At 44.5% G+C, this 250,499-nt stretch overlaps 6 protein-coding genes across 13 annotated transcripts; all 6 read left to right on the top strand.

Moving 5' to 3' along the window:
• Nucleotides 1–31,004: 31,004 nt before the first annotated feature.
• LOC124034639 (transmembrane emp24 domain-containing protein 7-like) lies at nt 31,005–33,387 on the top strand. 2 transcript variants are annotated; one of them, XM_046348078.1, is made up of 4 exons: nt 31,005–31,162; nt 31,501–31,702; nt 31,837–32,082; nt 32,339–33,387. In XM_046348078.1, exons 2-4 carry the CDS (start codon nt 31,535–31,537, stop codon nt 32,573–32,575), a joined length of 651 nt encoding a protein of 216 aa, XP_046204034.1. In that variant the 5' UTR covers nt 31,005–31,162; nt 31,501–31,534; the 3' UTR covers nt 32,576–33,387. The 2 variants fall into 2 exon arrangements, with proteins under 2 accessions (XP_046204034.1, XP_046204035.1); XM_046348079.1 differs by lacking the exon at nt 31,005–31,162 and adding an exon at nt 31,192–31,392.
• Nucleotides 33,388–35,157: 1,770 nt separating this feature from the next.
• LOC124034638 (protein fem-1 homolog C-like) lies at nt 35,158–40,459 on the top strand. Its single transcript, XM_046348077.1, has 2 exons — nt 35,158–35,879; nt 37,831–40,459. The coding sequence occupies exons 1-2, from the start codon at nt 35,336–35,338 to the stop codon at nt 39,132–39,134; spliced, it is 1,848 nt and encodes a 615-aa protein (XP_046204033.1). The 5' UTR covers nt 35,158–35,335; the 3' UTR covers nt 39,135–40,459.
• A 14,307-nt stretch (nt 40,460–54,766) lies between these two features.
• Nucleotides 54,767–60,535, top strand: LOC124033416 (coiled-coil domain-containing protein 112-like). 2 transcript variants are annotated; one of them, XM_046345444.1, is made up of 10 exons: nt 54,767–55,102; nt 55,563–55,669; nt 55,760–55,881; nt 55,995–56,084; nt 56,256–56,331; nt 56,444–56,834; nt 57,028–57,444; nt 59,927–60,022; nt 60,112–60,230; nt 60,317–60,535. In XM_046345444.1, the coding sequence occupies exons 1-10, from the start codon at nt 55,058–55,060 to the stop codon at nt 60,345–60,347; spliced, it is 1,494 nt and encodes a 497-aa protein (XP_046201400.1). In that variant the 5' UTR covers nt 54,767–55,057; the 3' UTR covers nt 60,348–60,535. The 2 variants fall into 2 exon arrangements, with proteins under 2 accessions (XP_046201400.1, XP_046201401.1); XM_046345445.1 differs by lacking the exon at nt 54,767–55,102 and adding an exon at nt 55,186–55,274.
• Nucleotides 60,536–66,916: 6,381 nt separating this feature from the next.
• On the top strand, nt 66,917–87,284 carry LOC124034640 (geranylgeranyl transferase type-1 subunit beta-like). Of its 2 annotated transcripts, XM_046348081.1 has the most exons (9): nt 66,917–67,072; nt 70,028–70,146; nt 76,931–76,998; nt 77,403–77,554; nt 77,994–78,126; nt 79,223–79,268; nt 81,510–81,694; nt 82,422–82,530; nt 85,417–87,284. In XM_046348081.1, the coding sequence occupies exons 1-9, from the start codon at nt 66,945–66,947 to the stop codon at nt 85,563–85,565; spliced, it is 1,089 nt and encodes a 362-aa protein (XP_046204037.1). In that variant the 5' UTR covers nt 66,917–66,944; the 3' UTR covers nt 85,566–87,284. The 2 variants fall into 2 exon arrangements, with proteins under 2 accessions (XP_046204037.1, XP_046204038.1); XM_046348082.1 differs by lacking the exon at nt 82,422–82,530.
• Nucleotides 87,285–88,326: 1,042 nt separating this feature from the next.
• On the top strand, nt 88,327–114,439 carry LOC124034641 (E3 ubiquitin-protein ligase TRIM36-like). 4 transcript variants are annotated; one of them, XM_046348083.1, is made up of 11 exons: nt 88,327–88,633; nt 92,542–92,782; nt 94,402–94,434; nt 96,955–97,298; nt 97,686–97,832; nt 101,461–101,556; nt 101,922–102,175; nt 105,866–105,987; nt 107,685–107,984; nt 110,889–111,186; nt 111,625–114,439. In XM_046348083.1, exons 1-11 carry the CDS (start codon nt 88,547–88,549, stop codon nt 111,980–111,982), a joined length of 2,280 nt encoding a protein of 759 aa, XP_046204039.1. In that variant the 5' UTR covers nt 88,327–88,546; the 3' UTR covers nt 111,983–114,439. The 4 variants fall into 4 exon arrangements, with proteins under 4 accessions (XP_046204039.1, XP_046204040.1, XP_046204041.1 ...); XM_046348085.1 differs by lacking the exon at nt 88,327–88,633 and adding an exon at nt 91,443–91,698; XM_046348084.1 differs by lacking the exon at nt 94,402–94,434 and having other exon boundaries at nt 88,328–88,633.
• Nucleotides 114,440–115,977: 1,538 nt separating this feature from the next.
• On the top strand, nt 115,978–243,189 carry LOC124034642 (serine-rich coiled-coil domain-containing protein 1-like). 2 transcript variants are annotated; one of them, XM_046348088.1, is made up of 11 exons: nt 115,978–116,216; nt 127,050–128,323; nt 132,381–132,574; nt 146,451–146,541; nt 148,509–148,776; nt 166,680–166,836; nt 169,562–169,639; nt 174,085–174,162; nt 176,307–176,384; nt 200,287–200,324; nt 242,097–242,228. In XM_046348088.1, exons 2-10 carry the CDS (start codon nt 127,075–127,077, stop codon nt 200,287–200,289), a joined length of 2,196 nt encoding a protein of 731 aa, XP_046204044.1. In that variant the 5' UTR covers nt 115,978–116,216; nt 127,050–127,074; the 3' UTR covers nt 200,290–200,324; nt 242,097–242,228. The 2 variants fall into 2 exon arrangements, with proteins under 2 accessions (XP_046204044.1, XP_046204043.1); XM_046348087.1 differs by lacking the exon at nt 200,287–200,324 and having other exon boundaries at nt 242,097–243,189.
• The last annotated feature ends 7,310 nt before the right edge of the window (nt 243,190–250,499 follow it).

Here is a 250,499-nt window from a genome sequence, read left to right on the forward strand (position 1 = left end):
ATTTTTCAGAATACAAGCATGAAACCATTTCTAAAGACTGTTGACATCTAGTGGAAGCCATAGGAAGTTCAATTTGAGTCCTAAGTCAATGGAATCTGTATAGGAAGTCAATGGAAAAATAAAAAAATCCCACTTCCTGGATATATTTTTTTCAGGTTTTCGCCTGCCATATCAGTTCTGTTATACTCAGACATTATTCTAACAGTTTTGGAAAATTTAGAGTGTTTTCTATCCAAATCGACCAATTATATGCATATTCTAACATCTGGGCCTGAGAAACAGGCAGTTTACTTTGGGCACGCTTTTCATCTGGAGGTGAAAATAGTGCCCCCTACCCTAGTGAGGTTAAGGTCCCTGAACGCCCGGTCAGCGGCAGAGGACCATGTGAACGGAACCTTGGTAGAGGTGAGTGCAGACAGGTGGGAGGTCAGGGTGCTGTAACCCCGGATAAAGCGGCGATAAAAGTTGGCGAACCCCAGGAAGCGTTGCAGCTGCACCCTGGATGTAGGCTGAGGCCAATCCACAACTGCTCTCACCTTCTCGGGATCCATCTGGACACTCCCAGCAGAGATGATGTAGCCCAGAAAGGGAATGGTGGAGCGATGGAACTCACACTTTTCTGCCTTAATGAACAACTGGTTCGTGTTCTTGGGGGGAGCGGGAGAAGATGAGGATGTCATCAATGTAGACAAAGACGAACAGCATGTTGTGGAGAACATCATTCACCAGAGCCTGGAACATGGCAGGGGAGTTGGTGAGGCCAAAGGACATGATAAGATATTAGTAGTGGCCACTGGCCGTTTGAAGCGGTCTTCCACTCGTCCCCCTCGTTTCCGCACCAGGTGGTATGCATTTTGTAGATCAGCTTGGAGAAAACAGTGGCCCCATGGAGAGAATCAAGGCAGAGGAAATGAGTGGTAACAGTTCTGTACAGTAATGTCATGAGGAAGTCAATGCACGGGCGCAGGATCTTGTCCTTTTTCTCCATGAAGAAAAAACATGTGCCAACAGGAGAGGAAGAGGGACAGATGAATCCTTTAGCTAGGGAGTCCCCAATGTAGGTCTCCATAGTCTTGGTCTCTGGTCCCGACAGAGAGTGCAGAAGTCCCTGGGGCGGAGTGGTGCTGGGAGAACGTCAATCCCGCAGTCATAGGGGCGGTGCAGGGGAAGGGAAGTGGCCCGGGACTTGCTGAAAACCTCCCGGAGGTCTGGCACCACAAGAATGGCAGAGAGGTGGAGCAATCCAGGCCCCAGGAAGATGTCCCATGGCAGATTGCGCCCCACTTCAGACAATGGGCGTGGCAGATCGGACTCCAGCCCATGTAGGTAGACCAGTTGATGATGAGATTGTCGCTGGAGCCAGGAGAATCCCAAAACAACAGGAATCTGGGGGATTTGATGAGCAGGAATTGAATGGTCTCGCTTTTCCTGGACACACATGAAGATGGGATTGGTGTTATGGGTGACCCAACCTAGAGCGCCCGTCAGCGCCCGTCCATCCATGGGAATGGAGAGGGCTGTTCAGAAAGGAAAGCCAGTGTGGCGAACATCCAAAAAGCTCTCGTCGGCCCCAGAGTCAATGAGGACCTTGAGAGATTTGGACTGGTTTCCTCACATCAGAATGACATGAAAAGGGGAGCAAGTAAGGGAAGCAGAAAAGTTCTCATACAGCCGACCAGTGTATCCGTTCCTAACGGTGTTCTTTTACCGGGCAAGAAGACTTAAAATGTCTAAAAGTACCGCAAAACTGACAGCTCCCTGTGTTGATCATGTATAGTCGTTCCGCTGGCAACAGCTCAGCTCTGCCTAGTTGCATAGGCTCGGGACACAGTGCCGCGGCTGTCTTCGGTGACTCTCGCTGGAAAACCTCCTCGGGCAGGGGACCGCCGGCACTTCCACAATGAATGGCAGAGAGGTGGAATCCCTGGAGGTGCGAGCGAAATTGAATTTCCTTTCCATCCGTCGTTCCCGCAATCGCCCATCGATGCGGAAGGTGAAAGCAATGAGGGACAAGATCTGTGGGTAACTCCCAAGCAACAACCTAGTCCTTAACCTCCTTCGAAACACCTTGCATGAACTGAGAACAGTGCTTCGTGGTGCCAGAACTCTCCACTGCCAACATGAGGAAATCCACCGAAGTCGGGCCACTCTGCAGAGCCGGAGCGTGATTACCTTCCAGGCAGCTTCTCTCCGGAGCACGAGGCATCAAAAATTCATCCTCCCACCCTTCCAGATTCACGCACATGGCCGGCTGTTGTTCCCATTCGGCGGTAGCCCAGTTGAGAGACCTCGCAGACATTAACGTGAATAGGTAGGCTTTCTATCTTGGAACCCGAGGGGAAGGAGGAGGGCTGAAGGAAAATGAGGGCACACTGAGCTAAAAATGCCTGACAGGTGCTCGGCTCTCCATTTAAAGCGTTCTGGGGGAGGTAAACGGGGCTCCCAAGGTGGAGTGGCAATGGGACGGCACTGCTAACCGAGAGTTACTGAGGGGAGGTGGGGTTACCACCGCGGCAGACTGCCCCCAGACAACCCGCAGAAATGCTCCAGCAGCATGTCCAATGCCCGGTCATGGCGCTCAGAACATTTGGACGCCCTCAAAAGACCACGAAACAATTCCTCCTGCCTCAAATGGGGCTTGCAGGGGAAGAGATGGCAGTGGCTGACCGGGCTGGGTCAGTCATGCCAGTTCTCCCGGGTATGAAGTCCTGAAGACAACACAACATTTTAATAATCCAACCAAAAGACAGGTCAAAGCAGGCGGGGGTCAGTAATCCAGAGGGGGGACAACTAAACAGGACGGCATGCAAGCTCAGGGTAGGCAGAGGTCTATAACGGGAAAAGTTATAGGTTGGCAGACAGCCTCAGGGTCAGGACAGGCAAGGGTCAAAACCAGGAGGGCGAGAAAAAGAGAGACTGGAAAAAGCAGGAGCTGAGAAACAAAAACAATGGTTGACTTGACAAACAAGACGAACTGGCAACAGACCAACAGAGAACACAGGTATAAATACACAGGGGATAATGGGGAAAGATGGGCGACACATGGAGGGGGTGGAGACAATCACAAAGACAGTTGAAACAGATCAGGATGTGACAGGCAAATCAAGGTTAAAATAATAATAATCGCAATCACCTCAAATGCAAATGTCTTGACTGCTGATCATTTTGTTCAGGAAAACATTATTTGAAAATTCCTTCTTATTCATGACACCGACAAAACCTTGCTGGATGCTTCCAATGTATGGATGCAAATAGAACTGGTCACTTATCAAGATTGTTTACAAATTATAGTGCTAATATAGTCAAACGTCATTGAACGTCACTGTAGAACCAAAAATAATCTGAGCAACACCAGTTTACTGAAAATATATTCCACAACATATTGTCCTGAATTAAATGTTTAGTCTTTATAGGAAAACTACTGTGCTGACAAAATGATATGCCCATTTACTGGCAAAATGATTAGCCAATTTCCCAAAACACTCATAGAGAAACAGAAAGTATCAAGTCTATGGGAGAGGTAGTATGAGTGTGTCCTGAATAACCACCAGCTTTAGCCCCTAAAGGTCTGCGTCCTCCAGCAGCTCAGATGGGTTAGGTCAAACAGTGGCTTTACTGGTGACAGTGGGTTAAGGTGGAACCAAGAATTGCAATGCAGACAAGAGCCCAAAGAGGCTGATATTCTGTATGTCACTCATAAAGAATCAGAAAGGCTTTACCCACAAACCTCATAGAGAAACAGAAAGCTTTGCTCAAAACCTCATAGAGAAACCGAAAGACTATGGGTAGAGTAGTATACAGTGTCTTCCAAAAGTATTCACACCTCTTGACTTAAAAACATTTTTGGGTTGTGTTACAGCTTGAATTTAAAATGGATTACATTTAGACATTTCTGTCACTCGCTTACACACAATTCTGCATAATGTCAAAGTGGAATTATCTTTTTCAAAATGTGTATAAAACATATATAAAATGAAAATCTATAATATCTTGAGTGATTAATTATTAACCCAGTTTGTTATGGCAAGCCTAAATTAGTTCAGGAGTAAAAATGTCATGACCAAGTCACATAATAAGTTGCATGGACTCACTCTGTGAGCAACAATAATGTTAATATTATTTTTGAATGACCATCTCATCTCTGTACCCCACACATACAATTATCTGCAAGTTCCCTCAGTCGAGCAGTGAATTTCAAACACAGATTCAACCACAAACACCAGGGAGGTTTTCAAATGCCTCGCAAAGAAGGGGAATCTTATTGGTAGATGGGTAATGGTGCATGGTGAAGTTATTAATTACACTTTGGATGGTGTATCAATACACCCAGTCACTACAAAGCTACAGATGTCCTTGCTATCTCAGTTGCTGGACAGGAAGGAAGCAGCTCAAGGATGTCACCATGATGCAAATGGGGACTTTAAAACAGTTACAGAGTTTATTGGCTAAGATAGGAGAATAATGAGGCTTGATCAACGATATTGTAGTTACTCCACAATACTAACCTACCTGGTTGACCAGGGTGCCGGAGGTGGAAGTCGGCATGAGGGCTGGGTCCAGGATGTCTCTAGCGGGGACCCAGCACTTCTCCTCCGGGCCATAACCCTCCCAGTCAACCAGGTAGAGCTGCTTCCTGTGCTTGGCCCCCTATGTTGAACATAATAAACGGTTCTCTATCCACTGGATGTGTACCAAACTCACTAAAAGTGGCAGTAATAAAGCCTCTCTTGAAAAAGCCAAACCTTGACCCAGAAAATATAAAAAATTATCGGCCTATATCGAATCTTCCATTCCTCTCAAAACTTTTAGAGAAGGCTGTTGCGCAGCAACTCACTGCCTTCCTGAAGACAAACAATGTATACGAAATGCTTCAGTCTGGTTTTAGACCCCATCATAGCACTGAGACGGCACTTGTGAAGGTGGTAAATGACATTTTAATGGCATCGGACCGAGGCTCTGCATCTGTCCTTTTGCTCCTAGACCTTAGTGCTGCTTTTGATACCATCGATCACCACATTCTTTTGGAGAGATTGGAAACCCAAATTGGTCTACACGGACATGTTCTGGCCTGGTTTAGATCTTATCTGTCAGAAAGATATCAGTTTGTCTCTGTGAATGGTTTGTCCTCTGACAAATCAACTGTAAATTTCCGTTTTAGGACCACTATTGTTTTCACTATATATTTTACCTCTTGGGGATGTTATTCGAAAACATAATGTTAACTTTCACTGCTATGCGGATGACACACAGCTGTACATTTCAATGAAACATGGTGAAGCCCCAAAATTGCCCTCGCTAGAAGCATGTGTTTCAGACATAAGGAAGTGGATGGCTGCAAACTTTCTACTATTAAACTCGGACAAAACAGAGATGCTTGTTCTAGGTCCCAAGAAACAAAGAGATCTTCTGTTGAATCTGACAATTAATCTTAATGGTTGTACAGTCGTCTCAAATAAAACTGTGAAGGACCTCTGCGTTACTCTGGACCCTGATCTCTCTTTTGAAGAACATATCAAGACCATTTTGAGGACAGCTTTTTTCCATCTACGTAATATTGCAAAAATCAGAAACTTTCTGTCCAAAAATGATGCAGAAAAATTAATCCATGCTTTTGTCACTTCTAGGTTAGACTACTGCAATGCTCTACTTTCCGGCTACCCGGATAAAGCACAAAATAAACTTCAGTTAGTGCTAAATACGGCTGCTAGAATCCTGACTAGAACCAAAAAATGTGATCATATTACTCCAGTGCTAGCCTCCCTACACTGGCTTCCTGTTAAGGCAAGGGCTAATTTCAAGGTTTTACTGCTAACCTACAAAGCATTACATGGGCTTGCTCCTACCCATCTCTCTGATTTGGTCCTGCCGTACATACCTACACGTACGCTACGGTCACAAGACGCAGGCCTCCTAATTGTCCCTAGAATTTCTAAGCAAACAGCTGGAGGCAGGGCTTTCTCCTATAGAGCTCCATTTTTATGGAACGGTCTGCCGACCCATGTGAGATACGCAGACTTGGTCTCGACCTTTAAGTCTTTACTGAAGACTCATCTCTTCAGTCAATCAATCAATCAATCAAATTGTATTTATATAGCCCTTCGTACATCAGCTAATATCTCAAAGTGCTGTACAGAAACCCAGCCTAAAACCCCAAACAGCAAGCAGCCTCCAGTATTTATGCTGCAGTAGTTTGTGTCGGGGGGCTAGGGTCAGTTTGTTATATCTGGAGTAATTCTCCTGTCCTATTCGGTGTCCTGTGTGAATCTAAGTGTGCGTTCTCTAATTCTCTCCTTCTTTCTTTCTCTCTCTCGGAGGACCTGAGCCCTAGGACCATGCCCCAGGACGACCTGACATGATGACTCCTTGCTGTCCCCAGTCCACCTGGCCATGCTGCTGCTCCAGTTTCAACTGACCTGAGCCCTAGGACCATGCCCCAGGACTACCTGACATGATGACTCCTTGCTGTCCCCAGTCCACCTGGCCATGCTGCTGCTCCAGTTTCAACTGTTCTGCCTTACTATTATTTGACCATGCTGGTCATTTATGAACATTTGAACATCTTGGCCATGTTCTGTTATAATCTCCACCCGGCACAGCCAGAAGAGGACTGGCCACCCCACATATGCTCTCTCTAATTCTCTCTTTCTTTCTCTCTCTCGGAGGACCTGAGCCCAAGGACCGTGCCCCAGGACGACCTGACATGATGACTCCTTGCTGTCCCCAGTCCACCTGACTGTGCTGCTGCTCCTGTTTCAACTGTTCTGCCTTGTTATTATTCGACCATGCTGGTCATTTATGAACATTTGAACATCTTGGCCATGTTCTGTTATAATCTCCACCCGGCACAGCCAGAAGAGGACTGGCCACCCCACATAGCCTGGTTCCTCTCTAGGTTTCTTCCTAGGTTTTGGCCTTTCTAGGGAGTTTTTCCTAGCCACCGTGCTTCTACACCTGCATTGCTTGCTGTTTGGGGTTTTAGGCTGGGTTTCTCTACAGCACTTTGAGATATCAGCTGATGTACGAAGGGCTATAAAAATACATTTGATTTGATTTGATTTGGATTTGATTTGATATGACGTATTGGAAACCCCTTCCCCATGGTAAAACACTCAGGAGCAGTCTCACTGTGTAAGCTGGATGGCCATCGATGACACGGGGAGGAGGTGTGGGCCTGGAAACAGAAGACAAAGGGCTGTGAGACACAGGCTTTTCCTAGACACATGGAAAGTAGGGTGAATATGGAAGGTACTGGGTAACAAAAGACAAACAGCAGAAGAGCTAATGGCTCCAGAGATGGGGAACGGGCCGATGACATGGGGGGAAAGTGTGCGCGACTCCAAACGGAGGGGCAGGTCCTGGGTGGAGAGCCATACCCTCTGCCCGAGTCGATAGCGTGGAGCAGGGGTTCGGTGGCGATACACTTGTTGCCTATGCCTGGAAGTGATCTTCAACAGAGCGGCCCGGGCTCTCTTCCAGGTACGGCAACAGTGGTGGATGAACATCTGCGACGAGGGAATGCTGACTTCCTCTTGCTTGGGGAAGAGTGGAGGCTGATATCCCAAGGAACACTCAAAGTGTAAGAGACCCATGGCAGAAGAAGGGTGTTGCGAGCATACTCAACCCATACCAGTTGCTGACTCCAGGTGGTACGGTTGGCGGAGACTAGGCAGCGAAGAGTCATCTCTAAGTCCCGGTTTGCTCGCTCCGACTAGACAGTTGGACTGGGGGTAGAATCCGGAGGACAGGCTGTCCAACGAACCAATGAGAGTACAGAATGCCTTCCAGAACTGGGACGAGAACAGCAGACCCGGTCGGACACCATGTCCAACCGGATTTGATGGATCCGGAAGACGTGCTGTACCATAAACTGGGCCGTCTCCTTGGCCAAGGGTAGTTTGGAGAGAGGAATGAAGTGGGCGGCTTTGGAAAACTGGTCGACCACAGTCAGGATGGCAGTGTTGCCCTCAAACGGGGAGACCCATGACAAAATCCAGGCATATATGGGACCAGGGACGGTGAAGGACAGGCAGTGGTTTGAGATGACCAGCCAGAGCTTGCAGAGTCTTGTTCTGTGCGAGGACTGTGCAGGCAATGACAAACTCTGCAAAATTTGGAACCATAGTAGGCCACCAAAAGCATTGTCGCATGAAGGCCAGGGTCCGACGAGAGCCCGAGTGACTGGCAAGCCTGGAGGAATGGGTCCACTCCAGGACCGTGGACAGCGTCAGTCAAAAACATCTGGTTATCCGGGATCCCCCCTAGGCACACTAGATAAGACCTGGGCGGACCACCACCTGTATTTTGGTTAGCGCACTAGGTGGTGTTAAGTTAGGTAAGTAGTGGGTAGGCAGGTAAGGTAGGAGAGGGGCTTTGATATTTACTTTCTTTGCTTTGGTTCCATCCAGACCCTTTTCCCAAAAATTACCGTGTGACAGAATAAATTCATTGTAAACGGTACAATTCTCCGCATTTTGTCATACTTACTCGCACCTACAGTCCATAACTCCTTCACTTCACGGAGAGTTGAGTTGTAGCAGGGTGTTGCAATCCCTCTTCATAGAGGCGTGCGTAACAGACCCCGGCCGGTAGGAGAGGGACAATTTGAACCGGAAAAACAGCAGGGCCCCTCTCACTTGCCTGGAGTTCAGGCGCTTGGTGGTGCGGAGATACTTGTGGTCGGTCCACACAATGAACGGATGTTCCGGACGTTGGGACAGAACAGCCACCAATCTGACATCCGAAGCATTGGCCTCCACGCCAAACTGACGGAACGGGTCAAGATTAACCACTATAAGAGCAGTGGTGAAGCGGTGTTTAACCTCTCTAGGGGGGTGTGGGACGCTTCCGTCGCACCGGGCCAACATCCAGTGAAATTGCAGAGCGCCAAATTCAAAAAAGAAATACTCATAAAAATTCATAAAACATACAAGTGTTATACATCGGTTTAAAGATTAACTTCTTGATAATCCAACCACGGTCTCAGATTTCAAAAAGGCTTTACGGGTGAAAGCATAACATGCGATTATCTGAGAACAACACCCAGCAGACAAATCATTACAAACAGTTACAAAAAATTAATCACTTACCTTTGATCTTTATATGGTGGCAATCATAAGACTCCCCTTTACTCAATAAATGTTTGTTTTGTTCGATAGTCACTCTTTTTATCCAAAAATCTCTGGGACACTGAATGGTCCACTCATTCAAAGTGGTTTTACTCCCTAATTTTTCAGAATACAAGCATGAAACCATTTCTAAAGACTGTTGACATCTAGTGGAAGCCATAGGAAGTTCAATTTGAGTCCTAAGTCAATGGAATCTGTATAGGAAGTCAATGGAAAAATAAAAAAATCCCACTTCCTGGATATATTTTTTTCAGGTTTTCGCCTGCCATATCAGTTCTGTTATACTCAGACATTATTCTAACAGTTTTGGAAAATTTAGAGTGTTTTCTATCCAAATCGACCAATTATATGCATATTCTAACATCTGGGCCTGAGAAACAGGCAGTTTACTTTGGGCACGCTTTTCATCTGGAGGTGAAAATAGTGCCCCCTACCCTAGTGAGGTTAAGGTCCCTGAACGCCCGGTCAGCGGCAGAGGACCATGTGAACGGAACCTTGGTAGAGGTGAGTGCAGACAGGTGGGAGGTCAGGGTGCTGTAACCCCGGATAAAGCGGCGATAAAAGTTGGCGAACCCCAGGAAGCGTTGCAGCTGCACCCTGGATGTAGGCTGAGGCCAATCCACAACTGCTCTCACCTTCTCGGGATCCATCTGGACACTCCCAGCAGAGATGATGTAGCCCAGAAAGGGAATGGTGGAGCGATGGAACTCACACTTTTCTGCCTTAATGAACAACTGGTTCGTGTTCTTGGGGGGAGCGGGAGAAGATGAGGATGTCATCAATGTAGACAAAGACGAACAGCATGTTGTGGAGAACATCATTCATCAGAGCCTGGAACATGGCAGGGGAGTTGGTGAGGCCAAAGGACATGATAAGATATTAGTAGTGGCCACTGGCCGTGTTGAAGGCGGTCTTCCACTCGTCCCCCCTCGTATCCGCACCAGGTGGTATGCATTTTGTAGATCCAGCTTGGAGAAAACAGTGGCCCCATGGAGAGAATCGAAGGCAGAGGAAATGAGTGGTAACAGTTCTGTACAGTAATGTCATGAGGAAGTCAATGCACGGGCGCAGGATCTTGTCCTTTTTCTCCATGAAGAAAAAACATGTGCCAACAGGAGAGGAAGAGGGACAGATGAATCCTTTAGCTAGGGAGTCCCCAATGTAGGTCTCCATAGTCTTGGTCTCTGGTCCCGACAGAGAGTGCAGAAGTCCCTGGGGCGGAGTGGTGCTAGGGAGAACGTCAATCCCGCAGTCATAGGGGCGGTGCAGGGGAAGGGAAGTGGCCCGGGACTTGCTGAAAACCTCCCGGAGGTCCTGGCACTCCACAAGAATGGCAGAGAGGTCCGGAGCAACTTTTGAGGCCCCAGGAAGATGTCCCATGGCAGATTGCGCCGACTTCAGACAATGGGCGTGGCAGATCGGACTCCAGCCCATGATAGCACCCGTAGACCAGTTGATGATGAGATTGTGTCGCTGGAGCCAGGAGAATCCCAAAACAACAGGAATCTGGGGGGACTTGATGAGCAGGAATTGAATGGTCTCGCTGTGATTCCTGGACACACATAGGTTGATGGGATTGGTGTTATGGGTGACCCAACCTATAGAGCGCCCGTCCAGCGCCCGTCCATCCATGGGAATGGAGAGGGGCTGTTCAGAAAGGAAAGCCAGTGTGGCGTCCAAAAAGCTCTCGTCGGCCCCAGAGTCAATGAGGACCTTGAGAGATTTGGACTGGTTTCCTCACATCAGAATGACATGAAAAGGGGAGCAAGTAAGGGAAGCAGAAAAGTTCTCATACAGCCGACCAGTGTATCCGTTCCTAACGGGGAGCCTGTTCTTTTACCGGGCAAGAGGACTTAAAATGTCTAAAAGTACCGCAAAACTGACAGCTCCCTGTGTTGATCATGTATAGTCGTTCCGCTGGCAACAGCTCAGCTCTGCCTAGTTGCATAGGCTCGGGACACAGTGCCGCGGCTGTCTTCGGTGACTCTCGAGGAAGGTCTGGAAACCTCGGGTGCTCTCGGCAAGGGGACCGCCGGGGATTTCCAGTATGACTCGGCGGCGAGGTGGAATCCCTGGAGGTGCGAGCGAAATTGAATTTCCTTTCCATCCGTCGTTCCCGCAATCGCCCATCGATGCGGAAGGTGAAAGCAATGAGGGACTCAAGATCTGTGGGTAACTCCCAAGCAACAACCTCGTCCTTAACCTCCTTCGAAACACCTTGCATGAACTCGTCGAACAGTGCTTCGTGGTGCCACGAACTCTCCACTGCCAACATGAGGAAATCCACCGCATAGTCGGGCCACTCTGCAGGCGTCCTGCCGGAGCGTGATTACCTTCCAGGCAGCTTCTCTCCCGGAGCACGAGGCATCAAAAAACTTCATCACCTCTCCCACGAACCCTTCCAGATTCACGCACATGGCCGGCTGTTGTTCCCATTCGGCGGTAGCCCAGTTGAGAGACCTCGCAGACATTAACGTGAATAGGTAGGCTTTCTATCTTGGAACGATCCGAGGGGAAGGAGGAGGGCTGAAGCTCGAAAATGAGGGCACACTGAGCTAAAAATGCCTGACAGGTGCTCGGCTCTCCATTTAAGCGTTCTGGGGGAGGTAAACGGGGCTCCCGGGAAGGTGGAGTGGCCGGTGGGACGGCACTGCTAACCGCCGAGTTACTGAGGGGAGGTGGGGTTACCACCGCGGCAGACTGCCCCCCAGACAACCCGCAGAAATGCTCCAGCAGCATGTCCAATGCCCGGTCATGGCGCTCAGCCAACATTTGGACGCCCTCCAAAAGACCACGAAACAATTCCTCCTGCCTACAAATGGAGGCTTCTTGGGAAGAGATGGCATTGTGCAGCTGACCCGGGTCTGCTGGGTCAGTCATCGCCAGTTCGTACTATCGGGTATGAAGGTAAGACCCAGATGAAGACAACGTCGAATTCACAATGGTTTAATAATCCAACGGGGGCAGGCAATAGACAGGTCAAAGCAGGCGGGGGTCAGTAAACCAGAGGGGGGGACAACTAAACAGGACGGCATGCAAGCTCAGGGTAGGCAGAGGTCTATAACGGGGAAAAGTTATAGGTTGGCAGACAGCTTCAGGGTCAGGACAGGCAAGGGTCAAAACCAGGAGGGCGAGAAAAAGAGAGACTGGAAAAAGCAGGAGCTGAGAAACAAAAACAATGGTTGACTTGACAAACAAGACGAACTGGCAACAGACCAACAGAGAACACAGGTATAAATACACAGGGGATAATGGGGAAAGATGGGCGACACATGGAGGGGGTGGAGACAATCACAAAGACAGTTGAAACAGATCAGGATGTGACAGGCAAATCAAGGTTAAAATAATAATAATCGCAATCACCTCAAATGCAAATGTCTTGACTGCTGATCATTTTGTTCAGGAAAACATTATTTGAAAATTCCTTCTTATTCATGACACCGACAAAACCTTGCTGGATGCTTCCAATGTATGGATGCAAATAGAACTGGTCACTTATCAAGATTGTTTACAAATTATAGTGCTAATATAGTCAAACGTCATTGAACGTCACTGTAGAACCAAAAATAATCTGAGCAACACCAGTTTACTGAAAATATATTCCACAACATATTGTCCTGAATTAAATGTTTAGTCTTTATAGGAAAACTACTGTGCTGACAAAATGATATGCCCATTTACTGGCAAATGATTAGCCAATTTCCCAAAACACTCATAGAGAAACAGAAAGTATCAAGTCTATGGGAGAGGTAGTATGAGTGTGTCCTGAATAACCACCAGCTTTAGCCCCTAAAGGTCTGCGTCCTCCAGCAGCTCAGATGGGTTAGGTCAAACAGTGGCTTTACTGGTGACAGTGGGTTAAGGTGGAACCAAGAATTGCAATGCAGACAAGAGCCCAAAGAGGCTGATATTCTGTATGTCACTCATAAAGAATCAGAAAGGCTTTACCCACAAACCTCATAGAGAAACAGAAAGCTTTGCTCAAAACCTCATAGAGAAACCGAAAGACTATGGGTAGAGTAGTATACAGTGTCTTCCAAAAGTATTCACACCTCTTGACTTAAAAACATTTTCTTGTTTGAGTTACAGCTTGAATTTAAAATGGATTACATTTAGACATTTCTGTCACTCGCTTACACACAATACCGCATGATGTCAAAGTGGAATTATCTTTTTCAAATTGTGTATAAAACATATATAAAATGAAAATCTATAATATCTTGAGTGATTAATTATTAACCCAGTTTGTTATGGCAAGCCTAAATTAGTTCAGGAGTAAAAATGTCATGACCAAGTCACATGATAAGTCGCATGGACTCACTCTGAGAAACAATAATGTTAAACATTATTTTTTAATGATTATCTCATCTCTGTACCCCACACATACAATTATCTGTAAGGTCAATCAAACAGTGAATTTCAAACACAGATTCAACAACAAACACCAGGGAGATTTTCAAATGTCTCGCAAAGACGGTAATCTGTTGGTAGATTGGTAAAAGTTTTAAAAAGCAGACATTCAATATCCCATTGAGCATGGTGAGTTATTAATTACACTTTGGATGGTGTATCAATACACCCAGTCACTACAAAGACACAGGTGTCCTTCCTAACACTACAAAGACACAGGTGTCCTTCCTAAGTCAGTTGCCGGAGGGAAAGGAAACCGCTCAGGGTTGTCACCATGATGCGAATGGGGACTTTAAAACAGTTACAGAGTTTATTGGCTCAGATAGGAGAATAATGAGGATTGATCAACGATATTGTAGTTACTCCACAATACTAACCTAATTGACAGAGTGAAAAGAAGGAATCTCTTACAGAACAAAAATATGCATCCTGTTTGCAACAAGGCAGTAAAATAATGCTGCAAGTGATGTGGCGAAAGCAATTACCCTTTAGTACTGAATACAAAGTGTTAAGTTTGGGGCAAATAAAGGTTAAAATAATCATAATCATCATCACTGCAAATGCAAATGTCTTGACTGCTGATCATTTTTACAGGAAAACATTATCGTAAAATGCCCTCTTTTTCAATGACACTGACAAAATGCAGTATTGAGTTACCAGAAAATACAAACATGTTTGTGATGTTGGCCCTATTATGCACCGCGAAATATGTACTAGTGTTGTGAAAAGAAGCACAAGGCGACAATGGAGGCTGACACATTTATCTGGCCACAAGGGAAACACAAAGAGAAAGCACAATTTTTTTTCACCGTCTTAATTAAGTGCTTACTGTATCCAACTTTAGTATCCAACTCAACGATGAGATGTTGATTTGCACCCCCTGGTGGATGGAGATTTTAAATACAGAGGCCGAGGCATTTACAGAATACTGGCACCATCTAGAGGGGATTACAAAACTTGTTTTTTTTCTTCAACAAAACATACATCTTTTCCCAAGCTGAAATCAGAAAGTATTGTGTGGTCAAAGTATGTATTTAGTAGCCTATGTAGTGGTGTTGCCATCTGACGGAGGGAGGCCAATGACGAAGTCCAGTGATATATGAGACCGGGGGCAGTGAGGGACAGGAAGTGGTTGAAGGAGCACAAACAATGCAGGTGGTGATGAACGCGGAGACGTCCGGAACCATGGTGGGCCACCAAAAACTCTGATGCACAAAGGCCAGGGTCCGACGGGAGCCAGGGTGGCAGGCATGTCTGGAGGAATGAGCCCATTCCAGGACTGGGGAACGGGCAGCTGGCACTCCCTGGCTGCAGGCACTCTCTGCGGCCAACGTACGTATATCAACCGCATAATCTTCCACACTACGAGAGTCTTGACGAAGCTTCCAGGCTGCCTCTCTCCCAGACAACAGAGAATCGGAAACCTTTTTCACACCCGCCTCCTCCAGACTGAAGCACACGTTTGAAAAATAAACAAATTCTTGATGGGATCACTGACAGCGCCGTTGCAGGATGCTACAGGATTGGCATTGAAAACATGACAAAGTGCAAACTATCATGGTCCAAACACACCAAGACAGTCATGAAGGGGGCACGACAACCCCCCCCCTCCCCCCATTGTTACACTGCTGTTACTCTCTGTTTATTACCTATGCATAGTCACTTCATATATTTTATATTACATTTTTTCTACTTCAGTTTATTTAGTAAAAACTTTCTTAACAACTAAGTTTCTTAAACTGCATTGTTGGTTAAGGGCTTGTAAATAAGCATTTGACTGCAAGGTCACCTGTTGTATTTGGCGCAACCTTTATTTAACTAGGCAATTCAGTTAAGAACAAATTCTTACTTACAATGACAGCCTACCAAAAGGCAAAAGGCCTTCTGTGGGGACGGGGGCTGGGATTAAAATTTCTAATAAAATGTAAAAAATATACTACAAAACACATCACGACAAGAGAGATAACACAACACTACATAATGAGAGACCTAAGACAACAACATAGCATGGCAGCAACACATGACAATACAGCATGGTAGCTACATAACATGACAACATGGTAGCAACACAACATGGTAGCAGCACAACATGGTAGCAGCACAAAACAGGGTACCAACATTATTGGGAACAGACAACAGCACAAAGGGCAAGAAGGTAGAGACAACAATACATCACGCAAAGCAGCCACATCTGTCAGTAAGAGTGTCCATGATTGAGATAAAACTGTCCAGTTTGAGTGTTTGTTGTAGCTCGTTCCATTCGCTAGCTGCAGCGAACTGAAAAGAGGAGCGACCCAGGGATGTGTGTGCTTTGGGGACCTTTAACAGAATGTGACTGTCAGAACCGGTGTTGTATGCGGAGAATGAGGGCTGCAGTAGATATCTCGGATAGGGGGAGTGGCCTAAGAGTTCAAAAATAAAATAAGCATCAACCAGTGGTCTTTGTGACTGGTATACAGAGATGACCAGTGGTCTTTGTGACTGGTATACAGAGATGACCAGTGGTCTTTGTGACTGGTATACAGAGATGACCAGTGGTCTTTGTGACTGGTATACAGAGATGACCAGTGGTCTTTGTGACTGGTATACAGAGATGACCAGTGGTCTTTGTGACTGGTATACAGAGATGACCAGTGGTCTTTGTGACTGGTATACAGAGATGACCAGTGGTCTTTGTGACTGGTATACAGAGATGACCAGTGGGTCTTTGTGACTGGTATACAGAGATGACCAGTGGTCTTTGTGACTGGTATACAGAGATGACCAGTGGTCTTTGTGACTGGTATACAGAGATGACCAGTGGTCTTTGTGACTGGTATACAGAGATGACCAGTGGTCTTTGTGACTGGTATACAGAGATGACCAGTGGTCTTTGTGACTGGTATACAGAGATGACCAGTGGTCTTTGTGACTGGTATACAGAGATGACCAGTGGTCTTTGTGACTGGTATACAGAGATGACCAGTGGTCTTTGTGACTGGTATACAGAGATGACCAGTGGTCTTTGTGACTGGTATACAGAGATGACCAGTGGTCTTTGTGACTGGTATACAGAGATGACCAGTGGTCTTTGTGACTGGTATACAGAGATGACCAGTGGTCTTTGTGACTGGTATACAGAGATGACCAGTGGTCTTTGTGACTGGTATACAGAGATGACCAGTGGGTCTTTGTGACTGGTATACAGAGATGGCCAGTGGTCTTTGTGACTGGTATACAGAGATGACCAGTGGTCTTTGTGACTGGTATACAGAGATGGCCAGTGGTCTTTGTGACTGGTATACAGAGATGACCAGTGGTCTTTGTGACTGGTATACAGAGATGACCAGTGGTCTTTGTGACTGGTATACAGAGATGACCAGTGGTCTTTGTGACTGGTATACAGAGATGACCAGTGGTCTTTGTGACTGGTATACAGAGATGACCAGTGGTCTTTGTGACTGGTATACAGATGACCAGTGGTCTTTGTGACTGGTATACAGAGATGACCAGTGGTCTTTGTGACTGGTATACAGAGATGACCAGTGGTCTTTGTGACTGGTATACAGAGATGACCAGTGGTCTTTGTGACTGGTATACAGAGATGACCAGTGGTCTTTGTGACTGGTATACAGAGATGACCAGTGGGTCTTTGTGACTGGTATACAGAGATGACCAGTTTACAGAGCGTTGGTGGCAGATCTGATGGCCGAATGGTAAAGAACATCTAGTCGCTCGAGAGCACCCTTACCTGACAATCTATAAATTATGTCTCCGTAATCTACCACAGGTAGGATAGTAATCTGAATCAGGGTTAGTTTGGCAGATTTGATTTAAAGTGGCTGTAGATCATTAAAAAAATATTTGAATATAATGACAGTAAAGCAGTTATGCTCTGTGTTCGTTGAGAAGCTGAAATGTTTATTTTTCACTTTGATGTCTAACTTTCAATAGGCTACTGCTACCATTCAATTCCAGTCATTTTTGCTTGCATTGCTGGTATCATTGTTTACAATTCTTACTCATTCAAGTAAAGAATTATGGGATATTAGAATCCTCTTTTCTTAACCTTTGTTATCTTCAACCTAGCGTTGCTCCTATGGGTACACTCAAAATGGCTGCCAGTCCACCCATTATACCATCATTGGCTTGAATGGGGAGGTCCGTTCTATGGATTATATTTCTATGGTTAGTAGGTCGTCTATGAGAGAGTTCAATTAAGCTTCCCGGGTTGAAACGGGCTATGGCCCGTCACGTGACCAATCGAAGCCCTGCTCAAATCGAATAGTAATCTGCCCCGATCAGTCATATTGTCAACAATGCAGCATGGTGCATCTTTCAGAAACATACAACATCTCTTTTCCATAAATATACAGTCAGCCAGGTTCCAAATCAAATGCAATCAATGCTAAACCGGTTTACCCGTGGCATTAATCAAATTCCCCTCATAGTGAGGTCCCTTCATCTGATAATTTTGAGCAATGGTAGAGGGAAGACTAAGAAGCACAAGGGGAGTATAAGAAGCACATGACATGGAGAAAGAATGGCAACAAGTTCACATGGAGTTGAAGAGAGTAGTACACTACATGACCAAAAGTATGTGGACACCTGCTCATCAATCATCTCATTCCAAAATCATGGGCATTAATATGGAGTTGGTCCCCCCTTTGCTGCTAAAACAGCCGCCCTCTTCTGGGAAGGCTTTCCACTAGATGGTAGAACATTGCTTCAGAGACTTGCTTCCATTCAGCCAATGCTCCAGAGCATTGGCGAGATTGCACACTGATGTTGGGCGATTAGGCCTGGATCGCAGTTGGTGTTTCAATTCATCCCAAAGGTGTTGGATTAGGTTGAAGTCGGGGCTCTGTGCAGGCCAGTCAAGTTCTTCCATACCAATCTCGACAAACCACTTCTGTATGGACCTCACTCTGTGCATGGGGGTATTGACATGTTGAAACAGGTAAGGGCCTTACCCAAAATGTTGTCAAAAAGTTGGAAGCACAGAATCGCCTAGAATGTCATTGTAGGCCTAACCAAACCTTGGAAAACAGGCACAGACCATTATTCCTCTTCTACCAAGTTTGTGTGTGGCTGCTCGGCCACGAAGCTCCAGACAGAGTTATTGTGCTGAAGTTGCTTCCAGAGGCAGTTTGGAACTGGGTAGTGAGTGTTTCAACCAAGGACCAACAATTTTTATGCACTTCGTGCTTCAGCAATCAACGGTCCTGTTCTGTGAGTTGTATGGCCTACCACCTCGCGTTGTTGCTCCTAAACGTTTCCACTTCACAATAACAGCACTTACAGTTGACTGTAAAGGTGGCCCCATCTCAACAGATGTCTTAACAGATCCCTTACACGAATACAATGCCAAAAAAAGATGCAACACTGTTTCTGGGTGGTCCCCATCATTTCTGTCAAGGGGCATTGTCTTCCGTCAGCGCGTCGACACAGGGGCGCAATATCGCAAGACTTTGGGGAACGCTTGCAAAGCAGACCATACCAGGCCGGGGTTTGGCGTTGTAGAAGTAAATGAGGGATGTTAAACATTCTTCCTTAGTTGTTAATTTTCTCGAAATCTAAAGGCACAACCTATATTCTAGCCAATGTCTTAAGTAGTTGAATATGTTATTACTCCAAACTCGTGAAAGTGACAAACTGACACGTTTTCACATTGGTCAAAAATAACTTTAAGGAGTGGCTTTGATTGTTGACGGTTTTCACCTGCGCAGTTCGGCGTGAGACGGCAGTTTGTCTCGATGACGTGTTTCTGCACTTGAGCTCATGCCACGTTCACGTCCTAGTCGGAAATAGGAAACTCTGCAATGTCTGACTCTCTAACTGGTTGTAGTTATACACTTGATGCGTTAAATGAATCAGCAAATTGGACATTTTTGAGGTTCCTAGTTCTGCATATAAACGCGGCATTAGCCCAGCTTTAAAAAACAACTATATTTTACCTAGAGCTTATGCCGTGTTCAAAACGAGTGGGAACTCGGAAATCTCCGGCCTCAGTGTGTTCAAGACAACTGAAAACTCTGGATAAACGAGCTCTGACTGGGAAATATCTTTTGAACGGTCATCCAACTCGGAATTCCAATTTGGGCCGTGTTGGTTCCACTTTTCTGGGCTCCGTTATTTACTTAACAAATAAGGACTCCTCTAAATGTGCATTTATAAATCATAACAATTTTAATCAAAATACAGCTGTAGACAGAAGTCAGAGATCAAACATCAAACATACAACTGTCTCTCCTGAGATCTGCAAAATAGGAAAAGTCCAAGTTGCTTTTAATATGCTTGCAGTCAACCCCTAGTGATGTAACTGCCTATGTCAATACCTTCTACTCATGAGACCAAGCCCATACATATGCAATTTTACAAACTTGCAAGAGAGACATTAGTTCCAGTGTTTTCTAAAGGCTCGGCAGTAATTTTCCACTCCCCAAGTTGCTTTATAGTGGTATGTCTGACTAGTCTCTTATCTCTTTCACTCCCCTGCAGGGTTCTATGTCTATGAGTCTCTTTTAGCCTTGAGGCGCATTCTCACAGACACCCTGTTTTGACTGCAAAAACTCACACATCTCTCAGACCATTTCATTATAAGAGAGAGAGACTAGAAAATAACTGTGGAACAAAATTAAACCTTATAATCCATATATCAAATTTATTTATATAGCCCTTCGTACGTCAGCTGATATCTCAAAGTGCTGTACAGAAACCCAGCCTAAAACCCCAAACAGCAAACAATGCAGGTGTAAAAGCACGGTGGCTAGGAAAAACTCCCTAGAAAGGCCAAAACCTAGGAAGAAACCTAGAGAGGAACCGGGCTATGTGGGGTGGCCAGTCCTCTTCTGGCTGTGCCGGGTAGAGATTATAACAGAACATGACCAAGATGTTCAAATGTTCATAAATGACCAGCATGGTCAAATAATAATAAGGCAGAACAGTTGAAACTGGAGCAGCAGCACAGTCAGGTGGACTGGGGACAGCAAGGAGCCATCATGTCAGGTAGTCCTGGGGCACGGTCCTAGGGCTCAGGTCCTCCGAGAGAGAGAAAGAAAGAGAGAATTAGAGAGAGCATATGTGGGGTGGCCAGTCCTCTTCCGGCTGTGCCGGGTGGAGATTATAACAGAACGTGGCCAAGATGTTCAAATGTTCATAAATGACCAGCATGGTTGAATAATAGTAAGGCAGAACAGTTGAAACTGGAGCAGGAGCATGGCCAGGTGGACTGGGGACAGCAAGGAGTCCTCATGTCAGGTAGTCCTGGGACATGGTCCTAGGGCCCAGGCCAGTTGAAACTGGAGCAGCAGCATGGCCAGGTGGACTTGTCATGTTTGTCAATTATTATCATGTCTTGTCCCTGTGCTCCCCATTCTGTTCGTTTCCCTCTACTGGTCTTGTTAGGTTCTTTCCCTCTTTCTATCCCTCTCTCTCCCCCTCCCTCTCTCACTCTCTCGCTCTCTCTTCTCTCTGTCGTTCCGTTCCTGCTCCCAGCTGTTCCTATTCCCCTAATCATCATTTAGTCTTCCCACACCTGTTCCCGATCTTTTCCCCTGATTAGAGTCCCTATTTCTTCCTTTGTGTTCCGTTCCTGTCCCGTCGGTTCCTTGTTTAGTATTCACCGTGCTGTGATTGTGTTTCGCCCTGTCCTGTCGTGTTTTTTGCCTTCATCAGATGCTGCGTGTGAGCAGGTGTCTCTGTCAACTACGGCCTGCGCCTACCCGAAGCGACCTGCAGTCTGTGGCCGCTTCTCTTGTTATTCCCCTCTACAGACTAGAGGATTTCTGTTATTCCCTGTTTGGACTTGAATAAACTCTGTTTCTGTTAAGTCGCTTTTGGGTCCTCTTTCACCCGCATGACAGAAGGAACCGACCAAGAAATGGACCCAGCGACTTCAGACGCTCGTTACACTGCCGTCAAGATCCAAGGAGCCATGCTCGGCAGACACGAGCAGGAATTGTCTGCTGCTCGCCATGCCGTGGAGAACCTGGCCGCTCAGGTTTCCGACCTCTCTGGACAGTTCCAGAGTCTACGTCTCGTGCCACCTGTTACTTCCTGGCCTGCCGAGCCTCCAGAACCTAGGGTTAATAACCCACCTTGCTACTCCGGGCAGCCCACTGAGTGCCGCTCCTTTCTCACGCAGTGTGAGATTGTGTTCTCTCTCCAACCCAACACATACTCTAGAGAGAGAGCTCGGGTTGCTTACGTCATTTCACTCCTTACTGGCCGGGCTCGAGAATGGGGCACAGCTATCTGGGAGGCAAGGGCTGATTGCTCTAACAAGTTCCAGAACTTTAAAGAGGAGATGATTCGGGTTTTTGACCGTTCAGTTTTTGGTAGGGAGGCTTCTAGGGCCCTGGCTTCCTTATGCCAAGGTGAACGGTCCATAACGGATTATTCTATTGAGTTTCGCACTCTTGCTGCCTCTAGTGAGTGGAACGAGCCGGCGCTGCTCGCTCGTTTTCTGGAGGGACTCCACGCAGTGGTTAAGGATGAGATTCTCTCCCGGGAGGTTCCTTCAGATGTGGACTCTTTGATTGCTCTCGCCATCCGCATAGAACGACGGGTAGATCTTCGTCACCGGGCTCGTGGAAGAGAGCTCGCATCAACGGTGTTTCCCTGCTCCGCATCGCAACCATCTCCCTCCTCTGGCTTTGAGACTGAGCCCATGCAGCTGGGAGGGATTCGCATCTCGACTAAGGAGAGGGAACGGAGGATCACCAACCGCCTGTGTCTCTATTGCGGAGTTGCTGGACATTTTGTTAATTCATGTTCAGTAAGAGGCCAGAGCCCATCAGTAAGCGGAGGGCTACTGGTGAGCGCTACTACTCAGGTCTCTTCATCTAGATCTTGTACTACTATGTCGGTCCATCTACGCTGGACCGGTTCGGGTGCTACATGCAGTGCCTTGATTGACTCTGGGGCTGAGGGTTGTTTCATGGACGAAGCATGGGTTCGGAAACATAACATTCCTTTCAGACCGTTAGACAAGCCTACGCCCATGTTTGCCTTAGATGGTAGTCATCTTCCCAGTATCAAATTTGAGACACTACCTTTAACTCTCACAGTATCTGGTAACCACAGTGAGACTATTTCTTTTTTGATTTTCCGTTCACCGTTTACACCTGTTGTTTTGGGTCATCCCTGGCTAGTATGTCATAATCCTTCTATTAATTGGTCTAGTAATTCTATCCTATCCTGGAACGTTTCTTGTCATGTGAAGTGTTTAATGTCTGCCATCCCTCCCGTTTCTTCTGTCCCTACTTCTCAGGAGGAACCTGGCGATTTGACAGGAGTGCCGGAGGAATATCATGATCTGCGCACGGTCTTCAGTCGGTCCCGAGCCAACTCCCTTCCTCCTCACCGGTCGTATGATTGTAGTATTGATCTCCTTCCGGGGACCACTCCTCCTCGAGGTAGACTATACTCTCTGTCGGCTCCCGAACGTAAGGCTCTCGAGGATTATTTGTCTGTGTCTCTTGACTCCGGTACCATAGTGCCTTCTGCCTCTCCGGCCGGGGCGGGGTTCTTTTTTGTTAAGAAGAAGGACGGTACTCTGCGTCCCTGCGTGGATTATCGAGGGCTGAATGACATAACGGTTAAGAATCGTTATCCGCTTCCCCTTATGTCATCAGCCTTCGAGATTCTGCAGGGAGCCAGGTGCTTTACTAAGTTGGACCTTCGTAACGCTTACCATCTCGTGCGCATCAGAGAGGGGGACGAGTGGAAAACGGCGTTTAACACTCCGTTAGGGCATTTTGAGTACCGGGTTCTGCCGTTCGGTCTCGCCAATGCGCCAGCTGTTTTTCAGGCATTAGTTAATGATGTTCTGAGAGACATGCTGAACATCTTTGTTTTTGTCTATCTTGACGATATCCTGATTTTTTCTCCGTCACTCGAGATTCATGTTCAGCACGTTCGACGTGTTCTACAGCGCCTTTTAGAGAATTGTCTCTACGTAAAGGCTGAGAAGTGCTCTTTTCATGTCTCCTCCGTTACTTTTCTCGGTTCCGTTATTTCCGCTGAAGGCATTCAGATGGATTCCGCTAAGGTCCAAGCTGTCAGTGATTGGCCCGTTCCAAGGTCACGTGTCGAGTTGCAGCGCTTTTTAGGTTTCGCTAATTTCTATCGGCGTTTCATTCGTAATTTCGGTCAAGTTGCTGCCCCTCTCACAGCTCTTACTTCTGTCAAGACGTGTTTTAAGTGGTCCGGTTCCGCCCAGGGAGCTTTTGATCTTCTAAAAGAACGTTTTACGTCCGCTCCTATCCTCGTTACTCCTGACGTCACTAGACAATTCATTGTCGAGGTTGACGCTTCAGAGGTAGGCGTGGGAGCCATTCTATCCCAGCGCTTCCAGTCTGACGATAAGGTTCATCCTTGCGCTTATTTTTCTCATCGCCTGTCGCCATCTGAGCGCAACTATGATGTGGGTAACCGTGAACTGCTCGCCATCCGCTTAGCCCTAGGCGAATGGCGACAGTGGTTGGAGGGGGCGACCGTTCCTTTTGTCGTTTGGACAGACCATAAGAACCTTGAGTACATCCGTTCTGCCAAACGACTTAATGCCCGTCAAGCTCGTTGGGCGTTATTTTTCGCTCGTTTCGAGTTTGTGATTTCTTACCGTCCGGGTAGCAAGAACACCAAGCCTGATGCCTTATCCCGTCTGTTTAGTTCTTCTGTGGCTTCTACTGATCCCGAGGGGATTCTTCCTTATGGGCGTGTTGTCGGGTTAACAGTCTGGGGAATTGAAAGACAGGTTAAGCAAGCACTCACGCACACTGCGTCGCGCGCGCTTGTCCTAGTAACCTCCTTTTCGTTCCTGTTTCCACTCGTCTGGCTGTTCTTCAGTGGGCTCACTCTGCCAAGTTAGCTGGTCATCCCGGTGTTCGAGGCACTCTTGCGTCTATTCGCCAGCGCTTTTGGTGGCCGACTCAGGAGCGTGACACGCGCCGTTTCGTGGCTGCTTGTTCGGACTGCGCGCAGACTAAGTCGGGTAACTCTCCTCCTGCCGGTCGTCTCAGACCGCTCCCCATTCCTTCTCGACCATGGTCTCACATCGCCTTAGACTTCATTACCGGTCTGCCTTTGTCTGCGGGGAAGACTGTGAGAGCCGCCAATAAACGCAGGATTAAGAGTCCAAGGTATTGTTGCGGCCAGAGAGTGTGGCTTTCCACTCGCAACCTTCCTCTTACGACAGCTTCTCGTAAGTTGACTCCGCGGTTCATTGGTCCGTTCCGTGTCTCCCAGGTCGTCAATCCTGTCGCTGTGCGACTGCTTCTTCCGCGACATCTTCGTCGCGTCCATCCTGTCTTCCATGTCTCCTGTGTTAAGCCCTTTCTTCGCACCCCCGTTCGTCTTCCCTCCCCCCCTCCCGTCCTTGTCGAGAGCGCACCTATTTACAAGGTACATAAGATCATGGACATGCGTTCTCGGGGACGGGGTCACCAATACTTAGTGGATTGGGAGGGTTACGGTCCTGAGGAGAGGAGTTGGGTTCCGTCTCGGGACGTGCTGGACCGTTCACTCATCGATGATTTCCTCCGTTGCCGCCAGGATTCCTCCTCGAGTGCGCCAGGAGGCGCTCGGTGAGTGGGGGGGTACTGTCATGTTTGTCAATTATTATCATGTCTTGTCCCTGTGCTCCCCATTCTGTTCGTTTCCCTCTACTGGTCTTGTTAGGTTCTTTCCCTCTTTCTATCCCTCTCTCTCCCCCTCCCTCTCTCACTCTCTCGCTCTCTCTTCTCTCTGTCGTTCCGTTCCTGCTCCCAGCTGTTCCTATTCCCCTAATCATCATTTAGTCTTCCCACACCTGTTCCCGATCTTTTCCCCTGATTAGAGTCCCTATTTCTTCCTTTGTGTTCCGTTCCTGTCCCGTCGGTTCCTTGTTTAGTATTCACCGTGCTGTGATTGTGTTTCGCCCTGTCCTGTCGTGTTTTTTGCCTTCATCAGATGCTGCGTGTGAGCAGGTGTCTCTGTCAACTACGGCCTGCGCCTACCCGAAGCGACCTGCAGTCTGTGGCCGCTTCTCTTGTTATTCCCCTCTACAGACTAGAGGATTTCTGTTATTCCCTGTTTGGACTTGAATAAACTCTGTTTCTGTTAAGTCGCTTTTGGGTCCTCTTTCACCCGCATGACAGGACTGGGGACAGCAAGGAGTCATCATGTCAGGTAGTCCTGGGGCATGGTTCTAGGGCTCAGGTCCTCCGAGAGAGAGAAAGAAAGAGAGAAGGAGAGAATTAGAGAACGCACACTTAGATTTACACAGGACACCGAATAGGACAGGAGAAGTACTCCAGATAAACAAACTGACCCTAGCCCCCCGACACAAACTACTGCAGCATAAATACTGGAGGCTGAGACAGGAGGGGTCAGGAGACACTGTGGCCCCATCCGAGGACACCCCCGGACAGGGCCAAACAGGATATTGTTCATCTGTAGTTTAGGACCCTATAAATGTAGTGGGGGAGGGTTCTTATAGCCCTTCCCCTTCTATTAATACAAGATAAGAATAATCAATAATTACAATACATCAAACATTTGGTGCGGCCCCTATCATGACCCCAAGTTGACCCCATCAGCCTGTTTGTAGAGCTCCGACTTTCCACCCTGAAAAACACTAACATCATGATCTGACCTCGTAATTTTCAGAGTTCCCAGTTGTCTTGAAAGCACCATTAGCTAGCCAACGTCGCCATGACATCGTCTACATGATATTGGAAGCAGTATATCTTCATACTGTACTGTCTTTTGCCTCGTTCACGTCTTAGTCGGAAGTAGAACTAGGAATCTCTTACATTTCTGACTCGCTAAATGGTTGTAGTTATACACGTGCTGAGTTCAATCAGTTACCAAGTCTGACATTTTTGAATTTCTTAGTTACAACTACCATATGAACGCAGCATTTGATTGATCGGTTGAGGGATTCACAATCATGATCAATGATGTTTAGTCTCAGGTACAGCCGGATATTGGGAGGTCATTATTTGCAGATGATGGGGCCTTATGGAAGAGAAGAAGAAATGTGCCATGCAAAGTCTGGAAGGTACAGAAAGCAATTAATGAGGTAGAGCGGTGGGCATGAACCTCTCTGGGATATGTGGGACGTCCCGCCTGGCCAAAAGCCAGTGAAAATGCAGAGCGACAAATTCAAATAAATTACTATAAAAATCAAACTTTCATTAAATCACACATGTAAGATACCAAATTAAAGCTACACTTGTTGTGAATCTAGCCAACATGTCAGATTTCAAAAAGGCTTTTCGGCAAAATCAAACGATGCTATTATCTGAGCACCTCCGTAAACAAAGAGAGAAAAGCATATTTCAACCCTGCAGGCGCGACACAAAACGTAGAAATAAAAATATAATTCATGCCTTACCTTTGACGAGCTTCTTTTGTTGGCACTCCAATATGTCCCATAAACATCACAAATGGTCCTTTTGTTTGATTAATTCCGTCGATATATATCCAAAATGTCCATTTATTTTGCGCGTTTGATCCAGAAAAACACCGGTTCCAACTTGCGCAATGTGACTAAGAAATATCTCAAAAGTTACCTGTAAACTTTGACAATACAGGAAGAAAACAAACTGTAGTTAGCTTTCTGGTCACGGCGCCTCTATCTAAAAGTACACTACAAGTGACCCTCGTTCTGAACAGGGCTATTTCTTCATTACACAAAGGAAAAACCTCAACCAATTTTTAAAGACTGTTGACATCCAGTGGAAGCGTTAGGAACTGCAAGAAGGTCCCTTAGAAATCTGAATTCCCAATGAAACCTCATTGAAAAGAGCGTGACCTCAAAACAAGAAATCTGAATGGTTTGTCCTCGGGGTTTCGCCTGCTAAATAAGTTCTGTTATACTCACAGACATGACTCAAACAGTTTTAGAAACGTCAGAGTGTTTTCTATCCAAATATACTAATAATATGCATATCTTCAGGGGATGAGTAGCAGGCAGTTGAATTTGGGCATTTCATCCGGATGTGAAAACACTGCTCCCTGTCACCAAGAAGTTAACGTGGGGATTTAGGTTCTCTGTAGATGTTAAGTAATTTTGTAATCAATGTTCATAGATTCCAATTTATGTTTATCTGTCTGATAGCCAGAGGTTGTAAAGTTCTGGTCTTAAATCAAATTTCCAGCTCACAATTGATCAGATCCAGATTTATTTGCGAGAGCTCTCCAGTTTACACAAATACATTCCTTTTATACCATCCTAACCTACGTACATACATACACACCAAAATAGGGATTTTGTCATGAGTCTCACCACAGTTTATAACCACTCAGCTGACAGTTCCAGGCTCTCCCAGATACTAGAGCTCTGGAGGAGCTCTCCCTGTCCCCTCTTATCTCCACAAATTTACATCCAGGTTGGTTCCAACATAGGTTAATGCCCCTCTCCGTTCTCTTTCTACCCCCACATACATTCCTTTCTTCCTAGGTACATGCCATATAACCCCTTCCTAATGAACAAACATTATTTAACACTACAAGAAAGACAGGGTAGAATTCTTGCCAGTTATAGTGCAGCATACCTCATTTAGTCATTATTCATAAAAAATCCCATAACAGTAGAGAAAACTCAGACAGTGTTCTTTACCAGGAGGAAGGTGGGAGATGAGGTATGCTTGAGGTTATATGGGAGAATATTGGAGAGGGTCTGTGCCTTCAGGTTCCTTGGGGTATACTTTGATACTAGAATGACCTAGGCAGAACACATTGAGAGAGTGGTGGGAAAGTGTAAGAAGGTACTAAATGTGATGCGCTGTCTGACAGTGATGGAGTGGGGGGCTGGGCGTGCCTCATTGAAGAACATATATGTGGTATTGATCCGATCTGTAATAGTCTATGGAAGTATAGCGTATGGTTTGGCTAGATGTCATACAGGGACAAGGACTGGGGCATTTCAGACATCCCCAGTGGCTACACTACAGGTGGTGATGGGGGAAATGCCATTGCAGATTAGAAGACAGCAGCTGGCAATTAATTATTTGGGTCAACCTACAGGGACATGGGGTATCTCATCCTGCAAAAGGGATTTTACAGGCATGCTGGGAACATGAGCGAAGACAGAACACAAGCTTTGGGTGGGTGGGTAATACCCAGGCGAACGAGATGAGAATGTATGGAAGGGAGTTTAGACTAACGGTAGCTATTCCTGTAAATCCACAATGGCTACTCCCACCTCCAGTAGTAGATCTAGAAGTATTGGAGAGACTACAGAAAGATAGGGAGGGTGTTGATCCATCTGATTTGTTTAAGAGACATCTGGATACTGTGTATCAAGATTTTGTGGCCATGTACACAGATGGTTCAAAATATCCAAGGACAAGACGTACTGGGTCAGCATTGTAGTGCAGGAATGTGGGTAAAAGTCAGGAAACGTATTATAGATCATCTGGCTGTATATTCGACAGTGGTGGTGGCCATGCTGTTGGCCTTGCAGTAGGAGGAGGAAGTTAAGCCAGAAAGAGTAGTTATTTGCTCTGATTCATGTGCAGTGTTAAGGAGTCTCCAGTCCTTTATATCACGTAGCAGACAAGACCCACTTTATAAGGTGATACAAACCCATGGCAGGAGTAAACAAATGGGTATACAGATAATATTTACATGGGTCCCAGCTCATGTGGGAGTGGAGAGGAACGAGGCAGTTGATGTACTGGCAAAACAAGCACTAAGTAGTGGGGATGTGGATGTGGTAGTTTCAATGAGCAAGGCAGAGGCAAAAAGCCTGATATGGACAGTGATGGTGTACAAATGGCAGGAGCATTGGAATAGAGATTTTTAAAAATAGATATATATTTTTCACCTTTATTTAACCAGGTAGGCCAGTTGAGAACAAGTTCTCATTTACAACTACGACCTGGCTAAGATCAGGCAAAGCAGTGCGACAAAAGACAACAACACAGAGTTACACGTGAGATAAACAAAAGTAGTCAATAACACAATAGAAAAATCTATATACAGTGTTTGCAAATGGAGTAAGGAGGTAAGGCAATAAATAGGCCATGGTACCGAGGTAATTACAATTTAGCAAATTAACACTGGAGGGATAGATGTGCAGATGATGTGCAAGTATAAATACTGATGTGCAAAAGAGCAACAAATAAAAGTAAATAAAAACAATATGGGGATGAGGTAGGTAGTTGGATGGACGAGAGCATACAGGTCGCAGTGGTGGGTGGTATATGGGGCTTTGGTGACAAAACAGATTGCACTGTGATAGACTGCATCCAGTTTTCTGAGTAGAGTGTTGGAGGCTATTTTGTAGATGACATCGCCGAAGTCAAGGATCGATAGGATAGTCAGTTTTACGAGGGAATGTTTGGCAGCATGAGTGAGGGAGGCTTTGTTGCAAAATATGAAGCCGATTCTAGATGTAATTTTGGATTAGAGATGCTTAATATGAGCCTGGAAGGAAAGTTTACAGTCTAACCAGACACCTAGGTATTTGTAGTTGTCCACATATTCTAAGTCAGAACCGTCCAGAGTAGTGATGCTAGTTGGGCGGCCGTGTGTGGAGAACGATCTGTTGAAGAGCATGCATTTAATTTTACTAGCGTTTAAGAGCAATTGGAGGCCACGGAAGGAGAGTTGTATGGCACTGAAGCTCGTTTGGAGGTTTGTTAACACAGTGTCCAAAGAAGGGCCAGATGTATACAGAATGGTGTCGTCTGCGTAGAGGTGGATCAAAGAATCACCCGCAGCAAGAGCGACATCATTGATATATACAGAGAAAAGAGTCGGCCCAAGAATTGAACCCTCTGGTACCCCCATAGAGACTGCCAGAGGACCGGACAACAGGCCCTTCGATTTGACACACGGAACTCTATATGAGAAGTAGTTGGTGAACCAGCCGAGGCAGTCATTTGATAAACCAAGGCTGTTGAATCTGCCAATAAGAATGCAGTGATTGACAGAGTCGAAAGCCTTGGCCAGGTCGATGAAGACGGCTGCACAGTACTGTCTTTTATCTATGGCGATTATGATATCGTTTAGTACCTTGAGCGTGGCTGAGGTGCACCCGTGACCAGCTTGGAAACCGGATTGCACAGAGGAGAAGGTACAGTTAGATTCGAAATGGTTACAGATACCACGGGCAGGTATTTATTTCAAGTGCAGAGGAAAGTTGGGGAGGGGAGAACGGAAGGAAGGAACAGAAGAGAGGAGACTATATTTACAAGATTAAGGTTGGGACACAGACATTTGAATAAGACCTTACATGTAATAGGAAAGCATCCAACAGGAAAATGTAAGTATTGCCAGGAAACCGAGACAGTGGAGCATGTATTGATACAGTGTGGACATTATTGGAGGGAAAGAGAGAGGATGAGATCTAGTATGAGGGAGAAGGGGTTACGGGAAATTTGTTTACGGAGGAGAACGTCATTAGATATAGTCTCAAATATGTTGTTATCTTTTTAAGAGCAACACGGCTGGCAGGCAGGGTTTAGTTTCCCCCTGTCTCTGTCCCACACTCCAGTACAGTAAGTGGCGGTAATGCACCATAAAGTTGGATGCCAACTACCCATAAACCCCACCAAAGAAGAAGAAGATCGGCTGAGGAACGAGCGTCGCGGAGGAGTGACGTTAGTGCTACGTCTCTTAGTAGCTACTTGTTTCCGGGTGAGGGATTTGAGGTGAGTGGTATTGGACGAAACACAATATTTAACTAAAATAGTATGCTATTAAATGACTCCTTAAAATATTAGAACAATACGCATTAACACATGTTGTAATTGTTAATTGTAAACCTACTTAATTTTGCGAACTACATTTCTAATAGAAGTGGATACCTAGTTAATCGGCCTTGTCAGCGAGCTACATTAGCATAGCAAGTTGGCTAGCTAACGTTAGTTGTGAATTCCGGGTTTGTTTTGCCATTCTATTTCTGTCATTTGTAATTTGTCAATGTGTACGTTTTTATTAGATTACTTAGTTATCTGTTTGATTATCTGGAAATGTTCTGTATTTGCAGGTCCACAACGATATAAAATCTTCCATCCGCCAAGATGTGCAGTTATCACGGTACAATCAGACTGTTTGTGCAGGTGCTTTGGGCCCACCTGCTCTGTGGATGGGCGTTTGGTTCTGAGCTTACATTTGAGCTTCCGGATAACGCAAAACAGTGTTTCTATGAAGATATTACCGTTGGTACCAAGTGTACACTTGAGTTCCAGGTAAGTTAATTGAGGCCCTCACATTATGACATGGAGTTATGGGAATTAGTATTGATAATAATTCCACCACTATGGTACCAAGTTTTATATTGAAATGGATAGGCTGTATTTTAAAGAACACATTTTCTGTCCAGGTTGTCACTGGTGGGCATTACGATGTTGACTGTCGCCTGGAGGATGCAGATGGTACTGTTCTTTACAAAGAAATGAAGAAGCAGTACGACAGCTTTACATTCACGGCTGCCAAGAATGGAACATACAAGTTCTGCTTCAGCAATGAGTTTTCCACCTTCACGCACAAGACAGTCTACTTCGATTTCCAAGTTGGAGAGGATCCTCCACTTTTCCCCAATGAGAACAGGGTCACTGCTTTGACCCAGGTAGGTCTGTTAAAATGACTATTGTTGAGAGATGCTCTTCTATGTGATATTGATTATGGCAGTTAAATAACAAACAAAAAAACTATTGGTTAAATCTCTACAACAGTATGAAATGTCATTGGATTTCAGTGGGCCCCATTAGGTGAAGATGTCATGTGGGAATTGACAAACAGTGGTTGGTTATTTGCAGTGCTTGTATGTCAAAACATGCAAGGATCTTGTAAGGATCTTTAAACTCTAAATACCTCTGTTTCAGATGGAGTCTGCCTGCGTGTCCATTCATGAGGCCCTGAAATCGGTCATTGACTATCAGACACATTTCCGTCTGCGGGAGGGGCAGGGACGCAGCCGTGCCGAGGACCTCAACACAAGAGTGGCTTTCTGGTCCATTGGAGAGGCCTTCATTTTGCTGGTGGTCAGCATCAGCCAGGTAGTTTTGCTGAGGAGCTTCTTCTCTGACAGGAAGACCACCACGACACGAGTTGGATCCTAACGTCCCACAGCATCTCATCCCAGTCACCTCCTCCACTACAACAACAACAACAACAACAACAACGGTTCATGGCAGATTTTTGCTTTTTAGATGCCATTCACGGAATTTGAATTTTTAATATACGTTCAGGTTTGAAGTTACTTTTAACAAACCCAGTGGATTTTCTAAATGAAATCTAGCAAATATTGGAATTGTAACGACGTATTTATTATGTGGGTGCATTTTGTCATTGTTTTTTACAACACTGTTTTCCTGAATGTATGAACATACTGGTGGCCTGTCTTGCAGTTCTAATTTGAGACCTACTTGATACAATTCTGCTTTAAACTATAATTTAATGTATTTGCACACAGTTCTCACTTCCTCCTTAGTAATGGCTCAATTCAAACTTTGTTTTGATATGAATGAAAATAACTGATCAACCGAGTACACAATTGGTAAGCATGTTCTTTGTTTTTTTAATTTGAGATTCCACTCGTCAACATAGCTTGTGGCCAGCAGAGGTTGTGTTTTGGGTGGATGAGCTTTGACTTGGTGCATTTTCAGGAGTTCAACCAATCTCTTTATTGTAACTGGTGTTTTGTTCTTGGTGTAAATGGTAAAACAGATACATATGAAGCTGGTTTAAGCACATGATTTAATTTCTTTTATGTTAGGCATTTCTTTAATGGTGTGGTCTTTTTCAGTGTGGTCTTTTTAAAATGTTGGTTTGTATACTGTTCATGATTATTTCTGAACAGCCATCACTGCTGCCAATCCAAGGAATTGTTTCCTTATTTGAACAGCTGAATAAACCTTTTCTGGTAAACCCATTTTTCTGACCTTCTATAATCAATTGAACATTGGTTTGAACTATTGAAGTACAGTGTCTATATCCAGGACTAGGATGTAGAATAGTTCACTAACATTTGTCCAGAGAGCTTGAGGGGTGATGGTTGAAAAATTTGTTACGCTTAAAAATATTTAACTAGGCAAGCCAGTTAAGAATTTCTTATTTACAAAGACTGCCTACCCCGGCCAAACACGACACTGGGCCAATTGTATGCCACCCTATGGGACTCCCAATCACAACTGGTTGTGATGCAGCCTGGAATCTAACCAAGGTCTGCAGTGACTCCTCTAGCACTGAGGTGCAGTACCTTAGACCGCTGCACCACCCGGGAGCCCTTCCTAGTGTTCTTTTGAAGAACTGCAGAAAGCATTCAACTATATATGAAATTGATCTTGATTATATTCACTTGGTGCTTGCTGATCTAATATGATCATAGAAAAAAACACGATCCTCTGTACTTAGTTCACGAAACCTCCAGGAGGTGGCAGTAGCATAGAATGAAAAAAAGACATGCAATTCAATCTCGCCATTTGGAAGGACATATGTCATTTCGTTTAATACAGTTTTATTCACAGATTACAACTTTATTCATACAAACTACAAAATTGAATTGAAATCTTGCTCAACCACCTAATAATAAAATGTATGAGGAAGTCACCCTTTAACTGGATCGTCACAAGTTACCACAGTCACAAAGTCGTTATGGCTAAATCCCGCCTATTTCTACAATTAATTTTAAAATTCTATTTTAAACATAACGTTAACCCCAACCTTAACCAAACTGCTAACTTTATTACTAACCCTAACTTTAAATTAAGATAAAAACATTACTTTTTTCGATATATACAATTTTGACTTTGTGGCTGCGGTAACTTCTGACAATCCGTTAACCGCTGTTGCGCAAATACCCACTCTGTGATTGGATGTTTTCCTTGTCAATAAATTGGGTGTTACAAAGAAACGGCATTGTTTTCGATTTGACTTGAAGTGTATTCTGGGTATTGAGTCGTGATAAATTATGTGGTGGGTGGACAAATCTGCCCCCTCAAGAACACCGTAGAAACATGACCATAGTAGATTTTCTTGTGTTATTTCAAATGGAAAACATTTAACGTTCGGGCAAGATTTATGACTCTACCATCTGGTCAACGTCGAAGAAAAAGAAAAGGCATTTCAACCGACTTCGGCTGCTGGACAACGTTGACTAGCTTAGCTTCACACATACAGGAAATAAGTGGGGGTGGATGTCGGTGTTCTCTGGGCCTCGCCGTAATTATTAGTATTTTAACTCGATAGCTACAACCTCTACCTATGTCTACTTACACATGGTTCTGTCTGAAAATGACATACATAATTAAGTCTATTCATAAAAAACCGCTTGATGGAATAGAAAAGGACGTCGGACGGCGTAACGTTGGACACTCTGAAGAGTAACTAGCTAGATTTGCAGCTGGTATCAATGTTGTTGTTGGTGAGCAGTACAATACAACAGTTAGCCAGCCAATTGAGGAAGTGATCTGTCCGTCGCTAACAAGCCCGTGTTAACTTTCAATTGAAGAGGGGAAAGCCGAACAAGCCAATGTTAACAAATACGTTGATCAACTAGCTACCTGATTTCTACCCATTTCGCTCATTTAGTTAGCTAACAAAACATATATTACAACATATTCAAAACTAGCTACCTGATTTCTACCCATTTCGCTCATTTAGTTAGCTAACAAAACATATATTACAACATATTCAAAACTAGCTACCTGATTTCTACCCATTTCGCTCATTTAGTTAGCTAACAAAACATATATTACAACATATTCAAAACTAGCTAGCGTCACGAACAAAGGCTTCTGCTCAGCACCTGCCACGGATTTATCTCGTCGACGTTCCTGTCTTTTTAATCAACGGTGTATCCGGTGAAGGAAGCTGAACCGATGGATTTACAAACGGCTGTTTTCAATGCAGCCAGAGATGGCAAGCTACGGTTGCTTCAGAAACTTTTGGAGAACAAAATTGGCCACGAGGTTATCAAATTAATGGCAGAGAAAACCAACGGGGCGACTCCTTTGCTTATGGCTGCCAGATACGGACACCTGGATTTGGTGGAGTATCTAATGGAGTGTTGCTCCGCACCCGTTGAGATTGGGGGGTCGGTGAATTTTGATGGTGAGACTATTGAGGGTGCCCCCCCTTTATGGGCTGCCTCAGCAGCAGGACACCTGAAAGTCGTGCAGTCTTTACTTGGCCACGGTGCTTCTGTGAACAATACAACACTCACAAATTCCACCCCCCTGAGAGCAGCCTGTTTCGATGGACATCTGGACATTGTGAAATACCTGGTGGAGCACAAGGCAGACCTGGAGGTGGCAAACAGACATGGTCATACATGCCTCATGATTTCGTGTTACAAAGGACACAAGGAAATTGCCCAGTACCTCTTGGAGAAAGGTGCTGACGTTAACAGGAAAAGTGTTAAAGGTGAGTACATTCAAGACGTGTTAATTCTCCTGTGTTGTATATCCTGGGCCTACCTAAACAATGATATTAGGCCTAGTAGCTGGCAGGTGTATTCTTCTGTGATTGTCTTCATAAAATCAAGAAGTTGAAACATTTACACTAATTTGTACGTCAGATTGGTCTTGATACAATTTATTGGTGTTTTTCAGACTGTCTCAAGGTAAATCCTTTAAATCATCACATTTGTCATGAATCTTGCCCTGGAGGCTGAACCTGGTGATTTCCGCTAGATTGAAATGCTGCAAAGTCAAAATTGGCTATATTGAGAGAAAAAAAGCAAGGATAGGCATTAGTGTTAACGGTGTGGTTAGACTTAGTTTTAAAATCTGATTTTAATACTTAGTGCAACCTTCTTCTTTTTTTTTGTTGCCACTTGTGAATTCGACAAGGAGGACAGATGTTTTTTTACTTGTCCTAAAGCTCAAACCACTTGTCCCCCTGTATTGACAATGGAAGGCTACTGGTCTCTGATCCCATGTATTATCTCCTGCTGTTGTTGCCTTGAGCAAGGCACTTAAAGTCAAATACTGCACTGATAGGCTACTGTATAACACTTGTGTTTGGTCAACCCTCCATCTGGAGAGCTACTGTGAGTACAGGCTTTTGATCCAACCCTGATCAAACACACCAGAGTCATTTTATCAAGGTCCTGTTGAGCAGCATTGTTAATAAATAATAATAATAATAATAATGTGTTTGAGCAAGGTAGGAATAAAAGCCTGTATACCCAGGAGCTCTCCAGGGCTCTCCAGGAGGGGAGGGTTGGCCACCCTGCAACATTACAATTACAACCAGAAACTTTTTGTAATTCCCTCATTCAATGAACCAGGGATCAAATGGCTAAGCTGGGCGAGTTAGCCAACTAAGATGTTTATCTATTTGTAAAGTTAAATTATTCAGTGTTCAGGGGAGTTATTGACTGCATAGGAGTTAATTGTCCATTAGGCTATTCTAAGAATGTTTATTTTTAATTACTTTGTCATAATTGCATGGCCAGTATTGAATAGATGAGAATCCTAGCAAATTTTGAGCGCTTGAGAGATGGTTTTCCAACTGGAGCATGCAGTATTGGTTTCATTAACTGTGCATCCGTATCAACTGCGTGTCGGCCATTTGCGGTTATACATTAGTGCCGATGGAAAGTTATTTTAGGACGTCGGACATGACGATGACATTAATGCAGGCTAGTATTTCACTAGCGAGAACCAGCCAAAATACAAACTGTTTTGAATTGTCTATGTAGTTAGTCTGTGTAATTTATTTGACCGGTTGCCCTAATGTCTCTCTGATCCAATTTTCATCTGAATAGCCTGCCCAGTTGTTTGATATTGTGATTATTTTAACATTTAAAATTCATTTTACTTATCCATTCAGACAACTGAGATCTATATTCTGCTTGTCCAACAATTGTATTTACTTGCGAAGAGAAAGCGGACAAATGACCGCCGTGGAGTTTTGCCTCCAGGGCAAGATTCAGGACAAATGCTAACCTGCTAAATCCTCACATTTGGACATCTAATCAGGTCACCTAACAAGCTGGTTGAATTTGTATTTAAACCAATTAGGGGAAGGGAATCCACCCAAGCTTTTGCTAAATGTAAGCCTTGCAATCGCCCGCTCACAAGATCTGTTCGGGTCCATGAGATTTGCACCCCCTTGGCGTAACGCTTAGATTGGCACATCGAGTTCATCACTCAGAGGTTTCTCCTAGTGAGATAAGGCTACAGGCAAGCATGTGACAAACCCATTTAGTTGAAACGTAGAGAATTTAACATTTTGATCAACCTTTTGTCTCTTCACTTCATCTTCTTTTCAAATAACTTGCATATATATTGCTCTTTATTACTAGAATGTCTGCCAAAAATGACTTCCATTTTGCGGAACACATGAATTTGTTTTTCTTTCTTCACAGGTAACACGGCATTACATGACTGTGCTGAATCCGGCAGCTTGGAGATAATGAAGATGCTGCTAAAATATGGTGCCACAATGGAGAGGGATGGTTATGGAATGACCCCACTACTGTCCGCTAGTGTGACGGGCCACACTAACATTGTTAACTATTTGACTCAACATCAGCAAACACGCCAATTGGAGAGAATAAACGCCTTGGAACTACTTGGTGCCACTTTTGTGGATAAAAAGCGTGATCTTCTTGGGGCATTAAAGTACTGGAAGAGGGCCATGGACCTGAGATACAGGGACGGCAACAATGTTCTCCACAAAGCACACCCAAAGCAGTTGATCATGGCCTATGACCATGCCAGGGAGGTAAGTAATGAGGAGGAGCTAGACAGCTTGATCTCTGAACCAGATGAGATGAGGATGCAGGCCTTGCTCATTAGAGAGCGCATCCTAGGCCCCTCCCACCCCGACACCTCTTACTACATCCGCTACCGGGGTGCTGTATATGCCGACTCTGGGAACTTTGAGCGCTGTATCAATCTGTGGAAGTACGCCTTGGACATGCAGCAGAGCAACCTGGACCCCCTCAGCCCCATGACAGCCAGCAGCCTGCTGTCCTTCGCTGAGCTCTTCTCCTTCATGCTCCAGGACCGCGCCAAAGGCCTACTGGGCACCTCGGTCTCCTTCGATGACCTCATGGGCATCCTCAGTAAGAGCGTGCTGGAGATTGAGCGGGCGGTGAAACAGAACCTGCCTGACCCGGCTCAGCTCAGCAAGGCCCTCTCCATCATCCTGCATCTCATCTGCCTGCTGGAGAAGGTCCCCTGCACCGTGGAGCAGGACCACTTGAAGAAGGAGACCATCTACAGGTTCCTCAAGCTGCAGCCCTGCGGGAAGAATGGCTACAGCCCGCTCCACCTGGCCGTGGACAGGAACACCACCTGCGTGGGCCGCTATCCTGTCTGTAAGTTCCCCTCTTTCTACGTCACCTCTATCCTACTGGAGTGTGGGGCGGACGTCAACTTCCGCGACGAGGACAACAACAGCCCCCTGCATGTGGCCGCCTCCAACAACCACCCGGACATCATGAATCTGCTGATTGCTTGCGGCACGCACTTTGACAGCACCAACTCCCTGAAGCAGATGGCCTGTGACCTGCTGGACGAGAAGGAGATGGCCAAGAACCTGATCCAACCCATCAATCACACCACCCTGCAGTGTCTGTCTGCGCGGGCCATCGTCAAACACAGCCTTTCCTACAGAGGCAACATCCCAGAGAAGCTGGAGGCCTTTGTGCTTCTCCACAGATAATGACTATTAAAGACATGTGAGTGGAGTGCGATCCTGCTCTTTTGATCATATTGAAGTCGAGGATGAATGTCATGTGAACAACTTCGCTTTCCCCCCCTACAAAGCCAGAGTTAAAGCTCTGTGGAAAATCAATGGGGATTTTTGTAATATGGGCATGCACAATATTTTGAACCGAGCTAGTGTTTTGCTTTCTAATTTCTACATATTCCATGCTATTTATTAAGATATCATTGAGAGATTTCTCTTTGTGTGTTTCTCTATTTGCAAAGATGCAGGAATATGTCAAGTCATTTTTACATCACCATGGTTCCAATTCAAACCTTTTTCTTTAACTAATTGGTCTTTTGATCAATCAGATCAGCTCTGAAAAATATCTGATGCGATTGATCAAAAGACCAATTAGTGGAAAAAAATGTCAGAATTGGGCTGCCTGTGTAAATGCAGCCAATGTTGCCAAGATATCGACCCTCTACATTTCATTGTACGTTATGCTCTCATTCAATGGTAATGTTTTCAGGGTTTTGGGTCTGTGGAGTTGAGTAATGGACTAATTTCTCGATCAAAACCATAAAGATGCTTCATGAAGTGGTCATGTTTGAAAATACCATAAGTGCTTTATTCCTTCTATGCACAGGCTATGATATGCGACTGTTCTGTGCGGTTTCTTGCATTTTGTTGTTGTAACTCCCCTGTTCCTTCATCTTTCCCTAATTTGTTACACTAAGCAGAGGGATGTGATGTGACAATTGCTGAATGCTGTTAGTGGTGGGGTTGGGTGATTTCATGTGCTAACTGTTAAAGGTTATGAAGTGCTGAAGTTGAGTAGGAGTGTATGCAACCCTCATGCTTGATATCATTGACCTTTGAACCTGATTCTTCTATGGTGATCTGAGCACTAAAGCAACATGGTTAGTTGGAAACTAATATGTCTGTGCATGTAGTTAGAATTCAAAGGAAACCCCTTGACATCTGCGTTTTGACTGGCATATCATTAAATTATTGCATAACCGCTTTAGAGTTCTGACGAACCCAAACCTATAACCTTATTCATCCAATTGCATTATAATTGGAAAGTAGGAAGGCCTTGTACAGTGTGTCTGTCTGAGCTTTGTGAAGTAACCTTGCACATTAGCTTCTTTCATCTGGTTTAAAAAAGGGCTTAACTTAATATGTTAAGGAATAGATTTAGCTAAATACAGAACCATACAAAGGAACCATACCAGGGAACTTGCTTTAATTCTGCACTTTATTACAGACTGTAAGATTCCAATGATCAATTTCATGTCTTAAGAACTAATTTGACAATAAACCCATGTTGCACTTGCCCTCTTTTTCCCAGTGTTTTCATTCAGTCCCAAGTAGCTATGCAGCAGGATTACATTTGTCTCTGTAGTGACTCTCCTGCACACACCTATTTCCCACCCCTTTAATATGTGGCAGTGTTACTGGATGTTCTTTTCTTGATGAGTCATGGGCCGAGGAATGCCTGTAGCCAGTAGGGTGGATCCTCTTGATAGATCACAGTAGGCCTGTCTAGTTGGCCATGGTGCTTGAACAAAGACTTGTAGGTTATGCTATTGTTTCTCTATTGTAGAAAAACATGGTCAAGACCAACTTTTTTTTTAGATTCTTTGTCGTAATATATTTTCTCAACTCATTAGCCTACCTCTTGGCTGGAATGTTCACGTCATTAAACTAAAATGAGGGTACAGTATGGTTGAGCATGTTCAGACTTGCTTGTAGTCTGTCAAGCATGAGTAAATTGTATAGTTTTTTTTCTTCTGAGAATTAGCCTAGTTTTATTGCCACTCAATAGGTCACACATTTTAGAGTGTATTTTCATTGCAATATTGTGTTTTTCACCCCTAAAAGGACTTTGCACCCCCATTGAACCCAACCCTTTTTAAACTATTTCCTTTACTGGGCTACACATATTAGTCATAATTTCTGTCCTTTTTGGCAATTGACGCTCAGCCTACTTCTGTCCTGTCTTAAAATAACCCAGAATAATGCCCCACTGAAAACGTGGCCTAAATAAGGGCTCGCTCCAATGTCTCCCTGCAGGTGTTTCAGTCAGTACAACGCCCATAAACCCAGCTGAAAGATGGCACTCCCTAAATGCATCTCAGAAAAGGTTCTAGAAATCATGTTAACCTGTTTTTAAGACTACACCCAGCTCAGAGTAGGTTTTAAGGTATGAAGACACAGCCCAGACGAACTCTGAGCCTGGAGTAAAATCAACTCATGAAAGTTTCAGCTGGTAATCGAAACAGTTTTGAGGTACCGCAAAGGAAAGATAGTGATGACGCTCCTTTGACAATTGCAAATAATGGGGAAAGACCAATGAGGCATCGCCAGCTGTGCATGGTTCAGACAACCACGGTGAATGTGATTGTCAAATGTTGCTATTGTGAAATGTTCAATACTTTTCGCCTCAGTCAGTTTGCCTTCTAATAAATCTTTGCTAATATGTTGGCACGCATTACATTTTGGGGTTTTTACAAATTCTGTTGGTTTACAAGCAGAATTTTAAAATAATATTACCATTACCATCACTTGCTACACCCATTTAATTACTCAAAGTTATATCAAATCTCTTGCCGATAATGTTGCATAAAACATTTTGGAAGGTCTATCATTTTCATGGAAGTTAACATAGGACCTAGATGCCTTTAATTGCCCAATTTAGGCTTTTTTTTAGACGTTGAGTTTCAAAGGGATAACCTGCAGTAGGAGGCTCCTCTGGACAATAGATGACAGGTTCCATTAGGCCCAGCTCCGCTTCCTGTGTGTGGAAGGGTGGTACTCTAATGAAAGTCCCTTTACCTCTCATATGGGAGCTCGTCTGGTAAAGTGTTGGAATTTCTCATTAGTATCGGCCAATGTGAAAAAGGAGACTCCATTGAAACATTTGGCACATGTTCCCACAAAAAAAAAGACTAGAATACTATATTACCTAGTATATAATTCTGTAGAATACTATACTACACTGTAGTATCCCTTGATCGTGTAGTGCTTACTATATAATTTTGTAGTATACTGTAGAATACAATAATCCACAATGTAGTATCTCTTGATCGTGTAGTGCTTACTATATAATTTTGTAGTATACTGTAGAATTCTATACTACACACTAGTATCCTTTGAATGTGTTTTGCTTACGATAGAATTGTGTAGCATACTGTAGAATACTATATTAAATACTACAGTATTATCTGCAAAAACATAGTAATTACAATACTATATTTCTAAGTAATAGTTTTTACTATAGTAATACTACAGTATTTGTACTGTAGTAAATTATACTGCAGTGTATAGTCCTGTCCACAAAAACACTACATTAAATACTACAGTATACTTCCGCAAAAACACTACATCGAATATTATATACAGTGCCTTGCGAAAGTATTCGGCCCCCTTGAACTTTGCGACCTTTCGCCACATTTCAGGCTTCAAACATAAAGATATAAAACTGTGTTTTTTTGTGAAGAATCAACAACAAGTGGGACACAATCATGAAGTGGAACGACATTTATTGGATATTTCAAACTTTTTTAACAAATCAAAAACTGAAAAATTGGGCGTGCAAAATTATTCAGCCCCCTTAAGTTAATACTTTGTAGCGCCACCTTTTGCTGCGATTACAGCTGTAAGTCGCTTGGGGTATGTCTCTATCAGTTTTGCACATCGAGAGACTGACATTTCGTCCCATTCCTCCTTGCAAAACAGCTCGAGCTCAGTGAGGTTGGATGGAGAGCATTTGTGAACAGCAGTTTTCAGTTCTTTCCACAGATTCTCGATTGGATTCAGGTCTGGACTTTGACGTGGCCATTCTAACACCTGGATATGTTTATTTTTGAACCATTCCATTGTAGATTTTGCTTTATGTTTTGGATCATTGTCTTGTTGCAAGACAAATCTCCATCCCAGTCTCAGGTCTTTTGCAGACTCCATCAGGTTTTCTTCCAGAATGGTCCTGTATTTGGCTCCATCCATCTTCCCATCAATTTTAACCATCTTCCCTGTCCCTGCTGAAGAAAAGCAGGCCCAAACCATGATGCTACCACCACCATGTTTGACAGTGGGGATGGTGTGTTCAGGGTGATGAGCTGTGTTGCTTTTACACCAAACATAACGTTTTGCATTGTTGCCAAAAATTTCAATTTTGGTTTCATCTGACCAGAGCACCTTCTTCCACATGTTTGGTGTGTCTCCCAGGTGGCTTGTGGTAAACTTTAAATGACACTTTTTATGGATATCTTTAAGAAATGGCTTTCTTCTTGCCACTCTTCCATAACGGCCAGATTTGTGCAATATACGACTGATTGTTGTCCCATGGACAGAGTGTCCCACCTCAGCTGTAGATCTCTGCAGTTCATCCAGAGTGATCATGGGCCTCTTGGCTGCATCTCTGATCAGTCTTCTCCTTGTATGAGCTGAAAGTTTAGATGGACGGCCAGGTCTTGGTAGATTTGCAGTGGTACTCCTTCCATTTCAATATTATCGATTGCACAGTGCTCCTTGGGATGTTTAAAGCTTGGGAAATCTTTTTGTATCCAAATCCGGCTTTAAACTTCTTCACAACAGTATCTCGGACCTGCCTGGTGTGTTCCTTGTTCTTCATGATGCTCTCTGCGCTTTTAACGGACTTCTGAGACTAGCACAGTGCAGGTGCATTTATACGGAGACTTGATTACACACAGGTGGATTGTATTTATCATCATTAGTCATTTAGGTCGACATTGGATCATTCAGAGATCCTCACTGAACTTCTGGAGAGAGTTTGCTGCACTGAAAGTAAAGGGGCTGAATAATTTTGCACGCCCAATTTTTCAGTTCTTGATTTGTTAAAAAAGTTTGAAATATCCAATAAATGTCGTTCCACTTCATGATTGTGTCCCACTTGTTGTTGATTCTTCACAAAAAAATACAGTTTTATATCTTTATGTTTGAAGCCTGAAATGTGGCAAAAGGTCGCAAAGTTCAAGGGGGCTGAATACTTTCGCAAGGCACTGTACTAATATTACAGTATTTAGAGCATAGTATACTCTAATATTTTTTCATATGGGTGCAGGTGCTATGACAGCCGCATAACAGAGAAAAATATTATAGTGCTTCATCTGTGAATAGTAATGACAATAGTGAACTTCCACTGTATTTATCTCTGAACATACTTATTTTCTGAGACTCGCTTTTAAAGATTCAATTAAGTTGAGTTATCAATAATGAGAGACGGAACCATTAGACAAAGAAAGCATGACCTGATTAAGATCCCCTCCCCCAGAGCTTAAAATAGAGAGCGTAATAACATGGGGAACTCTGGGTACGAGGGTCACATGTGGAACAGAATGTCAACAGGCCATTAAAACAGGACCTCAGCTAAGCTTTCACTGGGAAATCGACGTGCGGGGGGACACTTGAGCAGGCAGGCACCAATCTTCCTAACTACCACTGTGCAACGGCTCACCCCACTGAGTCAACTGTGAAAACAACAGGGCATATTTATAGGAAGAGGTGGCATGATTACACCAATGCCATTTCAGAGCTATTCTAGTCTCCCAGTCTTCCTCTGGGCAGCAAGGGCAGTGCCCTTGCCAGTTCTTTTATGGTGTTAGTTGGAGATTATTTGTCCTGGTGGTGAGCCACACTATTAAACAGATGTATCATCACACAAAACTGATACTGACACCATTACACCCTGCTATCAGCTTCCAGTGTAAAATGACTGATTTACATGTCCTATTAAACTCCACAAAGGTTTCATTCACGCTCATTTTGCACATTCCCTCACACTTAACATCCATTTATGCTGGTTAGCTGACATAGAGGGACAAGCCTGTTATTTAAACCTCCGTCATAAAATGAAAGTTTCTGATCCAAGGGTTGTCTGGATGGTCTGTCACGTTTACATACATCTCTACGTCCTAGTTTGTCTTTTACAGGACTGTCTGTGATTCATATGTTTTGGTCCAGTGAGAATCCAGAACAAGAGAGGGGAGTGTATATTAGTTAAAGCTAGTGACTGTGCTGTAAATAGTTGTATTTCCCTCTCACTGATCTGAGAGATGGGTCTACAGTGACATGGGCAAGCAGCTGTTAGCTTAGCAGGGGGGGGGGGGCTGTTTGCTATCTCTGTTTAGGCACAGTTCACTTTCCTGGCATGGACGCTCGAGCCCCTGGATTTATGTGGTGGTATGCATTACCCTTGATTCGTCTCTACATTGCAGCTGATGTACCCAACGGACTGCCTCCAGGCCTCAGGTTTCTATAACCACCACCATCTGCCTTTTTCAACAGGGCCTTTTTAGGCTGTCCCATATGAACAAATAATGTAGCTCTAAACACTAGTATTGCTATATTTATATACCATATAGTATTCACTGTATTGTTTTTGCGGACATGACTGTAGTATACTGTAGTGTGTTTTGTTGTATTATCTGTCAGATGAGGGCAGTGGGAAGGTAGGCCCCTAAATGGAAGGTAATCCGACAAAGAAAACGAGTAGGCGGACAGTACATTGCGAAAAACATTAGCAGCTCAGCATTGTACATGAGGACACACAACTGCACACGTTTTGACTACTAGACTCTTCATAAGGAAGCGTTAAGCTACTACTAGAATCTTCCTCAGGCAGCGTTAAGCTACTACTAGAGTCTTCCTCAGGCAGCGTTAAGCTACTACTAGAGTCTTCCTCAGGCAGCGTTAAGTTACTACTAGAGTCTTCCTCAGGCAGCGTTAAGCTACTACTAGAGTCTTCCTCAGGCAGCGTTAAGCTACTACTAGAGTCTTCCTCAGGCAGCGTTAAGCTACTACTAGAGTCTTCCTCAGGCAGCGTTAAGCTACTACTAGAGTCTCCTTCAGGCAGCGTTAAGCTACTACTAGAGTCTTCCTCAGGCAGCGTTAAACTACTACTAGAGTCTCCTTCAGGCAGCGTTAAGCTACTACTAGAGTCTCCTTCAGGCAGCGTTAAGCTACTATTAGAGTCCTTCAGGAAGCGTTAAGCTACTACTAGAATCTTCCTCAGGCAGCGTTAAGTTCCTACTAGAGTCTTTCTCTGGCAGCGTTAAGCTACTTCTAGAGTCTTCCTCAGGCAGCGTTAAGCTACTACTAGAGTCTTCCTCAGGCAGCGTTAAGCTACTACTAGAGTCTCCTTCAGGCAGCGTTAAGCTACTACTAGAGTCTCCTTCAGGCATCGTTAAGCTACTACCAGAGTCTCCTTCAGGCAGCGTTTAGCTACTATTAGAGTCTCCTTCAGGAAGCGTTAAGCTACTACTAGAATCTTCCTCAGGCAGCGTTAAGCTACTACTAGTCTTCCTCAGGCAGCGTTAAGCTACTACTAGAGTCTTCCTCAGGCAGCGTTAAACTACTACTAGAGTCTTCCTCGGGCAGCGTTAAGCTACTACTAGAGTCTCCTTCAGGCAGCGTTAAGCTACTACTAGAGTCTCCTTCAGGCAGCGTTAAGCTATTACTAGAGTCTCCTTCAGGCATCGTTAAGCTACTACTAGAGTCTCCTTCAGGCAGCGTTAAACTACTACTAGAATCTTCCTCAGGCAGCGTTAAGCTACTACTAGTCTTCCTCAGGCAGCGTTAAGCTACTACTAGAGTCTTCCTCAGGCAGCGTTAAGCTACTACTAGAATCTTCCTCAGGCAGCGTTAAGCTACTACTAGAGTCTTCCTCAGGCAGCGTTAAGCTGCTACTAGAGTCTTCCTCAGGCAGCGTTAAGCTACTACTGGAGTCTCCTTCAGGCAGCGTTAAGCTACTACTAGAGTCTCCTTCAGGCAGCGTTAAGCTACTACTAGAGTCTTCCTCAGGCAGCGTTAAGCTACTACTAGAGTCTTCCTCAGGCAGCGTTAAGATACTACTAGAGTCTCCCTAAAGCATCATTAAGCTACTCCTATTTGTATTCCCGTGTAAATATTTTGTTGACATAGAAGTAGGGGCTTTCTCCTTGAAGACACCTACTAGGGAAATACAAAGAGCACATTTTCCATAACCTGAAGGTAGGTCAATTTATTTGGTTGTTCCAAAATTTGTTACAATTTCAAATCAATTTGGTTACAATTCTAAAACAAACAATTCAAACAATAAGTAATCAATCCCAACTTAATCTCATCAAATCAAAAGAAAAACCAACAACAAAAAAAATATAAAAACGAATGAATGCATTAAATTAAGACAACCTGAGAAGCAAGTAGAGACACCAGGGAGACATAGACCCAGAGGTCAATGGTGGTACTTCCCTGTGGCCTGCTTACTCCAGGTGAAGGTCTGGTGTTTGGTCCCACCTCCGCGCCATATCCGGTGTGATGATGAATGGTTCTGGTTATGTGAGAGGCTTAGTGTAGAAGGGGGAAGAGATGGAGAGGGAATTCGGTGGTGGAGGGTATGTTCATCGGCCTGTGCTGGTGTTGGAGGAGGATCGCTGTGGTGGCAAGGCTGGAGGCTGGAAGACAGAGGGAGCAAACAGGGCCCAGACCCTCCTGGCTACGAAGCACTCACAAACAGTTGGTGGGTGTGTTCAGTGCGAGTGCCACCGGTGGGGGACGTTTTCTGATGGTATCTTGTGCCGTTATAGATGGATTCCCTGGTGAAGAGGCAAATATGAACAGCCAGCCATCTGAGGAAAGTCCTGTTCCAAGTTTGATCATTTCGTTGCAGGGGTGGATGAGGGAGGTGGATGAGCACATCTAGTGGGTTGTTTGTGTTATTGGGTGGTTCTTGGCTGTTCAAAGGTCTTGACGTGCCACACCACTGACTGCCTGGTACTCCCCTGTACTGACTTGATGGTGGACTGGAGGTGCGAACGGTCTGGACTGAGGCTGTAGGTATGTCGGTAGGTAGGACTGGGGTCTGAACGTATAGTTCAGAGCATCTGCTCTTTACTATAACCTGTAGGGAACACAATATATGGTCTATACTCACTTATGGGTGGCACAAATTGGGATATGGGAATGGGTAGTATTTACTAAAGTGTTTTTTTTAATGTATTATCTTTGGCGGAAATGGGAGCTTTCTCCTCGAGGAAAACTCATGGGGAAATACTATGAGCAAATGTTCCATATTCTGTAGAACTGGCATCTGAACACATAGTTCAGTGCCTCTGCTCTTTTCTATAACCTGTAGGGAACACAATGTATGGTTCATACTTCACATGTAGGTTTCTCATGATTGGCATAAATTGGGATATGGGGGATGGTAATGGGTGGAGTATATGCAAATTAAATAATGTAGTAATACTATAGTTTAAAAAACATAGTGTTTTTGCATATAATACTGTAGTGTTTAATATAGTATTCACCAGTGTACTACAAAATTCTATCGTAAGCACTACATTATCAAAGAATAATACAGTGTGGAGTATAGTATTCTACAATATACTACCAAATTATGTAGTAAGTACTACACCTGACCGAGGGATACTACAGAGTGTAGTTTAGTATTTTACAGTATACAAATCAAACTTTATTGGTTGTATAAACATATTCAGCAGATGTTATTGCGGGTGTAGTGAAAAGCTTGTCAGGAGCCATGAACAGGGTGAACATGTCTAATATATGCCATTTAGCAGACGCTTTTATCCAAAGCGACTTACAGTCATGTGTGCATACATCTATTGGTGCCATACTACAGTTTACTATAGTTTACTTCAGTTTACTATAGTTTACTTCAGAATACTACAGTTTACTTCAGTTTACTACAGTTTACTACAGTTTACTTCAGTTTACTATAGTTTACTTCAGAATACTACAGTTTACTTCAGTTTACTACAGTTTACTTCAGTTTACTACAGTTTACTACAGTTTACTTCAGTTTACTATGGTTTACTTCAGAATACTACAGTTTACTACAGTTTACTACAGTTTACTTCAGTTTACTACAGTTTACTTCAGTTTACTTCAGTTTACTATAGTTTACTTCAGAATACTATACAATTCTATAGTAAGTACCATGGTATTCTATAGCAAACTGTAGTATTTTTTTATGTGGGGTCAACCTCTCTTTTCACACGCTCAACATGTCTCAATTTATTCAGTGGAATGGACGGATTGCCTGGTCCCAGATCTGTTTGTGCTCTTGTCTACTCTATTGTCATTGTCAAGCCAAACATAATTATTTGCATGTGCTGTGACTCGCAATTCAGCTTTTTGCTGCCAAGTACGGCCTACATGTAGTAATAATAATAATAAACTACCACTAAGTAAAATGTCATTCATTTCTAATTAGGAGTTAGCAAGAGAGCAGTAAGAGACTTGCAAGCAGACCACTGGACTGATGCATCACAAACACATACCATGAGTCATGCTGCTTCCATGCTAATAACAAAAGGACTCATACATCACACAAGACAACAGAAACTTGATAAGGGTGTGAACAGGATACCGATGCCATCCAGCAAGGTGTTTCACTCAGAACTATTTCCCGTGAGAAATTTGAGGAGTGCTATTTATAACTTTAGTGTACTGTAGTAGTACTGCATTAAAGAGGAAGAGGATCATTTATTTGAATGTTAGAAATAATCTAATCATCAAGAGGTGTGCAGAGAGGAAATATTTTGTTTACAATTAGTCCTTCCACATATGTCAGCTAATACATGTGGCACTAATACTTGACCTACTTTATGCATGTGTTTGTGCTATCACTTGCCATTTAAATGGGTATCATTTTCCTTGGAGGGATGTTGTTGTTGTAGGCTGCAAGGTTACTGACCTATGAAGAAACCAAAATGTGTGCTATCAGTAACAATTGAATTTAGTGGATACGTGCTTAACAAAGGTTATCCGTTGATGTCATATGACAAGTCAGGCTGCAAAATTGAATAGAGTCTGGACAAACACTTTTTTTTTAATGAACAAAAGGTTGAATTCTAGTCAAATATCCAGTGTAGCCAAAGTCCGTGGACTAGTTTTATGTAACTCTCTATGTCCCCATTGATTTGTCAATCACTTTGTTTGACATGTTAATGAGACAACCAGAAAGGAGGGCATAATATAGTATGTTGGCCTCATAAAAGTTAACAGAAATGTCAATAACATAGCTGAGGTAGGGAGGTCAGGTCATGGTGTAAATGTTTAGTCAGCATTTGTAGTGCCAAACAAGTGAAGCCACATGGCAAGTGGCAACAACCCTGTGCTTGAGTGGCATGCCTACAATGAGCTAATTTCACAGCTCACACAGGTAGATATGTAATACTATCACTCCTACAGAGCAGACCTCACACTCTCCAACAAACAAGGGTAGAGTTGACTGAAGCCATGCTTGTGTTGCATTCTAGGACATAAATATCCTTCTGAGAAAAACAGCCCATGTGATAAAAAAAGTGTATTTCTTAATCTTTTTATTCTGTCAACAACACCCATGACAAATTCTGTACATGTATTCATTCTCCAGTCATCATAAAAAGCATTATGGAGGGAAGACACTGTCAGAGATGGAAAGTAACAAATTATAACTTTTACTTGAGTAGTTTTTTTCACCAGTAGTTTTACTATTTTTACTTCTTTAATTTCATTAAAGTAACAGTACTTCTACTTGTGTAGGATATTTCAGGACTCTTTGCACTCCTGGACACTGTATTTGCTTATAATTTACTGTATGTGCAGTGCTTGACTTGAACAGGAACACACCAGTTTGTTTTCTACTGCTAGAGTTCCGGTCCCTCTTATAGAATATTGGCTATTTTATGGCACCTAAATATATACAGTACTGTGTGGTACCCAGAAGAGTACCAGCACCTATTTCAGTCCCCTTCAAGCACTTTGTATGTGTACATAGCAGTGATATCTTGTGGTGACAGATACCTGCATAGGACCCTGTTTCACCAAGGAGGTAGACAGAAGAAGTAAACACTGTCCAAACCAATGTGAGATTATAAAATGCAAATTCCTGTTGATATAGCTCTGCTTTCACCTAGTCATCCCAGCTTGTGCCATGTGTTTCTATACTGAGCTCAGTTAACAACAAACAACAAATACATTGCTACATGTGTAAAATGCACACCTTTCAATAGTTGCGAATGAAAACCCTTGTACCATCCCGTATCCCATATCAATTCACAAAACAGACCTTAATTTTGATCCATAACTGAAAACAAAGCTTCAGCTAATTGACACAATGTTGCGATTGTGACCTCAATATTGTTTCCTGATACCAGTGATTCTAAAGTTAAATTGCAGTAAAGTCACAGACTGTAAATCTGAGCCAGAGATTACTTTCTATCCATGACATGAGGTATTTGTAATTATGGTGAACTATCCCTTTAAAAAGATTACAGGGACCCAATTGTCTGTCTAAAACGACCCACTTCCTATCTATTATTAAAAAGATGGTCCTCTGGGTATTTACTTTAATCTTGGCATTGTCTTTGTGCTGGATCTGGTTTTCTACTTTATTGTTGGACAAAGTTAGACTGACCTCTCATCAGATTATATTTTGTACTACCATTTGACATTTTAAGATTGTTGATCATCATACTAGCACACGAAAATCCCTGAAATCAAGTCAAGACTAGGAGAGGTGGGGGAAGGTAAGTAGCATGTGTTCTCACACAGCAGAGAATAAGGGGAGGAGTCACACGATGGGCTCCCGAGTGGCGCAGCGGTCTAAGGCACAGCATCTCAGTGCAAGAGTCATCACTACAGACTCTGGTTTGATTCCAGGCTGTATCACAACCGGACGTGATTGGGAGTCACATAGGGCGGCGCACAATTGGCCCAGCATCGTCTGGTTTAGGGTTTGGCTGGGGTAGGCCGTCATTGTAAATAAGAATTTGTTCTTAACTGACTTGCCTAGTTACATTTTTAAAAACACACACAAAAAACACTAGGTTACTGGGCATGTGAGGTTAGTGAACCACATAGCAGGAGAGATAGAGGGTACCTAAGCACAGAGGGAAAGACACTTGGAGCGATCACTTTCCCACTTGTCCCAGGTTCACCCAAAGCTCAAACCCTTACACCCTCACAGAGGTCGCTGGCTGGAGTTACAAACATGACCAAGCTCAAGACAGTCAGCTCAGCTTTCTCTCACGGGACTCCAGCAGCAGTGGTCAGCTGTCAGAAGGTTTTACTATGCCTGCTGTGTGTTGTGTTTGTAACCAATCTGTTATCCACCCGAAAGCAGTTGAAAACAAGCTGCACCCAGAAGAGTCAATTACATGGATACACACAGACCAGTCATCGGTAAATATATCTAACTCACTTCTGAAGAAGGAGGGAGACATGCTGCGCATCTTGCTAGTATGTGAGTAAGAATATCTTACAATAAAACTATGCAAATTATTTTACGCTATTATTTTTCACTATGTCATCTGTCTATGAGAATTACTATTGTGAAATGACATTCCAATTGCTGATATCTATTGCATACATTCTGTCCAAAATACACATGGCTGGCCTAGCTTTCCCCATGTGTCCAATTTGTTATTTTAATTAGTATAATGCTATGGTCTTTACATCTCTTTAATCAATTTAAATTTCTCTCTGAGCTGGTGACAAAAATAGGAAATTTGAACTTGTGCTTTTCTTGGATCGTTTGCTATTTATGCCTTTACACCCACGGAATGGCGATCATCCTTAATATCCTCCTTCAATAATGGATTTCAGTTTCTATTCATATTCACTTACTCCAGAGAATTGTCAAGCCATCTAGCACAGAAATTGTGGCTGCTGGCCATCATTTAAAAGGTGTCTTAAAATAACCTAATCATCTACAGACAGCAGTGTGTATGTATGTATGTATGTGTGTGTGTGTGTGTATGTATGTGTGTGTGTGTATGTGTGTATGTATGTATGTGTGTGTGTGTGTGTGTATGTATGTATGTATGTATGTATGTATGTATGTATGTATGTATGTATGTATGTATGTATGTATGTATGTATGTATGTATGTATGTATGTATGTATGTATGTATGTATGTATGTATGTATGTATGTATGTATGTATGTATGTATGTATGTATGTATGTATGTATGTATGTTGAGGTGATATCCATATTTTGGACTGTTGGATTTGTATTTTATTTAACTAGGCAAGTCAGTTAAGAACAAGTTCTTATTTACAATGACGGCCTACCCCGGCCAAACCCTAAACCAGACGATGCTGGGCCAATTGTGCGCCGCCCTATGGGACTCCCAATCACGGCCGGTTGTGATACAGCCTGGAATCGAACCAGGGTCTGTAGTGACACCTCTAGCACTGAAATGCAGTGCCTTAAACCGTTGCGTCACTCGGGATGACCTTTTTTTCTTTCATTCTGCCTGCCTGCCTGCCTGCCTGTCTGTCTGTCTGTCTGTCTGTCTGTCTGTCTGTCTGTCTGTCTGTCTGTCTGTCTGTCTGTCTGTCTGTCTGTCTGTCTGTCTGTCTGTCTGTCTGTCTGTCTGTCTGACGAGCTGATGACCAGTAAATGAGCTACAAAGATCGAAATGATCAGCTGCGCCCTCTGCTGGTGTAGCCAAATCAGTAAAGAGGATGGTTACACTTGTAGACGACTTCATGGTGACGTTTTTTAAATTCAATTAAATTTGTACATTTTGTTTTATTTTTTTAATTGAAGAAAAATCAGTATACATATAAGAAGTATAGAAACAGACAATGATAACATATGCTAGGGGGTATACAAAGACCTTAAAAGATGCACACACATTGATTGTTTTAACAGCTTTCTTATTAGAAGAATGTATAAAGGTCTTAATGTACTGCTCGAATTCCTTATAGAAAACACAGAAGCGTGGTTGAATTTACATTTATGAATATGAAATTTTGCCATTAGCACAATTAGATCTATAAGGTAAAATTGTTTTTCTTTATTACATTTACATTTACATTTAAGTCATTTAGCAGACGCTCTTATCCAGAGCGACTTACAAATTGGTGCATTCACCTTATGACATCCAGTGGAACAGTCACTTTACAATAGTGCATCTAAATCTTAAAGGGGGGGTGAGAGGGATTACTTATCCTATCCTAGGTATTCCTTAAAGAGTATTCCTTATGGTTAAGGAAACCGAGCAGCACATTCTCCCATAAAAAAACAAAAGTCGTCAAGAATATTAACAATTATAAAACTGTGAATATCTTTCCATAATTGTTTTACATGTAGACAATGTCAAAATAAATGTGAAACGGTTTCTGGATGCTCAACACAAAAAGTACAATCAATGTTAATGTCTTTTTAAAGTTTCTTCAGGTAATGATTCGCAGGGTAATACTTATGGATCATTCTGAAAGATACCTCTTTGACCTTGTTAACAAGCAAGTAGTGTGTGGTAATAACCAGATTTTTCCCAACAGATATTAGTGACCAATGTATTCCATCCAGTAACTTGTGACATAAGGAATGGATACAATATCCCTTTGAAATAAAGCATTTATAGACCTATTGTTCTGAGGGAGCAAGGAGAAACAGACTTTCCTTATTGGAGAGTCAACTGGATTAAGCGAGGGTAGGTCAAGAAGGTGAGGTCTGGCGACACCTCTAAATAACATGACAGTTCCAGATGGAATAGCATCAAAGACGTCATGGCGACGTTGGCTGGCTAAACTCAGTAGAAAACGTCATCGGGTCTAACGGTCTCTCACGCCAAACTGCGCATGTGCAGGCCATCAAATCAAACGAAAATGAATGAAAACGTGTCAGTTTGTCACTTTCACGAGGTTGGAGTACTAACGTGTTCAACTACTTAAGTAAGAGATTGGCTAAAATCTAGGTTTTGTCTTTAAAATTTGAGAAAATTAACAACCAAGAACAAATGTTTCACTTGTCTCATTGACTTCACGAACTCCAAACCCCGGCCTGGTCTATTTGGTCTGTTTCACGAGCCTTCCCGGAAGTCTTGCGATGTTGTGCCTCTGAGTTTTGAAACTCTGTGGGACGGTTCGGCTCAACAGATGTGGTGTCATTAAAGTTTTAAAATTCAATTTGAAAATGGCTTCCATAACGACCAAAGAGCTTTTTGATGCACAACTCCTGGTAATAACGTTTTATTGTCCTCTATATGTATTTAAATTATTGGAAGTTGCCAGCAAACGATACTCTACACAATATTATTTTAACATTGAGTAAAATCTTATAAGCTTCTTCGCTAAGAACAAAGGAAACCAAAATAGCTAACCAGCCAGCCAGGTTGCCAACAACAAACACAGTAATTATATTTTGTGTGTATGCTATGCTAGCTAACCTTGCTTTCTAACGTGCTTCACTTTAAACATACACGTTTTTTTATTCTGTTTGCGTTGCTGTCTGACAACTCTTTTGGGATATTTCTGCCAACTTCTAGAGACAGTAAATAATGACCACCGTAGGAGGAGTTGTCAGACAGCACAAACAGATCTGAGCCCAGGCTAGAATATTAGGTATTGCATTATCTAATGACAGAACGTATTGGCTGACTGTTAGACCTGGCTCATACTAGCTTTTGTTTTCTCATAAGGAAGGTGACTTCATCACAGCTACTCACCACAATGCACAACGTTTGGAAGATAGAGTTTTCCAACAAAAGACAGAGTTTCTCAGAAATGCAGAGAAACTTAGAAAACAGTAAGTTCCTCATATTAATATGCAGGGGAATTGAGATTATACATGCACATCTATTGTATTGAGACTCATTTTCTATTGTTCTTAAAACAGGATTGAGAAACTTGAGAAAGAGAAGATGTTGAATACACAAAACAGGAAGAATGGTCTTTCAGATGGATTTAGAGTATTGGAAGAGTTTGATAAAGGTCTTCAGGATGATCGAAATACTGAGCGTGTGTATTTTTGTGGTTTTAGTACTCTTTGTATGTCACTTCAATATTTTACTGACTAAAACGTAATTTGAACATCTTTAATAATAATGTTGCTCATGTTCTTTGTCCCTCAGAAATGAACGTGCAAAAGCATCTGATGAAAATCCATAATGGTGTAAATAAATTTCAGATGCAGCTGACTGACGTGAAGCCTACCCCTGAGTGTAAGTCATATGCTGGTTGATGGTTAAACATGTGCATGTTAAACAGTACAGATTGGGGAGTCATGACATTCATGTTTTTATGAAGCCAGTTCAATATGATACCCACTTCACCTCCCTTTATACAGGCTGTTATACTTTAACTACTTAGAAATGCTGTTGATTGTTTTTTAGTAATTGAGAAACTGAAAGAAATAATGACAGAAGTTGAAAATTCAATCAACACTTTCAAGGGGGATCAACGTCAAAGGTATGAGATGTTAAATATTTTAACAGCTGTCAGCTGTCATGTAATGCATGTTTCAAAATGACTTGATTATAGTTTAGACTGAGATTAAATGCTTCTTTCTTATTCTTTTTAGTTTTGAGGATCTATTGAAAGAGGAAAGAACATGCAGCCAGGAGATATGTGCTTTTGAAAAGAAGATTGAGACTTGGTCTTTGGCTGTAAAAGCAGACCCAAAGTTGCCCACTGCTCCCCCAGGCAAGGTGTGTCTGGCCAAAGCCCTAGAGGAGGACCTCCCACCAGAGGTGACCGCACTAGAGAGGTTCCTACAGCAAACTGGAGGGAAGCAGGGGGCCTGGGACCAGTATGACCATCAGAGCTTTCTGAAAGTGTGGACCAAGCACAATGGCAAACCAGCCTATAGGAAAGAGGCTTTGCTCTACCTGCCAGGCAAAACCCCAGAAGATGTTGAACAGCATGAAGATTGGTATCTTGAGCTCCTGTACTTTCAGGAGAAGAAGAAAGAGGTAGACTGGGCATCACTTTGTAGGAAATGTAATGAGTTTCCAGTCACTTTCAACTGTAGATGGCTAGAACAGTACTGCCATTTATGAGCTCTGAAATATCAGTCAGCTATTTGTTTTGAACTGTTAAATTGCATGAATATACTTGTAATATTAGTTTTGTCTTAATTTTGCTAATTTGCACTCCATGCACCAGGCCATTTACCGGTGGAAGGCTGAGAGACAGCAGGAGAGGGCTGCAAGGCTGCAACACCAGGATGAGCTGGAGAGCGTTGCCAGGAGGGAGAGGGAGGCGCAGGCTGAGACCCAGCAGCGTAGGGCTGAGGAGGAGAGGAGGGAGGCGGTGGCTCGCCTGGAGGGGTGGAAAAGGCAGCGCAGGCTGCGCCAGGAGCAGGAGGAGGAGCAGAGGCTCACTGAGGAGATCCTGCAGCGGAGACAAGCCAAGGAGGAGCGCAGGAGACAGCTGGAGGTGAAGCTGGTTCTGGAGGCCCACATTCGGCAGAAGAAGGAGGAGGAAGAACTTCTGACCATGCAGAAAGAGGAACAGGAACAGGCTGACATGGAGGAGAAGAAGAGACTGGCAGGCTACGGCATCAAACGCTTTCAGGAAAGGGTATGTGAAGGATCAGTATTTACAATGGTACTACTCAAGGTATTTTGTATATACAGTGAATTCGGGAAGTATTCAGACCCCTTGACTTTTTCCACATTTTGTTATAGCCTTACTCTAAAATTGATTAAATAAAACATTTTCCTCATCAATCGACACACAATACCCCATAATGACAAGGCAAAAACAAGTTTTTAGAAATGTTTGAAAATGTATTAAAAATAAAAAGCAGATACCTAATTTATATAAGTATTCAGACCTTTTGCTTATGAGACTCGACATTGAGATCAGGTGCATCCTGTTTCCATTGATCATCCTTGAGCTGTTTCTACAACTCGATTGGAGTCCACCTGTGGTAAATTCATTTGATTGGACATGATTTCAAATCAAAACTCTACCTACATGTATATATTACACAAATGACCTCGACTAACCAGTGCCCGCGCACAATGACTCTGTACCGGTACCCCCTGTATATAGTCTCCACATTGACTCTGTACCGGTTCCCCCTGTATATAGCCTCCACATTGACTCTGTACCGGTACCCCCTGTATATAGCCTCCACATTGACTCTGTACCGGTACCCCCTGTATATAGCCTCCACATTGACTCTGTACCGGTACCCCCTGTATATAGCCTCCACATTGACTCTGTACCGGTACCCCCTGTATATAGCCTCCACATTGACTCTGTACTGGTACCCCCTGTATATAGCCTCCACATTGACTCTGTACCGGTACCCCCTGTATATAGCCTCCACATTGACTCTGTACCGGTACCCCCTGTATATAGCCTCACTTGTTATTTTACTGCTGCTGTGTAATTATTTGTTACTTTTATTTTCTATTTTTTACTCAACACTTATTTGAATGAATGTTTCTTCATTTCTTAAAGCATTTTTGGTTAAGGGCTTGTAAGTAAGCATTCCACTGTAAGCTCTACACCTGTTGTATTTGGTGCATGTGACAAATACAATTAGATTTAAATCAAATCCAATTGACAGGCACACACCTGTCTATATAAGGTTCCACAGTTGACAGTGCATGTCAGAGAAACCAAGCCATGAGGTCGAAGAAATTGTCCGTAGAGCTCCGAGACAGGATTGTGTCGAGGTACAGATCTGGGGAAGGGTACCAAAACATTTCTGTAGCTTTGAAGGTTCCCAAGAACACAGTGGCCTCCATCGTTCTTAAATGGAGTTTGGAACCACCAAGGCTCTTCCGAGAGCTGGCCGCCTGGCCAAACTGAGCAATCGTGGGGAGAAGGGCCTTGATCAGGGAGGTGACCAGGAACCTGATGGTCACTCTGACAGAGCTCCAGAGTTCCTCTGTGGAGATGGGAGAAACTTCCAGAAGGTCAACCATCTTTGCAGCACTCCACCAATAAGGCCTTTTTGGTAGAGTGACAGACGGAAGCCACTCCTCAGTAAAACAAGATTCTCTGGTCTGATGAAACCAAGATTGAACTCTTTTGCCTGAATGCCAACCGTCAGGAGGAAACATAGCACCATCCCTATGGTGAAGTATGGTGGTGGCAGCATCATGCTATGGAATGTTTTTCATCGGCAGGGACTGGGAGACTAGTCAGGATCAAGTGAAAGATGAACAGAGCAAAGTATAGAGAGATCCTCGATGAAAACCTGCTGAGGACCTCAGACCCCTTCACCTTCCAACAGGACAACAACCCTAAGCACACAGCCAAGACAACACAGGAGTGGCTTCGGGACAAGTCTCCGAATGTCCTTGAATAGCCTAGCCAGAGCCCGGACTTGAACCCGATCAAATGTCTTGGAGAGACCTGAAAATAGCTGTGCAGCGACGCTCGCCATCCAAACTGACAGAACTTGAGAGGATCTGCAGAGAAGACTGGGAGAAACTCCCAAATACAGGTGTGCGAAGTTTGTAGTCATACCCAAGAAGACTTGAGGCTGTAATCGCTGCCAAAGGTGCTTCAACAAAGTACTGAGTACTATTTGAGGTTGCTCAAGTAGTACTTTTCTCAGTTATGTCTACTGGAGACTGCGGTGTCGGAAAGACTGGGGTGTCGGAAGGAAAGACTGGGGTGTCGGAAGGAAAGACTGGGGTGTCGGAAGGAAAGACTGGGGTGTCGGAAGGAAAGACTGGGGTGTCGGAAGGAAAGACTGGGGTGTCGGAAGGAAAGACTGGGGTGGAGGAAGGAAAGACTGTGGAGGAAGGGAAGGAAAGACTGGGGTGGAGGAAGGAAAGACTGGGGTGGAGGAAGGAAAGACTGGGGTGGAGGAAGGAAAGACTGGGGTGGAGGAAGGAAAGACTGGGGTGGAGGAAGGAAAGACTGGGGTGGAGGAAGGAAAGACTGGGGTGGAGGAAGGAAAGACTGGGGTGGAGGAAGGAAAGACTGGGGTGGAGGAAGGAAAGACTGGGGTGGAGGAAGGAAAGACTGGGGTGGAGGAAGGAAAGACTGGGGTGGAGGAAAGTCAAAGTATAATGGTTAACTGACTTATCTGCAGGACTTCCAGAAGTTGGAGACAAAAGTACAGGAAAGACAGGAGAAGGAAAAGCAGGAGCTGGATAGACAAAAGAGACTGGCTAAGCTGAAGGAGAAGGTAAGACCTTACACAGCAGCAGGCACGGATTCCATTGTACCCAATGTATGCCATCCAGTTATTTTCTGCTATTCATTTTATCTCATTAGGCAGAGGCTCATATCAGCAGAGACCCTTCCAGGCTCTGCAAACCCACCAAAGGATGGGAGGAACGCACCAAAGAGATTGGACCCTCTGGGGGCGGACCTGTATTACAGATGTTTCATAGGTGAATTAGCCCAAAACATTTTCATCAGCCACTTTTTCACTATCTTCTTTCCCTGTAACTAATCTATGCTCATCACCATCTTACAGGGCTGTCCCAAGCTGGAGACAAGACTTATGAGGATGTCTGACTGGAACCAATATTTTCTTTGCTAATTTGTATTTTATTTAATCATGCAAAATTCAATCCTCAATGTGGTCATTTGTCATTTCAACACACTTGTATCTGTGCTTTGTGTCATTTCCACTTTTATACTATACATTATCACATTTCTTATCTGAATTAAAACATGAATAACTGCTGGCCTACACCTGTTATTTGTCTTGCTACTTATTCTGAAATTAATATTATTATAAAAATGCATTTGATGGTAAATATTTTACATTCTTCAAATATATTTAGCCTCCAGTGTACCAAAACAAAACAAAAAATGTCAAACGTTGCAATGCAAAAGAATGGGAAACTGAGCAGAGTTGGGTTGGAAAACAGAAGGTTGAGCTCTGCTGAAGTCCCCATTTATCTTGTGTGATTTATTGAGGATGACCACCTGAATGAAACTTAAGAAACCCGTTTCGGATATGAAGAGGTGGTGGGTGAAGTAAAGGCTGTGAGGATCACGGGAAGTGGGCTTGGATCGCCTCTCAGGGAGATGGACAAGAGGGCGGTTATGCCCGAATGGTTGATGGATGTGGAGATGTCGTCAGAGGAACCCATAGAGGTCGTTAAGAAAGCGGGCAGGGGGAAAAGGAAGAAAGTGGAACATATTAAATGAGATTGAGGGTGAATTAACTGCGGTCGCAGGTGCAGTCGTCCTGTCCGTGATTGAAGATGATTTTGGCCCAATTGGAGTGAGATTTTTGGACATAATGGATCATTGCCTTCTGGTTGATTCATATGTGGTGTCAGGTTGTGTGGAGAAGAGGTTGGGTCAGTGAAAGTGGCTCGAAGTGGAATTGTGTTTTTCTGCCGTCCAGAGGGAGCGTGCGCTCCACACCATGCGACTGGGGTCAAGAACTGTGACTTGCTATGTTATTCAGAGCAGGGTGCCATTGAAAGGAGTGATAACTGGTGTGGCATTAAGTGTTGATGAGGATGAACTGAAATTGAAGATTCTCAATATCTGATGCTCGCTGTGTCGTGCGACGCAGACTCGGTAGAGAGCGTTGCGAAACAGAGAAGACACTGTATTACTGAGTTGGGATGCAGTCTTTAAAAGATAAAGTCAAGTTAGGGTCTGTAAGTTATCCCGTGAGAGCTTTTGTCCTGAACTAATTAACGTGTTTGAGGTGTCAAGCTTATGGTCATGTGGCAGCAGTGTAGGAGGGAGATTCCTAGATGTGAGAAGTGTACAGGAGGACATGAGACAAAGGAATGTGTAGTATTGGTGGAAAAATGTGTGTTTTTGTGAAAACTGTAGGGGTACCCATGGTGCTGGAGATGAGAGGTGTCCTGTGAGACAAAGGCAGGTTGAGGTTGCCAGGATCAGAGCAGTACAGAAGGTGTCATGTGCTGAGGCAGTGAAGAGAGTAGTACAGGAAGATTGGTCCAGAGTGAGGGATCCTGAAAGGGTCCCTGTGAGTAGGCTGAGGTCAATAGAGAGTGATAGGATGTGCTTCAGTAAGGTAGTTTTTTTGGCGGTCATGGTTGTCCACTGTACCGCAGGAATGTAATGTAAATCACAGAGGACAGATGTTGTGGTTGCAGAGAAGTACTTGGGTGTGTCACAGGAGGTTGGTGGCACCTTAATTGGGGAGGATGGGCTTGTGGTAATGGCTGGAGCGGAATAGGTGGAATGCTAGAAAATGCATCAAACACATGGTTTGATGCCATTCCATTTGTGCCGTTGCAGACATTATTATAATCCGTCCTCCCCTCAGCAGCCTCCACTGTTGGGTGCATGAGATTTTATTACAGAAGAGTTACAAGGTGTTTTGAGTAATAGTATCCCATCCTCCCAGGCGGCTGGCCTGGCTTAGGATCAGATAGGGCCAAAGTAGTGGAATAGTGGTGAGACTTTTAATGGGTGTAGGGTTTGTTGGTCTGGCAAATCATTCACAAAGTGTAATGATACTTACTACACAAATGTAGGCCTGATACACAGCCAATACATTAGGTAGTGGAATGCACCTATAACATTTGTTTGCGGACCGCTATAATACTGAAGTAGAAGTGGAAAAGAAGGTACGTGTGGTGAGTCGCACCCATTTCGAGAACTATGATGTGTCATGCGTTGCTCTTCAGAGCAGGGTATTTGTAAAGGGGATAATATCCGGTGTCTTGAGGGACGTTGATGTTGGACAAATGAAGAATATCCCAGGATGGTTGATGCACATTGGATGAATCGTGTGGTAAATGGAGTGAACGTAACGAGTCTGTCTGTTCTTCTGTTTTTTTAATACGGAATCCCTCCCTGCCCAGGTGAAGTTGTGGTATGTGAATCATCATGTTGGAGCGTTCGACCCAAGACTGATACAGTGTAATTATCACTGTATGGCTTTCGGACATGCCAAGTGTCTGTAGAAGAGAAAAGCTGAGATCAACACCATTATCCCAGAAACCCTAGATCCACTCCAATTTGCATACCGCCCAAACAGATCCATAGATGATGCAATCTCTATTGCACTCCACACTGCCCTTTCCCTCCTGGACAAAAGGAACACCTACGTGTGAATGCTATTCACTGACTACAGCTCAGCGTTCAACACCATAGTTCCCCCAAAGCTCATCACTAAGCTAAGGATCCTGGGACTAAACACCTCCCTGCAACTGGATCCTGGACTTCCTGACGGGCCTCCTCCAGGTGGTGAGGGTGGGTAGCAACACATCTGGCACGCTGATCCTCAACACTGGAGCCCCTCAGGGGTGCGTGCTCAGTCCCCTCCTGTACTCCCTGTTCACCCACGACTGCATGGCCAGGCATAACTCCAACACCATCATTAAGTTTGCAGACGACACAACAGTGGTAGGCCTGATCATCTACAAGACAGCCTATAGTGAGGTCAGAGACCTGGCCGGGTGGTGCCAGAACAACAACCTATCTCTAAACGTAAACAAGACTAAGGAGATGATTGTGGACCACAGGAAAATGAGGACCGAGCACGCCCCCATTCTCATCCACGGGGCTGTAGTGGAGCAGGTTGAGAGCTTCAAGTTCCTTGGTGTCCACATCAACAACAAACTAGAATAGTCCAAACACACCAAGACAGTCGTGAAGAGGGCACGTCAAAGCCTATTTCGCCTCAGAAAACTAAAAAGATGTGGCATGGGTCCTCAGATCCTCAAAGGGTTCTACAGCTGCAACATCGAGAGCATCACTGGTTGCATCACTGCCTGGTACGGCAATTGCTCGGCCTCTGACCGCAAGGCACTCGAGAGTGTAGTCCGCACGGCCCAGAACATCACTGGGGCTAAGCTGCCTGCCATCCAGGACCTCTACACCAAGCGGTTTCAGAGGAAGGCCCTAAAAATTGTCAAAGACCTCCGCCACCCCAGTCATAGACTGTCTCTCTACTACCGCATGGCAAGCGGTACCAGAGTGCCAAGTCTAGGACAAAAAGGCTTCTCAACAGTTTTTACCCCCAAACCATAAGACTCCTGAACAGGTAATCAAATAGCTACCCGGACTATTTGCATTGTGTGCTCCCCCCAACCACTCTTTTACGCTGCTGCTACTCTCTGTTTATCAAATATGCATAGTTACTTTAACTATACATTCATGTACATACTACCTCAATTGGCCCAACCAACCAGTGCTCCCGCACATTGGCTAACCGGAATATCTGCATTGTGTCCCACCACCCGCCAACCCCTCTTTTACGCTACTACTACTCTCTGTTTATCATATATGCATAGTCACTTTAACCATCTCTACATGTACATACTACCTCAATCAGCCTGACTAACCGGTGCCTGTATATAGCCTTGCTACTGTTATAGCCTCGCTACTGTATATAGCCTCTCTACTGTATATAGCCTCGCTACTGTTATAGCCTCGTTACTGTATATAGCCTCTACTGTATATAGCCTCTACTGTATATAGCCTCGCTACTTTATATAGCCTCTCTACTGTATATAGCCTCGCTACTGTATATAGCCTCTCTACTGTATATAGCCTCTCTACTGTATATAGCCTCGCTACTTTATATAGCCTCTACTGTATATAGCCTCGCTACTGTTATAGCCTCGCTACTGTATATAGCCTCTCTACTGTATATAGCCTCGCTACTGTTATAGCCTCGCTACTGTATATAGCCTCTCTACTGTATATAGCCTCTACTGTATATAGCCTCGCTACTTTATATAGCCTCGCTACTGTATATAGCCTCGCTACTGTTATAGCCTCGCTACTGTATATAGCCTCTCTACTGTATATAGCCTCTACTGTATATAGCCTCGCTACTGTTATAGCCTCGCTACTGTATATAGCCTCTCTACTGTATATAGCCTCGCTACTGTTATAGCCTCGCTACTGTATATAGCCTCTCTACTGTATATAGCCTCGCTACTGTATATAGCCTCTCTACTGTATATAGCCTCTACTGTATATAGCCTCGCTACTTTATATAGCCTCGCTACTGTATATAGCCTCGCTACTGTTATAGCCTCGCTACTGTATATAGCCTCTCTACTGTATATAGCCTCTCTACTGTATATAGCCTCTACTGTATATAGCCTCGCTACTGTTATAGCCTCGCTACTGTATATAGCCTCTCTACTGTATATAGCCTCGCTACTGTTATAGCCTCGCTACTGTATATAGCCTCTCTACTGTATATAGCCTCGCTACTGTATATAGCCTCGCTACTGTTATAGCCTCGCTACTGTATATAGCCTCTCTACTGTATATAGCCTCTCTACTGTATATAGCCTCTCTACTGTATATAGCCTCTCTACTGTATATAGCCTCTCTACTGTATATAACCTCGCTACTGTTATAGCCTCGCTACTGTATATAGCCTCTCTACTGTATATAGCCTCTCTACTGTATATAGCCTCTCTACTGTATATAGCCTCTACTGTATATAGCCTCTCTACTGTATATAACCTCTCTACTGTATATAGACTCTCTACTGTATATAACCTCTCTACTGTATATAGCCTCTCTACTGTATATAACCTCTCTACTGTATATAGACTCTCTACTGTATATAACCTCTCTACTGTATATAGCCTCTCTACTGTATATAGCCTCTCTACTGTTTATAGCCTCTCTACTGTATATAGCCTTACTGTATATAGCCTCTCTACTGTATATAGCCTCTCTACTGTATATAGCCTCTCTACTGTATATAGACTCTCTACTGTATATAGCCTCTCTACTGTATATAGCCTCTCTACTGTATATATCCTCTCTACTGTATATATCCTCTCTACTGTATATAGCCTCTCTACTGTTTATAGCCTCTCTACTGTATATATCCTCTCTACTGTTTATAGCCTCTCTACTGTTTATAGCCTCGCTACTGTTATTTTCCACTGCCTTTTTACTGTTGTTTTTATTTCTTTACTTACCTATTGTTCACCTAATTACTTTTTTGCACTGTTGGTTAGAATCTGTATTTAAGCATTTCACTGTAAGGTCTACTACACCTGTTGTATTCAGTGCACGTGACAAATAAATTTAGATTAGATTTGATTTGTGAAAAAGTAGATTGTTGTATGGATTGTTACAATTGTGGTGGGAACCATGAAGCTACATCTTTGAAATGCCAGAAGAAGGCGAAAGAGAATGAGGGTGCCAGAGGCAGGGCTGTCTAGAGCATTTCATATCAAATTCAATTTTATTTGTCACATACACGTGTTTAGCAGATGTTATTGCAGGTGTAGCAAAATGCTTGTGTTTCTAGCTCCAGCAGTGAAGTACTATCTAACAATACACACAATCTAAAGTAATGAAATTTACTTAAGAATATATCAATATTTTGATGAGCAATGCCAGAGCAGTATAGACTAATGTACAGTAGAATAGGACAAAATACAGTATATGCAAATGAGATGACTAATGCAAAATATGTAAACATTATTAAAGTGACTAGTGTTCCAATTATTAAAGTGGCCAGTGATTTCAAGTCTATGTATAGGGCAGCAGCCATTAATGTGCTTAGTGATGGCTATTTAACAGTCTGATGGCCTTGAGATAGAAGCTGTCAATGTAGAGGCTGTCAAAAGAGTTGAGGGAACGAATTGTCTGGAGACTCCACGGTGTTGGATAGGCCTTCACTGCAGCCTGCAGAGTTTGCCTCTTATCAGCAGGATCCAGATACTGTATGTTACATATGAATTTTTAAGTAGGTGGGTTTTTGGCAATGGTGATTAATAGCGGTGCCGGAGTGGAGAAGAAGTCCAGTAAGATTGCTGTCATTTTGTCTGCGGCAATGAGCTATAACAAGAATGCGATCTGCGCTAGAACGGTTCCTGGGATTGAAAGATCTTTCAGTGGTGGAGTTATATGGAGTGCCACCCTCTCATTCCCCACAGCCTGAGAAGGGAGATATGGAATTTTGTTTATTAAGAAGTGGGACTTATTTTTTATTTGTTACGTTTCAGTTTGTGTGGAATAAGGTCCCAACTCCCCATTTTTGCCTGTACGGTTTCCTTTTTCGCCCCAGGCCAGTTGGTGGCGGTAATGCACCATAAACGTTGGATGCCAACCGCCGTTAAACCGCAACAAAGAAGGTTGCAAAGCCTGTTTACGCGGAAGTTGTTTCACACTCAAAGATGGCGGAAGAAGAGAACCCGCTTGCCGAATTTGAACAAATTGACTTTTTAAAAGATCGACATGTACGATTCTTTCAAAGATGTCTTCAAGTTTTACCAGAGAGATATTCATCATTAGAAACAAGCAGGTACATATGTTGGCATGAATAATTATCTCTTATTTTCATTTGACAACGTCTTCGCTAGCCAGAATGCTAATGAGTGACAGACGAGCCTGCCAGTGCCGCTGTCATCAGGCCAAAAGTGTTTTTTGTTCATTAACGTTAGCTAGCTATAGCAATTTTCAGACAACATACTCAATATAAAAATGGCAACTAAACATTGGTGCTTTTTGCAATGCAACCAACTTAATTAGCTTGCTACCGTTAAGGTACGTTTTATGAACATCCTATTATCTCGAGATAGTTAGTCTGTCAGGCTAAAATCTAACTATCACATAGTTGGCCAACTTTAGATTTGATTTAGTTATGGTCACTACTATCCGTGATCCTTGGGACATCCCTGGCTTAAACCCTAACCGAGGAACGCTCAACTCCGTTCTTTTATATCGAGACGGATATAAATACAGTTTTTTAATAAACGTAAATCAAATACAACCGACTGTTTCCTTGTTGAGAACATTTATATTCAATTTTGGAGCAACAGCAATGAGCAAACAGTAGGTTGTATTTGATTAACGTGTAATGACTCAAGACGGAGCCAGATATAAAAATAGTCTAACCAGAAGGAAAAAACCATCCTCCTACTACTGCTGGCCGTTGCAGATTCTGCCATTACAATCCCAAAGTTGCAGGCTACACCAGGGGCTGCAACCTTTTCCATTTGGAGTGTCAATTTATCATACAATTTCTACGGATCTGCTGCCAGTTACGATTTTCATGGTTAATACAAATCTAAAAGTAATTTATATTTCCATTGCCAATAATGTAATATTGCAGCCTGCAGGTAGAAAATATCCTAATACAAATAAATCACATTGGCTACACATGGCCTGTCTGCAAGGAACTTCAAACATTCTATCAACTTGGTCCAACCTGAAGCTTGCTCTAACAAACTTGCAACATTGTATAAAATATCCTGGACCCTCGGAGTTTCCTGCGTCCTGAGCTCCGGACAGACATGGCTGTAGGCTATTTGTGCAAGGGTTGAGAAGTCATCAGGTAGGCCTATTTTATCAAGTTTCCACCAGATCAGAAAATGCCCTTTTTTCCCTCTTTCAAATGGAGTTGATATCAAAAGGGAGATAACTGGAAAGGTTTTTCAAATAGGCTACATTGAGGAACTATTGTCACTCTCAATGGATGCAAAAACAGACTTTGTTTACTTGCTGTTTGAGTAGAAAAAAAAGTACTTTGAGAAGCTCCACAGTTCATTAGTGGCGGTGAGTTAAGACTGTCAGATCCCCCAATGGGCACATTTATAGGCCTACATTTGCATGCAGACCAGGTAGCCTAGGCCTAGTTCTATATGTAATCAGGTGCATGTACTTACTCACGATTGACAAGAGCGCTCCAAACCAAACACAATTAATAAATTGACAAAACTTAAATGGAATGAAATTAACCAAAACTTGTTTCTCACAAGGGCGGCAGTGTAGCCTAGTGGTTAGAGTGTTGGACTAGTAACCGAAAGGTTGCAAGTTCAAATCCCCGAGCTGACAAGGTACAAATCTGTCGTTCTGCCCCTGAACAGGCAGTTAACCCACTGTTCCTAGGCCGTCATTGAAAATAAGAATTTGTTCTTAACTGACTTGCCTAGTAAAATAAAGGTTAAATAAAATTAAGTGTAGCCTAGGTTGTGTGCTCTGCAAACAAAGTGTCCACTCTGACAATGAGAACAGTAAAAGACTGTAATAATAATATTTTGAATGTATTAACAGAAATTAGGGTAACCAAACAAACAAGAAATTATGAGAATTAACGGTAAATGTACTGGTGATGCTGGTGTGGCCTCACTGCGGCCTCCACAATGGGTTATTCCACTGAGACGAGCATCAATCAATTGTAATTTTCTTTGCAACTGCTCTACAAAAAAAGTTATTGCTCGAATCAACAGCTTATTGACCAAACAGTTGACCAGTCGAGGAAATGGGGTCAGCCCTAAATTCTACACTTTTTAATGAAATATGTTAAAATTGTATCTGAGTGAGAATGTGGAGGTCAGGGACCCTGGGCACCTGCCAGGTCGGTATTCGGCCATGATTACTACAAGTTTAGATAGCTGGATAGACTTAATACCTATATAAAAATGTTAGCTGACATGGCTAATTGAGTGACTGTCATTGACTGACATAAACTGTTGATACACAACCACATTATGAAATTGCACCTGGTGTATTTTACTGTTCTTACACTCAATAGTAAGTTGTTTTTCTTTGGGTCGGGGCCCCCTAAGCGACCACTTATGTCACTTATGCCTGAAACCGTCCCTAGGGTTAAGGTAGGGATGTCCAAAGGAATCTAGATGGCACAGACCCGATGGTGACTCTGTTGTTGGTAGAAAATCCTGCGACCAGTTATTAAAACTCTGCCTCAATATGAGAACTGAATTGAGCATTCCACAGCTACCCTAACCTTTTACCCTTACCTTAACCATTGTAAACGTCAACTTCAGTGGGGTAGGGACGTACCAGTGATCCATGTTAGCACTGACCATTCAGATATAGCTTGCTAGTTGGTGGCCATAGCTGCCATAGCTTGGTGGCTGTAGCTGGAGTTCTGCTATCATGCCAACTCCCTGTCACTCATTCTGTCATTGTCATGCCAACAACACATACAGGTCTGGACTGGGACCAGGCTTAGTTGATCATTTAAAAGCATAGATACATAATACAGCACACATTATTTGTTGATTAGTGGTTTTCAAAAACAAACTAGCTATCTAAGTGTTGCACTTGGATTGTTTGGAGTCCTATAGCTATCCAACTAACAAATGGTGTTGGCTATCCAGCTGTCATCATGTAAAGTAACCACTCATATGATTTAGTTTTCAGTTCTTACCTCAAATATGCTGTGGCTAATTCAAATAGTATAATATTACCTGGTGAATAAATGTTTGTTTTACCTTTGTCCCTCCCTGTCTAGGTTGACCATTGTGTTCTTTGCGCTCTCTGGTCTTGATGTCCTGGATTCTCTTAATGTAATAGACAAGCCCAGCTTGATTGAATGGGTCTACTCACTACAAGTCATTCCTACAGAAGACCGTAAGTGCTGCGTTGTAGATTATATTGTTTTTGGCCATTCATGTTTCAACGGCCTTCAGGAGGCTTCCAAGCACGCACACCTAATTCACTTAATTTTGGTGGAACAGAAGAAGGGCGAACTTAACAGTCAGCTAAAACCAACTGAGTTTTTTTGTATCCCTTGGTAAACTGTTGGCTACTAAAATGCAACCATTTAGCCTAGTCTTCTCTGGTTTAGGGGTTATTTGCTCTCTACTCTTAGATTATGTGCATAATACACTGTGCCAAGTACAGTCGATCAGTGTGAATTCTAGGGTCATTTAGCTATAACAGTGGACAGTATATTAAAGGTTTAGGTCATCCATATATCACACGTGTAAATCATGCAGTACAACAATGCTACACATTACTCCCTGTATTTTGTGTTAAATGCTCTACAACAAAGCTTTCTTAGTGTCCGTTAAGCTTTCTCTACCCGTAACCTTGTTCTGAACACCTCCAAAACAAAGGTCATGTGGTTTGGTAAGAAGAATGCCCCTCTCCCCACAGGTGTTATTACTACATCTGAGGGTTAAGAGTTTTTGGGAGTATACTTGAGAGTATGGCTAGACGGTGCACTGTCCTTCTCTAGCACATATCAAAGCTGTAGGCTAAAGTTAAATTTAGACTTGGTTTCCTCTATCGTAACTCTATCGTAAAGCCAAACTAACCCTGATTCAGATGACCATCCTACCCATGCTAGATTCCAGAGACATCATTTATAGATCGGCAGGGAAGGGTGCTCTCGAGCGGCTAGATGTTCTTTACCATTCGGCCATCAGATTTTCCACCAATACTCCTTATAGGACACATCACTGCACTCTATACTCCTCTGTGAACTGGTCATCTCTGTGAACCTGACGCAAGACCCACTGGTTAATGCTTCTTTACAAAACCCCTCTTAGGCCTCACTCCCCCCAATCTGGGATATCTTCTGCGGCCCTCATCCTCCACATAAACACCCGTCACATTCTGTTAAAGGTCCCCAAAGCGCGCACATCCTTGGGTCGCTCCTCTTTTCAGTTTGCTGCAGCTAACGACTGGAACGAGCTGCAACAAACACTCAAACTGGACAGTTTTATCTCAATCGCTTCATCAAAGACTTAATCATGGTGACTGTTACTGACAGTTGTGGCTGCTTTGTGTGATGTATTGTTGTCTCTACCTTCTTGACCTTTGTGCTGTTGACTTTGCCCAATAATGTTTGTAGCATGTTTTTGTGCTGCAAGTGCTACCATGTTGTGTTGCTACCATGCTGTTGGTACCATGCACCATGTTTTGCTGTCTTAGGTCTCTCTTTATGTAGTGTTGTGTCTCTCTTGTTGTGATGTGTGTTTTGTCCTATATTTATATTGTATTTATTTATTTTTTAATCCCAGGCCCCTGTCCCCGCAGGAAGCCTTTTGGTAGGCCGTCATTGTAAATAAGAATTTGTTCTTAACTGACTTGCCTAGTTTAAATAAAATAAAAATGTGTCAGACATTGATACAGGTTGTAGAAGCGCTCATATGTACTAGAGTTTGCGAGGCATGTATTTGGCCAGCAGCCATACTTTTTCACTTGCCCCACGCAACATCCTGTAGTTTGCATTTTTTAAAGAGCTCACTCCTCTGGATGATGGGTCAACTCTGACCATCTGCTCAGTGCTCACTTTTTAAATTATTCAGGCACTGAACGCAAATCAAATCTTATTGGTCACATACACATATTTATCAGATGTTATTGCGGGTGTAGTGAAATGCTTGTGTTTCTAGCTCCAACAGTGCAGTGATATACAACAATACACACACGTCTAAAGGTAAAAGAATGTAATTCATAAATAAATAAATATTACAACAAGCCATGTCGGAGGGGCATTGACTAAAATAGAGTAGAATAGAATACAGTATATACATATGAGATGAGTAAAGCGGTATGTAAACATTTATTTAAGTGACTAGTGTTCCATTATTAAGAACTTATTTGTCCATTGGACACAGAAAGCTACAAACATATGTTACTTGTCTGGCCTGCTAATATTCAGGGAATGACATCTCTCCTTTATAAAGCTGACCTTATAGCTAGCTACCCGCTAGATGGCAGCATTGCGCCTAGTTGAGTTGCCCTGCAGCAACAGACAATGACTTGTGTTTATGGAGTGTTATAAAATAGTATCAGAGTAGGAGTGCTGATCTAGGATCGCTTTATGAATATGGGATCTGATTTTAGAACAGTACACACAGAACCTATTTATGCATTAATTTCCATAAATTTAATTTATTATTATTAAAGGTTATTATTTTTTTTAGGTGGTAAGATCAGCTTTAATATTGCAGATACAGTGGGGCAAAAAAGTATTGTCAGCCACCAATTGTGCAAGTTCTCCCACTTAAAAGATGAGAGGCCTGTAATTTTCATCATAGGTACACTTCAACTATGACAGACAAAATGAGAGAAAAAAATCTAGAAAATCACATTGTAGGATTTTTAATGAATTTATTTGCAAATTATGGTGGAAAATAAGTATTTGGTCAAAAAACAAAAGTTTATCTCAATACTTTGTTATATACTCTTTGTTGGCAATGACAGAGGTCAAATGTTTTCTGTAAGTCTTCACACACTGTTGCTGGTATTTTGGCCCATTCCTCCATGCAGATCTCCTCTAGAGCAGTGATGTTTTGGGGCTGTTGCTGGGCAACACGGACTTTCAACTCCCTCCAAAAAAATTCTATGGGGTTGAGATCTGGAGACTGGCTAAGCCACTCCAGGACCTTGAAATGCTTCTTACGAAGCCACTCCTTCGTTGCCCGGGCGGTGTGTTTGGGATCATTGTCATGCTGAAAGACCCAGCCACGTTTCATCTTCAATGCCCTTGCTGATGGAAGGAGGTTTTCACTCAAAATCTCACGATACATGGCCCCATTCATTCTTTCCTTTACACGGATTAGTCATCCTGGTCCCTTTGCAGAAAAACAGCCCCAAAAGCATGATGTTTCCACCCCCATGCTTCACAGTAGGTATGGTATTCTTTGGCTGCAACTCAGCATTCTTTGTCCTCCAAACACGACGAGTTGAGTTTTTACCAAAAAGTTATATTTTGGTTTCATCTGACCATATGACATTCTCCCAATCTTCTGGATCATCCAAATGCTCTCTAGCAAACTTCAGACGGGCCTGGACATGTACTGGCTTAAGCAGGGAGACACGTCTGGCACTGCAGGATTTGAGTCCCTGGCGGCGTAGTGTGTTACTGATGGTAGGCTTTGTTACTTTGGGCCCAGCTCTCTGCAGGTCATTCACTGGGTCCCCCCGTGTGGTTCTGGGATTTTTGCTCACCGTTCTTGTGATCATTTTGACCCCACAGGGTGAGATCTTGCGTGGAGCCCCAGATCGAGGGAGATTATCAATGGTCTTGTATGTCTTTCATTTCCAAATAATTTCTCCCACAGTTGATTTCTTCAAACCAAGCTGCTTACCTATTGCAGATTCAGTCTTCCCAGCCTGGTACAGGTCTAGAATGTTGTTTCTGGTGTCCTTTGACAGCTCTTTGGTCCTGGCCATAGTGGAGTTAGTAGTGTGACTGTTTGAGGTTGTGGACAGGTGTCTTTTATACTGATAACAAGTTCAAACAGGTGCCATTAATACAGGTAACGAGTGGAGGACAGAGGAGCCTCTTAAATAATTAGTTACAGGTCTGTGAGAGCCAGATATCTTGATTGTTTGTAGGCGACCAAATACTTATTTTCCGCCATATTTTGCAAATAAAATCATAAAATATCCTACAATGTGATTTTCTGGATTTTTTTCCTCATTTTGTCTGTCATAGTTGAAGTGTACCTATGATGAAAATTACAGGCCTCTCTCATCTTTTTAAGTGGGAGAACTTGCACAATTGGTGGCTGACTAGATACTTTTTTGCCCCACTGTAGACGGTGGCTTCCATAAATGCAATTGTCTGCATCATTTCCAATCCCCTCCCCCCCATATATGTTTGTGTGTGTGTACACACACAGGACCAGTCAAATGTCGACACACCTACTCATTTCAGATTTGTCTTTGTTTTTATTGTTTTCTACATTGTAGAATAATAGTGAAGACATCAAAACTATGAAATAACACATCGAAGCATGTAGTAACCAAAAAAGTGACAAATCAAAATATATTTTATATTTGCCTTTATGACATCTTTGTACACTCTTGGCATTCTCTCAACCTGCTTCATGAGGAATGCTTTTCCAACGGTCTTGAAGGAGTTCCCACATATGCCGAGCACTTTTTGGCTGCTTTTCCTTCACTCTACATTCCAACTCATCCCAAACTATCTCAATTGAGTTGCGGTCGGGTGATTGTGGAGACCAGGTCATCTGATGCAGCACTCCATCACTCTCCTTCTTGATCAAATAGTCCTTACACAGACTGGAGGTGTGTTGGGTCATTGTCCTGTGGAAAACAATTTATAGTCCCACTGGAATTCTAAATAAATCACTGACCGTGTCACCAGCAAAGCACCACCACACCTCCTCCATGCTTCACAGTGGGAACCACATATGCGGAGATCATCCGTTCACCTACTCTGGCTCTAACAAAGACACGACAGTTGAAACCAAAAATCTCAAATTTGGACTCATCAGACCAAAGGACATATTTCCACCGGTCTAATGTCCATTGCTCGTGTTTCTTGGCCCAAGCAAGTCTCTTCTTATTATTGGTGTCTTTTAGTAGTGGTTTCTTTGCAGCAATTTGATCATGAAGGCCTGATTCACACAGTCCCCTCTGAACAGTTGATGTTGAGATGTGTCTGTTATTTGAACTCTGAAGCATTTCTTTTGGCTGCAATCTGAGGTGCAGTTTATTCTAATGAACGTATTCTCTGCAGCAGAGGTAACTCTGGGTCTTCCTTTCCTGTGGCTTTCCTCAGTTTCATCCCTTGATGGTTTTTACGACTGCTCTTGAAGAAACTTTCAATGTTCTTGAAATGTTCTGTATTGACTGACCATCATGTCTTAAAGTAATGATGGACTGTCGTTTCTCTTTGCTTATTTGAGCTGTTCTTGCCATAATATGGACTTGATCTTTTCACCAAGTAGGGGTATCTTCTGTGTACCACCACTACCTTGTCACAACACAACTGATTGGCTCAATAAGAAGGAAATAAATTAACAAATTAACTTCTAACAAGGAACACCTGCTAATTGAAATTTATTCAAGGTGATTACTCATGAAGCTAGTTGAGAGACAGCCAAGAGTGTGCAAAGCTGTCATCAAGGCAAAGGGTGGCTCCTTTTAAAGAATATATTCATATATTTTGATTTGTTTAACACTTTTTTGGTTACTACATGATGCCATATGTGTTATTTCATAGTTTTGATGTCTTCACTATTATTCTACAATGTATAAGATTGTAAAGAAATAGAATATTGACAGTATTTTTTACAATAGTAATCTTTTGTTTGTTTATGAGGTCCCATCCTTCAGCTAAACCCCTCCCATCTATCTCTGAATATTTGCCATATATTTTTCAACTGTGCTGTTTCACAAAAGTTCTGAGCATTTCTATTCTCATAGTTTCAACAGATACACATTTTTGCTAAAAGTGTTATTATATTATTGATCAATAAGATTTTTTAAATCACCCAGCAGTGCTATTTCCAGAGTTAGCTCCAGGTAAATGTTGCAATTCTTCAGCCATTTCTGAACCTGCATCTAAAAACAAGCTGCATATGGACAGTACCAAAACAAATGATCTAATGATTCTGTCTCTTCTCAGTGAAACCTGCTGATCTGGGATGGTTGTATCCCCCCCATATATATAACATTCTATTGGTTGCAAGAATTTTGTATAATAATTTTTTATTGGAGAAACGCAAAAGTTTTGAATCGAGCATCGTTTTGTTTATCAGTTAAAACAAATGTGCCATGGAATCGGTACATCAAATCTTTTCCCAGCTATTTTTCAGTCTATATGGTCCTTAAATGAAACTGGTATACTTTTTTATTTATCCCAATTTGCTTTAACCAATTTGGTCTTTAATGCAGAGCTGACAGACAAGTTCCTTACTTTCTCCCCCTTCCACCTGCCTCCATTTTTGTGGTAATGCTGCAATTAGTTGGTTGTCATTTTGAGTAGAGCAGACATTTCCATATATTATTCGTTAGCTGCATGTATGACAACTTCACCAGTCCTATTTATGATATAATTTACATAGATTATACCATTTAAAATATAAATACGAATATTGTTTTTTTTATTATCAATTAGTATATTTGAGTTTAACCAAACTATTTGTTGGTACTTGTTCTCTTTTTTGGTGGATTAAACTGAAATTGCAACCAACTTTCTATGGCTTGTTTTAAAAATAACGATATTCTGGAGATTTCATTTTAAAATAACTGAATGTGATAGGTTGTAATCTGAATAAAGGGAAAAAAGCTCATCTTGAACATGGGGTGAGACTTTCTTACTAATCTGCTAGAGTATCAGTTTGGATTAAAGTATACGCCTTTAGTGAGAATTCTAATGCTTTAATATTTAATCATTTCTGCCCTCCAAATTCATATTCATTATATAAATAGGCCTGTTTAATTTTGTCTGACTTATCGTATAAAATAATATTTTTTGCTCATATAATTTAAAAAGCAAGATGCTAGGTGTAAGCAGGGCCATAGTTAAACTGTAGTATGATTAAGGAGTTAATCGGGTGATCTTTCCATTTTTATGTCGTCTGGCATTACCATTGTTTCTCATACAACAAAATCCAATTCAAATATTTTGTGTGCCCCCCCCCAGAATCCAATTTAGGACGTTGTGGGTTTCGAGGGTCATCACACATTGGAGTTCCATACAGCACCTCCAAGGTATTGATCTTGAAACACATCCTTGTTCAACGTATTGATTAAGTGGTTGCCATTAAAGGTATAGTTTGAAATGTTTTGCAATATAGCCCCTTATCTACTTCCCTAGAGTCAGATGAATTTGTGGATACCATTTATGCGTACAGTAGGAAGGAAGTCGGAGGTAGTTTCATGAGCCAATTCTAACTAGTGTTAGTGCAATGACTGGAAGTCTTCGGGATCAGCTAGCATGCTTCCCTTTAAATGTCTTTGGCTGTGTTGACACAGGCACCCCAATCTGGTATTTTGCCCAATGATTGACATTAGTGCTGATCTGATTGGTCCAAAAACTGTTTAAAAAAAAAATTGGTCTGTCTGTGTAACACAGCCTATATAAGCTAGCTGATTCAATCAATTTGCCTCCCCAGGGCCCAGGAGTATCCCACCCGTATGACAGTGGCCATGTGGCCATGACGTACACTGGCCTGGCCTGCCTGGTCCTACTGGGGGACGACCTGAGTCGTGTCAATAAGGAGGCCTGTCTGATGGGCCTGAAAGCCCTGCAGCTGGAGGACGGAAGGTAAACACCCAATCACTCTCCACTCTCCTCCTCCATATCTACTAACAATGAGTTAGTGTTTTTCTTTCTTCCTGGTAGTGTCTTGAGCAAGTCACTTAACATGCACAATTGCTTCAGGGGCACTGTGCCTGATCCAATGCTTCCAACCCAATGAGGGGTGGGTGTTAGGTTGTGAGCATATTGACACATTTCAGTTGTTCTTGGACAAGTATTCTTCTTCTGAGTTTTTGGTACTTTATAGGTCTTTGTGCTTTATGTGAAAGGAGACCCTGTTTAACCATGTCAATGGGGGCGACCACTGTGTCAGACAGATCACGCGTCTTGTTTGAAAGTATTGTTCTGAGAGGATTTAACCAGTGAAACACTTTGACACATCACACCTCATCCTTACTAGTAGAAAAAAAAGCAATTTAACATCTGCCGTGATGTCTGATTCCAGTTTCTATGCGGTCCCAGAGGGAAGTGAAAATGACATGAGGTTTGTGTACTGCGCAGCATGCATCTGCTACATGCTCGATGACTGGTCAGGCATGGACATCAAGAAGGCCATCGACTACATCAGGGGAAGTATGGTAAGTCAGCTGTTTCACTTAGTCTCTGTCATCAAGCGTCCTGCGGCCCTGAGCCTTGTCAGTATTCTCTAGAAGGGTTCAATCCTCAACCGCTGACCTCTTCCTACTAAATGTACTCTCAAATACTCAAATCTACTTGCTAGATTGTACAACTGTTTTAAACCAACATTGGTTTAACACAGTGTTTATTTCTCGTATCATAGACATGACAGAGAGGTAGGTCTAGGTCAAACAGCTCATCTTGAAGGTACATTGGAATCAAAGGGCCCTCACCTGTTAATAGCCTGACTTTAACAACCCTCTCTACAGTCCACGACTTCAGAGAGAAACAGTTCACACAGAATTCACCCCAAAACAAAATGGCTGAGGGTTTTGTTACCATCCTGTCTTCATTCTCCCCTCTGCAAGTCACAGGGGGCTGGCCAGACGGGGGTTAGGAGAGCAGGCATACTGGATCCTGCTGGGTCTAATGATAGTGATGGTCTCCCCTGTGACCTCCCCTGTGATCCCCCCCCCCTTCGTTCCTTTGTAATCCAGCAGAGGATGATATAATCCAGTCTACAGTCCACAGGGCAGGCAGCGGTATTCCTGTTTAGGTGGCTGTAGTGGATAACACTGAGCTGTGGTGTTTGGACCATGCTGTTGGCTGGTTTTTAAGAGCACTCAGAGGTTATTCTCAGATGCCTATTTATAGAGGATATGATCCCACGGGAGGAAAGGCCTTTACCGCACTCTAATCCTCTTACTCATTCAAATTTGGTTGGATTTTATCTCCTGGGACATGGAGCTCCAGTAAACCTCACTACCTTCAAAATTGTTACTTCCTCATTGTTATTGTCCCCAAAGCTGGTCTGTCTCATCAATTGTGTGTATGAAGTGTGGTTTTGTACGGTATGCAAGCAGCACTGTTGACATGGATTGCTCCACGTGGTTAATTGAGCAGCTTGTTTCCTGATCTCTCTTTACATCATAGATCACATCTATCACAACACACTTGATCTGAAAGTTATTACATGATTTCAGTGATGGCTATCCATCCCTCACATGGTCTTTGGTGCTATGTTTGTCTAATAGAATGTTGTTTTTACTTCCTTAGTCGTATGACAATGGCATTGGCCAGGGGGCTGGATTGGAATCGCATGGTGAGTATGACGTGCAGCACTTGAGATTGATGGATATTATGGTCCTAGAAAGGGATTAGTCCAAAACCATATTAGAACAAATGTCCTTTTTAAAAACATTTTTTTATCGCTTTGCTACTATTTTTCCCAAGTATGTGGTACATTTTCACAACTCTTAGTACAAAACTCCAAAACTGGTCACACAACTTGTAACACAGCCAGTCTGTCATTCAAAACCTGTCATGGTGCATTCATTTGGATTGTAAACCACACAACCATTGATTCAAAATGTTAGTTGATTGTGAAATGTAATGAGAACATTTGTTTAATCACCAAAATACATATATATACATATATACGTGAACAACCCTTTCAATTTGTGGATTTGGCTATTTCAGCCACACCCGTTGCTGACAGGTGTATTACATCGAGCACACAACCATGCAATCTCCATAGACAAACATTGGCAGTCGAATGGCCTTACTGAAGAGATCAGACTTTCAACATGGCACCGTCATAGGATGCCACCTTTCCAACAGGTCAGGTGGTCAAATTTCTGTCCTGCTACAGATGCCACAGAAGAGTGGAGGCTGTTATAGCAGCAAAGGCGGGACCAGCTTCGTATTAATGCCTGTGATTTTGGAACGAGATGTTCGACGAGCAGTTCGACTTTTGATCATGTAGTGCATATTTTCGATGTAGTCGTTTTAACTACTAGCTAATCCGGAAGCAAACAATTTAAGATACGTGTTTTTAAATCGCCCTTAGAAGTGCTGAAGTTAGGCTTCCCGAGTGCACTGCCTCGTAGCGTTGTGTTATAACCAGCCGTGACCGGGAGTCCCATAGAGCACAATTGGCCCAGCATCGTCTGAGTTAGGGGAGGGTTTGGCTGGGGGGGGATTTTCTTGGCTCATCGCGCTCTTGCGACTCGTGCTGGCTGGAACCTGACATTGTCCCACACGATGACGTCCTACCACACCATCTTCTGAGATAGCTGCGCTCATGGAGATGTTTCCCCCACGTTGTCCAGGAACTTGGACGGTCGCCTGTTGGTCGATGAGGTTCCGACCCACGAAGCTGTTATTTGGCCAGGTTGAATCCCGCTTCATCAACAAAGATATACTTGTGATTCATGATTCACAGCAGCATTAAGCACTATCACCCTCCTAAAAATACATTTTGGTTAGTTAAATTTACAGTATAGTTCCAGAATGATATTGTGAAGTAGCATGTGCATTAATAGTAACAGTAATACAGTATACAGTGCTGTACCTGAACATACTCGGCCCACAGCTGTTTCACCCGGTCGCTGTTTCTCTCAAAAGGCACCAGGTAAATGCCTTTCATAGATACCTGGTACCTCTTCAAAAAGGCGGGTGATTGTTGGTAGGCTGATGGATGCCACATTGGCAAAGGTGTCCTCGTTCTCCTCAAAGACGTGTTTTATTTCAGACAGCCGTATGTCATTTCTGGCCCTCACCGTTTCCACCACTGCCCACTCCTGCTGGTTGGTCAGCACATGGCCACGCCATTGTGAACATCGCATTGTGAAAGGCAGTTACTGAATATGAAAGGTATTTCTATATGAAACACTGATTAGGTTTGATGAAAAAATGACTGTGTGATTTTGTGTGTTGTATTTAGTCAATTGAAAATGTGCTTAAAAAGTTTTTTTTTTGGGGGGGGGGTACATTTGTTTTTTTTTAATGATATGTTTTGGAGTTTTGTACTAAGAGTTTTGACATTTTACCACATGCTTGTGAAAATAATACCAAAATGAATTCCTGACAATGAAACCCTATTATTCCAGGGAAACCCTCAGGCTTAGCTAAGGTACTGCTGGGAGAGATTTGTGTAATGAAACCATGGCACGTTACACAAAGCATTTCTATCAGTTCAACTCAAGTAATAAAAAGAGAAAAAAAAGTGGAAATTATAGCATTTTATTCAACCCTGGATGCAAACTGTACAATTTCTTTGGAGGAAATGGCTTGATTATTCGTATTATCTCAAATAGGTAGGTACACGCATTCCTCTTAACTATCTGCAGAGTGCAAGGTCCTCCCCTCATTGTTAATGGCCTCCACACAGAGCTGTTCCCCGGGCCTCTGCATCTCCCCCCACAATTACAGCTCTGCAGTTGGGAAGTGATAAGAAGGTTCTGATGCTGATGTTGTGACAGTTGAAAAGGGAAACGGGTGATGGATAGTGGCGCTGTGCCGGTGGCTTATAAACCCTGTCATTAAGCATTCTGTCTGCCAGGTGGGTCCACGTTCTGTGCCATCGCAGCCCTGAGTCTGATGGGCAAATTAGAGGAGATGTTCAGCCAGCGCGAGCTGAACAGGATACGCCGTTGGTGCATGATGAGACAGCAGAACGGCTTCCAAGGCCGCCCCAACAAGCCCGTCGACACGTGCTACTCCTTCTGGGTGGGCGCCACACTGGAGGTAACAGGAACTATGCTGGAACCTCCGCAGACATACCAGCGTACCATTACAGTCCATTAACGTTGCTTTAGTATCGAAGCGTCCAGTCAATTAATAAAATATGTTGGTAGTATGCTGTGATGTACATGTAGCAGCCCATACTCCCCTTATGTTAAAAACCTTTTTGGAGTGATGCAGTTCAATGTGTGCCAGTGCTGTTACAGATGGTTCGCCCCCCAATAACGGTGTTGTTCATAATGTCATAAATAACAAGAAAGGTGCATCCAATGTGACTGGGTGGCATTAGCATACGGTCTGGGAGCTCTCACTAAAGTGTCAGTAATCGAGACAGTGATGGCGTGTTTAGCCAACTGTCACTGTGCAATGTTTATGGAACAGGAGACGGTCAGGAATAGACCTGAGTCTTGAGAAATGGGCTCTGGATACATACAGTGAGTGTACAAAACATTGAGTTGCACCCCTCCCCCCACCCACAGAACAGACTCAATTTGTCGGCGCATTGATTCTACAAGGTGTCAAGCGTTCCATGGGGATGCTGGCCCATATGGACTCCAATGCTTCCCACAGTGGTCAAGTTGGCTGAATGTCCTTTGGGTGGTTGACAATTCTTGATACACACAGGAAACTGTTTAGTGTGATAAACCCAGCAGAATTGCAGTCCTTCACACACTTTGTTGTGTCTACACTTGACCCTTATAATCCTAAATCTAACCTATCCCATTCTCAGCTCCTAGATGTCTTTCAGTATACTAATTTCGAGAAGAACCGGAACTACATCTTGTCCACTCAGGACCGTTTGGTGGGCGGCTTCGCTAAGTGGCCAGACAGTCACCCAGGTAAGTTTACAGGTGTGGAGAGGGTGGGAGGCAGTGTTGGCCTTGTTAGTGGAAACCTCTCCATAAACCAACACGCAGGTGTGGAGAGGGTGGGAGGGAGTGTTGGCCTTGTTAGTGGAAACCTCACCGTAAGCCAACACGCAGGTGTGGAGAGGGTGGGAGGGAGTGTTGGCCTTTTTAGTGGAAACCTCTCCGTAAGCCAACACGCAGGTGTGGAGAGGGTGGGAGGGAGTGTTGGCCTTGTTAGTGGAAACCTTTCCGTAAGCCAACACGCAGGTGTGGAGAGGGTGGGAGGGAGTGTTGGCCTTGTTAGTGGAAACCTCACCGTAAGCCAACACGCAGGTGTGGAGAGGGTGGGAGGGAGTGTTGGCCTTGTTAGTGGAAACCTCTCCGTAAGCCAACACGCAGGTGTGGAGAGGGTGGGAGGGAGTGTTGGCCTTGTTAGTGGAAACCTCTCCGTAAACCAACACGCAGGTGTGGAGAGGGTGGGAGGCAGTGTTGGCCTTGTTAGTGGAAACCTCTCCGTAAGCCAACACGCAGGTGTGGAGAGGGTGGGAGGGAGTGTTGGCCTTGTTAGTGGAAACCTCTCCGTAAGCCAACACGCAGGTGGCTGGGATGTCTAATTGATGAGGTGATTGTCCAGAACGAGCCCTCAGGACACAGCAGAGGAACAGGCCTCACAAAACAGGAACTGTTTGCTTCTCAGGCCATGGAGAAGGAGAATGTAGAGAACAATAAGACAAAACTGTTACGCAAAATGATTGTGAGTGCATACAGTGTAGTCTAATAGTAGTTTTAAAATAATTTTGTCCCACCAGTGTGTATGTAGTATTTCATAGTTTGTATGTTGATTGTCTAAAGTCCAAATGCAGTTAAAATATATTGTACACAGAAGCACTAAAAATAAAATCTTCGTCATCATTGAAGTACACATGAATAATTTTAAAAACATTTCCACGGGACCTTGAGTCATAATTCATGTTGAAATGGCTCTTTTAATTGATTTGGATGTCTGCTTCCAAGCTGTTGTCTTTTCATTATAATTCAATAATGGTATATTTGACAATGCCTGGAAGGCTTTTAGTAGGGTCCCACGGGAGATGGATCATGGTGCATTATTTATGCTCCCTTAAAGGGCCAGTCCAACAACAATGCATCCATTGACTGTTGTAGTTGTTGTTATTACTCACAAAGACTGCAATTTAGGTAGTAAGTATCATGTACTTGGCTGTATGTACTGTTCTTCTCTCAGGTAATGTGTACCAACCTATTCATAGGTTCCTAAGAAAAGAGAAATCTTGATAAATTTAGGATTACTATTTTAAATCACATTAGAAGTTCTATAGAGTAGAAGACTTATCAAAAGACAAAGTATGGAAAAGTGTTGCCATCTACTCAAGACATATACTAAACAAAAGTATAAACGCAACATGCAACAATTTCATTGATTTTACTGAGTTACAGTTCGTATGAAGAAATCAGTTAATTGAAATAAAGTAATTAGGCCCTAATATATGGATTTCACATGACTGGGAATACAGATATTCATCTGTTGATCACACAATGGGCATCTGGATCTCGTCACAGTATTTTGGTACATTTAAATTGCCATCTATAAAATGCGTTTGTGTTTTGTCTGTGGCTTATGCCTGTCCATGCCATAACCCCACCGCCAACATGGGGCAATCTGTTCACAAGGTTGACATCAGCAAATCACTCGCCCACACAATGCCGTACACGTAGTCTGCAGTTGTGAGGCCGGTTGGACGTATTGCCAAATTCTCTAAAACGATGTTGGAGGCGGCTTATGGTGTAGAAATGTAACGTTCAATTCTCTGGCAACAGCTCTGGTGGACATTCCTGCTGTCAGTATCCCAACTTGATAATTCTGAGGCATTGTGTTGTGTGACGAAACTGTACATTTTAGAGTGGCCATTTATTTTCCCCAGCACAAGGGGCAGCTGTTTAATCAGCTTCTTGATATGCCACACCTGTCAGGTGGATGGGTTATATTGGCAAAGGAGAAATGTTAATTAACAGGGATGTAAACAAATTTCTGCACAAAATGTGAGGAAAATATACATTTTGTGCATATGGAACATTTCTGGGATCTTATATTTCAGAGCATGAAACATGGGAGCAACACTACATGCTGCGTTCATTTTTTTGGTCAGTGTAATTGGGAACAGACAACCAGATGTATTGGCAACCTGCTAATTATCATGTCAAGATCTGTTTTATTTATAAGCGTGTAGTCAGTCCATCGTGATGGGTTGATGTATGCTGTTTTAACCTGTTTTGGTAGCATGTTATATCATCTCTATTATTTACTTCATGGTATTTTACGTACGGCAAATGTAAGGTTGTTAAAGGTGCTGTGTGGAACTGGTTTTCTATGTGATTTAAAAGCCCATGGCCACGTTCCAGGCTGACTACATTGCAGACACCTGCCATATGTCACAATGCCTGGATAGGTGTTTAACATATCTTGCTAACCACATAATTTGGGCTCCCGAATGGCGCAGATTTTCTAAGGCACTGCAGACACCCTTGTTCGAATCCAGGCTGTATCACAACTGGCTGTGATTGGGGGTCCCATAGGGCTGCGCACAATTGGCCCAGCGTCGTCTGGGTTTGGCCGGTGTAGGCCGTCATTGTAAATAAGAATGTGTTATTAACTGACTTGCCTAGTTAAATAAAGGTGAAATGCATGTTTTAAAAATCATATGACATAGCAATCTGATGTCCAACTGTGCAGTCGGTGATGTGGAACTACATGAAATGGACCTGGAACGCGACCAAAGCCACAGTGCCTTTTTAAAGTGGCAGGTGCTGAGGCGTGTCACTTGGCTGACCTACTTTCCTCCTCTCTCCCGTCTGTTCCAGACCCACTGCACGCCTACTTCGGGATCTGTGGCCTGTCTCTGATAGGAGAGGCCAACCTGCGGCGAGTTCACCCCGCCCTAAACGTGAGCCAGAGGGCCTTTGAGTATCTGCAGCATCTGCACCGGACGTGGAGAGGCACCTGCACCTGACGGCCAAACCCCTGTGCCCTGCCCCTGCCTCCAAGCACTACCACAGCCCCTAAGCCATGCACAGCCCCCCCCCCCCCCCCCCCAACTTACCTTAGCAATAGAAACGATAGTGGGTACACAAAGGACACAGTCCCACTGAAATGGTTGGGAGAGGTGAATAAATAAATGATCGGGTCCATCAATTATTGAGAGCAAACTGGTGGAGTAGACGCTCAGGCCGAGAGAGAGCTCATTCTGCTTAGTGTCACATGAGCCAGATTCAGTGATCTGTTTTTGCTTGATGTGTTGACTTCCCTTCCTCTGAGCCATGTTCTTTAAAAGACTGAACTTCTAGCTGCTAGATCAGGGATGGGCAACTGGGGATGTGCACCCTTGTTTGTAAGCCCACGGATCAATTTCCCAAAATATTATTTTGAAGTAAAAAATGGTGGAATTCACTTGGGGTTTTAACTTAATGTTGAGGGTTAGAATAGTAGAATACACAAGGTCAAATTTCTACATTTGGTTGTGCATCAAAGTTTTTCCTCTTCTGTCAGTCGCTGACGGTCACTGAATTAGCCCATGCCAGCTAACATTTGTAAGATTGGTAAATTAGCTGGCTAGACTATCTAACCTGGTCAAATTACAGACAGTGGGACCCCTGTTGTTTTCTTAGTCGTTCTCAATCCGATATCATATTCAAAACTGCTAATATTTCTCTCTATGGCAAATGAGTAGAATTGCAAGAAATGTGTTAAATTGTTAAGTCTTATCTCCGCCCCATGGCAAAATGTGTAGAATTGAGTAAAATGTAACTCTAAAACAAATTATCGCCGCTGTCAATACTGGGGCCTCTAAGATGTTTTGCTTGAAACAACATTTCACTCAGGGCCCCCAAATGGTTAGGGCCAGCTCTGACTACATGTTGAGGTATGGAAGTATGTATGCAGAGCCACTGCAGCCCTTCATGATGAGTTCAGATTATTTGTGGACCCCCCCATCAAAGTTGCCCATCCCTGAGCTTGATTCACTAGGTTTGTATTCTCAAAAGATCTCAGAACATTTGAATTCATTTGACTGACTTTTTGCCTCTAATTGTGTGTTCTTTGGTGAAAATGTTCTTGTCGAAAACCAACATGGTCGCTACACCAATCAAGCCTCTTGTATTTATCCAGGATCAGTGTGTTTTTAGCATCTGTATTTTGTTAACCTGTGTAGGTGGCTCCAGATATATTAACCGATGTAGGTGGCTCCAGACATATTTTCGGGTTATGGCAGTGTGCTGTGCTCCTCAAGGCTGCCAAGTTCCTCAGACTTAATTCCCTTCTCTGAAATGTGCCTCACACAGCAGACTCTGGGCTCTCTAACCTGGGAGGGTCCTTAATAACTGTATGGACTTGCCTGTCACTGCAGATGAGTGTTATTGAGTCAAAATACACATGAATGTTTGCCTCGACATGAACAACTATATAGAAATAAGTGAAATTGAATTTATTTTTTCTATACTTTATAGAAATATTGAGTGTAGATAATATATAAATATCAATGTCATGTCTATCATGCAAGTGCTCAAAATCTAATCGTTGCTATTTCAGTGAGATAGGAGGATTCGATATGCAATGTTGATATGTGAAATAAATAATAGCATATTGTCTTTATCATGTCAAATCAACTTAACATGTGCTAAAACTGGCTTGGCAGTGCATATTTATGTGAAATGAATAAAAATGCCTAACTTTTCTTTGGTTCAGTGTGAGTTAGTAGCCTGTTAATGTTTCTGTGAAAATGAACAGTTAATTGCCATAGTTATGTCTAAAATCTAATTGAGGATATTGACCTTTTTCTGCTATAAAATGTATATAGCTTCCGACCTTTCATGTGACATCACATAAATCATATCACTAGCCCTAGGAGTACTTTACTTAGGTTACATAATAGCATCTGTTTTTCCCCGTGAAATCTAGTAGTTAAAGATAAATGACAGTTTTTTTTCCTTTTATTTGCTCATTCCAGTGGCATGCAGGGTCCATAATGTGGCCTTGTTGTACACGGTTACTTCCAGAATGGACCACACTTTTTGCTGGTGGCATTGGGTGTATGACATGGGCCTTCAAAGACCCACCCATTTATGTTTTTCTACCATGTGTGTCCAATGAGGTGAAATCCGCGTGAAGCTGCCATCTGGTGACAACGACGCCATGCATGGAACAAGTGGCATCGCCAGCAATTACGCACAACTTAATCCTCTCAACCACCGACCTATCCAATATAATTCACATATTTATCATAAAACAGTTGTCTTAATAGGTGGTATTCGTTACGGAACGAAATAATGTTGATTTTAAGGGATATGCTGGGAAGACCAGAATAAACTAACCTATAATGTATATTGTTGCAAAAACTGTTAAATAAATAACAGAATAACGTATAAACTATGAGGCAGAAAGGCATGTTTTCAGATCGTCTAGAAACATATGTAGGCTGAACTAGTATATTTATAGGCATAGCATGCATGAACGCAATGTTTAATTCGACTCCAATGAATTCCAGTTTTATTTCGTAATCAATTCTATTCCCAAACATCATATTTTCTGTAATTTAAAAATAGCCATACTCTATTCATTGCTGTGTGAGTAGGCTTGGGTTATATCTGAAGAAATACAAAGGGCTCAGTTGGAGACATCGCCGATGATGCTGCAGATGCCTAAACTGCGCGGGCAAGCGCACGTCTGAGATGTACAGTGAGGGCGGGGTTAAGCATCAAAGATGATTTCTAGCTAATTCAAATGTTCTCAAGCAGCTGGGGCATGAATGAAGTGCATGCTATATAGGATGCTCGAATTATATAGGATGAGGACGAAGAAGCAACCATATTTCTCTGACTGTGACATTCACTCTTTGGGAAGCCATTTGATTTTTACAGTGTTTCTTATGCTATTTATTTCTTATTGACCCATTGTTTATTATATTCCCACCATTGTCTTGTCGACATTATCTGCATTATGTCGGATACCGCGGATACCGAAGATAATCAGGATATGTTACCGAGTTTGGTCCAGCAGATAGTCCAGCGGATAACAGCGGGAGAGGTAAGTGAACGTCAGATATGATTTATGTTAATGCCAGATCTGTAGCCTGTTGGAGCAAAACTGGCGTCTTCAGTATTGCTTCGGTTAGATCTAGGTGTGTAGTCTAGGTAGAGGAAGGATGCTCAAGGTTTTGTGCCGTCCTTGGAACAGGATTAGGGATGCAAAGATAAAATGTGCATGAAATATGAGGATTTGTAGATGGCTGTTGTAATTTATTTTATTTTATTCTATATCTATCCATTTTATGCGTATGCTATCTGAAAGTGTGACGTAAGCAGTTCATGTGGGGTGCAAGACTCACAAAGGGTTTTTCTTCTCCATATAATCTCCATGAAGTCCTTTATTTTCCTTTATCCTTTTATAGGCTGCAAATACATTCCATTATCGTATGTCAAGGTTGTCAATCATCATACATCGAAATATTGAATTTAAATATACTAATATGCCTTTGCAGGATACCAAGGGGTTACATACATAAATATACTGCAAATGCAGTCCTACGAAATATTCTAGGCTTTTGACCTATTAGCATACATTATTAAAGACATGCTCCGGAACTTTGGTGACTACTAAGTATTTTTTAAACATTCCACTTTGGGCTGGATATGCAATTCATACATGCATAATCTATGAGCAGAATTAATGTTTTACCGCAATTAGCCACGAAATCCATAGTTTGAAAGTGACCGTTTTTTTGGAGGCTGCGCTGCACCATTTTCCTACATTTTCCTCTAAATTGGCCAGCCCCCTAGAAATTAGAGTTCAACTTTTGAGCTTCAGCCCCTCTCCATAGCGCGAGCGAGAGGCACGTCATGCAACTACAGCAGAGTGAGCGACAGCAATGGCGTGGTCTACAAATCTGCACATATGCGAGATTGTAGCAGTTTTTTCCCGGGACCAGTTTTGGCTTTTGAAGGCTACGGTCAGAACTACTGTACACAAAAGTACCAGATAATCTCTTTAATGCCCATCATTTGTGTAACTAGGACCCATGTAATATTTACATTTGGCATGAACATTATTTTGGACAATGCACCAGATGTGCAAACGGGTAGGGTAAGCTTTAGCCTACATTTCAAGCCATTCATAATTGACATGGGACTCCATGTACTATAATATAGCCTATTCCTAATGTCCTTCCCTAAAAAATAATCTTCAATGCTATGAGTGCATGTTCTCTGCAAATGATAGGCCAAGCAGTTGCTATTTTGGTAAAGCAACAATGAAGCATCTCTCAATTTTGAAACATTGTTGCAAACCTCAGGTTTTGGTCGAGTGCCCTCATACTCAACTGGCGGACCACAGTCCGGATCTGGACCCAGAATGGGGTCAATACGGACCCCAGGTAACCGACCCCTGGCCTCATATAAACACACATAAGACATGGAACAATTTGTAGAATTGCAGGAATTGTTCTTTAAAAAAGCAAAAACATATTAGACCCATGCAAAATGTGTAGAATTTCGGGAAATTAGCTTTAAAACTGAACAATTTTCTGTCTGCCAATAAAAGGGGTGTGAACAGTGTGAGCTGGGGGTTTGTTACTGTAATGACGATATCCATACGGACCTTAGCCACCTAAGAAATGTGTGTGACCTGACCTTCTCAAATGTTCTAGGTGGCAAAACATTTATCAGCCAGTGAAAGCCGATCCTTTTGCCCTCCCTCTCTTTTAACCCAATGAGTCCTACCGTATCACCGGCACGTTTTGGACTTCCAACCCTTTTTAAACATTGTGCGTTCGAGCTACACTTCTGTGTAGTACGATTGGATTAGTCTATTTCTTCTGCATCCGCCGTAGATACCAACCCTTAGTCTGTGCGATTAATGTGGGCTGAGCTAGAGCTGTGTTTGTGAGACAAGGATGGATCCCGAAGTTGCCCGGAGCAGGATCTTTTATAGAGTCCGAATGGCTTGAGCTACAAACTATTAAAAGTTATCTCCGTACTCGCAATGGGAGTTATTTTCTGTGGTTCCTTTGATTTCCGTCTTCGCAATGGGCTGTCTAGCTCCCGCCCATCCTTTCTTTAGATCGGCGGATACACCTCCATAAATAAAATTACTCCTTGCTCGGTGGGCGAAATGATGAAAAACGCCACCTGCTGGAGGGGAGAGCGATTTTCCGTTGAGTTGGGCCTCGCCTTTCTCTTCCTCTTTGATGATGCTCACAAGCTACACAAGGGTTGTTAATAACACATGTCAAAGTCGTTACACGGAGGTGCCAAGTTTCTTCGTGTTTTCACTCCTCCCTTGTACCTGATTCATGAATTAAGGTCACTAATTAGTAAGGAACTCACCTGGTTGTCCAGGTCTTAATTGAAAGGAAAAAGAAAAAAAACCCGCAGATACTAGGCCCTCCATGTTATTGAGTTTGACACTCCTTTTCTACATAGAAGATCATTGGAAATCCTAGGACAAGGTGTCTATAATACTGTAGTAAGCTCACATAGTTGTTGTCACAAACTCCAAACAGTTGTCACTGACTAGTTGGATATTAATTACCCAGTGAGCAAACTATTTCTGTAGCCCACTAGCAGCATTCATAAACATACATTTTTCTCAGGTTTTTGCTATGGCTGACTTATTTATTGAAATGTGTCAATAAAACTCATAAATGGTACTGCTTAGGTCCAGTTGTTTTGTGTTGTACTTGTAGCCCTCATTGTCCTGAAAAGAAAATGGTAAAACACTTAAATGTGAGGCTAAATATAGTCTGGAAAGGCAGATAAATGAGTCATATTATTTTTTACTGGGATCTCGGGACTGATAGTGTTAAATACTCAGGGCTGCAGCATTGTTACTATGGTGATTTCAGTGTCTCCAACCCGCCCCACACAGCTTGTCATTGCTTCAACTGCACCGGCGCTGTTGCTGATTCACCGCTCGCTGTTTCATCCAGAGCGTCTAGTCACGGTATTTAATTCATTGTCGACTCGACAGCGCTCGTGAGTGCAGTAGTCGTAATCTATAACAAACGCTGGGGAACTTTTAATAAGTTAAACGCCTCGAGAACAAAAAATATATTCATCATGTCTGCAGTGTCGCGACGTAACTCAATTGTATCGGTAAGTGGAAATTGTACAGGTCATACTGGTTTTTATATGACAAACTATATATACTAAGTTAGTAACACCGTCGTGGAACGATACTGATTAATCATTGTTAGAAGTTAGCAGACTCTATGGTTGACCTTGCTTTTATTATTTCAAATTGCGAGGTCGAAATGAGGGTATTTCTATAGCAAGAACTCCTCATATGGTGATGAGAATCTGTGGTTCCTTTTTTTCCGAGGATTTGTTAGCTTTGCTGTAACCATTTTGTGCTTCCTCAGCTAACCAACAAGCTGATGCATGAACTTCCTTAACTACGTGCATAGCCTACCAGTGTAGACGCTACACTTTTAAAGTTTTGTTTAGGAAAAATCAAATGTATTGATTAGTGTCAGGTGAGTTTGTTTTTGTTTGACTGTTTCAAAGTATTTGAAGTGGGCAAGCCTAATACAGTGAAGAATGTGATTTTATTTTAGACGTATGCCTAGTCTAATAAATCTGGCTTACTTTTTAAACATTTAATTTGAAAAGGAACGATAATATCGGTTCATACTATGTATATTACCGTAGGCCAGCGTTTCCCAAACTCGGTCCTGGTTATCCCAAGATTATATATATATATATTTTATTTATTACCTTAACAGTACATAGCTAATTCAAATAATCAAAGCTTGATGTTGATTTGAATCATCTGTGTAATGTAAGGGTGAAAAAAAAAAACAATGTGCCCCCCTTGGGGACCTTAGGACCGAGTTGCTGCAGGCTTAGTCGTGTCCACCTGCCTGATCTCTCTTGTATGTGGGAGCAGTTCGCCTGAGACTACTGTAGACATAATAGTGCTGTCTGTGTCCACACCAGGTCCCTATCAAGAATATTGAGCGGGAGCTCATTTGTCCGATTTGTAAGGAGCTGTTTACGCACCCCCTCATCTTGCCCTGTCAGCACAGTGTTTGTCACAAGTGTGTGCGAGAGCTGCTGCTGTTGAACCATGAGGATTCCTTCGATGCTGGGTCTGAATGTTCCCTCCCTGGGAGCCCAGGACCCCGATCCAGAGTGCCCTCGCCAAGCATGGAGAGGCTGGATAGGCTTGCAAGATCAGGTGCGTTTGGGTTTGGCCAGTCCTCATGCCCATATTGTGATTCTGACAACATCACATGCAATTTGCAGTAAAGTTCTATGGACATTTCATACCCAGGTTCATCTTTCACATGTATTTGCTGAAAGTCATTCTCTGGGTTGTAGAATGAAATGGACACCACCCCCGATCTCATCCAGTTTAAAATCATCATGTTAGATGTTCATACATTCCCTCTAATCTTGTCCACTTTGAGATTGGTCTTAAGTTTCTTTAACAGAATGAAGTAACACGACTAGCGTTTAAGTCATCACTTTTGTTTTGTCTAGACTCTAGTTCCATGTCCGTAAGTCATTCACTTCAAAAATCCTTTAAATTATAGTTCTATTGTGTGGATATTAGTAATACCAAGCAATTTCTTAACACAACATACCTATCATTTTCAGCACCTGGATAGAATGAGGCTTGAGTTATGTACAGATGGTGGAATGAAGCATGACTGTTATCCCACTGAATCATTTGAAATGTTTGAGTGGTGGTGGGGGGGCAATATTATTATTTGCTTTGCAAAAAAAAAAAAAACTGAGGTCAATGTGTAAGTCCAAGGCACTAGCAGCATGGAGTGAGACGAGGCAGTCTTTCACTTAACCATAAGCTGGTCCCTGCCACTCCAAAACACCAACCATTTCTCATTTGCCCAACCTGAATGTGCCCTTTCTTCATGTCCAGGTCTGCATCTATTAAAACAGTGGATACATTCAATGCTGTTTAGAAAAACAGGGTTATAGAGCTGGTAAAAAGATAATACTTCCTTGGTCATGTTAAGAATCATTAACTAAATTACAATCCCTGTGGGGTTAGTAACCATTGCACTCATGCAGATTTAGTGAAACAAAATCTGATAATTACGTTGACTATCTTAAAGGACATTATTTAAGGAATATTTTGGCAATGGGGTCCTTGATCTACTTCCCCAGAGTCCGATGTACTCGTGGATACCACTTTTATGTCTGTCCAGTATGAAGGAAGTTGGAGGTAGTTTTGCAAGCCAGTGCTAACTAGCGCAACGACTGGAAATCTACGAGTAATGCCATCTGCTAACTCAACTTCCTTCATATTGGACACTGAGGCATAAAATGGTATCTTACATGTTTATCTGACTCTGGGGAAGTAGATCAAGGACCCCATTGCCAAAATCCTTAAGTATCCCTTTAACGTACCTTTCAGTAAAAGTCTTAAATCTGTGACATCATTACAGTAGCAGTGGTGGTCATGGTGACAAAACCAGCCTGCGTGGAATGAAATGAACTGAAGCCAGGACTCCACTATATTTATCAGACAACTGCTTTCAAAGCTAACAATGATTTGTTACTGCAACCTCTGTTTTCTTCACCTTGTTTTATTAGGATTCAGACCAGACTTTTTTTGTTTTAGAGTGTGTTAAACTCAATGTACCTATAGACGTTTTGAAATATGTGATTTCACATGTTTTGACCAAAAACTCTTTTTAAGAGGGCAGTTTCTTTTAGGCACTGTTGTTGGCACTTGTCCACTGTTATTGGAAGAACGTCAGGTGTGACTCCACTTCTGTTCACATACTGTATATGTTAATCTCACTTCACTTCTTTGTCCATTGCTTGCAGCCACACTGCAGAGAAGGTCGTTTGGGAGGAGAGGTAGACGCGGGTTCCATTTTTTGAATAGCTGTAGTAGTGAGTACAGTGTTACTAGATCCCCTCCCCCCTGTGAACCCCAACTTACTGTTACTCTACTGTACGTAACACACAGCTGACAATAGACCACCTGTTTTTGGTAGACGTGGCATTCTGGCTTTTTTAAAAGTCTACTGAGCAAAGGCATAATGTAAATGATGTCCTACCAATTTGTCTACATTTGGTGTTCTGTTTTTTGTTGTTGGCCTGGTGCTTTCAGGGTTTAGTGCTTCCCTTTCAACACATGCATGTCTTAATAAGTAGGTTGGAGAATGAGCGAGCTACAGCTCTGGATGGGAATCTCCGAGGTGAGAGAAATGGGTGTGGACGTAAAGAAATTGGTTTAAAGTGGAATTTCTTAATGCCTGTGCAACTGTAGAGGGGTTTCCCCTCCCTGTAGCCTATGATCCATTCAGTACCTTGTGGAGGAGGCCAGTAGATTCACTTTTAGAAGCAGCAGGGGTTCTAGTTCTATGTAACACAACACAGGGGCTTAGTTTTAGATATGCCAAGATTCTCTAGAGCAATTGTGTCAAACTCATTCCATGGAGGGCAGAGTGTGTGCAGGTTTCTTTTTTTCTCCTTTCAATTAATACCTAGACAACCAGGTGAGGGAAGTTCCTTACTAATTATACCTTGATTCATCAATCAAGTAAAAGGGTGGAGTGAAAACCTGCAGACACTCGGCCCTCCATGGAATGAGTTTGACATGTGCTCTAGATTATACCACTGCAACCTTCAATCATATGCCGTCTGACAGGCTTGCCCCGAGGAGGCTTTTTTAGCACTATGGTTTAGCTGTAATTGAAAATGATAATGTTTTAGACTCATGTGTTTGTAGAGATTGCTCTTAGCCAGAAGCCAATGTTCTAACCAACTCATTTGTTCTATTTGATGTGACACGCCCCATAAAGCACACACATTTGTGACATGCCCCTAGAGCACAATGCCAAACAAAACAATGGTCTTACTGAAACTTCAGCTGACATTTTTCTTCCAGTTTTTACTTATTTTTTAAAATGTTGTAGTGCTCAGTAGATGTTTTAAAAAGGCTATGCCGCAATTGTCCTAATGCTAGTGAAAGATTCCCTCCATTATAAACACTTCACAACATCTCTGCTAACAAGTGCATCTGACACAAGTATCAAAAATGGCACCAGAATGAGTTTTACTTGATGCAGGATACCAACCAGTTTTCCCTTTCATAGAGCAAGTATTAAAGGCAACCCACAACTTTGTCTGAAATCCATTCATCTTGACAGTTTATTTTTCAAGTAGAGTTAAAAAGAAAAGTGTAGGGAGGATGTATTTCTCCCAGTGTGTACAGTATTTGGTTTAGTCACATACTCTTGGCAAGATTGCCTGCATCCCTTTTGTAATGCAGTTGGATAACCACTGGTTATGGTGATGAGGCTCTGTCGCATTATGATGACCCGGCCCATGTTGTTAATGATGTGGTTCTGTAGGTAACCCACCCCTTTGCCCTGCTATAATGGCCTTGCAATGACTCGTCAGTTTTTGCCCTGAGCTCTTTCTCTGCTCAAGCAATCACCCTCTGAATCCCACTGTGGCAGTTGGCAGTGTGTCTCAGCCTGCTACTGTACTCCTTGCTGTAGGCACATGCTGCAGCAACCTCCTCCCTCCCTGACCAGAACACCCACTCAGCCTAAGTATCTGTCCTTTTAATATCGCCTTCAGGCCAGGGCATGTGGCCCTCATCGATTTCCATCTCAATCCCCGCCCTGACCTGCCGCTTCATCCAAAACATCAAGCCTGCTCACTCACTACTCCACCCTCCTCAGTCTGCCATTATTATACACAGTCTCACACACATTCCAAATGCAAACGCCATGATTGACCCGCATGCTTGCTTTGCGCCCACCAATCGTCTGTTGGTGCTCTGCAAAATGTTTTTTTTCTTTTCCTTTGCTTGCCATTTTCCTAAGTGCGTTCCATGCTCAGTGACCAGGTCCTGCTGTTTGCATCTGTCATGTGTCATGAATGCCTTTGTCCTCATATTTTCTAATAATATGCTACAGCTTTGTAGTCTTTCTAGATGATGATGATGCTTTACAAGGCATCTGGTTGTGATGCATTGAACTGGACAAATGGTTTCAAAATGAACTTCCTCTGCAGGTAGTGGAAATCAATTACTCTTACCCTTTGGTTGATCTGTTCTGTCATTGCTTTTTCAGTTAGTTTTGTCAGTGGGTTTCCCACCTTTTACTTTCCACCTGATTTTGTAATTTATTTTAAATCATTTAGATTTTTATGTGAATTTTTATGTCCAGGTCATTGTAAACACATGCTCATCCTATCTCTTGTGTGATCCACTGTTGAGAGGGGTCACCCTGTAGCGAGAGCTGCCGGAGAAGGAAGGACCCGTGTTTGTTCTGTCGGACACTGACCCTTCCAGTCTGTCTGCCTGTCTCTGTGCAGGCCCTCCCTTCGACTAGTACTCTAATGGCTGTTCTGTCCTAGCAGGCTCCATCTCCTCACCAGGATGGAGACGTGGCTCTGTGACCCCCCGCGTTACCACTTTCCCGTGCCCAGGCTGCCAACATGATGTGGACCTGGGTGAGCGGGGCATGAGCATGCTCTTCCGGAACTTCACCCTGGAGAGCATCGTGGAGCGCTACCGGCAGGCAGCCCGCGCCGCCGTGGCTATCATGTGCAACATGTGCAAGCCGCCCCAGCAAGAGGCCACCAAGAGCTGCATGGACTGCAAGGCCAGCTACTGCAACGAGTGCTTCAAGTTCCACCATCCATGGGGCACCCCCAAAGCCCAGCACGAGTATGTGGGGCCCACCATGAACTTTAGGCCCAAGGTAGATGCCATTGTCCACCTCGGCAGGGTTTTCTTTGTTTATCGCGAGCAGGTTTTTCTGGTGTTGATTTTAGAATAGTGACCTGCTCATGTCAATGATGGTGGATGACTCATTGAGTTGATCAGGTACATGGTGCAGCCATCATATGTTGACAGGACTGGTCCTTAACCAGCTCACTAGCATTAAGTTTTAATAATAAGTTTTAATTTGGGCTGACAATACAAGTCTTTTCTCTGCCTGTCTTTTGTTATGCAGTTGCCCGTTCAGAGTTAATGAATTCTGGGCATGAAAAATTTCCTCCAGTACTTCTGTTTTGCATTTTGAGGTGTGACGTGTTTGCGGCATTGAAAATGTCAGCAAGTCCAATGAGTTTCTCACGTCCATCAGGTGCTGATGTGTCCGGAGCATGAGATGGAGAAGGTCAACATGTACTGTGAGGTGTGCCGCCGTCCAGTCTGTCACCTGTGCAAGCTGGGAGGCTCCCACGCCAACCACAAAGTCACATCCATGAGTAGTGCCTACAAGATCCTCAAGGTACCATATAATGAACTGTTGTCTCGAACCGTTCACTTGACCTGACTTGAAAGGAATCAGGGGTGTGTACTCTAGGAACCAAATGGGCCGAATAAGAAAGTTTTGTTTTCTGTTGCAAGTATTTTTGCTACGTTGTCTACTAATGAATACATCCTTGGGGAAAGTGTTAGTTTTAAAGTGGTTGTCTGCTCAACTGGTCAGTGAAGCAGTGCTGTTAAAATACTTTTGGCCATGTAGTATGTCGACACCTGGTCTTCGAACATCTCATTCCTAAATCATGGTATTAATATGGTGTCCCCCCCTGCTGCTGTAACAGCCTTAACACTTCTGTGAATAGATGTTGGAACATTGTTGCGGGGACTTGCTTCCGTTCAGGGCGTTAGTAAGCTTGGGCACTGATTTTGGGCAATTAGGCCTGGCTTGCAGTTGGCATTCCAATTCATCACCAAATGAGTTAAAGTCAGATTTCTGTACAGGCCAATCAATTTCTTTCACACTGATCTCGACGAACCATTTCTGTATGGACTTCGCTTTGTGCACGGGGGCGGTGTCATGCTGAAACAGGAAAGGGCCTTCCACAAACTTGGAAGCACAGAATGATCAAGAACCGCTTTTCCTAAACCTGGTCCTTGGGACACCAAGGAGTGCACATTTTGGGTTTTGCTGTAACACTACATAGCTGATTCAAATGATGAAAGCTTGATGATTAGTTCATTATTTTAATCAGCTGTGTAGTGCTAAGGCCAAAACTAAAACGTGCACTCTGAGGTCCTGACCACTGAGTTTGGGAAACCCTGGTCTAGATTGTCATTCACTGGAACTAAGGGGCCTAACCCAAACCATGAAAAACAGCCCCTGACCATTATTCCTCCTTCACCAAACTTCAGTTGGCACTTTACATTCGGGCAGGTAGCGTTCTCCTGGCATCCGACAAACCCAGATCAGTCCGTCGGGCCTGCCAGATGGTGAAGCCTGATTTCATCACTCTAGAGAAGGTGTTTCCACTGCTCCAGAGCCCAATGGCGGCGAGCCTTACACCACTCCAGCCGACGCTTTGCATTGGAATTCAGTAGTGAGTGTTGCAACCGAGGACCGACTACCTTTTAAACTAATTTTAGCACTCGGTGGTCCCGTTGTGAGCTTGTGGCCTACCACTTCTCAGCTGAGCTGTTGCTCCTAGATGTTTCCACTTCTGAAAGGCTAATTTACATAATTTGAGCCAATTGGAGTGGTACATGTGGATGTATTTCAAGGCCTACCTTCAAACTCAGTGCCTCTTTGCTTGAAATCATGGGAAAATCAAAAGAAATCAGGCAAGACATCAGGAAAAAAATTTGTAGACCATGTCTGGTTCATCCTTGGGAGCAATTTCCAAATGCCTGACGGTACCACGTTCATCTGTACAAACAATAGTACGCAAACAAGTGTAAACACCATGGGACCATGCAGCTGTCATACCGCTCAGGAAGGAGCCGCCTTCTGTCTCCTAAAGATGAACATACTTTGGTGTGAAAAGTGCAAATCAATCCCAGAACAACAGCAAAGGACCTTGAAGATGCTGGAGGAAACGAGTACAAAAGTATCTGTATCTACAGCAAAACGAGTCTAATATCGGCAACCTGAAAGGCCACTCAGCAAGGGAGAGGCCACGGCTCCAAAACCGCCATAAAAAAGCTACTGACTACGGTTTGCAACTGCACATGGGGACAAAGATCGATCTTTTTGGAGAAATGTCCTCTGGTCTGATGAAACAAATAGAACTGTTTGGCCGTTATGTTTGTAGGAAAAAGGGGAGGCTTGCAAGCCGAAGAACACCATCCCAACCGTGAAGCACGGGGGTGGCAACATTATGTTTTGGGGGTGCTTTGATGCAGGAGGGACTGGTGCACTTCACGAAATAGATGGCATCTTGAGGCAGGAGAATTATGTGGATATATTGAAGCAACATCTTAAGACATCAGTCAGCAAGTTAAAGCTTGGTCGCAAATGGGTCTTTCAAATGGACAATGACCCCAGGCATACTTCCAAAGCTGTGGAAAATGGCTTAACCTCTCTAGGGTACGTAGGACGCTACCGTCCCACCTGAACAACATCCAGTGAAAGTGCAGGGCGCCAAATTCAAATGACAAATCTCATAATTAAAATTCCTCAAACATACAAGTATTATACACCATTTTAAAGAAACTTCTTGTTAATCCAACAGTTTCCGATTTCAAAAAGGCTTTACGGTGAAAGCATAATCACATGGTATGCTAAGTCGGCGCCTAGTCACAAACACCCATTTTCCAGCCAAAGAGAGGAGTCACAAAAAGCAGAAATAGAGAGAATTATCATATGGCACTCATAGGACTTCATGTTACACAATAAATGTATGTTCGATAAAGTTCATATTTCTATCCAAAAATCTGTTTACATTGGCACGTTATGTTCAGTAATGTTTTGCCTCCAAAACATCTGGTGCTTTTTGCAGAGAGCCACATCAATTTACAGGAATACTCATCATAAACATTTAAACATACAAGTGTTAGTCATAGGATTAAAGAAACTTCTCCTTAACCTCTTACTCCTACCCGACACGCAGGCGTCTCATATAGACATCTGGAAATGCAAATGCGCTATGCTAAATGCTGATAGCACTCGTTAAAACTCAAACGTTCATTAAAATACACATGCAGGGTACTGAATTAAAGCTACACTCGTTGTGAATCCAGCCAACAAGTCAGATTTTTAAAATGCTTTTCGGCGAAAGCATGAGAAGCTATTATCTGATAGGGGGTCGTCATTGAAAACAAGAATTTGTTCTTAACTGACTTGCCTAGTTAAATAAAGGTAAATAATAATACTGTTTTCTAGGCTTATTCTATATTACTTAGTATGTGAATAGGTATACATGTCTGCCCACCATTCACATGAGTGTTTATCTTCCGGTCTCTGGTCCAAAAGCTTTTCCATTGTGTGTTTAGACATTGTTTTCTCAACACAGCTCATTCCAGTAGCTGTACGTAGGATTCTTAGTATACAGTATCTAGTGTAAATCTTTGTATAGATTGCATTTGGATTAATCGGATTTGTTCTGTCAATTAAGTAGGCAAATAAAAATGTCATCATTGTAAAGGCGCTAGTAACTTAAGCATTTTGCTGCACCTGCTATAACATCTGCTGAACTATGTACACAACTAATAAATGATTTGATTTTGAGTCCCCTAATTAAATATTTATCAGTCATTTGTATCTGCTGAGTGGCACACGTCCACAGGATCAGTTTACCTTTGAGCAGTGTAATCCACATGTGCGGTCATCAACAACAAGCAGCCCCCCCCCCTCCAGACTAGAGAGGTCAGTCAGCCACTGAAAGCAGAGGGACAGAGGACTCTGTGTCCTTTGACTGTAATCTTAGAGGCCTATGGACACAGGCACCGGGCCTGACTCATTCATATTTAATGTAATCATTTGTATCTTATGCGTATCTATCAATTGAACATCTGACGATCTCTCTGCTGGCCGTATTGTATGCAGAGGCATATTGGGTGTTTTTGTTCTGATGAACAACCGGAACATTCCGGGATGAGGTAGGATTTCAATCGGTTTTCTGAATGCTCTCAAATGTTCTTTGTTGTGACTCCAACAGGAGAAGCTATCAAAGAGTATTCATTACTTAATCAGCAAAGAGGACCAAGTGAGGACTCAGATTTCCCACCTGGAGGTGTTGATCAATGAAACTGAGGCAAGTAGTTGTTGATGGAATAAAACTAGTCCTGTGTCTGACTGTTTGTCTTTATATTAAATAACAAAGGGACATTGTCTGCACTGAGAAGGAAGGTCACATATTCAAATGCATGTAAATGCATAATAATTTGCATGAATTCCACTGCAGAAGTGTTTGTTTGTCTGTACTGTATTATGACAGCTTTCTCTCGTTTGACATTTTGTTGTAATATTACTTCTATGCTAGCCTGGTCCCAGATTGGGTTGTGCCATCAATTCCTACTTTGTCATGCCAAAATCCTTGTGGTAAGGAGGCATGATGGCACAACCAGATTTCTATGCAGTATTATGACACCATGATGCGTTGGCTCCCTACCTCTACAGGAGAATGGCCAGGTGGCGCAGTGTGGGGCCTATGAGCATTTTGAGCGGCTGTTCCAGACCCTCCAGGAGAGGAAGTCTGAGATGCTGAACTCCATCGAGCAGTCGAGGACACGGCGTCTGGAGCAGCTCAGGGGCCAGGTGGAGGAGTACCAGGGCATGCTGGAGAATAGTGGCCTCGTGGGCTACGCCCAGGAGGTCCTCAAGGAGACAGACCAATCCTGCTTCGTTCAGACGGCCAAGCAGCTGCACACCAGGTCAGCCTCCGCTCCAGGGACACATTTCCCCTAGTTGCAGATCTAAGTTCAGCTTCCCCTCCTCCAATCATAACCTAAACCAGTAGTGGGGAATTGCTGATCTGAGGGAAGATCATCTTCTAGGGCAATTTCACCCAACACTGTCAGCCTCCAGCCCTGACTGCCACTCCCAACACATTAGTATACAAAGGCACAGTAGACTGGCTCTCGACAGTTACCATCAGTGGAGATAAATGCTAATGGTTATTTAATATCACCATTGTTTAATAAAGTTGGGTAATTCAAAGGACCCCTTTTCAAACTATTACAGGCCAGAATGCCATTTCCCTGTGGCTGCTCTTGTTATCTAGGTTTCCTAATGGGGATTTGGGCCCTGTGACTCCTCCAGTACTAAAATAAACCTGCTTACGGGTAGGTTGAGGGTGTCGAAGATCCATGACACCAAGTATCAGGGACACTGGGACAGATTGGAATGGTGAAGTGCTGTTTACATTCCCCATGTCCTGCTCGAGCGCTAATCCTGCTAATTGATCTAAATGTGTACAACTAAAAAGCAGCTTTGGGACTTCATTCACCTAACACTGTTCCTGTCACCCGCCCACACGTCTCCCATGCTCATTTATCTTGCTCGGGAAATCCATCTCTGATAGTGGTCTCTTTGCTAGCATGTATTTATTTTGAATCCCCATTAACTCCTGCCAAGGCAGCAGCTACTCTTCCTGGGGTCCAGCAAAATTAAGGCCGTTATACATTTGAAAAACATTACAATACATTCGTAACAGATTTCACAACATTAAGTGTGTCCTCAGGCCTCTACTAACACATCTATAACACAAAATCCATTTTTGTATAGTGCATATGTTATGTGTTTGTATGCATGTCTGTTTGTTGCTTCAGTCCCCGCTGTTCCATAAGGTGTATTGTTATCAGATTTAAAAAAAAATGGACTGCTGGAATGAGTTACTTGTAGTTATAGCTTTATTTAGTACAGCGTGCCTCCCATAGTCTGTTCTGGACTGTGAAGAGACCTCTGGTGGCATGTAGGGTATGCATGGGTGTCCGAGTTGTGCCAGTAGTTCAAACAGACTGGTGCATTCAACATATCAATACCGCTCATAAATACAATTAGTGATGAAGTCAATCTCTCCTCCACTTTGAGCCATGTGATTGACATGGATATTATTGTTCGCTCTCTATACATCCAAGGGACCGCTGACCTGTTCTGAGCCAATTGCAAATTTTTTAAGTCCCTCTTTGTGGCACATTTTCAGTCATGTAGTAGTCCAGGTACGACAACTAGTGCCTGTAGGACCTGTCTTGTTGATAGTGCTGTTAAGAAGGTAGAAACTAGGGCCTGTAGGACCTGCCTTGTTGATAGTGCTGTTAAGAAGGTAGAAACTAGGGCCTGTAGGACCTGCCTTGTTGATAGTGTTGTTAAGAAGGTAGAAACTAGGGCCTGTAGGACTGGCCTTGTTGATAGTGTTGTTAAGAAAGCAGACCAGCGCTATTATGGACAAACTTCTCCCCATCTTCGCTACTGTTGTATCAATGTTTTTACCATGACAGTTTATAATCCGGTGTTCCTCCAAGCAGTTTAGTCACTTCAATTTCCACATGATTTATTACAAGATTTAGTTGCGGTTTAGTGAATGATTTGTCCTAAATACAATTATTTTAGTTTTTGAAATATTTAGGACTAAATTATTCCTTGCCACCGTTCTGAAACTAACTGCAGCTCTTGAAGTGATCGATAATGTCAGAAGCTGCACTGAAGTCTAACAAAACAGCCCCCGCATTCTTTTTATCATCAGTTTCTCTCAGCCAATCAGTCATTTGTGTAAGTGCTGCTTGTTGAATGTCCTTCCCTATAAGCGTGCTGAAAATCTGTCAATTTGTTTACTGTAAAATAGCATTGTATCTGGTCAAACTATTTTTTTCCTGAAATTAACTAAGGGTTGGTAACAAGCTGATTGGTTGGCTGTTTGAGCCAGTTAAGGGGTCTTTACTATTCTTAGGGAGGGGAATAACTTTTTCTTTCCTCCAAGCTTGAGGGCACACTTTCTAGTAGGCTTAAATAGGAATGACGACAATATTGTCCGCTATTGTCCTGTAGTAATTTTCTATCCAAGTTGTCAGACCCCGGTGGCTTGTCATTGTTGCTAGACAAGCCACAACTATTTTTTTTCACCTCTTCAACACTTGCTTTACCGAATTCAAAATGATAATGCTTGTCTTTGATAATTTGGTTGGATATACTTGGATCTGTAGTGTCAGCGTTTGTTGCCTTCATTTCATGCCTTTTGATTATCTTGCCAATGAAAACAGCATGAAATTAGTTGTCATATCAGTGAGTTTTGTGATGTATGAGCCATCTGATTCAATGAATGATGGAGCTCTGTTTGCTTTTCTGACAAACATGTCATTTAAGGTGCTTCAATGTTTTTTTATTTTTTATTTTTTTTACTGTCTTTGTCATTTCTTTGTTTCATTGTGTAGTTTATTTTTGTTTCGTCAGTTTTGCCAATCGGTTGTACAGCCAAACCAATTCGCCATCCCTTTTGCCTCATACTTCTCAACCATACAATTATTGCTTATCCCAGTTTGTAACTGGGATAAGCAATTTCATGAATGTGTCAAGTGCAGCGTCTGGCTGCTCAAAATGGACCAACAAATATTATTCACATCAACAACCTCACTACTAAACCTATTGTATATATTGTCATTAAACTAGAGTAGAGGAACGAACAGCTCCAACCCAGCACCAGGATCACGCCAGGGTCGTATTATACACTATTAGGCCCAGCCTTTGGAACTTTGGTCTTCCTAGATATGACTACTATATTGTGATCAGTACATCTGATGAACTTTGGTCTTCCTAGATATGACTACTATATTGTGATGAATTTGAAATGAGAAATGAATTTCTGCATCATTAGGTAAGATCTGATCAACACATGTTGATTTCATTCCTGTAATGTGTGTAACTACCCTGGTAGGTTGATAACCTAAACCAGGTTGCAGGCACGAGTTTGAAGCTTAAATTGAACCTTTATTTAACTAGGCAAGTCAATTAAGAACAAGTTCTTATTTACATTGACGGCCTACCGGGGAACAGTGGGTTAACTCACTTGTTCAGGGGCAGAATGACAGATTACCATGTAAGCTCTGGGAATCTATCCAGCGAAAGCCAGTCAATATTTAAATCACCCAGAAAATATACCTCTGTTGATATCACATGCATTTCACACATTATCCAGATACTGACTGTTAGCACTTGGTCTATAGCAGCTTCCCACCAGAATTGGCTTTAAGTGAGGCAGATGAACCTGTAGCCAAATTAGCCAACAGTATTTAACATGAGATCCTCTCTAAGCTTTACAGGAATGTGGTTCTGAATATAAAGAGAAACACCATCTTTTCTGTAATGTTATAACCATGTATTGCTACCACTATCATCAAAGGTGTTCTGTGTGAGTTTGAGGCATAAAATCAATATCATCCGGTACTAGCAATGACTGATTTTGTGAACCTACATATGTTAGCGTGGGCTTTAACACTTTTGGGATGCTTGATAATTTTTCTTGCTTTACTGGGAAGCCTAGCAGTGCTGCAATAGTCTCGTAGCCAGTTATGGCGGGCAGCCATTCACTTTGTTCACTACAAAGTGAATATCTGCCATTTTCTTTCCAGAATTGCGAAATCCACCGAGTCTCTGAGAACGTTCCACCCCGCGGCTGACCCCTCCTTTGATGAGTTTGTGCTGGAAACTTCCAGAGAGGAGACTATGCTGAAGGAGCTATGTTTTGGGGGAGGTGAGTACCCCACCCCACACTCCTAATATGTAAAAATGTATGCAGACATTGCAATGCAAGCCCAAAGTTTGACCTTAATTTGTTGACACTCCTCATTGGTTCCCCTTTAACTCACCTCCGCCTCAACCTGTCAGTCACTTTCACCACCTCCTGGGCTCTGCTCTCTGTTAAGACACTGGTAACCAGAAGCGCTTTTAATTAAATAAGCCGGTTACACTCCTGATATACACACAGGGATTTTGGCACAGAGAGCATTGCAGGGCTTTTTGCTGGTCCACTGCTTTGAATATAGACTCGATTTAGAGAAAAAGGAACTGTGCAGTGGGCTGGATATAATTATGTTCCTGTGAATACGAACTGATTTGACATGCGCATATTAAGTAGGGGCAGCGCTACCCTGGAAGTAAACAGGAGGCTTCTTAATGGCCTGGTCGCAGTTGCAAATGAGAACTTGTTCTCAACTAGCCTACCTGGTTAAATAAAGGTTAAATAAAAAAAATGGCTCCCATCTAACTGTGGCTGTCCTCGGAATGAGTTCCAACCCTGCTCCCTCTGTCCCACAGGTATTACTGTGTGTATTGAATGGGCTTTTGGGCTCGTCGCGCTATAAAGATTACTGACCACAAAGGGGCCCTGCTTTGTCTCCCCGTAGAGAGACGAAGGGTCATCTGTGTTCGTTAGCGACAGTTGGTTGGCAGAGTGGGGGCCAGGCTGTCCTTGAGGACAGGGTTCAGACCTGTAGAAGTGGGCTACATGGAGCAGCGCTGCATGGATTTCTCATTAAACTAGACCAGACAGAGTAAAGAAACAAACAGCTCCAACCCAGCACCAGGATCACGCCAGGGTTGTCTTCACAAGGCAACAAATGTAAGGAAACAGTATGGGTGGGGGTCTGGGGAGGCTGACTGGCACCTCCCAGATACTGTAGATCACCCAAAGAGGTGATGTGTAATTTCAACCCCAGTACTCAAGCAGATCTCATTTATGGTGTTGTGGAGTCTTCTATGCTCTCACTGGCTCTATATTTGAATCTATCCCCCCACTAGTTGAACCATAAAGGTGTTGTGTTGTGCGTTCTCCCCCTTCCTAATCCAGCCCCTCCAGAGGCTGCAGTCTGGTCTCACAGCCAGTGAGAAACAAGGAGAAGCCTCTGTTTGGTGTAATGCCTGTCCTGTCCCGGCCGTAGCCTGATCAATAGGTTGTTTCTCTGAGAATAGCGGCACTCAGGCTGGTTGCCCGCTGGGTTGGCTGGCCGCCCAGTCCCCCCACACACTCCAGTCCTGATTAAACCTGCTGGACCTGGCTGTGGCTGACAGGAAGCTATGTCTGCAGTGAGGAGGAGGGGAGGGGGGGTGAAGGATTTGCAAAGTGCTTTTCCTGGCAATATTTTTTTTAGCTTCTCAATCTTCCTGTTCATAGTCTGTCTGCACTGAGTTCAGTCACATCTTGTAAGGACTCCATGTACTTACATAAACCAATGTGTCAAACTAAAACTAAAAATATGATTTCCAGCTAACCAATATCATTTTAAAATGAAGTCTAGCATGTTTTGTATGGACCGTTATGTCTCTGTCAAGGCTTACTTGTCCAAGGCTTGCTTATGTTAGTTTGTCAATTTAGATATTTGTATTTTTTGGTAGACTTGGACTTTAACCTGACCACCTCACTCTGCCATTTCCTTTTCTCTGCTCTCTCAGTCCCCGAGCCTCCCATCATTGATCTGTCCCGTAGTCACGTCTACAACGAGGGCTTGTTGTGCTGGCAGCTGGCTGAGGATACCCTGGCCACAGACCACCAGGTGCTGGAGTACAGGAGGCTAGGCGCAGAGCAGGACGGCGACAGCCGCTGGCGCCTCACAGACAGGGTGTACGGCCCTAGCACAGTGGTGTGTGATCTGGAGGCCGACAGCCTCTACTCGTTCCGAGTCCGCAGCTGCCGCAACTCCCTCTACAGCCCCTACAGCCCAGAGGTCACCTTCCACACACCACCTGCCCCAGGTAGGCTCCAGGCACTGATGTCTCACAAACGCACTGATGATGTCGTATTCATGTGTAGGGGTGGAACTCGTGATGGGCAGGGAGAGAGGTGGGCCTGGGCCATATTCTGAAACACGGCACTACTGGAATAGCAACTCGTAACTAAAAAAAAATGCTTGGCAATCATGTAACAATGCTTTAACGCCATTTCTGTGTTGCAGGAACTGGGGAAAAACAAGTATACTGGGCTCTATAGCCGGCTTATATCTACTAGGCTGTGAAAGTAGAAGATTACAAATAGACAGATGCTCCACTGTTCAAAGTGAACTGTGGGATAAAATACAGGGGACAGTTATGAAATTGCCGTGTGACTGTCACTTCTGGAACCCATCTCCTTTAATGGATTGCAGAAATCACAGCCTTTTGAATGCTTTGTTTCTTTTAGACTGACTGAAGTGCAGCAGAGTCCCAGAGTAACAGTATATCTGCTTACGACTTTCTATGTTTTTCAGCCTCTGATGGTGAAGTGCTCTGATTTTAACTGTCATATACTGTCTGTAAAGCACTAGATCTCCTTAATTCCTCAAGTCTATTGAATTGGACAGTCCCCACTAGAGGTTGACCGATTTCAAGTTTTCATAACAATCGGAAATCAGTATTTTTGGGCTCCGATTTTGTTATTTTTATACCTTTTTATTTAACTAGGCAAGTCGGTTAAGAACACATTTTCAATGACTGCCTAGGAACTGGGCGAACTGCCTTGTTCAGGGTCAGAACGACAGATTTTCACCTTGTCAGCTCAGGGGTTTCAATCTTGCAACCGCACAGTTAACTAGTCCAACGCTCTAACCATTGCACTCCACGAGTAGCCTGCCTGTTACGCGAATGCAATAGAAGCCAAGCTAAATTGCTAGCTAGCATTAAACTTATAAAAAACAATCAATCATAATCAATAGTTATAACTACTAATCCAGTTTAGCAGGCAATATTAACCTGGTGAAATTGTCATTTCTCTTGCGTTCATTGCACGCAGAGTCAGGGTATATGCAACAGTTTGGGCTGCCTGGCTCGTTGCGAACTAATTTGCCAGAATTTTACGTAATTTATGACATACATTGAAGGTTGTGCAATGTAATAAAAATATTTAGACTTAGGGATGCCTCCCGTTAGATAAAATACTGAACGTTCCGTATTTCACTGAAATAATAAACGTTTTGTTTTCGAAATGATAGTTTCCGGATTTGATCATATTAATGACCAAAGGCTCGTATTTCCGTGTGTTATAATTAAGTCTGCATTGATAGAGCAGTCTGACTGAGCAGCAGCAGGCCCGTAGTCATTCATTCAAACAGCACTTTTGTGCGTTTTGCCAGCAGCTCTTCGCAAGCACAGTGCTGTTTATGATTTCAAGCCTATCAGCCTAATGGCTGGTGTAACCAATGTGAAATGGCTAGCTAGTTAGCTGGGTGGTGTGCGCTAATACTGTTTCAAACATCAATCGCTCTGAGACTTGGAGTAGTTATTCCCCTTGCGCTGCAAGTGCCGCGGCTTTTGTGGAGTGATGGGTAACGATGCTTCGAGTGTGGCTGTTGTCGATGTGTTCCTGGTTCGAGCCCAGGTAGGGGCGAGGGGGAAGGAAGCTTTACTGTTACACTGGCAATACTATAGTGCCTATAAGAACATCCAATAGTCAAAGATATATGAAATACAAATGGTATAGAAAGAAATAGTCCTATAAATACTATATTAACTACAACCTAAAACCTTGGAATATTGAAGTCTCATGTTAAAAGGAACCACCAACTTTCATATGTTCTCATGTTCTGAGCAAGGAACTTAAACGTTAGCTTTTTTACATGGCACATATTACTTTCTTCTCCAACACTTTTTTTTTTTTTTGCATATAAACCAAATTGAACACGTTTCATTATTTATTTGAGGCTAATTTGATTTTATTGATTTATATATTATTATTGAAATACGTGTTAATTCAGTATTGTTGTAATTGTCATTATTACAAATAAAACAAATTGGCTGTTTTTTTTTCTTTTTTTAATTGGTATCGGCTTTTTTGGTCCTCCAATAATCGGTATCGGCATTGAAAAATCATAATCAGTCGACGTCTAGTCCCCACCCTCTCGTCCGAACTTCCATGTGTGTGTATAATTGCTGATCCATTCAGATTTTGTTTATCCTCCAATGCCTTATTAGTCTGCAGTAAACTATGGCTGAGAGCTGGGTCCACTGTGGATTGAAGCCCAGTGATAGGACTTGGAACCCACATTCCTGTGTCCTGACTGGGGATTTTTTGCAGTGGGGTGCGCAGTGTGTTAGTAATGAGGTGGAATTCTGGGTCAATGCAGGCTTCAGACAGACCAGACATAACAGTAGCTGCAACACGCCTCACAAGTCATTGTAGGCATACTTCATACTTATCATTACTGTACGACAATACATTTGTCTTTTTTTTTAATGAAGGTTATCTTTTAAGATCACTCACGTTTGTGTCGTTCATGCAACAAGTGGTAAATGGTTAGTATTTTTGTGAATAAATATGAATTAAATGCTTTACCATGGCGACAGAATGCAATGGCTCATTGCACAGGAATAACTATTTTAGTTGGTAAGTGAATAGTAATTATGGCCTTTGGCCTTGTAACTATTTTGAGACTTGAGCCGCAGCAGATGTGGCTTAGAAAATAATTTAAAATAACCTTACATAAGAAATAAAGCATGGTTTGTCTTGTAAATGGATACATTTGGAAATTCTGTCAATTCCTTAACTTTTTTAAAAGATCTTTACAATGGCGCCCTCATGTGACACTTTATGAAAGCCCACCTTCTCGCTGGCATCCTGAGACGATGATCAAACAGGACATTCTATCGGCGTCTGACTGTTCCTTTTGTGTTGCTCTTTTCCCGTAGCATTTGGCTTCCTATTCAACGACAATTGCGGCTTCAGCTCGGAGCGGCTGGCGTTGAGCAGGCGCCGTGACTCTGTGGAGAGCATGGCCGGCATGGCCTTCCTGCTGGCTGCTGAGCGTGTGCAGACAGGCAGCTACATGGGCCTGGACTACATCATCGGTGACACGGGCATCTCTCAGGGCAGACACTACTGGGCCTTCCGCGTGGAGCCCCACTCCTACCTGGTCAAGGTGGGCGTGGCCTCTGATTCCAAACTGCTGGAGTGGTTCCACAACCCCCGAGACACTAGTAGCCCCAGGTAAACTCTGCCGCCTCAGACTAACTCTATCACTCACTAAGGATTAGGACTGAGTCACAAAGAAGCCTGCGACGTAAGAAGCATTAAATTGTAAACCAGGGGTGTCACTCTTTCCATGGAGGGCCTAGTGTCTGCTGGTTTTTCTTTTCAGATAGCCCTAGACAGCCAAGTGAGGAGTAGCTTACTAATTAGTAACCTTAATTCATCAATCAAGTACAAGGGAGGAGCGAAACCCTACAGACACTCAGCCCTCTGTGGAATGAGTTGGACATGTGCTGTCAAGGGTTAATTCACAGAAAAGGCCTTAGTTTTTCAACAATTCTTTCTAACAATATCTTCTATTTGAACAGGCTTCCAGGTAACAATGAGGAAACGATCAGTGTGACAGTTATTGAATGGTCTGTAGTAAGCTGACTGTTGCCTGTCTCCCACCTCCAGGTACGACCACGACAGTGGGCACGACAGTGGCAGCGAGGACACGTGCTATGATCTGTCCCAGCCCTTCACTCTGCTCACTGTGGGCATGGGTAAAATGTTCCTCCCCAAAGCTTCCATCTCTGCCGGCAGCGACCACGGCGACCACAGCAACCGGGTGCTGCCTATGCCACAGCGTATCGGCGTGTGCCTAGACTACGATGTGGGCCGGGTCTACTTCTACGATGCAGACACCATGAGGTGCCTTTACGAGCGGCAGGTGGACTGCTCCGGTACCATGTACCCTGCCTTTGGCCTCATGGGTAGTGGCAAGGTTCATCTAGAGGAGTTCATCGCAGAAAAGCGGCTGTCGTATATGTGAGATGCTGGGCCTTCCACACACACGGGTCTCTCCCGCTCAACACGTTCATGTTGGTCTCTGCTTTCAGTCAGGTATGTTTTGTAATGATTTTGTTTTTGTCTGCAGTATTTCAGCTGACTATTATTAATCCAGGTCTTTGTTTTTTTTTAAATGAACACCTATTTATGCATCACTACTAAGTCCAGTAAAACGTAGCCAAGAGAAACCTGAAGAGCCTTGCAGCTACGTCTATGCCTCTGTGCCTTTCACAATAAATATCATCTAACAAATGATATGATTTGTTTAACCGTGCACAACAGCAAGGCTAGTCATCACTTACAAGGGTGAGTGTGTGTAGGTCACAACGACCCCTCGGTTGAGAAACATCCCTACCAAAAATGTGTAATACAAATCATACCTAATCAATGTCCTTAGTCAAGAGTCTGTCAACACCAGTTTGTTACACTGAATTTGATTTGGACACATGCTCATGTATTTTTATTAAAGATTAGCGCACTTTCTTGCACTTAATGTCACTACCTAACCACTCTGAACACTTTCAATGCAGAACATATTTATCTGAATCGTAACACTAAACATCCACGTTCAGGGTGTAATTCTAATGAGGTCTGTGTGTGCTACTCAGACGTAAATCGTGCTTTGCTGTCAGTGGGAGACTTTTGTCACGTGCGGATCTCGACTTAAAATTACACTCACGGAGATTAGTTGTTGATCACTAAATTATCACGTTAATGAATTTACCTTGCACTGCTGCCTCGGATGCAGTTCAATAGCAGTGAATGTTTTCTGTTTAGCACTGGGAATTCTGTTTAGCACTGGGAATTCTGTTTAGCACTGGGAATTCTGGTTAGCACTGGGAATTCTGGTTAGCACTGGGAATTCTGGTTAGCACTGGGAATGTGAAACTTCAAAACCTACAGGTTCTCACTACACAAACTGTCCCACGGAAATCTACTACGATGCGACTTCTTCTTGACACATGTCATGTTAGTGTACAGAACTTAGACATTTGTTATGCACATTGACGATTGGCTCTTGAGTATCAGCTAGGACAACAAGGTTTTAGGGCATACCATGGGTCTGTTCAGCCGTGTGCAGCGTTTCAGAACCTTCCGATTTAGAAATGTATTGTGTAATCTGATCAGATGCTTTGTCCTCTCGAAAAGGGAGTCATTTTGTCTCTATACATTTTCTATTTCTGAATGGTTACCCCTGCTGAACGGTGCCCCGGTCCCCTCTGGCTTCCTTACATGGGTTTTTGGACAATATTTGTACGTATGTTTTTTTTTCTTGAGGGTAAGGATAATCTGTTTTTCTCAGGTTTGGCCTATCAGCCCTGGAAAACTATACCTTTCTCCTCAACAGAATTGTACTTTTCTTTGCGGCTTCCATAAATACATTAGTAATTTACTGTACCCTAATCTCAGCCTTTTAAGATTGTTCATATATCCAATAGTAAACTGAAATTAACTATTTTAAATGTTTACATCAATGTACATATCTAGTGGCATTATTTTTTGGGGGGTAAAATAAGTCATAGATCTGCAATTTGTTTTCTTTGAGATTTGTATGTGCTGTGAAGTTTCTCAGCTTAATCAAACTTGAGCAATTTGGGAAATTGGTGAAATTGTAGTTGGAACTAGATCATGTCTGACTGAATTTGTCAAGGGAGCATTTTTAAAATCTGGACGCTTCCTTTTCTGTGATGTTTTAGGTCCGTTTGAGTGTTGCGTATCCTAGAATTTGCTGCGTTAATTGTTTTGCTTATCTGAATCATGTACATTTATTTTGAGGAACAACAATCTGTAGTCTTAATTTTAAATCCTAGCTGCTTCAGAATTGGTGCGCATAATTCTCTACCATTCCTTTTAGGACACAACACTTCTACCTGTTCCTTTTTTAAATGACTGAAACACCTTTTAAAAAGTCTATGCACTTAATTAACAGGTTCGGGATTGTGTTTATCACAGAATGTATTATTTACAGAACAAATTGAATGTCTCGTAGGTGTGTTTGTTAATTTGCTTATCTTGGGTCAAGTCACTAGTGGCCACAGGAGTTGTCTTTCACAGTAGATATTTGCTATAGTGCTCGTCTTATTCTAGCTACTGTACATATCCACTGCTGATTGTAGAAAAAGGGAATCTTATGGTTTTCAGTAGTAAGTTAAACCAAATGTTCTGCAGACAGACACTCAGTCTATTGGTTCAAGCTAGCACTTTAAACTGTAGCATGTATGCCTCGGCTGTGCAGGTCTGTGTGAATTGTTGTGCAATATTATGTACACTGCAGGGAATAGACCTGTTGTATTCTCCTATTGTAAGTAATGGGATATGTGATGTTCGCTTTCTGTGAGTGATGCTTTGATGTACATTAAGCGTTCTGTCATCATTCTTAACGTAGTATTTTATTTGCTGTTTGGGAATTTGTATGAAATAAACAAGTGTTTTAAACCAATTGTGTGTGGCTAATCTTGTGTACACTTTGAGTAAGGTTTTATAAACGGTATGTGTATCATCCGTCACCCTCCTGGGAAATTTGTTCTCTAGGTATAGAGCATTCTGAGAGTGAAGTGCGAGGAAAATGTATGAAATGCACACATACTGACCTTTCTCTCACTCAGACCCTGATCCACCCATCCTCCATTAGACAGCATGTGATGCTACTGCCTCTGCAGATAAAGTAAGCTTATCTACCCTTACAAAAGTTATACAGGTCATCTACACAATTACTTCTGAGGCAGAAATTCTGTAGGATTTATGAAATCCTGAAGGGGAAAGTTGACTTGGACTCATGCAGGAATTGGTTGTATCGTGCAGGAATTATCAAAGATCAGTGGCTCTGTAGCTCAGTTGGTAGAGCATGGCGCTTGTAACGCCAGGGTAGTGGGTTCGATTCCCGGGACCACCCATACGTAGAATGTATGCACACATGACTAAGTCGCTTTGGATAAAAGCATCTGCTAAATGGCATTTATTATTATTATTATCCTTCCATATCAGGTAAAAAAAATATATTCCTACAGGGTCAGCTAAAATTCTTGCAGGAGTCCTGTAGGGGCAGAACCTGCAGGATTTGTTACTCATGCAGAACATGCTATTTCTACAGGAAAGTGACAATGAATACTGTGGGGATTTTCTTACAGGAGCAAATATCCTACATGATTCCTGCAGAAAAAAATGGATATTTGTGACTGTATCAAATCTACTAAAGGTCATGCAAGATTTTTCCCATACAAATGTTCCTGTATATTTTTTTTCTTTTCTGGTATTGTGCAAATTGATCCTTTACATATTTAACAGTGTTTTTACGACTGTTGTAGTTGGAAACTAATTGGTACCAGAAGAATACAGCAGCGGACCCCTTTCCTCAGACGGGGGGAGGACTGACGGTTTTAACCCTTCATCTCTGTAAGGCTGGGTTGCCTTGGTGAGGGGGCCTGATGTTGAAAGACCCAAAACCGCCAATGACCCCAGGTTACATCACTGTCCAAGAGCGTTGTGAGACGTATTTAGCCAATCAATGAGGATTTAGATATTAATGTTAGCAACAAATCAATACAGAAAATAAATTATGTAATCATACTGTGTGTTATATAAAGATGCTTTTATCATTTGGTTTCCTGACTGGACTACAGGGTGACTGAAATACGGCTCACCTGTAAGATACTAATTAAGAAAAGATGGTATAAAATAGTGAAAAAAATTATGGACACTAATTTCTCCATATAAATCAGTTCAACTGTTTATTCTTGCATGTTGATATTTTCTCAAGCTCAAATTCACTATTACAAAGTAATGCTTAATTAAAAACAATTAAAAACAACTTAATGCTTAATTTTAAACAATTATATTTTTGTTAATGGCCATACTGTTGCTTGACAATAAGCTCAGCATTATCCATAACTCAATGGCATCCTCAGGCCAGAATCAGAAGCACCACCAGATTCATGAAGATGCGGCTCACTCTTCAGGGAAGGTGTGAGGTGTACGTCACCCACGCTCGTGGTCTGTGTAATACGGAAGAGAGGATGAGAGACATTCCACGTCATTGAGGTGCACTTGTGCGATATATATATATATATATATTAATAGTTGAGCTATTTCCGTAAGATTTTTATGCGTTTGCACACCATGGTTAAGTTAATATTGAATCATTAGAGATTGAAATTATATTCAGACCAGCTTCGTCTTTCACTGAAAGGAGCGGCCTGGACATTGGAATTCAGCTGAAGGTAAAACATTAGCTAGTTTAGCTTGTTAAGTTAGCCGCATCTTTTTCGCCGGGTCTCGAGGGCTCACATGCACCTTGCTCGTCAACTAAAAACAGCTCGGTGATAACTAGATTTGAGTCGTCGTCTGCAACTTTGGTATCATGGATGTATTTGGTTTGAATTACTTGCCTGGTCCATGGCTTTCCAGTTGAATGTGTCCTCACCAAGAATAACATTGAGATAATGTTTGGGCACGTACAGCTTCAAAATTGTTGACGTTTGACAGATCGACCTGCTATCCTGCGTGCAGAGATTGAAGCTAACTAACGTTAGCTAGCGACAATAGGCGACATTTTAATAGCTGAAGTTAATCCAGATTGACATCTAGTTAGGTATCAATATACCCATATGAACATTTTAATAGCAATCTAAAGCACCTAACGTTAGACTAGTTCGTTTCCGGCATTATATACCCCAGTGCAACAACTGTCAAGTGTTTTCAACAGGGGATTAGCTAGCTAACTAGTTGTCATAGCTACTAACGTTACAGTACTGCCCCGTGTCCTGTATGGAAGGGGTTTTGTGCGGCGTGATTTATTACATTACAGTTACCTAGTTACTACCTAGTTACTGCATTGCATTCAACTGAAGACCTAACTAGTCTTGTTAGGATAGGATGAGATTAAGTGTTATGTGCCTTGTATATGCCTTTAATTGAAATAGGTAAACATGTCTCGTCTTTGGAGTCATAAAGCCGCTAATGGTCATTGTGTTTAGTGAGATGATGCATAGCTAGGTAATTCATTACATGAAGACAATAGCAGTTGCAGTACAGTATCTGGTTGAGTTTGTTGTTGTTACATGTAAGCTGTTGTCATTCAGGAAACACCCATCAGTCACATTCTATTATACACCTTGTTTCTGCCATTAATGTTAAAAGAGGGGAGAAATATGTAGGTGTAGGTCTATGAATAATGAGCTGTGGGAAGACCTTACATAACTTGACTAGTTGGGACATGGGCAATACACCATAGCAGCATATCAAGCCATATCATCTTATCTTAAAAAGGGCACATTGTCTGGAAACAGACTTGGTCTGAATGGAATGACTATGGCTTCTGAAAAAACATAGTGCACTATAAAGGGAATAGTGCCATTTGGGATGCAAGTCTATGGCGTGTTTGTGCTGGTTGCATTTTCAGAACAGCAATTCCAATTTTCAAGACCTCTTTATCAACATCAATCATGAGAAAAGAAAAACAGCAGGTAGTGAATACTTGGCCATTCACCAGCAATGTCAAGCATATGTATGACCAGTGTATTAAGTGCTTGATTTATTAACATTGTTTACCACTCAGTGAATTACACGAGGTCTTATGATTGAAGGCTAATATTTAGCCTAAGTATAATTTGACGATCCCTGAATTAATCATATTATTCCCTACTGTTTTAAATGCAGTGTTTTGACCTTGAAATTAAGCAACAAAGCTTATTTGGAGAAAAAGTTTAATATATATATATTTTTTAAAGATATCGTAAATCGGCCATACATTTTTTTTTTTTTTTGATGATTTGTAGGCTATATTGCCCAGCCCTACCTACAGCTGCAAATATTGAGGGAGTTTATTATAATTCTTACCCTATAATAATGTACTAAATCACAGATTTGGCACATCATTACACATGTTAGACTACACATTATGAAATACACTGAGTGCTCTTTCCATGACTGACTGACAAGGTGAAAGCTATGATCCCTTATTGATGTCACCTGTTAAATCCACTTCAATCAGTGTAGATGAAGAGGAGACATGTTAAATAAGGATTTTTAAGCATTGAGACAATTGAGACATGGATTGTGAATGTGTTCCAGAGAGTGAATGGGCAAGACAAAATATTGAAGTGCCTTTGAACAGGGTATGGTAGTAGCTGCCAGGCGCACCTGTTTGAGTGTGTCAAGAACTGCAACACTGCTGGGTTTTTCACACTTAACAGTTTCCCGTGTGTATCAAGAATGGTCCACCACCCAAAGGACATCCAGCCAACTTTACACAACTGTGGGAAGCATTAGAGTCAACATGGGCCAGCATCCCTGTGGAATGCTTTCGACACCTTGTAGAGTCCATGCACTGATGAATTGAGGCTGTTCTGAGGGGAAGGGTGGGGTGCAACTCAATATTAGGAAGGTGTTCCTAATGTTTTGTACACTGAGGGTATATTGAGGCAAATACACACAGTAGCCTACAAGTAGAAAAATAGTACTCAATTGATTGAACATGAAATGTATTTCAATATGATTGAAATAGGCCTATAGCCTACTGTTGATATTTTAATGCAGCCATTTCACTTGATGAATCTTTTTAAAGTGCTGGGGACACCAGTAGTGAGAGTACGTGGTGCAGACAAAGATCCTGTCAACATCACATGGTAGGAGCAGTCTGCCAGGTAGGATGCAATCCAAGAGTGGGGGGGACTCAGGCCATTTTAAAGTCAGAGGGGATGCAGCCAGTGGTCAGGGATGAGTTGATGAGGGAAGTGAGGAATGGGAGAAGGTCTCCAGAGATGGTCGGGAGGAGGGGATGGGGTTGAGCAGGCAGGTTGTCAGGTGGCCGGACCTCACTAGTTGCAGGATTTCATTTGGAGAGAGAGGGGAGAAAGAGGTCAAGGCTTAGGGTAGTTCTGTGTGAGTATGACTCAGTAGACTCAATAGGCTGAGTGAATGAGGCACAAAGTAATGAGGAGCATCAGTGCCTTCGCAAAGTATTCAGACCCTTTGACTTTTTTCACATTTTGTTGCATTACAGCCTTATTATAAAATTGATTACATAGTTTTTTCCATCAATCTACACACAATACCACATAATGACAAAGCAAAAACAGGTTTTTATACATTTTTGCTAACTTATGGAAAAAATATATATATCAAATTTACATAAGTATTCAGACCCTTTACTCAGTACTTTGTTGAAGCACCTTTGGTAGCGATTACAGCAATGAGCATTCTTTTTAAAATTTTTATTTATTTATTTCATCTTTATTTAACCAGGTAGGCTAGTTGAGAACAAGTTCTCATTTGCAACTGCGACCTGGCCAAGATAAAGCATAGCAGTGTGAACAGACAACACAGAGTTACACATGGAGTAAACAATTAGCAAGTCAATAACACAGTAGAAAAAATGGGCAGTCTATATACAATGTGTGTAAAAGGCATGAGGAGGTAGGCGAATAATACAATTTTGCAGATTAACACTGGAGTGATAAATGATCAGATGGTCATGTACAGGTAGAGATATTGGTGTGCAAAAGAGCAGAAAATAAATAAATAAAAACAGTATAAAAACAGTATGGGAATGAGGTAGGTGAAAATGGGTGGGCTATTTACCTATAGACTATGTACAGCTGCAGCGATCGGTTAGCTGCTCGGATAGCTGATGTTTGAAGTTGGTGAGGGAGATAAAAGTCTCCAACTTCAGCGATTTTTGCAATTCGTTCCAGTCACAGGCAGCAGAGTACTGGAACGAAAGGCGGCCAAATGAGGTGTTGGCTTTAGGGATGATCAGTGAGATACACCTGCTGGAGCGCGTGCTACGGATGGGTGTTGCCATCGTGACCAGTGAACTGAGATAAGGCGGAACTTTACCTAGCATGGACTTGTAGATGACCTGGAGCCAGTGGGTCTGGCGACGAATATGTAGTGAGGGCCAGCCGACTAGAGCATACAAGTCGCAGTGGTGGGTGGTATAAGGTGCTTTAGTGACAAAACGGATGGCACTGTGATAGACTGCATCCAGTTTGCTGAGTAGAGTGTTGGAAGCCATTTTGTAGATGACATCGCCGAAGTCGAGGATCGGTAGGATAGTCAGTTTTACTAGGGTAAGGTTGGCAGCGTGAGTGAAGGAGGCTTTGTTGCGGAATAGAAAGCCGACTCTTGATTTGATTTTCGATTGGAGATGTTTGATGTGAGTCTGGAAGGAGAGTTTGCAGTCTAGCCAGACACCTAGGTACTTATAGATGTCCACATATTCAAGGTCGGAACCATCCAGGGTGGTGATGCTAGTCGGGCATGCGGGTGCAGGCAGCGATCGGTTGAAAAGCATGCATTTGGTTTTACTCGCGTTTAAGAGCAGTTTGAGGCCACGGAAGGAGTGCTGTATGGCATTGAAGCTCGTTTGGAGGTTTGATAGCACAGTGTCCAATGACGGGCCGAAAGTATATAGAATGGTGTCGTCTGCGTAGAGGTGGATCAAGGAATCGCCCGCAGCAAGAGCAACATCATTGATATATACAGAGAAAAGAGTCGGCCTGAGAATTGAACCCTGTGGCACCCCCATAGAGACTGCCAGAGGATCGGACAGCATGCCCTCCGATTTGACACACTGAACTCTGTCTGCAAAGTAATTGGTGAACCAGGCAAGGCAGTCATCCGAAAAACCGAGGCTGTTGAGTCTGCCGATAAGAATATGGTGATTGACAGAGTCGAAAGCCTTGGCGAGGTCGATGAAGACGGCTGCACAGTACTGTCTTTTATCGATGGCGGTTATGATATCGTTTAGTACATTCTTGGGAATGACGCTACAAGCTTGCCACACCTGTATTTGGATAGTTTCTCCCTTCTCTGCAGATCCTCTTAAGCTCTGTCAGTTTGGATGGGGAGCGTTGCTGCACAGCTATTTTCCGGTCTCTCCAGAGATGTTGGATCGGGTTCAAGTCTGGACTCTTGCTGGGCCACTCAAGGACATTCAGAGACTTGTCCGAAGCCATTCCTATGTTGTTTTGGCTGTGTGCTTAGGGTTGTTGTCCTGTTGGAAGGTGAACTTTCGCCCAAATCTGAGGTGCTGAGCGCTCTGGAGCAGGTTTTCATTAAGGATTTCTCTGTACTTTTCTCCATTCATCTTTGCCTCGATCCTGACTAGTCTCCCAGTCCCTGCCGCTGAAAAACATCCCCACGGCATGATGCTGCCACCACCGTGCTTCACCGTAGGGATGGTGCCATGTTTCCTCCAGATTTGATACTTGGCATTCAGGCCAAGGAGTTCAACCTTGGTTTCATCAGACCAGGGAATCTTGTTTCTCATGGTCAGAGAGTCTTGGTGGAGTGCTGCGGAGATGGTTGTCCTTCTGGAAATTTCTCCCATCTCCATAGAGAAACTCTAGAGGTCTGTCAGAGTGACCATTGGGTTCTTGGTCACCCCCACTGACCAAGGCCCTTCTCCTCCGATTGCACAGTTTTCCCGGGCGGCCAGCTCTAGTAAGAGTCTTGGTGGTTCAAAACTTCTTTCATTTAAGAATGATGGAGGCCACTGTGTTCTTGGGTACCTTCAAGGCTTCAGAAATGGTCTGGTACCCATCCCCAGATCTGTGCCTGGATACAATCCTGTCTCGGAGCTCTACGGACAATTCCTTCCACTTCATGGCTTAGTTTTTGCTCTGACATGCACTGTCAACTGTGGGACCTTATATAGAGAGATGTGTGCCTTTCCAAATCATGTCCAATCAATTTAATTTTCCACAGGTGGACTCCAATCAAGTTGTAGAAACATCTCAAGGATGATGAATGGAAACAGGATGCACCTGATCTCAATTTCAAGTCTCATAGCAAATGGTCTGAATACGTATGTAAATAAGGTATCTGTTTTTATGTTTAATACATTTGCAAAAAAAATTCTAAATCTGTTTTCGCTTTGTAATTATGGAGTATTGTGTGTAGATTGCTGAGGATCTTTTTTGATTTAAGCAATTTTAGAATACGGCTGTAACGTAACAAAAATGCAGAAAAAGTGAAGGGGTCAGAATACTTTCCGAATGCGCTGTAGACTAACTCTTCAACAACTGCTCTTGAATCTGCATGTGCCACTTTGATGTCATAATGTTTTGCAATGATAAGCAGATTCGCCTTCGTACATTTGTCTAGCATCTCCCATATAGTGTTTTCCACAAATGCTTCCAACTTAAAGTCCACGTTTTTTTACAATTATTTAAAATTTTTAAAGGAACCTGTTGACTAGTTAGGTCTTTTTAATTTCTAAATTTGCACTAAGAGTGACATAATCAAGTTAACAGTGCTCATGGGTCCTTTTACATAGAAATGCCACACTAGTCTAACTGTGTGAAAACAGACCAGAGTACAGTATCTCTGGTTTAGGCTATTATCTCTGTGGGACTTTGAGGTAGATTTAGTTACAGATAAGGAAGTTTGCTGGAATGTAAAACTTTGATAATAAAGTTTGATAATACCCTCCTAGGACATTTCTAACCTGGATATGCAACACATTCTATTTGAACAGGCTTAGATATTAAAGGGAGTTATTATTTATGTATTAAGTAGCCTATAGGGTAATTCATTTATGTTGTGTGAACCATGTCTATGATTTAGGGTATTGTCTTCACAAAACTGCCTACTGGTCGAACTGGATTTTTCTCTGTCCTATTGATTGAAAGATATGTTAAAGTGAATGTAAACATTCCTTACTTGAAGGCCCATGGGTAAAACAACTTATTACCGCATAGACTTAGTTCAGCCTATAGCCTAACCTATAACCGAGCTTATTCCAATTCATTTATAGACTACTTGAAATTATAGGTTCACAGAACATTTTTGTTTTTGATGGGACCTTTTAAAAAAAAAGTCAACCTGAAGCCCTTTCACTGTGTCTCACTCTCTGACTGTGATTGGATGTCTGTTCCTTATCCCCTTACACTGTGTCTCACTCTCTGACTGTGATTGGATGTCTGTTCCTTATCCCCTTTCACTGTGTCTCACTCTCTGACTGTGATGGGATGTCTGTTCCTTATCCCCTTTCACTGTGTCTCACTCTCTGACTGTGATGGGATGTCTGTTCCTTATCCCCTTTCACTGTGTCTCACTCTCTGACTGTGATTGGATGTCTGTTCCTTATCCCCTTTCACTGTGTCTCACTCTCTGACTGTGATTGGATGTCTGTTCCTTATCCCCTTTCACTGTGTCTCACTCTCTGACTGTGATGGGATGTCTGTTCCTTATCCCCTTTCACTGTGTCTCACTCTCTGACTGTGATTGGATGTCTGTTCCTTATCCCCTTTCACTGTGTCTCACTCTCTGACTGTGATTGGATGTCTGTTCCTTATCCCCTTTCACTGTGTCTCACTCACTCTGACTGTGATGGGATGTCTGTTCCTTATCCCCTTTCACTGTGTCTCACTCTCTGACTGTGATTGGATGTCTGTTCCTTATCCCCTTTCACTGTGTCTCACTCTCTGACTGTGATGGGATGTCTGTTCCTTATCCCCTTTCACTGTGTCTCACTCTCTGACTGTGATGGGATGTCTGTTCCTTATCCCCTTTCACTGTGTCTCACTCTCTGACTGTGATTGGATGTCTGTTCCTTATCCCCTTTCACTGTGTCTCACTCTCTGACTGTGATTGGATGTCTGTTCCTTATCCCCTTTCACTGTGTCTCACTCTCTGACTGTGATGGGATGTCTGTTCCTTATCCCCTTTCACTGTGTCTCACTCTCTGACTGTGATTGGATGTCTGTTCCTTATCCCCTTTCACTGTGTCTCACTCTCTGACTGTGATTGGATGTCTGTTCCTTATCCCCTTTCACTGTGTCTCACTCTCTGACTGTGATGGGATGTCTGTTCCTTATCCCCTTTCACTGTGTCTCACTCTCTGACTGTGATGGGATGTCTGTTCCTTATCCCCTTTCACTGTGTCTCACTCTCTGACTGTGATTGGATGTCTGTTCCTTATCCCCTTTCACTGTGTCTCACTCTCTGACTGTGATTGGATGTCTGTTCCTTATCCCCTTTCACTGTGTCTCACTCTCTGACTGTGATTGGATGTCTGTTCCTTATCCCCTTTCACTGTGTCTCACTCTCTGACTGTGATTGGATGTCTGTTCCTTATCCCCTTTCACTGTGTCTCACTCTCTGACTGTGATGGGATGTCTGTTCCTTATCCCCTTTCACTGTGTCTCACTCTCTGACTGTGATTGGATGTCTGTTCCTTATCCCCTTTCACTGTGTCTCACTCTCTGACTGTGATTGGATGTCTGTTCCTTATCCCCTTTCACTGTGTCTCACTCTCTGACTGTGATGGGATGTCTGTTCCTTATCCCCTTACACTGTGTCTCACTCTCTGACTGTGATTGGATGTCTGTTCCTTATCCCCTTTCACTGTGTCTCACTCTCTGACTGTGATGGGATGTCTGTTCCTTATCCCCTTTCACTGTGTCTCACTCTCTGACTGTGATGGGATGTCTGTTCCTTATCCCCTTTCACTGTGTCTCACTCTCTGACTGTGATGGGATGTCTGTTCCTTATCCCCTTTCACTGTGTCTCACTCTCTGACTGTGATGGGATGTCTGTTCCTTATCCCCTTTCACTGTGTCTCACTCTCTGACTGTGATGGGATGTCTGTTCCCCCTTATCCCTCTTTCACTGTGTCTCACTCTCTGACTGTGATGGGATGTCTGTTCCTTATCCCCTTTCACTGTGTCTCACTCTCTGACTGTGATGGGATGTCTGTTCCTTATCCCCTTTCACTGTGTCTCACTCTCTGACTGTGATGGGATGTCTGTTCCTTATCCCCTTTCACTGTGTCTCACTCTCTGACTGTGATGGGATGTCTGTTCCTTATCCCCTTTCACTGTGTCTCACTCTCTGACTGTGATTGGATGTCTGTTCCTTATCCCCTTTCACTGTGTCTCACTCTCTGACTGTGATTGGATGTCTGTTCCTTATCCCCTTTCACTGTGTCTCACTCTCTGACTGTGATTGGATGTCTGTTCCTTATCCCCTTTCACTGTGTCTCACTCTCTGACTGTGATTGGATGTCTGTTCCTTATCCCCTTTCACTGTGTCTCACTCTCTGACTGTGATGGGATGTCTGTTCCTTATCCCCTTTCACTGTGTCTCACTCTCTGACTGTGATTGGATGTCTGTTCCTTATCCCCTTTCACTGTGTCTCACTCTCTGACTGTGATTGGATGTCTGTTCCTTATCCCCTTTCACTGTGTCTCACTCTCTGACTGTGATTGGATGTCTGTTCCTTATCCCCTTTCACTGTGTCTCACTCTCTGACTGTGATTGGATGTCTGTTCCTTATCCCCTTTCACTGTGTCTCACTCTCTGACTGTGATGGGATGTCTGTTCCTTATCCCCTTTCACTGTGTCTCACTCTCTGACTGTGATTGGATGTCTGTTCCTTATCCCCTTTCACTGTGTCTCACTCTCTGACTGTGATTGGATGTCTGTTCCTTATCCCCTTTCACTGTGTCTCACTCTCTGACTGTGATTGGATGTCTGTTCCTTATCCCCTTTCACTGTGTCTCACTCTCTGACTGTGATTGGATGTCTGTTCCTTATCCCCTTTCACTGTGTCTCACTCTCTGACTGTGATTGGATGTCTGTTCCTTATCCCCTTTCACTGTGTCTCACTCTCTGACTGTGATGGGATGTCTGTTCCTTATCCCCTTTCACTGTGTCTCACTCTCTGACTGTGATGGGATGTCTGTTCCTTATCCCCTTTCACTGTGTCTCACTCTCTGACTGTGATTGGATGTCTGTTCCTTATCCCCTTTCACTGTGTCTCACTCTCTGACTGTGATTGGATGTCTGTTCCTTATCCCCTTACACTGTGTCTCACTCTCTGACTGTGATTGGATGTCTGTTCCTTATCCCCTTTCACTGTGTCTCACTCTCTGACTGTGATTGGATGTCTGTTCCTTATCCCCTTTCACTGTGTCTCACTCTCTGACTGTGATGGGATGTCTGTTCCTTATCCCCTTTCACTGTGTCTCACTCTCTGACTGTGATGGGATGTCTGTTCCTTATCCCCTTACACTGTGTCTCACTCTCTGACTGTGATTGGATGTCTGTTCCTTATCCCCTTTCACTGTGTCTCACTCTCTGACTGTGATTGGATGTCTGTTCCTTATCCCCTTTCACTGTGTCTCACTCTCTGACTGTGATGGGATGTCTGTTCCTTATCCCCTTTCACTGTGTCTCACTCTCTGACTGTGATGGGATGTCTGTTCCTTATCCCCTTACACTGTGTCTCACTCTCTGACTGTGATGGGATGTCTGTTCCTTATCCCCTTACACTGTGTCTCACTCTCTGACTGTGATGGGATGTCTGTTCCTTATCCCCTTACACTGTGTCTCACTCTCTGACTGTGATGGGATGTCTGTTCCTTATCCCCTTACACTGTGTCTCACTCTCTGACTGTGATGGGATGTCTGTTCCTTATCCCCTTACACTGTGTCTCACTCTCTGACTGTGATGGGATGTCTGTTCCTTATCCCCTTACACTGTGTCTCACTCTCTGACTGTGATGGGATGTCTGTTCCTTATCCCCTTACACTGTGTCTCACTCTCTGACTGTGATGGGATGTCTGTTCCTTATCCCCTTACACTGTGTCTCACTCTCTGACTGTGATGGGATGTCTGTTCCTTATCCCCTTTCACTGTGTCTCACTCTCTGACTGTGATGGGATGTCTGTTCCTTATCCCCTTACACTGTGTCTCACTCTCTGACTGTGATGGGATGTCTGTTCCTTATCCCCTTTCACTGTGTCTCACTCTCTGACTGTGATGGGATGTCTGTTCCTTATCCCCTTACACTGTGTCTCACTCTCTGACTGTGATGGGATGTCTGTTCCTTATCCCCTTACACTGTGTCTCACTCTCTGACTGTGATGGGATGTCTGTTCCTTATCCCCTTACACTGTGTCTCACTCTCTGACTGTGATGGGATGTCTGTTCCTTATCCCCTTACACTGTGTCTCACTCTCTGACTGTGATGGGATGTCTGTTCCTTATCCCCTTACACTGTGTCTCACTCTCTGACTGTGATGGGATGTCTGTCTTGCAGAGTGACTGACTGCTGCTTAACCTTGATGGGCGAATCAGGGTCGTGCCGCTCCACGCTCGTCTCCAGGCTGCCCATCTTCAGGAGGAGCTTGAGTAAGAGGCAGGACTCGTTGCCCTCCTCCCCGTCCTCAGGCAGCGTGGGCAATGGCGTCCACACCTCGTCCCCTTCCAGCACCAACTCTAGCAACAGCAGCACGGGCAAACGTCGCAGCCTGTTCCGCACGCCCTCCATCCGCTTCAGCAGCAAGAGGAACAGCGAACCACCACGCATCCAGACCCCTCCGCTAGATCTAGCCCAGGACTCTAACGGCAGCCAGGCCAACCCTCAGATGGGCTTTCAGGATGGCGCTGGGCCTCCACGGGCCAAGACGCGGCACTCATTTGGCTTCGGTGGCCACCGGCAGAAGAAGATCACCCGCTCGCAGACGGAGGACTTTGAAAAGGTGTCTTCCACGGCCAATAGGAATGTCTTCATCAAATGCATCAGCTCAGCTACCAATGAGGGAGACGACTCTGGGTTTCTGGAAGACTACAGCGGCGGCAGCAAACGCTCATCCAGGCAGAAGAAACAGCTGCTGCCCAAGTCATTCTCTGCACACCACCGCTTCTCCAAGAACTCTGAGCAGTGCAAGCCCACAGAGGTGAGCATAGAACCCCCAGCGTCCGGGGGTACCCTGGGCTCGTGGCCAGGCGAGCTGCTGGGGGAGAGCTCCCTGCAGTCGCCCATGCTGTCTGAGGACCACACCACAGCCCTCACACCCTCCGAGTTTAATGTCCCCATCACAGAGGACACTGTGTCCGAGGTGGATGCGCTACCCGCACCCAGCCCAGCCGACCCGCCAGACAGCAACTTCAGCCACGTCGTCTCTACATCCCAAGTGTTCTTCACGCCTGCCCAAGCTGCCACAGACAAGCCCCTCCTGCCAGACACCAGCACAGCCAACACCACGGAGTGTGAGACTGCAATTCCTGTCACAGGGCCAGCAACAGCTGCAACAACACCAATGCCACCGCAACAACAACAATCACAGGAATATAAGGAAGAGGGGGAAGAGGAGAAGGAGGATGTGCCGGTGGTGGAGGAAGAGGTGAGACCAGTGCAGACGGAGACTAGTGAGAGCGAGGCAGGCCCAGTGCATAGTAAAGGCTACCATTCCAATCCAGAGCAGTCTGAGAGGAGGTCCAGGAACTCTGTACTCATCCAGGAACCAGGGAAGGGAGCGTGCTGCGGTAGACATGAACTCAGATCATGCCACCTGAGGAAACCCCACACAGGTAAGAACTAAAGACGTTTATGTATCCACATGTGCAGTACTGATCTACCTCTATGTGATTGTCATTGATAATGCAGAGAGGAGGGGCAATGCTCTATGTAAATCCTTGACCAAGTATATTTGGCCAAAATGTTTGCACGCTTGCGTTTCGATCGCCAACATTTTCTATTCAAACTTCATACTGATTACACATGTAGAAGGCAGACGAATAGATCTAGTCTGAAAGGAAGGCTATGCTTTATGTACTCTTTGTTGGATGATGCAGAAATCAGGAAGTACCAGAGTCAGATTTACATGGCTCATTGGGCAGCACTATTTTAGTTCCATGTACAGTGGAAACTATTTCCTCATAAAGGTATTAACCAATGGACAGCGGTTTCCTTAGACAATGTAGGCTCTATTCATTGAGATCCCAACATTGTATCGCTCCCTTTATGGCATCTGTGAGCACACAGAAGTTGTCAATTTTGTTCTACTACTACTTTTATGAGTTGGTAAACAAACTGAAAGAGTGCACACTGCCACCTGGATTGTCTGAACAGGAATGAAGCCAAGGTTGCCTATTTACTGCCACCTGAAGGGTATTGTCTGAACAGGCATGAAGCCAAGGTTGCCTATTTACTGCCACCTGAAGGGTATTGTCTGAACAGGCATGAAGCCAAGGTTGCCTATTTACTGCCACCTGAAGGGTATTGTCTGAACAGGCATGAAGCCAAGGTTGCCTATTTACTGCCACCTGAAGGGTATTGTCTGAACAGGCATGAAGCCAAGGTTGCCTATTTACTGCCACCTGGAGGGTATTGTCTGAACAGGAATGAAGCCAAGGTTGCCTATTTACTGCCACCTGGAGGGTATTGTCTGAACAGGAATGAAGCCAAGGTTGCCTATTTACTGCCACCTGAAGGGTATTGTTTGAACAGGCATGAAGCCAAGGTTGCCTATTTACTGCCACCTGGAGGGTATTTTCTGAACAGGCACAGTGATGCCGAAACGTTGGTGTTTTACCCTATAAATGTGCGACTCTCTTTATTTTTAATGAACAGGTATAAAGCCAAGGTTGGGGATTTACTACCAGCTGCAGTTAAACAGTCCTGTTCCTGGAGAGCTACCCTCCTGTAGGTTTTTGCTCCAACCCCGATTCAGCTTATCAACCAGCTAATCATTAATCAGGTTTGCTAGATTAGGGTTGGAGTGAAAACCTACAGGACTGTAGCTGTGTAGAAGCAGGTTTGAAGAGCCCTGCTCTAGTCAAATGTGGATAACAGCTACTGGGATAATTGCTAGACTTTGGCTATGTTTTTCTGAAACAGCCCACTAAACTTGAACGGTGCTTTGAATATGATTATGTCTGAATAGTTTTCCCTGAGACAACTGTGTGTTAATAGCATTAGTTAGCCTACTGGTTGTGGGCGGTGTTAGGCAATCCATAATGATAACACATCCCTTTTGTTGTTCATTTTTTATGTTTCCAACTAAGCTGCACTCAGCCCCCGGGACTGCTGTGCAGAAGAAATAGCACCCTGCTCAGAGAAGCACAAGATTGAACTTCACTCAATGTTCTAGAGTTTTCCCCTTTAGTTAACACTATCAACGTTCTAGAGTTTTCCTCTTTAGTTAACACTATCAACGTTCTAGAGTTTTCCTCTTTAGTTAACACTATCAACGTTCTAGAGTTTTCCCCTTTAGTTAACACTATCAACGTTCTAGAGTTTTCCCCTTTAGTTAACACTATCAACGTTCTAGAGTTTTTCCCCTTTAGTTAACACTATCAACATTCTAGAGTTTTTCCCCTTTAGTTAACACTATCAACGTTCTAGAGTTTTCCCCTTTAGTTAACACTATCGATGTTCTAGAGTTTTCCCCTTTAGTTAACACTATCAACGTTCTAGAGTTTTCCCCTTTAGTTAACACTATCAACGTTCTAGAGTTTTCCCCTTTAGTTAACACTATCAATGTTCTAGAGTTTTCCCCTTTAGTTAACAATATCAACGTTCTAGAGTTTTCCCCTTTAGTTAACACTATCAACGTTTCCCTATACTGTGGGAATTGTGATCGAATCAACAGAATATTCAACCTTTTCAGTGCAACATACTGAAATAAAACAAACAATATTTTCTTGTGGGCAGAGTTAATTGAAGTATGTTCATATTCCACTGACAGGCACGACTCAGGCCCATACTCTACACAGACCGGTGTGCCATAACCAGAGTTATGGGTGCCCTATATGCAAATAGACCATTTTCTTTTTTTTTCTTTTTTTGAACTGAACTGTGTTTACAGCATGAGTGGTCGTGAGTAGATGCGCTTGTTTTGAGATCAAAGCAAGAGCTGCATGTAGCCACGTGTGTACATTTGTTCATATTCTTTGCCAGTAAAGTGAGTTATTAGTCCAGTTATAGCTAATTTCTATTCAGCAATGGGGGAGTGGTTGTTTCTTACAAGAGTACAAAACGTGCATTTCTAGCCCTCTTTGAAAAGCAAGTCAGGTAAAGAGTTTTTTTTTCTGTCTTAAAAGGGGCACTGTTGTATTTTGAGACAGGCTTGAATAAGCTAAGTAGCCAATAGACCCCTTTCTGTATTTGCAAATATTGCCGCACGAGGACGATGCACCCAAGTTGGTGGCAGAACATGGGGGATTTCTTATAGAACGGCAGCAACACAAAGCCTCTATTTACATGTTTGGTTTGAGTGCATTTCATACTATTTTTGGATTATAATTGGATTTTAAGGCTTGTATGAATGTCCTGCTTAATATGTCTGTCATCAACCCAAATCAACTGCATTATACTTATGCTAAAATAAAAAAACACTTCAACCTGTAAAATAGCTCTTTGGCTAGCTTTTGCTACATGTAACGTAGATGCAGGGAGTCAGGAAGCAAGTGCAGTTAGTTAGTTTAATGCCAAAGAATGATACAAAACAAGAAAAGTGTCTGAACATGGAAACAGAAACAATATTGCCTGGTGGGTTATAACAACAGAGTGCCCTATGAAGGGGAAGCAATCAAGGAGGTGATGAAGTCCAGGGGTGCGTAATGAAGGTTACCAAGTGGGTGTGAGGATGGGTTGACAGAACCGGTGGTTAGGAGACTGGCCACATTGAGAACCGGAGAGGGGGAGCGGGAGTGGGCGTGACACTACAGCCTATGTCAATGAGCATTAGCATTCTAGCTAACAACTGCTGCACCCAAAATAGTTATTTTGCAAAGATCACAACCAATATAATCTTAGCGACTATTCAAGCATAAGTAAAAAAAAAAAAAAAAAAAAAAAAAAAAAAAAATTGTATGCGTATGAGAACTTAAAACAGTTATTTTATCCAGGCTGTATCACATCCGGCTGTGATTGGGAGTCCCATAGGGCGGCGCACAATTGGCCCAGTGTCGTGCGGGTTTGGCCGGGGTAGGCCGTCATTGTAAATAACTTTTTTAAAAGTGTATTTATTATTATTTTCTCCCCAATTATGTGGTATTTAATTGGTAGTTGTCCCAATCGCTGCAACTCCTTACGGACTCGGGAGAGGCAAAGGTCGAGAGCTGCGCGTCCTCTGAAACACGAAGCAGCCAAGCTGCACTGCTTCTTGACACAATGCCCGCTTAATCCGGAAGCCAGCCACACCAATGTGTCAAGAGGAAACACTGTGCACCTGGCAACCGTGTCAGCGTGCCTGCGCCCGCCCACCACAGGTGTCGCTAGAGCGCAATGGGACAAGGACATCCCATCCCTAACCCGGACGACGCTGGGCCAATTGTGCGCAAATAGCAATTCCATCACTACATTGAAAAAAATACCTTTACGTTAGTGTAAAGTCATCAAAATCATCTGGCTCCTTGAAATCAGTGAAGCTGTTGTTGCAAAACACTGGATCGCTTCCAGGCTTGCAATAGCCAATCGATTGTTTTCTTGTTTTTAAGTTTTTCCCCAACGTGTAGGATAGTCTTTGTTTTTGTGTTTGTCTGTCGAATAGGACAGTCTGTTCACTTGTCTTATTGCCTCTGTTTTGCCTAGTTCTCCACATCAGTCTCTTCTGTTTTTTTGTCTTGTGCTCTGTCTCTCCAGTGTCCATGTGCAGCAGCGGTGCCAGTCCCTACCATGAAGTGATACGCATGGAGCGCCGGCTCCGCTCCTCCTCGGAAGGGGCTGGGGTGCCGCGGCGGCTCCACCTCAACCTCAAAGAGCCCCACAGCGCCACCGAGGGTAACGTCCTGCTCAGAAAGAGGAACAACTCATCCTCCTCCAAGCTGGGCAGCCTGGTAGGTGTTTACGTCACTACAGTACAGTTACAGTCCAGTACATTAGGGTTACAATTAGGGTTGCAAAACTACCGGTAATATTCCAAAGTAAGCAGAATCTTCTATGGCAATCTATGGTAACTTTGGTTATTTATACTTCAATAACATAATGTTAAAATCAAATTGTATTAGTCACATGCACCGAATGGTGTAGACCTTACAGTGAAATGCATACTTATGAGCCCCTAACCAAAAATGAGGTTTAATAAAAAAGAAGAGATTAATAATAAGAAATAAAAGTAACAAGTAATTAAAGAACAGCAGTAAAATAACAATATCAAGACTATATACAGGGGGGGCCCGGTAAAGAGTACATTTTTATCTTCTTCTGACACCGCCTGGTATAGAGGTCCTGGATGGCAGGAAGCTTGGCCCCAGTGACGTACTGGGCCAGACACATTACCCTCTGTAGTGCCTTGCGGTCGGAGGCCGAGCAGTTGCCATACCAGGCAGTGATGCAACCAGTCAGGATGCTCTCAATGGTGCAGCTGTAGAACCCTTTGAGGATCTGAGGACCCATGCCAAATCTTTTTGGTCTCCTGAGGGGGAATAGGTTTTGTCGTGCCCTCTTCACCACTGTCTTGGTGTGCTTGGACCAATCTAGTTTGTTGGTGATGTGAACACCGAGGTAGCTCTCAATCTGCTCCACTACAGCCTCGTCGATGAGAATGGGGGCGTGCTCGGGCCTCTTTTCCTGTAGTCCACAATCATCTCCTTTGTCTTGATCACGTTGAGAGAGAGGTTATTGTCCTGGCACCACACGGCCAGGTCTCTGACCCCCTCCCTATAGGCTGTCTCGTCATTGTCAGTGATCAGGCCTACCACTTTAGTGTCATTGGCACACTTAGTGATGGTGTTGGAGTCGTGCCTGGCCGTGCAGTCTTGAGTGAACAGGGAGTACAGGAGGGGACTGAGCACACACCCCTGAGGGGCCACTGTGGGCACAGGGACTATGGTGGTCTGCTTAAAACATGTTGATCTTACAGACTTGGACAGGGAGGGATTGAAAATGTCAGTGAAGACACTTGCCAGTTGGTCAGCGCATGCTCTCAGTATATGTCCTGGTAATCCGTCTGGCCCTGCAGTCATGTGAATGTTGACCTGTTTAAAGGTCTTACTCACAACGGCTGTGGAGAGCGTGGTCACACAGTCTTCTGGAAAAGCTGGTGCTCTCATGCATGTTTCAGTGTTATTTGCCTCGAAGCGAGCATAGAAGTAGTTTAGCTCGTCTGGTAGGCTCGTGTCACCGGGCAGCTCTCGGCTGTGCTTCCCTTTGTATTCTGTGATAGTTTGCAAGCCCTGCCACAACCGATGAGTGTCAGAGCCGGTGTAGTATGATTCGATCTTAGTCCTGTATTGACACTTTTCCTGTTTGATGGTTAGTCAGAGGGCATAGCGGAATTTCTTATAAGCTTCTGAGTTAGTCCCGCTCCTTGAAAGCGGCAACTCTAGCCTTTAGCTAGTGCGGATGTTGCCTGTAATCCATGGCTACTGATTGGGGTATGTTCGTACAGTCACTTTTGATTACGTCATCGATGCACTTGTTGCTGAAGCAATGACTGATGTGGTATACTCCTCAATGCCATCGGAGGAATCCCGGAACATATTCCAGCCTGTGCTAGCAAAACAGTCCTGTAGCTTAGCATCTGCTTCATCTGACCACTTATTTATTGATCAAGTCACTGGTGCTTCCTGCTTTAATTTTTGCTTGTAAGCAGGAATCAGGAGGATAGAATTGTGGTCAGATTTGCCAAATGGAGGGCGAGGGAGAGCTTTGTATGCATCTTTGTGTGTGGTGTAAAGGTGGTCCAGAGTTTTTTCTTCTCTGGTTGCACATTTAACATGCTGATGGAAATTTGGTTAGACGGATTTAAGTTTCCCTGCAATCACGTCCCAGGCAAGTCGGGGCGCCGCCTCTGGGTGAGTGTTTTCCTGTTTGCTTATGGCGGAATACAGCTCATTGAGTGCAGTCTTAGTGCCAGCATCAGTCTGTGGTGGTTTGTAGACAGCTACGAAAAATACAGATGAAAACTCTATAGGTTGATAGTGTGGTCTACAGCTTATCATAAGATACTCTACCTCAGGTAAGCAATAGCTCTAGACTACCTTAGATATCGTACACCAGCTGTTATTTGCAAAAATACATAGTCCGCCACCCCTTGTCTTACCAGACGCCACTGTTCTGTCCTGCCGGTACGTATAGCCAGCTCTATGTTGGTAATGCCACGACTCCGTGAAGCACAAGATAGTACAGTTTTGAATGTCCCGTTGGTAGTTTAATTTTCCTTGTAGGTGATCGATTTTATTACCCAAAGATTGTACGTTTGCTAGCAGAAGTCAGCCCGCCCTCTGGCCCCTTTTTCTCTGCCTTCTCTTCACGTAAATGACGGGGATCTTGTTTGACAGCTTTGTCATTAATTTGTCATAAAGAAAAAAATATATATATTATTGTATTAGATTATTTTACATGTTATGTGGCCACACAGAGATAATTAGACACCTGTGATAATCTGAAGTAACAAAAAAAGTCACGAAATGTCATTTTATAAAATTAAAATAAAAAACTTTAAAGTTACTAAAATGTTGGTAGTTTATTTGTAAAAAAGTTAACAGTAATATCCCCTCTTTGTAACCCTAGTTACCATAAAATATAGGACAGGACAGCCTGGTAGGTGCTTCCACTACACTCCTGTACAGTAGGGCTACAGGACAGTGGTTGGTGCTAGCAACGTCAGGGTCGTGGCTTTGATTCCTGCTAGGGCCAGCCAAATGAAAATGTATGCACTGATGTAAGTCGCTCTGGATAATAGCGTCTGCTAAATCGCATATATACAGTACCAGTCAAAAGATTGGACACCTACTCATTCATTGTTTTCTAAATTGTAGAATAATAGCCAAGACATCAAAACTATGAACTAACACATATAGAATTATGTAGTAACCAAAAAAGTGTTAAACAAATCAAAATATATTTTATGTTTCACCTGGAATGCTTTTCCAACAGTCTTGAAGGAGTTCCCACATGCTGAGCACTTGTTGGATGCTTTTCCTTCACTTTGCGGTCCAATTCATCCCAAACCATCTCAATTGGGTTGCGGTTGGGGTGATTGTGGAGGCCAGGTCATCTGATGCAGCACTCCATCACTCTCCTTCTTGGTCAAATAGCCCTTAAACAGCCTGGAGGTGTTTTGGGTCATTGTCCTGTTGAAAAACAAATGATAGTCCCACTAAGAGCAAACCAGATGGGATGGTGTATCGCTGCAGAATGCTGTGGTAGCCATGCTGGTTAAGTGTGCCTGGAATTCTAAATAAATCACAGACAGTGTCACCAGCAAAGCACCATCACACCCCCTCCATGCTTCACGGTGGGAACCACACATGTGGAGATCATCCGTTCACCTACTCTGCATCTCACAAAGACATGGCGGTTGGAACCAAAAATCTAAAATGTGGACTCATCAGACCAAAGGACAGACTTCCACCGGTCTAATGTCCATTGCTTGTGTTTCTTGGCCCAAGCAAGTCTCTTCTTGTTATTGGTGTCCTTTATTAGTGGTTTCTTTGCAGCAATTTGACCATGAAAGCCTGATTCGCACAGTCTCCTCTGAACAGTTGATGTTGAGATGTGTCTGTTACTCGTGGTCCTTCTGTAGCTCAGTTGGTAGAGCATGGCGCTTGTAACGCCAGGGTAGTGGGTTCGATCCCCGGGACCACCCATACATAGAATGTATGCACACTTGTCTGTAAGTCGCTTTGGATAAAAGCGTCTGCTAAATAGCATATATTATTATTATTATATTATTTACTTGAACTCTGTGAAGCATTTATTTGGGCTGCAATCTAAAGTGCAGTTAACTCCAATGAACTTATCCTCTGCAGCAGAGGTAACTCTGGGTCTTCCTTTCCTTTGGCGGTCCTCATAAGAGCCAGTTTCATCATAGTGCTTGATGGTTTTTGCAACTGCACTTGAAGAAATTTTCAAATTAGTGATGCACCGATATTACATTTTGGCCGATACCGATATCTGAACACCAGTCTCAACGTCAACAGCGAAGAGGCGACTCTGAGATGCTGGCCTTCTAGGCAGAGTTCCCCTGTCCAGTGTCTGTGTTCTTTTGCTCATATTAATCTTTTCTTTTTATTGGCCAGTCTGAGATATGGCTTTTTCTTTGCAACTCTGCCTAGAAAGCCAGCATCCCGTGGTCGCCTCTTCACTGTTGATGTTGAGACGGGTGTTTTGCGTGTACTATTTAATGAAGCTGTCAGTTGAGGACTTGTGAGGCATCTGTTTCTCAAACTAGACACTCTAATGTACTTGTCCTCTTGCTCAGTTGTGTGCCGGGGCCTCCCACTCCTCTTTCTATTCTGGTTAGGGCCAGTTTGCGCTGTTCTGTGAAGAGAGTAGTACACAGCATTGTATGAGATCTTCAGTTTCCTGGCAATTTCTCACATGGAATTGCCTTCATTTCTCAGAATAAGAATAGACTGACGAGTTTCAGAAGAAAGTCTTTGTTTTTGGTCATTTTGAGCGTGTAATCGAACCAACATATGCTGATGCTCCAGATACTCAACTCGTCTAAAGAATGTTAGTTTTATTGCTTCTTTAAAACTTTTTCATGATTGGTGTGTCCCCTGCGGGACGGTTGAGTAAACGTAGGCTAATGCGATTAGTATGAGGTTGTAAGTTACAAGAACATTTCCCAGGACATAGACATATCTGATATTGTCAGAAAGTTTAAATTCTCGTTTATCTAACAGCACTGTCCAATTTACAATAGCTATTACAGTGAAATAATACCATTGCTATTGTTTGAGAGTGCACAGTTTTGAACAAGAAAAGTTATTAATTAGTTCAACAGTTTTCAGCTGTGCTAACATATTTGCAAAAGTGTTTTCTAATGATCAATTAGCCCTTTACAATTATCAACTTTGATTAGCTAACACAACGTGCCATTGGAACACAGGAGTGATGGTTGCTGATAATGGACCTCTGTACGCCTATGTAGATATTCCATAAAAATCTGCCGTTTCCAGCTACAATCGTCATTTACAACATTTAACAATGTTTTATATATATTGTATATATAACTGTATTTCGGATCAATTTGATGTTATTTTAATGGGCAAAAAAATTGCTTTTCTTTCAAAAACAAGGACATTTCTATGTGACCCCAAACTTTTGAATGTATATTGAGTATGAGTATTGAACACTATTCCCGAGGAAAAACAATACTGCGTGGATGTTTTGTGGAGTCTGATAACTCTGAGCAGGACGTTGGAAAAAATATCTTGGGTATTGAGTAGACTGATACCCCATTTCATTTTTTTTTTACCTTTATTTAAACAGGCAAGTCAGTTAAGAACACATTCTTATTTTCAACAACAGCCTGGGAACAGTGGGTTAACTGCCTGTTCAGGGGCAGAACGACAGATTTGTACCTTGTCAGCTCGGGGGTTTGAACTTGCAACCTTCCGGTTACTAGTCCAACGCTCTAACCACTAGGCTATGCTGCCGCCCCCCCATTGATCCCCAATCCTTAGGTAAAGCTGTACAGTGCAATATGAATGTCAATACACACAATAGGCTGACTGGGGAGGTGATTTCACGCAGTCACAGTGCCGCGATAAGAGCTACAACGCTAATATTTGCCTAAACTCTTCAGTTGTGTTCTGTGGGTGTCACCGAGTAGACTGATACCCCATTTCATTGCTTCACATTCCAACCATGTTTAACATGATCTAGTCTAAATATGGCATGATTCCACCAATTGTAACCATCTGCATCACTTTCAAAGAGGTACTTTTATTATAAAGGCAAACCGCAAATTCCACTATGGTGCCTAATCCTTATTGTGGCCAACTTCACAACACATAACCCGGTCAGGTTGAGCTCACTAGCCAGATGAAGCTAGCTGGCTGCTTATAATGTTAGCTTTGGGCTACAGGGTTGAGGTCAAACAGAAGTTGCGGTCAAACAAGTAATGCTTTATTACCAACGCGATATTGTAAACACATCGTTCGTGGCTGGTATTTGCCTATTTGCAGACTTTTTTTGTACAGCTTTGACAGTGCTACTGATAGTAGTGGTGGCGCTTGGCTTACACGTACAAATTCAGAACACACAACATTCTTTAATAGAACTGTGTTATTTGACGTGTCAAATTAAAAGCGTATTTAACACGTCAAATAGTGTTATTGACTTGTATCTTTTTTGACACCCAAAGACCCAAATGGCGTTCCATAGTATGTCGTGAAGCTAATAGCAGTGATGTCATTACTGTGTAACTCCGGTAGGGCAAAATCTGAAAAATAGCGCACTTGTGGACCGGTGCTCGACCAGTCGCAAATGCCAACATCACCCACGACGGAGAACGGTTGATTGTCAAGGGCAATGAATTCCATTATCATGGCATTAATGGACTCACACCTGCCTGCTGCCACTCCTGAGCAAGCTATGTACTGGTGGTGCCCCGATCCCGCAGCTGAATCAACTTTAGGAGACTGTCCTGGCGCTCGCTGGACTTTCTTGGGCGCCCTGATGCCTTCTTCACAACAATTGAATCGCTGTCCTTGAAGTACTTAATGATCCGATAAATGGTTGATTTAGGTGCAATCTTACTGGCAGCAATATCCTTGCCTGTGAAGCCCATTTTGTGCAAATCAATGATGACGGCACGTGTTTCCTTGCAGGCAACCATGGTTGACAGAGGAAGAACAATGATTCCAAGCGCCACCCTCCTTTTTCCAGTCTGTTATTAAAACTTAATCAGCAGGACAGAGTGGTCTCCAGCCTTGTCCTTGTCAACACTCACACCTGTGTTAACGAGAGAATCACTGACACGATGTCAGCTGGTCCTTTTGTGCCAGGGCTGAAATACAGTGGAAATGGTTTTGGGGGATTCAGTTCATTTGCATGGCAAAGAGGGACTTTGCAATTTATTGTAATTTATCTGATCACTCTTCATAACATTCTGGAGTAGATGCAAATTGCCATCATACAAAATGAGGCAGCAGCCTTTGTGAAAATTAATATTTGTGTCATTCTCAAAACTTTTGGCAACGACTGTAGATGTGTCCAAACTTTTGACTGGTACTGTGTATATATACACAGTATATACATCATACTATATTACAGTACATGAAAGGACAGCACATTAGGGGTGCTTAGTAGGTGTTTACAGCACAGGACAGCAGGACAGGACTGCAGGGGAGATGGGAGCGGTGCTAGCACCATTAGTGTTGCGGACTAAATAGCTTAGTCAATGGCCACATCCTCTTCTGGATTACACTCTCACACGGGGATAACAGCACCTCCCTGAATCAAACAGACTAATCCTTTAACTAACTGCTTTGCAGATCAGTGCAACAGGCAGCCCTTACCAAGGCGACAGCAATTTGTCACTCAAGGGATTGCTCACACCTCCTTCCCTGTCTGGCCACTCCAATCCACATCCCTGCATGAACAGTAAACAATGGTGCTTATTTTGTAGTGCATCATACTAAGATGTATTTAGTTTTGGGAGTGGCACAAACACCCCTCATCTTCCATACTCAGAAGGGAAAGCACATGTGCAATACTTGCATGTGTGGCTAAATCTGCAGTTGATGAAATGTAAGTGGAGGCAGTCTCTCCAATCTTGGTTTGAAGTTTTCCCCCCAAGCTCTCCCGTGGGGAATCGGAGAGCGTGGCCGTAGGAGTGTATTAACAATTTATTCTCCTTTTTTTGCCATCCTCTTTTTAAATTTGTGTGAATAACAGAAGGCACTCCAGTGTGACGAGCAAAGCTTCACTGAGATGCTGAAGTGTTTTCCATCGTCTGTTGAGTAGGCTCGTGGTTTCATGAGCAGTCAAGGGCAATGCAGAGGCGGGCTAAAGTCTGTTTGCTGGACAAGTACAAGGGAACACTGGGGAAATAACCCCCCCCCCCCCCCCGCCCCTTCTCTGTGTCATAATTAGAATACACTCAACAGCCAACAGTATATGGTTGCTCCCTCTTCTACTGTGGGTTCAGGATACACAATCACGTGCAGAAAATGGTTAATGCCATTTCCACAGAAATAAAATCATGTATAGTAGATGATGAATCCACTTCATAAGCCATGCTAGGAGTAGCGTGTGGCTGTTGAAGGAACAAGTAAAAAGACATTATCGTTCAACATGGAGTCGTTAACCAACCCTTATTACAAAATAATTGGGAATTGTAATAGGGTTGGGTGATATTTGGGAATTGTAATAGGGTTGGGTGATATTTGGGAATTGTAATAGGGTTGGGTGATATTTGGGAATTGTAATAGGGTTGGGTGATATTTGGGAATTGTAATAGGGTTGGGTGATATTTGGGAATTGTAATAGGGTTGGGTGATATTTGGGTATTGTAATAGGGTTGGGTGATATTTGGGTATTGTAATAGGGTTGGGTGATATTTGGGAATTGTAATAGGGTTTGGTGATATTTGGGAATTGTAATAGGGTTGGGTGATATTTGGGAATTGTAATAGGGTTGGGTGATATTTGGGAATTGTAATAGGGTTGGGTGATATTTGGGAATTGTAATAGGGTTGGGTGACATTTGGGAATTGTAATAGGGTTGGGTGATATTTGGGAATTGTAATAGGGTTGGGTGATATTTGGGAAGTGTAATAGGGTTGGGTGATATTTGGGAATTGTAATAGGGTTGGGTGATATTTGGGAATTGTAATAGGGTTGGGTGATATTTGGGAATTGTAATAGGGTTGGGTGATATTTGGGAATTGTAATAGGGTTGGGTGATATTTGGGAATTGTAATAGGGTTGGGTGATATTTGGGAAATGTAATAGGGTTGGGTGATATTTGGGTATCGTAATAGGGTTGGGTGATATTTGGGAATTGTAATAGGGTTGGGTGATATTTGGGTATTGTAATAGGGTTGGGTGATATTTGGGTATTGTAATAGTGTTGGTGTAAGGTGAATGCACCAATTTGTAAGTCGCTCTGGATAAGAGCGTCTGCTAAATGACTTAAATGTAAATGTAAATGTAATGGGTGATATTTGGGCAGACCTTGTCTACGATATGCTGTTCCTGATATCACGATTTCCGATATAACTGTTTTGTGACGTTAATGACTAGATAATTAAAATGTTTGTTTTTATTTACATATTATAGTCACATCCTCATTAAAGGTGCACAATGATCACGCCACCAGTTCCTGGTTGCAAAAATTTGAATCGTTCGCCTAATTTCAGTGTATGTGACAAAACAAGTAAGGATAGTGTAGAATAGATGATCAGTGTACCATTTAAACTGCTGTGAAATATATTTTCCAAAAACCAAAATATTGTATTTTCAGTTGTTTGAAGCTGGTGTACAAAACCGAAAGTAAATGACGCAAAAACTAAACTTAACAATGGGATGCATAGAAATTGTGCACATAGAACGGATGTACCATCTCCTAGACTTGCTTTCAATGAGAATGACAGATCTATAACTCACATTTCTATATGAATTTGGTTGGGTCGCCCAAAATGTTACATATTGCAGCTTTAAATAATCTAAATAAGACTTAGTTAATTAATTTAGACTTTTATTTTCAACATATTAATACAGCCTAACTGATAAAACTGCACAGAGTATAGTCAGAGTATAGTCTTAACCATCACGATATATCATCAATGTCAAATATCACGATATTCGATTTAATCATATGTTGTCCCAACCCTAAATTGTAATCTGCCCTGGCCTGTAGTAGACTGGTAATGAAACATTTGAATACTTATTTGAGTGAATTGTACCTTTAACACTAATCTCTCTATGAATATCCCCTCTGTAACTCTTGTGAAAGTTTTATAATAATAATATAATATAATAATAATATAATATAATAATAATATAATATATAATAATAATATATGCCATTTAGCAGACGCTTTTATCCAAAGCGACTTACAGTCATGTGTGCATACATTCTACGTATGGGTGGTCCCGGGGATTGAACCCACTTCCCTGGCGTTACAAGCGCCATGCTCTACCAACTGAGCTATCTGGGTATTCACCAAGAACCAAACTGAAGCAAACGGTTTTGTCCAATAAGAAACTCTTGTTTGAATTTTTCCGTTGCAAAATGTTCTGCTATTTTGCAAAACGATTTGCTACGGTATGCATTAATAAATACACCCCTGGCTTCTGGACCCTCTGCAACTGCAAATCTTTCCTGTATTGATCGTCTTGAATTTATGCCACAGGTGCAGAATGAATGTAATATCTACTGACCCAAAGTCTTTCTAGGTGAAATATAAGAGACCTACTGAAGTTGGCAGTGAAGAAATGGATCCTTGTTTTAACAAGCCACCATTTCAAATCAAATACATTTGTATTTGTCACATGCACCGAATACAACAGGTGTAGGTAGACCTTACAGTTAAATGCTGAATACAACAGGTGTAGGTAGACCTTACAGTTAAATGCTGAATACAACAGGTGTAGGTAGACCTTACAGTGAAATGCTGAATACAACAGGTGTAGGTAGACCTTACAGTTAAATGCAGAATACTGTCAGGATTTGGCCAGGGTTGTTCCGGTTTTTGGTCACTAGATGCCCCCATTGTGCCTTTTGACCTTTTGTTTTCCCTTGATCCCCATTATTATTTGCCCCTGTGCCTCGTTTCCCCTGATTGTATTTAAACCCTTTGTTTTACTCAGTTCTTTGCTCTGTGTTTGTATGTTAGCACCCAGCCCTAGTACTCTGTGAGCTCTTGTTGATCCCGGTGGACTCTCTTGTGGAGTTCTGTTTTTTGTTCTTGTTTGTTTGTTTTTGAGTATCTTTTGAGGCTTTTTGTGCTATACCTTCCACCTTGTGGATTTGCCTTTTTGTCTTGGAGGATTGCCTTTGTTCTTTTGGAATTCCTTTTGAGGTTGTGGAGTTAAATGTTTTCCTGAAGAACTTCACTTTTTACTTCATTAAATACACCGTCTCAAGTACTGCTGTGTCTGCCTCATCTTCTGGGATCTGCTGACTATTCGTGGCTCAGTTGGTTTAGTGACTGTTTCTCACTCCGGAGACCCGGATTTGTAACCGGGTCCTGACAGAATACAACAGGTGTAGGTAGACCTTACAGTGAAATGCCGAATACAACAGGTGTAGGTAGACCTTACAGTGAAATGCCGAATACAACAGGTGTAGGTAGACCTTACAGTGAAATGCCGAATACAACAGGTGTAGGTAGACCTTACAGTGAAATGCCGAATACAACAGGTGTAGGTAGACCTTACAGTGAAATGCCGAATACAACAGGTGTAGGTAGACCTTACAGTGAAATGCCGAATACAACAGGTGTAGGTAGACCTTACAGTGAAATGCCGAATACAACAGGTGTAGGTAGACCTTACAGTGAAATGCCGAATACAACAGGTGTAGGTAGACCTTACAGTGAAATGCCGAATACAACAGGTGTAGGTAGACCTTACAGTGAAATGCTGAATACAACAAGTGTAGGTAGACCTTACAGTGAAATGCTGAATACAACAGGTGTAGGTAGACCTTACAGTGAAATGCTGAATACAACAGGTGTAGGTAGACCTTACAGTGAAATGCTGAATACAACAGGTGTAGTAGACCTCACAGTGAAATGCTGAATACAACAGGTGTAGGTAGACCTTACAGTGAAATGCTGAATACAACAGGTGTAGGTAGACCTTACAGTGAAATGCTGAATACAACAGGTGTAGGTAGACCTTACAGTGAAATGCTGAATACAACAGGTGTAGGTAGACCTTACAGTGAAATGCTGAATACAACAGGTGTAGGTAGACCTTACAGTGAAATGCCGAATACAACAGGTGTAGGTAGACCTTACAGTGAAATGCTGAATACAACAGGTGTAGGTAGACCTTATAGTGAAATGCTGAATACAACAGGTGTAGGTAGACCTTACAGTGAAATGCTGAATACAACAGGTGTAGGTAGACCTTACAGTGAAATGCTGAATACAACATGTGTAGGTAGACCTTACAGTGAAATGGTTACTTACAAGCCCTTAACCAACATTGCAGTTTTAGGAAAATCAGTGTTAAAGTATTTACTAAATAAACTGAAGTAAAACATTCCGATTATTTGAGGTAATATGCACATGTAGGTAGAGGTAAAGGGACTATGCATATATAATAAACAGTGTGTCCATTTAGCATTAAAGCGACAATCAGAAGTTGAAACAATGACAAAGTTGGATCCTCGCCCCTGTTTTGGTAAAAAGTTGAGGGATGGGCCTGGGGAAATTGAATCACCCTCAAAATCATAGACAGAGCTATGGATGCAAGGACTGACCATCCATGACATCAACATTATAGTTGTAACCATGTTTTGAGGCTATACAGTATTTGTTTACATTTACTTTGTTTATAATAATAATATATAATAATATATGCCATTTAGCAGACGCTTTTATCCAAAGCGACTTACAGTCATGTGTGCATACATTCTACGTATGGGTGGTCCCAGTAGAGTAAAACAAGCTTATATTTTGTGTTCTGATGAGGTACAATAGTTGGAACTAAGCTCATGAGGGATTTCTAAGTTCTATTCTTCAAGAATCAATGTCATTCATGTCATGTCATTCATTTATAAGTCCAAAAATGAATGTAGCAACTGCAGATCGCCTCTTTTAAGATTCTCACTCAAACATCATTGCGGGGTAAGAAGGTCAGAGCTTGCACAGTGAAGCAGTATTAATACACATCTATCTATTGCTGGGGGGGTGACATATACAGATTAGTTTAGCTCCAAATGATGTATATCTCATATGCCATTTATACAGAAATGGTTGAGCACCGACAGCTGACTACATGAACATTTCTGCCATTTCACACGCTTGACTTGAAGCTTGACATTTAGGGGCAGTTTCCCAGACACATTAAGCCTAGTTTTGGGCTAAAAATGTATTTCAATAGAGATTATCTGTTGAGCAGGCCTAGTTTTAATCTGTCCCCCTTAAAGTTGATCAATGTGAGCAGAACCAGTTGGTGACATTGTTATGTTCAAATGGAGTTCATGTAGTCCAGAATGTCATATTTTTTTCTACCCTATTACATCGTAAACATACTTTGTTGTAAATTTGGTACACTGCACTGACATTTTGGCTAGTTGGTAGTCAACATTAATCTTACATGACTCGTATGATTCACCACTGATAACGGCATCACATTTATTTCTCAATGTTCTCCAAATGATATGAACACATACATTTTTTTGGACCATACTTTTTTACCTTGTCCATCAGAAACCCTTAGAGAAGATGAATTATCTCCAAGACATCTCTAGTGTCACATCTTCTGCATTTCTATCTTTTTTTTTCACCTGGAGGCCCACCTGGGGAACTGTTTTTCTGGGTGTCACCACAAGATGGTAGCATATCCCTTTGAAACACAAGGGAAAGGGGTCAGCATGAACATAAATCCACAACCACTCCTCAGAATATCGATGCCTTTGAACATTTCATTGTTTACTGGGCCAATGCCTTCCCATTCTCAATGGATTAGATAATTGGTTCTTAGATAAAGATATTGGATTTCATAACCTTTGCCTTGGTGACCCCTTATGTTTCCATCACAGCCATGAATGAACCCTAACAAAACATACAGAATGTCAATGCAAACAGAGTGACCTTGTATGTCTGTTTTGTCTTATATCTGTAGTGCCAGGTTTTCTCACCTCCTAATTTTACAAGGAAAAACTCTGGGCCCTAGTTATAGCCCATAACTCCTGACGCTACTCCCAAAGTCAAGTGCCATGCATCAAGCTAGTTGTTCAATTTGTCCAACGCTCTGAGTCACACATACATGTACGTTTCCTGTATTGTGTCCTCAGGACCTACTGAACAACCTGGGTTCCTCTGAGCTGGATGAGGATGACCTGATGTTGGACCTGGAGCTCTCTGATGACCAACGCCAGCGTCACGGTATAAACACTCCCCATTCATTCATCAGCAAAGCCACCGGTTTCATTCCGAATGGCACCCTATTCCCTACATAGTACACTACTTTTGACCAGGGCCAATCGGACTCTGGTCAAAAGTAGTGCACTATATAGGGAATAGTAGTGAGAGCCAGCCTTTCTGCTCCTCTGTCAGCCACCCATCCAGGGAAACTTTGGCCCTCAAATTTTGAGCATGACGTCTACATGTATATCCAGGGACACACTCCAAGTTAAAGCATGATAAACTTTGTTTGAGCAGATATTTAGGAAGTTTAGAAAAGGCCTACTTTAACTAGACCAAAGACACTTGCTAGGGTTGTGTTGTCACAAAACAACTGATTGGCTCAAACACATTAAGAAGGAAAGACGTTCCACAAATTAACTTCTAACAAGGCACACCTGTTAATTGAAATGCATTCCAGGTGACAACCTCATGAAGCTGGTTGAGAGAATGCCAAGAGTGTGCAAAGCTGTCCTCAAGGCAAAGGGTGGCTACTTTGAAGAATCTCAAATATAAAATAGATTTAGATTTGTTTAGCACTTTTTAAAAATGTCATGTGTTATTTCATTGCTTTGATGTCTTCACTATTATTATACAATGTAGAAAATAGTCAAAATAAAGAAAAACCCTTGAATGAGTAGGTGTGTCCATATTTTTAACTGGTACTATATGTGTAGATAGTATAGTGAAAACCTAAACATAAAATGTATCACAAACTGTTTCTTCATAATGGTTATTGATTTGCACCCGTTAAAACGGTATTGACATTGGGCTAAAATCACCAAAACAGGTTTGCCCTGCCTACTTATGCTTTCAGTACGAGATGAATTGCCTGATTCTTTAAGGGAATGTACAAAATGATAGTTCATACTGCAGGAGCGCTGATTGGTTCGAGGACGTCCTCCTTACTGTGTAAGTCTATGGAAGGGGGTGAGAACCATGAGCCTCCTAGGTTTTGTATTGAAGTCAATGTACCCAGAGGACGGAAAATGGTTGCCCTCCGGCTACACCATGGTGCTACTATAGAGGGTGCTGTTGAGGCTACTGTAGACCTTCATTGCCTAATCTAATGGGAGGTCTGAGTCAGTTTCACAAGACTTCCATATCTCAAGGCATGCAACATCTATGGAGACTTTGAGAATTACCTTCAATCTTAATTCTCTTAACGTCCCCACTATGTTTGGAGAGGTTGCATCAGAACACGCTGAAGTACACATAAACACGTAGTGAGGGCAAAGCCTTTAGTCAGAGAGCCTCCCCAGGGTGTCATCATTAATACATGCCCAAACATTTTTTTTGCATGCTAGGTACTTTTTTTTATATACTAAGTGGTTCACAGACTGGCATGAAATCCCTGCAAAGATTTGATAAATCACACACTTAAAGCGAAGTCATGGGGTGGTTTACTGAGGAAGAGAAGGAAGTGGGAAGCCTCACCCAAACTCAAATGAAGACACGCGCACGCACGCACACACACACATGCCTGAGTACAGACACACGAACACACAGATGCTCCTATTTTATCTCTCTCAGGTGACTCCTTGGCATTTTTATTAAAAACCAGGCAGTTTCACAGCAATTTATGGGCTGCAGGGCAGAGACACACTCAGTTTTACCTTGAAACTGAGCCTTCCACATCCTTCTCAAAGATCTGGTTATTTCTGGTTGTCAAACCATTTTTCTTAGTAGTCTCTCTGCGTTAATGAGACTTTAACGGAGATGCCATTGTGCATTTGACTCTGAGCAGCATACAGTGAATAGAATGGAACGATTAGAAGTGCACTGTTCAATAATGGCACTTGTTATAGTATATTATCCAGGGTTGGCTACTCTAAACATGTTGTCAACTCTGTAAAACCAAACTTATTGTCTAATGTAACGTTGACTGAATGTAATGTTGACTGAATGTAATGTTGACTGAATGCTACTGCTTTTCTGTGTGTGTGTAGTATTCCGAGAGGACTCCAGTCAGTCCCTGTCCTCCTGCCTGAGCCTGCTGCACTCCCGCTTTGAGCCCTCTGGAGACGGGATTCCTGGCAGGGATCCCTCTGGAGACGGGATTCCTGGCAGGGAGCCCTCTGCAAACAGGATCCTCGGCAGGGAGCCCTCTGGAGACGGGATTCCTGGCAAGGAGCCCTCTGGAAACAGGATCCTCGGCAGGGAGCCCTCTGGAGACGGGATCCCTAGCAGGGAGCCCAGAGGCGCCACCACCCACAGGTGAGAGAGCCCAGCTGTCACTATATCTATACCACTCACAACAGCTGTCACTACATCTATACCTCTCACAACAGCTGTCTCTACATCTATATCATTCACAACAGCTGTCACTACATCTATACCTCTCACAACAGCTGTCACTACATCTATACCTCTCACTACAGCTGTCACTACATCTATACTACTCACTACAGCTCTCACTACATCTATACCTCTCACTACAGCTGTCACTACATCTATACCTCTCACAACAGCTGTCTCTACATCTATATCATTCACAACAGCTGTCACTACATCTATACCTCTCACAACAGCTGTCACTACATCTATACCTCTCACAACAGCTGTCACTACATCTATACCACTCACTACAGCTCTCACTACATCTATACCTCTCACAACAGCTGTCACTACATCTATACCACTCACTACAGCTTGTGATATTATTGGTGATTGTACTGTAGCCCTTTACACTCATTACACCGATTTGGACACTGATAAACACTTCAGTTGGAATGCAGTGTCTGGCAGGTAACATGGTATACCTGACGTCGGAGCTCAGGTTCTCCGCTTCACAGCACCTTATGGGTTTTGACTGACAGCCGTTGTATACTTGAGCACTGTGCACGACAAGAACATGCCCCCATTCCTCCTGCTAATTGGGCTGCTTTTGCAAATTTGTTGTTGTCTAAGTGAGGTAAATGCTGTAAATCGAGAGGAGTCTATGTGTTCTGAAAGATGAGACGTTGAATATTATAATAAATTGCGCTTTGATGTCATACAAGTAAACTTCACATTTTCATATTTGAAAACTCAAGTAATTTACAGTATCAACGATTATGATCGCCGTGTATGATCCACAGTTACAAGAATGACATGAGTTATACCCTGGGTTGTCCTGAACAGCTGCAGAACTCCCACTTGAATGCACTCATCACTCCATTCTATGCGCAGCAAAATTGTAACCTGTATGTCTGAAGTGCCTTTGGAAAGCCTAACACTAAGATCAGATTTTATAACTTTCAAATGCCCAGCTGACCCAGGTCTGCTATTTTCATAATGGAACGTTTTTGTTATTGGGTAAACAGCAGTAATTGTGTGACGGTTGGGACTCGGGGCTGTGTTCCAAACTAAAAATGACAAGCGTACATGCTCCAGTTCCTTAATTTGTTGACTTCTGTAACCATAAAAGCCTTGGTTTCATTCATGTTAACATCAGAAGCCTCCTCCCTAAGTTTGTTTTATTCACTGCTTTAGCACACTCCACCAACCCTGATGTCCTAGCCGTGTCTGAATCCTGGCTTAGGAAGGCCACCAAAAATTCTGAAATTTCCGTCCCCAACTATAACATTTTTGGCCAAGATAAAACTGCCAAAGGGGGTAGAGTCGCACTCTACTGCCCTCAATCTCACACAAATTATCATGGAACCTACCAGGTACAAACCTAAATCTGTAAACATGGGCACCCTCATAGATATCATCCTGACCAACCTGCCCTCTAAATAAACCTCTGCTGTCTTCAACCAGGATCTCAGCGATCACTGCCTCATTGCCTGCGTCCGTAATGGGTCCGCGGTCAAACAACCACCCCTCATCACTGTCAAATGCTCCCTAAAACACTTCAGCGAGCAGTCCTTTTTAATCAACCTGGCCCGGGTATCCTAGAAGGATATTGACTAGATTACGTCAGTAGAGGATGCCTGGTTATTCTTTAAAAGTGCTTTCCTCACCATCTTAAATAAGCATGCCCCATTCAAAAAATGTAGAACTAAGAATAGATATAGCCCTTGGTTCACTCCAGACCTGACTGCCCTTGACCAGCACAAAAACATCCTGTGGCGTAATGCATTAGCATCTAATAGCCCCTGCAATATGCAACTTTTCAGGGAAGTTAGGAACAAATATACACAGGCAGCTAGGAAAGCAAAGGCCAGCTTTTTCAAACAGAAATCCCGTCAGTTTGTTGTTGAGGTGGACGCGTCTGATGTGGGGGTGGGTGCCATCCTGTCCCAGCGTAGCTCCACTGACGGTAAACTCCATCCCTGCGCCTTCTACTCTTGTCGTCTTTCACCAGCTGAGAGAAACTACGATGTGGGTAACCGGGAGCTTCTCGCTGTGAAGCTTGCCTTGGAAGAGTGGCGTCACTGGTTGGAGGGAGCGGAGCAACCGTTTGTGGTCTGGACTGACCACAAGAATCTGGCTTACGTGCAATCGGCTAAACGGGGGGCTTTGTTTTTTGGACGCTTCAATTTTTCCCTGACGTTCCGACCTGGGTCGAAGAACGGCAAAGCGGACGCCTTATCCCGGATGTTCTCCAAGACGGATGAGAGTGGGGCCAAGACTGAGACGATTCTTCCCCAGAACCTTGTCGTGGGAGCCGTTACATGGAAGATTGAGGAGGATGTGATGGCGGCTCTTCGGACGCAGCCCGGCCCCGGTAACGGTCCACCCGGTCGGTTGTTCGTGCCTGAGTCGGTCCGTTCTGCTGTTCTTCAGTGGTCCCACGCCAGCAAGATAGCTTGTCACCCTGGCGTTGCTCGGACTATCGTGCTACTGCGTAGACGATTTTGGTGGCCTGCCATGGGAGAAGATACCCGGAGGTTTGTTGCCGCATGTCCTGTTTGTGCTCAGAACAAAAGTACCAATCGGCCCAGTTCTGGGCTTCTTCACCCCCTACCTATTCCTCGGCGACCTTGGTATGGCATATATTATTATTATTATATATTATCTGTCCCTGGATTTTGTCATGGGATTGCCCCCTTCTGTTGGGAACACGGTCATTCTGACCATTTTGGACAGATTCAGCAAGTTTGCTCATTTTGTCCCTCTCTCCAAGCTTCCATCTGCCACGGAGACGTCCGAGATCCTGGTTAGGGAGGTTTTCAGGGTCCACGGATTGCCCAGTGACATTGTTTCTGACCGTGGTCCTCAGTTTACCTCTGCTGTCTGGAGATCCTTCTGTTTGGCCATTGGAGCTACAGTCAGTCTCACTTCTGGATTTCACCCACAATCTAATGGTCAGGCGGAGAGAGCCAATCAGAAGATGGAGTCCACGCTGCGTTGTCTTGTCTCCTCTGATCCCACCTCTTGGTCATCTTAATTACCCTGGGTCGAGTATGCCCATAATACCCTTTCTTCATCTGCCACTGGGATGTCCCCCTTCCAATGCCTGTACAGATACCAACCTCCCTTGTTTCCTTCTCAGGAGAGGGATCTTTCGGTTCCTTCTGTCCAGGCCCACATTCGTCGTTGCCACCGGACCTGGCATCGGGCCAGGAAGGTCCTCCTTAGAGTTTCTGACCGGTATCAGATCCAGGCGAATCGTCGCCGTATTCCTGCTCCCGCTTATACCATCAGAGATAGGGTTTGGTTGGCTACACGGAATCTTCCTCTACGGACTGAGTCGAGGAAACTGTCACCGAAGTTCATTGGTCTGTTTGTAGTGGAGAAGATCATTAATTCTGTTGTGGTCCGACTCGAGTTGCCTGCTACACTAAGAGTACATCCCACCTTTCATGTCTCCTGCCTCAAGCCGGTTCTCCTCAGTCCTCTGTTGCCCCCTCCTCCTCGTCCTCCTCCTCCTCGGATGATCGGAGGTGGTCCTGTCTACACGGTGCGCCGCATCATGGACTCCAGACGGCGGGGTCGAGGGTTCCAGTATTTAGTGGATTGAGAAGGATATGGTCCTGAGGAGAGGAGTTGGATTCCTCGGCGTCAGATCCTTGACGATGACTTTTACCGCCTCCACCCTGGCGCTCCGGGTAGTCCGCCCGGTGGCGTTCGTCGGAGGGGGGGTACTGTCATGAATCCCGTTTCCTGAGTCTGTTTTTTGCCTGTGTTCTGTCCTGGAGTGTTTTTTTCCGGCGTCCTGGAACGCACCCTGTCTGGTTGCCGGGCAATGTAGCCAGTTGGGAGTTCTGATTACCTGCACCTGTATCCCATCAGCTATCTGCACACCTGGTCCTGATCATCATCTCTCCTCTTCATAAGCCCGGACCTGACATCCATTCCCTGCCGGATCGTTAGCCATGAACAGTATGTTGTGCCATAGTATCAGCCTCAAGATGGATAGAATTTGTTTTGTTGTTTTTTACGTATTGCTTGCCTTAAACTTACCTCCGTTTGTTCTGTCTTCAGTTACTCACCCGGATCATTTACCCCATTCCCGCCTGGTCGTTGGACGATTCCGCTACCCCATTGGATGCACCTATTTACTCCCATCAACTCACCACCGCTGCCCGCTACGTCACCTGGATATATCTACCCATTCACATTCACTTGTAAATAAATACTCACCTTCTTCCTACTCTCCTTGTCCTGGTCTACTTCTGGGTTCGATTTTGAAAGAACGTGACACTTAAATGCAAGTAAAACTAAATGTATGCTCTTCAATCGATCACTGCCCGCACCCGCCCGTCTAGCATTACTCTGGATGGTTCTGACTTAGAATATGTGGACAACTACAAATACCTAGGTGTCTGGTTAGACTGTAAACTCTCCCTCCAAACAAACATTAAGCATCTCCTATCCAAAAATGAAATATAGCAATTGGCTTCCTATTTTGCAACAAAGCATCCTTCACTCATGCTTCCAAACATACCCTCGTAAAACTGGCTATCCCGCCAATCCTAGACTTCATCAATGTCATTTACAAAATAACCTCCAACACTCTACTCAGCAGATTGGATGTAGTCTATCACAGTGCCATCTGTTTTGTCACCAATGCCCCTACACACAACTGCGACCTGTATGCTCTCGTTGGCTGATCCTCGCTTCAAATCTGTTGCCAAACCCACTGGCTCCAGGTCATCGATAAGTCTTTAGGTTAAGTCCCGCCTTATCTCAACTCACTGGTCACCATAGCAGCACCCACCCGTAGCATGCGCTCCAGGTATATTTAACTGGTTATCCCCAAAGCCAACTCCCCCTTTGGCTGCCTTCCCTTCCAGTTCTCTGCTGCCAATGACTGGAACGAATTGCAAAAATCACTGAAGCTGGAGACTCATATCTCCCTCACTAACTTTAAACATCAGCTGTCAGAACAGCTTACCAATCATTGCACCTGTACATAGCCCATCTATAAATAGCGCACCCAACTACCTCATTTCCATATTGTTATTTATTTTTTGCTCCTTTGCACCCCAGTATCTCTACTTGCACATTCATCTTCTGCACATCTATCACTCCAGTGTTTAATTGCTAAATTATAATTATTTCACCACTATGGCCTATTTATTGCCTTACCTCCCTAATCATACTACATTTGCACACACTGAATATAGACTTTTCTGTTGTGTTATTGACTGTACGTTTGTTTATCCCATATGTAACTTTGTGTTGTTTGTGTCGCGCTGCTTTGCTTTATCTTGGCCAGGTCGCAGTTGTAAATAGGAACTTCTTCTCAACTGGCCTACCTGGTTAAATAAAGGTGAAATAAAAAAAATAATGAGAAAGCTAGGAGAGCTCAAAAAACATATCGTACAAGGCTCTTTTCCTTGAGTCATAAATGTATAAGGGCACAAGGCGAGACCCAAATACAGACACAGGAGGCAGATGGTAGAGCTCTGATATTTATTATAACACAGGCTTAATCCTATACACATGGAAAGTAGGGTGAATATGGAGGGTACGGGGTAATAAGAGATGGACAGCAGTGGATCTAAGGACTCTAGAGATGGGAAAAAGACCAATGAAACGGGGGGACAGTTTGCGGGACTCTTCTCAAAGGGGCAGGTCGCGTGTGGACAGCCATACCCTCTTCCCAATGCGGTAGCGGGGAGCTGGAGTCCAGCGGTGGTCCGCTTGTTGACGATACCTGGAGTTGGTCGTGAGAAGTGCTACCCGAGCTCGTCTCCAGGTACATCGACAGTGGCGGACGAACATCTGGGCCATGGGGTACGTTGACTTCCGGTTCTTGTTCTGGGAAGAGTAGAGGTTGGTATCCCATGGAGCACTCAAAAAGGGAACAGGGAAGAGTGTTCCGGTGCATACTCCACCCAGTTAGTGGGGTTGGTTGAGATCAGGCATCTTAGGGTGGTCTCCAGGTCCTGGTTAGCTCGATATGACTGGCCGTTTGATTGGGGATGGAATCCAGAGGATAGGCTGGCCGACGCCCCAATAAATGTGCAGAACGCCTTCCAGAACTGAGACGAGAACTGAGGACCCCGGTCGGAAACCATATCTACCGGGAGTCCATGGATCCGGAAGCCGTGCTGCACCATGAGCTGGGCCGTTTCCTTGGCAGACGGAATTTTGGTTAGAGGGATGAAATGAGCGGCCTTTGAGAACTGATCTACCACCGTCAGAATGACGGTGTTGCCATCAGATGGTGGAAGCCCAGTGACAATTTCCAGAGAGATATGGGACCAGGGACGATGAGGGACCGGTAGTGGCTGCAGAAGGAGCTTGCTGTGGAGTCTTGTTCTGAACACACACCGCGCACGCGGTGATGAAGGCAGAGATGTCCGGAACCATTATGGGTCACCAGAAACGTTGTCGGAGGAATTCTAGGGTACTGCGGGAATCTGGAAGACAGGTCAGCCTGGAGGAATGAGCCCATTCCAGGACCCAGGACCGGACTGAGTTAGGGAGAAACAGCTGGTTAGTCGGTCCCCCTTCAGGTTCAGGCTGGGAAATGTGTGCTTTGCGAACCAGGTTCTCAATCCCCAACCCTCTGAGGCTGCAAGGCATGAGGTAGGGAGAATGGTTTTGGAGACCGAGGGTTGGCAGAGGAACTGTATAGACAGGAGAGGGCGTCAGGCTTCACATTTTGCGGACCCTGAGCTGTAGAAAATGGTGAAGTTGAATCTTGTAAACAAGGGAGCCCACCGGGCCTGCCTGGAGTTAAGGCGCTTGGCTCTACGGAGATATTCCACAATTTTATGGTCGGACCAGACCAAGAATGGCTGTTCTGCTCCTTCCAGCCAGTCCCTCCACTCTTCCAACGCCATCTCGAACGCCAGGAGTTATCGGTTGCCTACGTCATAGTTCCTCTCTGCAGGATTGAGACGATGGGACAGGAAGGCACAGGGATGAAGCTTTTGGTCCTGGGAATATCGCTGGGACATGATGGCCCCCACTCCAATGTCAGAAGCATCAACCTCTACAACAAATTGAAAAAATTCTGGATGGGTGCTGTGGTGACTTGATGCTTCAGGTCCACAAAGGCTCTGTCGACAGCTGGAGCCAATGTGAACGGTACTTTGGGAGAGGTGAGTGCAGAGAAGGGGGCCGCCAGGGTACTGTAGCCCCGAATGAACATCGTTTACCAGAGTCTGAAAGACAGCGGGGGAGTCCAAACGGCATGACATGGTACTTATTAAAGATTGCTGGCTGTGTTGATTGCTGTCTTCCACTCATCTCCTTCGCCTATCCGAACCAGGTGGTATGAATTCCGAAGGTCCAGCTTGGAAAAAATGGTGGCCCCCTGGAGAGGTTCAAAAGCCGAGGAGAGGAGTGGTAGTGGGTAACGATTCTTAATCGTAATGTCATTAAGACCCCGGTAGTCAATGCCCCGACACAGGGTCTTGTCATTCTTCTCCACAAAGAAAAACCCTGTGCCTGCAGGAGATGCAGACGGACGGACGGCCCAGTAGCCAGAGACTCCTCTATGTACTCCTCCAGTAGACTTGGTCTCTGGCCCGAATAGAGAATATAGCTGACCAGGAGGTGGTGTGGTGCCTGGAAGGAGATCAATGGCACAATCATAAGGACGGTGCGGGGGAAGAGAAGTAGCATGTGCCTTACTGAAAACTTTCAGGAGGTCATGGTATTCAGTGGGAATGGCAGAGACATCCAAAGCCTTGCTAATGCCCAGAAGAGGACGTCTCGGGGACGGCTGTGCTGCGTTAAGACAGTGGGAACGGCAAAATGGGCTCCAACCCAGGATGGAGCTCGTGGTCCAGTCAATAACAGGGTTGTGTTTTTGGAGCCAGGAAAATCACAAGACAACAGGAACATGGGGAGATGCAATGAGGAGGAACTGTATGGTCTCACTGTGGTTTCCTGAAACTCGTAAATGAACAGGCAATGTACTATGGGTGACTCTTCCAATTGAGCAGACGTCCAGTGCCCTTGCAACCATGGGGACAGAGAGGGGTTGATTGGGAATACCAAGTTCAGAAACAATAATAGCATCCATAAAACGTTCATCAGCCCCAGAGTCAATGAGCACTCGGAGAGACTTAGATTGGTCTCCCCACAGCAAAAGCATAAAAAAAGGAGTGAGGGTGATGGGAATTAGGGAACTCCCAGTCTGGCTCACCAGAGTACTTCTACCTGAGACAAGGGTTTCCTAACAGGTTAGGTGGCTATATAATCTCCTGCCCCTCCACAGTACACTCAGCCTACGTGAGCTTTCCCCAACCCATAACCTAGCTCTTCCCAATTGCACAGGCTCAGGAGTATCCAATTCACCGTGGTTGATGATTCTCGGGGAACCTCGGGTGTTTTCGGCTCTCCTCAGAAATATACACTTCGGGGATTTCCGGATTCCTTAGGACGAGTGCCATCATCAGACAAACGAGTGTTCCCGAGCCCCCCTCCTCTCACACCGACGTTCTCCTAGGCGGCCATCAATCCTAATCGAATGGGCGATAAGGGAATCGAGGTCCAGTGGTATTTCCTGAGCTGCGAGCTCATCCTTTAACCCCTCCAACAGTCCATCGAGGAAGATGTTGAACAGAGCCTCCGGATTCCAGGAACTCTCTGCGGCCAATGTGCGAAAATCTACTGCTTGGTCTGCCACACTACAGGAGTTCTGATGTACCTGCAGTAGTTTTTGAGCCGCCCTATCTCCCGGGCACCAGAGAATTGAAAACCTTCTGCCATACATTTCTCCAAGCTCTGGCACACAGCGGAATGCTGCTCCCACACAGCTGTTGCCCAGGAGAGTGCCCTTACAGACATTAGCTTGATTAAATACGTCATCTTCGATCGGTCCGACAGGAATGAAGAAGCCTAGAGTTCGAAGATGAGAGCACTGGGAAAGGAACGCCCGGCAAGTACCAGGGGAGCTGGGGTAGATTGAACCAATCCACCTCTAGTAGGAAGGTTACTAGGTGGTTGGGAGGTCTCAGATGTGGCATGCTGCTTATGAGCTAATTCACTGATTTTCTCCATTATTGCCTTGAATCCTTGGTCGTGACATTCCTTCAGGGAACGAAGCCCTTCCAAAAGGTCCCGAAGTAGCTCCTCATGCCTCCCAATGGTGGCTCCCTGCAGGGACACAACGTGACAGAGCTGGTCCAAGTCTGCTGGGTCTGTCATGGCCAGTTCGTACTATAAGGGCACAAGGCGAAACCCAAATACAGTCACAGGAGGCAGATGGTAGAGCTCCGATATTTATTATAACAAAGGGAGTAGGCAAAGGCAGGTCAGAGACAGGCAGGGGTCAGAAACCAGATCAGAGTCCAAAACAGAACAAGGGGATAGTCAGGCTGGTAGTCAGAACAGGCAGTGGTCAGGCAGGTGGGTTCGAAGCCAGGACAGGCAAGGGTCGAAACCAGGAGGACTAGAAACAAACAGAGACTGGGAAAAATAGGAGCAAGGAAAAATGCTGGTTGACTTGACAAACAAGACATTACATTTACATTACATTTAAGTCATTTAGCAGACGCTCTTATCCAGAGCGACTTACAAATTGGTGCATTCACCTTATGACATCCAGTGGAACAGTCACTTTACAATAGTGCATCTAAATCTTAAAGGGGGGTGAGAAGGATTACTTATCCTATCCTAGGTATTCCTTAAAGAGGTGGGGTTTCAGGTGTCTCCGGAAGGTGGTGATTGACTCCGCTGTCCTGGCGTCGTGAGGGAGTTTGTTCCACCATTGGGGGGCCAGAGCAGCGAACAGTTTTGACTGGGCTGAGCGGGAACTGTACTTCCTCAGTGGTAGGGAGGCGAGCAGGCCAGAGGTGGATGAACGCAGTGCCCTTGTTTGGGTGTAGGGCCTGATCAGAGCCTGGAGGTACTGAGGTGCCGTTCCCCTCACAGCTCCGTAGGCAAGCACCATGGTCTTGTAGCGGATGCGAGCTTCAACTGGAAGCCAGTGGAGAGAGCGGAGGAGCGGGGTGACGTGAGAGAACTTGGGAACGTTGAACACCAGACGGGCTGCGGCATTCTGGATGAGTTGTAGGGGTTTAATGGCACAGGCAGGGAGCCCAGCCAACAGCGAGTTGCAGTAATCCAGACGGGAGATGACAAGTGCCTGGATTAGGACCTGCGCCGCTTCCTGTGTGAGACAGGGTCGTACTCTGCGGATGTTGTAGAGCATGAACCTACAGGAACGGGCCACCGCCTTGATGTTAGTTGAGAACGACAGGGTGTTGTCCAGGATGACGCCAAGGTTCTTAGCGCTCTGGGAGGAGGACACAATGGAGTTGTCAACCGTGATGGCGAGATCACGGTTGACGAACTGGCACAGAGAGACAGGAAACACAGGGATATATACACTGGGGATAATGAGCGACACCTGGAGGGGGTGGAGACAATCACAGGGACAGGTGAACCAGATCAGGGTGTTACAAAATGTTTATTGAAATAACTGAGGACCTGTGCAGTTTGAGGAGGAATGAGGCCACTTGGAGACACATTCAGTAAAAGTTTTTTTCTAATCTTTCTCCTACTCCAAAATTGTATTGAATATTCTTCTTATTATGTAACTGAATCTATCCAGACTATTTTCAGATTTTGTTATTGACAAAATTCAGTGAAAAGTACAGTAAATGTAAAATGCACATAAAATCAACAGTGTAATGTTTGGATTCAGTCTTGTGTCAGGTGAACTGTTGTGTTCTCAACTTTGGCCTAATCATTTCCCCATGGTCTCCAATTTGTTCTTTCAATTGCTACCATGGTAATGCATGTGCTTTTTTAGTGCATAAACCCACTTGGAGAGCTCTGTGCAGATGGGAGAACCTTCCAGAAGGACAACCATCTCCACCAATCAGGCCTATATGGTAGTGGCCAGATAGAAGCCACTCCTCAGTAAAAGGAACATGACATCCCACTTGGAATTTGCCAAAGACTCTGAGACCATGAGAAACAAGATTCTCTGGTCTGATGAAACCAAGATTGAACTCTTTGGCCTGAATGCCAAGCGTCACGTCAGGAGGAAACCTGGCACCATCCCTAAGGTGAAGCATGTTGGCAGCATCATGCGGTGGCGATTTTGTTCAGCAGCAGGGACAGGGATACTAGTCAGAATCGAGGGAAAGATGAACGGAGCAAAGTACAGCGAGATCCTTGATGAAAACCTGCTCCAGATTGGGGTGAAGGTTCACCTTCCAACATGACAATGACCCTAAGCACACAGCCAAGACATCACAGGAGTGGCTTCGGGACAAGTCTCTGAATGTCCTTGAGAGGCCCAGCCAGCGTCCGAACTTGAACCCGATCTAACATTTCTTGTGAGACCTAAAAATTTGCTGTGCAGCGACGCTCCCCATCCAACCTGACAGAGCTTGCAGGATCTGCTGAGAAGAATGGGAGAAAACTCCCCAAATACAGGTGTGCCAAGCTTGTAGGGTCGTACCCAAGAAGACTCGAGGCTGTAATTGCTGCCAAAGGTGCTTCAAGAAAGTACTGAGTAAAGGGTCTGATTACTTATGTAAATGTGATATTTCAGAAATTTTGAGAACAGTTCTAAAAACCAGTTTTTGCTTTGTCATTATGGGGTATTGTCTGTAGATTGATGAGAAGAAAAAATGAGGCTGTAACGAATTGTGGTAAAAGTGAAGGAGTCTGAATACTTTCCGAAGGTATTGTATCCCTGGCACATCCCAACTGTGAGCAGTCACTGCTCTTTCATGCAGGAAGGAAGGAAAGCTCATATTAAACCTTGTGAACAGAATGGACATAAAGTCCCATTGCTCTTTATATGAAGCCATTAGCACCAAATTCTTGCTTCCAGGGTTGGAACTGATTAGGTAAAACAATGAGAGATACGAACAGGCATCGATAAAAGTCTTATTGCAACAAAATCATTGCTATCTTAATAATTTTTATTAGAGAAGCCTTTTGACGTGGCCTAGCCTAACATGCTGATGCAGAGTATTACCTTAATGTGTAACATGTCTTGTGTGTGCACCCCACAGATATGAACCATTACAACAGGGAAATATTGATTTAATACATTTGTGTGTGCAATAAAGGTTTGCAGTGTAGTTTGATATTCCCTTCAGTTTCATTGTTCGTACCAGACAAGTCTTGGATGTAGATTATTACTTTGTCTCGCCATGCTCTCCTGTGGCCGACGTTTATTTTTTTCTTCACTTCTGGAGAATTCAGACACAGAATTTCTCAGAATGTTTTTTTCTTCCTGATGCTGCGTTTCAGCGTTGTTTCTGTGTTGGAGGTGGTACGTTAGTTAGAACTATCTTAAAACCTTTCCCACAAAACTAGGAAGTGCCATCTGAAATTCTCGACTTCGTTTTTGGGTTCTTAAATATTTTGAAACGTGTGTGCCCCAATGAATGCCACCCTGGAGACTACCTGGAAAGAAATCAACATTTTCTCTTCCAATCAGAGCTTGAAATTATTTTGCACAGTGTACTGTCAGAGACAGGGCCAACATCAGTCCATGGTCTTACAGCTCCAGAACTGGAGAAGCAGCAAAGTAAAGTTTTCCCCTCTGTTCAGTCACATGACATTTGTTTCAACCTCCTTAGAATTTCACCCTCAGGATATTTGCTGATTTATTGATGTCTCTCTGATAAACTATGGCTGCGTCTGTTATTCTGTTTTCCCATCATCCTTTGCATGTAAGTAAACAATAATGAATCAGTCAACAGAGGAGGGTCTAGTAGGAAATTACAGTATGAGACAGAATCATATGAGGATTCTAATTTTGACACTTTCAGTGTTTGCTTGTTGCCATGAGAACTGTCTCGGGCCTTTCACGGTGCCTCATCACTATTCAGAAGACATATTGGCCAAGCGAAGGGTGGGCACGCACACACTAGATGGGGTCCAGATCAATTTATAGGGTCAAACCAGTGACTGTTTGACAGCAGCCATTGGTTAATTAAGCCTGTAGAGAGTCTTCTGAATCTCTCCTGCCACTACCTGCCAGGCATCAGCCAACGTCTTTGTTTTTGTTGCTCAACAAAATAAAAAACAGAGTAATTGCTTTCTTTCTCTCATTTGACTTCTCTCACGCGCTTTCTCTCTCATTTGAGATAATTGCACTGAACTAAGACGGGCATATGTGGCAATGATGTAGCATTTTAAAGATTATGCCGGCGGTGGAATCGCAGATGTACCTTGACGACAAACTCCTCATCTTGATGCCCAGTGACAGGAGAGAGCGGCGCCACACATACGGGAGCACACACATGTTAGCACCACGGTCTTGTGTGTACAGATCATTACTGTTGGAGGAAGTCCTGAAACCTGGCCTAGATATGAGACTCATCATCCTCTGTCCTCTCAGCACCGACCAACCCGTGATTTACAGAGGTGGTGCATTTGTTGGGATGACCTTGGTCATTTCTAAACAGCATTTACGTCTTCCATCATCTTGGTTTTTTGTTGTTTTAATGCACACATTGCATTGTGACGGAGGCACGGAGAGTCGAGCGTTGCAAGTTTTTTTGCGTGACTTTACAGTCTGTGTATGTCATGACTAGTAGGCTAATGCCCTCGCTGACTTTAAGAGGCTTTAGGGCTTGTAAATGGTAAACAGGCCCCAACATCTTAGAGTAAACAAATCAACAGAAATGGCTTGGAGCAGAAACACATCAGGCCCTACTAAGACACAGAGTTTGACAGTTTTGCTGGTCATCCCGTGCCAAGAGCTGTCCCAGATATCATGTATTACACACATAGACACACAGACAGACACAGACAGACAGACAGACAGACAGACAGACAGACAGACAGACAGACAGACAGACAGACAGACAGACAGACAGACAGACAGACAGACAGACAGACAGACAGACAGACAGACAGACAGACAGACAGACAGACAGACAGACAGACAGACACTAGTCAAAGATTTAAAAGAAAGAATCCAATAAAAGGGAGGATACACACAACTACAATTACCACAAGTCTGTGACTTTGGCACAATCCTGGCTAGATGGAGGGTAATAAAGGACACTTTCCCTTATACCATCTAACTGGGGGCAACAACACGCATTTTGGGGAAAATAGCTACTTCCCGGAAAGCACGACAACACCTCATTTTCCAGATGGTTTACCCATCAACCTGGGGAGAATTGAAGTATGTGGCCTGCTGTGTTTTTCTGTCTGGGAGTGTCAAATAGAGACCTTGATGTAGTCGTAAGGGCAGAAATGTTGCAGGAGGCAGGATCAGGTGCACAAGTTGTTATTTTATTTACAAGTGATGATGGTAGTCCACAGGTGCAATTAGTAATATACAGTACCACACACAAATGTTTTACTATTTTCTACAGTGTAGCCCTTACAAAGCACCATCACACCTCCTCCTCCATGCTTCACAGTGGGAACCACACATGTGGAGATCATCCGTTCATAAATACTCTGCATCTTACACAGACTCATTTGGACTCATCAGACCAAAGGGACAGATTTCCCCTATGAAATAACACATATGGAATCATGTAGTAACCAAAAAAGTGTTAAACAAATCAAAAATATATTTTAGATTGTTCAAAGTAGCCACCCTTTGCCTTGATGACAGGTCTAAGGTCCATTGCTCATGTTTCTTGCCCCAAGCAAGTCTGTTCTGCACAGATTTTGATGCCAACAAAGTTGCTACAGTACCATTTGTTTTCATTGCTGCCATGTTTGAATGCCGCGGTACGCAAAATGTGTACGGAACAGCGTTAGATTAGCTACCATTACAGGCCTACAGAGTACAGCACAGACACCCAGAACCAGATCAGAGGACACTTACTATTATCCCTAATCCACAGCCTTGACAAATGAATAAGATTGTTCATCCATTGGCGAGAAATCTCCACCCCCCCACCCTCCTGTAGAGAATTCATCTTCTGCTGAGGAGACTGTCTGTAGCCGTGTGCGTGTGTCTACCCTGGTACTCACTGAGACTGTCTGCAGCCGTGTTGCGTGTGTCTACCCTGGTACTCACTGAGACTGTCTGCAGCCGTGTGCGTGTGTCTACCCTGTAACTCACTGAGACTGTCTGCAGCCGTGTGCGTGTGTCTACCCTGTAACTCACTGAGACTGTCTGCAGCCGTGTGCGTGTGTCTACCCTGTAACTCACTGAGACTGTCTGCAGCCGTGTGCGTGTGTCTACCCTGTAACTCACTGAGACTGTCTGCAGCCGTGTGCGTGTCTACCCTGTAACTCACTGAGACTGTCTGCAGCCGTGTGCGTGTCTACCCTGTAACTCACTGAGACTGTCTGCAGCCGTGTTGCGTGTGTCTACCCTGTAACTCACTGAGACTGTCTGCAGCCGTGTGCGTGTCTACCCTGTAACTCACTGAGACTGTCTGTAGCCGTGTGCGTGTCTACTCTGTAACTCACTGCCGTGTGCGTGTCTACCCTGTAACTCACTGAGACTGTCTGCAGCCGTGTGCGTGTCTACCCTGTAACTCACTGAGACTGTCTGCAGCCGTGTGCGTGTCTACCCTGTAACTCACTGAGACTGTCTGCAGCCGTGTGCGTGTCTACCCTGTAACTCACTGAGACTGTCTGCAGCCGTGTGCGTGTCTACCCTATAACTCACTGAGATGTGAGGCCTCCTTGGCTCCAACACACACAAAACACAATAAAACAACACAGAACACAACAGAACCAACCTCTGCAACTCCCTCACATCCCCTTGAGCAAATTATGCTTAATGTTCTGTGAAGCAAACATGTTTTTTTTCTCTAGACGTTTTTGACTCCTCTGCCTTTCTGAAATCTATAGTTTGTGTGTTTGTATTTGGAGAGAGAAACTCAGGAGTGGGAGACCCTCTCCATCTGGCCTGCGTGATTGGTCGACAGACAGGAAGTCAGAGGAGGCCTGTGTGATGGATCGTGTCATCAGTCAGGAGCTCTGTTCAAGTCTCCGGTCTTTAAAACCCAACTGTAATTTCCGTGGGATTGGGAGGGCTTCTTTTTGCTAGTCCAACTGTCCTACCTACGTCAATGCCTTATATTCTCAGGCATTTATTTGCTATTAGTTTGCCCAACAAAACGCTTGTCTTGATGATTTCATCAAGCCGATGTTCATTTTGTAGTTTTATAGGTGCCATTACTGCATTAGTGAATGCATCTTTATTTCAGTGCTGAAACTCGCACGGTTTAAGTGTTATGGATACTGTTTATAATGAGGCTTCCTTCCTGGTGTTTTGATGCAGCTCGCTAGCTCTCTTTCTGTTGTCTGTATCTGAAATCGCTTTGGTGTTTTTGTACTCACCTTTTGAAAATGTCTTCAAGCGTTTGAGCAGTAGCACTGCACAGTAGTATCAAAAATGTCAACAGCTAGCTAGCAGATATGAACATGTCAACAGCTAGCTAGCAGATATGAACATGTCAACAGCTAGCTAGCAGATATGAACATGTCAACAATTAGCTAGCAGATATAAACATGTCAACAGCTAGCTAGCAGATATGAACATGTCAACAGCTAGCTAGCGGATATGAACATGTCAACAGCTAGCTAGCAGATATGAACATGTCAGTGTAGAACTGTAGTTGTTTATTCTACAACTTCACATGAATTGGACAATGTTTTGTTGTTGTTGATGATGGAAAACAGAACTTACTCTAAATACACAAGCAGGGACACTTGCTTAGCTTTCAACGACTGTCTTATGTATCTCGCAGATATCCAATTTACACATGGTATTCTTCACCACAATGGCCTCGATTGTCTGCGAAGGAAGAAATCCTCTCCAATTAATACAATTGGAGGGGATTTGGGGTTGCAGTCAGTTTCATTTGCAAGCAAAACATTTAAATCCCCTTGGTTACGTCTCCATTTTGCACAAGAGGATAAGAAAGTGAAATAAAGGAGGAAAAGGAACTAAAATGGAGGCTTCATCTGTGGATAAGGTTATCTGGACACACTTATCTCCCGTTGCTCTGGTCAGGTGGAAGTCTCTGAAGCAATATCACTAATTACCACAGTCGATCTTGTTTGACGAGGAACGTTCAACAAGAGATTCCTTTCATACCTGTGTAGACAAAGGATATCTGCGATGGCAATTGCTGATAGGAAGTAATGAATCACGGCTCCTGTCCTGTCGGAATGAAGTACCATCTCACACGAGGAAGTAGATCCACTTGATATTGGCAGACGTGGTTAATTTTCTCGGCTGCGTTGTGTGGAGCAGCTCTGAAGTGACACCTGGACCTCCTTGGCTGCATGATGAGGGGTTTTATCATCAGACAGAGTTCACACAGACCATTGTAGAAAATCTAGACTCAACTAAATTATTCAGATTCTCTGCTGTGAACAGATTCCATGGTTCTAAAATCTGAACACAACTGACAATCTGAACCAGTCCAGGATAGTGGGTTCAATTCCCGAGACCACCTGTCCATAAAATGTATGCAAGCATGATTGTATTTTTTTATTTAACCTTTATTGAACTAAGCAAGTCAGTTAATAACAAATTATTATTTACAATGACGGCCTACCGCCTGCCAAACCCTAACCCGGACAACGCTGGGCCAGTTGTGCGCCGCCCTATGGGACTCCAAATCACGGCCGGTTGTGATACAGCCTGGAATCGAACCAGGGTCTGTAGTAACGCCCCTAGCACTGAGATGCAGTGCCTTAGACTGCTGCGCCACTCGGGAGCCCTGTTTGTCGCTCTGGATAAAATAATTTGCTAAATGGCTTAATCTTATTTGAACTTAGGATGTACTGTATCTTTGAATATGGCCCGCTTTTAAGTAAGTAAGCGTGTGTGTGTGCTTGCGCATAGGTGTGACAGTGGTTCTGTGCTTGTGTTCCAGGGAGCTGAACCGGCCCACTACCCTGCTGCCTACTGACTGGTGCCTGGGCCGGGAGGACGAGGCCCCGGGGCTAGAGGCACTGCCCCTTAGGCTGATGCAGCAAGACTGCACCTCCGTTAAGACCCTTCTGCTGCGCCTCCGGAGGACCCTGCAGGAGGTAGGCTACAGTAGGACCACCTGTCTCACGTTACACCAGTTTTGGAGGGAGGGAGGGTGGTGAGGAGAAGGGGAGAGGGTGGAGTGGGGGGTGGGGGTGGAGGAGGATGATGGGAGGAAGCGAGGGGGAGGGAGTGACTGGAGGGAAGGAGTGTAGATGGAGGGGGGGTGGAGGGAATGCATCATCAATTTCAAGGGTTTTCCCTGCAAGTATAATTGATGACCACATAGCCATTGATAGAAACTTAACCATGAGCATAACAAAGACCTTAGTCAATGGCATTAATCACCCAATTGAGAGCAACATGTGATGTAGCCTACATCAGAATGGTAGATGCCCCAGCAGCAGACCAGCCAGCCTTCATCTACCGGTATTCTCCTCTATCAAAGGCCTGAAAATGGTATTTTTAAACCTCAACAACAAGTACCTCAACAACAAGTACTTACATTTGTTTATTTGAATAGCTATGAGCTTTTGGCGTTGTCACTCAGGGAAGCTGGGAGCTTGTTAAAGCCTCACCCGACGCCGTGCCCTCCACAGCTTTTCAAACGCCTTTGTTTATTTAATGAGGGTTTTGATTCTGGGAATGGATAGTATCTGGAGTGGCTAAAGAAACGCAATAAAATTACATCCAACTATTATAAAGTGATTAGCTATTTGTGTAATGGCTGATTAGATGAGAAATCACACATTGCTATCGTCCCAGCAGATTCCACGTTGTTTGGTTAACATTTAATTTCTTGCAATCCATTCTACAATGGCCATGGACAAGACCCAGTCCTACAGTACCAAGCGGCTGCTCTGGCAAAAAGACAGTAACAGTCTGAATATATTATTTGGTGACAAGACAGCTGTAATTCACATCTCCCTGTGTTGTTATTGGATGACACCTCCCTCTAGTAGCATCTCCCTGTGTTGTTATTGGATGACACCTCCCTCTAGTAGCATCTGCCTGTGTTGTTATTGGATGACACCTCCCTCTAGTAGCATCTCCCTGTGTTGTTATTGGATGACACCTCCCTCTAGTAGCATCTCCCTGTGTTGTTATTGAATGACACCTGCCTCTAGTAGCATCTGCCTGTGTTGTTATTGGATGACACCTCCCTCTAGTAGCATCTGCCTGTGTTGTTATTGGATGACACCTCCCTCTAGTAGCATCTCCCTGTGTTGTTATTGGATGACACCTCCCTCTAGTAGCATCTGCCTGTGTTGTTATTGGATGACACCTCCCTCTAGTAGCATCTCCCTGTGTTGTTATTGGATGACACCTCCCTCTAGTAGCATCTGCCTGTGTTGTTATTGGATGACACCTCCCTCTAGTAGCATCTCCCTGTGTTGTTATTGGATGACACCTCCCTCTAGTAGCATCTGCCTGTGTTGTTATTGGATGACACCTCCCTCTAGTAGCATCTCCCTGTGTTGTTATTGGATGACACCTCCCTCTAGTAGCATCTCCCTGTGTTGTTATTGGATGACACCTCCCTCTAGTAGCATCTGCCTGTGTTGTTATTGGATGATACCTCCCTCTAGTAGCATCTCCCTGTGTTGTTATTGGATGACACCTCCCTCTAGTAGCATCTCCCTGTGTTGTTATTGGATGACACCTCCCTCTAGTAGCATCTCCCTGTGTTGTTATTGGATGACACCTCCCTCTAGTAGCATCTGCCTGTGTTGTTATTGGATGACACCTCCCTCTATTAGCATCTGCCTGCTGTTGTGTTTAAACTGAGATCCTAACAAACGCAAACAGATCACAAGCTGATTCGAGCGAGACATTGTCTTATTCTCTGTTATATGCTTTTCTCCTCCTCTTGTGGTGTTTCATCCTTTACACATACAGAATAAAACAGTCTAATATTGGATAAAACACAGAGGCTCTGGGCCTTTCTGCTCAGGCAAAAAAAAAACGTTATTGCACCGGATGCTTTTCACAGACGCTCTGAATACCCTTTTGAATGCCAAGTTTAAAGGGGGTAAAATGCCTTTAGTTATTTTAAGCATTTCAATTCTTGATTTCTGATTTCAGTATGATTAAAGTGTATCAAAGTGGGCTGGGGGCTACATTATTAATTTATCATCTCTGGTCACTGAGCTCTGGCACCTCAAATAAAACGTTATTCAAATGAATGCTTTCAGGCAGCGCCATGCCGAAATCGAAAGGGGTTTTAACTGAACCTTATCTAATTGTCTGGACATTTCTACAACAGCCTGTAGGATAAATGTGACCTTAAACATGCATGTGGGGATACACATTGATCAAAGTTCAAACATTCTGGGTCAGACTAGTCTGTCTGACTATATATACTGCACCTGTAAGTGCCCAATACCCACTGCTTCACTTTAAGGGCATACAATCACATAATATCTGAAGATGATTACCCTGTTAGAGTTAGGATATTCTATATATTGAAGCATGATAATAGATGTATAACTGAACCTGGATGTGATGAGACGCTGTACGATAGTCTTGATGTCACTGTAAATGAGGCAAGAAGGCATCAAATGACATGAATGGTCAGTGTTGTAACAGTCTTTCTCCTGTCTGTACTGTACTGTGTGTTATTTTCAACTTCCCGTTACAGTATATGTATCATATTCCTATTGACATGTTGTCCTCTCACCTCAAAATAATATATTTTATTTAAATAATAAATTAAGAATGTAATGTGTGCATGTTATTGCAAATATAACAATAACATGTCTGAATGTCACCTCTCTCCCTCAGAGCACTGACACAAGCCCTGCAAGCATCCTTCATTCTCTCCCCATCAGCCCTTGTAGTGAGAAGTCACTGCCCCTCAAGGTAATGGTTTTTTCACAGCTAACAGATCACCTCCGCAAGGCTCAACCACAAGGGGTATCTATAGTGGGGAGAACAAGTATTTGATACACTGCTGATTTTGTAGGTTTTCCCCACTTACAAAGCATGTAGAGGTCTGTAATTTGTATCATAGGTACACTTCAACTGTGAGAGACGGAATCTAAAACAAAAATCCAGGAAAACACATTGTATGATTTTTAAGTAATTCATTTGCATTTTATTGCATGACATAAGTATTTGATACATCAGAAAAGCAGAACTTAATATTTGGTACAGAAACTTTTGTTTGCAATTACAGAAATCATACGTTTCCTGTAGTTCTTGACCAGGTTTGCACACACCGCAGCAGGGATTTTGGCCCACTCCTCCATACAGACCTTCTCCAGATCCTTCAGGTTTCGGGGCTGTCGCTGGGCAATACGGACTTTCAGCTCCCTCCAAAGATTTTATTTTGGGTTCAGGTCTGGAGACTGGCTAGTCCACTCCAGGACCTTGAGATGCTTCTTACGGAGCCACTCGTTAGTTGCCCTGGCTGTGTGTTTCGGGTCGCTGTCATACTGGAAGATCCAGCCATGACCCATCTTCAATGCTCTTACTGAGGGAAGGAGGTTGTTGGCCAAGATCTCGCGATACATGGTCCCATCCATCCTCCCCTCAATACGGTGCAGTCGTCCTGTCCCCTTTGCAGAAAAGCATCCGCAAAGAATGATGTTTCCACCTCCATGCTTCACAGTTGGGATGGTGTTCTTGGGGTTGTACTCATCCTTCTTCTTCCTCCAAACACGGCGAGTGGAGTTTAGACAAAAAGCTCTATTTTTGTCTCATCAGACCACATTACCTTCTCCCATTCCTCCTCTGGATCATCCAGATGGTCATTGGCAAATTTCAGACGGGCCTGGACATGCGCTGGCTTGAACAGGGGGACCTTGCGTGCGCTGCAGGGTTTTAATTCATGACGGCGTAGTGTGTTACTAGTGGTTTTCTTTGAGACTGTGGTCCCAGCTCTCTTCAGGTCATTGACCAGGTCCTGCCGTGTAGTTCTGGGCTGATCCCTCGCCTTCTTCATGATCATTGATGCCCCACAAGGTGAGATCTTGCATGGAGCCCCAGACCAAGTGTGATTGACCGTCATCTTGAACCTCTTCCATTGTCTAATAATTGCGCCAACAGTTGTTGCCTTCTCACCAAGCTGCTTGCCTATTGTCCTGTAGCCCATCCCAGCCTTGTGCAGGTCTACAATGTTATCCCTGATGTCCTTACACAGCTCTCTGGTCTTGGCCATTGTGGAGAGGTTGGAGTCTGATTGAGTGTGTGGACAGGTGTCTTTTATACAGGTAATGAGTTCAAACAGGTGCAGTTAATACAAGTAATGAGTGGAGAACAGGAGGGCTTCTTAAAGAAAAACTAACAGGTCTGTGAGAGCCGGAATTCTTACTGGTTGGTAGGTGATCAAATACTTATGTCATGCAATAAAATGCAAATTAATTACTTAAAAATCATACAATGTGATTTTCTGGATTTTTGTTTTAGATTCTGTCTCTCACAGTTGAAATGTACCTATGATAAAAATGACAGACCTCTACATGCTTTGTAAGTGGGGAAAACCTGCAAAATCGGCAGTGTATCAAATACTTGTTCTCTCCACTGTATCTCGACCGTGCTGTATAATAAACCTCTAAAGCTTTCTCCAGTCTGGACACATTTAGAAGTGTTTTCTACCACCTGCAGTTCTTTAAAAGATCAAAAACCTGTTCCAGTCCGTCTGCACCTTAAAGTGCCACAGCAACCTGAGCCTTTCTCCCTCATTGCATCAGTGGAATTTGATCTAGATGAGATGATCTCATTAATGAATCCCTTTGGGGAAGTCTCGGGTGGCAGTGGAGGATTTATCAAATGGGCTTTTGTCAGGGTTTTCTAAGAGAAAGGTGATTTAGTTTGGTGGTTGGCAGCAGAGTTTTTGTGGCGCTTGTGGAGTAAAGAGTGCATGAGTGGAAATTAGGTTTTTGTGTGTGTGTGTGGATGTGTGTGTGCGTGTGCGTGTGCGTGTGTGTGTGTGTGTTTGTGTTTGTGACCTCTTTACTGACCTACATGGAGCAGCCGCACCAGCAGGAGCAGGAACACTATGCAGAAGGAGCGCCATGTGACGCTCTGGTCCATCTCCTCCTCCTCCGAGAGAGAGAGAGAGAGAGAGACAGAGAGAGAGAGAGAGAGAGAGAGAGAGAGAGACCATGCATCTGACATTGTTGGATGAAAGGGGAGAGTGGTGGGACTCGTCCTGCCGTTCCAGAAAAATCTGAGTTTAAAAATAAAGCCCTAGAACCCACCTGAGACAAAACCATGTCACTCCTTGTCCTACTTTGAGCAAAACTTCCTTTAGCGAACATTTGCCATCCCTGCCTTTTTTATAATTAGCGCCCTTGGAAAGCGGCTCCCGTGGAGAGCACAGTGCCGGCGTACGGCTGGGGAATGGGAGCTGGCAGCGGCATGGCGGGCGCTCTCTCATCACTCCTCCTTGGATGGAGTGATCGCAGCGGAATGCCAAGCTCATCCATCGCCTGACGTGTTCCGCGTAACCTTTTCCCCAAACACTTTTGTGTTGTCTCTGTACAAAGAAGTGGCAGGAAAGGCCAACACTTTCTGACATCCTGTCCAGAGGCCGGGTGAGCCTGCAGATAAACCTGAACTCTTAGAAACCTTCCGCAGCCTGGCTGTCTCCATGAGGTGCTGTTAAGGTGTGTGTGTGTGAGTGCGTGCCTACTGCTGTTTTTGCCCAGGGCCCGGCCACACTTGCTGTAAACATTCTACCCTCACTGCGAATTAGGCTGACCAATAGGGTCACTATACAGACATTCAGCCCAACTTTGTTAACCTTGGGTGGTCAGGCTCATTGTGGGGAGGGAGAGAGGCTGCCTACGTGTTGTTCTGTTGTATATTCATAGGGGTGGTGAGGGTGGGTTGTCTCGCTCTGTCTGTCTCTCTCTCCCTCCTCTATGGTAATGTGCAGATAAAGTGCCTGTCCGTGAACATCTCTAATGAAGACAGATTTAAGGATTCCCCTCAGGCGGCGGGTTTAGAGGATGTTACAGTTCCCTGTTTACTCTGTGTGACCTCCTCAGGACGCGACCCCACCACGGAAGACAAAAACACAGGCTTCCATGGCATTAACGGACTAATATGACAAGGTCTGTTTCAGAAAGAGACAAACTTTCCGCCCACGCATGGTTGGGGGGGGGGGGGGGGGGTTGAGAGTAACAGTGGGTCAGAAAACAATGGCCGACGGGGATTTGATGTGTTCGGAAAAACCCAAAGAAAACAACAGGAATAAAGCAGCGGAAGGCACTAAGCCGATTCAGATTTGCAACATTGGGTCACGTAGACCGCAGAGTTCTATTGTTGTTTATTTATTAACTGGGTATTTAAAACCCTGAATGCTGATTGGCTGACACCATGGTATATCAGACTGAATACCACGGGTATGACAAAACATTTCTTTTTTTACTGCTCTAATATTGTTGTTAACCAGTTTATAATCGGGGCAGCAGGTAGAGCGTTGTGGTTAGAGCGTTGGCCATATATGGTTGCTAGGGCCTGCCTCCCCTTACTGGCTGCTGACCAGACAAGGTCATGGAGAAAGACGTGCTGTATTTGCTGTGATGCAGCCATAGTTCATTTTAAGTTTATCAGAGGGAGAGCACATACTGTACACACACTCTTCACCCTGCTCTCCCCCCTCTCTTTCTATCTTGTTCCCCACTTCCCCTGTTCCACAATACAGAGGCCTGTGTTCTGACTCCACAATACAGTGGCCTGTGTTCTGACTCCACAATACAGTGGCCTGTGTTCTGACTCCACAATACAGTGGCCTGTGTTCTGACTCCACAATACAGTGGCCTGTGTTCTGACTCCACAATACAGTGGCCTGTGTTCTGACTCCACAATACAGTGGCCTGTGTTCTGACTCCACAGTGGCCTGTGTTCTGACTCCACAATACAGTGGCCTGTGTTCTGACTCCACAATACAGTGGCCTGTGTTCTGACTCCACAATACAGTGGCCTGTGTTCTGACTCCACAATACAGTGGCCTGTGTTCTGACTCCACATTCTAGACATGACCTTCTCTTCTATGGTAGTGATGTGGTTGGCTCCCGAGTGTGGTGCTTCCCCAGCGTTGCGGCGGTCTAAGGCACTGCATCTCAGTGCTAGATGCGTCACTTCAGATCCTGGTTTGATTCCAGGCTGTGTCACAACCGGCCGTGATTGTGGGTCCCATAGGGCGGCGTACCATTGGCCCAGCGTCGTCCAGGTTAGGGTTTAGGCCTAGTTAAATAAAGGTAAAATAAAAAATGTGGTGGCTCTATGCTCAGTGTTCACTTTCCCCTGTGTATCCTCCTGAAGTAGTGTGTGACTTTCTCTGCTCTTCATTCCAGGAGCCAGGGAGGGAAGAGGCTCTGGTGCTGCAGCTGAGGGAGAAGGACGAGCTGATCCTCCAACTGCAGGCTGAACTGGTGAGATGCACACTGTAGCACTGTATGAGAAGAATGCCTGAGCATTGAATGTAATGTATGTGGGTTCTTCCATTAGAAATTCAGTTCACTTCTGATGTATAGTACAATTCGATACAGAATGGGATTACGGGAGGTGCAGTAGTGACTTCTCAGGATGCACATGTGCTGTCTTTTAATAGTTGCAGAAACAACTGGGTCCGCAGACAGCACCTCAGCATGGTGTACGCAGACAGCACCTCAGCATGGTGCACTCAGACAGCACCTCAGCATGGTGCACGCAGACAGCACCTCAGCATGGTACACGCAGACAGCACCTCAGCACAGGGCACACAGACAGCACCTCAGCATGGTGCACGCAGACAGCACCTCAGCATGGTGCACTCAGACAGCACCTCAGCATGGTGCACGCAGACAGCACTTCAGCATGGTGCACTCAGACAGCACCTCAGCATGGTGCACGCAGACAGCACCTCAGCATGGTGCACGCAGACAGCACCTCAGCATGGTGCACGCAGACAGCACCTCAGCATGGTGCACGCAGACAGCACCTCAGCATGGTGTACGCAGACAGCACCTCAGCATGGTGCACGCAGACAGCACCTCAGCATGGTGCACGCAGACAGCATCTCAGCCTCTAGCCGTTCCTTTGACAACAGTAGAGGGCACTTAGGAGACTTATATCTCTCTCTAACTCTCCCCCTCTCCATTTCTTTCCTTGTTTAGGACTTTCTCTCCAGCTTATCACACTCAGCACTGCTCTCCTCTCCCCTTCATAATATAGATTAAAGAGAAATATGAAGATTGACTAACAAAGGGAAAAGTCATGTTGTTGAATGTTTATTTTAATTGGCTTTGATCGCATTTGATATAATTTAGAAAGCAAAATTATTATTATTTTTTTTACCTAGCTTTGTATTTGATTTGAAAACCGAAACAAGTAATTTTGTTTGTTGTTGTTTTTAATGGAGAATTTATGTTCCCAAAATAAACCAAATGCAAGTCGGGAATGTAAAGTGTTTTTCTGGGTTTGAAGAGCTGTTGGTATTGTACTGAGAAACATGTATAATTTGACATATTGCTTCCGAGGCTTCATTTGTCATGTTTTATATATAACATGTCATAATGTCTAGCACTGCCAGTATGCCCCGCAGAGTCAGTTCCCGTTTGACATCTGTGTGTTTGCACATTCTGGTTCTAGGTACCGATTGCTCCTCTCTCCTTCTCTTCAGACTACCATATGGTCCATAAGAAAACACACTAAGCAATGTGGTGTTGGCCCAGCTTAGATAAGAATGGCCCAATCAATCAGAATCCTCATGAAACAAGGATCTTAGCCAAAGACGAGTGATGTTGGGAGACCTCCGTACTGTTTGAAGCCTGGCGCTGGTGGTGTGACGATCCTCTCCGGCAGATTGCATGCGGCATTCACCAGCCATGGTTGCTGCCACAGCATAACCCACTTTCAGGACATATGCCTCAGATTGCAAACCAGAATTGAAACCCTGATTGATATAATTTATATTAACAGAACGTAATGCTCACCAGCATCATTTGCAGGGGAATCATCGGCAGCCCCCACCCCACCCCCCTCCAAAAAAGGGCGGTATTTTCAAGGAAAGGGCAGCTCTTAGCCAATCTCCCCTCCAGCCTGCTGCTAAATCTGCCAGCTGAGAAGTATTCATTATGCCAGAGTGAGGCCTGGCAGCGCATTGGCCAGCACTACCTGTCTGTTTTTATTAGCCTTTTGTTTTCTCTGGTGCACTTTGCAAGGTACCATGGTCCAAGGTTTGGTTGTGAAATCCTCCCGGCGTGTCTTTCAAAAAACGTTCATGACCCAGTGGTTTTAGGGTTTGTGGCCATGGATGGAGTTGAATATTTTATACATTATTCTTTTTGCATGTGGTGTTTCTTAAATCGTGTTCGATAATAACTCTTAGTAGTAAGACCAATGATGTACTGTATACAGTAAGACCAGGGCCTGGGATTTCTCACTGTCAAGCCACTTGATCAAGCCAAAACTTCTGGTCCTATCTATGATATACGGGGTCAGGAGTTTTTCCTGACCCCGTAACCTGACCTGGGAAAACTCCTGGCCCCTAGTATGGGTGAAATTCCTGATGTTGGTCTGTGTGTTCTGTGTACAGGAGAGTGCCAAAGCTGCCCTGAAACCCATCTGCCAAAAAGCTGACAGAACCACGCAGACAGACCGCCCTGGATCAGAGGTGAGTACACATCTCCATTTGGAACTGCGGAAGCTCCCAGGCGGTTTAGCATCTGTCGTCTTTACAATTGAATATGGTCTCACATATATCTTTCCTTTTGGAGATGTCCCAGATACACCGTAGCTTCAGTGGTATCTCATTGCCATTATAAAGTGACGTCTATTCCCTGAGAGCTCTGTGTTCAGTTTAGCCTGCAGCAGATGACATGGCCTGCCTGGCTTAGGGAGTTGGAACAGTCTGGGAACATGGGGGCCGTAACAGATGACTGCCTAAAAAAGGCTTTCCTGCAATAGCAACAACATCAAAAAAGCATACCGAGTTTGCTTCTTCCTAGTTGTCTCTGGAAACTTTCCCCACTGTGCACACAATTTACAATGGATATCGTTTTTAAAGTTGCAATATGTAAATGTTTGGGGCAACATGACCAAATCCACATAGAAATGTGAGTTATAGATATGTCATTCTACTTGAAAGTAAGTCTAAGAAGTGGTAGATATGTTCTATGTACGCTATTTCTATGCTTCCCGTTCTTAAGTTTCATCTTTGCGTCTTTAGTTTCGGTTTTGTACACCAGCTTCAAACAGCTGAAAATACAATATTTTTGGTGATGGAAAAAATATATTTCATGGTGGTTTAGATGGTACAATGATTCTCTACACTACACTACCTTCGTTTGTCACATAAACTGAAATGAGGAGTTTTAGCAACCAGGAAATGGCATCGTAATTTCCGCATAGTGCACCTTTAACTAGGCTAAGTAGTCCTTTACACACACACACAGCACACATCAACATGTTTCTCATGATGACCGCATGACTAGATTTAAGATACAGTTCTGAAAATGACACGATGTGACTGACAACAAAACGTGCGTGTCGGCTATGTGTTCTCTTTTATTAACTCTAGGAGTTTCTTGTACGAAAGGTTTGTCTGTACAATGTGGCGAAGCACATATAGACCAAAATGGTCACTTAATCAATTTGTTAAACCTGGGAATGGTGGTTGTCTTGGAGGAGGGGTGCTGTTAGTCCTCATTTATATTGCTGCCGTCACACGCTGTTTGCCTACAGCTAAGCAGAGGAGAAAGCACTGAAAGCAGGGTTCATCATCGCCATCATTTATCTTCTATCACTCCGAGATGGCTTTTAGTGGCCGCAGCATTTCTGTGCCCATAGAAAGATAAGCTTGTGTGTCTTTTTTCTTCTCCTCGTTAAATGTCTCTAGTCTTTGTTTGCTATTCTTACTAATGTGTTTCCATAATGCACATTCAAATGGCCCCCTGTAATTGCCTCTCTGTCGGTTCGGGGCCTCTAATGCAACACAAATGTGTGTCAGCACCCCATTATACTTGGCCTTGAGTGTCATCACTGAAAAGAACACGGTGCGAAGTGGAGATTGTGCCGGTGACAAGAACCCGCATATATTATGCTATTGCGTTCCGTAAGTCTTAGGGGCTGTTGTTCTTCTCAAGCGTCCCTCTTCTTTTTAGAGAAGTGGTGTTAAGAAAAGTGTCGTGTGAAGATGTGTGTCCCCTCTCACACACTTTGGATATATCAGCTGTTTAATGTACTGAAACATGCATTCCACATGACCACATTCTAAACCGTACATGATCATGGCACCGGCTGGCGACCCGTTGCCTAGTTTTACAGGTTACTTTACTCAGCAGCAGCAGATGAGTTGCCCATTTTTAGTCTCCCGTGTGTAGATACTGCAAACCTATATAGGTTACTGCATCGAGGACAGGCAGATATAGAAAGTGTGTCTACAAGTGGGTCAGCTATTTCGAGAGGCTGGTGCGATTTCAGGAGGTCGTCTTGTTATTTTTTTTTTTTTTCTGGAGCACTCTCTTTCTCTCTCCCCCTTTCTCTCTTTCTCTCCCTCCCTCTTTCTTCCTCCCTCCTCTCTCTATCTTCATCAGAGCTAATTAGCTTACAGGCAGAGCTAGCGCTGTCCTCTCTCCTTCCAGGCCCCCCAACACCACCAGGGACTGGCCTGCCCTGTTTCCCCGCCACCGGACATTGTTTTTGGCATCAGTCCTGTCCACCCTGCTACCAAAGGCTCTGGAGCAAAGACTTCTCAAAGTCCTGGGAAGTTATGAAGCCACGCAGCCGGAAGGGCATGTTCCTCCTACATAGGTGGAGCAATGAAGGGAGGAAGAATTTGGTTTGAAAGTAATAACTGAAGTGACAACTGGGGAGCAAGGCATTCGAATGACTCGACAAACTGAATAGATGTGAATCCTCTCGCTTCTTCAGACTGTATTTAAGGATTAGAGAGAGAGAGAGAGAGAGATTTATGTCCTCCAGGGACGTTTAAGAGCTCGAGGTACAGGCTATTTGAAAGTTTTTCAGGGGCTTAAATCAATTGAGATTGCTTTCTTTATCCAAGCCAATTTTCATTGGCTTTCTTAAGAGGGGACGTTTTATAGGGAATCAAAAAAGTACTTGATGTGCAACACTTTGTCCCTCTTTCTTTTCTTCCCCTCTGTCTAGTCTTCTAGTAGTCACTGTTGTCGCTACTTTAGTGCTTTTTGAGCTCGTTTCGGTTCGATTACTTTCAAAAAAATAAAGATTTCGGTTTAGATATTATTATTTTAAAGATTAAATGCACTATGAATTAAGTTTGTTGAGTGCTGTAACTGCTTATCACTTATTAACAATAATATATTCACATGACTTATTTCAGTTGTTGTGTATATTACATTTATTTTATTTGATGACTTTGTTATTTCATTCCAAGTCATCATCTCATCACTACAGAGCTGCTGCCTATGCTGTCTGACAAAATCACTATTTTAGTAGTTCTTCAAAGTAAATAAGGCATACTATTATGACTGCTGAATACCAACTATCAATTACTTAGATCATGTATTTTCAGATAGAGATACCTCACGAAGCAACTGCTCTCTATCCCTCTCAATCGCACATTCTGCTGTCTCTTCCTCTCCCTATCTCCGCGCCCCACACAGACCGGTCAAGTGGACACGCAATGGATTATTGTTATTGTAGTTAATTACCACGTTTTCTGTGCTAAACTATGTAGAATATAGGCCTGTTGGAAACTACAGCTCACTACTACATCAGATCTGATTTTTTTTCTAGAGAAACCAAACTAAATAGAATTCAAATAATTGAACCAATATCGGTCAATTAGTTGTTTAAAAACAGAAAATAACAGAAATGTTGCTTAATCGCTCAGCTTTACGCTATTTAAAAGGATGAAGGGGATCGCTAGAAGGCCCGGAATGTATAGTGTGCCTGTAAACTGTTGGAGACTTTAAAATGGGGAAAAAAACACTTAAGAGATAATTTCCTATAAGGGAGATATGATGTTAAATTAAAGATTGCTCTCACAGGCATTAATCTGTTTTTAGCAATGACAGACTTATTATAGAGGCTCCATAAACATGGAGCAGACGGCTATCCCCGTGCCATGTGCCCACTGTGCCAGTCAGGTCCCAGCAGGGGTCTCTGTGCTGAGAACAAGCCGCCAGGCCCTGGCAGTGCCACCCTCTCTGTTCTCCCCCCCACTGTTCTGTAGACACCTGTCTAAAGATGCATGGCGACCATTTCAAGTCCCAGCCTCAAACTGCTCAAAGCTGGCCATTCTGAACTCTTTCTGTCACCGACGAACCCTTCACCCCTCCCTTTAAAATCCCTGTGATGTTGTGTCCAGACAAAACTGTGTTTAAGGATGCCTCTCCCCCCAGCCAAACACCCCCTGTTGGGATTCCTCTGGTGATTCCTACATCTCTCACGTCTCTCCTTGGTCCTGAACTCCGTTCGCAACGCTTTTAGAATTCTGAGAGGCACCTTCAGAGCTTTCCACTCTTTCCTAATCTCTGATCCCAGCTGGAGAGATGGGAGCGCACCAGGGGTGTAAGAAGAGTCTTCCACTGCAACGCACTTCCCACAACAAAACTACCCCGTTTAGTTTCTCTGTTTTGATTGTGTTGTTTTTATCTGTTGTCGGTTTATTCTCGGTGCAATCATAGTGTGTCTATGAATGAGGAGCCAGGCTTGAGGACATGAGCTGCAGAGGGAGCTGTGAGTGAGAGTTAGGAACGGAAAATAATGTACTATTGACAGCTATATGGGCCAGGATTTGAGATTGAAACTGTGGAAGAGTAGGACGGAGATGCCTGTGTGAATTGTGAAGGTACAATGTTTTTGATAAAACCAGACTGGGAGAATATACAAACCCTACCCTATCCCGGACGACGCTGGGCCAATTGTGTGCCGCCCTAGGGGACTCTCGATCACGGCCGGTTGTGATACAGCCTGGGATCGAACCCGGGTCTGTAGTGACGCCTCTAGCACTGCGATGCAGTGCCTTAGACTGTTGCGCCACTCGGGAGGCTGGGGAAGTGTTTTTTTAAGGAACAGTTTGACAGTCGCAAAGGTTTGAATGGGTTGAATATAATAGAATTAATCAATATCACAGTAGTTTCAATATAGTTTAAAGTTTTAATGTCACATGCAAAAGTACAGTGAAATGCCTTTCTTGTCAGCTCTAAACCCAACAATGCAATAGTCAATAACAATCTAATACTATAAAAAAAACACAAGAAATTAGAGTAGGAAAAAATGAAGTAAGTTAGCATACTTTAAAAACTCAAAAAAAGAAACATCCCTTTTTCAGGACCCTGTCTTTCAAAGATAATTCCTAAAAATACAAATAACTTCACAGATCTTCAGTGTAAAGGGTTTAAACACTGTTTCCCATGCTTGTTGAATGAACCATAAACAATTATTGAACATGTACCTGTGGAACGCACGTTAAGATATTAGCAGCTTTCAGACGGTAGGCAATTAAGGTCGCAGTTCTGAAAACTTAGGACACTGAAGAGGATTTCTACTGACTCTGAAAAACACCAAAAGATGTCCAAGTTCCTGCTCATCTGCGTGAAAGTGCCTTAAGCATGCTGCAAGGAGGCATGAGGACTGCAGATGTGGCCAGGGCAATAAATTGCAATGTCTGTACTGTGAGACGCCTAAGACAGTGCTACAGGGAGACAGAATGGACAGCTGATCGTTCTCGCAGTGGCAGACCACGTGTAACAACACCTGCACAGGATCGGTACATCCGAACATCACACATGTGGGACAGGTACAGGATGGCAACAACAACTGCCCGAGTTACACCAGGAACGCACAATCCTTCCATCAGTGCTCAGACTGTCCGCAATAGGCTGAGAGAGGCTGGACTGAGGGCTTGTAGGCCTGTTGTAAGGCAGGTCCTCACCAGACATCACCGGCAATGAAGTTGCCTATGGGCACAAACCCATCGTTGCTGAACCAGACAGGACTGGCAAAAAGTGCTCTTCACTGACAAGTCGTGGTTTTGTCTCACCAGTGGTGATGGTCGGATTCGTGTTTATCGTCGAAGGAATGAGCGTTACACCGAGGCCTGTACTCTGGAGCGGGATCGATATGGAGGTTCTTTCATGGACTGGGGCGGTGTGTCACAGCATCATCGGACTGAGCTTGTTGTCATTGTAGGCAATCTCAACGCTGTGCGTTACAGGGAAGACAGACATCCTTCTCCCTCATGTGGTACTCTTCCTGCGGGCTCATCCTGACATGACCCTCCAGCATGACAATGCCACCAGCCATACTGAGCATTCTGTGTGTGATTTCCTGCAAGACAGGAATGTCAGTGTTCTGCCATGGCCAGCAAAGAGCCCAGATCCCAATCCCATTGAGCACGTCTGGGACCTGTTGGATTGGAGGGTGAGGGCTTGGGCCATTCCAGATACGCTAGGGCATATCTGGTGCAGTCCATGAGGAAGAGATGCACTGCAGTACTTAATGCAGTTGGTGGCAACACCCGAAACTGACTGTTTCTTTTGATTAATATAACCCCCCCCTTTGTTCAGGGACACATTATTCCATTTCTGTTAGTCACGTCTGTGGAACTTGTTCAGTTTATGTCAGTTGTTAAATCTTGTTATGTTCATACATAACATTCATGTTAAGTTTGCTAAAAATAAACGCAGTTGACAGTGAGAGGACGTTTCTTTTTTTTGCTGATTTTACAATGTCAGTTCAATACCATACTATATACAGGGTCAGTTCAATACCATCCTATATACAGGGTCAGTTCAATACCATACTATATACAGGGTCAGTTCAATACCATACTATATACAGGTTCAGTTCAATACCATCCTATATACAGGGTCAGTTTAATACCATACTATATACAGGGTCAGTTCAATACCATTCAATATACAGGAGTCAGTTCAATACCATCCTATATACAGGGTCAGTTCAATACCATCCTATATACAGAGTCAGTTCAATATCATCCTATATACAGGGTCAGTTCAATACCATACTATATACAGGGTCAGTTCAATACCATACTATATACAGGGTCAGTTCAATACCATCCTATATACAGGGTCCGTTCAATACCATCCTATGTACAGGGTCAGTTCAATACCATACTATATACAGGGTCAGTTCAATACCATCCTATATACAGGGTCAGTTCAATACCATATTATATACAGGGTCAGTTCAATACCATCCTATATACAGGGTCAGTTCAATACCATATTATATACAGGGTCAGTTCAATACCATATTATATACAGGGTCAGTTCAATACCATCCTATATACAGGGTCAGTTCAATACCATCCTATATACAGGGTCAGTTCAATACCATATTATATACAGGGTCAGTTCAATACCATCCTATGTACAGGGTCAGTTCAATACCATCCTATATACAGGGTCAGTTCAATACCATCCTATATACAGGGTCAGTTCAATACCATCCTATATACAGGGTCAGTTCAATACCATCCTATATACAGGGTCAGTTCAATACCATCCTATATACAGGGTCAGTTCAATACCATCCTATATACAGGGTCAGTTCAATACCATCCTATATACAGGGTCAGTTCAATACCATCCTATATACAGGGTCAGTTCAATACCATCCTATATACAGGGTCAGTTCAATACCATCCTATATACAGAGTCAGTTCAATACCATCCTATATACAGGGTCAGTTCAATACCATCCTATATACAGGGTCAGTTCAATACCATCCTATATACAGGGTCAGTTCAATACCATCCTATATACAGGGTCAGTTCAATACCATCCTATATACAGGGTCAGTTCAATACCATCCTATATACAGGGTCAGTTCAATACCATCCTATATACAGAGTCAGTTCAATACCATGCTATATACAGGGTCAGTTCAATACCATCCTATATACAGGGTCAGTTCAATACCATCCTATATACAGGGTCAGTTCAATACCATCCTATATACAGGGTCAGTTCAATACCATCCTATATACAGGGTCAGTTCAATTACCATCCTATATACAGGGTCAGTTCCAATAGTGTATTTACAATGTGCCGGGATACTGGAGTGATAGAGGTAGATATGTATAAGGGTAAGATGACTAGGCAACAGGATATAAGATAAACAGAGTAGCAGCAGCTTGAATGTGGATAAGAAGGTCAATGAGGATACAAGGTTAACTCAGAAAGAGGATACAAGATTAACTCAGGATACAAGGTTAACTCAGGAAGAGGATACAAGGTTAACTTAGGAAGAGGATACAAGGTTAACTCAGGAAGAGGATACAAGGTTAACTCAGGAAGAGGATACAAGGTTAACTCAGGAAGAGGATACAAGGTTAACTCAGGAAGAGGATACAAGGTTAACTCAGGAAGAGGATACAAGGTTAACTTAGGAAGAGGATACAATGTTAACTCAGGAAGAGGATACAAGGTTAACTCAGGAAGAGGATACAAGGTTAACTCAGGTTAACTCAGAATGAGGATACAAGGTTAACTCAGGATACAAGGTTAACTCAGGATACAAGGTTAACTCAGGAAGAAGATACAAGTTTAACTCAGGAAGAGGATACAAGGTTAACTCAGGAAGAGGATACAAGGTTAACTCAGGAAGAGGATACAAGGTTAACTCAGGAAGAGGATACAAGGTTAACTCAGAAAGTCAGTGTTGCTCTTTTGTTAGCTGTTTATCAGTCCTATTGCTTGGGTATAGAAGCTGTTCAAGAGCCTGTTGGTGCCAGATTTGATGCAACGGTACCACGTGCCGTGCAGAAGTAGAGAGTCTTTGGCTTGGGTGGTTGGAGTCCGGGCCATCTCCATAAATGTTTGCTCTAAATATTCACGACATAAGCTTCTTCAGCAGACATTGTCACTGGTCTCCACTGGTACTTATTTAAGCTAAGATTGTTCTTCTCCTGTCCGTATCCTTAACCAGCTCATTTAGGTCTCCGTCTCGTCCCCAGTTCTGGATCAACCTCTGCCTCTCCCGACTAATGGTACAGCATGGCAGAAAGTCTTCTTCTTCCCCTCCATGCACATTCTCCCTCTACTCCCTCCTCTTTCTGCCGTCCCTCCATCTGTATCCCATCTTTATGTTACTGGCTCTGTCCTCCTTCTCCCAGGCCACATATCAGTGCATGCTAAGGTGATTGAATGAGTTCTCGCCTGTGTCCAGAGCACAGCTCTTAACCATAACTCTTCTCGGGCTCCTGACACTGAGTCTAGCAAGGGGGGAAGGGATGAGGAGCAGACGCACCATTAAGCCTGATGTAATGCCAGGGGAGTGTGGGGCGGGCCCTGGAGGTGTGGTCTGGGCGGAGGCAGGGTTATTAGGGCCCTGAACAGAAGAGGGTTTTTACAGTGGTTTTACGGTGACCATCAATTTTTACTGGCAGAGGTCCCTCCATCTGCCTGCTGTACAGCTGCAGCAGCTCCCCCCACCTCCCAGACGCAGCCAGGGTCTTGTAAACACAGGAGGCCGGTAAGTGAGGCAGGTGCAACCCAGGGGGAGACGTAAAGGCATGCAGTCAGGGCTTTGGCACTGATCCATACTGGATCAGAGGAAGGTTATGTGAAGGAAGACAGATGTTTCTTCCTGACCTTGTGAACTGACCAGGAGACCATCGTGTACAGGACTAACTCCTGGTCCTACGTCAACAGGACTAACTCCTGGTCCTACGTCAACAGGACTAACTCCTGGTCCTACGTCAACAGGACTAACTCCTGGTCCTACGTCAACAGAACTAACTCCTGGTCCTGTTGTGTCCTGTCCTGTGTTGTCGTGTTTCCTGCATTGTGGACTACTGGAGAATGATCCCTGCACCGTACTGCACTGTAGACCAGCTAGGCCCTGGCACTGTAGACCAGCTAGGCCCTGGCATCTCCCAGTTAAGGTACTGCTAGACCTTCACCCACCCAACCTTCTTCTCAGTCTGACCCTCGACCCCCAATCATTCCACCCCCATAAGCCTTGTTTTCCTGTCAGCCTTCTTCCTCCCACCTCATAGTCCTGTGTCGGCTGAGCGGAGGTCACTGCCTCATGCCCTGGCTCACCTCTGGCTGACCTCTCCAGTCTGTGATCCAGGTGCAGTACGGTCTAACCCAGCCACATACATCCTCTCTGCTAGTTTGGTTTCATTAGGATTTCATCACTGGTTTCATTAGGATTTCTACTGTGTAGTATGAATCAATCACTTTCCCTTTGGTTCATATTGTGGTCCTGTTGCATGATGGGTATACCCAGGTTTCAGTTCTATGACTGTGGTTTGTTATCAAACAGTCCCCTTCCACCCACTAACGGAGCTGTTGCTTTGGCACGGAGAAGGGTGTGTGTGTTGGTGTAATATATGTGTGTGTGTGTGTTGGTACCATGTGGACTGGAGGTGTGAGAGGAGTGAACAGACAGTGGGCTGCCTTGCCTTCTACCTACAGGGCGGTATAGCAGGGAGGGCGGTATAGCAGGGAGGGCGGTATAGCAGGGAGGGCGGTATAGCAGTTAGGGCGGTATAGCAGTTAGGGCGGTATAGCAGGGAGGGCGGTATAGCAGTTAGGGTGGTATAGCAGGGAGGGCGGTATAGCAGTTAGGGCGGTATAGCAGGGAGGGCGGTATAGCAGTTAGGGCGGTATAGCAGTTAGGGCGGTATAGCAGGGAGGGCGGTATAGCAGTTAGGGCGGTATAGCAGTTAGGGCGGTATAGCAGGGAGGGCGGTATAGCAGGGAGGGCGGTATAGCAGGGAGGGCGGTATAGCAGGGAGGGCGGTATAGCAGTTAGGGCGGTATAGCAGGGAGGGCGGTATAGCAGGGAGGGCGGTATAGCAGTTAGGGCGGTATGGCAGGGAGGGCGGTATGGCAGGGAGGGCGGTATAGCAGTTAGGGTGGTATAGCAGGGAGGGCGGTATAGCAGGGAGGGCGGTATAGCAGGGAGGGCGGTATAGCAGTTAGGGCGGTATAGCAGGGAGGGCGGTATAGCAGTTAGGGCGGTATAGCAGGGAGGGCGGTATAGCAGTTAGGGCGGTATAGCAGGGAGGGCGGTATAGCAGTTAGGGCGGTATAGTAGGGAGGGCGGTATAGCAGTTAGGGCGGTATAGCAGTTAGGGCGGTATAGCAGGGAGGGCGGTATAGCAGGGAGGGCGGTATAGCAGGGAGGGCGGTATAGCAGGGAGGGCGGTATAGCAGGGAGGGCGGTATAGCAGGGAGGGCGGTATAGCAGTTAGGGCGGTATAGCAGTTAGGGCGGTATAGCAGTTAGGGCGGTATAGCAGGGAGGGCGGTATAGCAGTTAGGGCGGTATAGCAGGGAGGGCGGTATAGCAGTTAGGACGGTATAGCAGGGAGGGCGGTATAGCAGTTAGGGCGGTATAGCAGGGAGGGCGGTATAGCAGGGAGGGCGGTATAGCAGGGAGGGCGGTATAGCAGTTAGGGCGGTATAGCAGGGAGGGCGGTATAGCAGTTAGGGCGGTATAGCAGTTAGGGCGGTATAGCAGTTAGGGCGGTATAGCAGGGAGGGCGGTATAGCAGGGAGGGCGGTATAGCAGTTAGGGCGGTATAGCAGGGAGGGCGGTGTAGCAGGGAGGGCGGTATAGCAGGGAGGGCGGTATGGCAGGGAAGGCGGTATAGCAGTTAGGGCGGTATAGCAGGGAGGGCGGTATAGCAGTTAGGGCGGTATAGCAGGGAGGGAGGTATAGCAGTTAGGGCGGTATAGCAGTTAGGGCGGTATAGTAGTTAGGGCGGTATAGCAGTTAGGGCGGTATAGCAGTTAGGGCGGTATAGCAGTTAGGGCGGTATAGCAGTTAGGGCGGTATAGCAGGGAGGGCGGTATAGCAGAGAGGGTGGTATAGCAGTTAGGGCGGTATAGCAGGGAGGGCGGTATAGCAGTTAGGGCGGTATAGCAGTTAGGGCGGTAATAGCAGTTAGGGCGGTATAGCAGTTAGGGCGGTATAGCAGGGAGGGCGGTATAGCAGTTAGGGCGGTATAGCAGTTAGGGCGGTATAGCAGGGAGGGCGGTATAGCAGTTAGGGCGGTATAGCAGGGAGGGCGGTATAGCAGTTAGGGCGGTATAGCAGTTAGGTCGGTATAGCAGGGAGGGCGGTATAGCAGTTAGGGCGGTATAGCAGTTAGGGCGGTATAGCAGTTAGGGCGGTATAGCAGTTAGGGCAGTATAGCAGGGAGGGCGGTATAGCAGTTAGGGCGGTATAGCAGTTAGGTCGGTATAGCAGGGAGGGCGGTATAGCAGGGAGGGCGGTATAGCAGTTAGGGCGGTATAGCAGGGAGGGCGGTATAGCAGTCAGGGCGGTATAGCAGTCAGGGTGGTATAGCAGGGAGGGCGGTATAGCAGTTAGGGGGGTATAGCAGTTAGGGCGGTATAGTAGTTAGGGCGGTATATCAGTTAGGGCGGTATAGCAGGGAGGGCGGTATAGCAGTTAGGACGGTATAGCAGGGAGGGCGGTATAGCAGTTAGGGCGGTATAGCAGTTAGGGCGGTATAGCAGGGAGGGCGGTATAGCAGGGAGGGCGGTATAGCAGTTAGGGCGGTATATCAGGGAGGGCGGTATAGCAGGGAGGGCGGTATAGCAGTTAGGGCGGTATAGCAGGGATGGCGGTATAGCAGGGAGGGCGGTATAGCAGGGAGGGCGGTATAGCAGTTAGGGCGGTATAGCAGGGAGGGCGGTATAGCAGTTAGGGCGGTATAGCAGTTAGGGCGGTATAGCAGTTAGGGCGGTATAGCAGGGAGGGCGGTATAGCAGGGAGGGCGGTATAGCAGTTAGGGCGGTATAGCAGGGAGGGCGGTATAGCAGTTAGGGCGGTATAGCAGGGAGGGCGGTATAGCAGGGAGGGCGGTATAGCAGGGAGGGCGGTATAGCAGGGAGGGCGGTATAGCAGGGAGGGCGGTATAGCAGTTAGGGCGGTATAGCAGGGAGGGCGGTATAGCAGTTAGGGCGGTATAGCAGTTAGGGCGGTATAGCAGGGAGGGCGGTATAGCAGGGAGGGCGGTATAGCAGGGAGGGCGGTATAGCAGTTAGGGCGGTATAGCAGGGAGGGCGGTGTAGCAGGGAGGGCGGTATGGCAGGGAAGGCGGTATAGCAGTTAGGGCGGTATAGCAGGGAGGGCGGTATAGCAGTTAGGGCGGTATAGCAGGGAGGGAGGTATAGCAGTTAGGGCGGTATAGCAGTTAGGGCGGTATAGTAGTTAGGGCGGTATAGCAGTTAGGGCGGTATAGCAGGGAGGGCGGTATAGCAGAGAGGGCGGTATAGCAGTTAGGGCGGTATAGCAGTTAGGGCGGTATAGCAGTTTGGGCGGTATAGCAGGGAGGGCGGTATAGCAGGGAGGGCGGTATAGCAGGGATGAAAGCTCCTGAGTAGTGTACAAAGGTGGAGCTGCTTGCAGCAGGGGGTTTGTGTGTTTCGGTCGGGGGTGTGTGTGTTTCTGTGTCTGTCGGAGGTGTTTGTGTTTCTGTGTTTGTCAGGGAGGGTGTGTGTTTCTGTGTTTGTCGGGGGTGTATGTGTTTCTGTGTCTGCAGGGGGGTGTGTGTTTCTGTGTTTGTCGGGGGTGTGTGTGTTTCTGTGTCTGTCGGGGGTGTGTGTTTCTGTGTCTGTCGGGGAGTGTGTGTTTCTGTGTTTGTCGGGGGTGTGTGTGTTTCTGTGTCTGTCAAAGGTGGTGTTTCTGTGTTTGTCTGGGGGTTTGTGTGTTTCTGTGTTTGTCGGGGGTGTGTGTGTTTCTGTGTCTGTCGGGGGTGTTTGTGTTTCTGTGTTTGTCGGGGGTGTGTGTGTTTCTGTGTTTGTCGGGGTGTGTGTGTTTCTGTGTCTGTCGGGGTGTGTGTGTTTCTGTGTTTGTCTGGGGATGTGTGTGTGTTTTCTGTGTCTGTCGGGGGTGTGTGTTTCTGTGTCTGTCGGGGGTGTGTGTGTTTCTGTGTTTGTCGGGGTGTGTGTGTTTCTGTGTCTGTCGGGGTGTGTGTGTTTCTGTGTCTGTCTGGGGATGTGTGTGTTTTTCTGTGTCTGTTGGGGGTGTGTGTGTTTCTGTGTCTGTCGGGGTGTGTGTGTTTCTGTGTTTGTCGGGGGTGTGTGTGTTTCTGTGTCTGTCGGGGTGTGTGTGTTTCTGTGTTTGTCTGGGGATGTGTGTGTGTTTTTCTGTGTTTGTCGGGGTGTGTGTTTCTGTGTCTGTCGGGGGTGTGTGTGTTTCTGTGTCTGTCGGGGTGTGTGTGTTTCTGTGTCTGTCGGGGGTGTGTGTGTTTCTGTGTCTGTCGGGGTGTGTGTGTTTCTGTGTCTGTCGGGGGTGTGTGTATTTCTGTGTCTGTGTTTTCTGTGTCTGTCGGGGGTGTGTGTATTTCTGTGTCTGTCGGGGTGTGTGTGTTTCTGTGTCTGTCGGGGGGGTGTGTGTGTTTCTGTGTCTGTCGGGGTGTGTGTATTTCTGTGTCTGTCGGGGTGTGTGTGTTTCTGTGTCTGTCGGGGGTGTGTGTGTTTCTGTGTCTGTCGGGGGTGTGTGTGTTTCTGTGTCTGTCGGGGGTGTGTGTGTTTCTGTGTCTGTCGGGGGTGTGTGTGTTTCTGTGTCTGTCGGGGGTGTGTGTGTTTCTGTGTCTGTCGGGGTGTGTGTGTTTCTGTGTCTGTCGGGGTGTGTGTGTTTCTGTGTCTGTCGGGGTGTGTGTGTTTCTGTGTCTGTCGGGGTGTGTGTGTTTCTGTGTCTGTCGGGGGTGTGTGTTTCTGTGTCTGTCGGGGTGTGTGTGTTTCTGTGTCTGTCGGGGTGTGTGTGTTTCTGTGTTTGTCGGGGTGTGTGTGTTTCTGTGTCTGTCGGGGTGTTTCTGTGTGTGTCGGGGGTGTTTCTGTGTCTGTCGGGGGTGTGTGTGTTTCTGTGTCTGTCGGGGGTGTGTGTATTTCTGTGTCTATCATCCCTTTGATCCTTTTTGGGTTTCCCACCGAGGTTTGTCTTGTTGCCTGGTTCAGACATGCAACCATACACAGACGAGTATAGTGATACAAACAACCTGTGAAATACTGCCGGACTGTGGAGTCCGACCACTTCTGAAGGTTGGGGTTGGTAAATGATTTCATCATCTGAGAACATTGCTTGTCATATTCTCTAGGTTGTATTATGTGTATACCAACTCGCATCACAAAGTCACTAGTTTCAAAGCAAGGAGGAAGGTTCATGTTCCTTTTTTCTTTGGGGATCTGTGCTGTTTGAGTTTGTCTGGCTGCTGTGCGTGATGCCCGTGATCGTTTGCGCGTGCGTGCGCTTGTGTTGTGTTTAGTGGAGAGTGTGTCTGCCGATAATTTAAGAGTTGCTCTCTGCTGAATCATTATACAGGATTAAATTGAGATAAGTGCGCTGGCTCCTGGCCAGGCAGGCGTGGGCCAATCTGAACAACTACCATGTTCACAATAATGAGATGTCGTCCCAGAGGAGAAGGGCTACACTCCTCCTAGCACCTCTCTGCTCTGCTGCTAGCCACTTCCTGTAGTGCCCTTCCAGCCCCCCTCCTTTATTTGTCACATGCGCCAAATACAACAGCCTTTACAGTGAAATGCTTATTTACAAACCCTTAACCAACAATGCAGTTTGAAGAAAATAGAGTTAATGGTCCTTCTGTAGCTCAGTTGGTAGAGCATGGCGCTTGTAACGCCAGGGTAGTGGGTTCGATCCCCGGGACCACCCATACGTAGAATGTATGCACACGTGACTGTCAGTCGCTTTGGATAAAAGCGTCTGCTAAATGGCATATATTATATTATTATTTTATTATTAGTTAGGAAAATATTTACTAAATAAACAAAACAAAATAAAGTAACACAATAAAATAACAATAATGGGGCTATATACATTGGGTACCGAGTCAATGTGCAGGGGGGACAGGTTAGTTGAGGTCATTTGTACATGTAAGTAGGAGTGGAGTGACTTCGGGGTAGAAGCTTTTAAGGAGAATTTTGGACTGAGATTCGGCTCTCCGGTACCGCTTGCCGTGCGGTAGCAAAAAGAACAGTCTATGACTTGGGTGACTGGAGTCTTTGACAATTTTTTGGGGCCTTCCTCTGACACCGCCTAGTATATAGGTCCTGGATGGCAGGAAGCTTGGCCCCAGTGATGTATTGGGCTGTACGTACTACCCTCTGTAGCGCATTACGGTCGAATGCTGAGAAGTTGTTATACCAGGCGGTTATGCAGCCAGTCAAGATTCTCTCGATGGTGCAGCTGTAGAACTTTTGGAGGATCTGGGGACCAAAGCTTTAGTCTTTTGATATTGACAAATCTTTTCCGTCCCCCGAGGCGGAAAAGGCGTTGTCGTGCCATCTTCACGACTTTCTTGGTGTGTTTGGACCATGACAGTTTGTTGGTGAAATGGACACCCAGGAACTTGAAACTCTCAATGCGCTCCACTACAGCCCCGCCGATGTGAATGGGGGCGTGTTCGGCCCTCCTTTTCCTGTTGTCCACGATTATTTCCTTTATCTTGCTCACGTTGAGGGAGAGGTTGTTAAAAAAAGCCAGACTACGGTTTGCAACTGCACATGGGGACAAAGATCATACTTTTTGGAGAATTGTCCGAAGGTCGGATGAAACAAAAAATAGAACTGTTTGGCCAAAATGACCATCGATATGTTTCGGAGGAAAAGGGGGAGGCTTGCAAGCCGAAGAACACCATCCCAACCGTGCAGCACGGGGGTGGCAACATCATGTTGTGGGGGTGCTTTGCTGCAGGAGGAACTGGTGCACTTCACAAAATAGATGGCATCATGAGGGTGGAAATTATGTGGATATATTGAAGCAACATCTCAAGACATCAGTCAGGAAGTTAAAGCTTGGTTTCAAATGGGTCTTCCAAAGTTGTGGAAAAATGGCTTAACGACAACCAAACCAAGGTATTGGAGTGGCATTCACAAAGCCCTGACCTCAATCCTATAGAACATTTGTGGGCAGAACTGAAAAAGCGTGTGCGAGCGAGGCCTCCAAACCTGACAGTTCCACCAGCTCTGGACACTTGTGGAAGGCTACCCAAAACATTTGACCCAAGTTAAACAATTTAAAGGCAATGCTACCAAATACTAATTGAGTGTATGTAAACTTCTGACCCACTGGGAATGTGATGAAAGAAATAAAATCTGAAATAAAGCATTATCTCAGCTAATATTCTGACATTTCACATTCTTAAAATAAAGTGGTGATCCTAACTGACCTAAGACAGGGACTTTTTACTAGGATTAAATGTCAGGAATTGTGAAAAACTGAGTTTAAATGTATTTGGCTAAGGTATATGTAAACTTCTGACTTCAACTGTATATATGCATAGTCACGTGCATATTACCTCAATTACCTCAACTAACCTGTGCCCCCACACATTGACTTTGTACCGGTACTCCCTATATATAGTCTTGTTACTGTTATTTTATTGTTGCTCTTTAACCATTGGTAATTTAATCTTTTTTTTTTACAAAAGTAAATTTTTGTAAATACCTCTTGAAACTACCCCTCCCGGATCCGGGAGAATTGTCATCAACTACACTAATTAGCATAACGCAACGGACAAAAAAATCTTACGAGAAAATATTAATATGAAATATAGTGAAATATAGTGAAACAGAGCTTAGCCTTTTGTTAATCACCCTGTCATCTCAGATTTTGAAATTATGCTTTACAGCCAAAGCAAGACAAGCATTTGTGTAAGTTTATCGATAGCCTAGCATAGCATTATGTCCAGCTAGCAGCAGGAACCTTGGTCACGAAAATCAGAAAAGCAATCAAATTAAATTGTTTACCTTTGATGAGCTTCGGATGCTTTCACTCACGAGACTCCCAGTTAGACAGCAAATGTTTATTTTGTTCCATAAAGATTGTTTTTATAGCCGAAATACCTCTTGTCCACGTTTTGTTGAGAAATCCACCGGAAATTGCGATCACGACAACGCCGGAAAAACCCCTCCAAATTAAATCCATAATATCGATAGAAACATGGCAAACGTTTTTTATAATCAATCCTCAAGGTGTTTTTCAAATATCTATTCGATAATATATCAACCGGGACAATTGGCTTTTCAGTCGGAGCGAGAGGAACAATGCCCGCCTTTGTCTATTACGCACAAATCACTCTGAGAGCCACCACCTGACCAGTGACTCAATGTTGTCGTTCACGCTCATTTTTCTAAATAAAAGCCTGAAGCTATGTCTAGTGGTTGTAGACACATTAGGGAAGCCATAGAAAAAGGAATCTGGTTTATATCCCTTTCAATGGGCAATGTGGATGCAGAGGAACACAGGGGTTTCAAAATAAGAGTCAATTCCTGATTGGATTTTCCTCAGGTTTTTGCCAGCAATATCAGTTCTGTTATACTCAGACAATATTTTTACAGTTTTGGAAACTTGAGTGTTTTCTATCCTAAGCTGTCAATTATATGCATATTCTAGCATCTAGTCCTGAGAAATAGCCTGTTGAAAATAGTGCCCCCTAGCCATAAGAGGTTTTTAACACTTATTTTTATAAAATAAATGTTTGGTTAAGGGCTTGTAAGTAAGCATTTCACTGTAAGGTCTGCACCTGTTCTATTCGGCGCATGTGACAAACAAGATTTGATTTTGATTTGATTTAATTGGAGGCCTATGTAACCCAATTACCAACAGATTGGAGGCCTGTGCGACCCAATTACCAACAGATTGGAGGCCTGTGTGACCCAATTACCTACAGATTGGAACCTGTGTGACCCAATTACCAACAGATTGGAGGCCTGTGTGACCCAATTACCAACAGATTGGAGGCCCGTGTAACCCAATTACCAACAGATTGGAGGCCCGTGTAACCCAATTACCAACAGATTGGAGGCCCGTGTAACCCAATTACCAACAGATTGGAGGCCCGTGTAACCCAATTACCAACAGATTGGAGGCCTGTGTAACCAACAAGTGTCATTGTTGCAGCTTTCTATTAGTCATGCCTTTGCACCAGTGAGCAGGGTGAACTTGGTGTCCGTGATAAGTTTGTCAAGGTAACGAACGATGGTCTAAAGTGCTGACAGAAGGCGTGGTGCCCGGTGGGCCAGTGCCCGGTGGGCCGGTGGGTGACTGTCAGCAGAAGGTGAGGCGTGCTCCAGCAGTCCCCCTTCTCCCCCGCGGGCAGGGGGAACAGAACGGGGAGGCAGCACCTCGCTGGGGACAGATGGCCCGACAGACAGGAACAGCTAGGCACAATGAACAAGTTAATAAATAATAATCTCAACAATGACACTGACTACAGGAGGAGGAAGAGGATGGGACAGGAGAGGACAGGCAGCCTAGTTACTGTACACACAGGCAGAGAGATACTGGAGGAGGATGAAGAGGAGGAGGAATAGGACAGGGAGGCCAAATACTGTTCACACAGGCAGGGAGATACTGGAGGAGGAAGAGGAGGATGGGACAGGACATGCAGGCAGCCTAGATACTGTACACACAGACAGGGAGATACTAGAGGAGGAAGAGGAGGAGGACAGGACATGCAGGCAGCCTAGATACTGTTCACACAGGCAGGGAGATACTAGAGGAGGAAGAGGAGGACAGGACAGGACATGCAGGCAGCCTAGATACTGTTCACACAGGCAGGGAGATACTAGAGGAGGAAGAGGAGGACAGGACAGGACATGCAGGCAGCCTAGATACTGTACACACAGGCAGAGATACTGGAGGAGGATGAAGAGGAGGAACAGGACAGGGAGGCCAGATCCTGTTCACACAGGCAGGGAGATACTAGAGGAGGAAGAGGAGGACAGGACATGCAGGCAGCCTAGACACGGTAGACACAGGCAAGGAGATACTGGAGGAGGGGGATGACGGACTGGACAAGCAGCCTAAATGCACACGGGCAGGCCAGGGAGATGCTGGAGGTGGGAGAAGAGACAGGCAGGCAACCTAAATGGAGGAGGATAAAATAGTTAATTTTCCAGGATACTCCCACTTTGAGCTAATAGTCCTTATATGCACTGTATCATTGTTATATTATGGTGCCATGACACTGACCGGCAGGCAGAGCACATGGTCCTCGATGGGCTGTTTGCTGTGAGATGTCGAGTGATTCTGGAACTATTGTTCCAGAACTGGCCTATCGAGAGCATCCTGACCGGTTGCATCACCGCCTGGTATGGCAACTGCTCGGCATCCGACCGTAAGGCACTACAGAGGGTAGTGTGTACGGCCCAGTACATCACTGGGGTCAAGATTCCTGCCATCCAGGAACTACACACAAGGCGGTGTCAGATGAAGGCCCCAAAAATTGTCAAGGACTCCAGTCACCCAAGTCATAGACTGTTCTCTCTGCTACCGGACCAAAAGGCTCCTTAACAGCTTCTACCCCCAAGCCGTAAGACTGATGGCTTCTTTGTTTTTACATTGCTGCTACTCACTGTTTATTATCTATGCATAGTCACTTTTCCCCTACCTACATGTACTAACCAGTACCCTGCACATTGACTTGTTATTGTTACTGCTACTCACTGTTTATTATCTATGCATAGTCACTTTTCCCCTACCTACATGTACTAACCAGTACCCTGCATATTGACTTGTTATTGTTACTGCTACTCACTGTTTATTATCTATGCATAGTCACTTTTCCCCTACCTACATGTACTAACCAGTACCCTGCACATTGACTTGTTATTGTTACTGCTACTCACTGTTTATTATCTATGCATAGTCACTTTTCCCCTACCTACATGTACTAACCAGTACCCTGCACATTGACTTGTTACCGGTATCCCCTGTATATAGTCTCCACATTGACTTGTTACCGGTATCCCCTGTATATAGCCATATTCTTGTTATTTTATTTTTTACTTTAGTTGATTTGGTAAATATTTTCTTAACTTCTTGACGCTACCCATCCCGTTAGCGGGATCATTTTCGTCAGCAACCGCTGAATAGCATAGCGCAACAGTCAAATAATATTACTAAAAAATATTCATATTGATGACGCAACGGACAAAAAAATCTAACTAGAAAATATTCATATTCATGAAATCACAAGTGCAATATTGTAAAACGCAGCTTAGCCTTTTGTTAATCCACCTGTCGTCTCAGATTTTGAAATGATACTTTACAGCGAAAGCAGTCCAAGCGTTTGTGTAAGTTTATCAATAGCATAGCATAACATTATGCACACTAAGCATTAAGTAGCTAGGTCACGAAAATCAGAAAAGCAATCAAATTAATCGTTTACCTTTGATCTTCGGATGTTTTCACTCACGAGACTCCCAGTTACACAACAAATGTTCCTTTTGTTCCATAAATATTATTTTTATACCCAAAATACCTCTGTTTGTTTGTCGCGTTATGTTCAGAAATCCACAGGAAAGAGCAGTCAGGACAACACAGACGTATATTCCAAATAATATCCATAATGTCCACAGAAACATGTCAAACGTTTTGTATAATCAATCCTCAGGTTGTTTTTCAAATATATATTCGATAATACACCGCTCAAAAAAATAAAGGGAACACTTAAACAACACAATGTAACTCCAAGTCAATCACACTTCTGTGAAATCAAACTGTCCACTTAGGAAGCAACACTGATTGACAATAAACTTCACATGCTGTTGTGCAAATGGAATAGACAACAGGTGGAAATTATAGGCAATTAGCAAGACACCCCCAATAAAGGAGTGGTTCTGCAGGTGGTGACCACAGACCACTTCTCAGTTCCTATGCTTCCTGGCTGATGTTTTGGTCACTTTTGAATGCTGGCGGTGCTTTCACTCTAGTGGTAGCATGAGACGGAGTCTACAACCCTCACAAGTGGCTCAGTTAGTGCAGCTCATCCAGGATGGAACATCAATGCAAGCTGTGGCAAGGTTTGCTGTGTCTGTCAGCGTAGTGTCCAGAGCATGGAGGCGCTACCAGGAGACAGGCCAGTACATCAGGAGACGTGGAGGAGGCCGTAGGAGGCAACAACCCAGCAGCAGGACCGCTACCTCCGCCTTTGTGCAAAGAGGAGCAGGAGGTGCACTGCCAGAGCCCTGCAAAATGACCTCCAGCAGGCCATAAATGTGCATGTGTCTGCTCAAACGGTCAGAAACAGACTCCATGAGGGTGGTATGAGGGCCCGACGTCCACAGGTGGGGGTTGTGCTTACAGCCCAACACCGTGCAGGACGTTTGGAATTTGCCAGAGAACACCAAGATTGGTAAATTCACCACTGGGGCCCTGTGCTCTTCACAGATGAAAGCAGGTTCACACTGAGCACATGTGACAGACGTGACAGAGTCTGGATACGCCGTGGAGAACATTCTGCTGCCTGCAACATCCTCCAGCATGACCGGTTTGGAGGTGGGTCAGTCATGGTGTGGGGTGGCATTTCTTTGGGGGGGCCGCACAGCCCTCCATGTGCTTGCCAGAGGTAGCCTGACTGCCATTAGGTACCGAGATGAGATCCTCAGACCCCTTGTGAGACCATATGCTGGTGCGGTTGGCCCTGGGTTCCTCCTAATGCAAGACAATGCTAGACCTCATGTGGCTGGAGTGTGTCAGCAGTTCCTGCAAGAGGATGGCATTGATGCTATGGATTGGCCCCGCCCGTTCCCCAGACCTGAATCCAATTGAGCACATCTGGGACATCATGTCTCGCTCCATCCACCAACGCCACGTTGTACCACAGACTGTCCAGGAGTTGGCGGATGCTTTAGTCCAGGTCTGGGAGGAGATCCCTCAGGAGACCATCCGCCACCTCATCAGGAGCATGCCCAGGCGTTGTAGGGAGGTCATACAGGCACGTGGAGGCCACACACTACTGAGCCTCATTTTGACTTGTTTTAAGGACATTACATCAAAGTTGGATCAGGCTGTAGTGTGTTCCACTTTAATTTTGAGTATGACTCCAAATCCAGACCTCAATGGGTTGATAAATTTGATTTCCATTGATCATTTTTGTGTGATTTTGTTGTCAGCACATTCAACTATGTAAAGAAAAAAGTATTTAATAGAATATTTCATTCATTCAGATCTAGGATGTGTTATTTTAGTGTTCCCGTTTTTTTTTTTGAGCAGTGTATATCAAACGGATGTGTAGGTTTTTCAATAACACCGGGAGAAACAATGGCCGCTTTACTCTGTAGCGCAAAACTCACTCTGAGAACCTTCACCTATCCACTTACGCAATGTGATCTTTCACGCTCATTTTTCAAAATAAAAGCCTGAAACTATGTCTAAAAACTGTTGACACCTTAGGGAAGCCATAGAAAAAGGAATCTGGTTGATATCCCTTTAAATGGAGGATAGGTATGCATAGGAACAGAGGTTTCAAAATAAGAGGCACTTCATGATTGGATTTTCCTCAGGTTTTTGCCAACAATATCAGTTCTGTTATACTCATAGACAATATTTTTTACAGTTTTGGAAACTTTAGTGTTTTCTATCCTAATATGACAGTTATATGCATATTCTAGTTTCTGGGGCTGAGAAATAGGCAGTTTTTGCCAAAAACGAAAATACTGCCCCCTACATGCAAAAGGTTAAGTCTTTCTTGAACTGCATTGTTGGTTAAGGGCTTGTAAGTCAGCATTTCATGGTAAGTTCTGTATTGTATTTGGCTCATGTGACAGATAAAGTTTGATTTGGTTTCATTGCTGTTCTTATCAGTAGGATGTTCTTCCATCTGCCCCCACTGACTCACTGCAAATGGTGATTGGTGCAAATATTAATTGACTGTATGAGCGGGTTAATATAATTACTATCATACCACTGGATGTCAGTAGGGATGACAGGGCGCTAAATGATTCATAGTCTGTCTCTCTCTCACCCCCTCAGCCTTTTGTTAAAGGTTAAGTCAGATTACCATTTTAACAGAGTTGTCTACTCTCAAGTTCCCTTGTTACTTGTCTATTCTATTCTACTTTGCTGCCTTCTGTTGTCTGGCACCAGTGATGTTTCATCCTTCCTCAGAACACACTGTTATTGTATCCTCTTTGTATCCTTTTGTTCTCTTCTCTAACTGTCACTCCACCATCACTCACCATTACTCATTGATTCTATGTCCCCTCTCTGTTCTCATCTTCTTTCTTACATCCCTATTCCTGTGTCCCTCTTTCTCTGCCCCCCCCCTCTCCTCCATGTTCATCCCCCCTTTTTCCATCTCCTTGTCTCCTTTTTAGATTCCCCTTATTGCTTACTTTTCTTTTGCTCCCTCATATTCGTTCTATTGATCCCATTCTTCTCTGTCCTCCGATGTCTCCTTCTCTGGCTTCACTACCCTGTGTTGCACGTAGTCCTGTTAGAATGCTAATTCCAACCATGGTTAACTTCTCTTCGTTCTCCACATTTCTGATGTATGCCATCTGTCCCTTTATGTCCTCTCTTCACGTTGCCACCCAATAAGCATCCAAATGTCCAGTCCTTTTTCTTTAACAAGTTCCCCCGAGAACAATATTGTCAGAATTAGGAGACTTTATGGTGTTTAAATTTATTTGTGACAATTCACAGATTATTGCTCATGTAGGAAGGGATGTTTCCACAATATAATTTAATTCATGTAAACAATTCATGTTGTATGTATTCATCGTGTTTGTCTCTAACATACTCATCTCTCCATATTGTTGTTTTCCCATTTCCACTCCTTGGCTTCGCAGTGACCAGCATCATGTGATGTGGCTGAGGCACCATGCAGGTAGGAGATCTCTCTCTCTCTGTGATGCAGCCAGTCTGCCTGTCTATCTGTCTGCCTGTCTGTAATCAAGGCATGGTGGCACTCCCATCCCTCCCTCTAATCACCAAACACAGAAAACATCCTAATAATGTCATCCTAAATGAATAAATCCCAATGTCCCAATACCACTGAAGGTGTTCAAAACAATCACATTGGATTTGCTTGCATCTCCTCCATCACATTAAACGACTGTCCATGTAGGTGTGCTGTCTTTTCATTTTGATCGCTGTCTCTTGGTGAGCAGTCTCCCATGGTTCCATCCTATGGCAGATTAGAATGGATTTAGAATGGATTTTCATACAGTAAAGGTCAGAGTATGACATGTCTAGAGAGTCCAATAAAACCAAACATTTACAATGACCAAAAGCAGAGAGAATGCCAAGTGTGCAACGACGTCATCAAGGCAAAGGGTGGCTATTTTTAAGAATCTCAAATATAAAATATATTTGGATTTGTTTAACACTTTTTTGATTACTACATGATTCCATATGTGTTATTTCATAGTTTTGATGTCTTCACTATTATTCTACAATGTAGAAAATAGTAAAAATAAAGAAAAACCCTTGAATGAGTAGGTGTGTCCAAACATTTGACTGGTACTGTAAGTATTCAGACCCTTTAGTCAGTAGTTTGCTGAATACTTTCCAAATGCACTGTGAATTTTGTTAGTGTCCCCTTTAGCTAACACCGTAACGTTGGCTAATCTTCCTGGGGTCCAACACCAATTAATAAGACATTACAAACCATTTTAAGTGAAGACTTTACAATCATTTAACAATCAGACCATACAGACAGGTATTTTAATTGACAGGAAACACATTTAACATTAAATTGATGGTTTCTATTTCCTCTCCCAGTCATATGGTCTATCGCATTAGATGTTCTTATTTTTTTTCTAGAAGGTGGATTTACTTTTTGCCTGAGAAATATGGATTAGGTAAAGAGTTCCATTCAGCTATGGCTCTATGTAAAACTGTTGATTTATGTAGAATTTGTCCTTTGCTTGGGTTGTCTTTATATGCCCTTAATTTACTATCGGAAGACTGGAAAATAATTTGTTTTCAACATGATGCCATGAGAGATTCTGATGCATTTGGATAATATTCATATAGATAGAGCAATGAAGAGATGATCTGGCAGCCCTGTTTAGAGCAATGAAGAGATGTTCTGGCAGCCCTGTTTAGAGCAATGAAGAGATGATCTGGCAGCCCTGTTTAGAGCAATGAAGAGATGATCTGGCAGCCCTGTTTAGAGCAATGAAGAGATGATCTGGCAGCCCTGTTTAGAGCAATGAAGAGATGATTTGGCAGCCCTGTTTAGAGCAATGAAGAGATGATCTGGCAGCCCAGTTTAGAGCAATGAAGAGATGATCTGGCAGCCCTGTTTAGAGCAATGAAGAGATGATTTGGCAGCCCTGTTTAGAGCAATGAAGAGATGATCTGGCAGCCCTGTTTAGAGCAATGAAGAGATGATCTGGCAATGAAGAGATGATCTGGCAGCCCTGTTTAGAGCAATGAAGAGATGATTTGGCAGCCCTGTTTAGAGCAATGAAGAGATGATCTGGCAGCCCTGTTTAGAGCAATGAAGAGATGATCTGGCAGCCCTGTTTAGAGCCATTTGGAGCTTTTTCATATCTTTCTTTGCTGTAGATGACTGGATAGTGTGATAGGACCAGGGATTTAATCACCTGATTCAGAGTGCAAGACGTTACATACTCCGAACATTTTCTTGTAACAGAAATTCCCTTACCCATAACAATATTATCTGACGCCTAGTAGTTTTCTTTCTTCACTCGCTCTACATGCGTTCTATTCATTGACAAATTCAATTGGTGATCATCAGCAAGTATATATCTTGAAACAAATACAATACATTTAGCTTTAGAAATGTTCAACACCAATTTGTTCATATCAACCCACCATTCTTAGTTTACTACTCAGTACATCTGTTAGCTCATTACATTCTGATGCTGCGCTATACATTGTAGAGTCATCATCATACATTGCCAGTCTTGCTTTGTTCATTACAGAAGGTAAAGACTATATACAGACACCTGTTAGTCAAGCTTATTGAGGTAGTATGTACATGTAGGTACATGTAGGTATCGTTAAAGTGACTATGCATATACAGTGGGGCAAAAAAGTATTTAGTCAGCCACCAATTGTGCAAGTTCTCCCACTTAAAAAGATGAGAGAGGCCTGTAATTTTCATCATAGGTACACTTCAACTATGACAGACAAAATGAGGAAAAACATCCAGAAAATGACATTGTAGGATTTTTAATGAATTTATTTGCAAATTATGGTTGAAAATAAGTATTTGGTCAATAACAAACGTTTCTCAATACTTTGTTATATACCCTTTGTTGTAAGTCTTCACAAGGTTTTCACACACTGTTGCTGGTATTTTGGCCCATTCCTCCATGCAGACCTCCTCTAGAGCAGTGATGTTTTGGGGCTGTTGCTGGGCAACACGGACTTTCAACTCCCTCCAAAGATTTTCTATGGGGTTGAGATCTGGAGACTGGCTAGGCCACTCCAGGACCTTGAAATGCCACTCCTTCGTTGCCCAGATGGTGTGTTTGGGATCATTGTCATGCTGAAAGACCCAGCCACGTTTCATCTTCAATGCCCTTGCTGATGGAAGGAGGTTTTCACTCAAAATCTCACGATACATGGCCCCATTCATTCTTTCCTTTACACGGATCAGTCGTCCTGCTCCCTTTGCAGAAAAATAGCCCCAAAGCATGATGTTTCCACCCCCATGCTTCACAGTAGGTATGGTGTTCTTTGGATGCAACTCAGCATTCTTTGTCCTCCAAACACGACGAGTTGAGTTTTTACCAAAAGTTATATTTTGGTTTCATCTGACCATATGACATTCTCCCAATCTTCTTCTGGATCATCCAAATGCTCTCTAGCAAACTTCAGACGGGCCTGGACATGTACTGGCTTAAGCAGGGGGACACATCTGACACTGCAGGATTTGAGTCCCTGGTGGCGTAGTGTGTTACTGATGGTAGGCTTTGTTACTTTGGTCCCAACTCTCTGCAGGTCATTCACTAGGTCCCCCTGTGTGGTTCTGGGATTTTTGCTCACCGTTCTTGTGACCCCACTGGGTGAGATCTTGCATGGAGCCCCAGATCGAGGGAGATTATCAGTGGTCTTGTATGTCTTCCATTTCCTAATAATTGCTCCCACAGTTGACTTCTTCAAACCAAGCTGCTTACCTATTGCAGATTCAGTCTTCCCAACCTGGTGCAGGTCTACAATTTTGTTTCTGGTGTCCTTTGACAGCTCTTTGGTCTTGGCCATAGTGGAGTTTGGAGTGTGACTGTTTGAGGTTGTGGACATGTGTCTTAACAAGTTCACACAGGTGCCATTAATACGGGTAACGAGTGGAGGACAGAGGAGCCTCTTAAAGAAGAAGTTACAGGTCTGTGAGAGCCAGAAATCATGCTTGTTTGTAGTTGACCAAATACTTATTTTCCACCATAATTTGCAAATAAATTCATAAAAAATCCTACAATGTGATTTTCTGGATTTTTTCCCCTCATTTTGTCTGTCATAGCTGAAGTGTACCTATGATGAAAATGACAGGTTTCAGCTTTTTTTGGTCCTCCAATAATTGGTATTGGTCGCTGAAATATCATTACCGGTCGACCTCTATATTGGAGTGGCCATCACAAAGCCCTGACCTCAATCCTATAGAACATTTGTGGGCAGAACTGAAAAAGCGCATGTGAGCAAGGAGTCCTACAATCCTGACTCAGTTACACCAGCTCTGTCGGGAGGAATGGGCCAAAATTCACCCAACTTATTGTGGGAAGCTTGTGGAAGGCTACCCGAAACGTTTGACCCAAGTTAAACAATTTAAAGGCAATGCTACCAAATACTAATTGAGTGTATGTAAACTTCTGACCCACTGGGAATGTGATGAAAGAAATACAAATCTGAAATAAATCAGTCTCTACTAAAATAAAGTGGTTTTCCTAACTGACCCAAGACAGGGAATTTTTACTAGGATTAAATGTCAGGAATTGTGAATAACTGAGTTTAAATGTATTTGGCTAAGGTGTATGTAAACTTCCGACTTCAGCTGTATATGACATGGAGCCATAGGTTGGAATCATAGCATTCCCCAACTTGTCCACTTTGCCTGTAAAATATGAATTAAAGTAGTTTGCAATGTCCTGTGGTTTTGTAATAAATATTCCCTCTGATTTAACAAGAGGCGTACATATTCAAATTCCTTCCCATAATAGCTTTCAACGTTCTCCAGTTTTCCCATCACCCTTCACTTCATTCAGGTTGTGCTGATAGAATCCCTTCTTCTTTCCTTTGTTTAGCTTGGTCACAATATTTCTTCATTCACAATAACTTTTCTTATCAAACAGAGTGCCAGATTTATCTGCTGAGTTTTTTTTTTGGCATCATAACATTGAATCATGAAATTTCTCAGCTCATCATCAATCCATGGAGCACTGTTTGACCTGACAGTGCATTTTCTCAAAGGGGTGTGTTTATCAGCTATACTCAAATCATTTCTTAAAGGGGCGTGTTTATCAGCTATACTCAAATCATTTCTTAAAGGGGCGTGTTTATCAGCTATACTCAAATCATTTCTTAAAGGGGCATGCTTATCAGCTATACTCAAATCATTTCTTAAAGGGGCGTGCTTATCAGCTATACTCATAAATCATTTCTTAAAGGGGCGTGTTTATCAGCTATACTCAAATCATTTCTTAAAGGGGCGTGTTTATCAGCTATACTCATAAACCATTTCTTAAAGGGGCGTGTTTATCAGCTATACTCAAATCATTTCTTAAAGGGGCGTGCTTATCAGCTATACTCATAAATAATTTCTTAACGGGGACGTGCTTATCAGCTATACTCATAAATCATTTCTTAAAGGGGTGTGCTTATCAGCTACACTCATAAATCATTTCTTAAAGGGGCGTGCTTATCAGCTATACTCATAAATCATTTCTTAAAGGGGCGTGCTTATCAGCTACACTCATAAATCATTTCTTAAAGGGGCGTGCTTATCAGCTACACTCATAAATCATTTCTTAAAGGGGACGTGCTTATCAGCTATACTCATAAATAATTTCTTAAAGGGGTGTGCTTATCAGCTACACTCATAAATCATTTCTTAAAGGGGCGTGCTTATCAGCTATACTCATAAATCATTTCTTAAAGGGGTCGTGCTTATCAGCTATACTCATAAATAATTTCTTAAAGGGGCGTGCTTATCAGCTACACTCATAAATCATTTCTTAAAGGGGCGTGCTTATCAGCTATACTCATAAATCATTTCTTAAAGGGGCGTGCTTATCAGCTACACTCAGCTATACTCATCCTTATTACACACTTCTAACCATTGCCCATTCTTAGACTCACCCACAAATGAGTCCTGATTGAACCCTCTGTAGGACTTTGGGTAGATTACAAATGCCTTTGGTATTTTAGTTTTCCTAGTGAGTGCAACCAAGTTACGATCACAACAACCTAGTGCCACTGATACAGCTTTAGAACAATGTTCAGCCATTTTAGTAAAAATGTGATCGTTACAAGTTGATGTGATACCGGACCTATTATGTTATGGTTGGTAATGTCATAACATGGGTCAGGATACATACATTGGCAACAGAAATACATTTCTTTTTCATTGGACAGTTGGTGTTTTAAAAAAAAATCTCTTTACCTCCCCCTATTTCCCTATTTTTATCAGATACCTTATCCAACATTTAGCAAATTACATCAAGATATTTCACATGAAATCTATAGCAGCAACCAACTAGTATAGGTCCTTCCGTTGTTTTGCTGGAATATGATTCTAGATGTAAACTGCAGCTCCACCCCCATATCTACTTCTGAACAAATTGTATCCATGTATAGAGATCTCAGCATCCTCAAAAGAAGAGTCCAAGTGAGTCTCTGATATTGCCAATACATATTGTTTGACTGCACTAGACAGCATATTTCCTGATTCTTGTTTCTTAAACTGCATATATTCAAGTCTTAAACTGCATATATTCAAGTCTTAAACTGCATATATTCAAGTCTTAAACTGCATATATTCAAGTCTTAAACTGCATATATTCAAGTCTTAAACTGCATATATTCAAGTCTTAAACTGCATATATTCAAGTCTTAAACTGCATATATTCAAGTCTTAAACTGCATATATTCAAGTCTTAAACTGCATATATTCAAGTCTTAAACTGCATATATTCAAGTGAGCAATTTAACAGACCTTTCTTTGGTCGATTTACAGTATTTGGAATCTGAGAGAGAGATACTCAGTCAGTGTGTGTGTGTGTGTGTGTGTGTGTGTGTGTGTGTGTGTGTGTGTGTGTGTGTGTGTGTGTGTGTGTGTGTGTGTGTGTGTGTGTGTGTGTGTGTGTGTGTGTGTGTGTGTGTGTGTGTGTGTGTGTGTGTGTGTGTGTGCGTGCGTGCGTGTCAACTGTATGAACTAAGAGCTTTAAGGAAACTTGCATGAACATTTAATGTATAGTTGCTCAGTGGGAGCATTAAACGTGTGATCACCATCGCTACACTGACTGTGTGATAAAAGTTAAGTGCATTCCTACCCAGTGTGTTGACACTCAGTGAAATATGGAGCCTATAAGAACGTTCAGCACCTTCCCTTTACTCACTGTAGTGCACAGTAATTACATGGCTAGTGGGTCTCTGCCGTGTGTGTGTGCGTGCGTCAGAGCTGGAGTGGCTAATTTAGTGCATGTAAGGCTGTTCTCTTTCTTCCTCTCTTTCCCACTCTCTTTATTTCTCTCTCTTTCCCTCACTCTCTCTCTCTCTCTCTCTCCGCCTGTCTCTTTTCATTTTTCTGACTCCAGACCTGGACTTATTAATGAAGGGACATTTGTTTCATGAATGCTGAAAGAGGCCCCAGAGTCCGGTGGACAGGCCTCTCGCAAAAGTTTTCCAAATTTCACCTTCCATTGATCCAGTGGAAGTGGCCCTTCCGTGCAGGTCCAGCCAGCAGCACAAAACCCAGCCCGGGGAATCAGTAATGCCCAACGTCCCTTCTGATCCTGTGAAACGCAGACGCTGCGCTGAAGGGCATATATAATGGAATTTCATTAATCATAGCCCAGGCAGGGGCTTTGGTCTGTTGTGTTATAATAATGCAGACCTGGCAGGCACTGTGGACTAAAAAGCATGATGGGGAAAGAACCCATCCTCGCTAACAAACAGTGAGTTTCTTTGCGTGTGTGTGACTTCGCGGCTCCACTTGACAGTCTGTCCTGTGGTCTTGGGTAAACAAGTAACTAATTGATGTGGCCATTGTAAACAGGGTTAGAGTGGAGTGTGGGTTGAGTCTCTACTGCCTGTCGATGTGCTGTGTCAAGAGAACTGTGTGGCAGTGACTCAGTCACAGCACTCTGGTGGGTCATAGTCAAGGTCAGGTGCTGCATGGAGGGATCATGATTCCATTGAGGGTCAGGCTAAATGCGACCCATCTAATTACACTAATTAGCTGAACAATGTCCTCATCAGAATGGAATGTGAACGCACAATTAAAGACGGGGGCACAGACCTGATTGAGGTTTCTCAGAGTGTTATCGTTATGGTAACCGTCCCACTTTAAAACGGAGACGGTGAATAGTGTTTTATTTCGTGTTTTTGTGTGAAGAGAGCATTGTTTTGCTGATTTCTGCCAATTTATCTTTTTGTAGTTTGGAATAAGTAGTCAAATGTAACCTGTAACTTAAACTCACGAGCAGTGGTGGGGTGGCGACTGTGGTGGTAAGTGACAGGCAGAGGGATGTGTTAAGAATGCCGCAGGGCACACTGTCTATTCCTGGGGCCTTTAGCTCAAGCTTGTAACACTCCTGAATGCTGAAAAAATACTTCATTTTGTTCTTATTAATATTATTGTTTTTTTGTTGTACCAGAGCAGGACATGAAAGTGGAAGGATTGAATGATTCAACAGACACCCATATTGGTTTGAACTAACTCCTCCACAATCCGCTGAGAACTGTTTGAAAAAGTCAAGCCTGCTTCCTGTCATGACTCCTCGCGTGAAATGAATCTGCTCTTTTTGTGAGCTTTTGGTCTCGGTTCCCCTGAGGCATTCAGTGATGGCAAGGCTAAGGCTAAACCGTTTTTATCAAAGCCCTTCTGTCAACATCACCAGATATATGAGCTATCGTTCCACAGCGGCTGACATTCAGCCATGATACTCATGCTCTCTACAAGTGCTGTTAATGGGCTAATTACCCATAAGTATGAGGCAAGTCATCGAGGCTATTGTGAAAGGATTTTTCTAGTATTAAATTAGCGTTACTTTTCATTAGCGCAACTGCCGCTATTTGTTTTAATGGTTGTATTAAAGAGCTCTGATTTAATCAAGTGCTACCCATCAGAACGAGAGAAATTAGCCAAGCGAGACGTTGACAAGCTAAGTTACATTGGGTTTCTCTTCCCTAATAAAGTACTGAACATGATTAGTATTGCATGTTGCTCTGTTTTATCCATATAGTGCTTAGGGAGTCATGTGCTAGGAGCACCTGGGTCTATCCCCTGGACTGATGCACCATTGACTCTCATGCAGACTTTGTGTTATGTTCTATGTTCTAATCTCTTTCTATGTCAGGCCCATGGGCTTAGTTTGGTTGGGGTGTGTGTAATGAACACAAGCTGTGCTGACTACCTGTGTCCGTATGAGTCCCAGGAAAGACCATACCGAGCCATCTGTAGCTTCACTGCATTGGCCAGTGGCAAAATCTCTCGTCTAAGGCTCCTTTCCTGTTTGGCTAATTCAATGGCTGGTTAATTAAAATACCTGAAATAGTATTTGATCCCAGGTCTGGTCTAGATTGTGAATACCTGAGTGAGGAGATACAATGGTTTCTGTTCTTCGTACTGTAAAAAACATATCTAAAGCACCAATAGCTAGCCCAGTTTATTCAACAGGAATGATCAATAACTTCACCTGCCAATATCTCTACAGTGAGTGCTCTTAATACCTCCGGCATGTGATTGGCCTGTTCAAACATTACTCTGAATATTTAGTTGTGTTCACTTGTACATTCTGGACCAGAGAAATAGTTCTGGTTAGTAGGTTGGGGATTGTGATGCTTCCACAAGGCTCTCTCCGGTGGCCGAGAAAAGACAACTCACTAGATGTTGTTGGTAAGTTGATCTGAAAGGTTATTTCTGGCTACTCCAGATCTCCATAGCCAGATAAGCCTATTCTACAGATGGATTTACATGTTTTAATGACTTTCGGTGTTCAATAATAAAACATTAAAGATGAAAAAAAAGTTGAGATTCCCTGCGGTTATATTCTCATTGCCAAAAAAAGGGAAGGTGTTTTTTATGTGCTATTGCCACATCATATTCCCCTTTTAATTACTACAAAGTTCAAAGAAACACTCTGAAAAATTCCCTTTAATAGTTTCACATCATTAAAGATAACACAATTAAAAACGTTTTCAGATTGGGTTTTGCGCTAACCTTTCAATTGAACTCATCTATTTTAAGCAATGAAAGAGAACTCGTTTACAATCCGAACACAGGAAAATAATATATATATATACACACACACACACACACACACACACACACACACACACACACACACACACACACACACACACACACACACACACACACACACACACACACACACACACACACACACACACACACACACACACACACACACACACACACACACACACACACACACACACACACCAGTTGATCATCAGTTCTTCTTACATTGCTGACCCGGGATACAATTAATTGGAGGGTTTAGAGCATCCTACTAGAAAACCAGTTTAATCAGCATATGTTTCAAAAGGGAGAATTATGATTGTATTTCATAAGAATGGAATGGATTCTGAAATGAATTAGCTTCTTCTAATTCAAGGGGGACAGCAGCAGAGGAGGAACCCACGTGAGCATGTGGGAGAGAGAGACTGGGAAAAACAGTTGCTATGGCCGCTCAGACAGATATGACATGGGACTCATTCTTAGTGTAAGCTTTCTTGTTGCACTTATCCTCCATGCCCTGAGAGAATACCGAGCTGTAGAATTATTATTATTTTTTAAATGAGATTGCGGACAGTGAGAGTGGCCTTGGTGAAAAGTCCGTCTGTTTTTGCCTCTCCAAGGCTTAAGGAATACAGCAGCCACATAGGCAAGGTATTTTTTATTTTCAGAGAATGCAGGAATATTCTGTCTTTGACAACCCTTTACCACTGAAACTGTGTGTGTGTGTGTGTGTGTGTGTGTGTGTGTGTGTGTGTGTGTGTGTGTGTGTGTGTGTGTGTGTGTGTGTGTGTGTGTGTGTGTGTGTGTGTGTGTGTGTGTGTGTGTGTGTGTGTGTGTGTGTGTGTGTGTGTGTGTGTGTGTGTGTGTGTGTGTGTGTGTGTGTGTGTGTGTGTGTGTGTGTGTGTTCGTGTGTGTGTGTGCACAGTTTGACATATGCTTCTTAGTAGCCTGCTATTTTGGTCTGTTCAAGGTAACCAGCCCCCATGCTTGTCTTACTGTATGTGGGCCAGTCAATCATGGTGGTTCGAGGACATGGAGAGACCTACATGGTTACAGAGCAGCAAATAGTGAAGGGCGCCATGGTGACAGAGCAGCAAATAGTGAAGGGTGCCATGGTGACAGAGGAGCAAATAGTGAAGGGCGCCATGGTGACAGAGCAGCAAATAGTGAAGGGCGCCATGGTGACAGAGCAGCAAATGGAGATGGGCGCCATGGTGACAGAGAAGCAAATGGAGAAGGGTGCCATGGTGACAGAGCAGCAAATGGAGAAGGGCGCCATGGTGACAGAGCAGCAAATAGTGAAGGGCGCCATGGTGACAGAGCAGCGAATAGTGAAGGGCGCCATGGTGACAGAGCAGCAAATGGAGAAGGGCGCCATGGTGACAGAGAAGCAAATGGAGAAGGGCGCCATGGTGACAGAGCAGCAAATGGAGAAGGGCGCCATGGTGACAGAGCAGCAAATGGAGAAGGGCGCCATGGTGACAGAGCAGCAAATGGAGAAGGGCGCCATGGTGACAGAGCAGCAAATGGAGAAGGGCGCCATGGTGACAGAGCAGCAAATGGAGAAGGGTGCCATGGTGACAGAGCAGCAAATGGAGAAGGGTGCCATGGTGACAGAGCAGCAAATGGAGAAGGGTGCCATGGTGACAGAGCAGCAAATGGAGAAGGGTGCCATGGTGACAGAGCAGCAAATGGAGAAGGGCGCCATGGTAACAGAGCAGCAAATGGAGAAGGGCTCCATGGTGACAGAGCAGCAAATGGAGAAGGGCGCCATGGTGACACAGGTTTAAAAGCACATCATAAAGTGATTGGGCGAGAAGTTGGACTGACTCCCCAGACAGCCTCTCTTAGGAAAGTGGAGTGTGTTGGAGAGAGGGGGAATAAGAGTTGCAGAGAATCTGTCTACATTTTGGTCTGTGCCTCCCGTCACCTCCCGTTTGGACTGAGAAGGGAGAGGTTATTTTTTACAACTCCCTGAACTTGTCTGAACATATACTGGCTTTGACTGTCTGTACCAAGAGAACACGGTCCCTGAGGAAGATTGGATTAATTTGTCACTGTGTATGTCTATGCCCCGATTTAGATCACTTGGCTCACTGAGCGCATGAATTCAAAGTCCTTACACAGTAATTAGACTACAGTAATGTCTTTGTACGTTTGTCTTATGCTAATATAAAGAATTCCTCTCATGTGTAACGGGTAATCCTCATACATGATAATTACTAGCCAGACATTACAGATGGGGGAAAAAAGAGAGAAATTACACTTCAAAGCCAAACCTGTACAGGCATGGTGTTGGGCAGTACTTAAAACTAATGTCAAATATCCAAAACACAAAAGCAGCATTACCTTGATTGAAAACAGTCATTTAAAACGAACCTCCAAGACAGTATTAGTGGTAATAACAGCAGCAGTTATGCAACAACTAACACGGATATAATTCAGGAATGCAACGTTACATTTGCTAGACTGTGATCGCAACAATTAAGATAGCAATTAAAATTGCCTTATGTTTGAAACAAACCCCAGATCAGTGGAGGGCTGAGAGAAACAAGGACAGGAGGAGGTAGCAGCAGAGTAAAAGTGTTTAAAGAGATGAAACATTAAACCAAAGCCTCATTTAGTTGTACTCTTTGTGTGTGTGTGCGTGCAGGGATGGGGCCAGTGAGAGTAGAATAAATACATAGGGTAGACTGGATGTACACGAAGAATTACAACACAGAAAAATACTGCTAATTTTACTTTGCACCAGATGTTTTATTTTTTTACCTTTTTTTAACCAGGCAAGTCAGTTAAGAACACATTCTTATTTTCAATGACGGCCTGGGAACAGTGGGTTAACTGCCTGTTCAGGGGCAGAATGACAGATTTGTACCTTGTCAGGTCAGGGGTTTGAACTCGCAACCTTCCGGTTACTAGTCCAACGCTCTAACCACTAGGCTACCCTGCCGCCCCAGACTCAACATGTTGGAAGGTTGTGTTGCGTTCTCTTTTATCCGACATGGAATTGGAGTCTCCCTTTTCTTTTTTTTAACCCTTATTTCACCAGGTCAGTTGATTTGAGGACACATTCTCATTTACATCAACGACCTGAGAGGAGAGGGGATGAAATGAGCCTGTTGTACGCTTCTGGATCTTTCATCAGGCTGGTAGCTGGTCGTGACTTTTCTTCAGAAAGCTCTGGATCCTTAGTCAGTTTTGTCCATTTGGTCAATACCTTTTTTCAGAAGACTCTAGATACTTAATCAGGCAGGTAGCTGGTCAATACCTTTTCCTTTCCCCCTCCTTCAGGGAGCATGTTTAAACCACACTATAAGGGTTCTGGTCTAAAGTTGTGCACTATATAGGGAATATGGAGCCATTTAGGACATGTTCTAGACACAAATTCTGGGTTTTGGTGTTTTAACTTTAATGTTTCTGCCAATGTCTCTTATGGAGCTTCTGGACACCAGAGCAGCGATTACCTACCTCGTACTGGACAAAGATTTCTTCGTTAACAATTCTGAGGGAAAGATATACGGCTCGTCCCAGACCAGGTCCAAATCCCAGTCATTTGCTTGAAGAGGAGACACCGATACAGGGTGGGGGGGCGTAGATACGGGTTCTTGGTGAAAATTTGTCGGCGAGTGGATAATCCGCCTTTACCATCCATATGTCCATATGTTTCACGGACTGAGCGACGACATGGATAATATACAGTTGGCTAGGTTTTCCGTGCATCTGCAAGACAGAACAGCAACCTCCAGTCTGTATCTATTTGTCAACAACAGCTGGTGCGCTATCTCTAATATTAAGGAAGTCTTTAGGTTTTGCTTGCCTGAGGTAGAGTATCTCATGATAAGCTGTAGACCACACTATTTTCCAAGAGTGTTTTCATCAACGTTTTTCGTAGCTGTCTATTTACCACCACAAACTGATGCTGGCACTAAGACGGCACTGAACGAGCTGACCACACCTCTCGTGTTACATTGCAAAATCATTTAATCCAAACTGTTTGCGCGCCTCAACGACCGTCTGCATTGCCAGGTGCTAAAATAGAACTTGGTCCTTTTTTTATGCTTAATGCGTTACAAGTCCCGCCTCTCCCATCTCCTCATTGGTTTTTAGGAGCATATACCCACGTGGGTGATTGAAAGATGAACTGGGGCCCACACTCCAGTCCAGTTGGTGGTGGTAATGCACCTTAATGTTGGTTGCCACATATAAAATCCACAGAAGAAGACGAAGGTGGAGGCAGAGGAGGATAGATTACTAGATAGATTACTAGAAACTAACTAGGTTTCCCTTTTGTCTATGGATTTTCTGTAGGTGTAAAGAACACATGATTTTGTGTGACTCAAAATGGGTCAAAATTCTACAAAGATCCATAAAAAAATGACCTTGTGCATTTCAGGTAAAATAACATCCCTTTGTTTATATCCCAGGACAAATTAGATGGGAACAGCAAGCAAGCCAGCTAAATGGCTATGAATGTTTCATGTGTTTAGACCTGTCCCCAAATTAATATAGTTGGTTCAGAGTTTGTTTTGATATTTCAACCTGCGTAGCCTGATCTAGTCTGGTGTGGATGGACAAAATCAACAAGTGTACAATGCTGGACGGTCTAGTCAGCATATAAGGCCATAAGCAAACAAGAGAATGCTCAACTAGAAGCGGCGGGATTTTAATGCAGGACAATTTAAATTCATTTTACCTCATTTCTACCAGCATGTCACATGTGCAACCAAAGGAAATCAAACTTTGGACCAACTTTACTCCACATACAGAGACTCATACAAAGCTCCCCCTCTCCCTCCATTTAGCAAATCAGATTCATGTTTACAAGCAAAAACTCAAGCAGGAAGTACCAGTGACTCGCTCAATACAGAAGTGGTCTGATGATGCGGATGCTACGTTACAGGACTGTTTTGCTAGCACAGACTGGAATATGTTATGGGATTCATCCGATGGCATTAAGGAGTATATCACCTCAGTCACCGGCTTCATCAATAAGTGCAATGAAGACGACGTCCCCACAGTGACCGTACGTACGTACATATCCCAACCAGAAGCCATGGATTACGGGCCTCCCAAGTGGCGCAGCGGTGGCACTACACACTGTAACGGTTTTGACTTGAGGTTATTATTTATAGGGGTGCCAGGTAGGTTGTGCCTACCAGAGAAAACATTAGTTTCTCCTTTTAGTTTGGGTGGGAATGAGTCCCATCTGGTCCGTCAAGTCTACACCAATACAAAGGACGTATGTAAAAGTCAGGATGGAAATAAACTTTTCATAAACCCTTAAAACATTGAAAAGAACTTCAAAAACAATTATATTCTGTTGCGTGGGTTGTATTAGCAACAACAATGATTACACACATATATAATAATATCACAATGAGTTCTGGTTCCTCCAGAAATGTCCTGTACCTCGGGCCTAAAAAGAGTCCTGCCCGGTAAAGGAGTTCAGTGAACTCAAGTGACTTTTGTCACGCGATGTTTGTCCGTTCGTTCCGTGTAGCGTAAACCCAGTATTAAACATACAATCAATATAACAATTACTTTACCACAGAACCTTAAAGCGGATCAACTCTTAATTAAGTCCTCAACTACCACTAACTACACAAATCACAGTATACATCACATCCAAACAAATGAAATACCGTATACAAAAAGGTGGTAGTCAGTCGGTCAGTCAGACAATCCAATCCGCCAATAGATCTCCAGCGGAGAAAGGCCACGAAGAACGGAGAGGTGTAGTCCAGGGACGCAAAGAGTGGATCCGATCCTGGGTAAACTCTCTTAGGCTACAAAACACACGTTTAACGGCAACAAAACAAACGGAATAGAGAAGCTTCGGAACTGAGGGTTGAACACATCCTCATGCACGTCTCCATCACAACCCCCACTTTTGCGCAGCTGATACTGGCTATTTAATTGGGAATTAAAGGGAAAGTGCCCTATTGGAAGGAGCTGCACTGAGACGGTTCAGAAAAATTCAGGGCCGTCACAACACTGAGCTAAAGGCTAGAACTGCCGCATTCAACGAGAGGGACTCTAATCCGGACACATAAGAAATCCCGCTATACCCTCCGACAAACAGGCAAAGAGTCTTCTATGCATTCTATGCTTGATTCAAGGCAAGCAACACTGTGAGTAAGACCTTTTAAACAGGTCAACATTCACAAGGTCGCAGTGCCAGACGGATTACCAGGATTTGTACTCCTAGCATGTGCAAACCAACTGGCAAGTGTCTTCACTGACATGTTCAACCTCTCCCTGACCGAGTCTGTAATACCTACATGTTTCAAGCAGACCACCATAGTCCCTGTGCCCAAGAACGCCAAGGTAACCTGCCTAAATGACTATCAACCCGTAGCACTCACGTCTGTAGCCAGGAAGTGCTTTGAAAGGCTGGTCATGGCAAACATCAACACCATCTTCCCAGAAAGCCTAGACCCATTACAATTCGCATAGCGCCCCAACAGATCCACAGATGATGCTATCTCCATTGCACTGGACACACTGGCATTTCCCACCTGGACAAAAGGAACACCTACGTGAGAATGTTGTTTGTTAACTACAGCTCAGCATTCAACAGTGCCCTCAAAACTCAGCACTAAGCTAAGGATCCTGGGACTAAACACCTCCCTCTGCAACTGGATCCTGGACAGGCCGCACCCAGGTGATGAGGGTAGGCAACAACACATCTGCAACACTGATCCTCAACACGGGGACCCTCAGGGGTGCGTGCTTAGTCCACTCCTGTACTTTCTGTTCTCCCACGACTGTGTGGACACGCACGAATCCAACACCATCATTAAGTTTGCCGATGAGACAATGGTGGTAGGCCTGATCACTGACAACAATGAGACATCCTACAGGGAGGAGGTCAAAGAACTGGCGTGGTGTGCCAGGACAACAACCTCTCCCTCAATGTGAGCAAGATAAAAGAGCTGAACGTGGATTACAGTAGAAGGGAGGCCGAGCACGCACCCATTCACATCACTAACAAACTGTCATGGTTCAAACACACCAAGACAGTTGTGAAGAGGGCACCACAACACATATTCACCCTCAGAAGGCCGCTTTGTATGGCAACTGCTTGGCATACGAACACAAGGAGCTACAGAAGATGGTGCGTACGGCCATGTACATCACTGGGGCTAAGCTTCCTGCCATCCAGGACCTCTATTCCAGGCGGTGTCAGAGGAAGGCCTTAAAAATAGTCAGACTCCAGAAGGGTTGCACATTTTTGGGAATATTCAAAGGTGGAAACTTTCCATGGGAATTAATGGGAATGTATGCAAATTAATATTAATACCATTAAATGTAGATGTTTTTTGCATTGGATATATTTACCATATCATATGGAGACAGAAACATAAACCTTTTACCTCATCATAAGTAGACATAATTGCAAATTATTAAATCCTTCCAATAGAAAATAAAAAACTATTTAGTTACGAATTAAACTTTAATTAAATTAGTTGACTCTTCACATGGGGTGATTTCACTGAACAACAAAAGAAAGGGAATATTGAATTATCCCCAATGATCCCTCATCTCCCAAAAACATTTCAACATACATCTGTAAAATGATAGTCTAGACACTAAAGCTTTGGTTGTCTTTCTCTCAGGCTTCCATGTCTTCTCCCTGGACCTCCTCAATGTCCACCTCTTGAACATCAGACTCCGTAGTCATCATCTTCACTGTCACTTTCCAACTTTGTTGAGGATGGCTCGTTGTCAGGCTCAAAAACCCTTGTATTGGTCAGCCTGTTGCATGCTTTGGTGTTTGTGTGAAAAACCATTCAGAAATCTCTACCAATACACATTGCCTGTGAGCATCAGAGGTGAACCAGTTGCATACACAGCTCGAGCAAGACATTCACCAGCATTTCTCTGATTTACATTCCTCCATTGAGTAAAAAAAAACTTATGATTCCAGAAGTACCATGGTGTCTGATTCATCATTTTCCTCCTTGAATAGAAGTAGAGGGACTTTTGTCAGAGGTTGCTTGTTGTGAGCGCTGAGGGAACTTTATGCACTTGGCCAGATGATTCTGCATGTTGTTGCATTCTTCACATATGATTTGGCACAGTATTTGCAAATGTACACAGCTTTTCCTTCTACATTAGCTGCAGTGAAATGTCTCCACACATCAGATAGTGCCCATGGCATTTTCCTGTAAATATGTTTATTTATTTTTTATTTTAAACAACAAATACAATTCCATGTACAGATAAAAAGTTAAGCAGTTAGATTAAACAACTCCTTTGTAAGATATGCATTTTTTTGAATGAAACATGCATGGAAACAGGTGAATTAACACTCCTCAGTTAGCAGGCTCATGCAAGCTAAAACCCACATGGTAGCAAAAACTAACTAGCAGAAATTGTGAACAAGTTAGAAATGATTTAAACACACTTTGCTGTAGGCTACTATTTACTAGTTAACAAAAATCATGTATGTCATATCAAATATGTTCACCTCACCCAGTATTGTAATCAAAACAAGTCCTTGGCTCAGACAGTGTAGGAGTTTGGACTCAATAGCATCTCATTAGTGTGCAAGATCTTGAGAATCAGCTGTACATGTGATGGAAGAGTGCACTATGCATGCAGAGGGTTGCAATTAATAATAATAATAATAATAATATATGCCATTTAGCAGACGCTTTTATCCAAAGCGACTTACAGTCATGTGTGCATACATTCTACGATAACAACATTAGACCATTAGACCATAACAACATTAGACCATAACAACATTAGACCATTAGACCATAACAGCATTAGACCATTAGATCATAACAACATTAGATCATAACAACATTAGATCATAACAACATTAGACCATTAGACCATAACAACATTAGACCATAACAACATTGGACCATAACAACATTAGACCATAACAACATTAGACCATTAGATCATAACAACATTAGACCATTAGACCATAACAACATTAGACAATTAGATCGTAACAACATTAGATCATAACAGCATTAGACCATTAGACCATAACAACATTAGACCATAACAACATTAGACCATAACAACATTAGACCATTAGACCATAACAACATTAGACCATAACAACATTAGACCATAACAACATTAGACCATAACAACATTAGACCATTAGACCATAACAACATTAGACCATAACAACATTAGATCATAACAACATTAGACCATAACAACATTAGACCATAACAACATTAGACCATAACAACATTAGACCATAACAACATTAGACCATTAGACCATAACACCATTAGACCATTAGACCATAACAACATTAGACCATTAGACCATAACAACATTAGACCATTAGATCATAACAACATTAGACCATGACAATTCCTGTCATGTTTGTCATTTATTATCATGTCTTGTCCCTGTGCTCCCCATGCTATTCGTTTCCCTCTGCTGGTCTTATTTGGTTCTTTCCCTCCTTCTATCCCTCTCTCTCCCCTCCCTCTCTCACTCTCTCGCTCTCTCTTCTCTCTATCGACCTGCTCCCAGCTGTTCCTATTCCCTAATCATCATTTAGTCTTCCCACACCTGTTCCCGATCCTTTCCCCTGATTAGAGTCCCTATTTATTCCTTTGTGATCCGTTCCTGTCCCGTCGGTTCCTTGTTTTGTATTCACCATGCTGTGATTGCGTTTCGCCCTGTCCTGTCGTGTTTTTTGCCTTCATCAGATGCTGCGTGTGAGCAAGTGGCTCTATCAACTACGGCCTGCGCCTACCCGAAGACCTGCAGTCTGTGGCCGCTTCTCTAGTTATTCCCCTCTACAGACTAGAGGATTTTTGTTATTCCCTGTTTTGGATTTAAATAAACTCTGTTTCTGTTAAGTCGCTCCTCTTTCACCAGCATGACAGAAGGAACCGACCAAGGAATGGACCCAGCGACTTCAGACGCTCGTTACACTGCCGTCGAGATCCAAGGAGCCATGCTCGGCAGACACGAGCAGGAATTGTCTGCTGCTCGCCATGCCGTGGAGAACCTGGCCGCTCAGGTTTCCGACCTCTCTGGACAGTTCCAGAGTCTACGTCTCGTGCCACCTGTTACTTCCTGGCCTGCCGAGCCTCCAGAACCTAGGGTTAATAACCCACCTTGCTACTCCGGGCAGCCCACTGAGTGCCGCTCCTTTCTCACGCAGTGTGAGATTGTGTTCTCTCTCCAACCCAACACATACTCTAGAGAGAGAGCTCGGGTTGCTTACGTCATTTCACTCCTTACTGGCCGGGCTCGAGAATGGGGCACAGCTATCTGGGAGGCAAGGGCTGATTGCTCTAACAAATTCCAGAACTTTAAAGAGGAGATGATTCGGGTTTTTGACCGTTCAGTTTTTGGTGGGGAGGCTTCTAGGGCCCTGGCTTCCTTATGCCAAGGTGAACGGTCCATAACGGATTATTCCATTGAGTTTCGCACTCTTGCTGCCTCTAGTGAGTGGAACGAGCCGGCGCTGCTCGCTCGTTTTCTGGAGGGACTCCACGCAGTGGTTAAGGATGAGATTCTCTCCCGGGAGGTTCCTTCAGATGTGGACTCTTTGATTGCTCTCGCCATCCGCATAGAACGACGGGTAGATCTTCGTCACCGGGCTCGTGGAAGAGAGCTCGCATCAACGGTGTTTCCCTGCTCCGCATCGCAACCATCTCCCTCCTCTGGCTTTGAGACTGAGCCCATGCAGCTGGGAGGGATTCGCATCTCGAATAAGGAGAGGGAACGGAGGATCACCAACCGCCTGTGCCTCTATTATGGAGTTGCTGGACATTTTGTTAATTCATGTCCAGTAAAGCCAGAGCTCATCTGTAAGCGGAGGGCTACAGGTGAGCGCAACTACTCAAGTCTCTCCATCAAGGTCCTGTACTACTTTGTCGGTCCACCTACGCTGGACCGGTTCGGGTGCTACATGTAGTGCCTTGATAGACTCTGGGGCTGAGGGTTGTTTCATGGACGAAGCATGGGTTCGGAAACATGACATTCCTTTCAGAGAGTTAGATAAGCCTACGCCCATGTTCGCCTTAGATGGTAGTCATCTTCCCAGTATCAGATTTGAGACACTACCTTTAACCCTCACAGTATCTGGTAACCACAGTGAGACTATTTCTTTTTTGATTTTCCGTTCACCGTTTACACCTGTTGTTTTGGGTCATCCCTGGCTAGTATGTCATAATCCTTCTATTAATTGGTCTAGTAATTCTATCCTATCCTGGAACGTTTCTTGTCATGTGAAGTGTTTAATGTCTGCCATCCCTCCCGTTTCTTCTGTCCCTACTTCTCAGGAGGAACCTGCGATTTGACAGGAGTGCCGGAGGAATATCATGATCTGCGCACGGTCTTCAGTCGGTCCCGAGCCAACTCCCTTCCTCCTCACCGGTCGTATGATTGTAGTATTGATCTCCTTCCGGGGGGACCACTCCTCCTCGAGGTAGACTATACTCTCTGTCGGCTCCCGAACGTAAGGCTCTCGAGGATTATTTGTCTGTGTCTCTTGACGCCTACCATAGTGCCTTCTTCTTCTCCGGCCGGGGCGGGGTTCTTTTTGTTAAGAAGAAGGACGGTACTCTGCGCCCTGCGTGGATTATCGAGGGCTGAATGACATAACGGTTAAGAATCGTTATCCGCTTCCCTCTATGTCATCAGCCTTCGAGATTCTGCAGGGAGCCAGGTGCTTTACTAAGTTGGACCTTCGTAACGCTTACCATCTCGTGCGCATCAGAGAGGGGGACGAGTGGAAAACGGCGTTTCACTCCGTTAGGGCATTTTGAGTACCGGGTTCTGCCGTTCGGTCTCGCCAATGCGCCAGCTGTTTTTCAGGCATTAGTTAATGATGTTCTGAGAGACATGCTGAACATTTTTGTTTTTGTCTATCTTGACGATATCCTGATTTTTTCTCCGTCACTCGAGATTCATGTTCAGCACGTTCGACGTGTTCTACAGCGCCTTTAGAGAATTGTCTCTACGTAAAGGCTGAGAAGTGCTCTTTTCATGTCTCCTCCGTTCTTTTCTCGGTTCCGTTATTTCCGCTGAAGGCATTCAGATGGATTCCGCTAAGGTCCAAGCTGTCAGTGATTGGCCCGTTCCAAGGTCACGTGTCGAGTTGCAGCGCTTTTTAGGTTTCGCTCTCTATCGGCGTTTCATTCTTTTCCAAGTTGCTGCCCTCTCACAGCTCTTACTTCTCTCAAGACGTGTTTTAAGTGGTCCGGTTCCGCCCCTTTTGATCTTCTAAAAGAACGTTTTCACGTCCGCTCCTATCCTCTTACTCCTGACGTCCTAGACAATTCATTGTCGAGGTTGACGCTTCAGAGGTCCGTGGGAGCCATTCTATCCCAGCGCTTCCAGTCTGACGATAAGGTTCATCCTTGCGCTTATTTTTCTCATCGCCTGTCGCCATCTGAGCGCAACTATGATGTGGGTAACCGTGAACTGCTCGCCATCCGCTCCCCCTAGGCGAATGGCGACAGTGGTTGGAGGGGGCGACTGCTCCTTTTGTCGTTTGGACAGACCATAAGAACCTTGAGTACATCCGTTCTGCCAAACGACTCTGCCCGTCAAGCTCGTTGGGCGTTGTTTTTCGCTCGTTTCGAGTTTGTGATTTCTTACCGTCCGGGTAGCAAGAACACCAAGCCTGATGCCTTATCCCGTCTGTTTAGTTCTTCTGTGGCTTCTACTGATCCCGAGGGGATTCTTCCTTATGGGCGTGTTGTCGGGTTAACAGTCTGGGGAATTGAAAGACAGGTTAAGCAAGCACTCACGCACACTCCGCCGCTCCGCTTGTCCTAGTAACCTCCTTTTCGTTCCTGTTTCCACTCGTCTGGCTGTTCTTCAGTGGGCTCACTCTGCCCTTAGCTGGTCATCCCGGTGTTCGAGGCACTCTTGCGTCTATTCGCCAGCGCTTTTCCCGACTCAGGAGCGTGACACGCGCCGCTTCGTGGCTGCTTGTTCGGACTGCGCGCAGACTAAGTCGGGTAACTCTCCTCCTGCCGGTCGTCTCAGACCGCTCCCTTCTGCTCCTTCTCGACCATGGTCTCACATTGCCTTAGACTTCATTACCGGTCTGCCTTTGTCTGCGGGGAAGACTGTGATTCTGACGGTTGTCGATAGGTTCTCTAAGGCCACATTTCATTCCCCTCGCTAAACTTCCTTCCGCTAAGGAGACGGCACAAATCATTATTGAGAATGTATTCAGAATTCATGGCCTCCCGTCGCCGTTTCAGACAGAGGCCCGCAATTCACGTCACAGTTTTGGAGGAGTTCTGTCGAGATTGGTGCGTCCGTCAGTCTCTCTTCCGGGTTTCATCCCCAGTCTAACGGTCAAGCAGAGAGGGCCAATCAGACGATTTCGATACTCAGGCAGCCTTTTTTCAGAAACCCTGCGTCTTGGGCAGAACAGCTCCCCTGGGCAGAATACGCTCACAATATTCCTGTCTGCTACCGGGTTATCTCCGTTTCAGAGTAGTCTGGGTTACCAGCCTCCTCTGTTCTCATCCCAGCTTGCCGAGTCCAGCGTTCCCTCCGCTCAAGCGTTTGTCCAACGTTGTGAGCGCACCTGGAGGAGGGTGAGGTCTGCACTTTGCCGTTACAGGGCACAGACGGTGAGAGCCGCCACAAACGCAGGATTAAGAGTCCAAGGTATTGTTGCGGCCAGAGAGTGTGGCTTTCCACTCGCAACCTTCCTCTTACGACAGCTTCTCGTAAGTTGACTCCGCGGTTCATTGGTCCGTTCCGTGTCTCCCAGGTCGTCAATCCTGTAAAATGTGCGACTGCTTCTTCCGCGACATCTTCGTCGCGTCCATCCTGTCTTCCATGTCTCCTGTGTTAAGCCCTTTCTTCGCACCCCGTTCGTCTTCCCTGTCCCCCTCCCGTCCTTGTCGAGAGCGCACCTATTTACAAGGTACATAAGATCATGGACATGCGTTCGGGACGGGGTCACCAATACCTAGTGGATTGGGAGGGTTACGGTCCTGAGGAGAGGAGTTGGGTTCCGTCTCGGGACGTGCTGGACCGTTCACTCATCGATGATTTCCTCCGTTGCCGCCAGGATTCCTCCTCGAGTGCGCCAGGAGGCGCCGGTGAGTGGGGGTACTGTCATGTTTGTCATTTATTATCATGTCTTGTCCCTGTGCTCCCCATGCTATTCGTTTCCCTCTGCTGGTCTTATTTGGTTCTTTCCTCCTTCTATCCCTCTCTCTCCCCTCCCTTCTCACTCTCTCGCTCTCTTCTCTCTATCGTTCTTTCCTGCTCCCAGTTGTTCCTATTCCCCTAATCATCATTTAGTCTTCCCACACCTGTTCCCGATCCTTTCCCTGATTAGAGTCCCTATTTATTCCTTTGTGATCCGTTTCCTGTCCAACGGTTCCTTGTTTTGTATTCACCATGCTGTGATTGCGTTTCGCCCTGTCCTGTCGTGTTTTTTGCCTTCATCAGATGCTGCGTGTGAGCAAGTGGCTCTATCAACTACGGCCTGCGCCTACCCGGATAACCTGCAGTCTGTGGCAAAGCTAGTTATTCCCCACAGACTAGAGGATTTTGTTATTCCCTGTTTTGGATTTAAATAAACTCTGTTTCTGTTAAGTCGCTTTTGGGTCCTCTTTCACCTGCATGACAATTCCATTGAATGGTGGGATAGTTTAACCAAAATATGCCACAAGACCTAGAATTGCCTTGTGTATCCCAAGCTAACTTTTTTTTTATGAATTTAAAGCAAAAATCCCCAAATTCCCGGAATTAACTTCCCATGTAAAATTTCAATAAAGTTTCCAACCTTTTGCAACCCTAGACTCCAGCCACCCTAGACATAGACTGTTCTCTCTGCTACCACACGGCAAGCGCTTCTGGAGAGCCACGTCCAGGTCCACGAGGCTCCTTAACAGCTTCTTCCCCCAAGCCATTAGACTGCTAAACAGTTTATCAAATGGCTACCCAGACTATTTGCATTGACCCCCCTTTTTTTTACACTGCTGCAACTCTCTGTTGATTTATCTGTGCATAGTCACTTTACCCCTACCTGATGTACATGATACCTCCATTACCTCAACTTACCTGTACCCCTGCACAACATTGACTCGGTACCGGTACCCCCTGTATATAGCCTCCACATTGACTCGGTACCGGTACCCCCTGTATATAGCCTCCACATTGACTCGGTACCAGTACCCCCTGTATATAGCCTCCACATTGACTCGGTACCGGTACCCCCTGTATATAGCCTCCACATTGACTCTGTACTGGTAGTCCCTGTATATAGCCTCCACATTGACTCTGTACTGGTAGTCCTGTATATAGCCTCCACATTGACTCGGTACCGGTACCCCCTGTATATAGCCTCCACATTGACTCGGTACTGGTACCCCCTGTATATAGTCTCCACATTGACTCGGTACTGGTACCCCCTGTATATAGCCTCCACATTGACTCTGTACTGGTAGTCCTGTATATAGCCTCCACATTGACTCTGTACTGGTAGTCCCTGTATATTGCCTCCACATTGACTCTGTACTGGTAGTCCTGTATATAGCCTCCACATTGACTCCGTACCGGTACCCCCTGTATATAGCCTCCACATTGACTCTGTACCGCTACCCCCTGTATATAGCCTCCACATTGACTCTGTACCGGTACCCCCTTTATATAGCCACCACATTGACTCTGTACCGGTACCCCCTGTATATAGCCTCCACATTGACTCTGTACTGGTAGTCCTGTATATAGCCTCCATATTGACTCGGTACCGCTACCCCCTGTATATAGCCTCCACATTGACTCTGTACCGCTACCCCCTGTATATAGCCTCCACATTGACTCTGTACCGGTACCCCCTGTATAATGCCTCCACATTGACTCTGTACCGGTACCCCCTGTATATAGCCTCCACATTGACTCGGTACCGGTACCCCCTGTATATGGTGTCCACAGATCGATACATAAGCAAAAATGTTGTCCGGAACCGGTACCAGAAACATGCACGTTCCCCTCTGCTCCTCTCCTCTTCCTTCTGCTCCTCTCCTCTCCCTTCTGCTCCTTTCCCCTCTGCTCCTCTCCCCTCTGCTCCTCTCCCCTCCCCTCTGCTTCTCTCCCCTCTGCTCCTCTCCTCTCCCTTCTGCTCCTCTCCACTCCACTCCTCTCCCCCCTGCTCTGCTCCTCTCCGCTCCTCTCCCTTCTGCTCCTCTCCCCTCTGCTCCTCTCCCCTCTGCTCCGCCCCTCTCCCCTCTGCTCCTCTCCCCTCTGCTCCTCTCCCCTCCCCTCTGCTCCTCTCCTCTCCCTTCTGCTCCTCTCCCCTCCCCTCCTCTCCTCTCTTCTCTCCCCTCCTCTCCTCTCTTCTCCCCTCCTCTCCCCTCCTCTCCTCTCCCTCTCCTCTCTGCTCCTCTCCCCTCCCCTCCTCTCCTCTCCTCTCTGCCCCTCTACCTCTCTTCTCCTCTCCCTCTCCTCTCTTCTCCTCTCTTCTCCTCTCCTCTCTTCTCCTCTCTTCTCCTCTCCTCTCCTGTTCTTCTCTCCTCTCCTCTCCTCTCCTCTCCTCTCCTCTCCTCTCCTCTCCTCTCCTCTCCTCTCCTCTCCTCTCCTCTCCTCTCCTCTCCTCTCCCTATGCCTCCTGTTCTCCTCTCCTCTCCTGTTCTCCTCTCCTCTCCTCTGCCTCCTGTTCTCCTCTCCTCTCCCCTCTGCTCCTCTCCCCTCTGCTCCTCTCCCCTCCCCTCTGCTCCTCTCCCCTCTGCTCCTCTCCTCTCCCTTCTGCTCCTCTCCCTCCACTCCTCTCCTCCCTGCTCTGCTCCTCTCCGCTCCTCTCCCTTCTGCTCCTCTCCCTTCTGCCCCTCTCCCCTCTGCTCCTCTCCCCTCTGCTCCGCCCCTCTCCCCTCTGCTCCTCTCCCCTCTGCTCCTTTCCCTCCCCTCTGCTCCTCTCCTCTCCCTTCTGCTCTGCTCCTCTCCGCTCCTCTCCCTTCTGCTCCTCTCCCTTCTTCCCCTCTCCCCTCTGCTCCTCTCCCCTCTGCTCCGCCCCTCTCCCCTCTGCTCCTCTCCCCTCTGCTCCTCTCCCCTCCCCTCTGCTCCTCTCCCTTCTGCTCCTCTCCCCTCCCCTCCTCCCTCCCCTCCCCTCCTCTCCTCTCCTCTCTCTCTCTCTCTCTCCCTTTCTCCTCTCCTCTCCTCTCCTCTCTGCTCCTCTCCCCTCCTCTCCTCTCCTCTCTGCTCCTCTACCTCTCCTCTCTTCTCCTCTCCTCTCTGCTCCTCTCCCTCTCCTCTCTTCTCCTCTCTTCTCCTCTCTTCTCCTCTCCTCTCCTGTTCTCCTCTCCTCTCCTCTCCTCTCCTCTCCTCTCCTCTCCTCTCCTATGCCTCCTGTTCTCCTCTCCTCTTCTCTCCTCTCCTCTCCTGTTCTCCTCTCCTCTCCTGTTCTCCTCTCCTCTCCTCTCCTATGCCTCCTGTTCTCCTCTCCTCTCCCCTCTGCTCCTCTCCCCTCTGCTCCCCTCCCCTCTGCTCCTCTCCCCTCTGCTCCTCTCCTCTCCCTTCTGCTCCTCTCCCCTCCACTCCTCTCCCCCCTGCTCCGCTCCGCTCCTCTCCTCTCCTCTCCTATGCCTCCTGTTCACTCTCTCCAGTTGGACTGAGCAGAGCAATAGCAGATTTGCCACATGCCCGTCTGGTTTAATATTTCAGTTTGTGGATGCAGAGACGGCGCCCTGAAACAATTTACTGCAACATTAATGAAAGCAGAGAAACATGCATATTGATGAGGGTATTCTTTTGGAATCTGCACATTCCGGATAGCCTTGAGGCACATAGTAAGAATATTCTGTTGACAAATATGGCAGATGAATATTCAGTGATAACATCAAATCTGATAAGCATAAATTGGCTGTGTTCTTTCTTCATGTGGTCCTCTGAGCGAGGCCCACCCACACACACACACACACACACACACACGCACACACACACACACACACACACACACACACACACACACACACACACACACACACACACACACACACACACACACACACACACACACACACACACACACATACACACACGTGTTTCTGTTGTGTTGAGAGAACGGTGTGTGTGTGTGTGTGTGTGTGTGTGTGTGTGTGTGTGTGTGTGTGTGTGTGTGTTGTGTGTGTGTGTGTGTGTGTGTGTGTGTGTGTGTGTGTGTGTGTGTGTGTGTGTGTGTGTGTGTGTGTGTTGTGCCAGACTCAAAGCAAAGTTACCTGAAGTCACCGCTCAGAGCCTGGTTCCTCTCTAGGTTCCTGCCTTTCTAGGGAGTTGTTCCTAGCCACTGTGCTTCTACATCTGCATTGCTTGTTGTTTGGGGTATTAGGCTGGGTTTCTGTACAACACTTTGAGACATCAGCTGATGTAGAAAGGGCTTTATAAATAGATTTGATTAATGTCCTTAGAGGCCGGATAAGCTGTGTCAAAGCTGTGTGTCCACGTGTGGTGTGTGTGCAGGTGCTTGTACCCCGAGACGGGACTATGGAACTGCTGTTCGATGCGGGATGCGAGCCCTCTCCCTCAGCAGACTGACAGAGGATACAATGGGGGTAATTAATGAGGGCCTCAGTACAACCCTCCTCCCCCTTCAGGCTGTTCAATGGGACTGATACGAGACGGGCGGCGCTGGCCCTTGCTGTCAGGGCCTCCAAGGTGAGGGAGACATGAGACAGGCAGCTGTCCGTCTGTCCATCGGGGGCAGCAGTCTACCACTAGCCTGGCCAGGAATGACATGTGACAGGTTCACTCCGGAGGCCCATGAAGGACATGATCGCTCTCCTCTCTTTCTCTCTCATCTCTTTCTCTCCCTCTCCTCTCTTTCTCTCTGCTCTCTCTGCTCTCTTTCTCCCCTCATCTTTCTCTCTGCTCCCTTTCTCCCCCCTCCTCTTTCTCCCCTCCTCTCTTTTTCTCTCATCTCTTTCTCTCCCTCTCCTCTCTTTCTCTCTGCTCTCTTTCTCCCCTCTCCTCTCTTTCTCTCTGCTCTCTTTCTCCCCCCTCCTCTTTCTCTCTCCTCTCTTTCTCTCTGCTCTCTTTCTCCACTCATCTCTTTCTCTCTGCTCTCTTCCTCTCTCCTCTCTTTCTCTCTGCTCCCTTTCTCCCCTCTCCTCTCTTTCTCTCTGCTCCCTTTCTCCCCTCTCCTCTCTTTCTCTCCTCTCCTCTCTTTCTCTCTCCTCTCTTTCTCTCTGCTCCCTTTCTCCCCTCTCCTCTCTTTCTCTCCTCTCCTCTCTTTCTCTCTCCTCTCTTTCTCTCTGCTCCCTTTCTCCCCTCTCCTCTCTTTCTCTCCTCTCCTCTCTTTCTCTCTCCTCTCTTTCTCTCTGCTCTCTTTCACCCCTCTCCTCTCTTTCTCTCTCCTCTCTTTCTCTCTGCTCTCTTTCTCCCCTCTCCCCTCTTTCTCTCTCCTCTCTTTCTCTCTGCTCCCTTTCTCCCCTCTTTCTCCCCTCTCCTCTCTTTCTCTCCTCTCCTCTCTTTCTCTCTCCTCTCTTTCTCTCTCCTCCCCTCTCTGCTCCCTTTCTCCCCTCTCCTCTCTTTCTCTCCTCTCTTTCTCTCTCCTCTCTTTCTCCCCTCTCCTCTCTTTCTCTCTCCTCTCTTTCTCTCTGCTCCCTTTCTCCCCTCTCCTCTCTTTCTCCCCCCTCCTCTCTTTCTCTCTCCTTTCTCTCTGCTCTCTTTCTCCCCTGTCCTCTTTTTCTCTCTCCTCTCTTTCTCTCTGCTCCCTTTCTCCCCTCTCCCCTCTTTCTCCCCTCTCCTCTCTTCCTCTCCTCTCTTTCTCTCTCCTCTATTTCTCTCTCCTCTCCTCTCTGCTCCCTTTCTCCCCTCTCCTCTCTTTCTCTCCTCTCCTCTCTTTCTCTCTCCTCTCTTTCTCTCTGCTCCCTTTCTCCCCTCTCCTCTCTTTCTCCCCCCTCCTCTCTTTCTCTCTCCTTTCTCTCTGCTCTCTTTCTCCCCTGTCCTCTTTTTCTCTCTCCTCTCTTTCTCTCTGCTCCCTTTCTCCCCTCTCCTCTCTTTCTCTCCTCTCCTCTCTTTCTCTCTCCTATCCTCTCTGCTCCCTTTCTCCCCTCTCCTCTCTTTCTCTCCTCTCCTCTCTTTCACTCTCCTCTCTCTCTGCTCTCTTTCTCCCCTCTCCTCTCTTTCTCTCTCCTCTCTTTCTCTCTGCTCCATTTCTCCCCTCCTCTCTTTCTCCCCCTCCTCTCTTTCTCTCTCCTTTCTCTCTGCTCTCTTTCTCCTCTGTCCTCTTTTTCTCTCTCCTCTCTTTCTCTCTGCTCTCTTTCTCCCCTCCTCTCTTTCTCCCCTCTCCTCTCTTTCTCTCTCCTTTCTCTCTGCTCTCTTTCTCCCCTCTCCTCTCTTTCTCCCCTCTCCTCTCTTTCTCCCCTCTCCTCTCTTTCTCTCTCCTCTCTTTCTCTCTCTCCTCTCTTTCTTTCTCTCTCTCTTTTTGAGCACATACGGTAGATCAGGGATCATGAAATAGATTCAGCTGCGGGACAATATTTTTCTTGAGCGGATGGTCGAGGGCCAGAACTTAATTTACAAATAATTTGTGGGACTTCAAATTCACCGCAAGAAGGTATAAGGTTTGGTCCACGGGGCACCAGTTGGGGAACCCTGGGGTAGACCATCATCAGATACTTCATTACCCTAAACCTGGTACAAAGTCTTTCTGCCCTTGTAGGAGTGAGTACTAGCAGTAGTAGTAGAAAACTAGGTTTTTAGACATTTTATTATTACCTCGCATACATTACTGTCAGTGATGATACGGTGTTACTGCTACTGCTGTACTCTGTTACGGCTACCCTGAGATTGTCATAACCACAGCAACAGGGATACAACGTGTGTGTGTGTGTGTGTGTGTGCATAGCAGTTCTACTGTGTCCATCTACAAAAGACAGAGAGAATCTGGTTAGGTTCTAGTCTGTCTGTGCTGAATCTCACAAGATAAAAATGGGGCATTCAGAGAGAATACAAGACATTATGCTGTACAATGTAGGTTGGTGATGTCTAACTTGGGCTTTTTTTTGGTACAAAATATTAAATTATTCAGATTGAAAATACATCATTAAAACATAATTAGAGAAATAACTTTTGCAAACTAATTTTCCTGAAACCTCATTATGGAAAGCCTCTGGTTTAAGGGCTATATCTGAATTAGCAATGAGATTCTGGAGCTGTATTTCAACCCTGGTACTTTCTACCATGTACACAGGTACAAGAACAGCGTTGAGCCTGTCTGTACACAAAGATGCCACCGGTGTGATGAGGTTCGGAGTGTTTCACTCTACAATCCTCCAACACATGTACTTCTAATGTCAACTCGTCCATGTTGTGGAGCTTTGGTGCCTTTGTGGACTTGAAGTTGCATTTTCCTCACTAATGGTTAAGGTTAGAATTGGGGAAGGAGAAACTGATCTTAGATCAGGTGTCCTGGCCCAGGTGTTTCCCATGTAGCTGACGACCCTCTCAACTCCGCCCACCGGCATCCTAATAAGGAAACAAGAACAAAGACAGAATACGGCAGACAGAGTGGGAGGGTCGTCACACCTTTTACAACATGGTCTTTTATTATCGTGTTTATTCAGCTTATTTCTGTCTTCAGTCTAAATCATAATATATAGGCTTACTGTTGCATGGTCTAGTACTCTATTGTGTGCGCGTGCATGCTTGCCTATACATGTCGTGTGTGTGTGAGAGACAGAGACTGTGTGTGTGTGTGTGTGTGTGAGAGACAGAGACTGCGTGTGTGTGTGTGTGAGAGACAGAGACTGCGTGTGTGTGTGTGTGTGTGAGAGACAGAGACTGTGTGTGTGTGTGTGTGAGAGAGAGACAGAGACTGCGTGTGTGTGTGTGTGTGTGTGTGTGTGTGTGTGTGTGTGTGTGTGTGTGTGTGTGTGTGTGTGTGTGTGTGTGTGTGTGTGTGTGTGTGTGTGTGTGTGTGTGTGTGTGTGTGTGTGAGAGACAGAGACTGTGTGTGTGTGTGTGTGTGTGTGTGTGAGAGACAGAGACTGCGTGTGTGTGTGTGTGTGTGTGTGAGAGACAGAGACTGCGTGCGTGTGTGTGTGTGTGAGAGACAGAGACTGCGTGTGTGTGTGTGTGAGAGACAGAGACTGCGTGCGTGTGTGTGTGAGAGACAGAGACTGCGTGTGTGTGTGTGTGAGAGACAGAGACTGCGTGCGTGTGTGTGTGAGAGACAGAGACTGCGTGCGTGTGTGTGTGTGTGTGAGAGACAAAGACTGCGTGTGTGTGTGTGTGTGAGAGACAGAGACTGCGTGTGTGTGTGTGTGTGTGTGAGAGACAGAGACTGCGTGTGTGTGTGTGTGAGAGACAGAGACTGCGTGTGTGTGTGTGTGAGAGACAGAGACTGCGTGTGTGTGTGTGTGTGAGAGACAGAGACTGCGTGTGTGTGTGTGTGAGAGACAGAGACTGCGTGTGTGTGTGTGTGAGAGACAGAGACTGCGTGTGTGTGTGTGTGTGTGTGTGTGAGAGAGACAGAGACTGTGTGTGTGTGTGTGTGTGTGTGTGTGTGTGTGTGTGTGTGTGTGTGTGTGTGTGTGTGTGTGTGTGTGTGTGTGTGTGTGTGTGTGTGTGTGTGTGTGTGTGTGTGTGTGTGTGTGTGTGTGTGTGAGAGACAGAGACTGCGTGTGTGTGTGTGTGTGTGAGAGACAGAGACTGCGTGTGTGTGTGTGTGAGAGACAGAGACTGTGTGTGTGTGTGTGTGTGTGTGAGAGACAGAGACTGCGTGTGTGTGTTCTGTTGGAACTCTTGTCGACACACTGTGGTGTGCATTGTACTTCCAGTCCAGTCTTTGTTGACACCTGATTGGCAAGCTAGCTAGCTGCACTCCATCTCTCCTCTCTCTGGCTGTTTTTGAGCAGGAATAGAGTGCAGTCACGCATGGCAGCTGCTTTCAGGATGTGACACGCTGGTAGCTACAACATTATCAGCCTCTATAGACATCTGAGATACTATCTGATGCAGACTCAATTTATCAGCTGCTTCTCTTCTCCTCGCCTCCTTTTCCCCCTCTTGATATATATTTTCCTTATTGTTTATCCAGGTCTTGTGCTGTCAGGGAGAACAAGACGGGCCCAGTAAAGCATCTTATCTGCTGCAGAGCTGACAGTTGCGTGAGGGGGGCTGCAGTAGCAGTAGGCGCCGGGTAGCTTTGATGTGCATGGAACTCTGCCTCCCATCAACTCCTCGCTCCATCAGCCCTCATCATTGTGTTACCAGCCTTGTGTACTCCAACTTCCAGCCAATTCTCTCTCTCTCTACGTTTTTTCCCTCTGTACCTCTTCACAGCCTCTATTTGTTGAGATCTCCCATTTTGATTTCAGATTTCTGTGTACTGGGCAATTTGTACTGGGCTGTGTGCAGGGCTTTGTACTGGGCTGTGTGCAGGGCTTTGTACTGTGCTGTGTGCAGGGCTTTGTACTGGGCTGTGTGTAGGGCTTTGTACTGGGCTGTGTGCAGGGCTTCGTACTAGGCTGTGTGCAGGGCTTTGTACTGGGCTGTGTGTAGGGCTTTGTACTGGGCTGTGTGCAGGGCTTCGTACTAGGCTGTGTGCAGGGCTTTGTACTGGGCTGTGTGCAGGGCTTTGTACTGGGCTGTGTGCAGGGCTTTGTACTGTGCTGTGTGCAGGGCTTCGTACTGGGCTGTGTGTAGGGCTTCGTACTGGGCTGTGTGCAGGGCTTTGTACTGGGCTGTGTGCAGGGCTTTGTACTGGGCTGTGTGCAGGGCTTTGTACTGGGCTGTGTGCAGGGCTTTGTACTGGGCTGTGTGCAGAGCTTTGTACTGGGCTGTGTGCAGGGCTTCGTACTGGGCTGTGTGCAGGGCTTTGTACTGGGCTGTGTGCAGGGCTTCGTACTGGGCTGTGTGCAGGGCTTCGTACTGGGCTGTGTGCAGGGCTTTGTACTGGGCTGTGTGCAGGGCTTTGTACTGGGCTGTGTGCAGGGCTTTGTACTGGGCTGTGTGCAGGGCTTTGTACTGGGCTGTGTGCAGGGCTTTGTACTGGGCTGTGTGCAGGGCTTTGTACTGGGCTGTGTGCAGGGCTTTGTACTGGGCTGTGTGCAGGGCTTTGTACTGGGATGTGTGCAGGGCTTTGTACTGGGCTGTGTGCAGGGCTTTGTACTGGGCTGTGTGCAGGGCTTTGTACTGGGCTGTGTGCAGGGCTTTGTACTGGGCTGTGTGCAGGGGAATGGAGTGGGTGGTTGGCACATGGTGGTGATGTGCTGCCAGACTAGTTTGCCTAAAGCTCATTAAGTAGCCTGGCTAGGGGAGGTCTGAGGGCTGGGTCTTGGGGCTGGGTCTGAGGGCTGGGGCTATATCGAATTAATTTTATTAATTCAAATGTGTTTTTTTTCGTGATATTCCAAGTGCCGGTATCGCAAGAATCAAGCTTTATGTTCACTTGTTCTCATGTTGTATTTATGGTCTCGTCTCCTTCCCTCCTTTGTGCTGTGTGCACCTTCCCATTTACACCAGAGATGTGAATATAATGAAGAGATGCTCACGTCTCCTCCCTAACAATGGGAGTTGCTGTTCTAAAGACGGGAAAGCAGGCGACAAGCTTCGGTTCAAAACAAGCCTATAGAAACGCATCGGCCTTATTTTGGACTGATTTTTAGCGAGAGTTAAACCTATCGCTTTGCCTCTTCCTCTATGGTTTACACACCAAGCCCCTCCCCCTGCCTCTCACGCCAGAGGAAGATCACGTCTTCCTCTCTGACGAGCGGTTTCAACTCGCTATTTGCATTTGAGGTTTGGTCCAACAGAATTGGTCATATGGACACCGAAACACGTTGGGGCGTTTATTTTACTGTAATAAAGGAGAAGTTCACTTTTCTAACAAGACCTTTTGTATGTCTCAACGACTCAAATTGCGTGCAGAAAAGACACTACTAAAACCAGAGTGAACATTGCTTCCGGAACACAAATGCCCAGTTTGTCACCCGCAGCATTGGGGTACTACGTAACTACATTTACATTACATTTAAGTCATTTAGCAGACGCTCTTATCCAGAGCGACTTACAAATTGGTGCATTCACCTTATGACATCCAGTGGGACAGTCACTTAACAATAGTGCATCTAAAACTTAGGGGGGGTGGGGTGAGAGGGATTACTTAACCTATCCTAGGTATTCCTTAAAGAGGTGGGGTTTCAGGTGTCTCCGGAAGGTGGTGATTGACTCCGCTGTCCTGGCGTCGTGAGGGAGTTTGTTCCACCATTGGGGGGCCAGGGCAGCGAACAGTTTTGACTGGGCTGAGCGGGAGCTGTACTTCCTCAGTGGTAGGGAGGCGAGCAGGCCAGAGGTGGATGAACGCAGTGCCCTTGTTTGGGTGTAGGGCCTGATCAGAGCCTGGAGGTACTGAGGTGCCGTTCCCCTCACAGCTCCGTAGGCAGACTAGACGTGCTAGCTGTCTAGTCTGTGTTTTATATATAAACACCATTTTATATAAGGAATTGGCAACTTGTTCTCATTCTGAGAAATAATGTAGGCCACTTGATTTCAACATCTGAACAAAGTGGAAAGGCTAACATGCTGTTCAAACAAGACAAGACAGACAGAAGGGTGTGTGCAGAAGTATTCAACTGTTCAACCTTGTCAGCTACTGTAGCAAATAGATCCAAGTTGGCTACACTAGAAATATAAAGATTAGCTGGCTAATGGCATGTGGGCTTGAGAGATGGTTGATGAGACCAGTGTTATTTCCTATAGCCCAATGCCTGCTACAATAAGTCAGTCATTTATTAGTGAATGTACATTGTACATGGTTCTGGTTCAATTTGTAACAAAAAAATGGCATTTTCAATAGAAAGCAGGTGAAACTATTTTGATAAAATTAATTATGACACAACTCTGTGTTGCTGTCTGTTCACACTGCTATGCTTTATCTTGGCCAGGTCGCAGTTGTAAAGGAGAACTTGTTCTCAACTAGCCTACCTGGTTAAATAAAGGTGAAATTACATTTTTTTAAAATTGTGGGTCTTATTGTTGTGGAAGGCTTATATTTAACCGAAGTATAATTTCATGAGCCCTGAATGAATTTGATTTTTGCTGACTGTTTGAAATGCGGTGTATTTGACCTTTAACTGAACACCGCTTATTTAGAGAATTTTTTTTAATGATTTATTCAGATCCCTAAACTTTTTCCAGATTTTGTTACATTGAGCCTTTTTCTGGAGTGAATTTAATTGATTTTTCTCATAAATCTTCACACAATTCCCCGCTACGATAAAGCGAAAACAGGTTATTAGAAATGTTGGCAAATGTATTAAAAATAAAAACCGAAATGCCTTATTTACCACGGTACAGAAGTATTCAGACCCTTTGCTATGCGACTCGACTTTGAGCTCAGGTGCATCCTGTTTCCGTTCATCATCCTTGAGATGTTTCTACAACTTGATTGGAGTCCACCTGTGGTACATTCAATTGATTGGACACGATTTGAAAAGGCAGTCATCTGTCTATACAAGGTCCCACAGTTGACTGTGCATGTCAGAGCAAAAACCAAGCCATGAGGTTGAAGAAATTGTCCGTAGAGTTCAGAGACAGGATTGTGTTGAGGCACAGATCTTGGGAAGAGTACCAAACCATTTCTGCAGCATTGAAGGTCCCCAAGAAAACAGTGGCCTCCATCATTCTTAAATTGAAGAAGTTTGGAACCACCAAGACTCTCAGCCAAACTGAGAAATCAGGGGAGAAGGGCCTTGGTCAGTTAGGTAACCAAGAACGCGATGGTCACTCTGACACAGCTCCAGTTCCTCTGTGGAGGTAGGATAACCTTCCAGAAGGACAACCATCTCTGCAGCACTCCACCAATCAGACCTTTATGGTAGAGTGGCCAGACGGAAGTCACGAATCAGGAAAAGGCACACGACAGCCCGCTTGGAGTTTGCCAAAAGGCACCTAAAGACTCTCCGACCATGGTAAAACATATTCTCTGGTCTGATGAAACCAAGATTGAACTCTTTGGCCTGAATGCCAAGCATCACATCTGGAGGAAACCAGGCACCGCTCATCACCTGGCCAATACCATCCCTATGGTGAAGCATGGTGGTGGCAGGGACTGGGAAACTAGTCAGGATCGAGGGAAAGATGAACAGAGCAAAGTACAGAGTGATCCTTGATGAAAACGTGCTCCAGAGCGCTCAGGACCTCAGACTGGGGCAATGGTTGACCTTCTAACAGGACAACAACCCTAAGCACACAGCCAAGACAATGCAGGAGAGGCTTCGGGACAAGTCTCTGAATGTCCTTGAGTGGCCCAGCCAGAGCCCAAACTTGAACCCGATTGAACATCTCTGGAGAGACGTGGAAATAGCTGAAAATGTCGAAGGGTTTGAATACTTTCCGAATGCACTGTATATCATGAATCGCCATTAAGTTTGAAACAAAAATTGAGATATGATTTGATCTGATCTGATTGCGTAATCACCACGAGAGGACTCTGATTGCGTAATCACCACGAGAGGACTCTGATTGCGTAATCACCACGAGCGGACTCTGATTGCGTAATCACCACTAGAGGACTCTGATTGCGTAATCACCACTAGAGGACTCTGATTGCGTAATCACCACTAGAGGACTCTGATTGCGTAATCACCACGAGAGGACTCTGATTGCGTAATCACCACGTGAGGACTCTGATTGCGTAATCACCACTAGAGGACTCTGATTGCGTAATCACCACGAGAGGACTCTGATTGCGTAATCACCACTAGAGGACTCTGATTGCGTAATCACCACTAGAGGACTCTGATTGCGTAATCACCACTAGAGGACTCTGATTGCGTAATCACCACTAGAGGACTCTGATTGCGTAATCACCACTAGAGGACTCTGATTGCGTAATCACCACTAGAGGACTCTGATTGCGTAATCACCACTAGAGGACTCTGATTGCGTAATCACCACTAGAGGACTCTGATTGCGTAATCACCACGAGAGGACTCTGATTGCGTAAGACACCTGAAACCCCACCTCTTTAAGGAATACCTAGGATAGGTTAAGTAATCCCTCTCACCCCACCCCCCCTAAGTTTTAGATGCACTATTGTTAAGTGACTGTCCCACTGGATGTCATAAGGTGAATGCACCAATTTGTAAGTCGCTCTGGATAAGAGCGTCTGCTAAATGACTTAAATGTAAATGTAATGTAAATGTAATCACCACTAGAGGACTCTGATTGCGTAATCACCACGAGAGGACTCTGATTGCGTAATCACCACGAGAGGACTCTGATTGCGTAATCACCACGAGAGGACTCTGATTGCGTAATCACCACTAGAGGACTCTGATTGTACCTCAGCTGGCTCTGCGAGGAATCGTACAATACCGAGAGGCAGGCACGACAAAAAGCCCAAGCCCTCAATGACAGTCTTTTCATACAATGTTGAGAGTTTGTTTTTCTGCTTCATTGTGTTGATCTGACAAACTGCATTTAGTTGTGGGTGGAGAAGGGCTGTTCACGTCCTTCCATTTTGTTTTTAGAGAGAGAGAGAGAGAGAGCGCGAGAGACAGAGAGCATGTTTTTGCTCCTTGTTGCAGACATTTGTGACTCATATGGAGTTTCCCAATGCACTAGCAGTCTGTCTTCAGATGGCAAATTTTAGCAACACATGAATGAATGACTGCTGTGCTCAGCAGGACTGTAGGATTTGTATCAGACTGTACTGTCTCTACTGACTCACTGGGTTCAGTGTGAATCAGACTGTACGGTCTCTACTGACTCACTGGGTTCAGTGTGAATCAGACTGTACTGTCTCTACTGACTCACTGGGTTCAGTGTGAATCAGACTGTACTGTCTCTACTGACTCACTGGGTTCAGTGTGAATCAGACTGTACTGTCTCTACTGACTCACTGGGTTCAGTGTGAATCAGACTGTACTGTCTCTACTGACTCACTGGGTTCAGTGTGAATCAGACTGTACTGTCTCTACTGACTCACTGGGTTCAGTGTGAATCAGACTGTACGGTCTCTACTGACTCACTGGGTTCAGTGTGAATCAGACTGTACTGTCTCTACTGACTCACTGGGTTCAGTGTGAATCAGACTGTACTGTCTCTACTGACTCACTGGGTTCAGTGTGAATCAGACTGTACTGTCTCTACTGACTCACTGGGTTCAGTGTGAATCAGACTGTACTGTCTCTACTGACTCACTGGGTTCAGTGTGAATCAGACTGTACTGTCTCTACTGACTCACTGGGTTCAGTGTGAATCAGACTGTACTGTCTCTACTGACTCACTGTGTTCAGTGTGAATCAGACTGTACTGTCTCTACTGACTCACTGGGTTCAGTGTGAATCAGACTGTACAGTCTCTACTGACTCACTGGGTTCAGTGTGAATCAGACTGTACGGTCTCTACTGACTCACTGGGTTCAGTGTGAATCAGACTGTACTGTCTCTACTGACTCACTGGGTTCAGTGTGAATCAGACTGTACTGTCTCTACTGACTCACTGGGTTCAGTGTGAATCAGACTGTACTGTCTCTACTGACTCACTGGGTTCAGTGTGAATCAGACTGTACGGTCTCTACTGACTCACTGGGTTCAGTGTGAATCAGACTGTACAGTCTCTACTGACTCACTGGGTTCAGTGTGAATCAGACTGTACGGTCTCTACTGACTCACTGTGTTCAGTGTGAATCAGACTGTACAGTCTCTACTGACTCACTGTGTTCAGTGTGAATCAGACTGTACAGTCTCTACTGACTCACTGTGTTCAGTGTGAATCAGACTGTACAGTCTCTACTGACTCACTGTGTTCAGTGTGCAACTGGATAGAGAACAAAGCAGCTTCGCTGTGACATTCTCCTCGAGGGGAAAAAAGTGATGAAATGGTGTTGCGTCTCCACTTGTGCATATAATCAGCTGGAAGGCTTTTAACAAAACTCTGCCATTAGCAACTTGCTGTGTTTCTTCACAGCCCAATAAAGACTGGGACTGCAGAGGCTTTCCTTTTAAATCACTCTGTTTTACTATCGTGTGTGTTTTGCCGACCGAGGCAGGCCTGTTGCCACAGAGTGTATACTTGAGAGGACACCAGAGTTTGTAAATCAACCCCCCCCCCCCTTGTCCTTGGCTACACCAGCGCTCCTCCCATCTCTCTACCAGCCCTGTTCCATCAACACGGCTGGAGAACTCTCAGCACACGCAGACAGACACACACACACTGCTTTTTACTCAACATCATTTATCCTTTCAATGTCAGTTCACAGGTCTCGGGATATCTGAAGGAATTATATATATATATATACGAGTGATTATTTTAAAAAGCTCAGTGTTCTTCTGGTTTTTATTACTGTGTCCATTTAATGTGTTGATGGAATGATTCGTCTTATTTCTGCTTAAGTAATGATGGAACTCTATTCCACATCAAGTAACTAATGCAAGCAGGTAAAACTACAACTTATTGAACAACGCAGACTGTGTAATGGCAGACAGGAACACACACACACGTACGTTATAATATTGGTGTATGGTGGTGTTATAGCTGTTGTATTGTAGATATGTAGTGGAGTAATAATGTTCTATGATGGATTGTTTTATTTAGATATGTTGGTGTGATGTGTTTGGACCCCAGGAAGAGTAGCTAATGGGGATCCCTAATAAATACACATGCTAAATGGGATCAGACATGACGCGTTAGCACTCTGTTCCTCCGTCCCAATAGGCCCTTTCTGTCTCCATCTGTTTTCCTCTGTGATGGAATAACACGGTGATATTACATTCAATTCCCATTTACACCTCGAAAGTTATTGCATATGCTTTGCTCCTTGTAATTAGATTCCCCTGTTCAGAGTAGATTTGTATCAAACACGGTAAGGAAATTGCTTTACTTTTTGGGCTGTCGACTCGGTTAATTTCCTATATAACCTCCCGTCTACTCAGATTGTGTTTAGTTAGTCAAACATTTGACGTAGAATCTGAAGAGCAGCTCCGTCTTGTCGAGGTTCAGCTTGAGGTGGTGGGCCGACATCCAAGCTGAGATATCTGCCAGGCTGGGTGTCAGAAGGGGGAATGATGGTTCAGGGTGTCCAAGGCAGCAGATCCATCTAGGAGAATGAAAACGGTCTGGAGGAGGGAGGAGGGGGTGGGGTCTAGTGGTCAGGGATGAGTTGATGAGGGGAGTGAGGAATGGGAGAAGATCTCCAGAGATGGTCTGGGGGAGGGAGGAGGGGTTGGGGTCTCGTGGTCAGGGATGAGTTGATGAGGGAAGTGAGGAATGGGAGAAGGTCTCCAGAGATGGTCTGGAGGAGGGAGGAGGGGATGCAGCCAGTGGTCAGGGATGAGTTGATGAGGGAAGTGAGGAATGGGAGAAGGTCTCCAGAGATGGTCTGGAGGAGGGGGAGGGGTTGGGGTCTCGTGGTCAGGGATGAGTTGATGAGGGAAGTGAGGAATGGGAGAAGGTCTCCAGAGATGGTCTGGAGGAGGGAGGAGGGGTTGGGGTCTCGTGGTCAGGGATGAGTTGATGAGGGAAGTGAGGAATGGGAGAAGGTCTCCAGAGATGGTCTGGAGGAGGGAGGAGGGGATGCAGCCAGTGGTCAGCAGGATTTCATCTGGAGAGAGAGAGAGCGGAGAAAGAGGTCCTGTAAGTCACTTTGGATAAAAGTATTTGCTAAACATGGCCATGTTGCATAAGAGAGGCAGTGTTGTGTGACCAGGAACAGGTGGCTGTCTCTCCTTGGTGCCATTGCTCTGTGTACCACCTCCCCACTGTGTGCTGTAGGGACTGAGGCTGCTTCCTGTTCTGGTTAAAGTCTCCAGTTGGACTGAGGCTGCTTCCTGTTCTGGTTAACGTCTCCAGTTGGACTGAGGCTGCTTCCTGTTCTGGTTAACGTCTCCAGTTGGACTGAGGCTGCTTCCTGTTCTGGTTAACGTCTCCAGTTGGACTGAGGCTGCTTCCTGTTCTGGTTTTTACAGAGCAAGGTTCCAGTTGGTCGGGAAATAATTAGACAAAGCTCCGGGAACTTACGATGCCTCGTCAAAATGTCCCTGCAGTTAACCAGCTACTACTGGGGCGGCAGGGTAGCCTAGTGGTTAGAGTGTTGGACTAATAACCGAAAGGTTGCAAGTTCAAATCCCCGAGCTGACAAGGTACAAATCTGTCGTTCTGCCCCTGAAAATAAGATTTTTTTCTTAACTGACTTGCCTGGTTAAATAAAGATAAAATAAACATTGGTGTCATATTTTTTTTTTTTTTTTGTCTTTCTCTCTCCCTCTTTCTCTCGGTTCGCAGACCATCTATCCCAGCCGGGCAACAAGCCAAAACAGTACCAGCACAAGAGACAGAAGGCCGGCTCGGTCTCTCATCGAGGACCAATACAGCCGTATGGCGGCAGAACACTCCACTTCCAGCGATGAGAGCCACTGCCCAGCCCCAGCCCTGTCGTCCAGTGGCCCCGGGGGAGGCAGGGACCATGCAGGACCCCCGAGGAGACCAGAAGGGGCTCTGACCTCATCAGAGGTAGGGGCTCTCAGGAGAATCGACTACCCAGCCAGCCAGATCCCCCGGGCGGTGGTGGTGGGGAATGCGATGTGGGGCAGCAGCTCCAGCCTCCAGAGCCGAGGCAGTCCCTGCCGAAGCAGCCTCTCCTCAGACAGTGAGAGAGCCCCGGTACCTATACCTTGCCAGCCTTCTCTCTCCACCTCATCTTCCTCTTCCTCCTTCACGGGCCGCCTGGGTCAGCCTCCCAGAGGCCCCCTTTCCCTGCACATGTACAGCCGCAAGAACGTCTTCCTACAGCACTCACTTTACACTGCCGAACTGCAGGCCCTGGCCCAACACGACGGCTAAGGCACACACACACACACACTCGCACGCACACAACCATTCAGACTTATACACACACCTTTCACTTTCCCCATATCCCCTAAAACATATCATATAATGGACACATCACCATCTGAATCATGGAAGTGAAAGTAATCTCCGGAATCCACCTAACAACCAGTGTCCTCAACCATCAACTTCCAATCAACTTGACTTTAGCTCAAATCCTACCCATTTCTTACATTTCATTCATCTCAACAACTAGCTGTCAGTCCTTCCCATCCCTGAGCAGAGTATGCTGTAACAGACACTATCCTGTACCCACCATCTAGATCACAGTTACACGATCATCCAAGCATACCTCTAGACTCACAGAACCTCAGAAGGTACATGTCTGTGTGGTACTGTGCATTTGACCACTTTGACATATTAAAAGGTTGATAGATGTGCTCACTTGAACACACACACCAGTCTGCCCGCCAGCCAGTCTGCCAGTCAGTCAGCCAGTCAGTCTGCCAGTCAGTCAGCCAGTCAGTCTGCCAGTCAGTCAGCCAGTCAGTCAGCCAGCCAGTCTGCCAGTCAGTCTGCCAGTCAGTCAGCCAGCCAGTCTGCCAGTCAGTCTGCCAGTCAGTCTGCCAGTCAGCCAGCCAGTCAGCCAGCCAGTCTGCCCGCCAGTCAGTCTGCCAGTCAGTCAGCCTGCCGGTCAGTCAGCCAGTCAGTCTGCCAGCCAGTCAGTCAGCCAGCCAGTCTGCCAGTCAGTCAGCCAATCAGTCAGTCAGTCAGTCTGCCAGTCAGCCAGTCAGTCAGCCAGCCAGTCTGCCAGTCAGCCAGTCAGTCAGCCAGCCAGTCTGCCAGTCAGTCAGCCAGTCAGTCAGCCAGCCAGTCTGCCAGCCAGTCAGTCTGCCAGTCTGCCCGCCAGCCAGTCTGCCAGTCAGTCAGCCAGTCAGTCAGCCAGCCAGTCAGTCAGCCAGCCAGTCTGCCAGTCAGCCAGCCAGTCTGCCAGTCAGTCTGCACGCCAGCCAGTCTGCCAGTCAGCCAGTCAGTCAGCCAGCCAGTCTGCCAGTCAGTCAGCCAGCCAGTCTGCCAGTCAGCCAGCCAGCCAGTCTGCCCGCCAGCCAGTCTGCCTGCCAGTCTGCCCGCCAGCCATTCTGCCAGTCAGTCAGCCAGCCAGTCTGCCAGTCAGTCAGCCAGTGTTCACATGGCACTCGTCAGTCTAACACCTTAGATCAGCACTAAATGATGAGCGTTGGCTGACAGCTGCTTATGCCCACACACACACACACACTGCTATTACACCCTAACATGGAGACACTCCACTCCCCTCTCCGCTCTAACACTACAGGGAATGAACTCATGTGAACGTTACAGTTTTGTCAGCATAGCTGAACATGGCCAATCCATGCTGCTCATTGCACTGACAATGTGACTGACATACTTCTCATATTTGCCAAATCCTGTCAAAGATCCCAACTCTGATTTCTGACACAGACAGTCAGTCCAATTTAAGGGAGTTTCATTCATTAACCTTTTAATAAGTGCATGCTTTTTAAGATTATATACACATTTAAATGGGGGGGGGGCTTTTGTACAGTGAAAGTGGGTGTCTTTAATAAGAACAGATGTCTGTCTACACCTGACACTGAACTGGGACGATTCATAAAGCATCTGAGTGCTGATCTAAGATCAGTTTTGTCTTTTAGATAAATAATGAATTAGATGATGTTTTATAGGAGCTACCTGGTCCTAGATCAGCACTTCTGCTCTTAGAGGCTGTATAATGTCTTATCCTTGTACTGTACTCTTAGATCAGGCTGATAAATAATGAATTAGATGATGTTTTATAGGAGCTACCTGGTCCTAGATCAGCACTTCTGCTCTTAGAGGCTGTATAATGTCCTTGAGAATAGAACCCTATCCTTGTACTGTACCTTATTTTAGGCAATAGGTCTTGTTCAAGGCATAGCGTTTCATATTCGGAGAACACCCATTGTGATAACAATGTTGATGGTACATGAGAATGCACGTCTTTGAACTGTAAGATGGGTTTACAAAAAAAATGTTCATGAGCTGTAATGATAATTAGACACGCAATGATTTTTGTAACAATGTACATGAAACTGCCATGCAACTGGACTCAACGCTACAGTACATAGTGGTGTACAGTATAGAGGCTGCTGGGAGACTGTGTCTGTTGTCTGTTCTCTTTGGAAACAGCAGAAAGTGGTCTAGTTGGAGTCCAGTCTAGTTGGAGCAGAAGCAAGGACTCATCGAGGTGAAGGACATCTTGAAGAAATGCAGCTTTACTTACTCTCCCCCGGTCCATCTCCTCTCCCCCAGGATTACTGCTCCACTTTCTCTCTCCCTCTACCTCTCTCTCCTCTCTCCTCTTTCTCTCTCTCGCTCCTCTTTCTCTCTCACTCTACCTCTCTCTTTCTCTCTCCCTCTACCTCTCTCTCCTCTCTCTTTCTCTCTCTCTCTCCTCTTTCTCTCTCCCTCTACCTCTCTCTCCTCTCTCTTTCTCTCTCCCTCTACCTCTCTCTCCTCTCTCTTTCTCTCTCCCTCTACCTCTCTCTCCTCTTTCTCTCTCCCTCTCCCTCTCTCTCTTTCTCTCTCCTCTCCTCTTTCTCTCTCCCTCTACCTCGCTCTCCTCTCTCCTCTTTCTCTCTACCTCGCTCTCCTCTTTCTCTCTACCTCGCTCTCCTCTCTCCTCTTTCTCTCTCCCTCTACCTCTCTCTCCTCTTTCTCTCTCCCTCTCAGCCTACTTACACTAGCCCAGCATTGTCACACCTAGAGAGAGTGAAAGAGAGAGCGGCTTGGAGGAGGGAATGTCTTCAGTGCTCTCTCTATCCTGTGTTTAGCGGGGCTCTCTGTATCCCATGACGACAATGATGGGCTAGTACAACAGGTGTCAAACTCATTCCACAGAGGGCCGTGTGTCTGCGAGTTTTCACTCCACCCTTGTACTTGATTGATGAATTAAGGTCACTAATTAGTAAGGAACTCCCCTCAGCTGGATGTCTACAGCTTAATTGAAAAGAAAAAACAAAAACCTGCAGACACTCTTCCCTCATGGAATGAGTTTGACACCCCTGGGCTAGTGGAAGCAGCCAGCTGCATTTACCCACAATGACTTTCTGCCAAACACAGCCAGCCCACCAGCCGGTATTCCCCCAGCCAGCCCACCTGCCGGTATTCCCCCAGCCAGCCCACCAACTGGTATCCCCCGCAGCCAGCCCTCCAGCCGGTATTCCCCCAGCCAGCCCACCAGCCGGTATTCCCCCAGCCAGCCCACCAGCCTGTATCCCGTCAGCCTGTGTCCCCTCAGCCAGCCCGTCAGCCTCTATCCCGTCAGCCTGTATCCCCCTCAGCCTGTATCCCCTCAGCCTGTATCCTGTCAGCCTGTATCCCCCAGCCAGCCCGTCAGCCTGTATCCCGTCAGCCTGTATCCCCCCAGCCAGCCTGTCAGCCTGTATCTCCTCAGCCAGCCCGTCAGCCTGTATCCCGTCAGCCTGTATCCCCCCAGCCAGCCCGTCAGCCTGTATCCCCTCAGCCAGCCCGTCAGCCTGTATCCCCCCAGCCAGCCCATCAGCCTCTATCCCGTCATCCTGTATCCCCCTCAGCCTGTATCCCCTCAGCCTGTATCCTGTCAGCCTGTATCCCCACAGCCAGCCAGACCATCAGCCTGTATCCCCACAGCCAGCCAGCCCATCCGCCTGTATCCCCACAGCCAGCCAGCCCATCAGCCTGTATCCCCACAGCCAGCCAGCCCATCAGCCTGTATCCCCACAGCCAGCCAGCCCATCAGCCTGTTTCCCCACAGCCAGCCAGCCCATCCGCCTGTATCCCCACAGCCAGCCAGCCCATCAGCCTGTATCCCCACAGCCAGCCAGCCCATCAGCCTGTATCCCCACAGCCAGCCAGACCATCAGCCTGTATCCCCACAGCCAGCCAGCCCATCAGCCTCTATCCCCACAGCCAGCCAGCCCATCAGCCTGTATCCCCACAGCCAGCCAGACCATCAGCCTGTATCCCCACAGCCAGCCAGCCCATCAGCCTGTATCCCCACAGCCAGCCAGCCCATCAGCCTGTATCCCCACAGCCAGCCAGCCCATCAGCCTGTATCCCCACAGCCAGCCTAGGTCTCTACAGTGTTTGCGCCTGATTCCACTATGTGTTTAATACGAACTGTAATAATTCTGGAACATTTCCTGTGTGGTTTACATGTTGGGGGGGGTTCAGCTTTAATTATTGCAACTTTGGGATAGATCAACATACTGTTCTCAGGACAAGGATTGGGAATACAAAGGGGAGCTCAAGGTTTAAGGACAAAGTTGAGGTTTTGAGTTCTGAACAAATGTGTACACAACTGATTTACAATGATCGTTTCTCTTGTAGTGGACAGAGCATCACAAGAGTCTCAGTAATGTATGTTTCTTAACTGACCACAAAGTCCAGGACACTTCGTTGACTGTTAGCTCTCATATTGGATAACAAGGACTTATTATTTAGAGTGTTTGATGAAGAGCATGACTGTATTTACACACTGGTGACATGATGTTATATCCTGTATATTGTACATCGATAAGCCCTGTTAATATTCACGTAAGTCGATTTTAAGGTTATTTAAAAAAAACATTTACAGGGTTCAACAATGTAGAGAAATGAGAGAACCAAAACAAACACAAACATACTATGTCAAGTGGTCTCTCCACCACAATAGTTGTTTTAATCAATTATTTTCACTCTATTATTTACTGATAAAAAAAGATGAGAAGAGATGCTCGGTGTGCGGTGCTGTTGACTTTGGTGACATTGAACCAATCTACTAGAGTTTCTTTCATTTGGGTGTTGGGTTATCGCTAATTATGTTTGGATGGCTTTATCCCACAGGGTTGGCTGCTCTCCCCTATTCATTAGAGCTGCAGACACCCTCCATTAGCTCTGGAGATAGCTACTGGCGTTGAGAGTGAAGTGGAGGAGGAGACCCTCATTAAACGACTCAACCAGTGAATGCACTGTTGATACAACGTGTTGATACAGTGAAGCATACCACCAACGAGCAACAAGTCACGCTGCTGCCTCGAGGGCTACGTTCAGTGGACAAGCTTTGTTCAATGTTGCAGATAATAATGAATATAACCAATGTGATTCCTGTCGGAGGCATGTTTTTCTTCACATACTATATTTCTATCTGCAAAGCTTGACAACGTTTTACCACTGAACGTGGCCTAGGTTTGTCTGGCAATTTATCAACATTTACATTCATATTGTCAACATGCACTGAGTGTACAAAGCATAAAGAACACCTGCTCTCAGAACATTTTCGTATTATTCTGTGCATAAATCCGAGACACTCCCATTTAGTATATGTGTTAGTTTGTAGATGTCCATTACCCATTTTGTTTGATATGTTACGGTTTACAATTTGTAATTTATCCGTTATTTTACCAGGTAAGTTGACTGAGAACACATTTTCATGAGCCAATTGTACACTGGGGATTATTAGGTGACCAGATTGGGAATTTAGCCAGGACACCAGGGTTAACACCACTACTCTTACAATATATGCCATGGGATCTTTAATGACCTCAGAGAGTCAGGACACCCTTTTTACGTCCCAAATCACTGCCCTGGGGCATTTTTTAGACCAAAGGAAAGAGTGCCTCCTACTGGCCCTCCAACACCACTTACAGCAGCATCTGGTCTCCCATCCAGGGACTGACCAGGAACAACCCTGCTTAGCTTCAGAAGCAAGCCAGCAGTGGTATGCTGCCAGCAGTGCTATGATATGTTACCAATTTTAGCTCGTTAGCTAGGCTAAAGGTTAAGATTAGGAGTTAGGTTAAAGGGTTAAGGTTGGGGGAAGGGTTAGCTAACATGCTGAGTAGCAAGTGGTTGAAAAGTTGATAAAATTGTCAGTGATGAGATTTGAACTCACAACCTTTTGTGTTGCTAAACCTTCTCATTATACACCCACCCATCTACCCTGATCAACTACCCTACTTCTGCCTGAGGTAACCACCTCTCTTTTGTCTCTCTTATACCAAACGTAACATATACTAATTAGAGTGTCCCGGATGTACTTTTACTATGTTATGTCTAGACTATGAGACGAAGCCGGCTCTTTCATGACAGACTGACCAGGTGGAAGCTATGATCCCTTATTGATGTCACCTGTTAAATCCACTTTCATCCGAGTAGATGAAGGGGAGGAGACAGGTTAAAGAAGGATTTGTAAGCCTTGATTGTGTGTGTGCCATTGACGGTGACTAAAGGTTGAAAGTGCCTTTTGAACCCTCCAATGGATATCCTGCCAACTTGACACAACTGTGGGAAACATTGGAGTCAACATGGGCCAGTAATCCTGTGGAAAGCTTTCGACACCTTGTAGAGTCCATGCCCCAACGTATTAACGCTGTTCTGAGGGCAACAACAAAAAAGATATATATATTGGCAAGGTGTTCGTAATGTTTTGTATTCTCAGTGTATATGAAACTGGACTCAACCCGCCTGGTAAAAGCACTCGGTGACATCACTGACACTCTGTGACATCATTCCAACCAACCAATCCCAGCTGCGTGAGTATTTCAGAGTGTTTCCAATTGCAACGTGAGCCTGTTCTGTTTGTGTGAGGAAGTGTGTGTCTCTCTCTCCAAGTATGTCATTAAATACATGATTGTACAAAACATTAAGAACACCTTCCTAATACTGTGTTGCGCTCCAGTGTGCCCTCAGAACAGCCTCAATTTGTCGGGGCATGGACTCTACAAAGTGTTGAAAGGCCCATGTTGACTCCAGTAGGTCCTACAGTTGTGTCCAGTTGGCTGGATGTCCTTTGGGTGGTGGACCATTCTTGATAAACAGGGGAAACTGTTAAGCATGAAACACCCAGCAGCGTTGCAGTTCTTGACACAAACCGGTGTTCCTGGCACCTACTACCATGTGCCGTTCAAAGGACCTTCAATATTTTGTCTTCCCCTCTGAGTGACACATACAATCCATGTCTCAATTGTCTCAAGGCTTAAAAATCTTTTTTTAACCTCTCTCCCCTTCATCTACTCGGATTGAAGTGAATTTAACAAGTCACATCAATAAGGGATCATAGCTTTCACCTGGATTCACCTGGTCAGTCTGTGTCGTGAAAGAGTAAGTCTCTTAAATGTTTTGTACACTCAGTGGAGATAGGGAGAACAGTGGGGTTTTTGAGCTCCCTATTTCAGTGTTGTGTCAGTGAACTGCAGGTTTTGTCTGCTCCTAGCCTGCTATCTATAGGACAGGCTCTCCCTGGCTTATACACCCATTGATGATTGGTGTCACTAACATCTTTTGACGCCCAGCCTCTGAATATCTCTTGTCACGCTGTCGTTTGTCACAATAAGAGTGGACATGGATCCATACTGTGCTGGTGCTCTCTCTCTGTGCTCTGTCGTGCCTGTCACCCCTCCTAAATGTCCTCCGTAAATCTTCTTATTGCATTGCCCTTGTTTATTACATCAGACCTCACAGCTCAGATGCCTGTAGTGAACCACAGTGACATCCCCACTCCGTAGCCCCTCGATGGCAATCTCTCTTTCTCTCTCTCTCTCTCCTGCGTTTCACTCCTCTCGTGTCCTATGCATCCTTAACTACTTTTTTGGCCTAAAAAGAGGCCAGGGTTGAACCTAGAAAGGCCCCTGGCGTCACAGGGAATAACCATGGTGAATAAAGACAGCAGAGGCATTGCAGAGATAAATGGGGATGTTTACTTTTGAGGGAGGCGGCCATTGAAATGCACAAACCTTTAATGCTCATCTCTGCCTCTGTGAAATTGCATTTGTTACGTGTGACACTTTGGTATATATCTCACCGACGCACTGAAGACTGAGTGTT

The sequence above is a fragment of the Oncorhynchus gorbuscha genome, linkage group LG04 (genome assembly GCF_021184085.1).
Source record: "Oncorhynchus gorbuscha isolate QuinsamMale2020 ecotype Even-year linkage group LG04, OgorEven_v1.0, whole genome shotgun sequence".
In the NCBI taxonomy this organism is placed as follows: Eukaryota; Metazoa; Chordata; class Actinopteri; order Salmoniformes; family Salmonidae; genus Oncorhynchus; species Oncorhynchus gorbuscha.

Excerpts from the sequence above, each read along its gene's own strand:
- LOC124034639 (XM_046348078.1), top strand. The coding sequence starts at position 31,535 with ATGTGCAGTTATCACGGTACAATCAGACTGTTTGTGCAGGTGCTTTGG. Across the intron at positions 31,703-31,836 it reads AGTGTACACTTGAGTTCCAG|GTTGTCACTGGTGGGCATTA; the intron begins GTAAGTTAATTG and ends TTTTCTGTCCAG. Across the intron at positions 32,083-32,338 it reads GGGTCACTGCTTTGACCCAG|ATGGAGTCTGCCTGCGTGTC; the intron begins GTAGGTCTGTTA and ends CCTCTGTTTCAG.
- LOC124034638 (XM_046348077.1), top strand. The coding sequence starts at position 35,336 with ATGGATTTACAAACGGCTGTTTTCAATGCAGCCAGAGATGGCAAGCTA. Across the intron at positions 35,880-37,830 it reads TAACAGGAAAAGTGTTAAAG|GTAACACGGCATTACATGAC; the intron begins GTGAGTACATTC and ends CTTTCTTCACAG.
- LOC124033416 (XM_046345444.1), top strand. The coding sequence starts at position 55,058 with ATGGCTTCCATAACGACCAAAGAGCTTTTTGATGCACAACTCCTG. Across the intron at positions 55,670-55,759 it reads GCAGAGAAACTTAGAAAACA|GATTGAGAAACTTGAGAAAG; the intron begins GTAAGTTCCTCA and ends TTCTTAAAACAG. Across the intron at positions 56,835-57,027 it reads TTCAGGAGAAGAAGAAAGAG|GCCATTTACCGGTGGAAGGC; the intron begins GTAGACTGGGCA and ends TCCATGCACCAG.
- LOC124034640 (XM_046348081.1), top strand. The coding sequence starts at position 66,945 with ATGGCGGAAGAAGAGAACCCGCTTGCCGAATTTGAACAAATTGACTTT. Across the intron at positions 78,127-79,222 it reads ACTACATCAGGGGAAGTATG|TCGTATGACAATGGCATTGG; the intron begins GTAAGTCAGCTG and ends TTACTTCCTTAG. Across the intron at positions 79,269-81,509 it reads GGCTGGATTGGAATCGCATG|GTGGGTCCACGTTCTGTGCC; the intron begins GTGAGTATGACG and ends TCTGTCTGCCAG.
- LOC124034641 (XM_046348083.1), top strand. The coding sequence starts at position 88,547 with ATGTCGGATACCGCGGATACCGAAGATAATCAGGATATGTTACCGAGT. Across the intron at positions 97,833-101,460 it reads GTGCCTACAAGATCCTCAAG|GAGAAGCTATCAAAGAGTAT; the intron begins GTACCATATAAT and ends TGACTCCAACAG. Across the intron at positions 105,988-107,684 it reads GGAGCTATGTTTTGGGGGAG|TCCCCGAGCCTCCCATCATT; the intron begins GTGAGTACCCCA and ends CTGCTCTCTCAG.
- LOC124034642 (XM_046348087.1), top strand. The coding sequence starts at position 127,075 with ATGGGCGAATCAGGGTCGTGCCGCTCCACGCTCGTCTCCAGGCTGCCC. Across the intron at positions 146,542-148,508 it reads TGACCAACGCCAGCGTCACG|TATTCCGAGAGGACTCCAGT; the intron begins GTATAAACACTC and ends GTGTGTGTGTAG. Across the intron at positions 169,640-174,084 it reads AGAAGTCACTGCCCCTCAAG|GAGCCAGGGAGGGAAGAGGC; the intron begins GTAATGGTTTTT and ends TCTTCATTCCAG.